This window comes from Dermacentor andersoni, chromosome 1, assembly GCF_023375885.2.
Source record: "Dermacentor andersoni chromosome 1, qqDerAnde1_hic_scaffold, whole genome shotgun sequence".
Taxonomy (NCBI): Eukaryota; Metazoa; Arthropoda; class Arachnida; order Ixodida; family Ixodidae; genus Dermacentor; species Dermacentor andersoni.
Genome location: NC_092814.1, coordinates 319,375,878 through 319,636,369, shown reverse-complemented (window position 1 = coordinate 319,636,369; position 260,492 = coordinate 319,375,878). Strand labels below are relative to the sequence as shown.

The following is a 260,492-nucleotide window of genomic DNA, read 5'->3' as shown; positions in this document are numbered from 1 at the left end:
TGGTAGCCTGTTGAACTGTTGCGTAGTGCGGCGACAATTCATCAGTTTGAAATTGCGGCACTCTTTGATGATCGCGTCCACCGAGTCATAGTTCTTAAAGATAAGCATGTTGAATGCGTCTTCTGCTATGCCCTTCAGGATGTGGCCAATCTTGTCGGTCTCGTTCATGTCTTTGCCAACTGTGCGACAGAGCGCGAGGACATCTTGAATATACGCCACGTAAGATTCTGTCCACGTATGGGTACGGGTCGATAGCTCCTTCTTCGCTGCAGTTGATGGCCAAAGGGCTTTCCAAAGAGGTCTAGAAGTTTCGTCTTGCAGACGTCTCAACTTGTTATGTCGTGTTCGTGGGTCTCGTACCATGGTAGCGCCGTGTCTCAGATGTAGGATATCACATTCGCTACCGTTAGCATTGCGTCCCACCGATTATTTTCGCTTAAACGCTCATACAAGGAAATCCAGTCTTCAACGTCCGTACCATTGATGCCATTGAAGGTCCCTGGGGCTCACGGCTGGGACAACATGATGGAGGTCAGAGTCAGCAGCACCAAGAGGGGGGGGGGGGGGGCGTCATTGTGGCGCTTTGTCTCTCGATCATCGTGTCAGGGCTCATGCCGCGACCGTTTCGGAGCTCCATGTTGGTACCCAGCACCTCCACCAAGATGTTGCGAGGCGCAAACAAGCACAAATATTGTTTATGCAAGGCGAATGCTGCAGGCACCAGCTTACACTAGAACATGGCGTTGGAAGCGCCCCAGCAACAGAACTTCGCCATCGTCTCTTCTCCCCATATATATATATATATGGGCATATATATATATATATATATATATATATATATATGGACATATATATATCCGCATATATATATATATATATGCGGATATCTCTTTTCCGCATATATATATATATATATATATATATATATATATATATATATATATACGCCCCTACATGCAGTCATGATCACCAGGAAGTCGAAAGCTTCTATGAAGACGTGAAATCGGCGTTGGGTAAAGTCAAAACAAGATACAGTATACTGATGGGCGACTTCAATGCCAAGGTAGGCAAGAAGCAGGCTGGAGACAAGGCAGTGGGGGAATATGACATAGGCACTAGGAATAGCAGGGGAGAGTTATTAGTAGAGATTGCGGAGCAGAATAATATGCGGATAATTAATACCTTCTTCCGCAAGCGAGATAGCCGAAAGTGGACGTGGAGGAGCCCGAACGGCGAGACTAGAAATGAAATAGACTTCATATTCTGCGCTAACCCTGGCATCATACAAGATGTGGACGTGCTCAGCAAGGTGCGCTGCAGTGACCATAGGATGGTTAGAACTCGAATTAGCCTAGACCTGAGGAGGGAACGGAAGCAACTGGTACATAAGAAGTCGATCAATGAGTTAGCGGTAAGAGGGAAAATAGAGGAATTCCAGATCAAGCTACAGAACAGGTATTCGGCTTTAACTCAGGAAGAGGACCTTAGTGTTGAAGCAATGAACGGCAATTTTGTGGGCATCATTAAGGAGTGTGCAACAGAAGTCGGTGGTAACTCCGTTAGACAGGATACCAGTAAGCTATCGCATGAGACGAAAGATCTGATCAAGAAACGCCAATATATGAAAGCCCCTAACCCTACAGCTAGAATAGAACTGGCAGAACTTTCGAAGTTAATTAGCAAGCGTAAGACAGCTGACATAAGGAAGTATAATATGGATAGAATTGAACATGCTGAGGCCGAACCAGCAACCTGAGCATGACGTGCGCGTTGCTCTAACAATTTAGCTACGCCCACGGCCGTACTTCTGCCCACGTTCTCGAGTGTAATTATGTAATGTAATATTAACTAGCCCTAATGGGTGCCACATAATCAGATTGTGACTATCTGTCTCGCGTGTGACGACGATATTGGAAGAGAGAATAGTCTAGAGGAATTCGAAATCCCACAGGTAACACCGGAAGAAGTAAAGAAAGCCTTGGGAGCTATGCAAAGGGGGAAGGCAGCTGGGGAGGATCAGGTAACAGCAGATTTATTGAAGGATGGTGGCCAGATTGTTCTAGAGAAACTGGCCACCCTGTATACGCAATGCCTCATGACTTCGAGCGTACCGGAATCTTGCAAAAACGCTAACATAATCCTAATCCATAAGAAAGGGGACGCCAAAGACTTGAAAAATTATAGACCGATCAGTTTACTGTACGTTGCCTACAAAGTATTTGCTAAGGTAATTGCAAATAGAATCAGGAACACCTTAGACTTCCGTCAACCAAAGGACCTGGCAGGATTGCGTAAAGGCTACTCAACAATAGACCATATTCACACTATCAATCATGTGATAGAAAAATGTGCGGAATATAACCAACCTTTATATATAGATTTCATTGATTACGAGAAAGCGTTTGATTCAGTCGAAACCTCAGCAGTCATGGAGGCATTGCGTAATCAGGGTGTAGACGAGCCGTATGTAAAAATGCTGAAAGATATCTATAGCGGCTCCACAGCCACCGTAGTCCTCCATAAAGAAAGCAACAAAATCCCAATAAACAAAGGCGTCAGGCAGGGAGATACGATCTCTCTGATGCTATTCACAGCGTGTTTACAGGAGGTATTCAGAGACCTGGACTGGGAAGAATTGGGGATAAGAGTTAATGGAGAATACCTTAGTAACTTGCGATTCGCTGATGATATTGCCTTGCTTAGTAACTCAGGGGACCAACTGCAATGCATGCTCACTGGCCTGGAGAGGCAAAGCCGAAGGGTGGGTCTAAAAATTAATCTGCAGAAAACTAAAGTAATGTTTAACAGTCTCGGAAGGGAACAGCAGTTTACAATAGGTAGTGAGGCACTGGAAGTGGTAAGCGAATACATCTACTTAGGACAGGTAGTGACTGCGGATCAGGATCATGAGACTGAAATAATCAGAAGAATAAGAATGGGCTGGGGTGCGTTTGGCAGGCATTCTCAGATCATGAACAGCAGGTTGCCGTTATCCCTCAAGAGAAAAGTTTATAACAGCTGTGTCTTACCAGTACTCACGTACGGGGCAGAAACCTGGAGGCTTACGAAAAGGGTTCTACTTAAATTGAGGACGACGCAACGAGCTATGGAAAGAAGAATGATTGGTATAACGTAAAGGGTTAAGAAAAGAGCAGAATGGGTGAGGGAACAAACGCGAGTTATTGATATCTTAGTTGAAATCAAGAAAACAAATGGGCATGGGCAGGACACGTAATGAGGAGGGAAGATAACCGATGGTCATTAAGAGTTAAGGAATGGATTCCAAGGGAAGGAAAGCGTAGCAGAGGGCGGCAGAAAGTTAGGTGGGTGGATGAGATTAAGAAGTTTGCAGGGACAACATGGCCACAATTAGCACATGACCGGGGTATTTGGAGAAGTATGGGAGAGGCCTTTGCCCTGCAGTGGGCATAACCAGGCTGATGATGATGATGATATATTGTGATGTTGTTTCATTAAATGTGAGAAGCAGCAGATAAACCGCAGCCTAGCAGCATCGAACAACCCGAGCTCTCTTGCAAATGACAGCACGGGTCGTCGTCGTCTCCGAGCTGCTATCGGAAACACGAGGCACGTCTGCTTCATTACATTGGCGCCAGGTGTGAAACGGAGCCAACCTGGCGATTCAGGGGGCAGAGAAGACATTCAGCGAAGAGAAGACAGAGAAGAGCAGAGAAGGGTCTAAAGAAGGCTTGAGCCGGCTAACATGCACTGCTTCGCGACTCGACAACGAAGGTCCGGCAATGGTGTGACGGGCTCAACGATATAGTTCACAGGGAAGGAGGCGTGATGATTCGGTACGGATCGTGGTACTGAGCAAGTAGTTTAGAAGAAAGGCTGGGCATGTGAGGCGGTATCCGTAGCCAAACAAGGGAACCAACAGCGAAGGTGGGCGTGGCCTGATGACTGTCGCGTCTTGTCTTCTGACGTCCGTTGTCCTCGCTGGTCAACGAACGAGCCAGCTTGCGGCAATCTTCAGCGTATCGGGTGACTTTTGAAATAGTTGTGCACTTGGAAGCGGCAGGTCGGTAGGGCAGGATAGCATCCAGAGGACACGAAGGCTCACGCCCATGCATACAAGAGAAAAATAGGTGACAAACCGGTGGTCGCTTGTGTCCTGGTGTTATAAGCGAATGTAACGAACGGGAGTACGGTGTCCCAATTGGTGTGGTCGGACGGGACGTACTTCCTCAACATGTCGTCCAGTGTTCGGTTGAAGCGCTCCATGAGATCGTTCGTTTGGGGGTGATAAGCGGTCGACTTACGGTGAATGATCTGGCACTCGCCAAGGAGGGATTGTATCGCTTGTGAAGAAGACACGACTCCTATCGCTGAGTAGTTCTCGAGGAGCACCGTGGCGAAGGACGAAATTGCGAAGAATGAACATCGCAACATCGCGCGCGGTTGCGGCGGGAAGAACCGCGGTCTCGGCGTAGCGCGTCAAGTGATCGACGCCAACAATCATCCAGCGGTTTCCACAACTGCTGCATGGGAGCGGGCCATAGAGGTCGATGTCTACGCGGTCGAACGGTGGAGCAGGGCACGGTAGCGGCTGTAGTGGGCCAGTAGGGCGCAGTGGGGGAGCTTTGCTTTGTTGGCAGGTGGTGCATGATCGAACGTACTGCTGCACAAACCGAAACATTCCACGCCAGTAATAGCGTTGACGCAGCCTTGTAAAGGTATTTAGGACGCCGGCGTGGGCGCTTTGATGGTCGGCATGCAAGTACGCGCACATATTGGAGCGCATGTGACGAGGGATAGCCAGAAGCCATTTCCGACCGTGAGGCATATAGTTGCGGCAGTAGAGGGTGTTGTCTCGCACGGCAAAGCGGGCTGCTTGACGGCGTAGCGTCCGCATAGAAGGAACGACCGATGGAGCGGCAAGGTAGTCGAGCAGCAGGGCAAGTGATGGGTTCTTGCGTTGCTCGGTGGGCATGTCAATATCTATAGCAGTCAGTAGTGACGGGTCTGAGGTCGGAGAAGGAACGGAAAGAGATGCCACATCAGGTGTCATCGGTGAGCGAGAGAGCGCGTTAGCGTTGGAATGCTTTCGACCAGAGTGGTATACGACACGAATGTCATATTCCTGCAGGCTAAGCGCCCAACGGCCGAGGCAGCCCGACGGTTCTTTCAAGGAGGAGAGCCAACAAAGGGCGTGATGGTAAGTGGTGATGCTGAAAGGGCGGCCGTAGAGATAAGGACTAAACTTGAAACCCAAATGATGGCTAAGCATTCCTTCTCTGTAACGGTGTAATTCAGCTCAACTTTTTTAAGGGTGCGGCTAGCATAAGCCACGACGCATTGTTCATTCGTGACTTTCTGTTGGGCCAAGACCGCACTGGCGTCGGTGTGAACCTCTGTCCGCGCAGTTGGATCGTAATGGCGAAGAATCGGCGGTGAAGTCAGCAACTAGCGTAACTTGTCAAAGGCTTCATCGCATGCTGATGACCACACGGAAATGCCTTTGCTTGTGGTCAGCAGCTTCGTCAAGGGTGCGATAATAAAGGCGAAGTTCCGCACGAAGCGTCCAAAATGAGAGCACAGGCCTGTGAAACTTCGCAGGATCTTAATAGATCTGGGCTTCGGAAACTCGGCGACTGCGCGAAGCTTGTCGGGATCAGGAAGGACGCTGTCTTTCCCGACACCGTGGGCCAAGACAATTAATTTTCGGCAGCGAAACGGCACTTCTTGAGGTTGAGCTTTAGGCCAGCTGAAGTGAGACAGGTCAGGATGTCATGCAGACGGGCGAGCTATGTCGGAAAATTCTGTGAGAAAACAACTATGTCATCCAGGTAACATAAACAAGTCTGCCACTTGTGTCCGCGAAGGATAGTATCAATCATGCGCTCTAAGGTAGCAGGAGCATTGCAGAGTCCGAAAGGTATAAGGTTAAACTCGTACAGGCCATCGGGAGAGATGAAAGCTGTATTTGGGTGGTCAGCCTCAGCCATGGGAACCTGCCAATAGCCAGAGCGGAGATCTAAAGACGAGAAGTATTCGGCACCTTGCAGACAGTCAAGAGCATCGTCGATCCGAGGCAGTGGGTAGACGTCTTTTCTTGTAATCCTGTTTATGTGGCGATAATCGACACACAACCGAATGGTGCCATCTTTTTCGCGCACTAGAACGACAGGTGACGACCAAGGGCTTCGAGAAGGCTGAATGACGCCGCGCTGCAGCATGTCGCCCACTTGTTCCGTGATAACTCGTCGCTCTTCTGTGGAAACGCGATACGCGCGCTGTCGCAAGGGTGCATGGAAACCGGTGTCAATATTATGAGAGAAACTTGTCGTGCAACCGAAGGATTGTTCGTTGCAGTCTAACGAAGAAACGAACTTTTTCAGTAGAGTAAGAAGTTGGGTGCGATAAGACGGCGAAAGGTCTGCCGCAATGGCGTTGTCGAAAACTGCTGAAGGCGGTGTTGATGAGACGGAAGTTATGGCGTCCAGATGTAAACGGGTGGCGCCATCGTGAACATCAAGGTCTTCAATACACGTGACAGCTTGCACAAATCCAAAGGTCTCACCGCGCAGTATGGTCACTGGATACTGGTGCGGATTACTGATGGGTATCCTAATGGATTCAGGCCTAACAGTGAGGACGGCGAACGGGAGAAATAAGTCCTTGCGGTGAGCAAGCATGTCAGAAGGCGTAAACGCCACAGTTGGGTCTGGCACGGCAGTTTACGACAAGGTCACAAGCACCGACCTCTCCGGAGGTAGATCAGTATCACGATCAACGAAGACTTTGTGGACACTGAGGTCGGCGCCGACCGATGGTGAGTCACAAAGTGGCGAAAAGGCCACTTGCGCGAGAACAATCGATGATGGCACTATGACGTGACTGGAAGTCCCACCCATGGATGAGATCTTGAGAACAGGAGGGCAACACCAAAAGCTCGAAGATGCACAAAACTTCTTGGATGACTACACGGGCTGTGCATATACAGCTGTAGGATGAAGGCGTTGCACGCTAGCAGTGCAGAGTGCCATGCCAGATGGGGAGGTCGTAACTTTTTTCAGCTTCGGACAAATATTTTCATGGATGACGGAAACGACGGTCCCGGTATCGATAAGCGCTTGGGCGGATGCTCCCTCAACATGGACGTCAATGACAACCTGTGGTGGAAATTGAGGCATTAGAAAGTTCAATGAGCTTGCAGTTCTTGCCTCCGGAACTGCGCAAGTTGGTTTTCCTTGGCAGTAGGGGGTCGACAATACATAGGTTACAGCGACCGTCGACGTGGAGGAGGAGAACGGCGACTGTCTGAACGGCGGTCGCGATCGAAAGGTCTCAGCGGCGAGTCAGCGGCATCTTGGCAGCGTATCTCGGTGGCATGTTGTGGCGCGTAGGGAAACTGGTCGAACGCGTCACGGTGCGAGGACATGTTACGGCGACAAAAGCGCGCAATGTAACCACGAATGCCACAGGCGAAGCAAATAGGCCTGTTGTTTAGCGTGAGCCACGTGTCGGCTCGACGAAGCTAGGGTGACTGCCGTGGAACGGGAGCAGGGGGAACCCGGTGCGTTGGTGGTGGGACGGAATATGAAGGGGGGGGGGGGGGGGGGTGCGTGTGACAGCGGCAGCGTAGTTGAGCGGCAGCGGTGTGACCCGCGATGGGGTCACACCTCCGCCTTAGTCCTTAGTCGGCATAAGAGAGCGGTGCCGCTGGAGATACGAATAGCGGCGGGTAGTCGACATAGGAGAGCGGTGCCGTCACAGAAGCTGGCGGACGAATGGGGGTAAGTGCGCCAGATATTAGGGCAGAGATGGCTTGTTCCACGGCCGGCGTCAGTGTGAGGGCAGGCTCCTGGCTGTGAGGGAGCAGCGACAGCTCGCGGGCCACTTCCTCGCGAATGTAATCATTGAGCTGAAGGACGCGAGCAGAAGGATAGTATGGCCAGCGGCAATTGCAGTGGCCGAGACCGAGTCAGCCTGTGAGATGTTTTGGCGGGTGATGTTATGTTGGAGGCGCAATTCGTTGAAACTCTGGCACAGGTTGAAGAGTACAGCGACGCTGGTTGGACTCTTGGCCAGCAGCATTTGAAATGCGTCGTCCTCCGTACCGTTCAGAATATGGTTGATCTTCTCGCCCTCCGCCATCGTTGGATTAACACGGCTGCAGAGATCCAAGATATCCTCAATATAGCTGGGGAAAGTCTCGCCCGGTTGCTGTGCTCACTGGCGTAGACGCTGTTCGGCGTGTAGCTTGCGGACAGCGGGGCGGCCAAACACTTCGGCAAAATGTGTCTTGAATGCGGACCAACTCGAAATGTCAGATTCGTGATTGTTAAACCATATATATTTGCGACGTCAGCAAGGTAAAATATGACGTAATTCAGTTTAGACTAGTCGTCCCACTTATTGTGAACCCTTACAAGTTCATAGGAGGATAGCCTGTTTTCGACTTAATGTTCTCTGGTCCCGCAAAAGATGGCCGGGTCGCGCTGGCGGAGAACGCTGGAGCAAGTGACAGGGGCAGCCACGGTTACAGTCGGTGCGTAGGTCGCATCAATCATGGTGTTGGTGGGCAACGTACGATTTCGGAGCTCCAGGGTGATTTGAGAGATTCCAGCACTCTCCATCAAATGTATTGATATTTCATTATATATATAGCTATATAAGTATATATATATAGCTTCTCAAGATGATGTAAACTCCTTGAAAGCCGACCTAGTCAAGCTGACCGAATGGGGCCATCTCTGGCAGATGGAAATTAACATAGGAAAAACAAAACACGTTTCTTTTTCTACGCTCACTACCACGCCCCGTAATTCTTATACGATTGACAACACTCTGATCGAACAGGTTGAGAGTTTTGAATATTTGGGAGTATTTTCACATCTGACTTTACCCACCGTGGTTGCTCAGTGGCTATGGTGTTAGGCTGCTGAGCACGAGGTCGCGGGATCGAATCCTGGCCACGGCGGCCGCATTTCGATGGGGGCGAAATGCGAAAACACCCGTGTACTTAGATTTAGGTGCACGTTAAAGAACCCCAGGTGGTCAAAATTTCCGGAGTCCCCCACTACGGCGTGCCTCATAATCAGAAAGTGGTTTTGGCACGTAAAACCCCATATATTATTATTACATCTGACTTAGCTTGGGACAAACACGCAGATTATGTCACGAAAAAAACCCTTTAAAAAGCTAGGCCTCCTTAAGCACCGACTATCACTCGCAAACTCGGAAACGAAAATGCATGCGTACACATCCCTGATAAGGTCTTCTTTAGAGTATGCATCAATCATGTTGCATCCAAATAACGCTAGTCTTACAAAACGCCTGGAATCAGTTTAGAATAAGGCTGCTAGGTTTATTTTATCTTCTTACTCAGCATACACCAGCGTTTCCCTTTTAAAGCGCACACTTTATCTTTTAAACCTTGACATTAGACGCAAGGTTTTACGTTTGTCTTTTTTCCAACTCTTTTTGGTGACTCTGGATTTTCGGCTACACGGATTGTTCCTGCGGATAATATTTCCACACGTACCGATCACATACACAAGGTATCACCTATTTTTGCAAAAACAGCAAAATATCAAACTTCCCCCCTTTTGTCATCAATTAAAGTATGGAACGCGTTACCGCAAAGCGTTGTGGCAATCGGGGAAACTGCTTCTTTCCAGAAAGCCCATCTTGAACCAAGAACAGTGCAGTAATTTGAATGTAAAGACTATGGCTCGATTCATGTAAGATTTCCATGTCAGCAGAGTACATAATTATAGAATTGTGTTATGCCAAGCCGAATGTTGCATTGCCGTGATGTTCTTCTCCCTTTTGCAACTGTACGATGTGCCGGTTTGCTGTGCGTGCCTTTCGCTTTTCTGTTGTATTTGATGTCAATTTGGATTGTGTAAATTCACCGCCCTCCTATGTAATGCCCGTAGGGGCCCTTAGGTAAATAAATAAAATAAAATAAATAAAGGTGAGAAGCAGCAGCTAGACAGCAGCCTAGCAGCAGAGAAGAGCCCGAGCTCTTGTTGTGTCTTGTGTCCGCAACAGTGGCGCGTACCGACTATGGGGGATCGGCCAAGAAGCAGGCGGTTTTCTGTATGGTTAGAAGTAAAGCGAAACTAGATTTGAAGAGTGGAGCGTGGGACGATAGAACTGTAATTTATAAGTGTAATGAAAATATTGTTAAGGATTTTGATAAAATAGGTTAACGTAAAGAAATGAAATAATAGAAATTATGGATAATTTTGGAAATTCAGCAAGGTACTCTTTTTGTCTGTCTAATAAAATTGTAAGCTTTTTCCCAAATAAACCTTTGTAGACATGCGCAACGGGAACTTTTCTCCGTACCTCTTCTTCGTTGGGAATTCGGCAAGAATGTAGTTTTTCTCTATCAATAGCAAGACATGCGAATAACCATTATTGCTGCGTGTTATGCGTGATATTATGTCTCAAAAAAGAAAGAAAGAAACGAGAAATTGTTGTGGCTCAAGATGGGTTAGCCGTAACCTTCCAGATTTGCTCGAGCTCCATTAGGCAAACGCAGTTTCCTAATTTTTTTAAATGGAAACGCTGCGTTCGGTTAATTTTTGGCCTTTCTCTTGTTCACATGTTTCGGATGCTCGGGCCGAATTTTTTTGAGGTACATCAAAAAAAGAAACCTTGTGCTCCGGAACAACCCATGACTATCGTGTCACCTCATGCGTAAGGGCAACCGGCCAGATGCAAATACTTGTTAATATCCCTGCCTTCTCCGTTTTTTTTTTTCCTTCTCTGTCTTCAATGTGCAAAATTTTGTGAGCAAGATTTAGGATATAGATTCGGTCAAAGATAATTGTGTACTGTGAAGATTATGGGAAAGAGTACGGTTACCACTCCGTAGACGACGACATGGTAACGCAGTCTGGCTGCACTCTCTTCCGTCATCGTCAACGCTCTCCCTTTGTAATTACAGCATTTAATTTGTTTTACCCGGATAATAATATACAGGGGCGTCGACTCGGGCTTCACAATGCGTGTATTGCGAGCCCCGACACCTAGGTCGGTATATTGTAGCGATGCCTTTTCCGATTGTATGCTTTTTCAGGCTTCTCGTGCTTGGCCAGTGGTCAGAGCGACGGACTGCCCACACTATCGACGGGATCAGGCGGCCGTGTGTGGTGGATGATAAGAATAGCATAATAAGGCATCGCTACAAAATAACGGCCCTAGAAGTCTGGCGAACTCGCTTACGCCCCAGAGTTGGGTGGTAAGTTTGGGTGGTAAATGTAAGTTTACCGGATATATGCATTCGATAAACGTCACCGCAGCAGGCGGCGCATACATCAACACGCATAACTGCTCCTTGCTTTCAGTCTTTCTGGCTTCCGGCCTTCGTTATTGTGACGTTTTCTTTTCAGTCGATAAAATTAGGCGTGCAATTGATATCCTTCTGAAATTGTCTCATCTCCATGTTTGTTCCAATAGCCTACAACTTATTGGATATCTCGGAAACCAGAACTGTAATTTATGAATAGGTGTACGGTAGCGCACAGTGACACGCACAGCTCTATGTGTGTGTCCCTGCGTGTCCCTATGTGTGTCCCTCACATGTATGTGTATCCCTCAAACATAGCGCTGTTTGTGCCCATGTGTGTTCTTTTGTCCCGTTTTTTTTATCGCGCTACCGTACCCCTATTCAAGATGCGTTACCAACAAGCCCGCATTGCAACCCTTGTAATTTATCAATTAGATAATTATTCTTAGTTAGTTAAATTGATTGTCATCAACCAAAAAATCACTGGCGGATGCTCGACTCTGAACGATATATATGCACTTGGCATTGTTTGCTAAAAAGATTTCAGTTATTTAAAGGCTCGGTGTACGGAAGTTAGAGCGTCCTGTATATTGCCAAGCAACTGTGCAGACGAGGCTTTTTTAACGAGATTAGCATTCTTCACACGTTTTCCAGCACCTATATATGTCTGTTTCTCACCATTTTCCCTGGCCTCTTGAATGAAAACGAAAATCCTTTAAAGTTTATCCCGTGCTGGGCGGAATAGAAGCTGCATCACATATATTTAGACACGTGATACGCGCGGACTTCGCGACGCCACCGCTAGATGACGCAGCTTGTCGAGAAGGGCTAGGGTGCCTCGATGTCACCACCGTACAGGATGGTTACACCCTTTGAGCAGGCCCGCCCCGCTCCACCGCCATATTTTGTCGGAGCTGTTGAAGCGGCCGTACATGTGCGTGCATTAGTCAGTGCGGCGTTGTCATGTTGCCTGGTGTTTCTGATTTACACGGTGCTGCGGACGTGTTCACTAAGTTTACTTTTTGGGCTCGCGATGAGCAAACTGTTTACTTAAGGCTCGCCTGACGGCTTTATAGTTGAAAAGACTCCGTCATGCCCGTCTGCGCACCATGCAAACGAAAAAAGAAAACGACACCCGTGACTCAATTTCCCTGCGACCGAGAACCCAGGAAAAAAATTTGCAAGAAACCTTGTTCTACTAAGCCGTTACGCTTAAATTTGTGTATTCGTGTAAAACGGTCTTCAGGAGTTTCTCCGAAGCGCCAGGCGTTTGCAGCCGCAGTCATTTAATCAAGGCGATGAGAAGCCCGATCGAACCCTATGTTTAATTTTCAACAATCACTTTCACTGAGCATCGAAATGGTAGGAAAATGTTGTTGGCGAGTTTTCCCATATTGGCGGCTCAGCATTTATACTTGCACTGATTGTACCTTTCTGATGTAACGAGGGGGATGGAATATCGAAATAAAACTACCACAGGTGTAATATTTCACTGATAGATTTTCATGTTTCTACGAAGCATATAACTTTATCTTTTATCTTTGCTATGTAGTTCAGGTGCGTGGCCTCCTGTGGCTTCAGCCAGATGCACGTGTTCATGAGCTGCATTAAACGACATTTCTGTTATTTCGAGCCTGTCTTCTGGTTTTACTCGAAGGACTGATGTAAATTTTGGCGATAAACTTTCCCTTTTGTTTGGTGAGATGTGTCGCTTTATGGTGCTTTTTCTTACATTCCTGCACTCATCTATCGGTTGTTGCATAAAAGAACTCAAGAGAAATGTGTTTTTCAGCAAAACATTTAGGCATTATACTTATGCAGGCAGGAACTATACTATACCACAGGCAGGAAATATTCACAAGCCGCACGGATAGACTTATACTTTAGCCTAGATGTCTGCAACGACGGCATTCATTTATCAGTGTTTATGAAAGTCGTACGCCAGAGATCGCGTACCTGGCTTTTGCTTTTGACTTAGAAAAACAACAAATTTTGTGGTTTTCCGAGCCAAAACCACGATCTGATTATTCAGTGCTGTGGGGGATCTGGAAATAATTTTGATTAACTGGGGTTCTTAACGCGCACTTAAATCTACGTACCCAAGCGTTTTGCACTTTGCCCTCATTAAATTTCTCCAACCGCGGCCGCGATCGAAACCGCGACCTCGAGCTTGGTTTTTGACGCTTTGCTAATGGAAGACTGTTTTCGGCCACGCGCTCTCTATCATTATTACCTTTCACACGCACGTTTGTATCTCGATTACTGCGGTCCCTTCAGTTGTTCGCAACGCTGCCGTATTTATTCTCCTCGCTTTGTCCCTTACCTTTTTATGGCGTCATTCAACTATAGTTTTAGCCAAAGTTGCGCCAGCCCTTTTCAAGGACAACATGTAAGTATACACCGTATGCGTCAACGTTGTTTTCGAAAAAAAAAAATTGCTAAGCGTCAGCGAAAGCGCAGCAATAATGACTAGCTGTCTGCTGGCTTCGAAACCTTCTAGTATTTATTTACTGTGGGCGTTCCACCTCCGTCCTTAAGGTGACATGTAAATACTGAAATGCACTTAAGCGTTCAAACTGCGAAATTTACAAATTTTTGCACTGTCAGCGAGCGAAGAACCTAAATTCACGCTTGCCGTCATAGCGCGCGTTTACACGTTTGGACACAATATGGCGGCGCAAGCGGACGCGTCACCACCCTGCGCGTGGAAGCGTGGTGCTTAGGCTCCCTAAGAAGGACGCGCGAGGGCGGAGGAGTGCGGCGTGTTCCACGTTTCGGTGGTGCTAATTCGGTGTGTCGCTACGTTGCTCCAATGTCAATCGCATTAACGTCAACCGTCGTGCTGGTGCGGTTCCTGCCAGACTCTTTCTTCATCCTATCTAATACTCTAGTGATTAGTTACCAGAGCTGCTGAGCAGCAAAAGACGAGGGACCACCAAAGCGGACGTGGAAAGGCGCTCTTGTGTGCCTATGTTGCTTCTATCGTCTCTCGTACGCTGCTGCGCTACAACTCAGGTAATTAGTACTGCACAAACTAGCCCAGCAACGTGTTTTATTTAAATATAATAGTGGCTACAAATTCAATACAACCCCGCTTCTCTGCCCACAGTGACGTGGAAACTTAAGAAAGAGGGCCCTCCTAAAGAGGAGGCTGCGGGTATTTTGAGCCCTTTCTTCTCGTCATTTCTTGTCTTCCCGAAGCCCCTTCGTAGGTGAAGTGGCGTATATGCATAGTTCTAAAAAAAAATAAGAAACGCTTGCCGACAGCAGCAAAATGTACTTTTATTTTGGCTCACACAGACGCCGCCAAAATCGGACCCAGTCAATCTCCCTCAGACTCAGACTCAAAATCAGACTCCAGCAGGCTTACTATAATTAGTAGACTGACGAACTCCTACTCCCTCTGGTCACTCACACTTTTGAAATCACGCATTCAGTCAAATTCGCGGAATCGCCGACTCTCACACATTCAAGAAATCATTCATTCAGGCTCACTTGAGTGAAACTCAGGCTCATATCTAAGCCTGACTTAATATCATCAGCTCATTGCAAGGGTATGTGATCGATTCAGAGTCGGATCCATACGTAATGGCGTCGCAATCAGTGAGTTGTGTTTTCTGGCTGCAAGTACAAAATATTGCTTATCTAAATGGGTAGTGTGGCTGCTCTACACATTTCATAGCACCTGTCAAAGCTGAGCGCTAAGACGAAGCACAAAGGAAGGATGGCACAACACGAGTCCTTCTTTCTTTGTCCTTCGTCTTATCGCTGAGTTTTGTTTCTTTCCGTTGATCCAGTCCAAATAACCCAACTTTAAGGCTTAGTTGTATGAAAAGATGCTTCAGCTAACTTGAGCCAAGCCATAAAAAATCCACGTGCACTCCATGAGAATGCAACTAACCTAGTATTGTTCACTGTCTTCCTGAAGACAGTGATTCTTTGATAGAACGCTTGTGCTTTTGTCTCCGCTTTTTCGCTTTGTTTATCTGCATTTCTGGGAGCTGCCGCTCCCTCCTTGCGGCAATGGATGAAGAAATCTCAGAGGACTTTCCTGATGTGCAGCCGTCAGGTCGGCTAGCGTCCAGGAAACGTGGAAGTGCGTCAAGCGATACAGACAGCGAGGCCACTGAGATATGTTCGGAGAGCTACGACTCATCGGACGATGACTTCCAGGTCGTGATGAGTAGATCAGCGAAAAGAAGACTACTGCAGGCATCTTCGTCGCCAAGTGCTTCTACCGTGAAGAGTGCACCGCTGCGCTGGCCGCACACTGTGCTCTTTATGCCCGTGGACCCAGCGACCAATTTGCGGCTCCTCAACAGGCAGGTCCTCTCTTCCTTACTCAAGAGAATCGCACCAAATGAGATTAAAGACGTGCGAATAAACGCGCGGAAAAATGTCCTGGCAGTTGATGTGCTACATCGCAGTGCCCTACAGCACCTACGTAATATAACTGATATCGACAAGGTAAAGGTGCGATCAATGATCCCTACAGGCGGCGATGGTACTGCGGGCGTCATTTATGACGTCGACGTTGCCATTCCTAATGACGACTTGCCAACGCTGATAAAGCCAACGACAGAAGGCAATTTCATTACAAGGATTTCCAGATTGGGAAACACACGCTGTGTGAAGATTTTGTTTGAAGGAGACAGCCTTCCTTCCCACGTCAAAGTAGGACATGTCCGCCATCCAGTACGACCATTCGTACCGAAGCCCCTCCAGTGTTTCAAGTGTTGCAAGATTGGCCACGTGAAGGGTGTCTGCGTGAACAGCGTAGTGTGCCCGCGGTGCTCCGAGTCCCATTCAGAAGACGCCTGCAGCGCACATGTTCTAAAGTGCCCTAACTGCAGTGGTCCTCACAAGGCCTCATCAAAGGATTGCCCGCGGATGCGGAAGGAATTCACGATTCTAAAACGCATGGTGCGGGACAATTCAACGCATCGAGAGGCTGCTACCGCTGTTCGGCGACGTCGGCATCGACACCGAAAACGTTCAAGAAATTCCGCAACTGCAGATAGGTACACGCCAGCTACAGTCAGAAGGGCTGCCGCATCTCCACACTGCGCCACCAAGACAGATACAAGGAAAGCGAACAAAGAGGAGAGGCTCGGCCGCCCTGAAGAATGGCCTGAGCTACCGAGGGCACGACTCCCTGCTAAGTTACCTCAAAACGCCCCGACTGCAACGCCTTCTGCGACTGTTGAAGCGACGCTGGCTGATGATCTCCAGGTCATCAACATTCTGCGGTCGCTCATGAGTGCGATTCGCGTTATACTTACCAACATGAAGTCTTCGTCTGCGCAAAGCGCACTACAGGTGTTGGACACTTTGAGTCCAGTACTTGCAGCTCTTGGTTAAAATCATGGCTCTCCAGAAGCCGTCGTTTCGTGACGAAGTCCGAAACGCGTCGATATTTCAGTGGAACGCCAGAGGACTGAAGTCACGCATGTCGGACTTTTGACAGTTTGTGTTCACAAATAAGTTCCCGGTCATCGTCATCTGCGAGCCCCTATCAGATAACATCAGACTGTCCGGGTATGAGTGTTTCATGTCCGCCACCCACGGAGAATGCAGCAAGATCATCGTATTCATGCGACGTGATCTTACGTATGTCCATCACCCAGTGTCGCCAGACCAAGAAAACCAATACGTCTGTCTGACAGGGAAGAAAGGCAAGCTCACTTTCACATTAATTGGAGCCTACATATCGCCCTCAAGTCGGTTGGACTGCGAGAGATTACGGCAAATCACCACAGCGACTCCGCAGCCTTTGGTGATTACTGGAGATTTTAATGCCCACCACCATCTCTGGGGAAGTTCTAAGATAAACTCGAGAGGCAGAAGATTAGTGTCATTTGCCTCCAAACAAGAACTGTGCTTGTTAAATGATGGAAGCCCCACCTTTCTACGTGGAACTGCCTACTGTAGCTGCCTGGACCTGACCTTTGTTTCACGCTCCTTCACTAGAAAGGTCAGGTGGTTTCCGGATATTGAAACGCGGGGAAGTGACCACCTACCCACTTATCTTAGGGTTGAAGGGTTGACGGACTCCAGGTTAGCCACCGTCACACAATGTATCGACTGGCCAATGTTCAAGTCAATTGTCGAAGACGGCTGTCGTGATGACTTGTCCACTAGCCTAGAGGACATCATAATAGGTGCCCTAGAGGCTGCAAAACATTCGCTTCTGAGAACGTCTACACGCACCATATACGACATTGAGCTAGAGAAGCTTCGTGCAATTCGTCGTCGGGCAGAGCGAAGATACAGGCGCACGAAGTCTGTACATGACTTGAGGTTGGCCAGAAGAACTCAAAAGAAAATTCAGCGTCGCATGGACAAACTTGCATCACAAAGATGGAAATCATTCTGCGAATCTTTGGATCCACGAAAACCATTGTCTCACATATGGGGAACTGTTCGTGGTCTCCGTGGAACCCCTCAGCAGCGCCACCCTTTTAAGTCTTTGGCCCTTCACCAACAATGCAGCGAGGTTGACGTAGCGGAAGCTTTCTGCAGGAGGATTGCTGGCGAAAGTAGTTGCGCTGGAACATAGACGCTCCGCCACTCACCAATTTCACGCGACTCCCGCATGGATAGTCCTTTCTCCATGGACGAGCTCGAAGCTGCACTGGCCTTGTGCAAGCGTTCATCTTCACCAGGACCCGACGGTATAACCTACCGTGCCCTGTGTAATCTTGGCGATGAGGCTCGAAAAGTGCTCCTGCTCCTGTTCAACAGCTCCTGGCAGACAGGTACGGTTCCCCAAGAATGGAAGACCAGTCGCCTAATTCCACTGCTCAAGCCTGGCAAGTCGCCTGTAGACATTGCATCATACCGACCTATTGCGCTTGCCAGTTGCATCGGAAAACTAATGGAGAGGATGGTTCTAGCACGGCTAGAATGGTACCTCGAACATTACCAGGTATATCCAGATGCAGTGGCCGGTTTCAGGCGTGGCCGTTCTTCCATAGACAACGTTATCGACTTGGTGACGTACGTCGAGCACCAGAAGTCCTGCAAAAGATTATCTGCTGCTCTGTTTCTGGATGTTAAAGGAGCGTACGATAACGTAACGCACGAAGCGATTTTCAACGCGTTAGAGGCAGTAGGACTTGGCGGCAAAGTATATTTGTGGATAAGTAGCTATCTACATAAGAGATCCTTTTTCGTACTTACCGAGGATGGCCCGACCTCCCAGCATTACAGTAACCGTGGGGTGCCTCAGGGCGGAGTACTCAGCCCAACGCTCTTCAGTCTAACACTCATTGGACTCACCGACATCCTGCCAGGCACCGTTAGGCTCTCCATCTATGCCGACGACATTTGCATTTGGACGTCGGCTGTGACGCGACTGCAGCTTCGCGCGCGGCTTCAAAAGTCAGCTACTTTAACATCATCCTACCTTAGAGAACAAGGACTTCGTATATCATACGAGAAGTGCGCAGCGGTGGCATTTACCAGGAAATCAATGTCACCATACGTGATATCCGTCGACAGACACATGATCTCGTACAGCACGAGTCACAGATTTTTGGGGGTGGTCCTTGACAAAAATCTCTCCTGGACCCCTCATGTGAATTATGTGAAAAAACGCCTGACAGGAATTTGCCATATGTTTAAGTTCCTTGCAGGAAAGACCTGGGGAGTGCCAATACACTCTATGCTGCAACTGTACAGGGTCCTATTTATTGGATTCCTGCGGTACAGCCTACCGGTCATGTCCAACACCTGCAGAACTAACCTGAACACAATCCAAAGCATCCAAGCCCAAGCACTCAAGATATGTCTCGGTCTACCGCGGAGTGCGTCAACGACTCAAGTTATTGCAGTCGCTCAAGATTTCACTATTAGAACGCACATTAGCATTGAAACAATGCGTGTGCACATAAGACACTTCGCCCGGACCCCTACCCACCACCTAGCAAGTCTCCCAGTAGATAGGCCCCACACGACATTCAGTGCGACTGTCTTCGCGCACCGTGCCTCTTTCAGGTCAGGTTACACACCTGCGGCAAGGCCTTCTATTCCTCCATGGTGCATGCGCCGTACTCAAGTGAACCTCACAGTCCCAGGACTTCAGAAAAAGTCGGTCTTGCCATCATCAGCGCTCAAGCAACTAACTTTACTTGTCTTGTACGAGAAATACAGCGACTGCACACACGTCTACACTGATGGATCAACTACATCAACCAGTCCCGGCGGCGCTGTAGTTATACCAGCAATGGGAATAACCAAGCGGTTCAGGACTTCCCATGTCACTACGTCTACAGCTGCAGAGCTCGCGGCTCTCCGCGACGCGCTTCAAGTGATAAATACTGAAAGTCCTAGAAAATGGGCAGTCTTCTGCGATTCAAGGCCGGCCTTGCAATGTGTGCATTCATTTCTCCGACATGGAACTCACGATCAGCTCACGTGCGAAATCGCGGAGCTTGTCCATCACTTAAGAGAAAAAGGCCATGATATCTCTTTTCAGTGGATACCAGGTCATTGCGGTATCATTGGTAATGATGACGCCGATAAGGCAGCTCGGACGTCAAACCAAGAAGACCGCTGCGTCCCCATTCCGCTCTCAAGGACCGATGCCGCGAGACAACTTGGCATTCTGGCAAGCACTATCTCCTTAGCAGAGTGGAATACCGTACATACAAGGTGCACAAGACTGCACAGACTAAAACCGTCACTTCAACTCAGACCTCCAGCCGGTGTGCACCGGCGTGAAGCGTCTCTTCTGTGTCGGTTATGGCTTGGAGTGGCCTTCACAAATGCCTACTCAGCACTAATTGGAATGGCTGATAGTCCTGCATGTGATGTTTGCGCATGCGAGGAGAACATTGACCACATATTGTGCCATTGTCCTCAATTTCAAGCACAAAGACAGTATTTGTCCGACACATTGAGGAAACTAGACGATCGTCCTCTGAGTGAACAGACAATATTAGAGCACCGATCATCGGCTCAGAAGGCAGTGAAGGCACTTTTGTGTTTTCTCAGAACTTCTGGTTTGCTCGAGCGACTTTAACTGAAGTGCTATCCGTACACGTACCTACACCTTCTCTCTCCCTTCTTTCTCTTCCCCTTCTCCCTTCCCCCAGTGTAGGGTAGCCAACCAGACTATTGACTGGTTAACATCCCTGCCTTCCTGTATTCTTATCTCTCTCTCTCTCTCTCTGAGCAGCTCTAAGTGTTGCTTATTGTAAGTTTAGATCATTAATTACCACTAACTAATTAACCGATTTTTAAGGTATTGATTTAGAGGCAATATCTTGAATAGAGAAGTTGTAGAGCCTGTTGAGGAATGTAAAAATAATTTTCTTGAGGGAAGCTACCTGCAACGGATTTATTTCCCTTCGCGGCAACGGAAGCTTGAACCCACTGCGGTGGCTTAGCGGCTTTGGTGTGGCGCTGCTAAGCACGAGATCGGGGGATCAAATCCCGACCGCGTTATAGCTGCATTTCGATGGGGGCGAAATGCAAAAACGCCCGTGTTCCGTGTATTGGGTGCACGTTCAAGATCCCGTGGCGGTCGGAATTATTCCCATGACCCCCACTACGGCGTGCCTCATTATCAAATCGTGGTTTTTGCACGTAAAACCATATACTTCAGTTCAATTCAAAGAAAGCGGGCGATATTAGAAAATCTTCCACGTGATGGGGCACTTGCGCACAGCGACATTAGTGCCCTCAAACATGCTACCAACAAATGTGGAGGCGAGGAGACCATCGAACACCTATTGTGTACCTGCCCTCGCTACGATGTCCAACGCCTCTCTCTGCGGGCAACTTTATGCCGACTGGACTCGAGACCGTTCACCGAGTCAAAGATACTCGGACCGTGGCCACGCCCGTCACTGGCTCGAAAAGCGATTCGTGCACTAGTGCAGTACTCGAAGTGCACCGGCTTAAGAGACCGTTTATAGTGTCCTTGTGCATGGTGTCCCTCCCACACGTACTCAGTGCTTACTCTCTCCCTTTCTACCTCTTTCTATTCCCCTTTCGCCCACCCCCAGTGTAGGGTAGCAAACCAGATGCTGTTCTGGTTGACCTCCCTGCCTTTCCTATCCTTGTTTTCTCTCTCTCTCTCTCTACCAACAAATAGTCGATGCTGCATGCAGAACGAAAGCATGAATAGGCCTTAAGCAACGGAGACAGATCGAATACAATAGTCTTGGCTTTCACTTTTGCCCAGATGTCTCTCGAAGCAATGAAGCAAATGAAGCCATGGGATATGCGGTAAATAGCGCAGGCCAATTCTTGAAGCTGTGTCAGCGTTCTTCCTGTTGAGCGATTGCGTAAAAGGCGAGAAGGTTTAGGCGGCTTATGGGGAAGAATCGGAGACGAAGGGTGGGACCACCGCCTCACATTTTACTTGCAGCGTATTTAGGCGTTTGGTCGGATTAAGCATCGATCATTCGTAAGTAAAAAGTTCACAGTCACTTTAGCATACGCTAAAGAGGATGAAGGCGAAAGCCTGCCCGTTCAGGAGGCATTCCTTACATTACCAGACATTTTCAATGTAATGCGTTGTTACTTCCTATTAATTGTTTTCACCCACCGAAGGTCGTGGGTTCGAGTGTTTAACTCTACCTTAATTAACTGTTCCTTATTTATTTCGCCCTAATTAACACCAAAGGTTGCGGGTTCAACTCCAACCAAAGGTCTTGGGTTCGAGTGGCCTAATGAGCTATATCTTACTTAACCATGCCTTAATAAACCTCACCTTAATTAACACAAAAGGTTGTGGGTTAGACTCTCGACGTTCGCGATGGCAATTGGAATCCAACTTGGAGATATGGCCGGTTCACCCATATCTACAAGTGGGTTCGACTCCCACCAAAGATCGTGGGTTCGAGTGGCTTAACTAACCCCACAGGTCGTGCTGACGCTTCTTCTTCGCCTCGGCTTCACACTTTCTTATGAAAAAATCGATGACCTAATGCGCCCTAATTAACACCAAAGTCGTGCACTCCACTCCCACCAAAGGTAGAGGGTCTAAATTAAATTCGCCTTAACACCACAAGTAGTGGATTCGACTCCCTATGAATTCTGGTGCCACGAATTTTGGTACCATAACGCCGGACATCGCATTTTTCGTCTCATGAGCCGTCGAGGGCTTTCACCTTAATAATCTAAAGCTAAATAATTGCGGCGGCAATTATTTAGTTATGAAATGGATCGCTGCCATCAGTGGCTGGCACCCGTACTCCGGCTAACTAGGAAGCAATCGCACGATGTGAACACAGGCCAGCAAAGAGCATGTTGCTTTTCTGGGTATGCTGTCTGAAATAGTTTGTAATGGACTGACAATAAGAGACCGAAAATAAAACAGGGTATTTAGTTTTATTCGATAAGTTTGTGGGTACATTGTCGGTATGTACAGTCTGGAAGGGAATGAGAAGAGAAATAAAGCGTGACCATTCCATGGGACGCGCGTCTTTATTTACAAGGTGTGTCGCGCTTTGGAACGAGTCGACCTGAGCGACAGCTCTTGGGTTGGAAACAAAGACCAAAGAGACAATAAACGCTAACAAGGAAGTTATCAGACAACAGGTATAAGAAGCACTTGTGACAACAAGCCCTTCCACGAATACTTGGTAGCAAACAACTGCCTTAAGCTCACTGGCTGCCAATGGCACTATGCAAATGCTTTCCGTCGATACGTTCTCTTTATCGCAGGGTATTCTCGCTCGGTACTTGCGCAGAAACTTTGGCCTATACGCTTTGTGTAAAACTAAGACTATTCAATCCCCATCAACAAAATATAAACTATCTGGCTCCACCAACGTAACAACGTCTTTCTCACCGTGCGATCGGCTTACGGTCGGAAGAACGACAGAAAATATCTCCTACGTGAAAATATTTATAAACGTGACCAACATTGCTTCATAATCTCTGTATGACACAGCAACGACTGTTTCGCTTCACCCACTGCGTACACGAGGGGAAGTGCAAACAAACAGAATAGGAACATTAGGAACAAACCGGAATCGGATTCGTTAAGCTCTTGTAACTCTCTGTGTGCGTGGGAATACTGAATAAATCGCGCCTTACGTGATGCTTGCGACGCGGCTTAACCGGCGGTATCCACTGTACTCAATCCTCGACGAAGATACCAAGCAGTGCTCCATGTCGGACAAGCTTTGTGCGTAAGATACTCAAAGAAATTGGGACTTCGCGGAGTACGCTCCAAGCAGAGTCATGCGAACATCCTCGCCCCCGCGTACGCCCTACTGTGCTTCAAACAAAGTCTTAATCGTGCTGAAAACAGGAAACGGCTTTCCCATAGGCGTGGCCATTAGGTATTATTTGTGCACTCAGCGATCGAGGACCTGATTTCAGTCGGCATTAGCAGAAAGAAATATGCCCGACTGTTATTCTTAAACGTAAATGTCCGGCCTTTATTGTACTCTTCGTAGTGCTCATGCAAGAATTGATATACCTAATATCCAAACCTTTCGTTTTTCGGCACTGAACATCCCCGCTTTTACGCTGTACCAACAGTGTAAAGAAGTAGAATGTGCTGATATCTGAAGCTCGCGACAAACGAAGGTGTCACCAAGCGAGGAGCGCCATGATCACGGTTCTTTAATAGCGTGCAACCAGGATTGAAAACGCTTCCCCCCTTAAAACTTGAGAGATTTCCACAAAAAAAAAGAGAGAATGTTGGCATCAAAAATTGGTTTCCTAAAGATTAGAAACGCGTCAAATTCCATTGGCTTGCCAGCGCCGAGAAATAACTCTTTTGAATTTATTGCCTCGGTAAGGTTGCTGCAAGGAAGATCACTGCCATCATCAGGCGCAACACACAAGGGCCATCGTACGTACGCGCAGAAATGTGACCATGACACATTCAGGCATTCAAGCTACCTTAAGCTTGTATTTCTGACACCTCCAATGTGAAACATTGCTAATTAAGCGTGGAAGTTTCTTGTATCTGTACTTTTTAGTGATACAAATACCCGAACTCCAGCTTAGAAACTCAAGAAGCAAGTCGCTTACTCGGCAACACGGCTTGAAACACGTGGTTTTCTAGCATTGCTGGGCTCCTGCTGCACTTTGCAGGCTTGTGTCGTTAACTGTATACACCGCGCAAGCCTGAGCAGGGCTGAATGTTCAAGCAACCTACCAATGATACCATAAGCAAGCAATTTTCTGATTGCGGTTCTTGATCTGTGTCATTTTAATTTAGTTTTGGTGCTCAAATTTTGTGGGAGCGCACACTGTTTCCAGAGACATGTTTCGTTGGAAAGGACCACTATGTGTGGTGCTACACGATTTGCGAAGGTCAATGGATCCGCTGGCGAGAAAATTGTAGAGAAATAGTCTCCAGTGCTACCCAAGGACGTCAAATATTCACAATGAAGGGGCATCCCACAGCAATGCTGCGCGCGACCGTCACAAATGAATAATGAATTTTTCTTTTGCGTGCTTCCATACAGCCAACTGAGACAGCACTTCCACACCGTCACAGAGGCGTACCTGAACCCACGATGCGAATACATAAATGACTTCGCAGCAGCCGAGTGCACAAGGCAGAACAATGCGTAACTATAGCCACCTGCGATGCGCGCGGGCTAGCTGCTTATGGGACGAAAAAATGAAGAGAGGCCCATTGACAGTTGCAGTTAGTTGAACCTGACGAATCAAGGGCCCCATGAAAGCGCGTCGTGCCGCCTATGGACAAAAATGGCTGGTGACGCGGGCGAGCGCGTGAAACGCGCGGACATTCAGGCCTCCTCCAACCCCTGTATGAGTGCAAGAAACAAAAGTGGTGGGTGGGGAGAAGGGGACGAGGCGTTTTCTCCTCCTCTCTTTTCGGGCCCGCCTCCGATCGCGGGGCGCCCGCGGTCACCTTCTATGGCGCAGCACACGGACGCGTAGATCTCTTGGAAAGCGCAGAGCACGAATGTCACAGCTGGACAGCGTGGCCTTGCCGCCGCTACCCGTGCTTCGCCCCGTGCAGAAGAGTCCTTCGCGTCCTAGAGGCGACACTCGGGCGGCAGGCGGTTCGCGTCGGTGCTCGCGGCCGCCGCGGGTTGAGCCTTCTCGCCCAGGATGGTGATCTTGGTGCAACTGGGAAGCGGCAGTGCCTTGAGCACCGGCTTGGCCACCTCGAGGAAGCGGCGCGGACAGCCCTCGCGGCCGACGCCGTTCAGGCCGAGGCGCTCGCACATCAGCTGCTCGAGGGAGTGCAGCGGGGCGTCGGCCAGCACGCTGCAGATCACCGCGCCCAGGTAACCGAGCACGATCAGGCCGCAGAACAGGAACAGCTGCGCGGGATCGAATGACCACTTTCACGCGCCAGAATAAAGCAGGCCGGCAGCGAAGCCTGTCGGTGACGAAGAGTGCGCCGACTCGCACCGTAAGTTTAAAGATAAACAGCTCAAGCTCTGTAAACCACAGAATGCATAGTAGGGTTGCGCAAAAAGAGGCAAATGTGCGGAAGAGAAATATGCCACACCAGTGCTGCCTGTAACAACTGAAATTTTAATCGTAACGAAGACTACGAGTACACTTGTGAGCAGTCCCCCACCCCCAATAAAAACAAAACAGAAGGAAACTGCAAAAACTCTCAATTCAGCCAAGAGCAACACGAAGCCAAAAATTATGCCCGTACGAGGATTTCAGAAGGCCAGCATGGCGATTCAAGAAAAATTCCCCTACCATTAGGGTACTCCCTAATGCGAAATGTGAGCGCAGTTGTATACGTGTATTAATTTCATGACGTACTGGCTGGCGCGGACAATCTGTCTCGTGCGGCACGTTGCAAACAGCTAAATGTGGCGCGACTGCCTCGCTAATCGGGAGATCGAAGCGCGAAATCGGAAGCGCGTATCTGCGTACAGCCTAATTCAGGGAGCATTTCGTATGGTAGAGATATTCGTAAGAACATGCTCAATGCCAATGGTGAGAGTTATAATGAAGGTGACCGGCCAAATAATACGCACTAGAAGCCTTATGAGCTTGGCCACTTGTCACTGCTGCCTGTGACAGACTTCACTCACGAATCGCAGTCACTAGTGCTTGAGCTTTCTCACTCACCGCCATCAGCTGGTCTGCCTGCACCCTCTCTCGGACGTAGGCTGTGAAGATGTTCTGTACCAGCGGGTGGAGGAGGAACACCAGCGGCGCCATGCGACTCAGGGGACCAAAGGCCGGCCAGGACAGGAAGTCGCCCACCAGCCCTGCGTCAAGCGCTCCGGCATACAAATGCTTCTGCGCACAGCCGCGCACTCCCAAATGGGCACGCAAGTACGCGTAAACGCAAGTACTCATTTGTGTAGAGACATGGGCAAAAATTAGATGTAGGCTGAAGAAATTTCCCTCGTGGCACGCTTATCTTTATAGGCGATTGTCATTGTCGTCATTTTTTTGTTGTCGCCTAACAATCCTTAACAATAATTTATGTTTGTTCGTTTGCTGTGTAACAAGCGAAAATGGAATGTCCGATGCGTTCTCTCTCCTTCAGTCTCTCCAAAGCAACTTATCTATAACAAAACAGAATGGCAACTTGCACAAACACGCTGATGAAAAGAGAGGACAGACACGGCTGTAGCGCACTCCCAGTATCGTTAGAACGGATATCAAAGAAAAGCTGGTGCGCCAGCATAATGTAACTATTGTAATATTATTCCTTCACGCGCTTCGTCAGTGGTCCGAGCAGCACTCTCCATCGACATTGTCACCATCCTCAGCCTATCATGAGCTGTGCGGATAAGAAATGCACAGAACCGAACGAAAGGACTCGTTACATTATACTGGCCTAGGCTTCTCAACGAGGTGACAATTTTTTTGAGGCCTCAACAGGCAGTTTTACGACAACGTTATTGAAAATTACTTTTTTTTTTCTAAGACGCAATGATAAACATTTATTTCTCTATATTCTGGAATAACTCAACGCTTAAAGTAAATAAAAAAAAATACTTTTCGCAGATCAGAACTGCAAACAACGATTCTCTTGCCCGAAGTTCTGTTTTTCTCTCTTTCTGCCCCCATGATCCAAAACTGCTTTTTCTTTTTCTTTTTCTCTTTCTTCCCCTCTCGGCAATGGTTCTGAATTCTACGCAGTAATTTGGGTTGTTAAGGAAGTTGAAGCAATCTTAGCAGATTAGCGGCTACAACAACACATTCGCACGCTAAGCATAACAACTTCAGGCTATTGGAGAACCCAATGCTTCAATAACCCAAGGCAATAAACTTTCTGGGGCGCTTGGTTTCGCAACTGCTTCAAAACTAAAATCGCAGCAAGCTATCTCGTGACCGACAGCGTCAACATTGAAGATGTCGAAATCGTATACTTTTGCGTGCGCAGATTGTGCGCGATGCACGCACACTCCAGAAATCCCCGTTCACAAAGTTTGCGTTCTGGCTTGCTGCGCTTCTTCATTAGCAGAAAGAGCAGCAATTTGCACAATGTTAATGAGCCATCCCCCCGCCCCCCCTTCCAGTTTCTGCAAAAAACTTTTATGCTGCTAAGCTCTCTTGATTATAGATTTGCTGCATTTCCTCACTCTCTATGAAAGAATAATGTGCGATCTTCTCCTAGTTAAGCGAACCATGCTTTTTTTTTTTTTTTTTCACGTAGCCTGCTAATAGCTCGAAATCCTGGGTGCGTAGTGTATTACACGTCGGTTTCAAATTTCAAGTTCTTTTGTTTATTTTGGCTACGAACTGCTGTGAATTTTCTTTCTTTATCAATGCGAAGGCATTATCGAGCAAAAGTTCGTCGTAGTTGGCGTGACCGAAAGATGGCACCAAAATGGCCGACGGCGCAGCGAGTAAAGAAGGGCTCGGATCGACGTGAAATTTTTCGGGGAGGTTCCTGTAAACGAAGTAAGTTAATGGCTTTGAAAATAAAGTTCGGTACATTTCGGTCTGGGTGGAAATCGAACCCGGGCCTCCGGGGTGTGAGACGAGCACGCTTTGCTGACGCCGCGGCAGCTCCACGGTTCTCGCTCGCTAAACGTGTGGCCTAGTGCGTGCGTCATTGGGCACGCGACGGCGCAGCCAATGGGCAGGAGGTGGCGCCACGTCATGAGCGTATAAAGTGGGCGCGTTCATGACGTTCCGAGGTCTACAAAACGGAATACTTTCGTTCCCACAAGCGTCCTTGCGAAATTTTCTTTTTTTACTTCCATGCTTCTCCAAGCTAAAAATCGCACATTTCTGAACTATGCGAACAGCTCGCTAAATAATATATCGGGCACAGAACATGCAGCAATGGCGAAATTGAGCAAGGTGATGTCATTGTGCCTGAATTTTGTTTCGTCCGTTCTCAACCCTCGACAAGAATATTTGGCGCATGCCGCAATTTGGCTCCTATAGCAAATTCGTGAAAAGAGAAGCACTCAAAGGCTTCGGAACAACCGCTCATTGCATCTTTCCACTTTTCATTCCTCGCGAACCCCATCACCACAGATTTCAACTCATATATGGAAAGTTTAATTTATGCTGAGTGAGAAATATTTTTCGGAGAACACCTGGGCCAAATTGTATAATGTTTTGCGATAAGTGCCCCCCGCGTGAAGTAAAAGCACCCCGTATGTTTTTTCTTTTTTTTCATTCCGCAAGGGAAAGATCACAATACTCATAACACTACTAACAACTGATTTTGAAATGAATTCCTTCTTGAGCATTTCACGATTCCCGCCCGTATGTAGTACATTTGTGTGAATTCCCTTGACACTTTGTGTATGTGTCTATTTCGTGTCTGCTGAATATTTTCTCACACTACATCTTCGTCTTCATGTACGTCTTTCTTTTCATTCCACTGTTTTATTTGTTTATTCAGAAAATATTTGGCATAGTCGCTGTGGTTTATCTTCGACTCGTCCATTCGAAATGTTTACATAGCACTATGCTTAAGGCTGATTTGCCTTCTTATTCTTGGGTATTGTTTGTTAAATGCATGAATGCACCTTTTATTTGGACAAATAGCCAGAGCCTAGCAACGGGCCCTCAAGCATCTGGTGCAAGTTCTCCTCCTTTATGGAATGAGAATCAGTTTGAATTGAGTTTGCAAATTGAACCGCTTTGAAGTTACGCGTAGACGTGCACAGCCCGCGCAGCCCCCGCCAGGTGATCGTTGTTAAACACAAGTGAGTGCTTTTCTTCCTTTCGAAGGCGCTCGCGTCCAATTAGGCGTCTCTGTCTTGTCAGGGAGGCGTCGTTCCGTCTTCAATGAAAACGCACGAAATAGAAATAAAAAACGCACGCCACGCCTCTTTCTCCGGCCTGATTCAGTACGAGGGCGTGCATATTAATCCGGAGATTAATAAACGGAGGACCTGTGCTCTCGGTGACAGGGTAATCCTTACGTTGACATAACCCGGGCATGAGGATCCTTCTCGTGCGCCCTCCACTTGGCTAATGACAAGACTCCTGACGCGCCAAAGGCTCTCCTTGATTTCCGAGCAAGCACACGGGGCAAAAGTGGGGGCGTTAATGTCAAAAAAGCCAGCAAAGAAACAAACGCCTTTTCCGCAGTTACGTGGCGCGCTGCTTTGTGTACGATATTGGGGAAAAAAAACATCGCTGAGTGATGGATACGAGAGAGTTAATATGGATGAAAGCATAAAGTTTGGAGTCGTTGGGGGAGCCGTCTTTCTTTTGACTTCTTTTAGCCGGAAAATATGATTTATGGTTCGAATGACCTTGCCCGAAACTGCAGGCAAGTGAAAAATATTGAGCCGCTCAGGGCAGCTAAATCCACATGGCCCCACTGTAAGCTCGTTCATATTTTAGTTCATGCACAAGAGTGTGCGCAGTCGACAGTATACAAATAAGACGAGTCAGTGTGATAAGGCATGACAGGCCTTATTATTACTTTCTTTTTTTTATTTTGCCTTCTCTCCGAAAGCTAGCACTCTATTGTTCTTTTTTTATCTGCTTGATGGATAAAACTCATTACATGCCAAACATGCGTGGATAAATTGTCATGACTGCCTCATCTGTATTGATAAGCGGGATGGTAGGAAGCTTTATTCAACTCTTATCGTTTATGCAGTACCCGATCCCAACAGAGGAAAACCGACTTCTTTAGGAAACTGTCTAAATAGCATCTCTACTCGGTTCATAAACTAAAGAACAAACAAACATCCCCGTATTCTTTCTCCTTGGATAAAGTCTTGTGAATGGTGGCTGTCTTTTTAAATATTTTAATGCTGTAGGTGCACTTCAGTCCCCGTGATTTGCGTTTTATCGATCATATGTAGCATACTGCGTTCCAACAGTATACATGCCGATCGTGTTGGCTCCTCAAAGTGCCTCGAACAGCCAGTCACCCGGCAATTTTGAGTGTATTCGCACGCTTCTTTAACGCTCGGAAAAACACAGGTAATATCACAGCGCATTTCGATTTTACTCCAAGCCCCTGCAATTTCTTGTTCAGGTAATGCACAGCTCTATAATTAATCGAACTGAACAAGCCGAATCAAGCTATATGCGTCGTGAGATATTTTAACGAAATTGCCCCACCTTAAACAAAACAAAGCAACAACCCACATTTTCTGACAAACCTATAAACGACACAATAATATATAAAGCTCTCTAACCCGTATATGCTTCAGTCCCAATTTACGATGGGGCTTGATATTTTAAATAAGTATGAAGAACTTGTATTTAACGCTTCGCGGTGGCTGGTGTGCAAGCTACGGAACTTCATACGTGATACTTGCGAGCAACTACGATAGACAACTGGCGCGAAATTCTCTTCGTTCTCGTACAGGACGGTGACCGCGAAAACACTTTGCCCGAATCTCATGGAATGGTTTTCACGACTGCCTCTGTTCTGTTAAATCAATTGTTGTGGAAAAATTCAGGTAGAGTACCTTGGATACTTCATTTCTCTATCTTATACAGCGAAAAAATAAATAAAAAAATTACTTTATAAACCGTAACAGATGAAAGTATTAAATGTTAAAACGACCTCTCTTCGCAAGTGGAAAGCTTATTTAAGACATCTCTGGACGACTCAAGACGCCTCTGCAAAACGCTCTAAAAAGTTGTGCCATGTGCGCAAACTTCTTATCGTGCGTTCTGAGACTGTGCTGGGGCAGAACTGTTTCGTTCTACAGCCTCGGACGTTATGGTGCGACTCTCGGAGCTGGAATGCGATCATCTCGGCGGGTGCCACTACACATGCAGGTGTTGCTTAGATTCTGTGGCCACTGTTCACAGGTGCAGTCGCATGAGCGCTTCGTAATCGAAAAAAAAAAGAGAAGAAAACTTGTGTCATGCTGGGGTTAGTTACCATTGTTGTAGGCAAGAGCTTTCCAGCATTTCAAAGTACCACTGAGCTTCTGCGTTGCATGACTCCAGGCGAGGAGAGAGGTTTGGCTCGTACGTAAACGTATTACTCTTTACATAATAAAGGGTTGCTGGAGACGTGTATAGCAGCCACAACGCTGGAGGCGACATGTTCTGACGCAGAGTTTAGCCAGATAGCACTAAAGTTAACACTGCAGTGTCCTACAATGTTCTACTTAACTGCTGCTGCAAATCTTTGGTATAATTTATGATTTTCATTCGACAAGAACACTCGCGTGACGAGAAACAAAAAAATTCAGACGCATCGTAGTGGGACAAAACGTCACGATATACGAAGCCCTTTTGTCTTTGGTGCTAAGCATTAAATAAAAAAATCGTCTGGGTGTGCGGAAAGTGTTCCTAATGCCTTCCTGCGCCGACATGCTGAACCGGTCTCTAACATCTTGACGACCATCTTTAGTCTATCTTTAACCTCTGCTATGTTACCCGATGATTAGCGCTTGGCGCGGGTGATTGCTATTCACAAGAAAGGCGATCGCCTGCATGCCGAAAACTACCGGCCCGTTCCCCTAACTTCCACTTGCTGCGAAATACTAGAACACGCTATCGCATACTTTATTAACAAATTTCTTGAAACTAGCAATTTAATTTTCGAATTCCAGCATGGTTTCCGGAAGGGCTTATCAAATAATACGCATCTTCTAACCATTATTCCGGAATTGGCACTGGCTTTGGATTCTTCAGGACAGGTTGAGCCATTATTGCTTGACTTTAGTAAGGCGTTCGACCATGTACCGCACGGAAAACTCCTAAGAAAACTTAAAACGTTCGGTCTTCCACATTTTATAGTTAACTGGATAGGATCATATCTGCCCAATAGAACCCAATTCGTAGATGTCAATGGCTTCTGCTCTACATTCTTACCTATTACTTCAGGCATACCACAGGGCAGCGTACACGGCCCCATTCTGTTTTTAATATATCTAAATGACATTACTTCGGTTATAGATCCCAGTGTTCACATGAGGTTACTCGCGGATGACTGCGCGATATTTTGCAGGGTGGTGTGCCACGACGATCAATCCAGTTTAAGTAACAGTCTTGCAGGTTTTAACGAATGGTGTTCAGAATGGGGCTACGATGTTAATTCAGAGAAAACTGTGCTACTACGCGTAACCAACAAAAAATACTCTGTCCACTTCACCTACACTATAGACGATAAGAGCAGTCAGCGACTACAAATATTTGAGAGTTACCATAAGCCATACGCTTTCCTGGTCTAGGCATGTCGATGACGTTTGCGCGTGTGCAACCCGTAAGCTTAGTTTCTTGAGACACAAGTTGAAATCGGCGCCTCCTGAGCTCAAACTTCTGGCTTTCAATACTTTCGTTTTACCAGGCCGCCGCCGGAAGCTCATTCTGGCCGACGTCTAGGGGGGAGGTAGACGGGAAAGGGGGAGCTGCGTCTCACCCCGATCACCCATACTCCCTGACGGGTGCCAATAAAGTGCTCTGTCTGTCTCTCTCTCTCTCTCTCTCTCTCGTTTTACCAAAATTAGAATATGGAGACATTGCATGGAATCCCTTTTACAATAAACATAAACATAAATTGGAAATGCTGCAACTGATTCGCCATCCACATTTATGCGCATGAACAACACTCCCACACAGGAGGATTGAAGAAAAATGGCAAGATTTAAATTCCTGTTCAACCTATGTGACGGGTCATTGCGCATTGACACGCGAAAGTATATTCAGCCGTTTGTAGCGCGCGCATCTCGTCACCGTCATTCTCGCCACTTCCCTATTCGTCTCGCACAAACATGTTTTTAAACATTAATTTATTCCACGCTCAATCCAGGAGTGGAATGCCTTGCCTGCCAGGGTCTCGTTATCAAATAGGGTCCCCCCCGCATTTGAGCGTGCTGTGTCCGCCCTTCGGGTCTGTTCTACCTTGTTATTATAATGTTTCTACCTTGTTATTGCAATCTGTTCATGCATTCTTGTTTTATACGGGTGTCATCTTGTTGCTGATATGTTTGGACAGTGAAAAACTAATATTGTCTGTGAAGAATCCCACCTGCTTGGTCTTTTTCAAGACCTCAATATACCGGTAAATACGTAAATAAATAAATAAATAAATAAAAAAATAAATACACATTTTGTTACTAGAGAGTTGTAGCGTGTCGGTATTCCGGCAAGCGCGGGTGGTTTGCCGATTTAGCGGGGATGTAAACGTGAGCGGCCAGATTTGTGGCGCCAGCTGGTGGCGCAAAGCTCAACCACACAAACACAAAGCTAATTACTATATTCCGCTTAGCTGCTGGTGTAAATTTTCGACAGTGGCGTAATCGTGTTCACAATTACGCCGCTGCCAAAAATTTGCACTAGCAGCGAAGCAGGATATAGTGAGTTACTGCAATTTCAGCCCTCTGTTTGTCTGGTTGAACTCTACGCTACCAGGCGGCTGCATCGCTCTAGCCGCTCACGTTTACGCCCCCGCAAATCCGGTAATACGCCCAAACCGCTCCGGTTTGCCCGAATAGCGGATAGGCTAAAAGTCTCTACTAACACACACGGCACTGGTAAGCCGGTAGTCCGTAAACGGTGAGAACTTTACGGACAAGCTAAAGCTCGCAATGTTTCCGGAGCCGCGACGTTCCATTGGTGCCGGTCTGCGCGCTTAAGTCTCCTTCCGCGTGGCACCTTCGGAATACGAGTATCCGCGTAAATAGTCCGCGAGGGCGGCTTTAGCCATCAAAGCCGGTTTCACACGATGGGACGGGCCGCTGAATCACTACTAGGGTGGCCCGCCGTGGTTGTGTGTAGTGGCTTCGGCGTTGCGCTGCTTAGCCCGAGGGCGCGGAATCAAGTCCCGGCCACGGCGACCGCAAAGCGGTGGGGACGGACTTCAAAAGACAACCATGTGCCGTGCATTGTGTGCACGTTAAAGAATCCCAGGTGGTCAAAGTTAATCCGTAGTCCCCCACCACGGCGTGCCTCATAATCATATCGTGGTTGCGACACGCCGAGACCCAGACCTTAATTTTAATCCTTTAATCAGCGCCGAGGGTGGGCGCGACGTGGCTGAGTTGAATTGCGCCACTATAGCAGCTCGTGACCTCGGTGACACTCAGTCTCGCTCAGGCTCTGCCGCGGACCCAGTCGATGATTCCTCCCGTCGTGTGATTAAAATCGTAAGTGTGCACGGGCACGTCTAGGCGCTTACGCGCCCGTCGGGTTGGTGCGTGTCCGTAGGGGCGCGACACCAAACAAAACGAACCCAAATGCCTGATACAGAGTCAGAGTAGATAGAGACGAACCAGAAGATTCGGTTTCCGGGGCTAATGCAGCGTCTCTTCGCGTCTTGTTGAGCTGACGGCGAGCCCATTAAAAGCGTTCGAGTATGTCTGCGCACGTGTGGTATCCACTTAATCGTAGAGTTTCCCTCCACAATTACTAGGCGGAACTTTGGGGATACCATGGGAATGATGAGTATGGGAATCGGATTTGTCTCATCTTCGTGCTTTTATGCTTCAGACGGTGTTTCGTCCCGCAATTTATTGCGCTTCATTTTGCTCAATGTTCGAGCAATCATTTTTTTTTTCTAGACGCACGAAGGCAATAAATCTCCGACCACATAAATAGTCATTGTGAACCTTCGCATTTATAACGCTACATCTGTTTTAATATGGGCAGTTTGCGAAGCTACAAAGTCGTTTGACGCCACACGCGCGAATCCGTTCACTAACTATCGTTCCCACGCTGGCTGACTTTCTTTGACCACACGTGCCATATCTCGCTGCTAATAATAATAAAAAAATAAGAAGAGCTGTCGTACTTGTGGTTCGCTCGGATAGTAGCGCCACGTTTACCCTCTAGCAATTTTTTATGGAAAACCCAGTGCACTGAAGGGTGCACGTGCACCCTATAGTTGTTCGGATTTGCAGTGCGTGGTGAAAAGACTGGAGGAGGGGGGGCGAACTCCGTGCTCACATGCTTTCCCGGTGATGCAGGCGAAGGCGACCCACGCCACGGAGAAGGCCCACACGGAGCGGTGCACGGCTGCGTAGAGCGCGGCCTGCGCGGTGTCCACGCCGTCGCCGCAGTTCCATCGGTATGCGCCGAACACCACCGCCACGGCACAGAGGAATGAGCAGACCCAACCCAATGCGCGCAGGATCTGCGACGGCAAGTGGGTTGCAGGTCTCACTTTTAGTCAGGCGTAAAAAAAAACTCGACGACCTCGGGCGGGCTCCAAAACCCCTACACCCGTCTCGCCAAGCCCGCGCAGTGCCACGAAAAGTTAGAGGGGCCACCGAAGCGCCCTGATCAGCGGGCGGAATGAGCGCTACTTTACTACACTTTCCCTCCGAAATGTGATAATGAATGTAGCCTTTCTGCCCGTCTTCTAACGTAACTACATTCTAGGTAACCCCCTTCTAGGGGGGCGTCCGTCCCATCGAATATTGATATGGCAACGGCGAACTGGCCAAGGCAGGGGCTTTGTTTTTGTCCCAACGCTGGCTCTGGGCACGCAACGACCAGTATGGCCGATCAACGCAAGCGACGACCGCTCAACTTAATACCACATGGCGCGGTCCCCTATATCTGGTACGTTGCCGTGCATTGCCGCCCGTGTGCACGAACGCATCCAGCTTCTAGCTCTGTCAAAGCAAGCGCATAATAATACGCATCGGTGAAACGCTGTGTACAAGTCCGCTTGCTACCGTGACTGCACGACGAGACCCTTAGCTTCGAGTGCGCGGCGCGGGCTTGGCGGTGGGAAGTGCGCAACTCCTTTCAGTGGGAACGGAACAAGAAAGCGCCGCAGTGCACTCACCGATTAAAAAAAGAAAGAAAGAAGCGTGCATACCGTTCCATTTAGTCTAATTGATCGTTTCTTCCTACTAAGGAGACGAGGTCTTGAAAGTTGCCTCAAGGCGCGTTTTCATTTGATTATTATACTGGCGACATGTGTTGGCCTACAACGATGAACATATGTCTGCACTTGTTGTCGCACTTGTGTTGCTACCTCTTTGTGGAAGAAAGAAAGAAAGAAAGACACACTCGCAAATGGCAAAAAAAGTAACCACTGTCCGCTTTAAACTCTGTAGTAAGATCTGTAGAACTTACTAATTCACTAGGGTATGCCGCCTACTTTCATATGACTCATACCATATTTTTCATTGAAACGCCATGTCAAAAATTTCGTAACACCTAGCTGCAAATCGAACAATGTTATTTTCAGTGCAGAATTTTGCCTACAAAGAGGTGAAATGAAATTGGGCACTGCAGTACCAAATTTACTTAGACACCCACGCACACGCAAAGTATGTAAACACGGCTGTTGCGTCTGCAGCACTTGTTCTTATACTTACAAACTGGTCAGCGACACCTTCTGGTTCGCATTTATACTTCGGCGTCAACATGCGGGCAACACTTCATTACAAAAGCAGTGATATAGCAGAAACTACCATAGCATTTAACAGAGCGAAGACACTCCAGTGAATCTCCTTGGCTACTCAGGAGCAAAACACCTAAATAGAGTGAACGTAACAGGCAAAGTGAGACAATTGCATGCGCCTGTGTTACGCATCGAACGCGGCACTTGAGCAAGAAAGTGCTTTCGTTTACCGTAGGGCTGTGGCCCCTTTGTACTTCAGGACTATGAACAAAAAGACATGCAGTGGCGGCGGGCACGTGACTAAAGGTAATGAAAGTGGCATGACATGAGCACATTCGGAGCTGCGTTCTGACGCTAACAGAGCAGATATTTCCATTGGGTCGCATAAATAAGTGGCTGTGATGACAATGGGAGAATGAAGGCATAACGAGGATCATAAAAGGTACGCCACTCTGATACAGGGATTGCAATGGAAATAACCTGATACGCTCTAGACATTGGAGAAAAGGAAGATGTCTTACCGGGTTGAGCGTGACAACGGGCTTTCGTGTGACGATACAAGCGAGGCCGATGCCAATGCAGAAGGGGCCTAAATGAGCCCAGGGCTTTTGGTACATGATGTCTTCCATCATGAGCCGCGAGCTGTGAGTTTGGAAGAAAATGGGAAAAGATGCGACAATCTTCTACACGAAGAAGCGAAGAGTTATCATTAACGGTGCCTCGTCGGAATCGACATCTGGTGGGGAAAAGCTTACTATGACGTGTCCTATGATAATTGATTGATTGATTGATTGATTGATTGATTGATTGATTGATTGATTGATTGATTGATTGATTGATTGATTGATTGATTGATTGATTGATTGATTGATTGATTGATTGAATAGAACAGTACGAAAATTCACTCTCTGCATTCTCTTCACTACAAGCTGTACAGCAGGGACGGTACATTGCTGTCAGAAAAAAAAACGATTTGGATCCGAAGGAGAAATTACAGAGTAAAGGCAAGCTATGGTGCTGGGAGTGGCTTTTGTCGGCAATGAAAACACAGCTGGTGACTTCAGTACTTGAGAAAGCACCAAGCATTCTAACTTCCTCTTTGTTTACGCAAAGGAAGGGGATAACAATCTACAGCAAGGCCGTCTGTTTTCCTATGAAAGCATGAGAATGCCAACACTTCTATTGAAATCACTCACCCACGTATGAAAATATAATCTCCAAGGAAGTCACAATAATAACCGCACTTCCTTCTGGTCCTTCAGCCTAAACTTTAAGAAAGAGCTCATTAGGAACAGTAATTGACACTCCTTGCATTCCTCATAGCGTTAATATCATTTCCTCTACTGATCCTACGACAAGCCATGTTACACACGTGTCGTTCTCGTCTGCAACATGACACTCTATATTCATATCGCAACGGGAGTTGCAAAAAAGCGGAAACAATTAAAAAAACTATGCAGCACGAGTGTTTTCCCTAAGCATTCCACTGCCATATGGTGATGAGAAAGACGTTCATTCTCGAAACACCACTGCTTTAGTTGATTGGGCCTTTTATACGCTACGAGTGTCTGCACTAAACTGAAGTAGCTGAAACGGTTTCTACTGCCCCTTCATTCATATATTTCAGCAACCACATATTATGTTACTTAACGTCGTTTATTTCAATTTTAATGGGCTTCGTTGCCAGTTTAAGTTTGTGAGGTTGTTTAACGGGAAATTAGTTTGCAATGGCTAAGCTTCAGGACCGTTCGATAGTCAGCATCACTGCGTCCTTTGACGCCATCAGATGCGTCCCGAATAATGTGGCACGCTTTGTAATTCGTGCCACAAGACCCTTAGAAGCAAGGGTGCTTGCCTGCGTAACTGCGTCAGCAAGCTTATAAAACATTTGATAGTCATTCATTGCAGAGTTCTTGTCGCTTTTTCTCTGGATCTCCGATTTCTGCTTGACCAGATGATTCATCAGTCTGATAGGCTTTCATATTTCATTTCGGATCCTGATGTTCTAGTGCTCCTGCTGGTCGTGAGCCACACTTCCCTGATCACACTGAGAATATGACCGCAGATTCTTGAACATCATTTTTACTTGAAGGTGCGTCCAGTGCCAAGGGTAGGTACTCTGACCGCAAATACCATTACTTACATCGATCACCTTTGTGGTGAACCATAGCTTTATTTTCTCTTCTTTTCTGTGGATTTTTTTTTTTTTGCCTCAGCAGGTAATGTTACGTATAAACAAAAATACATATCTAGGCATATTTATGGCCCAGAATAAGCGAAACTTCTTCTTGTAAGAGACCATCGACCACACCGTCTCTAGTGTTTCAGCCAACATTCTATTATCGTAGCATGCTTCAAAGTTTTATTCATACACTCGTGGAAAGTGAAAAAGGCTAAAAATATGTAGCGCGGCCCTGCGTTCCCGCTGCGCCAACACAAACTAAGCGTACACAGGCTACACTTCTCCCGATGGGGTACGTACTCGTCAAGGGATAATACTACAGCGGTTAGCTCTCGTTCGCATCGCACCGCGCTTCGATGAGCCTGATGCTTTGATGGACCCTGATGCGCCTAGCTGCAGCTGGACCTGAGCATGGTCCCTGCTCAGCTCCAGCCTCTGCTCGCTCGTAAATCTACGTCTCGAAAGTGGGCGACGTCATCTGTGAGGCTGCTGTACTCACTTGATGTCAGCCTGCGCGAAGAGAACGGTGGGTGGCAACTTGTAGGTGGCTGTCAGCACGCCCATAGAAATGATGCCCACAGCCACCAGGGTGGCGTTCAGAACCACACCCAAGAAGAAGCGCCTGCGTTGAGAGAAAAGAATTAAAGCTACGAGAAAAGAACAATGAAATTATGGGATTCAACGTTCCCGAAGCTGCACAGTTATTTATGACGGACGCCGCAGTGCGGGGCTCCGGTTCGTGTACCATACACGCGCGCGTACCGTACATTGCGTGCAGGCTAGAGACTCCCAGGTCGCCAAAGTTATTCCGGAGCCCTTCACCACAGCGTGTCTCGTAATCATATCGGGATTTTGGCACGTAAAAGAAAACCGACTTTATTTAATTTCTATTCTAGCCCCTCGCCCGACTGTATGATCTCCCTCCCACGTGTCAAAAATTGTATGTCGGGTCAGACACAATTCACATGGACTCGAGGAAAAAGATGTGTTCCCCGCAGTGAGGTCTCTTGGTTTCATGCGAACTCCATTTAAGCTCTGATAATTTACTGCGAGCTCCTCTAAGTGTGAAACTGGCAGAAGATGTGCTTTGAAAATTCCAGCTTTTATTGCCCCGTGACATACAATGGTGGGAGTGCTAGGGCCGACAATTGAGCGCTTTGTTCTCGTTTTTACTCTCTCACAGAGCAGCGTTGGCTCATTCGTCCCATTACTACCGCACTACGATATGATGCAATCACCATCGGCGTACAGTATGCGGCGGGGGCCTCGCGCGACGTCTAAAGACATTATACGCTCTTAGCATATACAAGCACGTGATGTCAAATCAAATCAATTCAAATACGGTTTGTTCAAATAAGAACTATACGCAGCAAATAATGCATAATGCATAATTGAGTGTCTTTCTGAAATCGATTGTACCGGCTTCGTGAAGTGATAAATTAAAAAAATATAGGTACTCTCTTATTTCCCGGTTGTAGTTGTCTTTCTTGAATTTTTCATGCATCTGCTTATTTCTGACGACTCTTAGTGTTGATATGGTAACGCTTGCGGGCTGAAGATAAATAAAAACATTTCACAAGCCAACGGCTGTAAAATGAAGGGACTTGGAAAAGCGAACTTCTCCGCACGTAAACCCTTAATGTGGAGAAGCATGCTTTCAGAATAGTTTTTCAGAGAGACGCACTAAAGCCGCTGCTTTAAGACGCACGCCTATAACGTTTTCAGGCGCAACCCGCCCGTAAAAAAGTGTTCTACGTGCAATTCGTCTGTGTGCTTGCTTTCTGTTTCTTTAGAGTTGAACATGACATCACGCATCATGTGAACACAAATTCTACGCGTGTGCCGTTTTGCATTTGAGATCCCCCGATTACTGGCTGTTCCAGGAATTACAAAAAAGGCCAATCATCCATCGGCGGCTCCGAAGCAACTTACGCTCCTATTACTGCACCAGACGTATCATGACCACATACATGTATATACCGATGGTTCGAGGTCACCTACCAACTCAACTGCCGCATTCGTCGTTCCAGATAAGCAAGTTACAGTTCGATTCAAATTGTCACACATGAGTACATCTACGTCGGCAGAACTTGCAGCTCTCCATGCAGCTGTGACGTACATCACCGAAGAGCCAACAGAGAAATGGGTCCTATTTTGTGATTCTAAGGCAGCTCTTCACAGTATCAAGTCTTCATTACATCACAAAACTTACGAGCAGATGATATCTGACATCAGGCAAGTGCACCACCATGCTCTGGAAAGAGGGCACAACATCATTTTTCAATGGATTCCTACTCACTGTGGCATCGTCGGCAACAACCTAGCTGACAAGGCTGCCGCCCGGTCTGCCCACGAATATACCCAGACGCGTGCAACATCTTTGCCGAGGTCGGACGCTGCCAGGGAACTTCGCCTACTTGCACGCAAAAAGTCACAAGATCTCTAGGTTCAAGTACCTTCAATTGCCGATTACATAAACTGGACCCCACGCAACGGCTACAATTTCCATCGAGCATTTCCCGTGGCGAAACAACCTTGCTGTGCCGCTTGTGGCTGGGAGTGGCGTTCACGAACACATACTCCAATCGTTTGGATGTGGCCGAGAGACCGATGTGTGACTCCTGTTGGTGCGAGGAAACCATCGAGTGCCTATTGATTACCTGACCTCACTACGATCTACAACGCCTCTCTCTGCGGGAAACTTTACACCGACTGGACTCAAGACCGTTCACTGAGTCAAAGATTCTCGGACTGTGACCACACCCGCCACTGGCACGAAAAGCGATTCGTGCACTAGTACAATACTTGAAGTACAACGGCTTAAGAGACCGTTTATAGTGTTCCTGTGTATAGTGTCACTCCCACACGCACTCAGTGCTTACTCTCTCCATTTTTTCCTCTTTCTATTCCCCTCCCCCCCCCCCTCCCCCAGTGTAAGGAAGCAAACCGGGTGCTCTTCTGGTTGACCTCCCTGGCTTTCCTGTCCTTGCTTTCTCTCTTTCTCTCTCTCTCCAGAGCAAAGAGCAGGTGACTATCTGGCATCGACTAAAGATGCCGAAATTTTTGTTTGCGGGCTATCGCCGGTGAAATATATACCGCGTGCGGGCGCTGTACTAAAAAAAAAATGTTAGACAAGAATTTTAATCCTCGTGCAGTGTGTGCAAACGTGTTGAAATTCGCAGCTGTAGTCTGCGCTCCTATGCGCGCGAACATAATGTACCTTTTTGTCCTAAGTTGCCTGCTTATATGACGCGAACGTCCATATTTTTTTGCGAAACTTGTTCGCTGTTAACTTTGGCATGTATAGTGCACAGAAATAAAGATATTATCTCCTAATCACTGAACTGTTGAAAATTCCTTTATTTGGCAGCAAGTTCCTCATTCATTCATTCATTCATTCATTCATTCATTCATTCATTCATTCATTCATTCATTCATTCATTCATTCATTCATTCATTCATTCATTCTGCTGGCCTTTTTAAAGCCCATGCAGATGTGATGCAAAACAAACAAAAGTGAACATACTGTCATAGATACCCATTTGGCACATGATGAGCTTTTGGTGTGCAGGCGTGGTGGGTTCTTGCGCAGCGCTTACAGAAGTGTTTTATATGTGTAGGCGATAACTTCACACGTCGTTCGTGAAGCCGATAAACATCTTTAATATGGAGTTTATTCTACGTTGCAGCTATACTTATGCGTCGGTCCTATTACAAATATATGTTCGTGTAACATGAGACGCTAGAAGGTATAAACGTTACGGCAAAATTTCGTACCCATTCGAATCTATGAAGAAAGCTACTCCATATAAGGTTTGTGCATTTTTACTTGAGGTTTAGAATTCTTTGAATCGATGTAAGCTTTCTTCATTAGGAAAAAAAAAAAGCTCTTTAGCGCGTTCCAACAGATATCGTCAACGTGGGGCGCCCCGCTCAGGCGATTCGTGATTGTGGTGCCTAAATACATGACTTGCTTAGTTTTATCACGAGTAGTCATGTCATTAGTAGTTCTAAAATTTAGGTATCAATAATCTCTTTGTAAAATTAATGCTCATGAACTTTGAGGTATTCCATTTCAGACTTTAGTTATTCGTGACGCACGAAGTGAATGAAATGAGTCACACAGCCCACGTTAATAATCTTCATTAGTAGTGCTAGCCGACAAAGCGCAATCGCCTGCAAGAAGCCATTTCCGGGTGGGTCCTACATATTCAAATCCTACATATCGCATTCCCCGGCGCCTTGGATTTCGTAGCCCTGGCACTCGTAATTGCCTTTGTCACGCGAGATTGACAATATCGGCACGTCTCAGTTACGCGGGAACTCTACTGCTGTCACGTGACCGCAAACGTAAGCAGTACGTTCGTTTTCTCTCGTTACTCACTTATTGTCTATTTCAGCGGGCAACTGCAACGTTTGTCGAGGACCCGTCCATGACGTCAATGCTCAAATGCGGGCAAGGTGTCTATTCTACTTGTGTAGCATCTTACCAAGGCCGAAAACGGGACGTAGAGCGCTGTCTAGTTGCGAGATGGCATGTCGAAACGTGATGTCATCGCTATGGGCACACGCGGCGTGGTAATCGCTGGACTTGCAGGCGCAACCATGTTAGCACCGACTTGTTCGATGCACCACAGACGACGACACTGCGCTCTTTTTCTTGGCCCCGAAATATGGTCCTTAAATAACGTACGATGTGACTACAAATCGCGCATTCCCGGCACGCTACTAGGGTAAGTTCTTGCGCCACGTGGGCCTATCCGCCAGAAAGCTCCCGACCGCGTAAGAAAGAACACCCGGATACCGTCATGTGATAGAGCGTAACGCGACGTTCGAACATTTTCGTTCTCGCGTTTACGTCGACCGCTACTGGCATCGGCCATTGTACTGCACGCAATCTTCGAAGGCGCAGCGCGCAGTTTCTGCAACCGCAGCACACCCACGCGTGCATTGACTGATAAACATTCGCGTTGCAGCTCACGAACGGACGCATGTACACGACACCTAAATTGCGGTGCTTGCAGTCACTCTGCCAGCCCAGTCGCAACGTTCTCCTCAAGTTGCCACTGCGCAAGAGAGCGCCGCGCGGGATGCCAAGCTCGGTGCGAAGAAATAAATAAAAAAAAAGTGCGGGCAAACGAGGACGGAAGAGCTAGACGGAAAGGGGAGGAGCGGAAATAAGAGATGGGTGGCTCCTGGGCGTCGCAGTGGACAGCCTAAACCACGAAGCAGGCAGGTCATCAATCAGGGTCTACTGGCCGGAGGCCTTTATCCCCGGAAAGCGCAGTAGCAGAGCGCGTTGCCCACGCAGTGTCCGAGGAAGTCGTTCGACAACTCAACAGGACCGCGCTTTCGCAACGCCCGCCCATAGCGCACTCACGACGTTTGTACGTGAATTCTGACAGTGATACGTACACTGAAAAAGCGTGAATTCAATTTGCCTGCGGGCAAGCTTCCAAACAGTCTCGTGGTTAAAAGACCACTCAACCTCCTTGCACGTGCTTTTTTTTTGCTTGTTTAACATTTTCATTCCTTCAGATGTAGCTATGTATACGCCCACCGTATTGACAGCGCCGTGCGCACATGTGAAAAATTATTTAGCGTTTCTGCCCACTCTATTTCTCGCAAGAACGGGCAGCACAAAACATTCATTCATTCATATTTCGAGCAAGCTTACTATATATTCTATAAAGTTAAGGTTCGTGTTGGCAAAAATTCCGTGTGGCTCCTTAGTGAGGCGGGATAAGGAGATCCAAGCTTCCTTGCCACCAGAAATGTGGATACCGGTGCAAATAGCGAATTTCATTTTCCTCCTCTCTTTTCATGCCCAACGTGCCCTCCTGTCTTGGAAAATGAGTCTTTGTCTACAATGACAGATTTTATGCATGCAGAATATAAAATCTATGCACGAGATAACGAGAAAAAAAAGTTCTTCAGGTAAAACGCACATCTTGGGACCTACGTGGAGCTAAGCTCTCGTAAAGCGGACAATTAAATGCCATGAACGCTTCCGCTGTTTACAAAGGCCCTGGACGGCTGCCCGTTTCATCCACTGCCATAACTTGCTAACTTTAGCGGGCAAAAAATGACAAGTTCGAGTAGCAGAAGTGCGTGAAAAGTGAGGCCCGCAGATTTCCTTCAATATTTCCTTGTACATAATCAAAACCTTACAAGTCAAGTATGGCGCACGTTATAAGAAAAATCACAGTACCAGACTTGAGGAAGTATACCCCGTTCTTTTACCTGTAAGCGCAAGAAGAGACTTCCCGTAGACCAAAACAATTTAAAATAATTTTTTTTCGGGCGTAGCAGAGTGATAAGGCAGGTGACCGGAAGTGTTATGGGACGGCAGGCTTGGGAAACCGTCTATACAACTTAATGCGATGCATGCAGTTGTCTTTATTTTGATCCTGTACAGCCGAACGTATTATCCGTACACAGGCTTCTTATCAGTTAGGATCACATGGAGTCTCCTGGGCACACAAACATGAAATTATATTCACATTCGTGCTCGCACGGCTCCCGAATACGCGCGCGCACGCACGCACGCACGCACACACGCACACACGCACACACACACACGCACGCACACATGGACGCCAGCATGCACGGGCGCACTATCTCTCTTCTTCCGTCTCCTATAGTAATAGTGAGTTTAAGTGATTGGAAAAGCATGGGAGCGAGGAAGGACGAAGGGCGCATCTATTAAGCGGCCGAATCTATTTAGCGGCCGCAATTTTGTGGACGTTCAGTAGCCTAGATGACAGCTACATAGAGAAAGTCGGAATGATAAGTCGACAACAAAGCTGTTAACAGCTTTGATGACCCTTGGCCGAGCAGGAAAGGCATGCAATCCTGTATCAGCGCGTAGCAGTCACCCTTTCTAACGGCGCTGGGAGAAAGCGCACGTGATCTCTGCGAGCCAATGGAGGTATGAAGGTTCGTACCTCTTCTCTGCAGTTTATTGCAGCGAGATTTACGTTAGCCTTAGCTGGTATAATCTAGCGATCCCTTCCGCTCGATTCTATGCCACTCTTATCATACACTGATCATCGCCGAATCATCCCATTCATAACGCGGGTGGAGCGCCGTCTTCACTACTGAAGAAACGCGAGAAGAAATGACATTGGAATAGAATCGTTACGGCTGTCGCAGTCGTTGTCTCTGACTCCCCCACAAAAAATTATAAATTCTGGGGTTTTACGTGCCAAAAACACAATATGATTATGAGGCGCGCTGAAGTGGGGGCTCCGGATAATGTTGACCACCTAGAGTTCTTTAACATGCACCCCGTGCCCGGTACACAGGTGTGTGTTTTTTTTTCGTCCCTTATAGAAATGTGGCCACCGCGACGGGGGTTTGATGCCGCCCTCTTGCGCCAAGCAGCGCAATGTCAAAGCCAACGGGCTCCACCGGCATGTTCCCTCTTGCTATCCCATATTGAGGCTAGCAAACCACTGCCACACCAGAGCGTTGAAGCGCCCACAGAATCCATTACCATGACTGCCTCCCGGAAGGGCTTCGTATGATGGCTCACCTTTGCAGGACAAATATGACGGCGCTGCCGACAAGGCACAGCTGGATGAGCACTGCGAAGTACCAGGTGATCTCCATACACTGCGCAAATGTTAGACAGAAAGAAAGTTAATAAAGATACAAGGACGATAGAATAATGTGTGTAAACCTGTTTCGCCTACCTGTTTGCTAACTAAATTTTTGAACTATTAACGCGATAGCGCTAAGGGCCCCCGTGCGGCAGAATATCCGCTGTCGGCGTCCAGCGTCAAAATTGTAACCTACGCATACACTACCACGCAGGCCCTCCATGTGGCGCAGGGAAGTTACTGAACTAATTGATTTTCTCAGGGTAAAATACGGGGAAAAAACGTAAAGTACGACTTGCACGCAATCTACAGACGGGATAGCGTCGAACTGTAATTAGAATATACTAGAAAACATAATTATGTTACGCGGAAACTCAAACACAAGCCCCTTTTAAGGTTATAGTGTTCTCCAGCTGCCATTGAAGTCTGTCTTAGCAGAAGCGGCGTGGCCTCCTCAACTCCTTGCACACCATCAAAAAAAAACAAAAAAACCACGAAGCTCGTCTTCACGCATTCTGTTCGCCGCCAGCGCTTCCCAGTAAACATTACCGTTATATAAGCCGCAGTTGCCGGGAAGCGTGAGAAGCACTCAGTGGATCATGGAATACTATCGCGTTGCACTCTTAGAGGCGAAGCTTAAGCTTTCTCCAGATTTCTGTTCTCGCCCCCACAATATAATAAAAACAGCATGGTTGTCTTGTGTATATTTAATGTATTTTGATTCGTTATGTAAAGAGCCTATAGCTTTGCTAAATGTAAAAATAAATGCGTGCTTTGGTAAGCGCCGCGGAAACACCGACAAGCACGATTTGTTCACCTTCCTTTGTTTAGGAAGGTTCTAGTCAGTGCTTGTTAGCACTGGCTAGAATTTTTTCCTCCTTCTTACTGACGTATATCAAATAAGGACCTGCCTGTTCGTTGTCCACGCAGTAAAATTGCATTTCCAGAGAGCAATACTTTAAATATACTGAGCAGCACTTGTTAAGCAGAAAGCACTATTTTTTCACATTTTCGTAAACCTTTACGGTGTATCTAAAAGCAAATTCATTTCTTAGTCCATTAGCTTTTTTTTTATAAGGTAGTCATTAAAGCTTCGTCGAAAATATTTCTTTTTAATGTGTATTTAATGGTATGTAATGATGTGTATGTAATGTGTATTTCTACGGTAAATAGACCTACCGTTTCTTTTCTTTCTTTTTATTATTCTTGTTTTTTAAGGAAGTATGCTCCATGTGCCTGATTATTTCGAAATCTTTCCTGTGAAGATCTGTTGTACTGATTACAGGCAAGTAGGACAATCGGAGTTATATTATGGATAAGCACGATATGGCATGGACCGAGATTATCTTTGAAGCGAACTTCACAGAACTTCGGGTAAACACATTTCAATCCTAGACGATTGTCGCACGGGCGAGGAGTTCAGCGGCTTCCAGGCGTCGGAATACCGGAGGCTTCACTGTCTACCTGGATTGACCAGACATTACCATACGGCGAAAGTAAGAGCCTGTTTATGAGTGGCCGTTGACGGCGGATCAATGGACACGGATATCTGTTCCTTGCTTCCAGCTACACATTAAGGAAAGTTTACACCCTTTGGAGTGTATATTTGCCACACAGCAATAATCGTCATCTGTTTTGCCCGCATTTACTTTCTTGAAAACGCTGCGCTCGTTACTTTCCTGCCGGAAATGCTATGTCATGCTGATAACGCGCATGCCGTTCGTTACTGGAAAGTACAGGGCTCGCAGCGTTAAAGAAAAGAAATGCGGACAAGACAGATGACGTATATCGTTGTGTGGCAAGCCACGGCTCAAAGGGTGTAAACTTTTGTTACAGTGTATCGCTAAATGAATGTTAACATCAAAATACAATAAAGCTACATATAACGCGAACAGCTTATGGCGCGAACAGCGCAGCGAGCCGAACAGCGGCGATGATAGCGAGATGGATGAGTCAACGCACCGGAGGCGCTCAAACGGCGGTACGAGCGAAACTAAGGGATATGCTCAGTGCGTGACTCATCCATCTCGCTATCATCGCCGCTGTTTAGCTCGCTGCGCTGTTTACGCTATAAGCTGTTCGCGTTATATGCAGTTTTATCGTATTTTGATGTTAACATTCATTTAGCGATATACACTGTAAGAAAAGTTTACACCCTTTGAGTCGTGTCTTGCCACACAACGATATACGTCATCTGTCTTGTCCGCATTTCCTTTCTTTAACGCTGCGAGCCAGGTACTTCCCAGTAACGAACGGCATGCGCGTTATCAGCATGACATAGCATTTCCGACAGGAAAGTAGCGGGCGCGGCGTTTTCCAGAAAGGAAACGCAAGCAAGGCAGATCACGATTGTTGTTGTGCGGCAGATATACACCCCGAAGGGTGTACCTCTCTTTGAAAGTGTGTTCTGAAAAAAAAAAAAAAAAAAGTGCCGCTTGGCCAACCGGAAGTTTCTCGGCAACGCAGAGTACGCACTTCCCTCGCGTCAACGCTTCTTCTCCACGCATTTCTTCTCCTCCTCGGCGAGCGCACCCTGGCGCAGTCAGGCGTACTCGTGCTCATCGCCTGCTGCTTACTGCTGTTGACAAGCGCCTAGTGGAAGTCTCGTCGACGCCTTCATAGCGTTGGCAAAAAGTGCGAGAGAGAAAGAAAAAGTATTCCATTTGGTAACTGATGCCGCATTGCTGTGACAACACCTTTTCGCAAAAGAAACACCTTTTTAGCGTGAGGCAAGATTTTGCGATTTTTTAACTGTTACGGTGGCTACAAAATCTTCCATGTTGCGCCTGTCAAAGAAATGCTGGGGTCTTACGTGCCGAAACAACGATTTGGCTATGAGGCCCGCCGTGGTGGGGGACTCCAGATTCATTTTGACCACCTTGGGTTCTTTAGCGCGCATATATATATATATATATATATATATATTGCGTTTAGTTTAGAAAATCCCGCTGGGGCCCGGATTCAATCCGGCGCCCTCGGGCTTAGCAGCGCAACACCAAAGTCACTATGGCACCACGGCGCGTTGTTGCACCTGTTGATGTTAGGTACTTAAATTGCAAGCTTGTCGAAGTAGAAATGGTCAACCTACCATCACGGGAGATGCGCATAAAAAACAAAAGCGGTGAAGCACCAATCCTCAGCACTGACTCTAGGTCCTGCCAACCGGTTTCACGCCGTCAGTCTCGTCACTCGCGAACGTGCTCGACAGACCCTTGTCGCATCCCTGCCATCGTTGCGCCTTTTAGAATTAAATCAAATTCGGGGGTTTTACGCGCCAAAACAACGATATGATTATGAGGCATGACGTGCCTTTGACAACCTGGCGTTCTTTAACGTGCCCCCAATAAACGGTACACGGGCGTTCGTGCATTTCGCCGACAGAGAAATGCGGCCGCGGAGGCCGGGATTCGATCCCGTGCCCCACGGGTTTAACAGCGCAAGTTGCGCATTTCCAAGTGGTTCGAGTGAAAGTTTTTTAAAACGAGGCTTTGCTTTGCGAACCCTCTCGTACTTTCCTGATCGTGACTGCTGGGTGTGTTGCTGCTGTCATTCCGAATAACTCATACTTTTAAAAAAATGAATTACGGGCCCGATGTTGGGATATATTGAGCCTCCACTTCCCCAGCACAGCAGTCCCATTCTCTAACCGCTACGCCACATCGGACGTATACGTCTATCATGTCAACGCCCACTAGTTCTTTGAGAAGATCGCCATGTGCGTGATTTTGCTTAGTGCGGGTGCGCGACAGGTTTCTTGGTGCCAAAGACGCAGCAGTGAAATGGGTACATTTATTAGCATTTAATTACCCATTCACGAAAGAGTCCAAAATGTGCGCTCGATCTGCATATTTCGCTCTCTATATTATTATTATTATTATTATTATTATTATTATTATTATTATTATTATTATTATTATTATTATTATTATTATTATTAGATTGTGCTGAAAGCTCACGTCTGGCTGCCCCGAGGATACCTTAGTGCAGCCTCATTCAACACACTGGAAGAAAAGTTGCGTTTAGTTTTCTTAGCACTTGGTGCATGACGCATCTGGCCCGCATGGCCATTTGCCACGTGCTCGCTCATGTTTTCACAGGAAAAATAATGCGTTTGGCCACTATTTCTGCTGATTCAACTGGTAAGAAATGGGAGTTCATTGCTGCAATTTTCTAGACAATGTCTCACTTGGCACAAACACAGTGAAGACAGAACTACGCTTCCAGATATCTGCTTTCGGCAGAGTGCTATGACCACGGGAGCCCAATACAAGTTCGTTCTTTGGACTTCAAGAGTTCTATTGGCGTCGCTCAGTAGAGTATACAAAGTGCACCGGCCTGCGGCTTGCATATTGCACACATCACCGCCTCTTAGTGGAGCTCTTCAAAGGAAAGCAAATTCAAGACTGAATTTCGATAAGATACGCTCGACGCGTGGTTCTTAAGAAGCATGTTTGCCATTGGCGGATGCAGCGCAGCATCGCAATACTCTTCCCTTAGGCGATGGCAACAGAATAACTTCGATATAACGTGCTACCTACTTTTGCTTTGTATGTCACCAGATGAGACGTCCTGGCTGTCATTGAGAAGCCGAATTGAGAAGCCGAAGCTCAAGGCTCTCAGAGTTGTCTTGGCGGTTACTGACTGGAAGTGCGATGGTGCTTCAACAGTCGTACCTGTAGTGCTTTGCGTGTGCTCTGATGTGCGGAAATCGCATGCTCTTGGGCTTTTTGAACAAGACGCATCGCTATGCACCATTTCACTTTTCGCGTGTCAGTCGATCAGGAGTCCTTCTGATCGCCAACATTGCGACACCCGTGTCTTCGTGCAACATTTTGGGCAATGTTGGCGCTGCACCATACCAACGTGCAAACCAGCTCACGGGATAAAACGCTACGCCGAGAGTGCCTGCCGATTTCCGCACTTTTAGAGCACAGGAAACATATCACGAGCATATTTTACGTTTTCACAACATTACTGGCAGTGACTGAACGCCCATAGAAAAGAAAACGACATGGAATGGAGCACAAACATTGTCATGCAAGGACAAGATCCGCACTGCTGTGACGTCGAGTTGTGCGCCAAAAGACCGTCGTACTGTAGATAGCGGTAGCCGCATATGACAGCTAAACACCTCAAGCGAAAACAAGGTAAGCGTAGTAGACCCATGGGTCAGCAACAGACATGGCCAAACAACTTCATGCTTTGGAGAGAGAGAGAAATCATTTATTGGGACTCCGGGCCCTGGTCCGTGGTCACTAAGTGTTGGTGTGGCAGTGAGTAGTGACGAACGGTAGACGGGGGTGACGGCGCGGCATTAAAGACGTCGTCTCTTCACTGGGGATGGTCCTCTCCTTGCGCGAAGGTGAGCCAAGAAAGCTTCCTACAAAAATTGCTAAAGGGAACCCTGGCGCTATTTCCTTAAGAAGCTGCAAGCATGGTGGATCAGTCAACATGGGAATTATGGACACTACGTTCATTTGCCTAAACTTTCTTCTTTTAAGTTCAAATGGCTTTGTGAATTTGCGATTTGATCACGTTCAACAAAATGTTGCGATCTAACAGGAACAATTCAAAATGATTATGCATGTGTGCAGAAGGTTACTGTCTTCATGCGGTTAGACGAATGTCGTAGGTATGGTAAAACTTTATTGAGGTCCTGTAGAGCGTGAGTCATCACGAAAAAGTCCGCTCCCACGTGATAACCGGAGGGCCAAGCCTCTCGGCCGCATCGTGGGCGTGCTGGACCTCCCAGAGTTGGTCAGCTAGGATATGGCTGCGGCGAATCGCAGATAGATTGTGTGTAAGAGCGACGGATTGGGATACGTATTCGTTTGTAGCCGACTGAGCGTTAGTGCTTGGGGTCTATTGAGCCGCGGATGAAGAACGAAGTAGGTTCTATGGCTGAGATAGTAGTGTTTAGTAGTCCCGTTTTAGATAGAGGGCGTGTCGCTGTTCTCTGGGGAATCATCTTCCGATTGATCGGGCATGGCCCGGTGGACAAGTTCGCGCGCAGTCCCTTGAGCCGACTCGTTCAGGTTGGGAGGAGCACTCTCTATCTGACCCCTGATGTGCGGGAACCCAATAAATGAAGTGGTGCGTGATTTTCTTGCCCCCACGAAGTCTGAGGGCCTGTTTGGAAACGGTGCCTTTTGTCAAATGCTCTAACTGCAGACCTTCAATCGCAATAGACAACATCCCGTGAGCTATCCAGCAGGACTAGTGCAATATCCATTTGTTCAGCAATTTGCGAGCCACTGGTTTGAACCGAGGCAGCATTGGTGATTCCTTGCCGACCATCGACAGTGACGATGGTGAACGCCCGAAGCCCCTTACGACAGGCGGTATCCACAAAGCTGACCTGTCGCTGGTCAGTGTGTATTTGCCTATGGAGGTTGGCCGTCCTTGCCCTCCTTCTACCGCGATTATGATCGGGGGGCATGTTCCTAGGTATGGGTGCGACCGCCATGCTCTCACGAATCAAAGGAGGAACGTCATATAACTCCTCCGCTACTCTATCGGGGTGATCTCCGAGTTCCTGCAAGATGGATCTCCCTGCCTTAGTTGTAGTGAGGCGAGTTAGCTGTGTGCGCTTCTGGGCGTCTGCAATTCCTTCCAGAGTATTGTGAATCCCAAGATGCATTAAGCGCTCTGTACAAGTGTATACGGGTAACCCGAGAACCCGCTTAGTAATCTTCCTACGCTGTATATTCACTTTATCCCGCTCTGCTTGTTTCCATCGATGCATGGCAGCCACGTATGTAAAGTGGTACAGAACAAAAGCATGCATTAGTCGCAAGAGGTTATCCTCCTTGAGTCCATGACGCCGATTTGATACCCTGCGAACTAAACGAACGGCACTTTCAGTTTTATCAATTATCTTGCCTATATATTCTGGCCATTTGTACCATCTGACTCAACGATCATGCCCAAGACCTTGATTGAATCGACTCTGGATATTGGGCAACCGTTTCTAGTATATAGGTTGATGTCTCTGTCTTCTAATGATGTCCAACCCGTGGGCCTCCGACTACGTTTCTTGGGACTATACAGTAGGAGTTGTGCCTTGAAGCGGGAGCATCTGAGACCGGTGGGTTGGAGATAGGTTTCGATAATGTCTATGGCCTCCTGTAAGGCTCCCTCAACCTGACCATCATTGCCTCCTGTGCACCGTATAGTGAAATCATCAGCCTACATGGCGTGTTTGATGCCTTCAATCTCGAGACGCCTTCTGGTAAGGCCATCCATAGCTAGATTAAATAAATAGGAGGAAATGACCGCCCCCTGTGGCGTGTCCCTCTCGCTCGCCTAGTTCCAGCAGTTGTGATCCGAGATCGGCCACCGCATCCGCAAGAAATCATCTGACGTAGTTGTAAAATATCTAACCCAGATTGAGCCGAGATATCGAGGCTAGGATATGCGAATGTAGAACGTTATCGAACGCCTTCTGAAGATGATGTCCCATAACGGTCCGATTGTCACTCGAACATGATTATCGAATATGATTTATCGGAAATTTAGCAAAATAAAGCGTTATACACAACGCCACAAGAACATCAGAAACTACAAGCATGAAGATCAAGCAAATCCATATATTAAGCATCATTCCCACGGTGACTGTACCAACGCAACTCAAGTGTTCCTTGCGTTAATTTTTTGTAAGAAACTTGGTGGTGAGCCAAAGGGACATGGTGTTAAGGCGTTGGTCGCTGTCAGCTACTGATAAATTGTGCGAGGGCTTTTAGGTAGTGGCTGAAGTGGTCCGGAGAAAGTGGTTAATATTTCTCTGTATGTTAAGCCTAACGAGGCTTCATCTGTGGACATCATGGGGACTTTATTTTTTGGTTATTTTTTAAAGCTTAAAAATCACTTCAGTTAAGTGAACCATCAATCCTGTACTTAACAGTACCCGAGGAAATTATAGCAAGTGGGGTGGAGGGGGGGGGGGGTAGGGGGTGGCTACATCCTATAAATAAATATTTTCATTTTTGGAACACATTTGAGCTTTAATAAGCTTGATCCCATAGAACAATACTTTTAGTGCCCTTTATTTGAAGGCTATACATGTCGCTTTCCAATGTAATGTGTCCTTCTAAACAAAGCTAAAATAAAAAAAAAACTTAGGAAAGCGAAAGTAACTAAAGAAACCTAAACTCATTAAAACTAACTAAAGAAAGCTAAAAAAAACTTTATTACGAGAAAAATTATTAGAGTGCGGAAATGACATTTGTAAGAAATGGAAGATAGCAAATAATTTTTAAATACGCGAAACAATCGCGATATACGTCTTAAAGGAAATAATTCATAGGGACAGAAAATACACCACCTCAGAAGAAATTACTGATGCTTTTGCAGATTTTGTCTTTAGTAGTGATTCGCATATACCCACGCAAGATAACCATTTAATGTAACGCCTACTTCACTAATTCGTTTTGTTTCCAACCACACCATTCGAAATAGAAAACATCGTAATAATTTTAATAGCAACCATTGATAATGTGCATTCAAATAACACCAAGATAATTGCACACTTAATCTCAGAGGTTCTCGCAATTATTATTAACCTAATGTTTAAAACAGGTACTTTCCCACAAGAAGTAAAACAATGTAGAATTACTGCAGTATTCAAAAAGGGTGATTGTGCCTTGATAACTAATTATATACCAATATGCATTCTACCCTTTTTCAGCAATGTTAATGAACGGCTGGTAGAAAAGCGCCTAACTATTTACCTAGCAAAATTTAGTATTCTCTCACCATTCCAATTTAGCTTCCACAAGGGCTATTCAACCGAACTTGCTCTCATCGCCCTAACTTAACAATTAAACATGGCAATCGATAAGGGAATGTGTGCTGGATCAGTGTTCGTGGATCAAACTAAAGCACTCAATAAAATTAACCACCGCACTTTGTCGTTTAAACTTGAATCTTTCGGAATAACAGGTCCTGCTTTAACTTTAATACAAAATTACTTAAAAGGTGGAACACAAATAGTAAGCATTAATGGTGTGCTTTCTAAATCTATGATAACAAACATCCGCGTACCACAGAGATCCATACTTGGCCCACTGTTGTTTTTAATATACGTCAACGAACTACCTAATTGTCTGCTTTCTTCTAATTACATTCTTTATGCAGATGACACAACTATCTTTAACTCTGACAATTGTGTAAGCAACCTAGTTTCGAAAGTTAATACTGACTTAAAACAACTTGTTAAATTGGTGCATATTAATCAACTGAATATAAACTCGTCTAAAACTAAATTTGTTTCATTCACGTCCCACCAACGCTCATCCGCATTCATTCCTCCGCTCTGCCTGGGTAATAATCATATCGCCCACAGTGCTCCCTGTAACTATTTGGGTGCAGAACTTGAGTATAACCTTATATTTTATCAACAGATAGCCAACATTAGGCAGAAGGTAACCTACGGAATAAGGACACTTTTAAAAGCTCGGTATGTATTTATCCATAAAACACTACTCTTTTTATGCTGCTAATTTATCCATTCACATATAAGCTATTGCGTTGTATGCTGGGGCAATGCATATGCTACCCACTTACAATCATTGCAAGTCTTACAAAACCAGGCCGTTAGACTAAATAGATTTAGTCCTAACCATTTCAATGCCAAACAGTTACTACGTAACTATATCATTCTTACTGTAGACTAACTTAGTAGCTTTAATGTTGGTACCGTTTTTATATCGACAACTAGACAACGCTCACCGCAAGTCAGATACCTCGATACCACGATCTCTAACAAAACTAATCTTACGCGATTTGCTGTAAACAATTATGTTATTCTTCCTAAGGTACGCAGCAATTATGGTAAGCAGAGTATCCATTTTTGTCCATTTCTTTCTGGAACATACTACCTCCTTCTTTAAGTCATGAAAAGCATTTGAAGTACCATATAAACCGAAATACCATATTTTATCATCTGAACCACTTAATTATGTCTGGTTTCCTGTTCTCCCTCCAAATCCACACTTTGTTAATAATCCCGCTACACAAATAAAAGTTCGGTTGGTTATGTGTTATTATCCATTTACTTTCATAATGGCTTTATAGTTACCTCTACCTCTGTAATTAGTTGAACGTATTAATAACTATTATACTTTTTTACTAGCACGTCTGCAACTGATTTGTATTTTTACTGCTAAACGTAAACCAATACAATGCTTGCTGTTTTTAAAATTTTCTTACATTAATTGCTACAACTATTGTTTATATTTTTACTTATACGCTATACAGGAGCTCCCATTACAGTCTTTGACCTCGGGACCTCCTTCTGCATAATATTTCCTTCTACTATATCTTGTATATTAATAATGAAACCTCATTGATTCATTCATTTCAAATAACTTTACTAATTAATTCCAGTTTTAAATTCATATAATTTCTATAATAAATGTCTATCGCAGTCGGATAACGGGTGTTCCAAGCCAGCCTTATGTTTCACTGCTGCAGCAGCTTCCCTTGGGCCCAGTAAGGCCCAAGATAAGGCTAGCCGCTCTCTTTTGCAATTGGTCTAAGCCATCAGTGAAAGTGACCTCCGCTAAATGTTACATCGCTGCAAAGTATGCGTACATATGTATACTCGCTGCGCAGAACGTACCCGCTCGTGTGGCGCGACGAAAATGTTGTTGACGAAGAGGACGTTGAGCCACCAGTTGTCGTGACAGTTCTGCGCCACACTGTCCATCGTCTCCTTCCACATGGGGCCGGATCCGATGACGGGCAGCAAGATGGCGACCATGGTGGCCAGTAGCATCGACACCACGGCCCTGCACGAGCGAAATTTGTCACTTACGCCGCGATCGCTGGCGGCCGTATTCATTCTGTTGGAGCACGCAGGGCTCGCAAGCTTGACTCCTTCGTTTTGAATTTGAAACCTGTGTCCGTTATTGTGCTTCTAATGCGCGAAGGTTTCTAGCATGCACAGTTTCTACAACTCGTGTAAGCGTGCTGGCGCATCGACCACAAAACTGTACCCTCAAATAACCTTTAGACTACCACCAAAATTCAGCGCAGCAGTGCCAATCGACTGCGCAGGATTAGGCTGGCAGTGGCCTTTACACGTCGTTACTTGCACTTAATGCGACGCACTGGCTCTAGCTGGCTAGAGGAATGCAGCTCAGGCAGACCTCTTTGCCTTCCTTATCAATAAGCTTCTCTCTCTCTCTCTCTCTCTCTCTCTCTCTGATTCATCGCATCGAGAAAGAGGGGTGTATTGAGTGAGAGCTACTACTTGCACACGCCGCGTCTTCGCCGTTGAAGCATTCGCGCTGAAAGTAGACAGTGCGTGCGAGGATTTGTTCTCGACGTGGTACAGCCTGCGCCGCCACATTTGTGCGCCATACGCGTGAAACAGTGGAAACGGTGGAACTCTGACCGCTAAGTGGCGCGAAGGTAAGTGGGATGCGTAATACTCAGGGCTGGGCAAAGATACCTAGCAATTGTATCATGATGCGGTACAAGATACCCAGGCAACAAGTATTTGAGATACAGATACAATTACTAACGGGATTACTGTATTCGACTCGATAGTTCCCATTTGTATCTTAGATACTCCGATACATTCACAAGTTTCTTATTAAGTTTCAATGTTTATTGCTTCAATGTAGTTACATGTTTTGATAGATATGAAGTACAAAAGGAGTTCCCATAGTCAAAGACTGTATTGGGACCTCAGGTCAATGTTAGGTGCTGAGTGGAATTACTCTAGTGCGGCTACATTACTATATAAGGTAGCAGCATATGTGTGAAAGCCACTAGACGCAAGGCAACAGAATTCTTACAGTCTTCAGACTTCGTTACAAATCATACGCAACAGAAACTGCAATAACGACACTGCAGTGGCATCAGAATTTGCGCGAAAGATGCCGCACGCAATGACGTACGCATCACAGTACGGTGGCTACACGAGACGTTCATTTGAGGGATTCTGCAACACCAGTCGGAACTTTGCCATATTGCTATACTCATAGAGCCGTGCCTTCAGCAATAAGCGCAAGCTATTGGCTACTTTCACAAAAATGCCCACAGGAAGGCCCCTGACGACTCCGTGCAACAATAGCCAGAATTTAAAAATATAAATAAACAAATTTTGATGATCATGATTGCTAAAATGCTCAGAAACGCTTGTTCCAAGACGTCATATCGCTAACTTGGTAGGAATTCGGAGGCTATCGAGTCGCAGCATCCGCTGTTCCGGACAAACAAATGAACGGGTGCTGCCAAGTGCTGACGTCAAAGCACGACTTGCTGCATGCATAGAGGCGCATATGGGTGCTACATCGATCACCGAATTTGGTAACGGGACAAAGGTCGGATTTCGAAGCGATTTCGCAGCCGGTGCGATTAAAGAAACGTGGCGCAACCACTCGCGCTGCGCAAGCCTCAATCCGGCAGACAGGCGTAAAGCTTCGATCTGAAGCTGAGTATGCACGTGGCGCCTCAGCGCGCCTCCATTTATGCGATGACACAATAGCCTCGTTCTTGTGATAATGTGAATTTATTTCAAGGGCAGAATCCTTGGAAAGCTTTTGCAATTCGTCGACCCCTTAAATCGCGAACGGACGATTATGCGCAAGAAAGAAAGCAACCTGAAATGCAAATCTTTCAGAGAATGTCATAAAATGATTAAGTCAGCTACCTTCCCTGTTCAGAACTCATCAGAGTACTCTTATTTTAGTTCAGGCAGTCACCTCACTGTAATACAAGAAGCGATGTGTCGTCGTCGGCGTTGTCATCAACTTAATCATCATCTTTATCCTATTTCATGACCGCTGCTAGACGAAGGCCTCTCCCAGCGACCTCCAATCACCAACAATGCGTCGGTTGTAACAAACCGCTACAGACTCTCGGAAATACAAAATAGTGGTATACCTATACGGATACTTTCGACCCGATGCGACAACGCCCGCTAACTTCTGTATCCCCTTTCAGGCACCCCATCAAATGCAGTGTTCCGTTTTACTCAAAAACAGCCAGGAAACGTTACATGCGACCTTGTCTGCGAGCGCTGTGCCGTGCTCGAAATGGCTCTGGACTTCACATAAACTGCCTACAACGTCTTCGTCTTTCTTTCTAAAGCGGTTTAGTGCGCGAGCTGTGCTGTATATAGCTTATTCATTTTTGCCTCCGAGCGTCCCCCGATGTAGATATTGATTGTTGTTTTGCACAAGGCCAGCAAGTTCTTTCCCTCAAAGGGATTTCCAAAATAAGCGCTGGCTGAAAATGACTTTCAAGACGGAATCAATGAACGGAGAGCCGGTAGTTACACAAGTTCTTCGCCTTGGGGTTTACCTTAAAACTTTTGACGCAGCCAGCTTGCGTAACAAAGGCGCGCATTTGAAAGTATACTTTTAAATAAAACAACTATGACAACAACAAGTCAAGTCACAGCTATGAGAAAAACTGAATCAGCAGAACATTCTCTATGACTTTTGTTTTTGTTAGGGCATGCCGCACCAGACAAGGAACGCCGCGACACAAGAACCGCCTATAAGGAAAAAAAAGACTATAAAATATGCAAGTAAACTAAGAGAAATCTTTTTCTAAAACCATTACTACAGTACAGGACACACGTATTCACAAACGAGGAGTCGTTGCGTAGGTATTAAATCACAAGAAAGGGAAGCAAGAAGGAGTATATACATGATATCTTCAAAGACGATACACACCTGAACGCTTTGTGGAGCACGCTAAAGAAAGGCTGCCGTCGTCTGCCGGTCGACTCGTGGTCCACAAGGCCGTGGTAGCCGAACAGGAGCCCGCTGCGTATGCAGAACAGTGAGCTCAGCCGGGAGCGGGGCTCCCCAAATTGAGCTGCTCATACGGAAACTCTATCTTATGTCAAGTATCGGCACCATTTAACCTTGCATTCTTTCTTCGATTCAACCTTGTTCGTTTATTTGCCCTTTACTGCCAGGTATCACAAAAGTTTGCGTACCAACTCTCCAGTAAGCGTGTAGTACTTGTGTACCTACTTGTGTGATCATGGATAGAGGTCACGCAACTGCTTTTGCAGCTCGAAACAAGTGCTAAACGCATCGCTATTCCTCCCCAGTTGCTGTTATTTATTAATTTGTCTTTTTCGAAATTGCCTTTGCATTCTTGTCCACTCCTACCGCCAGAACCTAGGCCTTTCGCAAGTAGTAGTGGATGTTGGGCATGTTCATTTAGGACCAGTCAATCCCATGCCATAGCTGCCCCATGGCTGCAACTGTATGAAAACCTATGATGGCCTATGAATACTAAGGCACTTGGTGCGGCCTGCATCAGTCGCTGAGAACGGCGTGAGCAAACCTATATACGTTTAGTAACAGCGGACGCCACGGTAGCGCCAAAAGCCAGGGTACACTTCTGCGACAAAGAACACAAGTTTTAGATGCGCGGAATATGGATAGCACTAAATGCAGTACGCTTACTTGAAAAAAAAATTTATTCAACACACACATTTGGTTAGCTGTACCTGTAGGACAAATGAAAATTGGCGTTTCGTCGTTGAGTTACGTACTTCCGGACTCGGTTGTCCATAGCACAGCAGCACCTTTCTCCTGAGTTACGGCAGGAATAACGCATTGCTACTCTTGTGTTTTTATCTGAAATTTATTGATAAGTTAAATTATTGCAGTATTGTTATTATTTTCTGTGCTGCACCTATGTCTGCAGGATGTATAATGAAATACAAAGTGAATATAATTATAAGTTTCATAATTTGTAATTCATGAGGACCAGACCACGGAATCAACCTGTGTTTTATATCTGATTGAAGAACCCAACAATACGGGCCAAGACTATAGCGCTCAGTATCACAGGCACACTACCTTGAGTGGCAACTTGATTTTAGGTCGTTCGGTCTCAGTGGTTCGCTCACCCCAGCGGCTGTCCGCGCTCTCGGCGCAGGCAGGAAGCGGAGATGGCTCCTGTTCTACTGTAGCATTTAAGCGTCTCTCCCGCTTGACCAGTAATGGCCACGGCAGCTGCTTGACAGGCAGTTCACCAAGTTATCTGGCTTTTCGTTCAGCAAATGGATCATGTGTGCTGACTTTGCAACACGCGGGCTTAGCCTAGGCTGCAGTGACTATTCTGCCCGAGCATATCGTACCACGGGGTTTCAGCAAATTTTCATGAAATTAGTGTCTCGGAGGAAGGCAATGAGCAGGTGTAAAGTATTTCCGGGAATGCTTAGGGTCCTTCAGGAAGCCCTGCGTCTTGGAAGCTCGCGTTGGTAAGACACGACACGTCGGGTAGGAAGCTTCTTTCTCTGCTCATTGAAATGCCGGCACCGCACAGCGTGGAACGAAGTGTTCGACGTCCCCACAGTAGGCACCAATCACTGAAGAACTTCCCGTTTAACCACGTCTGTGTAGAGGCGGACTCAGTTCGAGCCCGATAGAGCAAGATCGATCTTCTTTGCGACTAATTTCACTCTCCAGGCATGGTTTATGAAAAGTTCTGTAGGCGTCCAAAGATGGGGGGGGGGGGGGAGAGGGGGGGCTACGGATTGCGTCCTTTGTGTGGGACAGCCTTTTCGCAGGTGCGAATGTTCTCCTACATGGCATAGTTTCACGGTGAAATTTGATTCTTCAGCCAACTGCGCCACGGCGACGACAAGCAGCAACTTCGCGCTCGCGAAGCCCCAGCTATGGTTGATTCATGGGGTTTAACGTCCCAAAGTAAGAAACGAGACAGAGGTGTCTATAAGAGACGCCGTGATGGAGGAATCGATTTAATTACGATTAGCTGTAGTTCTTCAACGTGCGCTCGAAGCACGGTAAGCGAGTGTTTCGTGCATTCCGTGCTCATCGGAATTTGGCTGCCGGGATAGGGATCGAACCCGCTACCTCGACCTCATCAGCGGGACGCCATAACCGCGCAAGCATAGCGTCGGGTATACGTCAATCATTCGTATAATTCAATCACTCACGGACGACACATATGTAGGGGCCCCCTGCTTCTGTAACGTTCCAACCAAGTCATTACCGAAATCACGGAAAGGACAAAACAACGGGAACTGTGGTTACTGCGCTCGTTTGCGAACTTCGCGGGGAAGTGAGACAAACGGTTGCTTCCTCTCGTTGCCAGGCGCTGCAGCCTCTGGTCGCTCGTTGATGGAGACGTTACACGTAGTTGCCGGGCAGAGATACACCGCTCGGCGGAGAGACGGGAGAAGCACGCTCTTGTTGCGCGGGGAGACAAACGCGCTCTCATTTCCGGTTTCGGCGGCTCGCTCGTCCCGGCGGCTGTCCGCGCTCTCAGAGCAGCCAGGAAGCGGAGACGGCTCTCGTCGTGAAAGAATGGACGCGCGAACAACGCGGCAAGCGCTTCTCCTCCGCGTACACCCAAAACGGCCGGCCTTGGTCGGCGTTGAATAGTCCCAGTGGCGTCGCCCAGTGGAACCCGACACGGCGCATTCTCGCTACGTGAATCCTGCAGATTCGCAGCATCCGGGAAGGCAGGTTTCGCCGGAGCCCGTTACAACACGTTGTGCAGGAAATGAACCTATGAATGCTTCATTCGCAAAGCGCGGGAAAAGTCGAGTCCGGAGATTAACAGCCAACAGGGAAACAAAACAAACAAACAAGGAAATATAGCTCCAAATAAAAATGAGAGAGAGCAACCTCTTTATTGAAATACAGAGACTGCCGGCGTTTACGTAGGTGCCTACATGCTACTGAGCATAGGGAAGGGCATCGGGGACAGAAAGGCCCTATGAGGAGGGCAAGAACTAAACAAAAAGTAAAAAATAATAATAAACATGAAAAAATGTGATCATGGTATTTACAGGTCAGTCAAAGGCGATGGTTGTTAGCACTTGTCAGGATAGAGCTTGTCAATTAAGCCGATGCAAGCAGCAAGCCGAAATTAAAGCTTTCCATCGCTTTGTAGGAGAAGGCATAGGACCTAGTATTCTTCTTTAATGTAGTAGTTCTTGGGTAGCAGAGCCAATTCTAACGGAATAACCAATTCTGTCGTCTCTCTAACCTGAGCATTCCAACAAAATGTGTTCAACGATTTCTAATGCACCGCAGTTATCACAATACGGGTTGGTGGTCAACCTAAGGCAGTACGGTAGCTGTTGGTGAATGCAGCCTTCAGACGGAGTCGATTATATCTAGTCTCAAGGTGACGGGAAAGCTTATGCGGAAGTTTAGATTTCAGGATGGGGTTTATTGAATGGAGAGAGCGATGTTGAGTAGTGTTCCCACTCCAGGATGGCACTTTATATCGGTGCAGCATGCACCGTAGTGAACCTGAGATGCTGCTTGTCATTCTCCGGCATCTTCGTACCACTGTTCTGTCCCAGCTGCACGATGTACCAACTTCTAGTCACTTCGGAGAGTCTCGTACGCACAAACGTGTCCGCCGACGATTTTTTGGCCTGGTCTATACCGATCGGTCCGCCGCTATGTCACCTTTTGCGAGTTATGTCATCGCCGGAAGAAGCCGTCTATGCCCCTTGCTGGTCGACTCCAACCTCTTGACTTTCCTGCGGACCCCTTTTATCGTGTTAGTGTAGACCTCCTCGGACCTTTTCCCACATCTGGCCCCGGCAATAAGGGAATTATTCTACAAGTCGGTTTGCAATCACCAGAGCGCTGATAACCTCATGTGCAAAAGACGTAGCCGGCTTCATTCTGGAGAACATCATTATTCACCACGGCGCTCCTCGTCAACCTTTTACCGACCGGGGTGGCTACTTCGCCTCTAGAGTTGTGGACGACTTGCTCTGATATTGTTCTACCAAACACAAACTTACTGCTGCATGCCATCCGCAGACGAATGGTCTTACTGAGCGGCTTAATCGAACAATAACGGACATGCTCTCCACGTATGTTTCTGATGACCATCGTCACTGGGATACTGCTCCCTCATTCGTCCCATTCGCGTACAATTCATCACGCCACGGCACTGCCGGTTACTCTCCATTTTATTTGTCCGGCCGTGATCCCGTATTGCCATTTCATACAAAACTGCCTATCCGTCAAGATTCCGTGTCTGAGTATGCCCGCGAAGTAATTGCCCGAGCCGAAGAAGCACGCCAAGTTGCTCACCGTGGCCTTTGTGCTTCTGAGAACCCGAAGAAGAGAATTTATGACAGTCGTCCCAGTGACGCCGACTACGCTCCCGCGAATCCATTCCTTCTATGGTCTCCGACGCGCCACGTCGACCTCTCGGAAAAGCTAACGACTCGCTACTGCGGCCCTTGCCGGGTCCTGCGCCAGGTGACCGATGTAACATACGTGATCTCTCCGGTCCCGCCTACTACTTGCTCCGTCCAGGCCTCCCATGGCGTCGTTCATGTAAGCGGCCGAAAACGCTACCAGGCCCAGGCCTTCTTGCCTAAGAAGCAACCGGACGGCGCTTCCACGCCGGGGGGAATTAAGTTAGACTGCTCTGCACAACATTGAGCAAGAGGAGCACCAGCTTGGGGGTGTAGAAGACGACGCTGAAGCAACCGGCCTATTGTGGACTTGTTCATGTGAACTGTGTACATAGTGTAAATACATTTGCCGTCTTGCTTCTTTCCTCCGCAACACTGTATTCGCCGCACATTTCTTAAATGCGAGCTCTGCGGGCAGGTAGATACACTTTTTCATTTTCACATATGAACCAGCGCCCCGAAATCCACTGGAATACGACGAATATGTTGCCAGCGACAGTGGCCTTATAATGAATGTACATAATGCATCGAGTCACTGGATGTCGCTTATTATTCCTGTTCATAGTGCGCATGCTCTGTAGTGCCGCTTTTGAGTCTCTAAAGATGACAAGTCATCCTGGTGGTTGCTGAAGGACGAGGAGAACGGCTTCTTTTATGCCGTAACGTTAAGCTGATTGGCTTAACCGTGCAATGTTGTTAAGAGCACGACACGGAAGAGAAGTTCTGACCACTATACGATGCGTATAAAGCGCAGGATGAGCTCTGTTAATAGCAAGTCCAATCGGTTTAGATATGAGTCGTGTGCGAGTATTTCTTGGCGGTTTCTATAGGGCAATTTACAGAATCCCAGTTTCTGGCACGGTTTTCTTCGTGCTGATACCGCGAACGCGTAATGCGACTGGCATTAAATAGAGCGTTCATGGGGGAACGTTCAGGGCCATTATTATTGTTTTTTTTAGATATATATACACTTGACAGAAAAGGGAAAGCGAGGTGCGGGCTGGCAATTGCCACCGGAAGGGGCACGAAACCTGCCTACTTTTCAGAAAGGAGGGTACAGAAACATAGGAATGGAAGATAGGAAGGACGGCAGGAAAGAGGAAAGAAAGAGCAAGACGACATGAGCTAAATCAAAACATGCAAGGCTATGTGCTTGTGCACGGTGTTTCAGAAAATGCATTCGAAATCCCTTACATATACGGAAGATGCGATAATTTGGCTATTTGTTTGGTATTTCTTTTACGACGGAGGTATACACAATAAAATGACTCCATGCAGTAATAAATGATCATTTGTGAAAACTAAACTAATTAACACTTTAACCGAAATACTAAGAAGATTGATATTATTTAATGCTAGACCTGAAACCCGTCATTCGGAGAATTCATGACCGAGTCCAGACTTCAAAAAGCTGACGCTGTTAATTTACGTAGCGCAACGAATTCCGGCCAATTTCGCCTGTAACACTGAATCTGGGGTGATATAACGTAAGGCTATTCCAACCTTATCTATTCCATATCAGCCCTCCACGACTGGTCAACTTTTTTTGCAGGCCCACCCTACTTCGCTTATCTGTCACACGACGTCAGGAAAACCACGAAAGCTCCTCATTTGATATGACGTGTATGCACAGCGTATGCATGATTAGACCGGACACAAGAAAAATAATTAATTCTGATTCTACGCCTTTTTCACCATCGGCCCTTCGCAATTGGTCAAATGTTCTCGGGCTGCGCCCATTTCACTCACCGCGTCAAAGTGATGTGTATGCATTAAAGATGTATCAATATGCCGACCAAAATAGATTTTTTTTTTTTTTTTGCGGAATAGCCGGCAACTGTTCTCTTCCGAACGCAATAAAAGTTAGTTACCCTCCGGTCGGTCCCTCTGGCACTGGCTACTTGGTGCTGCCAGGAAGAATGGATTTATCTGCTTATGATTTTAAAAAAAATGTTGCGTTGCACTATAGCGTTTTCGACCCCTTTCGGAACGTATACGACATCGCCCTATCAACTCTTCTTTGCTGAGGATCCGTTTCAGCAGCGTTTCTTAATCTTCTGTTGCGCCCTCCGCCCTTCCCACACAGACTTTCTCTGCTTTTCCTTTACATTTCTCTTATTTCAATAGCCTACGCGGAGTAGTAAGTCTTTAGGTCTTGACCAAGCATGTCTAGCCGACCTCTCCGCGCTTCTCGCATTATTGTTTTCTCTTTTCGGCACGAAAGTTCGCGATGGAAGTTCGCAATATAAATTACTGTGTCCGAATTTGATTGGGTGCACGTATACACGTCCCCGTGAGCGAAATTTGATTATTTTAGGACTTGACTTCAGCTTGCGTCAACTCACTCACTCACTCACTCACTCACTCACTCACTCACTCACTCACTCACTCACTCACTCACTCACTCACTCACTCACTTTCTTTGACGCGGGTTCTTTGAGCTAGGAGCTTAATGAGCCGGATGAATAGCACTAACCACACCCCCTCAAACCTTTCAAAAACCTTCCACATAACCATACGAATGTGCTGATAACTTCGGTATGGTGAGTTGTGAGTTGGTTGAACTTCATTGTAGAAACAAAGCGAAAAAAAAAAAGGAGTAGACGTAACAGAGGTCTACCTTCTGTGTACTCCTCAGACATCGTTTTCGTGCGTTTCTGCACTGTGTGCACACGATAACTACGGCTTGTATGTAGGCACGACATTCGCCATCTCAAACACAACAGTCATGTTCGCAGACGCCCGGAGGTGCATGCGCAACGTATAGCGCCATTAAAAAGAACGCGTGAGCGTACAGCACGCGCAAAATATGCCCTCTCGCAAGTGTACAACCGCCCAGCTTTGGAGCAGATGACTTCTGGTTAGTGGTGCTAGCGTCTGTCTACCCACCTGTGCTGTGTATTGACAAAGTTTCATCCGACACACACAGTTAGAGCGCAAGCAAATTGAGAGCTGCATGCAAGTGTGTTCCCTTTATCAGCCAAGTGCACTGCACACGTATACAGTGCTAAACAAACCAAACGCGTTAATTCTAGCGGTTCTCATAATTTGCATTCTCGCTTGTCTAGAGAAGCATGCGGGCTTCACGTGAGGTTAAGAAACAAGGCAGAAGCGCATGCAGCCTCGTACGTGTGAGCGGAGACTGTACGGATAAGCGAAAGGTTCGTCTACTCGCCATCACATGACGCAGAATGCGCCGCCTGCCGCGCACTCGGATTATCGCATAACGCAAGCGCGCATAGAGCGCATTGCATTTCGGCAAGAGCAAGGCTTTCCCGAAATGGTCGCCTTACGGTGCGCGGTTGCAGCGCCACTACGCGTTAGGCATTTTTTTCCCCGCATGTGCACGGGCATGGACTCACTTGAGAAAGATTAATGTGTCCGTGGCCAGCGTCGAGTTGATGACCATCTGAAAGGAGAAGTCCTTGGCAAAGCCCACGGCGATCATCAGATTTCCTGCGTTGCGGACAGAGAAAGGGATGAGACCGGTGGCTGGCGGGAGGCCGCGGACGATAAATAAGCGGCGCCTGGCAGCGCGAACACACACAGCAACTTCGTATTCCGGACGTGGCATAACGGAAATGGGAGAAGACTCTGATTCCCATGTTTTGTTTTCGCCTCTCGCTTCTGTCACTTTATTGCGGAAGAAAGAACATGTGGCAGCCTATGTCAAAACTGCGTTACGCTGTTTCCTTCTTTCCTTCCCTCCTCTCTCTCCCTGTTATCTTTGTTTTCCCCCTTTCCCATTCCCCCAGTGTAGGGTAGCCAACCGGACGTTATTTTGGTTAACGTCCCTGCATTCTACTTATCTCTTTCCCTCCCTCCTCCGTTACGCTGTAGTGAAAGGATGTGATGAGCTCGTGTAGACGAATTATTTTCTTGAATTCCGTGTTTTATTGCCATAGCAATTGTTTAGATACTCCAAGCGCATTTCTGCCGTCGCCGTCACCGTGATGTCCCGTATACAGTCCAAGGGCGATATCACCGTCGCCGCGCGCCCTACGCTGTATGTGCGAGTGAAAGCGTGCGAGGGGAGCCGACCATCGCGGCTCAATGTCGCCCACGTGAAAGGCAGGAAAGTGAAGAGGAAGCGCGCCATCTTCGCGTACGAGGTACCCAGCGTTGCGAGGCGCCGGAGGGAGGGGAGGGAGCGGGGGCGGCGTTCAAACTCCGGCAGCAAGTGCGCATGTGGCGGCCGCGCGCAGTCGCACGAGCGATCTGCGTTGTGAGCAGAGTCAGCGTTTCCTACAGCATACTAGAGGGAACTCTGGCGCTGCAATCGTTGAGCCACCATGGGAAGGATGGGAAGTGCATGGATTTGTCTGACCGTGCTTGTGGATTCCGACGTTCTTGCGGGTTCGTTTATTACACTTTGTATGACTTCATGGTCATAAATTTCAAAGTAATCTATACCTTTCTAAGTGAAGAAGACGCAGCGAACACGCAACATCGCTACTAATTGCAACGGTTCATCTTGCCGAAGTAGTCAAATCGAAACGCGCCAAGCGTCTCAAGTAACTGGCTTGCTCGCGATAAATTCATAAGGGCGTTATATGCCGCTTGTCTATGCATGCGTCCACGGTGCAATGGTCTCAATATCGGGAGTCTGTGCTTGAGGTCCTGTGTTCGAAACTTGCCGTCGGACAATATTAATAATGTTAATTTAATTATTTATCACGTAGTACATTGTTGAAAATGACGCGTTTACAAAGTCACAAAGCAGCTTGAAGCCAGCAGGACGAAGTCTAGGCAAATTCATGTGCTTCCCATAATTCCGATGCTGGCTCAACTGCTCGCGTATACACTAGCACCAGGGTTTCATCTAATAATTATTGTATGAAACTCTATGGGCAGAACATAAGTTCATCGGCGGCTCAAATTGCGTTGAACCGCTAGACAGCATGATCACCTCGCTCGCCGCTGCTGCCGCGTTTCCTCACGCCAGCATTTCGACAGCGAGTGTGCCCGGTCATCGAGTGTGATGTGTTCATGTTTGCTGTGCGCGCTGACACCATGCGTCTTAAGTTAGTTAGCAAGCGAATGTTTGCAAGTTGATACGGCCAATAAAAATACTATCCTTACTTCGTATGGCTATCCGCTAATTTGCAATCGTATTCGATGCTTTGCCTTTTGGGTGAAACTGCGACTTTTCGTTAGCCATACAAGCACTACAGGCTTTAGCACCCCTTTTCACCCATGTCCTCGTATTGGGCCACTTTATTTAGGCAAAATAGGAAAGTTGGCAATACTCCTCTTGCCACACTCGCAAGAAGTCGTGTCACCAGGTGAACTGACCTGAAATATATGTCGCAACATATTATGTATGCCGCGTTTTGTGCTCGTTGCCCTCATATATTCTAACTCTTCATAAAAGACCTGATGACTGCACGGAGCATTCGCTGCACCTAACCTTCCCTTGCGGCCCGGTCGCACCTACATGAATCATGCGCACAAGCGAGCATTTCGCCTTTGCGATAGTACCCGAGTAGTGTAGTAAACATGCATGCTACGCATGTGCCGCGAACGGCACCGGCCCCAGGCAAAGCCCTATTCGGCGCAGTGTTCCGTGGGGCACCCTTCGCATCAGAATGCAGTCGTGCCGATTTGTTTCAGCGAGGGACTCTCGTTCACTGCATAACCTTCCAATCGACGTCCTAGTTATCGCGCTCTTCGTGCCGCTCTGCTTGGCCTTCGTCGAGCGGCACCGCCTCCGCTGCGCGGCCCTTTCTTTAGCCCATGCACTCACGGCAGCGGCGGGGTCGAGTAGTGTCTCGCTACCATGCAGAATGCCCCCGCGTGTCTGCCGCATATTTTTGCGCCGGCTCCAGCCGTCCTTTATGAAAGAGCGTGTCCTTTTTTCGGCTACTGCGCCACTAACCCCCGGAGTCGGAAGGCCATTTTTCTTCCTCGCCGTCGCATATATTCGAGCGGCAACACCGAGGAAGCGAGAATAGGAAAAGGAGAAAAAAAAAAACGTTATTATCATTCCGCCCGTCTCACGCGTCCCGTGCCGAGGCTGATTGATTCTGGTCGGGGTCAAGGCGTCTCGGGCTGGGCTCGGCTTCTGCTACACCCATCCGCGGCCGGGAAACGTAAATACGAGGCGTCAAGTGCGCGTCGGCGCCGATTTCCGTGTGGATAGTACTTGTTAGGTTTGGCACAAAAGGGGAAAAAAGAATAATAATAAAGGAGTAGATTGTCTTGTGCTCGCTACTATCGTCCGTGTCGTGTGCTTAATCTAGCCCCTGAGCCTTTTCGGGAGCCTTCGAGGCTGCGCGAGAACGTTATGAGAGAAAACAAGAAGACAGAAAGAAAGAAAGAAAAAAAATGGAGAGTAGAAATGACTGTTTCCGCACCAGAGAGGCCAACTCTCCAGCGACGTCTCTGAAGAGACTGAGAGGTTTTCAAGGGGGCTTCCTCACGGGGCGCGCATACGCCTTCCGGGGCTTATAGTATTTACGCGTTAGCGCTACTTCCGTTGGTGCCGTTACCGTTGCCCTGTTCTCTTCTCTCTGCGACATCCCGACCGACGGCTGCTCAAGTGCAGTTCTCATCTGGCGATCGACTTCGCGCTGTCAGCCGGGCCACTTTCGTTCTTGCTTCCCACATCTATTTTTTTTTTCTGGAAGCTCAGCGGGATCGCGTTACAACCCAGAAAATACACCGAGTGGCTCGGAAGTCACCCAGACGAAGCAGCTCATTTTCCTCAACCGCAAAATTGACTGAAATATAAATAAGGATATATAGATGGCAAAACCTGACTCGCCCATTTACATTTCTTTCCTTTAAAATAAAAGCGGGGGGGGGGGGAGGTAATATGGAAAGCAAATAACCTTGTCCTTCAGAAAACCTGAAAGAAAAAATGCAGAGCAAACTGTTATTGTTTTAAGCACATGCACATCTGTGTGTCGTGTCGCACGAGCAATATGTGAATGGGAACATTGAAATTTTAATTTAGACCGTTCCGATGTCCCGCCATCTTTTCCGAACATAAAAGTATTGCTGCAGACGCAGTGTTTGACGAGAGACCTAATCGGTGCAACAAGAACACGCCTCGAGGAGTCGTTACTGGAAAACTAATTTGGCACTTCCTTTTACATCGCTCACGTGCAGCCTGCAGCTGCCGCCGTGATTGGCCGGATACTTCGAATGGCTCTAGCCCTAAAGTCAGCAAGAGCTCGTACTGTCTAGCGCACTTCGGACACTGGCGCGAGTACACGCGTGCACTCACGGAAGAACTGGTAGTTGACGAACAGGAAGATGTGCCCCAGCATGAACCAGAGTAGCGTCAGCGAACGCAGTCCATGTAGGGCACTCAGCGGGCCCAGGCTGGTCTCGGGCCGGAAGACGCTGCGCAGGCTCCGCACCATCGAGAAGGACGTCGTGAAGCGAGACAGGAGAGCTGCGGCGGCAGAGCGCGAGAGAAACGCACAGAAGAATCAGGAGGACTCTGGAGAAGAGTCGCGCTTATCTGGGGAAACAGTGGCTGCGATACAGGCAACCCGGAGGAAAAATTTCGCTGATACGAATCAGTGCATCAATCAATCAATCAATCAAGCGCGCAGATAGTCAAGCAAGCAATCGGGAAATTAATAAATATATCATTCAATTTATCAGATCTCGTGCACGGCGCAACACAAATCGAAGCCCATGTTGGCGTTTTGGGTATGCTGGAGTGAAGTTTCGGTTCTGGATAGTTGAGAAAAATTATGTACAAATAGTTATCTGCTACCCTAGTTACGCTTTAACTGTAAACACTTAAACACGTGATTTATTTATTTATTTATTTATATATTTATTTATTTATTTATTTATTTATTTATTTATTTATTTATTTGTTTGTTTATTGTTACGCATCTACTCTCCGTGGAGTTCCATACTCCATAAAGGCACTCTGCATAAATGTGCCCAAGTTGTAATTTTTCTTTATGTCGAAGTGTGTTTGGACATCACAGTGTTCACAACTGAACATTATATAAATTTTGTGACATATATAATTTTTTTTTTTCATTCTAGAGGTATTCCCGTGTGGGAGGAGTATTTAGTATTGCGGGTATTTTTAGTGCGCTTGCTTGAAGTGCGTGTTGAGTGCTGGTAGTAAAGATGGACTTGAAACTATGAACGGTAGTTTCAAACGCGGCGCCACCTCCCGTTCCACTCTCATTTCCTAGCTCCAAACTGCTGTTCGCCTTTAGTAAAGGTCTCAACAGACAGCGCAATGAAATCTTTGCGAAGTACGTTCACAATGTAAATAAGCGTTTGTAAAGACAATCGCCTGCCACGTGGAGTTTTTCCCGAAATAGCGCGACGGGGGTCATGCGGCGGCGAAGGTTACAGACCGCTTATGGCGTATTATGGGCTGTCACGACAGTCTAGTCACGTCTCTTATAATTTTTCTTGGGGCACTTTGCCTTTCAGCGAAGTAAGTGCCGACGAGAATGTGTTCACTAGGACTTCAAAAGTATAAACGTATTCGGTAGCCATTTAGTGACACTCTGTGATGTTTTTTTGTTTTAGTTTTCTGATTTTATTGTTGTTGTCAACATCGGCCGCCCCGAGTTCTCACCTCGTGTTCGAGGACTGGCTTCCTTCTGTTGCACCTCCAACGACATGCTCTCAGGCTACCATGGATGTATGTGTGTATATGTTTGGGAGCAGTTGCTACAATGAAAATGATTGAGCGCACTAACCAATGCCTTGCTGATTTTTTCCTAGATGCTTTTTGTATCAGTAACACAATACCCTTATATATGCAAGCCGTTCGCGCTTTTGTGCGGCATCTCTAGTACCACATGTACTGCGAAGCGTTCCTGCTTATATCTGCGTTAATGAGTTTCTTCACGTAGGTTTTCTTGAAAAGCTGCGCAAAAATTTCTGTAACGCCAAGAAAACGAACTTTTTTTCGCATTGTGACTTATAGCCTTGACGCACAGCCACTCCAAAGGACTTTAGACTAGGGGACATCTAACGGAAAGGCATTCACGCGAGTTCACACAGGACAAAGGGGTATCTCCTTTTGTGCGAAGGCAATCTGCGAAAGGGGAACTGTACTAACTTCAGATGCGTAGCCTGTTCGGGCGCGGGAAGAAGACGCTGACCTACAACTGAAGTTTAATGAAAGGTTTTTCAGGGAGGTTCAGTTGTAAGTGAGCGTCTGTCCGGTCCACTGCGTTTCTTCCCCCCCCCCCCCCCGTATTTCCGCTCAACGACACTAGATGTACCAACTTCTTTATGGGCCTAAAGCACAGCTCTTGAACGCGAAACTTAACGAAACACAATGATGTCTTATTAATAATTTTAGAGCTCACACAATTGATTTCATAGCTGTCATGCAATTCCGCCAGATACACTATTTTTTTAACGCTGTGTCAGTTTCAATCTACAGAAGCAGCACCATGTGCTTTAGTGAGTTGCTTGCGGCAAACATATAAAGAAGACCCCTCCGTACTGTGTGTGAGTGGCGAAACTCCTATCAAAAAGGGGTTCTTCCGCGTAAAAAAAAAAAAAAAAAAAAAAAACAAGAAAAAAAAAAAAACAAGAAGGGAATTTACTTTACAGGACTGTAGTGCGCCCATGTGTCAGGGGATATTAGACTCACCTTCGCGATAGTAATGGAGCACAAGTTCTGCATCAGCAAGAAAAGATGTCGCCATTGTTTCTACCTGACAATACTCGTCAGATGTACGGCTGCGCCTTAACCAACACTTAACGGTGACTATTCCATCAAGTGATGTCTAATCTAGGTACAAAAAAAACTGTACATAATGTCTCCTTACTTCTGCGAAAGCTGTTCATTTTCATATTAAATGAAAAAAAATGAAAGGAAAAGCAGTTGACGTTGAGATTCCGTGTTCGGCGTACAACTCAGCACTCGAAATATCTAGCATTTCCTCGCAGCTCGACGCTTCTCGTAGTGCCGCTATACATTGCTTGCAATGTTTCGGTAGAGGTTTCTCGCTAATTTTCACTTCCTGTCACTGACTCACTGCGTTTGCACCATTTACCGCTTCGCGCAAATGTCTGCTTCAAAAGTGTGTAATACACGTTTATTTATTTATTTATTTATTTATTTATTCAAATAAACTCTCTGCGACCGTTCCTCTAAGGCTATTAATGGTATCCTAAAAATTCGCTTCTTTCTTTTTTGGACTACTCGTATGCGGTGGAGCCTACCTGCGACACACACCGTTGATTGCCTTACAGTCACGCTTGCCGAACGCGAGAGTCGCACGCACATCAAGAACGCACTGTGTGTGCATTTTTTCTCGCACTGGCCTCCAATTATCGTTAATGTTGCGAACGGCAGTTTCGCAACCAATTCAAGCACGGGCAGACAGACCTGGAGAATTCGGCTTGAAACCTCAGATATGCAGACACCATGACACTTAGGCCATTCCACGCGCGTTCGGAAACTGTACATCTTATTTCGTTGCAGCACAAGCCGAACGACAAGGGCAACAGAAAGGCACGTCTGACACACACAGCGCTATTGTGTGTCAGATGTGCCTCTCTGTTGTCCATGTCGTTCAGCTTGCGCTACAAAAAAAATAAGATGAGCCGTACCAACAAGCCCCTATAGCGATCCTCATCGACTTCCAAACTGCTTTCTCGGGATCCTCTTGTTTCTCTATGTGCAGTATCAGCTGCCCTACGCAGGTGCCACAAGGCACGAGTTGCCTGCAATGTCCGCAATGGGGAGCCCTTCATCTGAGGAATCGCACTCGCACAAAGGTCATCTTTCTCTCTTTGAAGCTCCTGGGAAGAGGCCATTGAATCTGTCTGTGTTCGAGCGCGAACGGTCCTTTCGGCGCTTGCCACAAATACGACCACGTCGAAAAGTCTCGCTCTCCGGTGTTTCAGCCTCGGTGCGTAGACACGGGCCGCCCGTACTATACATAGAACGTAACGCCTTCTTTCGCTGCGCCGCTCACAAAGCGCATGTACACGCGGTCACTAGCGCCTCCTCTTTCTTTTCCCCTCATTTTTCTGTCTCTTGAACTGTTTTATTTTTTTTTTTTTTGCTCTTTTCTCATCCTTTGTGTGTCCCCTTAAGCAATTTCGCGTGTCAGCCGCACACTACATTTGGCTGGACTGTGTGACACCGGCTAAAAATAAGAGCAGGGCCTTTCCGCAGCTTGTTTACGGGACGCAGGTCATAATAATCAACCGCTAGTCCTTGTCATATTTTTCTTTTTACTTCCACACTTCTCTCTCTCTCTCTCCCTCTTTCATATTGTTCCGTTGCATTCGGGTCTTCCATTATATCGTCGGCGATGACGCGGGATCTGCAAGAATAATAACAGATCCAGAAAGTACCCCGGTCCCGCCAGCGATAACCTGCGAACAGCGGCACACCTGCGCAGTCCTAGCTGCGATTGTTTCTTTGGTTTGGTTTGCAGCTACTTCTTTGTTCATCTCTTTTACGTCGCCGCAGCTCCGGATGTTGGAGGTCGAATGGACGTCGGCACGCATTTCTTTTGAAAGGCATAGTGGTGGCAAAGTAGGAAAGGGCGAACAAGTCAAAACAAACAGCGAAAGCCGATAAGTAGTTCTCGGCCGAAGTACGGGGCTATTTCGGACTCACCCTGGTATTTAAGTAGATTGTCGATATACAGCCCCTCTCCCCGTTCTACGCGAATCCTATCGCGCGTCCCGGCTGCCTTTATTTCCCCCTTTTTTTTCCCCGTGTAGAGAGAGCGGCGCACGGCGCAGTTTGCCGGCTTCGAAGCAGCAGGCCGCGTCCACTCCTCGGTGTACACGCGCCTCGGACGTGGGAGCGAGCCAAGCCGTCTGTGGACACGAGCGCGGGCCGTGAAATGCAATCCGGCACGCGAACTCTCGGTTTGCGGCGCGCACCCTCCGTCGAACAATGTACTGCGCCGCTCGTGTTTGCTCTCACTGTTGTGCGGCGGCGCATCAGGTGTGTTCCCGGCGCCGAAAACAGTTGCGCAAAGTTGAGTCTACTTCCCCTCCCCCCCCCCCCCCCCGTCTGTTTTCTTTCTTGCGTTTATCGTGTTTCTGTCCGTAGGAGGGTTTTCATAACCTTCTTTTAAGTTATTTATTGGTTAGCTTGGCGGGGCGAACCCATTGGTCTGTCCCGCTTTAGTTTGGTTAATTTTCTGCAACTCGGTGTCCCACTTTTGAAGAACTTCTCAGCGCCACCGCGCGCCTCTTTAGACGTCCAACCGCATATAGATTTCGCTGACTTTTTTTCTCAATGTCTGTCTGCGCATCTGTGGCACAATTTAAGCGTTGGACGAATCCTTTTGCTTTTGCTGAAGTATACATAGGCTGCGCGCAGCTTCGCCGCACGATTCATCTCAAGAAACTATAACTACCATTCAAGCGTCACTCAGATTAAAACTGATCTTTTTCTCCAATCTTTAGGCACACGCCGTGACATCGCTCTACTAACAGTATTTCACAAGTATGTACACTCCAACAGATCATGTTCCTTTCACCTCGATGTCCCATCCCGCACGGCCAAGAGATTGCACAATCATTTAAGTCTTACACGGATCTATCTATGGTCACACTTTAGCTTTAATTCATCAGCACTTCCACGAGCCACCAAATTATGGAATAACCTACCAGACAGCATCGCATCTCTGTCTAATCCTGATACATTCCATCACCAACTTATTACGCATTTCACTGAAGCCGTCGTTTAGCATGTTTCCTATTCATGTTTCAGTTCATATTTTGAAGTTAAGCATTTCATTTCCCCCTTTTTCTTTCTTTGCTTTTTTTTTTGCATTTGCTATAACACACTTGATGAATTGCGCACTTATTCATGCACCATGCGCTTTTTATGTTATCGTGCGCTTTTAAACTATGTACTATATTTCCTCTCCTTATTTCCGCATTGCTTGGTCCCCTCTTCTTTATTGCTATTATGTGAACAAATTTTGTTTACCATGTATTGTACTTTTTTCTTTTCCATGTATTTGTGTATACACTGTTGGGATTTTTCGCCCCCCCCCCCCTCCCTTACGCAATGCCCTACGGGCCTGTAAGGTACTTCAAATAAATAAACAATATCACTCAACAAATACCTTCCGTAGAAAAACGGAGAAGCCATGGCTTTGATTGATTGATCACTTTCTTTACCACATTAATGTAATTATCATAACACTGACGTGACATTAATCATAAAGTCGTCGGTGTGGTGTCACTCAGACAGCGACGAAGCCGTTTGTTCTTTACATCGACTCGGACTAGGAGCAGAGTGCAGGATACTCACATTCGGCTTCTGCCTCCTTCTTCTCGGGCTTTCGCATGGCCCTCTTGACCAAGTCCACTGCAGTCGAGGCTATCGCTATGGCCGTCAAGATGCACACCAAGGTCCTGAGAAAGTCGTACAGGTCGCGTCATCACCACCTTGACTGAGCACGCCGCCGCACAACATCGCTCCAAAAGCTCGCCAATTAACGCTGCCCAAAACCAGAGTCTGCACTGCCTGACAACCGAGAACTGCCTCATCTCAACACTATACCTGATACAATGCTGCTCTCAACTGAACGTTCCTTCTTTCTGCATCCTTTATGTCACATTTAACGACCACTAGCTGTATATTCTACGAATCCAACGTGCTGCACCAAGAAACTTCACATTTGTTACAACGACAAAAATCTAAGCCAATATATAGTTTTAGTGTAGGGGCTTCAAACGGTTTTGAGCCCTGGAAAGGAGTAACGCTACGGCCACTGCGCCCATGCGCGAGGCAATGGCACGTTTTGGTGCTTGCGTCGGGCCCGCCAATTCCGGGATATAGCTGGTCATGCACCCCCATATATGCCCCAAAGGTTTCGCGTAAACTAGTATCCTCGCGGCCCGACGGCTCCCGCTTTATACCATATTTCCATCTGAGACGTAGCACGGCAGCTGCTCTTATTTGACTCCATGACGGCGTTTCAGATAAGTCTCGTGAAAGCATGGTCAGTCTTTTGCTCATTACGAAGACGCTCGACGTTAAGCGAAGTTAAGTCGCTCTGCTCAGCGTAGACATATTTGATCGGTCATGAGTTGAACATAGCTTCGACTTGTATAAGCGTGAAGTAAAGTTATTTGAAGGCAAATTAATTCCTTCCCAGAACATTCTTTAGCGTACTCTTCACGAATTGAATCAACCGCTCTTAAAAGTTTACAGTGTCTCAGAAGAAATCAACGTGACACCTAAACCACATTCGGTGCAAAAGGGCCATGTTAGGGTTCGCCTGTGTCAATTCAAATGACTTTATGATCCTTGTCATTAAGTAAGTCAGTTAATGACTTAATCAAGCTCTTTAGATGCTTTTAAGGTGACCCCGAGCCACCCTTCGGGCTTGGCGCAAAACAGCATAGTCCGCAAATAGCATACGCTGCTGTGCACATCCCAGTCAAGTTTTGCCCACGTGCACACCGCGTGGAGCTCGCAAGCGGAGCACGAAGTCACCTTTCGCTCAAACGCTGTCCTTTCAACAGAAGCCTGCTCCTCACTCTTTCGTGGACACTTTATTTCGTAATATAGAAGATTCCCATTTGCGGCTGCTGATATCAATGAAGAAGGGGGTTCGAATCAGTGCGCTTCTTACAGTTATTGTGTATATTTATTGATGCACTATAATAAACAGGCCAAAGTAAGCGAAAATCAGCCTCCGAATTTCGATAACAATCACGTACTTGCGAAAGAAGCCGACTATCGTCTGCTCACGCTCGGCCGCGGCCGCCCGCGTAGGAATTAAACTTTGATCACCCTGCTTATCGGTGTCGTGGCCGTCGGGTCTCCCTAGTGAGCACTCAACTCGTCTCAAACCACGCGGAACTTAACTACACGCACGCTTGCCAGCGCGCGCTCACTCCTTCGATCGCTTCGTACTGAGCTACTGATATGTCGCTTCAAAATGCGCAAGTTGGATGTGGCTACTATCCGTCGCCGGTGCAGGGCAAAGCCGGTCCGCACCACGTAGCGCGGCCAGACTGGAGCACGTGAGCCCGAGCACGCACTAAAATCCCTGCCGTGCTCAAAGCAAACTCAGCGCACATATACGCACTACACTTGCATGTAGCTGCTGCACCTGATACATTGATGATATATTGATGATTGATACCACGGCCTCCGAGGGGCGCCGCGACGAGTCCGCTGGATGGGGGCGCTGCGGCTCGCCGAGGACAACCGTGTTTGGCTTACGATTGGCGCGTCGTAGGCGCCACAATCGGAAGCAGTGGCGTCTACGTGAACATCCAAAATCAAAGTTGAACTGTGCGTCCCGGTGGCGTTCAGTAGGTGGAGCATTGGGGGCACACCCCGCTTCGCCGTGGCCTTGGCAGTTCTAATTATTGGAGCAGAAGTGGAAGCACCGCGAACGGTATACGTTTGACTGCCAATAACTCCGCTTCTGCTGAACGCATTGAAGTACTTTTTACAGCAAAGCATTTCTGAAATAGCCTATTTTAACTGCAAACGCATTTCCCCACTTCGATAAAAAGTTGTTCAGGGCCCCTTTAAATGTTTTCCAAGCGGAGTAGATTTCAGCAAGCTATGCCCGAATAACCGCACCAGCCAGCAAGATGGAAATTGGTTAAGCTAGGCGGTATTTTATGGCCATTACGCACACAAAATATACGGCCTTCGAAGAAGATTCTTAATGAAGCGCTCGAAAGCAATATACGGCCGCCACCCGTCATGTTTCCCTGCCTCCCGAGAGAACTCCACGTCACAAAGATTTCGCATATCATGAGGGGTGGCGGGGGGGGAGGATGCATTTTGAATAAAGTGGGTCAAAACGTTAACTTTCCTGCTTTATAAAAGAGCCCTACAAAAATTTACTAATAACCTCTCGATTTCACTCCATTTCATGCGCTGTACAAGTTGCCTGTGTTGTGCTCGGCGAAATAAACGAGCCCTGTGGTTTATATTTGGAGAAAATAAGGACAGGGTATAGGTAATGTGTAGGCAATGTTTAAAGCTTGTTTTAAGCTCGCGACCTCTGCGACCCTTGCGGTAGAGTACTTGTTCAAGAACTTCAGAACTTTAGAAGGGTTCTTTTTTTCTTTCTTTCTTTTTTAGAAATGGCACAGAAGTTAGCTCGCTGCTGTGGAAGAACTACGAATGCTGCGAGATCAAGCTATGTGAAATGTAGGGAAGGTTGTACTAATGTGTCTGCAAATATAAAAATGCGTGAATGAGGTGTGGCTGGTGCTTCGAATTTCTTAAATAAGTGCGTGAAAGCGTTATATGTGCGAAATGTTTTAAACTGCGAAGTCATGTGCGGGCAGTTTTTTTATTGCTTGTAGTTTAATTACAGGGTACTAAATTTCTGAATTCAGTGGCTGAAAAGAAACTGCTCAACTGGAAATTGGGCTGTAATTCTGCAAGTTCGCTCAATGTTTTTCGAAGTTGTCCCAATCGCACTGTAACTTGTGCACATTGAGAGAGAGAGAGAGAAAATAATGCTGAGAAAGGCAGGGAGGTTAACCAGAGGTAGTTCCGGATGTCACTAAAAATAATTATAGGTAATTCTTAGAGGGCTTAACTAGCAGTGATTGGATTTCCTCTCGCGGAGAGTTGGTTTCGGGTTTTGATAACTCCCAGTTCAGGTATCTAGAGGCTAACCTCTACAGTTAACCGTAGACATTAACCACAAAATTTGATAAATTTGATTTGATTTTTTTTTCAACCATTGCGTAAAGCAGCGTCTTGCAGTCGATGTTCGGGCCAAGAGGCTGTCTTTTGCATGTATTCACGAGGCATACTGCATGGCGTGCACACCAGTGTACGCGGGGTGATAATAATTGCGCAGCGCCCACTTTTTCTATCGTCAGAAAGTGGTCATTAATGTCCGGCTGACAGAGAGTGAAAAGAGAATGGAGTTGCGCAAACTGTCCTTGACACTTCCGAGCGTGTTACCAAGGGCGTCAAATTCTAAACAAGAACAGACTCCTGTGACAGGTTTTACAGTCCTTAAAAAGAAAGAAATAGAGCCAGAGCGAGAAAGAGAAAAAAAAAATAAAGACTCGGAAGTGCAAGCATGACAGCGAAGTAAAAGACGAGGAAAGGCGCAGCCCAGTAACAAAAATGCAAGAGGAGTAATTGAGTTCGCTTATCGCCTTGATAGAATAGGGAAGAGCCAGTTTGAAGGATGACGTTTCAAGCTCACTGACTAGTAATCTGGGCTGGCGAAATCCTCCACTTCGAATCTCCGGTCATAAGAAGACGCGCGTACGCCTCCCCGGGCGCACCCCTTACGTAACAGCTACATCATAAGTGAAATTACGTTGGTGTTCGACGAAGCGCTCGTTGTCGCGGCACTTTGGCCGACAAGTTTGCTTTCACAGGTACACTTACAAGCCCGACATTCCTAAGTGCGCATGCACTGGCTTTCTTCCCCTTTGATTTGATGTCAAAATGAGATGAAGAATGCATAGAAAGGCAAGCTCAGCTAATCTTGGTGTCTCGATGGTGATTACGAAAAAAACAAGTTGAGCTCAGCTAAGACAATATCTTAAGGGCAAATACTGGTCATGTTTCAGATGCGTATACACACGACGTGTACATCAGTGCCGGAAATAGTAGTCGTATCGCCCTCTTATTTTACCTAAACCGCATTCCGCTGCAAATGTTTAACAACGGGCTTCAAAGGAAGTCAGAAGAATTCCTCGCCAATTCCTGGCCTGTCGCCAGCATTAGAGTGTGTGTGTGAGACAAGTAAACTTTTTTTGGAGGTCCAAATTAGTAGTTGAGACCCTGTCAGAGCAGCTATAGCATGGAGGCCATGTGGCCGCGACGCGGTTAGCCCACTCCGCTAGCATGACTTCGCATTCTGCGTCATCCGTCTTGATCGCACACTCCCAGGCATCGAGCGTGGGGGCTTGCCGAAGAATTGTCTTTGGCGGCGGCTTCGATGGGAACACACAAAGCATGTGATATTAGTCTGCTGTTAGTGCTTCGCAGTGCCTGCAGTTACGTTCGAACTTTTTCATGGAAATTTCAAACATGCTTAGCGGCACTCCACTCAATCGCCGCTGCTGGTACAGCCTAACAGCGAAGCCTGTACATGGCTCGGGGTGTTTTGATTGTGTATGAATGAGTAAGGTGGAAAAAAAAGCCATTCATGCAAGGCTTCTTTTGCTTGTTAATACTTATTTTCCTTCCGGTCAAAGATGACATTTTTGTGAGATACAAAATGTCCACAACAGTGGGCCGCATGCATGCGAAGGTTGGTGCTTGGCAAATCCGGAAGGTATTCTTTTTTCTTTCATTGGGGCGATGAACCCACTTCCCCCATGTCACTGCAAGTAAGTTAAAAGAAAGGATGGAACGCTAAGCTTATCACGCTGCGTTGTTGAAGCGAAAAGCAACTCAGCAATGTCGTGAATGGAAACCTACCACCACACTTCCCACAACCGTACGCTGGTTTGCAGAGGCGTTAGAACGTATCCCATGGTTTCTTGTTACACATGACTTCTTTGTATGATAATGGAAAGTTTCCTTCTAATACACGGATGTTACAACTACATTTTGTTTGAGACATCTACATCGTTCCGTTGGGAAAAGCTTCACTGAATGGAACCGAGAAAGACGGACTAGGGGGCTCGCAAAATAACCCGTGTTCAATGCCATGCAGAGTACTATCAGGCTGGACTTAGTGATGAGACTCGATGAACTCGTTTTTCTCGTAAAGCACATATGGATGTGACGAGGACCAAAAAACGGAGACTGCCGGCGACGGCGGCAGACGTACGGGGTGGTCCACTTCCATCACGACCGAGCAAGGAGCGAAGACCAGCGGATGCACTTAGACTTTCACAGAACTAAACCGGAGTTAGAAAGAACAGCCCAGTGTCAAACGGCACTTCGTCGTCGTCCTTGAATAAACTTTCGAGAAAAAGTGGCAGGAGTTTATTAACTTTAGCTGACAATCTGCAACACAGGATTAAGCATGAAGCTATTATGGACCGCGTCAACGAGGTTTCAGCTAAGCTCTGACACAAACCAGCCTCATCTTGTAGGCCTGCAATATGGCAGGACATTCCTTATCTCAATTATGTTTCAGTCTCTTTTTTTGTTGTTGTCGTTGAAATGAAAATAAAGGAAAGAGATTTAGTCACCCTGGAGTGGTGACGGATGCTGCTGTTCTTAAGTATAGGAGACGCAGAGTGCAATTTGGCGTCCGACTCAGCATACGAACTGCACCATGAACACCACCATCCAACGAGTTTCCGTCAGCTACCAACAGTCAGTGCAGCCGACTTTCAGATGCGTCGTATATCGTTTTGGACGCCATGTCGTACCGTGTGTACCATGAGCTTTACACACATCCTTCGTCGTCAGTCATCACGCAGTACAACCGATAAAAAGAAAGTCGAAGAAGATTCTAGGCCTGTGCCTGGAACCAGCAAGCAAAGTCGAGACCCCTTGAACTCACAACAAAGGCCGGCACTCAAATAAGAGTTCGTTTTGCTCAATTCTATTCCTTTCTTATCAGCCACCTTTCATGAACCGCCGATCGTGATGATAACGTAGAGGCGAGTACCGCTCCGACCACTCACGACGTGGGAAAAGGAATAGCATTCAAGTAAAATCTTTAGTGTTATGCTCGAATGCACTGCAAATTAGGTTCGTCAAAGTTAGCGTGTGTTGCAAGCTCGCAGTGCTTCGCGGAAAGCGCCGAACGCCAGAGCAATTGGCACTAGATAATCGATCGTGTTATACGTGCCATAAACACAAAAGGATTGTGACATGGGGCGCTATGACGTTAAACTATTCCAAAGTTTTCTATTCCAATTCTGCAATCAGCCCACCGCGATTGGTCGAAAACGTTTTTGGACCACCCCCACTTCACCCGTCTGTCACGCGACGTCACGAAAACCGCGATAGCTCCCCAGTTTATACGACGTGTACACACTGATTATGCATGATTTGACCGAGCAAAGCAAAAATAGTTATTTCTGATGCGACACCTTCTTGCTATTAGCTTTCGGCTATTGGGCAAAAGTTTTCGGGCTGCACCCACTTCACCAGCCTCTCACGCAACGGAACAAAACCGCAAAAACTTACCGCGTCAAAGTGACGCGTACGCGTTAAAGATGCATTAATATGCCGAACAAAACTGAATTTTCTTCTGAATAGCCACAGGCTGCCCCGTTCCGAAAGGAATAAAATATGGCTGCCGCCGATCGCTCCGGCCCTGGCTAGTCACCTCTGCCGGAGAGCACGTGCAACAATTCCTTTTGCGTGGCCGCGTAACGTTTTCGAGAACTTTCGGCACGTTTACGACCTCGTTCTGCCAACTCTTCTTTGCTGAGGATCCGATTTAGCGTCATTCTTAAGCTTCCGTTGCATGCCGCTGCTGTTGTCGACGAGCCACCGCAAGCTAGGTAAGAGAAAGCGACCAAACGCAGACTCCGGCACCACCCTCTTCATCCGGTGACCTTGTTGTTAGGCAGCCACAAGCCCCTGGGCCCGGGCGGCTTCTTCAGTTCTCTTGATGACCTTGGCCTGGAGGTCAGGGTCGGCGCTGAGCAACACGGCCTCCCACTGCTCAGTATTACTTATTTCGTGATTTGTGTGATTTTCCGCTGGGCACGACCACATGATATGGAACAGATCCGCTTTTTTCTTACAATGGTTACATGTATTAGGGTATTGGACCGTGTAGTAGTAGTGATAGGCTACGACGTTAGAAGAAATTTCTACGATAGGTGGTAGCTTTGGGGTCTTACGAGGTGGTCTTACGAGGTGGACTTACTTGGGGGGCCTTACGGACATAATTATGTGTGCGGGTAAGCGTTGGAACGTGCTGTTGCAGCAGATTGGCCAGGGGCCACAACTGGTAGCCGAGGATTGCGTGTGCTTATATAATTGTAGCGCGCTCTAATTTGTCATCTCAAAGTGTATTGAACAATTTCAGTGCATAATTGTATTGGACATGTGCTACTGTGGAACGCAGTAACATTAATGCTGTGCTGCGAACTTGTGTTACCATCTAGTTTTTTTTTTTTTTTTATGCACGCAATAGCCTAACTTTTCATACTCATAATGACACGGGTATTGGCAAATAGAAGTGGAGTGTCTGTCCCTGACAGTCGTCCAGATTGTAAGTGGCGTCTTTTAAGCACTTCAATCGTTTTCTTTTTTCTGCTTTGAGCTTTCTCTCGCTCATAGCACTGCGAATGATTATTTTTCCCAACGGTTTTGAGGCTATAGTTCGCCATGCGAGATGAAACGACGAAAAACATGCCTAAACGTTTCTAATTATCAATCCTTGTTGCTGTTGGACAATTCACTGTCGTCTTCCGAGCTGTTAGCCTCATCCTTCCATTAAATTGTAGCGGACGGTGGCGAGGGCACTGTTGCACTTTTAAGGGCAACAGAATTAAAGAAGCGGTTGTAGCATGCTTATAGTGCTGCAAGTGCTACTGTGCTGTGTGGTAACGATATGCGGTGACAGTATTTCACTGTGATTGCATGTATATGCTCCTTTCTTCCTTTATCTCTACTTTGCTATCACTTTACCTCACCCTTCCTTCTTTCTCCAGCGTAGGTTAGCAAACCGGATCTACCCATCTTGTCAACCACCCTGCCATTTGCCTTTCTTCTCTTTCTCTCTCTCTCTCTCTGCGCATACATTTAATCCCACACCAAGTCGAACTGACATAGTGACTGTGACAACGGTTTTGCTCATCCTGTGGCCTAGGGTGTGAGCGAACACATGCGTAATAGCGTAATACGGACGGAAATCCTGTCTATATATATCCTGTCTGTATACATATATATATATATCTATATAACAAATCACCGTCCAAGCACTCCGCACAAACGGTTAACCTGCGAAGGTGAAGCTGAAACATGTGGCCCCAGTGTTCATCCCTGGAAGGATCATTATCCCGACGGTGATAATGATCGACGGCTTGGTAGGCAGCCGGATCCTCGGTACGCAGTTGCTGCTTGCGCTCGACTGCACGAGTCTGTTCTTGTGCCCGGGCTGTGGCATCCGCACAACGTAGAAGAGCTCGTTCCCAGCTCTGCCCGCGGCGTTGCTGATCGAAAGCTGCCTGCTCCTCAGGAGTACGTACAACGCGTGGCCTAGCCATTTCTGAGCCCAATAGAAACTGCTGCGCGCGCGCTCGGCGGCAACGGAGAACAACAGCATCATTACTGGCGCAGCAAATCGCGTGCCTCTCTCTTTCTTTCGCGCATGCGCATGGGGTTGTGCCGGAGGTGTTTTTGGTGTACAGTGGATAAAAGTACGGCCGGATGGACAAATCGGCAAGCCATATACAGCTTTGCTGTAAAAACAGAAGTGAATCAGATCACGTACCACCATTGATACGAAAATCATGTGGACTGATCCAACACGAGCGATGCTGCACGCACACACACACACACACACACACACACACACACACACACACACACACACACACACGCACACGCACACGCACACGCACACACACACACACACACACACGCACGCACTTATACATACAACCAGACTAACGCGTATCACTGCGGACCCTTCGTTTTTCGTACAAACCCGTCGTGGCGGAGTAGTGAGTTGGACGCTGCGCTGTTAAACCCGAGGATGCGGGATTGAATCCCGACCACGGCAGCGGTATTTTGATGGGTTGAAATGCGAAAACGCTTGCGTTCCGTGCATTGAGTGCAAGTTAAAGAAATCCCGGTGAAATCCCCACTACGTTGTGCCTCATTATCATATCCTCGTTTTGGCACGTAAAACACCAGAATATTTTTTTTTACAAAAGCGCGCAGAATAACGCTCATAAAGACACCGCTACGTTTTTGTTTTGCATGCACAAAGCCAGTAACAAGAAGGCCATGGGAAAGAAGGCTATAGGAAAACAAGATGACAAAGAAAAGCGACAGCAGACAACAACCATCGTCGTAATATTATTGGCTGGAGGTGCTCATTGTAAACGACTGAATAACATCAGTCCTGGGCGAAATGACCTCACTCCCGTCTTTCAGTCGCTTCGTGCAATGTTTTTTCTATCTTTTCCTCCTGTCAGTTAAAAAACCCTTCAGAGGCATTTGTGAATTCTGCGCAATAATTTTATCCCAGCTAACGGCGGTCCTACGGTGATTCGCAACTGCTGCGCAGCAGTGAAGTCAACATGACAGCGTGAAAAAGCCGGTCAAGGTGGCCCAGCTGGTATCGCGAAGCGAACAATGTGAAGCGTGCACGACGCTAAGCGCGGTCACTAAAACGAGTCGTATCTGCAAGATTCAGCATTTCCGCCACTCGAATTATGCTGGCTTTCGCCCTCTTACGGCGGCACACAGTTCGATCACTGAATTCTATGTCTTTGGACGAAGCTATGAAATCTGTTTTTAATTAAACGTGCATATTGCACGCATTATAATCAAGCACTGAACGAACTTCACATCAAAGCCGTGCTTGAAGCATTCGACTGACAGCTGAATATTTCTTTCATTTAGGTCTAACTTTTATATTTACGTTCAGCCACAGCGCACGTATCCGCAACTCCTCAGGCTTCAATCTTGTCTCAGTGATAGTTGCCGCTTTACATGTATAAGTATCTGAAAGAATAATGGAAAAAATACTTATCTAGAACGCTGTCCGGCAAGGAGACACAATCTCTCCAATGATATTCACTGCATGCTTAGAAGAAATATTCAAACTGTTAGACTGGAAGGATTAAGAGCAACGATTCAGGGCGAATATCTCAACAACCTTGAGCTTACCGATGACGTTGTCCTGTTCAGCAGCAGTGGAGGTGAAATGCAACAAATTATTGAGGACCTTAACTGAAGAAGTCCATAAGTGGTGTAGAGGATTAATATGCAGAAGACAAAGGTAATGATGAATAGCCTGTCAAGCGAACAAGAATTCATGACCGGCAGTTAACTTCTGAAGTATGTGCAGGTGTAAGATTATCTAGGTCAGTTACTCATAGGTAACCCTCACCATGAGACGGAAATTTACACCAGAATTAAAATGGGTCGCAGTGCATACGGCCGGCATTACCATATAGTGACCGGGAGCTCACCGCTGTCGTTGAAAAGAAAAGTGTACAATCATTGCATTTTGACAGTGCTAACATTTTGGGTAAACTTGGAGGTTAAAAAAGAAGCTTGAGAACAAGCTGAGAACCGCTCAAATAAGCTAAACCTGAAGACAGAGGTGTGAATCAGAGAGCAAACGGGTGTAGGGGTAGTTTACATAAGAGGAAGAATCGGAGCTGAGTAGGCCGCGTAATTCGTAGGGCACCTAATCGGTGGTTAATTACAAATACAGGGTGGGTGCTAGGCAGAAGGAAGCGCTCTCGAGGACGGCAGATAATTAGGTGGGGTGATGAAATAAGAAAATTTGCAGGCATAACTTGCAATCAGCTGGCGCAGATCATGGGGCAATTAGAGATCGCTGGGAGAGGTCTTCGTCCTGAAGTGAACATAAAAATAGGCTTATGACGTTTTACAACATCCCAAAATTCATCCCGAGTTTTAACGGACTGTTGCTCTTGAGCCGCAGTTCGCTTCGTACATGCATGCGAGGCCGCATTCGCATACAGGACGGTGTCTGTCACGCCTCTTGGGTACCACCACCGCCACCTTGTTCTAGCGCTATATATTCAGTGACGGCTCCGAACAAAGTGCGTCAGTGTCGCAACATCGACGACTTGTATCGATTTGATCCGGAACCAGCAAGAATGCTGAACCATTATCTGCATCGTGTACGGTTCTGTGTGGGATCCTGACATGCACTTGAACGCGTTTTCTTACGAGGCTGGTAAACTTAGGGAAGCTTTGGGCTGATCATTGTGGTAATTGTATCTTTGTGTAATTGTATCTATTGTCGACAACAAACTCTTTCGCAAGGCATTAGCTAACGTTGTATAATTAGGAATTATTAACATGTTATTTCATTTACTTGCCGTACTTGCAAACGACTAAGGACGTCACTGGTTAACATTGTATTAACAGGAATTATCAAGATGCTATCTTGCTTACATTATCTGACGTACTTGCAAACATTAGGCAAGATATTACATAGTATTGTATAACTTGGAATTACTAATATGCTACATTGTTTATTTCTCGTATTTCGTTGTTATGCTTCCCGTTTTCCCACTCCCCTCTGTAATGCGTTCGGGCCTTGAGGGTACCATAAATAAATAAAAAATAAAAATAAGTAATGTTGATTGATTAGCGTTGACTTCTATGAGGCGCCACTTGGGATACGTTAGCGTGGTTAGGGGTTCCAAGCCCTGACGTCACCAACCTATGATTTATTACTTGTCGCCAAAATTTATGTGTACGCGCCTTTGTGCATTAATCCTCTTTCGGAATGTGGTCACCTGAGCCTGCAAAACAAACTCTTGACCTGGGCCGAGGCATCATGTTTTATCAGCTGACAAGAAGCCAAGAAGAAGCGATGAACGTTGATATGATTTCGAGGTGTAGTAGACAGTGAAATTTGCAGGTGGTGGATGTTACGTAGGGAAGTTTTCTGTCAGAATTTGGGAGCGTTGGTAGCCAAGGCTTCTTTCTGCATTTGTTTTTCAGAGCTGCTTTCATAGCTCTCCGTGCCCTCGACAGGGATCCTATGCGAAGGGAGCGCGCGTTTCATCGTAGGATAGCGTTAGACAGCATCGTCGACGAGTCGCTTAGGCGGCACCAGCTGCCTATGGAGCTGATATTGAGCCTATGCGCGGCATCAGCACCGAACTTGCAGCCGTGTGCAGTGCGATCATGTCCGATACCAGTGAACATACGGGTGCTGGTAACCCGGCCTTGAGGCCATATGTACTATATATTATGCAGCTTTTTTATTCTTTCCATAATTCATTTTTAAATACAGCCATTTATTCACTTTGTAATACGGTGGTGGTAGTGGGGGTGGTGATGTCGCTACGGGATGGCGTAGCCTCACAGGTCAGGCCAGCAATCGCTCAGTCTGAGCGCCTCCTTCTGAGCCAAATATGTCAGCATGTGTCCATTAGTCTTGTCTTTCGCAGAAATGTTAAAAGAATGCGTAACACTTCCGCTATCATTCTTTTGACGGTGGTGCGGTGAACGAGCGAGCGCGGTTGCGCTTGTCGTCGCTGTAGCAGACGCCCGGAAAAGGAAGCTGTCTAACAAGGGTGGCTAGTGATATTCTGCAAGAATATAGCGTCGACTACAGATGCATGATGTGCGATCATGCTATCAGGTGACCGCTCTTCTTTCATTTTTTGTCATTTAATCCGAGCTTTGCTTTCTCCTCGCTGTCATACGACACCGAGTTAAATGCGCTACCACTTCTGTTGCATCCTTATCTTAGCGTAAGACCTTTTCGGCTAAAAAATTGCGTACGAGCAACGCAGCTCAGTGAATTCCGCCGAAGGTGCGTACGTGCCACAGTAACACTTATAATGTGTCATTATTCTCCCCCTCTGTTATAATCTGCAGTGAAAATCGAAAAATGAAGCAGTTGACATGAGCGAGGACCACCTCCTTTCAGCAGAAAAACAACTTTACAACAAAATGGAACAGTGCTTCTGCAGCAGAACGTCCTTGTCTTTTTTTTTTTTTTTGCGATACTCGTGCGGTGATGGCTTGGAAAGAAGGTCGCCGACGTTAGTACAGCTGCTGCATATACAACGTAACCAAAATGACATGCCACGACTGAGCTTTCTGCACGCCAATACGAGTTGGCTCATTGATTCGCTGAAGTCTTAAGCGGTGTGTGGTGTTCGAGCTATGGGTTATTCATGGTTGGGCGCCGAGCGCCTGGACCATGGAAGCATACGCAGCAAAGGTTAAGAAATACGCGTACACCTCCCGATCAGACAAGCTTGGTATTGATATTACCATAAATACATCTTGCAGTGGGGTGTACAGTAATATCAAAATACGATACTGGCAAAACAGTGTTTGTGTACACCTCACCCAGTTTTAAAGAGAAGAAAATAGAGCAGTCAATTTATTCGTAAAACGGGAAGGAATATATATTTCTATTCACTGTTGTCCCACATCCGCCGCCAAGGAGTGATGGCGCTACCTAACACTCCCAGGGTTAGTTCTAGTAGTAACACATAAATACCCTATAAAGTGGATGGGAAGACGGCGCCGCGGTACATCAGTTGCTTAGAGCATCGCACGCGTAATGCGAAGACACGGGATCGTTCCCTGTGTATCTGCGGCAAGTTGTTTTTTCATCCACTTTCAATTCCATTAATTTATAATTTCTCTATTTCAATTAGTAAGTACAAGTAATTTCCCCTGTGCTATCCTTGGTGTCTTTGTTTGTTCGCTTCTTATGATATGATTAACAAAAATTGGGCCCCTCGGTTAACGCCCTTTCTTCTCGTTATTCACTGTTGTTGTATGACGCATAGAGACAGAAAAACGTTCCAGGCTGCTTTGAATTTATTCTAACGCCATCGAACAACCCTAAGTTTCAGTCACCCTAGGTGCCCAAAATCTCATTGAAGTTAAAATTATTCTTAAGAGTACAAAAAATCAGTACTCTCAGTGGCGATATTGATGTGCATTTGCCTTGGAGGAGGAGGTCATAGATTCGATCTCCGGACACCGCGGCTGCGTTTAGAGGGCAATTGAATGCGAACAACACTCGAGCGCCATGCAAATTGAAGGCGCCAAATACCCTCTGAGATCTAGTATATATCTCTGGGGATTTCAAACGCATGGATAGATATGAAGCTCTGAAGCATACGCATTTGGTCTGGTCGGTGCAGATAATAAGTTACGGTTTTTAGATCCGGAGCTTGCTATCTCAGATAACCACATTTATATGTCGGCAGTACGCAACCCAGTCTCACAAGATCTGTCTTCCGTACACCTCTGCTGATTGAAAGATAATAAAACGGGGCATCCCAAGAGCATGTATGTGAGCAATGCTTAGCAGGTTTTTTTATCACCAAGTGGGAACAAGCTTCATATACCAACCAGAAAGCCTAAATCTTGCAGACTACTCCTTCAAGCTCTTCACAATCGCCGCCGAGTCCCTCATCTCTGGTTTGAAAAACAAGAATCTAGAGGCCGCTGATGCTTAAAGCTGCTGGCAGTAAATTGTTTAGGTACTTTCGTACGTGCACAAAGTAATGTACAATCTAATTAAAGTTGTTCGCAGGGCTGGTGTTCGGCTGGTGTTCATAGGCGGGCGTAGCCATGCAAAAAAGGAAATCAAGAGACAACGAAAAAAATAAGTTGCGAAAGAAAGCCTAGGGAGCAGTTTGTTGAGTAACTCAAGTGCCGATTTAATGTTGACCGAAAACGCCCTGCGGGAGTTTCTATGTCGGCCAAATGGGGCGTTGTGTGAATGAGCGCCTCCGTGAACACTCAAATAAGATCTGCAAGCACGCAAGGGATAGCCACCTTGCACTGCATTGCGCTGAATTTTGCTGTGAACCACTTCTTTAACATTGCACCATTGTGTCAGATTGCCATGACGAGTGACGAAAATAAAACATTACAAGAGCCACGTCCCGCGCACATGCCATCAACACGAACACTAGAGTCTCCATTACGGGAGAAAAATGTGGGCATCCTGACTTCGGTCTCAGCTCTGCACATTTGCAGCTGCCGCCCGTTTCATGGATGATCCCCCGTAGGGAGTTGAGCCATACCACAAGGCACCAAACCAAAGCTTAAACCTCGGATTGCGACTGCGGCTTAGACTGAGATCGAGACAGCTACTAATCCGTGGACTGCCACGCCGGCAGGCGTCACCTGGAGGTTCGCGAGCACCTACCGTTTACTTCGGCTCCGATCTGAGCTTGCCCTTCAAGACGACATCGCGAGGTGCGCAAGGTTTGCTCGTTCACGGAGAAAGCAGACGCGCATCCTGTCAGCCCAGCCCTCGGCGCAGCAAATGGTATGCCTGCCCATCCATCAGAGTGCAACAACTTCGAGGCTCGCATGGCCAAGACAACGAATTTCCGCGGGGACACCCTATCTGTAGATCTAGCCCTTGAAGTGACCACAACATTGAATGCGGACGTATCTCGCAACTGTAACGACGACGCATTCGATGATCACAAGGCCAGGATGGCGAGTCTTATTCCGAAGTGGAATCCTGCAGGCCTAGCTCTCGAAGCCACTATTTCTTTGCCTACCCATCAGCTGCGCTTTCGTCACGATGGCGGCTCCACGATTCACGATTACGGCATGTATGTGGACGGTATCTTCCAGTGTCAGTCCGTGAGGCCTTGCCCTTAGAGTAATCAGCGCCATGCCGGCAGAATCCCCGAAAGCACAAACCTCGAGCCAAGCAGACAGTGACCAGAGAAGTTTGCAGAACGCCCATGACATCGGTCTTAACTACAAAATAATAACATAAAGAAATCGAAAACTGGGATAGCGAGCAGCTACAGAGTTCAAGGAACATCTTCCGCATGAGATTTCGAGTGTTCATCTCGAAGATTGGTCAGGCGCGTGCGTCATCATCGCCACAGGTATAGAAGCTTAAGTTTTGCACTGACGGCTTAGAATCAAGGAAAGGCAACCTTTCGAAACTGGATAACAAAATATAGAAAATGATGTATATTGATCACATAGAAAGCGAACTAGAAGAATCCGAGAGCTTCGAGTACAAGATCTACAATGCTAAAGCAAAACTTGATTGCGAATTAGCGAGTTAGAAAAGAATTCGCTTCTGAACACGTATACGAAAGTTCAGCGTTCCCGTGAAAAGCCACTGCATGCACATGCAAGAGCCACGCGAGGCCGACTAACAGATTGAAAGACAAAACAGGCAGTATGAACGGCACTTTTACGTAAGCTAAAACTAACGCGTGAATAGAAGTGACTTCAGTGTCGCAAGAGTACACTTCACATCAAGAGTACTTCACAAGAGTACACGCCTGAGTTCAGCTCGAAGGCAATGCAGTCCCTGGAGACCGATAAGGAATAGTCCGTGGTAAGAACCATTCTACAACGTGAGACACCGGATTGTGACTATGCGGAATACACGCACAGTGACCAGATGTCTGGGAAGCATAGTGTGCTTGAACTCGCTGCGAGTAAACTTTCCAGCATTTGTCGTGCACGCTACAGGCGGAAACTAAAAACCGAGAAATATAAGTCCACGCAAAGGAAAACACACAAGGTTTGTAAGCGACAAAGTTAGGCAACAGGCATTCCAGAAGTGGGAATCAAACTACGAGCACCTCTCACCACCGAACAGAAGACGCACGATAATTATATTTTTGCAGCGCCCGGTCGAAGCAGCGCCGCAGCCCTGGCGTTAAGCTCATACAGTGTAAGCCAAAAGTGCCATGGACCAACGCAAATCAGGAACCCCAACTCAAACACGAAGACATCGCAGAACAGAAGTAAGGAAGCAATTAACCCGAGCTTTAAAGGAGCTACCAAGCCAAGGATAAAACATGGAGCTTGTCGAAACATTTAGTTCCGTGACACTAGAACAAGAGTGTACGAGGCGCAGACAGATAGCAGTGCTCAAGGGCAACGTGTCCATGCCGCAAGGAGGACCGTCATTCGAAACTTCCAAGCGTTCTCACCGACATACGTACAGTTTCGACATAGCATCTTGGACTGGAAAGGAACTTCGCCGGCTGTCGTTGGAATGGTGCATGCGGCACTGATTGACAGACGCCGCGCGGTGGGCACTGCTGGGCGCGGAATGCATCACGAGTCGACATGCCTGTGGCTGGTGAAGGAGAGCACACCGGCGCTCACCTGCTGTTTTCACGAGAGCATTGCCGAAGAGAAGCTTTCCCCCATGGCCTTTTGCGGCGTCAGTTGACTCTGTAGCTCAGTATTGTGAGCGTATCGTGAGCCGGCGAGCACGCATCTTAGCCCTCACAGTGAAAGAGACAGATGAACGCCAACACTTGCGAGCAGACGCTCCGCAACGTTGCCGGCAGCAACTGCAAGGCTAATCCCACCAGTAGCCTACAACAACTCAACTCAACTCAACTCAACTCCGCAAAGAAGCGTTCGATGAATGACCGCAACGTGGTTGACGACGATCTTCGGCATAAAATCTGCTCGCCCCTGCATGAGTTCAGCGCTGTCGCCTCGGCGCGGGCGGGAATATGAAGACGGGGATCGTAATGATGATTCCTCGTTTAGTGGCACAAAACCACTGTGGTGGATATGCCAGGAACCGATTAGTAATATGATTAAAAAGAAGAAAAAGAAAGTAATCGAAAAAGTGAAAGGAAGTGAAAATAAATAAAATAAAATAGTCTGTAATACGGTAGTCAGCCTTGCACAAACAGTTAGAGTAAAACGAACTTAATGCTAAGAATGTCTAAAGTAATGTAAGCGGTCGAGGTAAAGAATAAGTTAAATTTGGAATTGGTAATACTCCCAATTTGTCTTCTTGCTATTTGAATTTTATAATTTATTGAAGGCGAAATAAAGCAAACGTGGAAAATAGCAAATATTAATAGGGTAATCTTTCTATGTCACGGAAGTAATTATAAATGGTTCGGTAAATGTTCCTGTCATAGGCGGAACGTTTCCATTTTTACGGAGGAGGCTGGGCCCGACCAGCTTTCCGAACCCCATATATATATATATATATATATATATATATATATATATATATATATATATATATATATATACCAGTGGAGTGATCTTCCTTCGTGTAAATGTCGTATACTTCGTGAGCACTAATACTGCTTCGCCTTTCCGCCGAAACTGCAGCTTCTCTCTGTCTTCTTGTTTTCGCTTTCTGTGAGTCCGAGTACAAGCGCTCATGCGCACGACTGCTGCTGATTGCGATCTCGAATCAATCCAGCTTGGCCTCATTTCGGTTACTGAGTGAATTATACAAGGTGCTCTAACTATCACGCACCAAGACTTAAAGAAAGAGCAGTTGCGATACTCGAAGAAAACCTAATGCATATTGTTTCCAATACAGTGGAGTAGCCACCAGTAATTGTGTCGTTCCTGAAATTTAATTCGACAATTGCAGTTAGGTATCTAATTCGAGAAGTACCATCCTAATTATCAAAGTGTCAATGAGGCACTTGTAGGCACCCCCCGGCACACCCAAATTACACCTCACTGCTGTGTTTTCAGCGACGTACTAATTGTGTGCAACTTTTTTCCGAGTGGCGAACAAAGCTCGCGAAATATGAAAAATACCAAAGATACGCTCCTACCCGTATCATAAAAAGCGCCCTCAAATAAGGTGATTGAAAGCAACTGCGCTGCATGTCTCAAACCCGAAGAGACAGCGTATCACCTTGATAATGGTACGGAAGGAGCACCAACCGAAGATTTCGCGGCTTTGCAACTATTCCTTCCTCTCTATGTCACACTTGCTATCCGTCACTATCCGTCACTATCCGTCGCTTTCCGTCACTATCCGTCACTTATTATCCCATTGATAACAACAGCCCCTTGATAAGGCGGCCGAAGCGCCGCTCAAACCACGCACGAAACGCGAAAACCATGTAATAGGCATAGCATGTTTCAAGATCCCGGCTTTGCTCGCACCGCATCGACAGAGTGTGCACGCATATATATTTCGTGCCAGAAACTTGCTTCGGACCAAAGCCAAATTAAAGTGATGGTTTTATTTTTCATGAGAGTGTAGACGTGCTGCAAAAACAGGGTCGTGGGAAATAATAAAACCGAAATAAACTGACTGGGAAGCGACCCAGGTGTAGAGAAAAGGCAAAGCCGATGCGTTCAGTATAGTAAATATAGCACTTCTATATGAGCCGAATTGGCCAATCGGGACGCCTGCACACAAACAAACAAACTAAAATACATCAGATTTCAGTGTGCCCTTATTATCTATAAATTCGTAAGCGCTGTTGAACACCAGCTCCTGCCTAGAGGACACGTTCGAATAGTCTCCTTCTGCAGCCACGCAGTACTGAGTCCGCTTTATCACATCTCCCGTGGCTTTCTTGATGACCGACGCTCAAATTCTACGGCAGACATCTGTTATCCTTGTCTTGAGCTAATCTGACGTCCATCTCGATCATGTAAGCACGATCTTTCTCATAACCCCAAAGAAACAAATCGAGTGGGAAGAGGTCACATGACCTAGCCGGCCAATTTACAGGCCCATGCCTTCCAATCTGTAGCGCATGAAAAGTCGCATCCAGCCAGTTTCGTGCTCGGCTACTTTTGTGTGCTGGTGCTCCATCTTGCTGATACCACAGAAGTGGAAGACGTGACAGCGGGACTTCACTGAGAAACTCATCCACCACTCCTTCAAGGATTTCGTCCACGTATGGCTTTCTAGTCAGTGAGTGCTCGAAGAAGATGGGTCTGATTATAGCACCAGCGTAAATTCCGCACCCCACATTGAACGACCACTGGTATTGGTGCCGATTGCGCTTTACCAAGTGTGCATTGTAGTCACTTCAATAGTGTGCATTATCCAAATTTGTCTGGACGTTTCTGTGAAAATTGGCTTCATCTGTGTACATGGTGTTACTTAAAATGTCCGGTGACCCATCGACCTTTGTGAGGACCCAGTTCGAGAAATCTAGATGATTCTACAGTTCTTATCTTCCAAGCATTGGTACTGGTTGAGGTGGTACGGGTGAAAGGCCGTCGTTTAGAATCCTCCAAACTGGTGACTTGGAAATTGGTACCTGGACGGCCACATCCCGCACGCTAGCATGAGGGTTTGAGGCTATTGCTAAAACATCCGTGCGCAGGTTAGGACTCAAAGATGGAGCCCTACGCCGCTGTTTCTTGAGGCTGCCCGTTTGTCTCAGGTTTTCACCATTTCTGATGATAGTCGACGCGTTTGGTCTACCACCACACTTCCATGACTGATATATACTTGCGGCCTTCCTCTTGTTGTCATTTGCAGCTCCCAAGGCACGGATTATTTTTATATTCTGCTCATTAGAAAAAGACATGGCGACTGGGAGGAAACAAAACGCACCTTTAAACATTTGCACTGACGTTGTCAATTTGTTTTTGCGGTGATAGGTCTTGCGGTAAAAAAAAAGAACCTTGATTCAGTTTACCTACGCTAAGACAACAGCTGCCACAGTTTGTTTCCAACTAACAGCAAACGCGACGTGTTACTTAGGCCGAGGCGCGGCAGATAAGGCACTAACTCGATCACGATATTTTACAGCGAAGCTGTATATGGCTAGCCGATTCGTCTGTCTGTCCGTCTATCTCCTGTACGCCGAAAACTCCTTCTGCGCAACCCTATGCGAATGCAAGAAAAAAGTGAAAGAGAGGCGCGCGATTGCCTGCGCCAGTAGTGATATCCTTGCTCTCCATCACAGCCGAGCGCGCGCACAGCAGTTTCTGTCCGGCTCCAAAATGGGCAGGCCACGCTTCATACGTACTCCTGATGAGCAGGCAGCTTTCGATCAGCAACGCCACGAGCAGAACGGGAAACGAGCTCGTCTACGCCGTCCCGATGCTGCAGCCCGGGCACAAGAACAGGCTCGTGCAGCCGAGCGCAAGCAGCAACTGCGTACCGAGGGTCCGGCCGCCTGCCAACCCGTCGTTTAATGAACCGTCGGGATTAACGCAGTGATAGACACCGGGGCCGCACGTTTCAGCTTCGCTGATTAACCATGTGTACGGAGTGCTTGGTCGGTGATTTATTTCTTTATTTCCTTCATTTCTTTCTGGCTAACTCAGAAGGACCCTGTTCTAGGGTGCTGCTTTATGACGCGGATGGGAGCGCAGTCATTTAGTATTCACCATATTTCGCAAGGTTTATTTATCAGTCGGAAAAAAATTGTGCGCAATTAGTACGTCGCTGAAAATACCGCAGTTAGATGTCCCTTGGCTGTGTCTATAAATGCCTCATTGACACTTTGATAATTATGATAGTATGTCTCGAGTTAGATGATTACTTACAATTACCTAACAAAATATCTGTAACGAGAAAATTACTGGTAGCTACTCCACTGTACTGGAAACAATATGCACTAGGTTTTCTTCGAGTAACGCATTGCGTTTCTTTAAATCTTGGTGCATGATAGGTATTTGGGACATCCTGCATAGATTAATGACCTCTGCATGAGAGTGACGATGTTTGCATCACTAATAAATGTTGAAAATTATTAGAAGTGTCTTTTTTAATGAATCGTCAGCTTTGCTTACTGGAAAGAGAAGCGATACTGAGACACATATTGTCACGTGGTAGTGACGTATAAAGAGCACAGTAGCAATACTGTGGAAGACGAAACTAACTTTTATTGGGCCAACCTGTGCCCACAAGAACAGCTACCCTTAAAGAACGGCGACAGCGGCGAACACAGTCGGCGATCGTCAAAATCTCATCAGCGGGTCAAGCGCGTTGGCTTTCATACATTAGTGGCCGAATGTTCCAGAGTAATCTCTGGGACTCGCGTGTCTTCCACAAAGTTCTACACCATTCGCGTCGCGCATACGTGCAATCAGATTACACAAGGTACGGTAACAGACAGCGGATGGAACCATCGATAACATTCCAGAAACTTCCTATACATGCAGACGCGTTCTGCGCTGTGCGATAACATTTGTTAAGCGGTTAAACGTGGTCACCCGATAAAGGTACACAAGTGCACTTGTCAATATCATTCACGTGCATTTCACACGCCATTGATAAAAGACTCTGCCGAAGGGGTCACTGAAGTCTACAGGTCTTTTTCAGGGTCAAAAAAGCACGCAAAGCATTTTGAAGCGAGGTGAAAGTACAGCAACATATTCATTCTCTAGGCATAAGCTATCCATACCTTTAGTAATAATTGTTCATTGGCTACCTCCTTCGCATTAAGAATCTAATAAACTTTGACCTGTGTATATATTTAAATATATTGTGTATGTTCATGCTGTTTACAGTGGACATTTAAAACAATGTTGAAGTGAGAAAATACGGACGAGGCAGCCGCCACTGGTACTTCTAATGTGCTTGTTCTCGTTTCTTTGAAAATTTCAGAAACAAAGCAAAGTATAAATTAAGATCCGTGCACGTTTGCGCCAATAATGATACAACAAGCTATTAGCCACAATAAAATTTTAATCGAGAAGGTCGAGGCAAGTAAAAAGAAACCTCAAATGATGTGGGTGAGAAAAGTCTGGCAGTGACACGTAAGGTGGGGGGTGGGGGGAGGGCTAGACTTCGGCCCCCCCGGAAGACGCCCCCCCCCACCCCCCCCCGGAAAACTCCGGAGGGGGCTCGGGCCCCAGAACCCCCCTCCTCCCCTCCGTAGTCGCCGCCTATGGTTCCTGTCGCTGTATTCTAATACCGATGATCCAAGAGAGTAGTACAGTACTGCATAAAGGGCAGCCCTGGGTTACGAAGCACAATTTCCAAACATCATTTTTGTTGAGTTGAAAAGCGCTGGTACGAAATAAAAAGGTTATCCATAGATTACGGTTAATTGTAGAGGTAGCATAAAGGGGATACCGCCAGAGCCCATCTGTGCAAGTAAAGATTAAGCGGTGTGATACGCCAAAACAGCCTTGTAAATGGCACTTCGAATCGTCTGGCGGGACAGTACTGTCGGTTGCAAGAATAATTTGGATGCATGACGCCCGTAGATTTCGCTAATGAGAGGCTTTTTCTGTCTTCGATCAAAGAAAATTACCATAGATCTTGCCGCAGAGACATGAGCAGTAGCACACAGCACATACAAGGAGTTTCAGAGAACACTTTCCGAAAGTTGTAAAATTAGCCTGTCGCAGATTGCACAATTTTAGTCCGTGAACTGGTCTACTCGAAGAGGCGGACATTACTTGCACAACAAATTCAAATGCATAATCGACAAATTAACAAAAATTCGCTAATTCAGAGGAAGCTTTAGCTCGGGCCCAACTCCGACGCGGCCTATTCAAATACATGCAAAACGTAAAAACGTTTTTCTTAGATAACCCCTGAACCGATTCTAATGAAATTTGTTGCATTTGAGAGAAAAAGTTTAATTCTAGTGACTGTTGCAAGCGGAATTTCGAGATTTAGGGCTTGAAATTTCTTAAAAAGATTTTCAAAAATTCTAAAGTTTGAAAATATAGAAGCACGAAGTTTACAACTTAATAGCACTGCATCAAGAGCATATATCGTGGTTCTGTAAACGGCATCTATTAGATCATTCAAAGTGAACAAATTCTATTTTTTAAATATAAATCTTACGTAAATTTGCTACGTTGGGCACAAGGGCTCTGCAAAAGTTGTATTTCCATATTACAGTTTTTTTTTTTCCGATTCATGTGTAACATATCAATTTTGTCCGCTTTAGGTGTACTATCAGATGCAATACACAGAATTGTGATATAATTTTTTATTGCTGAGTTACAGAGTTCTAAACTTGATAGCTTCGTTATTGAAAATTTTTAATAAAGATTGACGAGCTAAATAAAAAATTCGAAACAAACGGTCACTAGATTTTAAGTTTTTCTGTTAAATGTAACAAATTTCGCCAAATTTGGTGCAGTAGGTGCCGAGAAAAACGAATTCTCCTTTTACATGTATTTAGATTGGAGCACCCGAGCTAAAGCTTCCTCTTAAGTTCTTATTTAATGACGTTATTCAACATATTGCAATTTACAAATTCTAGCGGGTGAGACTGCAAGGCATATCCACTTGAATAGAATTGTGTGGATGACACATTTTACGAAATATGCGCCGCCAAGCTTGCCGTAAATATGCACTGCCGTTCCACTTAGTTTCTTTAAAAAACGTCGCTTTATGCATTGAAGCACAAAAGTACTCGGAACGTCAATGCATTCCTCCGCAAAGTTTGGGAATTAATATCTCGAAACTGGTCTCATCCTGTGAATTCGTTTCAAGTGGATCCGCCTTGCGAACTCCCTGGCTGGGATTCGTAAATTGAAATATGTGCCTTAAGGAAATTAGTTAAAAACTTAATTAGTGATTTTTATTAAGTAGTCATTTACGCATTTCAATTCTTTTTCGCGAGTAATGTCCGCCTCTTCGAGTAGACCAGCTCATGGACTATAACTATGCTATCTTCCACAGGCATTTAAAAAAAATTGAAAGTGTTCGTTGAAACACGCGGTATATCACCCAACAATTTAAAGAAGTTCACGCTAGAAAATCAGCTATTTCATAAAGATGAATACATTGAAAATAGAAGGTAATGGCGGGCGCTTCCCGTACACGTGCCATAATCATGGACACTATAGGATTTCATTAAAGGTGGAAGATGTCATGTCAGATGGTGGAAGAAGCCATGGCGTCCATCTAGGCTCTTTACCTTCATTAAAAAAATGGTAACAGTTGTTTCACCGACCGATTCATCGCCAATTCCCTAGAGTGGGTTGCGCCATTTCATTGGGGAACAAGAACAAGAACGATCAGAGCGCACGAGTGAGGTCAGACGTATTCCACATTCAGAAAAGTGGAGATGTGTGCGTAAGCTACCAATCAATTTCACTCATTCGTCTAAATCACTCCTATTGCCGTGATTTCGACCCATTTATTCTACGCATGCTTCGCTTCTGTATTTTCGTTTTTTTCTCTTGTTGAGTGGAAACACCACCTAGGCTGCTTGAAACAATGAACATTTGGCTGTTTGCCAGAGCCGTTCTCTGTCCGTTTCTTAAATCCTGTCCATCACGCTGCTTTTCCTTTTTTTAATTTTTTTTGCTCATGACACGACGTCGTAGCTGAAGGCCAGTGCAACTTGAGCCGTGATACTGTGAGCGCGTAAAGGTCGACAGCCTGTTCTCTCTCCACACACACACACGCACACACGCACGCGCACGCACGCACGCACGCACGCACGCACGCACGCACGCACGCACGCACGCACACACACACACACACACACACACACACACACACACACACACACACACACACACACACACACACACACACACACACACACACACACAAAAAACACAAACACGCGTACATACATACATACATACATACATACATACATACATACATACATACATACATACATACATACATACATACATACATACAAACATTAACATACCATACCCTTCTGTGCGTTACCATACGATACCTTGCTACACTATACCTTAGCATACCATACTTCAACTTACCATACCATACCATACCTTACTACACCACACCGTATACCATCTCACGTGTGGGGCGATTCGAGACACACTGATAATTTTGTCACGAAGTCTTCTCCTAGTCACGTTTGTCGGAGGAGCCGTGGTGGATGAGACTTACACGATGGCTGTCTGGTCCGCGTTCAGCTTCGCATTGTCCTCCTTGACTTCGCAGTTGGAAACCTTGACTTCAAACTCTGCGGACTTGACGACTAGAATAGAAAAAAGAACAGCAAGGAGCATGCCGACGCACCTGTTGAAAGGCGACATTGCGTGGAGGAAATCGCCTAAGAGCTTACGAAGCACGCTGTGCAGGGCCAGTTTCGAGTTACCAATTAGAGAACACTCGAAAGTGAATTGCAGTGCTTTTTCTTGGAACTTTGAACACTTAGCTGCAAAACTGTGTGCCCCGTTCGCTCATATTCAGGGCCAAATTATCTAATTTTCAGCTTTGACTAACAGAAAAAAAAAAGAAAAAGGCAGCGAATGTCATCTTATTCCTTTTTTTTTCTTTGTTGGCTGCAAGAAGACGGCTACCTTGAATTTTTCCTAAAGTCACGCCTGCTAAGCCTCCCGAATTTTTCATAAACGCTACAAATTTATGCTGGTTCTACAATTTTTAAGAATGCTTCATCAAACTTTACGGAAAGTAGATTCTGTAGGCGAGAAAAACTTCAAAGGCGTTAAAGGTGGCGGGGCTGCCGCAAGATTGCAAGAAAGATGCATACAATAAAGAAATCTTATGGTACCTTGGTCGCCCCTCTGAGGCAGCTGAAAACGCCATATACTAGAGGCCATGGTACTTGCTTCAAGCAAGCTTATTGCGACAAGTTCCCAAAAGCAGGCGAAATTGGTAGCATCAAAGTCGCTGAAATAGTCACATATGATCTATAAACAGTGGGTTACTTTTTAGTTGCTGCCATTCTTCCTGGTTATTTGATAAATCATCGTTAATAATGTGCGTGTAGTACATTCCACGAAATGTGCGTGAACAGTGCAAGCTTTATAGAAATGCCTGCCATCAACCCCCTCCCATATCGTCCGCAGAGTTATTGCGACTTTTGAAGTTCGCAGGTTGGCGAGTATGCTAGAGTGCACAAAGCGATGTAATCTCAGACGCCTTGTTTGAGTCCCACGGAACTGATTACTGGACTTCGTTCGATTAAGAAAAATTGTGGCGATACGATCGAACGCCTCGTAAAGTGAGTTGCTAGTATCAAAAATGTAGGGTACTTCAGGAGTAAACGCGTCCCCAATTGATAGTAAGATGTCAACAGCTGACCAGTGCGTATTATCAGCGATGGCTTTTTTTACTTTTATTTTTTATTGGTGCCAGTATGCCCTACGGCGCAAAACTAAATAAAAAGATGTAGGTCTGTTTCCTGGATGAAAAGTGCACGCCAGCCATGTCTTGCACTTTCTACGTTAGCATCGAGTTGAATGACACGAAGCTCGACACCATCGCCAAAACGGGGAAGCTGCTGTGTCTAAATGGCTAAAAAAAAGAAAAAACAGGAAACGGAAAAGAAAAGGCGCACTCAAGACGAGATCTCGCCATGTTGCGTCCCATTCTTTCTACAGTGACCAAACTGTTGTGCCCGCACCTGATTCATGTTACTGTTATCTTTCCTATGGATGTACGCAACAGCACTAGCTGTCTAGTCCGGGCAAGAGATTGCGCAGACACCAACGGTCCCTTCCAATGGCTCGCTTCACACACGCTGATCATAGAAAGGCCACTGATGTCACCGGGCTGCCAGATAAAGGTGCCGCGACTCATCTGCATTACCGGCTCGCTGAAGACGCTAATTTGCGTACTCCGCACTGCCTATTGGACGTGCAGAACGTCAAACTGCGCAGCAAGGCAACAATGCGCGGGGCGAGCGACGGTTGTTATTACACAATGCTATGTATATGTACGCCAGCCCGGTAGCGCACCCCGTTGGGAGCCTCGCCTTGAAGTGCCACCTGCAACGCAGGAACTATACGTCACGAGTCTCTTCTTTTGCATAGGCTCAATCGGTTCGCAGAGACAAGAGAAAGGCTAGAAGGTATTGCGCGTAGTGCTGCGCCGGATCTTTAACAAAGAGGGCGCACTCCCCGACTGATGAAGCGCGATATGCCTGCCGGCCGAGCCTACCAGCGGGAATCACGGCCGCGGGAGGCCGGCAGTCGCTATTGTGAGGAAGCTGCAGAGCAGCAGCAGCAATGTATAGATAACTGCAGCCCGGCGAAGAGGCTCACGTCATTGTGTTCTCTTAATACTGGAGCCTCAAAAACATGTGTGTTGCATAACAGCCAGGTGTAGTACAAGGTGACAGCGCCCTTGAGGCGACAGTGACGCGGTCATAAGCACTCACGGCTGGCCGCGATTGTTTCGACGTCCTCCCGTCGGCAGGTGGAAGGCACGCACACTCCGTAGCGGTACACGAGGAAGTAGAAGAAGTGCATCTTCTCTGCTATCTCGCCCGTCACCTGCGAGTTAGCGTGAGTCGTTAGTACACACCACAACAGGATCTTCAGAAATGAAAATAGCTCGAATGTCATGGCAGGCATAAACGAAAAACAAAAAACAGCATCAGAAATGATTACTTCGTATTGCAGCAGTGAATTATTAAATCTTAAGGCGAAATGTTTTCTTTTTTCCCCTTCGGGGTAAAATGAATTAAAGAGAGGACGGAGTACATGTGCAATGGAAGAATCCCATTACTGCCGTTGTGCGCCTCGCTGTTTGCATTGTTATTTTCCAGCTCGGGGTGAATTCTGTCCTTCCGCGTGAGCGAACTTTCATGTCTGAATAGTTCAAGCCGCGGCTCGAATAGTTAGTTGTCAGTAACCATTAACAAAGTGTCTGCTTAACCAAAACGGCATTCGAAATGAGGCGCGTCCATTTAAAGAGCACATTCACAAACATTACTCCGGAGAATAAACAGCTCAAAGAAACAGCGCCCAAGAGCACTAGAGTGAAGAGTGAATACGCTTCTTTTTTTTTTCACGGCGCAACTGAGCATGCGCCCTGCCCTAGCTGATTAGTCGCAAAACATTTTCGAAGAGGCGCGGGCGGACGCGTGGCCTGAGCTCTGGGGAAAGTTGCCCGAAAAAATTAAATAAATAAAAGCGCACGAACGCGCACTGCTGCATGCACTCGTGCCGCGTACTGCGTTGCAGCTCCACTGGTGGTTCTACGTCGGTGCGGTGCCGAAAACGTGTGTAGCGTAAGAGTGCGACTTCACTTTAAAACAGAAAGCGTCGAGGGCTTCGTGGTCCGGACTGCACCGTGAGCCACCTAGTTGCCGCCTTTATTGATGGCTAGCGTGCTTATCGCAAAACCCCTGCGTTACACTCTTGGGCGGCACTTCAAAAACGTCATGTTGCTGAAGAAGTCTTCTTGCAGCGTCGGCCCTCACTTGCTAGTGGTGGCAGCGCGAGCCTGACTTCCCGTACTCGTTCAAGGTGCGGCAATGTACTGAGTAGATATGAGACCGACAAGACACTGACGCCAACTATTGGCTGGCTTTTCAGGACACTGTGTCGCTCAGACTGTTTTATCATGCACCAGACCGATAACAACACAAACACTGAGCGCGAGTTCTCGTAGTGCGGCGGGCTTTGTTGTCGACGGCACCGACAAAATCAGCGTGCCCACCATCGCTCGACCGAACCCCACGCGATCAGCTGTCGAATAGAAAACATGATAGCCCGCAGTGCCTTCGCTTGTATTTTTATTTATTCGCGATCGGTTCACAAATTGCGATGATTGTGAAGCGGTCAGAGTATACATACTGGCGAAAATCAGTCACCCCACATCTAAGTCCTCTGGCATTCCAGTGGATAATCGATGCTTCTCTGACCTCTTTGCGGAAAGATTGCTGATTGCCAGCCATGGTTCTATTCGAGGGCTGCTAGTACTGAGCTCAGCGCGTCCAGCACCTGCAGGCCACTTCGAGCGGTTGGAGTTGCGATCCTTGTCAGTAGCTCTTTTATGACATTCATTTGGCACCGCAGCAGTGTTGTGTCGTCGTCGCCGCGATGTTCTAAATAAAGTCCAAATCTGAGAAGAATGAGCCGCTGATGCGCCTATGCTGCGGGTACGAGGGCCACCATACGAGGGTGAGCCGATAAGGATGGTGGTTTGATGTATGCCCGCTTTCCGCGCACCTATTGTTGAAGGTCACGTGATCGAGTAAGAGCTGGTGGAGGAGAGAGCGCATCCGCTCCAATAGCCCGGCCGTGTGTGCGCACTGCTAGAGAGCGTTAGCGTGTAGAGTATCCCTGTAAACGCAAGCGGACGGGGCGTTTTACCGGATGAGTGAAGGCACAAACGTGAATGGTCTTCACGGTGCAGCTACCTGGTGGTGTAGAACTGAACCAGACAAACACTGAGCTAATATTGCATAGCCAAGTCTATTCGACGTCGCTGCTGGTGTAAATTTTCGGCATTGGCGTAATCGCGTTGCTGTCAAAAATTTACACCAGCAGCGAAGTAAAATATACTTGCTTACTACACTGTTAGCTCTGTGTTTGTCTGGTTAGGCTTTACACCACCACTTCTGGCCGTGCACCGTGCAGGCCGTTCACGTTTACGCCTCCGCTCGTCCGGTAAAACACCCAGTCCGCTTGCGTTTACCTGAATACCGAACATGCTAAAAACGTCTGCTGTCTCGGCGACTGAGCGCGTACGCGACCCGCGCGCCGTGAGGTGGAGGTCATCAGAGGCAGGTGACAGGACTAAAATTGAACCGGAATGGCTGGTGGCTTTATTCGTGCTGCCTTCCTGCATGCCGATAACGTTAGAGGTCCCGTAATTTCTTTGGCGCCTTCGTTCACATTTGGCAGCAGTTACTACAGCTCAACAGAGAGAACCTGCCTGCTGATGAACACCATGTTGTCAGAGACGCGGCACAGTTTAAATGATGAAGAGAGCAGTAGCACGAAGTGTTCACGTTAGGAGAAGCGTGTGCGCTCCCGCAGCCGGCGCTACTTATCACGCGAGCCTCGTGACGGCGAATTATTGTGGTCATTGAGTGAGATCTGCTCATATTTGTCTCTGAACCCATCACGCCACGCTTATTTAGTTAGTAAGTGTATGTTTTCCGCATTTAACTATACGACCTATAAGATTATCAACCTTACTTTATGTAATTATATTATGCTTTGCTATTGCTATAAATGATTTTCCTTTTGGGCGATACTGCGGATTTTTTTTGTAAATTTCCTTCTCATGATCAGGATACCATGTGACTTACTGGCCTTGTTAAAGGTACTCTTGCAAAGATCCTAGGGGCTGACTGTAAATCTCAAGTTCTCGTTCTCTTACCAAGCTATTGAGCATTACCTTAGTTTCCTGCCTTACCTTAGTACCTTCCGATTACCTTAGAAATCTTCAGATCTGCACTTACACTTTAATGTCTAAGGTCCAGAATCACTTGTTACATGTCATACTCTGGCTTACATGGAAATGAGCTTGCCAACATGGAGGCAAAGATGGCCCACAATAATGCGACACCAGTGTCCATCCCATTTTCACGACCAGACACTAATGCCCTTGTGTGTAGACTTCTACGCGATAATACCGCAGCATACTGGGCTTCGCCACGTCATCATCATCGCCGTCTTCACGAACTCGATCCAGAGATGAAAATACGGATACCACCCACCATGAAAAGGTGCAATGCAAGCTTGCTTCACATATTACGATTTGGTCAGGCCTTCACCCTGCGCTACCTGCATCTGATCGGCCGGGTAGACATACGTTAAAGTGGGGCGAAGAAAAAAAGAGGGTGCCCCTCCCGTGCCACTAAGTATAACGGGATAGTTTATAAAAAAAAAGGAGAGAAGAAAAAAAAGTAAGACTAATTTTAAAAAATTCAAAAGGGGAAAGGCGTAAAGCTACTATCCGGCTGGCCAGAACGAAGGGAACGGACAATGTTAGGAACGGCCTGCAGCGGTGCCGATATGCAAAGTTTTCTCAGCCAGCTGCAGCTGCGAACGTGGCGAGCTTCCCCGAAGCGACCATGGAAGCCTTCACCACCTGCCGCGGTGACTTGTTTCGTAGGGACGACGATGTGCCGCGTCAACACCACCTCGGCGCCGCTATGACTAAACGCGGTCGGCGCACCAAGCATTGTTCGTGGATTCGCCGTGTCCGCTGTTTGAAGCAGGGGAGCCCCTGGAAGATATTTTGCGCGACCGTCTTACGGGGCTTAGAAGTCATGGACAGACGCGGTGGCCATTGTCTGCGGGGTCAACACTGGGATGAAGAGACGCATGCCCGGGCCAAGCCCCGTGTCTCCAAGAACCCACTCACCTCGGCGTGGTCAGTAAAACCTGTGTGGAAGTGTGGGTAACCCTCCCCCTAAAAGGCGGGTCGACTACGATGCCGTTGGACGCTACGAATTGGCGGTGAACTGCCGTTTCTCCCTCACCTAGGGATCTAGGGAGGACAGATTATTTATAAGCAGCTGTTGTGCGGCTGCTGAGTGTGCTTTCTCTCGCAGTCATGCTAGACTGATGATCTGCAACGTCCTCATGTAGATACTGTAAATAAACCAATATTCCTCGTTCTCGATGAGAAGCAGTCCTTCCCTTCAACAACGTCCTCAGCGTGGATAAGTTGGACGACGGCATGGGCCAGCTACCATCTACTTTCATGCCCGACCCCAAACATTACAGCAAGGAATTCAGCTGCGTTTATTTGATTATTCATTGATTGTACTCTTGTTACTTGTACGTTGTATCTTCTTGTTTCTGGCTTGTCTTGTCTTGTGGCTTCCTGCTTCGTGCTTGTCTTCGGTATTCCTGAGACGACATGACACATCATGTGCAACTGCCCGCGATTTGGTGTACAGAGAAAACCACTGAAAGGCATCTCGTTGAAAGTTGCCATTACAGCATTGACTGAAAAGGTTGTATTGGGACCTTCGCCTGATCCTCGTCATCAGCCTGATATTTTGAAGGCTCCCAACAAATTTTTGCATGAGAGCGGACTCTACAAGAGACTTCGAAGAGTCTTCGGCCATGCAAGTTTTTAACGACCATCTTCATCATCCCCCGCCCCCATATTCAACGTCTTCTCTATTCTATCTTTCTACACCCTTTCCCCTTCCCCCAACGCCGAGTAGCAGGTTAGAACATTGATTCAAGCCGACCTCTCAGCTTTTCTCTCACGATATATATATATATATATATATATCTATCTCCATCATTGCTGAACCCGACTGTCGTCTGCGAATCCCGAACCGCGAAATCTGCAAACTTGAGAAGCTATAGGATAATTATTTTCATCAATTCTCCAACGCAGCTGGGCACTGCAGTAGGCCGATTGGGTGGTTTTTCGAGTGACGAAATTTCATGATATTAACTGTGTTATCATTCCGGACAGGTTTATTCTCTACAGAAACAACGCCGTCGTGCGATGACTGACGATAAAATTTAGAAGATCACTTCGGGAACCTTGACCAAGGTTGCATGAAGTGGCGTGTGTGATACCGTTTGATCCTTAATTAACGACATCGACCCTTAATTTAACGACAAGCGCATGCAGGTGACCAGAGAAGCATCGCGTTCCTCAAAGTAGAAAGACAAATGTACGCGCAGTCAGACAGAGACCCACAATCTGCACAAACTGTTTCTGCTACATCAAGCTGCGAAAGGCCTTCACGGAGACCCAAGGCGCAGAATGTGTCTTTGTTCTGGAGGCGAGCCAAGACCGCACACCGTCCTCCATATGCAGGACAGTGGCTTTCAAGGGTTAGGTGAGTTACAAAACGCCTTCCACCGTTGGCCCTGCAGCGTAACCGCGTGAATTTCAGTTTCCTTCCGCGTACATCAGGCATCTCTAAGAAGACCACGAATTTACCTGGTGCACCTGTATCTCTTTTCGGCCTGCCGTTCCAGCAATTCCAAGCCGTTCCAGTCTAACTTAAAAATGCACATGTTTTGTTGCGAATGTATAGACGTACATTGGCACTTCCAGAACTTTTGTAATCATGCCCTGGAAGCTGCAAGTCAGAGCTTGCCTGCATGCCTTTTCTACCTTTGTCTGAAACAATTGATCTGGCCCACTGTAAGTAACCAAAACTTGCTAAGTCCAATCATAATCAAAGTATTGGTTGTGTGATTACTGCTGTGAGCCTCTATATTGGAAAACCACTGATAGCCTTGCTCGGGACACCGTGACACCATTTTCAAATCCAAGCAGCTACTGAGTCGACGCACGGAGTTACGTTGGACTGCCGTTGTTCATGATAATGAATTAGTGGTCCCAAATACTTTCCACCAGCGTCTGGTCCCTGCAATCAATTCGAGTTTCCCAAAGAGAATAATGAGCATCGGCGCATGTCTGCAGTTATATTCCAAGGGCCAGAGGTCGCCATGAAATGTCTCGCAGTCGTTCATCGTTGAATCGACTTCAATAGTAGTAGGCTGCGATAAGCGTGACTTAACGTGTTTAATTCAATTAAACCCTGGAGATAATTTGCTCTGTCCTGCCCTTGGTGTCATTGTTTATAGGCTCGTTATGATGTGACTAAAAATCAGGGGGAACCTAAGCAATTCTTATGAGTTGTGAATGCGAAAGCATTAACCAAGAGTTGAATGCCACTGAGCGGTACTTCCAGTTTTGCGCTGTAAGTAATGTTTTCGAGTTTTGCTGTACGGTATGTTACCAAGTTTTGAGATTAAATTAGTGTGGGCTATATTATTTTTTTACAGTTTATAGGTTAGCATGTTGGCCGCAGACGGGAATCATTTGGACGATATTGCTGAGAAATCAATGACGCCGCATGCCACCGATGTGCTGCGCGACGACAAACCGAGGAAGCAGCAGCGGCCACCAAGGCCGGCAGGCGGGCGCAGCAGCTAAGCCCGGTGGAGACAGACAGACAGACAGACAGACAGACAGACAGACAGACAGACAGACAGACAGACAGACAGACAGACAGACAGACAGACAGACAGACAGGCAGACAGACAGACAGACAGACAGACAGGCAGGCAGACAGACAGACAGACAGACAGACAGACAGACAGACAGACAGACAGACAGACAGACAGACAGACAGACAGACAGACAGACAGACAGACAGACAGACAGATAGATAGATAGATAGATAGATAGATAGATAGATAGATAGATAGATAGATAGATAGATAGATAGATAGATAGATAGATAGATAGATAGATAGATAGATAGATAGATAGATAGATAGATAGATAGATAGATAGATAGATAGATAGATAGATAGATAGATAGATAGATAGATAGATAGATAGATAGATAGATAGATAGATAGATAGATAGATAGATAGATAGACCGCACGCCGGCTTCCGAGAGCGAGATGGCGGCATCCGCACGCGCACGTCATATGACTGCCTCGCCGACAATGAGCTGTCTCGCCACGCGGCGCCACGTCACCGTATCTACTCCGTCAAAGCGCACTGCCGACGTGGCGTCGCGGCGATGCAGTCTCCTCTCATGAAAAACCTGGCGTGCTAATGCCCTGCAGGTGTTCCGATACGCCCGCTCTGCTCCGTCGAGCCGCGCTCGTGACGTGATGTCGCAGCCAATTGAAATTGATGTGCCAGTTCTCTGCTACTACAGATGCCAGCTTTTTCGCTCAATGGGCCATTTGATGCTTTCGCCTAAATGAAAATCGGGACTCTCGGATTCATTTCTTCTCGTCAATATATATATATATATATATATATATATATATATATATATATATATATATATATATATATATATAGTGGGAATGGACTTGGCGCTGTACTTGCCCAACGAAAGCCGGGCTTCTCTGGGTGCGTTGTTGCGTATGCTATAGTCATGGCCTCACTACACCGCAGTGCAAGTACTCGGTTACTGAAAAGGAATGTTTGGCAATTGTTTGCGCACTGTAGAAATTTGACCCTTACTTGTACGGCCATTTGTTTGATGTCGTCACCGATCCCCATTCGCTCTGTTGGCTGGCTTCAGTGAAGGATCCGTCGGGTTGACTTTGACGCTGGGCGCTACGTTTACAAGAATTCGATGTTCGCGTCATTTACCAGTCAGGATACAAGCACGCCGCCACCAACGCACTTTCCCGCTCGCCAGTGACTTCAGAAATTGCAGCTGTTTCCATATCCGCAACTTCCGTGACCAACATCAATATCACTGGCATGCCTTCAGAACAGTGCAAGGATCCTTCGATAACCTCGTTGATCAACGTTCTCTCTACGCCTTAGTCGACAGCATCCCCACGGCTCTCTCGCGCCCTTCGTCGCCAATTACCTCATTACGCGCTCCGGGTCGCCATGTTGTACAGCCCCAACTATCAGCCAGATAGTCGCAATTGATTTATTGTCATAGGAGGAGGAGTAGATTTTAATGGAGAGAAAGGAGGAGAGGTCGGCCTGGAGAGCGTGTCTCTAGCCTGCTACTCCTCACTGGGGAATGGGGAAGTGGGAAATACAGGGAAAGGTAGGTGGCGGATGATTAGGATATGGTACAATGAGATACTATATACACGTTGTCCAATATGCGGATGCGCACTGGAGACGCAATACACTAAGAGTAATCTTGTCCATACAAAAAGTGATCGTGCCACAAAAAGTTTTTGCGCAAACACATTTCGCACTGACTACACGTCTCACAGCTTCTAGAGGCGATCGTCTAAACCAGTCTCACTTAAAAAGTTCAAAAGTGCTTTTATGGCACGTTGGGCACAGTCAACACTCCTCCACGCGCCCAAAAGCTTTTCTTCTGAAAAGGGGCGGGAGTCCAAGCTGTCAACTGTAGATTTGAGTTTTCTTCGTTCGGCCGCATATTGAGGGCACACGCAAAGTACGTGAGCTATTGTCTCGAGAGTGTGACAGACGCTACATTCAGGGTCCCGCGTTTGTCCAATCTTGTGAAGGTATCGGCTGGTGTATGCCACACCCAGCCGTAATCGATGAATGAGCGTTTCCTGGCTTCTCCGCAACCGAAGTGGATGCCGGAATAGTAATCCAGCGTCAAGTCTATGGAGGCGCTCTTGTCGATGTTCGGGGTTGTCCCAATGTTGCGCCGTAGAAGTTTTAAGGGAGGTATGGAGCAAGGCGTATTATAAAATGAATTTTTATAATAGTTCCGTCAGTGTGCGCCTGTTTTGCTTCTGCGTCAGCCTGTTCGTTTCTAGCTATCCCACAATGGCCAGGAATCCACTGCAGCACGATGGTATGTCCGGAATGAGACGCCTCAGCAAGCAGATACATGATGTCATAAACCAGGGGACTATATACGGTTCTGTCACTCATATAATTGCTGATGAGTTGCAGTGCTGGTTTTGAGTCGCAGAACACTGTCCACTTCTCGAGACTTTGTTGCAGTATGCAGCGAACTGCTTCTCGAACTCCGGTCAACTCAGCTGCTGTAAACGACGTCCTGTGTCCTATCTTGAACCGTTGTGCGATCCCCATTCCTGGCACAGTGTAGGCCGCCGCGGAAGAGGTCTGTGTCACAGAACCATCTGTAAAAATATGTTCGTAATATCCATACATGTAAGCAATGTATGATAGCGCGAAATGCTTGAGGCCAGCATGCGGCATCTTCGACTTCTTCGTTATTCCAGGGATTGAGAGCCTCACCGTTGGCTTTGCCATCGTCCAGAGTGGAACTTCGGGTATGTCATATGGTTCGAAGTCCGACGGCAATAAGTCTTGCTGCGACAACACGGCTTCTGAGTAGGCGGACACAGGCCGTACGCTTGTGACGTTCGTGAGTGGATGGTTCCTGTGTCTAGTCAGTACCCTTAGATGCACTAGCAATGGCTCATGTTGCAGATAAACTCCAGCTGGGCACGCACGTGCCTCTGCAATAGTGCCCCAAGTAGACGCACATCGTGGTAGTCCTAGGCAAATTCTCAGTGCGCGAGCCTGAGCACTTTCAAGTGTGCTGTTGGGGTCTCGGTGCTGGCGCCCGTTATTGCGAATGGGTCGCAAGCCCCAAGGGTAGCGTTGGCCTGGCGGCCTGGGGCACTGGAAGCATCCGAAGGTCCCGGCAAAGCATGAGAAGACTGGTAACAGAACAACTTGTTTATTCTAACATAGCAAAAGAGCGGCCGGTCAGGTCGACCGAAGTGGAGAGACGGGAGAGCACGTAACTCAACAGTACAAATCGGAGCCTCTCTCCTGGCGTCCGGGGGCAGCTGCTCTTATACTCTCGGCGTCGCGGGCCAGAAGGAAGGTCACGGGATGAGCCCACGCGACGGCGGAGCATGAGCCCACGCGACGGCGCGCACGGTCGAGCCGAGAGACATGTTGAGCCGAGTGTAGTGACGCATCGCCAACCCGCCGACGGACAGACCTCCTGGCACCTCGCTTGGGGAGCTCCGCTCCCCGGCTGACGCGCATTGACAAGCGTGGGCACACACACACACACACGCACACACGAAGACACGTGGCACTGAAACACGCCTGGACACGCTTGGCGGGGAGGCGTTGCGGCGGCGTCGAACGGGCCAAAATGTCCGCCGCTTTGAACGAAGCCCCGGCGTCCGTTGCATCCGCGCCGGCATTACCGCGCGTTGTAGGCGAAACGTAACAGACCGCCCCGCCGGGGGAAGGAGATCCCGATGGTCAGGGGACTGCATCCGCTGTCCGGAGGGATGTCGCTCGATGATGCTCATAACCGAAGTCGGGCGTCCTTTGGCGTTTCTTGAGCGCAGCGCACAGAGAAGGCCTCGTTCTCACGTTCAGGTGCACACAGGACACTGCAAAGTGACTTCGGGAGAGTTGACATTTTTGTTCTCGTTTCCGGCAAGCGTTAGAACTACGCCGAAAGTCAACCGCTCAGTCAGCAAGCACGGCACAACCCTCACTAAGCCCTGCCAGGCTCTTTCCCCTTTTATACTGCTGCCTAGTTCCTTACAGTAGTTTAGCAGCACTCAGAACGCGTCCACAAATCGGAAAATTGCACTAGAAAGCACATCAGCACTTTGAAACACTACACAAAAGCAATAGGTTAAAAATCCTGCCTCAGGAAGAAAAACATCAGTAACAAGCAATTTTGAGGCTGATTCCCACGTTAGGGGCTTCGACTTAAGCCATCGGCGTTACCGTTGAGACTCCCCTTTTTGTAACGCACCTCAAAGGAATATTGTTGCAAAGCGAGGCTCCAGCGCAGGAGGCGGCCATTTTTGGGAGAGATGGTCTGCAGCCATTGGAGAGGGCAGTGATCCGTCTCAATGATAAACCTCGAGCCAGCTAGGTAACATGATAATTTCTGAACGGCCCACACGATACACGCACACTCTTTCTCGGTGGCGCTGTACGCCTGCTCACGACCCGTCAGCTTACGACTAGCATACAGGACGGGGTGTTCTACTTCTCCATTTTCCCGTTGGCACAGTACAACGCCCATGCCTCGCTCACTAGCATCACACTGAACAACGAACCCTTTTGTGTAGTCGGGCGATCGTAGCACAGGCTGGCTTGTTAGGGCGCTCTTTAGGGCGCTAAAAGCTCTTTCCTTTGTCTCATCCCAGACGACTGTTTGCGGCTCTGTCTTTCTTAGAGCATCCGTTAGGGGAGCCGCGATATCAGAGTACCTGGGGATGTACCTCTGATAGTAGCCGGCGACACCTAAGAACGACCGAATATCGGTCTTCGTGCGCGGTTGCGGGAAGTCTCGCACAGCGGCCACCTTTATTTCAGAGGGGCGGCGACGACCCCGACCAATCACGTGTCCGAGGTAGACAACCTCGGCCTGTGCTAACTGGCACTTGGGCGCCTTGACTGTCAAGCCCGCATCGCGCAGGCGGGTTAGCACTGCCCGCAAGTGCGCCATATGCTCAGGCCAGGATGCGGAGAATATCGCTACGTCGTCTAGATACGGTAAAGCGAATTCTTGCTGTCCCCGCAACACTTTATCCATGAGGCTTGAAAAGCAGTATGGCGCGTTCTTCAAACCAAAACTCAAAACTTTAGGACGGAATGTCCCCATTGGTGAAATGAACGCCGCATACCTACTAGCCTCTTCTGTAAGTGGAACCTGCCAATAACCCCTGACAAGATCTAGGGTGGAAATAAACTGAGCGCTACTCACTCTCTCAAGGCGCTCCTCGATGTTAGGGATCGGATAAATTTGATCCTTAGTGATGGAATTAAGCCTGCGGTAGTCGACGCAAGGACGAGGTTCCTTGCCCGGTACCTCAACTAAAATCAAAGGGGAGGTATAATCACTCTCACCCGCCTCAATAACACCGAGCTGTAGCATTTTCTTTACCTCAGCCTCCATAATATCGCTCTGGCGGGGTGACACCCGGTACGCCTTGGATCGTACTGGCTCTGGGGAGGTAAGCTCTATGTCATGAGTAAGGACAGAAGTCCTACCAGGCCTCTCAGAGAACAGACCTTGAAACTCTTGTAAGAGCTGGTGTAGTTCGGTTTTCTGCTCAGGCGACAGCGATGCTTTACTTATTAAGTCACTAATGACTTGATCGGTGTCTTTCCTGTTCGTCACTGAGCCTAGTCCCGGAAGCTCGACCGGAAGCTCTTCTAACTTTCCCGCATCGGGAATTTCCTCTCCAGTATCTGGTGCCTTTAACGCTACAGGCTCAATTTTATTCCGTTCGGGCGTGCTCTGAATACCAGCTTGCTGCGCCTCTGACCCTTTCTCATCGTTCAACAACGTCGGCCCCGCAACTACCGCCTTTGCAGCGAGCTCCCGAACCTTCGATCTGGTTAAGGCCTGAACGCTAGCCTCACCAAACAAAAGCCCCTTCTCGCGCAGGAGGTGATCGGACCTGTTCGAAAATAGGTACGGGTACTGGGGGGGCAGCATAGATGACACTGCGGCCTCCGTCTCAAGTGCTCCGAAAGGTCCTTCAATAAGCACTTTTGCTACCGGCAGACACACGCTATGAGCTTCCACTGCTTGCTTGATCCATGCGCACTCGCCCGTGAACATATCGGGTTCTACGTAAGAGGGGTGAACTACATCCATTGTAGCTGCGGAATCGCGAAGCACTCGGCACTCTTTCCCGTTCACGAGGAGGTCTCGCATGTAAGGCTCGAGAAGCTTCATGTTCTCGTCAGTGCTGCATAAAGACAAAAACACGACTTTTGTTTTTGTTTCTGGACACTGCGCCGAAAAGTGACCCGGCTTCTGGCACGTATAACAAACGCGCGCTTGCCTCGTCTCGAACCGCTTTCTGCGTTCGGCTTCGGTTGCCGCCGTCTCCTTACGTTCGGTCGGACTGCTTTCACTCGCATCCGAACTACGTGTGTCCCCCTTTGCTCTCATGGGCGTGAACTTTGGCCTCTCAAACTTGGAGCCAAATTCACCCTTTTGACCGTCCTTAGCTCCACGAGCCCGACGCGTCACAAACTCCTCGGCTAGCTCAGCGGCTCGAGCCACCGTACTAACGTCTGGCCTATCCAAGACCCAGTACCGCACGTTCTCAGGTAACCGACTATAAAACTGTTCTAGCCCGAAACACTGCAGAACTTTCTCGTGGTCACCAAACGCTTTCTCTTCTTTGAGCCACTCCTGCATGTTTGACATAAGCCTGTAGGCAAACTCTGTATATGACTCACTTCTGCCTTTCTCGTTTTCCCGAAACTTCCGACGGAACGCCTCCGCTGACAGCCTGTACTTTTTTAGCAGACTCGATTTCACTTTGTCGAAATCCTCTGCCTCCTCTCTCTCCAAGCGAGCGACTACGTCGGCCGCCTCGCCGGGTAGCAAAGTGAGCAAGCGCTGTGGCCACGTTTCCCGAGAGAACCCCTGCTTCTCGCACGTTCGCTCAAAGTTAACCAGGAACAAACCAATGTCCTCTCCAAGCTTAAACGGCCGCATCAGGTCAGTCATTTTGAACAATACTCGTTCTCCTGCACCGTGTGCCTGACTTCCATTACGAGCGCGTTCCATCTCTAACTCGAGACGCTTCATTTCCAAAGCGTGTTGACGGTCGCGCTCTTCTTTTTCTTTCTCTTTTTGTTCTTTAAGTTCACGCTCCTGTTTCTCTTTTTGCTCTTTAAGTTCGCGCTCCTGTCTTTTTGCCGTCTCCCTCTCCTCAATGGTCTCAAGGCATTCCGACAGCTCGTCATCCTCAGCTTCTAACTCAAGAATAGCCCTTAGCAGTTCTGGTTTTCTGAGTTTGTCTGAGCCATCCAGACCCAACTCTCTTGCAAGCTCCAGCAATTTCGGTTTGCGCAACGACTTCAAATCCATGGCTGCTCTGAATGCTGCTTTCTCTACTGCCTACTATTGTCTTGCCGCAAACTAACCCGGCAGCAACGACAACCACAATTACCAGCTCTGTTTCTGACACTAACAAAAGCCTGGCAAAACTCAGAAAAAGAAAGTCCCGCACTCACCAAACCTCGCAGCCAAGAATTCAGCGCAGTCGTTCCGCTGCAGGCAACCAGTCATCACACAGGGCTCGTTGCACTGCTCCCGGATGGTCGTTGTGCTGCTCAGCATACAGTCAACCGCATCTCTTCGCTGCTGGCCTCCGTTGTCGCGATCTCACCGCTGGCAACCAGTTGTTGGGGACTCGGTGCTGGCGCCCGTTATTGCGAATGGGTCGCAAGCCCCAAGGGTAGCGTTGGCCTGGCGGCCTGGGGCACTGGAAGCATCCGAAGGTCCCGGCAAAGCATGAGAAGACTGGTAACAGAACAATTTGTTTATTCTAACATAGCAAAAGAGCGGCCGGTCAGGTCGACCGAAGTGGAGAGACGGGAGAGCACGTAACTCAACAGTACAAATCGGAGCCTCTCTCCTGGCGTCCGGGGGCAGCTGCTCTTATACTCTCGGCGTCGCGGGCCAGAAGGAAGGTCACGGGATGAGCCCACGCGACGGCGGAGCATGAGCCCACGCGACGGCGCGCACGGTCGAGCCGAGAGACATGTTGAGCCGAGTGTAGTGACGCATCGCCAACCCGCCGACGGACAGACCTCCTGGCACCTCGCTTGGGGAGCTCCGCTCCCCGGCTGACACGCATTGACAAGCGTGGGCACACACACACACACGCACACACGAAGACACGTGGCACTGAAACACGCCTGGACACGCTTGGCGGGGAGGCGTTGCGGCGGCGTCGAACGGGCCAAAATGTCCGCCGCTTTGAACGAAGCCCCGGCGTCCGTTGCATCCGCGCCGGCATTACCGCGCGTTGTAGGCGAAACGTAACAGTGCGTACAGCAGTTGTACTAACCCGAGAAAGTACAGGCGCACTGTAGCGGAAGTAGCCAATTCGTCATTTGCGCTCCGACCTGAGCACGCACATCCACGCAGACCCACGAAACGCGCACGCTGGCGTTTTGAAAACTTGTGACAGACTTCGCCAGCGACTTTAATGGCGTGGATGGCACACATACGTCCGCAAGTAGATTCGTTCCTGCATTGAGTGTCAACGCCGGAAAATAGCTTGTCACAGGCTCTCCCATTACAACCTTTGCCGTGCCCAGCTCGCCCGTTTGATAGTATTGGCAAAGACCTCTACGGGCTTCTTCCTTCTACTCCAGCGGGCAATCGGTGTATTATTGTAGCCGTTGACCACCTCACTCGATACGCCGAAACCGCCGCTCTTCCAGCAACTTCAGATCGCGATGTTGCCTTGTTCATCTTGCGCTCTTCGCCACGCGAGCTGCTTAGCGACCGCGGTCGTGCGTTTCTTTCGCAAGTCATCCAAGAGCTTCTCAGTCGGTGCAATACTATTTATCGCACCCCTACAAGCCATCATCCGCAGACCGATGGATTGACGGAGAGCTTTAACACTCGGTGATACGCTATCCATATACATAGCCTCCGACCATTCTGATTTCGTGCTTGTTTTGGTGACATATGCCTATAACACAGCCATAAAAGCCACCACTGGATTTCCCCTTTCTTTGTAATATACGGACGTGAGCCCTCTTTCCTACTAGATACCGCCCGGATGCATACGAATACCACCCAACCTCAGAACTTGCTCAATGTGCCGAAGAGTGCCGCCAACTATAGGACGCTCATTTACATCCGTAACACAAGGTTTTTAAAAAGAACGGTTTGACCTGGCTAAACCTGCCTCTTCCTTCTCTGTTGGCTCATTCGTGTGACTTTCAATTCCATGGCAGAATCCTGTTCTCTCCCGCATGTTCGCAGCGAAATATCACGGGTCCTACCACATCATTCAATGCAATACCGCCACTGAACTACATCGTCGAGCCTGTGACACCTCCCACCAACAGACGCTGCCGCAGTCGTGAAACTGTCCACGTGAGCCGCCTAAAGCCCTACTAGGGCCCCCTTTTGCTCGCATTGCCTTGAGTCGCCAGTATGGCTCCTCTTTGCCGCCGGGGCCACTGCAGGGGTGAAGAGAGTCAGGAACCATTGAGAGAAGAGAGTGAAGTCTGGCAGCTCGGAGAGCGCGAAATAGCGACCGAAACTCTTGGGCAAAGGCTGTTGTTGCGAGGCTCTGCTCCTCAACAGCAACGTTCCTCAGCGATTCCTACGACGAGGAGTGGCGTGAAAAACGTACATTCTCTCCAGTGCATTCTAGTAGACGTCGAAAGCCTCTGTCCGTGCTCAGGTATCGCCGTGGAGTGTCATTGAAGCGCATGCAGTGACCACTACATTATAGGGGCCGCGCTGCCGCGCACTTTTCATAGTCAAGATGAAGCGTCGAGAGGAGGATGGTTCTACAATACACGGTCCAGGCTTTAAGGCGGCACTGCATGCTAGCTCCGAGTACTTCTTGCTTAGACGAGGACACTTTTATTTAGAGAGTGCAGTACTTTTTTTTTCCTCGTCCCTTATGGCACGTTTCAGAGCGTTCTGGCAGATGTGAAAGTCCGTGTAAAACAGCTTTAAAGCAGCCTTACGGGAATGAGCCCTTCTAGTAGTAATGTGTTGTACTTCTTCTGTCTGAAATTCCACACTTATCCTTGTAGAGTTATGTATTCATTTTTTAGTGCCATCGTGACTGCGAAATAACAAAACTGCTCAGCAACCAAGAGCTTTATTACCATCGACTTCAATCTGTCTGAAGGCGATCGCAAATGTCTTTCCTTCTTAATTTATCAATGAAATTCCAGTGGGAAACAGCGTTTCAGGGAAATTCGATGTTTTAACTGCGGCGCAAATTCAGCATGGAGGAAGGAAAACTTTAGGAGGGAGAATCGCGCAATGCGATTGAAGCCAAACCTGTCGGCCCAACACGTGATCGCACGTCGAAGTGCACGGTTCGTTTAAGTGTTCCGGTGCTGCCAGGCAGAGCCCCCGACAGGGTAGCCTAACAAACGCACGCCGAATAAAAACTACTGGCATAGCTACTGGGAACCAAACGCCACAGCAAGTCTCGATTCTTGCTCCGTGGGCTCAGAGCAAAAGGTCACGTGTTGGGCCAGCACTGAGGAAATGTATGGGCTTCACGGAGCGTTCACTTGCCAAGGCTGGCTTCGTGACGTAATGCTCCCTCCTAAATTTTTTTTTCCTTCATCCATGTGATTCAGTTACACAGCGTCGAGCGGACGCCTACCGAGAGATGGCGCTAGTAGTCTGGCGCCGCTCATGTCTGGCATTTCTAGCTATTATGAATGCTAAAAATAAAAGCAACTTCAGCTGTATTAGTGAAAAGACCCTTCTACAATACGAAATTAAAAAAAGCCACTCTTTCAGTGAACAGACGGTCGGTAAGCCACAAAATACATTACAGCCGACTGCCGTTAATTCGACCTTTGCGGGACCGCAATTATTGATCGAGGTATCTGCAAGGTTCAATTAACAAAGTGTGGCACAATGAACAGATTCAAATCGTTTTTATTGTTTGATGTATCCCGTCGTTTAATTCTGGGGTTTTACGTGCCGAAACCCCGATCTGATAATGAGGCACGCCATAGTGGGTGACTCCGGATTAATTTTCACCACCAGGAGACCTTTAACGTGCCCCCAATGCACGGGAGGCGGGCGTTTTGCACTTCGCCCCGATAGAAATGCGGCCAGGATTGGATCCCATGACCTCGTGCTTAGCAGCGCAACACCATAGCCATTAGGTTACCGCGGTGGGTTTAAGCATTATGTCGTCATCGACAGACTACTTCAATACGGTATTACAGCAACTATACATATTGTCGTCGGCCAGTGGCTAACACACCTCAACTTTGTCATCGGCACTGACAAAATGACCAAAAGAGACACCGCCCAGGGCGCAGCGCAAGTCGTCATCCTCACTGCAGGGTAGGTTGCAGCCTTCCCTTTCATTGCCTAGTGAAGTAATAGCGGCGTTAGGTGAACTTCTTGTGCGTTTGCGCGTTTAGTGACCCCTGCATGCATGAGAGAGCGCCGGTGCGTGTCCAATGAACCGAAGCGGCACGCTTTCGCGTTCAAACTAAACAAATTTTCCTTCGAGGGCAATGCATGTTTTTTTTTTTTTAATCGTGGTGTTTTACGTGCCAAAACCACTTTCTGATAATGAGGCACGCCGTTGTGGAGGACTCCGGAAATTGCAACCGCCTGTGGTTCTTTAACGTGCACCTAAATCTAAGAAAACGGGTGTTTTTGCATTTCGCCTCCATCGAAATGCGGCCGCCGTGGCCGGGATTCGATCCGGCGACCTCGTGCTCAGCAGCCCAACACCACAGCCACTGAGAAACCACGCCGGCTAATGCATTGTTTTTGATCAGGATTTTCCAGCGGATTCGAATTAAGCGAACGGTCAAATTAACCAAGGCCGAATTAACGGAAGTCCTATAAAGTTAAGGATTTGTGGCGACGCCCCCTTAAGATCCCCGTCCCAGGTCGCAGTGACGTCGTATATATTTACGCAAATTGTTCATCAGCAAATACATACCACATTGCAATATATGTAGCATCCCGAGATTGAACTTAGGACGTTTGGATAACTTTCACTGCTTCTCAACGGTCACAACACGAGTATATAGATTGATACGGGGGCCGTTTCACTGGACGCGCCAGCTCTGGCGTTTCGGCGGGGAATTTAAATGATGGATGTTTGACCTTCCTTTTCTCTTCACAGAAATGAACCACTCGCTGACAAATTAACGAAAATATTTTTAAAGAGAATGCTTTGTCAGACTAAACATTAATTTAGTGAGCCACTGATTTACTCACTGCGGAGCTTTGCATGTGAAGCTTTCATTTTGAGCCATATATACTTAGCGCTATCGCTATTCCCCTTACCGACTTTTCCATATAGGCCTCCAGCCATCATATAGAAATACTATCATCTCTCTCGCTCTTATGAATTACGAGCACACGGAAGGGAGGAAGGACTGACGGAACGTCACCAACAGCTCCTAGTAATGTCGCATGTATACAGGCCATCGGTTGTGAAACGCAAGCGCGGTGAAACTGCGACACACCATGATTTGAGATGGCGCATCGCCTACGCCAAAACGAGGTCTGTGACGTCAACAACGACAACGCATTCGCCCTCATCAAGGTCACCCATTTACAGCGCAGCACTTTTTTTTTTTTTTTGGGGTGGCATTCAACGCGCCCAGCGTTCACGAGCCTGGTTGGTGCACTTGCTGCCGCGCCGGCGCAGCTGCATGAGCGCGGCTCATTTGCGGCGAAGAAAGTATCGCTTGCCGCCATTTCATTTGGTCTTCATTCTCCCACTTCCATGCATGTTAAATAGGCGCTCCGGGCAGAACGGTTGGTTTCCTTTGTTCCTTTGTGTTTTCCTTCGAGCGCGTTTCTTGATGTCGTGCATGCGACGCTGCTACATTCGCCCTCTTTCTCAATGTAGTTGCTTATTATTTATTTTTTTCGCCCTGTCTTATTCTTTCGCCTGCCCCATTTCCTTGCTCGCGTAGTTTTATTTTGGCACGAGGTGTTTGGAGCCCTCGTGATTTTCGCGCCGGCAAACCATTCCTTTCGCTCGACAGTCATCCTCCGTCACTTCTTAGGCCGTATGGGCCTTTTCTGCTGAGCGGAACAGTGCCGCGGCAAAGCTTAACCTCTCGGCATTGCCATGCGCAAATCTCGGACTATAGGAACAGCGGTTCACTGTCTCATCCTTAGTTCTTCTTCATAATTTAGTCTTGTTTCTCTTTTCTTTTTCATCTTCCTTTCTTGTGCGTGTGTTCATGCGTGCTTGGTTGAATGAGGAACGATGGTGAGCGATGAGCTTGACGTTTTTCGCTGGTCCGTTGCGGGCGCTGCTTCCCCGCCAGAGCGCTCCGTAGTTTGAAATAAAACCGACCGGCCGACGAAGAACACATGCAAACGAGATGCGCATTTTCTTCCACAACCCTTCGCCGTCGCCGACTCGGCCGCGTTTCTTCGTTTGTTGCTTTATACGGCAACAGCCTTCATTTTCCTCCTTTTCTTTCTCGTTTTTCTTCAACTCACATTGCTCCTGTCGCGCTCGACGTATTTCGCTGGTGCCCCTTGGTGCCCCCCCCCCCCCCCGTCCCCCCACCTCCTCCCTCCCTGCGCCTACCCCGTCAACGTACACACCGTTCATGACAACGGTCCCCTAATGTCCGGGCGCCTTACCCGCATATTTCCCCGTTTGCATTTCTCGCATCATTCGTCAGAAACGCTTGCCTGCTCCGTTTTCATTTTATTTTTATATCGCTCTTTCAGCTTGTGAAGTGAGCAACATAAGCACACACGCACTTCCATGTATATAGCTTGTCTAGATTTGTCCAGTTTTTCTTCCTCTTTTATGGCTTTGTTATCGATTCCTGCGCATTATGTTCGGGAGCTTCGTTCGACCTACGTATTTCGCACGTTTGCTTTGATCCCCCGTTCAAGAATAAAATAGCTGCGACAACGCATGTTCTTGTACCGCGCGTGTATGTACACATTTCGCGCCACGAATGCTGCGCCTAGTCACTTCAGAGCAAGTCAAGAAATTACATTTAAAAACAAAAATCTGTTATCTTCGTACGCAACGGCGAGGAAACGCGTCTTAATTTGTTTCGTTCCCATGAAACTTAGTTCGCCTCTTTCCTGGTTGAGTTTTCTTTTCTTTTTTTCTGAGAACGAGTGGGTGGGGGGGCAGGAGCTCTCGCAGCTGCTTTTGTTTCTGTTTTTGCAGTCATTTGTAGATATCCCCCCCTCACCGCACATTGCGCGTCATTTGCGATTCTTATTTGCTGTCAAGCAAATGACGCAAGCAAGACATGCGTGAAGTAAACGGGTGGAGATAGAAAACGAAAAAGATAGAAAACAAGGGACAACGACGCATACTGCGCGAGCATGCGAAAGGAGAAATAATAGATTGCGTCGAAAAAGTAACGGCACTCCGTCAAGCAAGTGGGCGCGCTTATGCACCCGGGGCTTCGCTTGTCAAGCCGATCCCGAGTTTTCTTTCCGCTCCAAAAACGCTTATATCATACACCCACACGCACGGACGCGCGCGCGCGCGCACGCACACACACACACACGCACACACACACAAAAAAAAAGGGGGGACCGCGATAGGCATGGGACTGGACAAATGCGTTTTGTTTGAAAAAAACGTTATGAAACATTTTCTTCTTTTATATTCTTCCGTCCCCACTCTTTTTCACGAAGAACGACCTCGAGACGAGGCGAAGAAGGAAGCAAGATGGCAGAGGTCGTTTCAGTGTCGCGGTGCGGTGGTCGCGGCTGTCCCCCTTACCGCGCGAACGTTTTGGTAGCTTTTGTCGCAGTTGTCTTCGTTGTTTCGCGACAGCAAGCGAGCCGCCGGCATTTCCCGAGCGGGCCTCCCGGCGTGGTCAAACGATGCCGCTACTGCTTTCGCACTTAGCGCCTTCTTGCGACGTGTTCTCGAATCACGTGCTGTGCCGACCGGAGATCGACCGCGCTGAGCGGTGATCTCGGCCTCACCTGCTCCTTCTGGGGAATGTTAGTTCTTTTCTCGCGCAGCTCATGATCCCCAATATTTCACACGACGTATCTTACGTAGAGTGTGAAATGGGCAGGGTGACTTACATTACGCTTTCTGCGTCTGCACGCGCAAATTTGCGGCCGCGAAAGCAGTCCTGAAATCTGCTTTTAAGTTTACTCGGAAATTCCTTTGAGTGGCAAAGTATTCTTCGACTTGTAAGCAGTACTGCAGTGCTTTGCGAGCAGAAGCTGCTTTTAGTCATCCCACGGGTCACTAACCTGAGCCATGATGCTCCATAGTTTCCTGATGGCGCGCGAGCCTGTGCGCGCCTACTGTGTTTGAGTGGATAATTTCATGCGTAAACTGTGTCATGTGGCGTAGCATACAAGGCATGTGGCCGGGCAAGCATCTCCTGCGCACATTAAACATATCTACCTCACTATCCCTCTCTCTCCTTCTGTCTCCCCTTCTCGACAACACGTGCGCGCTAGTGCGCGAGTGAGAAAGAGCTGCGCCCTAACTAAGCTGTGGCGGTAGGTGGCGCCACAGACTTCGGTTCCACATTGTCTGTTTACTTCCTCCACGGTGAGCGAAAATCTCTTCCTCGGTACGCTGTTACGTTACCGAACTGCGATGATTCGCCAGGCGTCCGATGCTGTCACTCGCAGTGGCGGAGACAGCCAAAGGAACTGCTGGCTGGTTGCTCGGATAAAAGCAAATAGTCGTGACAGCCTTTTGTTCGCCGGCGGCTGTTCCGGCGGCGCGAATAATGGCGTTGTTTGCAGCACGAAAGGACACCGAAGGCGAAGCGCTGTGTTGTTTTGGTTAGAAGGGGAACAGGTGGAACAGGCGTCTCTCGGCCGATGCGAGCAGCGCTTCGTCTGCCTCAGCCAGCACGCCCCGTTCTTTGCGCTGTTACTCGTCTTTTTTTCTTTTCTTTATTCTTTTTCCGAGAAAGTAAGGATGAATTCGGCAACGTTTCTCTCTCGACAGCATCGGCGACGGCGCGCAAAGCAAGACAGGTGTCGCGGAGCATGAGAAGACGAACAAGAAGGGGTGGCGCAACATTTGCCGGCATACGTAAACGTTGTTACGTAAGCGTAATAAAACACCATACTTGCGCAATGAGCACCTGCCTTTGCCGTGCCCCAGCGTAAGGTAGACGTCTTTCTTGTTAACATGACTGCCAACTTCCTTTCTTTCCTCTTCCTCCTCCTGCCGAAAGAGTATACGTCAATACTGGCATATATGTTTATTGTCCTGCCTTTTACGTGCGCAGAATGAGGTGGCTGGCGCGCGCGCGCTCGTGTGTGTGTTCGGGCGGGTGGGGGGAGGAGCGTTAGGGGTTAGAGAGGGTGTGTGCGCGTGTGTGCTGTCTGTGTGTGTTATCTGTGTGTATGTGCGCGTGTGTGCATGCGCGTTTCTGATAGCCATTTGGTTGCTTTAGAATGTGAAACCACATTAGTTTTAAACTGTAGTAGAGGTGTATAGGCTTGCTGCGCGTACGTACTGAATACGTGCCGAAGATGCACATGTGTACATGTGCCGAACTGTGTGGGGGGGAGAAAGGCCTTTGTCCTTGCGTTTTTGTCTTCAGTTCCTTCTCTGATCTGTGCGTGGTTCTACAGAAAGAATGGGGAGTTTCAGAAATGGCCCGTCCAAGCGGCTTAGCGAACGCCAAAACACGAACTTCATTGTAGGCCCTGTGTGTTTTTTTGCATTCACGGCAGACTATGTGCCCTAACTCTGGATCACCTATACCTAGAACTCACTAATAAAAGAAGATGACCATAAGTACGCCATACAAAGGTGCATAGATTAATAAGTTCTTCACACGAAAAACGTGGACGCTTTCTCGTTTGCGTAGTTTCGCTGTGATGGAGCGCCTGTTGCACGCACTCATCCGCTTTCTCCAACTGGAGTTCACACGCGAAAGTGCAAGTCTTTCCACGTCTGATTACGGTAAAAAAGTTTTTCGTCCACCATGGCGCGAGCACTGCACAAAACCCCGCGACGTGCCCGCACTTCCTCTTGGAACGAACGACCTATGTCAAGGAAAAGACGGGGAATGCGGGAGATGGAAATTCAAGACGATGAGCAAAAGGTGAACAAGGTGAATGCAGGAGCCAACGTTTCGACAAGTGGACTTGTCTTCTTCAAGGCGACGTATGCTTGGCGACGTCTTCTTCAAGGCGACATATGCTTGGCGACGTATTCTTCAAGGCGACGTACGCTTGGCGACGTCTTCAAGGCGACGTACGACCCGCCGTGGTTGCTCAGTGGCTGTGGTGTTGGGCTGCTGTGCACGAGGTCGCGGGATCGAATCCCGGCCACGGCGGCCGCATTTCGATGGGGGCGAAATGCGAAAGCACCCGTGTATTTAGATTTAGGTGCACGTTAAAGAACCCCAGGTGGTCAAAATTTCCGGAGTCCTCCACTACGGCGTGCCTCATAATCAGAAAGTGGTTTTGGCACGTAAAACCCCATAATTTAATTTCAAGGCGACGTATGCTTGGTGACGTCTTCTTCAAGGCGACGTATGCTTGGCGACGTCTTCTTCCAGGCGACGTATATTTGGCGACGTCTTCTTCAAGGCGACGTAGGAGGTGAGACGGCGACGGGGCGGGGCGAGGAGACACGCCGTCTTTAGCTTTTGCGCGCTTTCGCTATGGGCCTGCCGCACTGCCCAAGCTGCGCTGCGGAAACGCTCCCGGACAGAACTTTTCATTCCACGCCTTTTACAGCCAAGCTGGATATGGCTAGGGTTCCATGCAGTTTTCGTACCAGTGCGTCAACAATGAAAATAAAAAAAGAGGGGGTGAACGTGGGCCGATATCCGAGGTAGTGCAATACCGGGCCGACCTGCGGCGGAGGTGAAGCAGGCTTGAAGCACTCCGCCCATAATAATAATAATAATAATAATAATAATAATAATAATAATAATAAATGAAATAAATCAAGATGCATTGTTTCAAGTCGATGGGTGCACTGGAATCGTTTGTGAACAGCAAAAGCACAAAATGTTTGTACAACCATACACTCTTGACTCGCAAGAGGACAATGGCACCGACTGTGGGGATGTCTGTGGCGTACAAACGAAAGGCGGGATTGTGTTATACCAACTGTGTATATATATCTCCAGGCACACCGAAGTGTGATATCGAGAAATTCACGACCACGCACTTTGCATTGGTTAGCCGTGATGGCATTACCCCTGTGGCCATCGTTGGAGGCTTTAATGTGGACATTTCAAAGCCAGACAAGAAATGATTCACTGAGTTTGTGCTAGAAGAGTTTGGTTCAAAGTGCCAAGTCACTAAACTACTCAACAACGCTCGTCTATAGATTTAACTTTGACGCAGATTCTGTCTAAGGTTGTAACCGAACCAATCAGTGCATATCACTGTAATCACAAAGCTATCGTTCCTACCATTACCAAATGATGAAAACAAATGCACGTACCCTCGTCTAACCCTGAGTGATGTGCTACAGCCTGGCTGGTCATACACCTTCATAGATTTGAGTAGCTCCTCAATTTTTTTTCACTTTCGGGCAGTGGAATACCGAGCCGTTGCTGGTTAGTGCGTGGAGTACTGGTGTATACGTCCATCTGAGCTGCAATGCGGTGGGACTTACGGATGCTTTTGTGCTCCAGAAACTTCGTGGCGTACGCTGCGCCTCACGAAAGACGGAAAATGTTGTCCCAAATGCGTACGCGAAGCGCGAGAAGTCGTATAGGCGCAGTCTCGCAGCTTTCACAACTTACCCTCGTATTCAGAAATACATCTCAACTTGGAGTTCATTCTCCACTTGGTATAAGTGACACCTGTCGTGAACGCGCCGAAGGAAGCGCAATGAGCGCCTTCAGCACGTTAACGCCGGGCGTATTTAGGTCAAGTCGAACGTGGGCTTCAAGTTTGGAGGCATTTACGAATACAAGGCTGAAGCACCACGACGTCAAGCTGCATTGAACTGCTCCGATGGCTGCTAATTTGCTTTACGCGCAGCGACTAATAACAGTAGCTTCTGAGAAATTGTGCAACGTAGTAATCAGGCTACTAAAAAGGATATCCGCGGCCATGGCACAGACATTACAGCGGTGATTAAAAGCTGCCATCCGGCAACTTGACGAGCCCGCAGCCCCCATTAAATAGCTTCACAGCAGCACAAACGCATGAATACCGATAATTACGTCGCAAGAAAAGTCGAAAAAATAACTAAGGTTGCGGGTTCAATTCCACGCTGCGGCAGCCGTATTTAGATTTGGGTGGAGCAATAACGCTGGAGGATATTTTCCTTTCGGTGCACTTTAAAAAATCCCAGGTGGTCAAAATTAGGCCAGAGTCCCGGTATCCCTCATAGCCCAGTGCGCAGCTTAAAGAAGCAATAAATCTGTTTCTTTTTGTAATTATTATTTTTATTAAATTCACGAAAATATCTGTTAGTGTCGACACCACACCACTAACTATATCTAAATCACTAATACGCGTTGACACGCGTCGAATGGACGTAGCACGTGCTGCTGTTACACAATCGGCCGCAAGCAAGCTTCTGCAGCAAACTCAGAATTTCCGGCAGGACCGATTCGTAAACTGCGCGATTGTGTTCTGCAGCTCGTGAGTTTATACGCGAAGGAATATCGCCAAGTGAGAGGACAGCACAGACGCTGCTGTTCTGCCCTCCTTGCCGTTCATCTACCAACACCAACCTATAACGTGTACGGCGTTAGGTCAAGCTTCTACGCGCATTCCGCTCACTGCATGCTGTAACTGCCTGCCGGTGCCATATCAGCTGATTTTCTTTCTCTTGTCTTGCCATCTCGGCAACCTGCTTTGCACACCGCGTGTGTCGCTTCCATTAGCTTTCGCTCGATCACCTCGGCCGTTTCGCCAATCGATAGAGACTCACCTTCAAAACGTGTAAATTCCTGCGCGTGGAAGTTCCGAATGAAATAATAATAATAATAATAATAATAATAATAATAATAATAATAATAATAATAACTGCACCAACGACAGTTCCAGACATGTGACAGCGTTATTTCTTCCCGGTTTCCGCCAATAGCGGGAAGCCCCTTCGACAAGTCGCGACACGCGCTGCTCCTAGCCGATGACCCGGATACATTTTCCAGTCGATTAGTTACGCTCGAGAAGGTTCGGAAATTAAACGTGAAAGTTCAGACAAAGCAAGCGAGGCGGGTTCTACACGCCCGTGACAATGCAACCCAAATGCGCCTACATATAGCCGAGGCAAGTCTTACCCAGCTAACTTTAATGGGCGCTCGCCACGAGGTTGCGTCACGGTGCGCGCAAACCTCCAGCGTAACAGGCCTTTATACCCGACGGTACGGATCGCTTGTTTCCTGCCGGCGAAGCGGGAAAATAAAACCGGAGCGTAAACACGCGCGTGTGTAGTAGAGCGGCGTCGTGGGATTGTGTAACTGCGCTTCACATACGCTTTCACAGGATTATTGGACACGCACTCGTCCAGCTTAGGACAACGGGCAGTTTTAGTCTGTCCGTATGCACTTGACATTTTGGCGAATACTGGCACACCAGATACGTGAACAGCAGTATATAGCAACGCTGGTATATAACGACATTTCGTGTAGCGGTTTATTCAAGCAAAAAGCGCTATAGAAACTTTTTTTTTTAATGTTGTGCTGCGCATGCTGTCCTCGTCGATGGAAAAGCGCCACCGTAAATTATGATGTTGCTTTAATAATTATGACGCATTCACAGCAAGAACTAAGTACCATATATCGCCCGTCATTGTAACAAAGCTTTTTGCGCACCTTAGCTGAACTTGGCTTCGATGGCACCCCGAGCGCTGCTGCTCGCCGGCTGCGTCATAACTAGTTTAGTATTAAGTAAGCGGTTTTCTAGTTTATACTAGTTAGTATTACTAGTTAGTTTACTAGTTGGCATTACGTAATACTAGTTTAGTATTACGTAAGTATTATGTCGTTGAAGGGCAGCACGAATCTCTCCAATGCCTACATCTTTCAGTTGAACGACACACCGGCAATATTACGCACATCGTGCTCACAGGAACTGCATCCTGGTAAAGGGAGAGGGGAATGTAATCTATCCGAACGTTTCCCTTCTCGCTTTCTGGTAGGTTCAAAGCACGGGTTTCTATAAGTGCATTGAGCAGCTGTCTGTCCTGTATACGTGCGTTTCGCGGTGGGTTATTGGTGTACTGACATATGAACGTACCGAGAGTCGACACTGACCGCAACAGCTACCACTGTAAAATATAACCCTTACCTTATTCCGCTCATTGCAAATCCCACGCCCCGTCTCCGCTGTATTTGACCTGCGTAGAGTTTGAGTGTTGCAGTACAAGTACGTCGACTTAGCAAACGTACCAGCGTTCCAGCGCGTCTTGCTAAGTGTAGGAGAGGGGGAAACATCCCGGCGCAAACTGTAAGGAGTATTGTGGCGGAAGCCCCGCCGTGGTGGCCTACAATGGCTACAGTGTTGCGCTGCTAAGCACGAGATCAGGGGATCAAATCCTAGAGGCAAAAAGAAAGAAAAAAAAAACGCATGGGTACCGTGCATTCTGTGCCCGTTTAAAAACCCCAGGCGCTGAAAACTAACCCGCAGTCCTTCACTACGCCATGCCTCATAATCAGATGGTGGTTTTGGCACGTAAAACGCAAGAATATTCTAATTCGATTTGTGGTGTAAGACCTAATGACAGGACGCATCGGCGAAGAGCTGAGCAAACGTAAGTGGCCATGACATGCGCTATTATCAGATGCATTGTCTCTTTCATTTTGTTGTCTATTTTGGGGAGAAAGTAAGAGACACATGGCAGTTCGCATGAAAAATTGAGTGCAACTGTTACGCACAACAGACCCAAATGCAAGGGTTGCGGTTCCACATGTTTGCTTCCAGTTGGCGTGTTCAGTGTCTGGGTGTACGATGCAGATGCATCATCGCGCTCCGCCAGGAATTTACCGCTGAGTCTTCTAGCCGCCTCCCGTGAATATATACTTGGATGGTCGTTAAAATAAAAGGGCTCAAGGCCGCACTTGTTACCTCAAAGATTATGTGAAGCTGTGTATTTCAAACCGAACCGCCAATTTAAAAGCTCTGTGTCCCATTGTGGTGTTCTTGACAGAGCTCCTCGCAAATGGCGGTATGCCGCGTGCCTGTACAGATCCTGCCACGCCCAGCCGCGCTAGCGAGACCACACCGATGCTTCGCGTGTGCTTTGCGACCAACTATGGCTACACCATGGCGCAGACCGACATGCATGCTGACACTATATCCCCGCCCCGAAGTCACCGCCCGCTCCCCAAGCCTGCTGCCAAAGCAGCTCCCCGCCTAAACATTCTGGAAAGCTGTGGCGGCCAGCAGCGCCCTTGGAAGCGCGATGTGCCAAGACCACGATGGGAAGCCGTAACAATGCCCGCTGCGCACTGCAGACGCCGGTCCTTTGTTAACCTGCCCGAGGCACGCCCTTTCGTTGTTTTTATTCTTCAAAGCAGATACGCGTCATGGAAGCGAAGAAAGAGGTAAACGACATCGATTTTGAGCGCCGCCGGGCGTGAAGGCAGCGGGCGCCTGGGACATGCGTGACACTGACGAAGATAAACTGTCTGCTCGGAGCGATGCACCTTGAAAATTTCGGTAAACATCGCTTAACGTATTTTTTTTTTCTGTTGCTGCTGCTGTGGAGTAGCTATATACTGTATTCTATATACCCCACCGTCAATGAAATATATAGTATTTTGGGGTCTTTCACGAAATAAGTAGCATCCATAATTTGCGCAAGAACGTAAAGTTTACGAACATATGAAACCAGCCACACCTTCGACGCATGGAGCGTATCAGCCACATGTCTCCACTTACCTGGAAGTGTGTGAGCTGCTTCGCGGGCTTCTTTCAGCTCGGAAAAACGCAATGTACAACGTATTGAGCAACAGAAAGCTATATGGGGAGTTTTTCATGTTGCTGTACAATATTCTCATTGATAATTTTCATCTAATTATAATATTTGAGAAGTTGATTCAGTAAATAAGACTAATTGTGTAATTACGCTTATTGCAAAATATAATCTAAGTATCTCCAAGCCACGGCAAACAACATTACCTTAGTTCTGTCCAGCTAGGTGGCATTTGTATATTCTTAAATCTTGGTGCACGATAGTTCGCTCACCATACAAGGTCCATCTAAATAGATCGCGAAGCTTGGAACGAAAAGCGTGCCAGAACCTATCGCCAGAGATATCAGTTAGTGGTGCGCGATTGAAGCGCGACTAGGTGAGGAGGGGGGAAGGGTACAAACACTGAAACTATAAAATCTATAGATATATGTGGAAAAAAAATCTGCGAAAATTTTCAATCAAGATTCTGCCGTAAGGACGAGTAAATATTCCATTTCAAATATTTCCGCTGTACAAAAACAACAAATGTTAATTTTCTTTCCATTTCACAATTTATTAGTTCATTCTTGGTGACCCCTACCAACCAGTGGTTATGGTGCAAGACTTGGCAAGACTACAAACGAGCTATTATGTCGCGCAGAATACAGTTGCTCACTTGAACGCAGTGGTTTCATCCGATTTATTTTATTTCATTACATGTTTGTTCAAAGTGTGACATGCGCTTCACTCGAAATTTCGCGCGACCTAGAGCACTGCATTCATTGGAGAAAGATGTTAGTGCAGGTTTTCTTGTTATCCTGAAAGCTCACGCCACGGCATCTGACGCGCTGTCTCTCGTCGTGAGGATAAATGTGGAACGCTCCGGGAAGAAACGTTGCGCTATGTTCGTTCACTCTCCGTCACACAGGCTCTGACTGTCAGAGCCTGTGTCTTGTCTGATAACTGTTGCATATGAATACATACGTGGCGTCGCACAGAATTGCGAATGATTCTGTGAAACTGTTTCACATATGTTGCTATACATAACGACTTTGTGCTGGTCATAGTACTTTTCATCCATTGAAGCATGTTTTGCTTGGTTAATTATATTGGTTGTGTTATTCTAGGTGAATAAAAATTAAGTCACTTTTGAAACCTCTGTGGCACTGTCATTTCATTCTATTCGCTGACGTTCCTAAGGAGCTTACAATAGCAATATCTGTCAATAACAGCCTAATTATCTTGGTATTAAGAGATACGCTACTCCCGTAGTTTAATGACAAGCTGGCGCTTCAGCTGAGGCTCGCCTCAGCCTCAAAAGAAAAATAACTACTGGCGTAGCGGTCGAAATACCGGACGCTAAAGAAATTCAAGCATTCGCGCCAAGCACCATAACACCTTGACGTCACTGCCATTTCCGGTTGTGACGTCGCTTTTTATTTTTTTATTTCTTTTAACTTTTGCTTGCTGTTAGTTGCATAAACCCCTTTAGTTCGATCTGCCGCTCCAAGTTTGGAGCACCAATGCGACCATAAAAAACATGCCACTGCATCGCATTATATTCAGCTCGCCACGAGAAAACTGTTCCACAAGTCCTGATTCGTTGCCTGTAGGATCTTGCCTGTAGAAAAAAAAAAACTTTTTTTTGTGTGAAACGTGTCTGTTTGCAGACCGTGGCTGCTATAGTAGGGATGGTTGTTGCTGTCCCAACTATGTGTCATTCTAAGCCGAAACCTTTCGCTTATTTGGTGCGAGAGAGCACAGTTTAGCGATAGAGGAGTGACGTGTACAACGCAAGACACTATCGGCTCCAATGTCAGTGCTTGCTCATCTAACCAACTTCTCGCTTTTGTTGCTTAAGGCCACGTCATTGTGGGAACGAGCACAGATTGCTTCAGTTAGCCATGTTAGAAGGCCTCCCATCTACACAAATAATTTGACAGTTGCAGTGTTGCAGTCCGAGCCCACACGTCCCCGATTGCGTCAACTGCCGTAAGCATAAATGGTAAGAGAATGTTTTAGCATTTATAGAGAAAATCGCCGATCTATGGGCGACCTCGTGTCCTGCTGTGTATTCGGTGGTCTGGTGCAAAGAAACAGCAAAACGCAACCGCTTGAGTAACCACAGTGGGCTTGCTATAAAACTCGTCCTTGAGAGCTTCGCGCGGCGACGACATGCAGACTCCGTGGTTTTCGTATCCGCTTGCTTGTGCAATTTTGACTTTGCAAAGATTTCCGGCCTTGTTGGTACAACATATTACCTAGTGGTTAGCGCTGTAGCTTGGGACTATATACTTTAGTGTGGCAAGCACTGCGTGGGGCAAACAGGACTACAGACTAAGAGAGCACTGTAGGAATATTAACGAAAGACGTGATGGCTCGTCAGCCGCGCACTGCAGTACATGCGGTTGCTGATCTGTTTCATGATTTACATTGGTGTGTACAGGCATAAAGACGAAATGATTAGATTCATAATCGAATCCGCAACTACAGATAAGTTTGGCCATGAGTGTATTAGCGCTCCTTCAATATGCATATATCGAGGAAAAAACTCATTTCTTGTTAGCCCTTATTTGGCACGTGCTTGATATTTGTTATGGCTATATAAACCCGTAACCAGGCTCCTAATGAACCCACGTTCGCCGTAGCGTTTGTGTACCTCTCGACGCCTGTACGTTTTGTCCCAAGTTTCACTACTAAGCACAAGAAAAGAAGTTACGACGTTACGGCCTTGGTAATGGGTTGGGAAAATAATCGCCCCAGTTTACGACCCTTCTGTATTACTAGGGAAGCCGTGGTGTGGCGCTCTGGGTTATAGACTGTAAGGCGCAGGAAGTCCTGCAGCTCTCCGCCCCCCCCCCCCCCCCCCCCACACAGTTTTCGACGCCTTGGCAGGGAATCGAAGTTACAACCGCGCGCCCAGCAGCACAGTTTCCCAGCCCGTGAGCCGCTGCGAGGAGTCGAAACAAAAGCACAAGCGCGCACTTTATTTGTGCAATACCAACCGTCCGTTCTTCCGCATTTCACCACGGCATGCTTCATTCGGCATCGAGGGGAGCGCACACATGCGCGGCATCGCACGCAGCAAACACGTGGCCGGCGGCGAGAAAACACGCTGCCGGTCGCGCTCTGTTGAATATTAAGCACACCGGGGGTATCGCAGTCGGCGAGCCAGACCGGCTGCTCGGGGAAGTCGGCTACGCCTCCAGACGTTCTCCCGGTTGTGTGAAGATATCTTTCCTGACTCGGCGTAGGTTTTCGTGCATAAATGTTTCCCCATAGCTAACGGACTGCGTTGTTCGACTTCACGGCTCTTAGGATTCACCGCGTGACCCGATCTCCCGGTATGCGCCCATGTTGCCACTTTCTCGTCCGGCTTTGCCGCAACTGTGAGCACAATGACGTAAAAGATGGTCGAGGTGGACGATGAACGAAGACGCTTACTTAAGAGTGCCGGTCTCCGAATGGGCGTTTTCGCGACTTGCGAAGTCACGCGATGCAAACGCTTTAAGTCCAAGCAACTGCTGTACATTGAGCATTGTGAAAAATTTCCGTTATACCAATAAAGCTATATAATCCGTGGTAAGAGAAAAATGAAGCCGGTCGGCAGCCCGTCAGTTTGCCCAGTAACGTCACGGACGTTGAAGTCCCCGATGATAATCCACGGACCAGGGTTCGCTGTCAATATACTTTATAGTCGTTTGCTGTTAAACAGGTCTGAGGGGCTCGACGGAAAAGCAAACATTTTTTTTTTCATGTTTAGCCTTAGGTAAGCGTATCGGTTGTCATCATAAGGTGGCACTGGCTGTACGATGTAGTTAAGCTTGTAACGAATAAACTCGAAGACCTTCCTGCTTTTGTTATTGGTTGAAGAGTTCATTTATTGGGAGCCAAATTAATCATAGTTGGATCATTTCGCTTCACAGATTACGATGATTGAAAATTTGTTAGAATGTAAGCATATAAGCCATAAGAAAAGTTCAGTCAGGTGTTTGGACCGTAGCGGTTTCCTGATTATCCAGGAAGTGAGTGATGCGTTTAAGGCCACTTTACAAATTACTTCGATGGTATGACTATAGTCCTTTTACTGCTTATACACCTGTATAGTAGAACGTAAGCGTATTCTTGTTTTAACTCATTTTTGTTCTTGTACGTACACTTTACATAGTGTCAGCGGTAGAAGCATGGTATCGTACTGATAAAGATTAATGAGCGTGAAAGGAAGACGACGAGCGTGGTAGAAAGAAGTAAACCCGACAAACGCTGACATTCCAACTGATTTGTTCTGTTTACTTGTTTCTACCTCAGTCCTCCCCTTCATTGCGCCCTCATCAATCTTTATTAGTGGAATATGAACCAAAAAGCCCAGTAAAGCGTAATCTTAAGGTATGGTGTCGAAGCTCAGCCGATCGGGTATGCCGATGTGTAGTATCGTAGAATATACCCAAATAATTTACGAGTAAAATGCGAACACTTTTTCTTAAGGCCACGAACGTTACTCGAATGCCGTCACTATACAGATCATTTATATGCCTAGGCGCACATAATTTGCAAGAAGAACTCAAGCAAGCCATTGATTAATTAAAGTGATTGCATTAGTTAGCTTCATATTACAAACTTAACGGCACATGTTTGTATTGGAAAGTCGAAGGGGATCGTAATAAAACTCTAGTTCCGTACTTCTGCATTTCTAAACGGCCATGTAGAGCAAATTATAACTGGCGTCAAATTATTTGTTCGACTGACCTGACTCTACACACGCCGCACTGAGAAGCGCGGCTCACAGTGCGACACCCTGCGACGTTGCAGGGCGGCGCAAAATATATAGCTTGGCTATGCGGCTCGATCTCGTCCCTGCTGCTGAAGTGACTGCGCGTCCCATCGGGGGTTGCGCACAGCGCCATTCGGAATACGAATGTGGGAAGAGGAATTAAGTGCGACCGGCAGCTTTATTTTACGCCGCGCTTTTACGTCGCACAGGGGTTGGAAAGAGGGCAGCGTGCGTGATCAGGTACGTCTAACGAATGAATTTACTCCTGTTATTTCACTTTACGTGGACATTTCGAAATGTAGAAACACGGAACTGGAACTTTATGACGATTGCCTCGAATTCGATAATATAAACCTGTGTCGCGTAAGTTGGTAACTAGGAAGTTAATTAACGCTGTTAGTTTATAATTAGTGCCTGTGCTTGCAAACGACGCCCACCTGGGCAAATATTTATTATGTAGCAACGTATTTCGAGCAACTTTTGCAGGCTTTTTTTTATAGAAAAATGTGTACGAAAAAAATGTGTTCGCAAAAAGAAAGAACACACACACATTGGCCGAGAAAGCGGCTCAGGAACTTCTCAGACAAAGAAGGCGAGCGCAGGGGCGTCCTTAGTGCGACCTCGTCGCTAGAACGCCGTCAAACAATGCGACATGTGAGTCATATAGTGATGTTTTCGGTCTTTTTTGAGAGACACTATGTTTTAATCAAAGAGACGTGGCGGCGGCGAATGAGTCTGGAGACTAATTGTTCTCAATAAGGGGCTGTGGATGGTACCGAGGCAGAACAAAGTGACATCCAAGGCAGAAAGGGTACCTTTCTAGAGCAGTAAAACGGAGAAGAGACGGTGGCATAATGGCGGTGTTGCAAGGAAAGAAAGAGAGAAAAGCATGCATAGAGAGGCAGAGAGGTTAACCAGAGGTAGTTCCGGTTGGCTACCCTGCACGCGGGGAAGGAGTAGGGGGATAAAAAGAAAAAAAGAGTGGAAGAGTGGAAGAGGGAGACAGAGATAGAGAGAAAGAAAGATGAGCACAAACAAATCGCGTACATTATAGTGCGGTAGGGGGCGGTGTTCCTAAAGTCTATTGTCAAGGTCCGTAGACCACACAAACCTTAGTAACGCGAATGAGGCCTGTTTCTGTGGGCGCTGTCACAGTCTGCGAAGGAGTTACATACTGTTACCAGTGTCAACGTCCCAACAATACATTCCACGTCAACGTCCCAACTTGCCACAACTTTTCACACAGTCCGGTGTCTCTTAAATAACGCGGCAGTGACTTCATAGCGGCTCGCACAGATGTTCGTGTAGGCCAGTTTCCAAAAATGATTTCGGTGAGTGGGCGCTTGGCCACTTGGTGCAGCGTGGCTGAGAAGGCTGCTCTCTGCGGGTTGAAACGAGGACTCTCGTAAAGAAGGATCGTTTCGCTGCACCCCCGGAAGTCACAAAGTGGGATATTGGCCATTCCGATCAGAAAGGACTACGCATTTGAGAATGCTACTCCAAGCCATAGACGGACTAGAAGAGTGCAGTCACGTCGTGGAAGATCGGACGGAATACGGAGCTGTAAATTAGGGTCCAGGGTAGAAAGGCGTGTACTTGTCAAGTCGGATATATTTCATTGAACCAATGTTAGGTTAAACACAAGCGCGAAAAGTATTTTTCCCGGCGTCGGCTTTCGAAAGAGGAATGGCAACGCAGGCGACGCCGTCATAGGCAGATGGACAACTCCGTCCGCTTGATCATTGCCACGTATACCTCTGTGACTAGACAACGCTTGATATATCGTGTCCTTCGTCAACTAGTCGATGGCAGACTTGTCTGAACTCTGCGACGAAGGGCTTATGTGATCCATGACGGAGTGTTGGGAGCGAGCTCTGGAGAGCTGCCTTGGAATCACAGAAGGTTGACCATGGATGGGGTGCTTCCTCCTGAATGAAATGAAGAGCCGAATGGAGGACTACAGTTCAGCCGCTGTCGCTGATGATACATGTGAGGTTTTTTAGGTGTATTTTGGTGGATCTAGCAGGAAACACCACCGCGGGCAGCTGAACATGTAGGTGCGACTGAGCAATCGATGTAAACATGTACGCGGCCAGTGTGCGCCTCATGAAAAAGTCCTAATGTGGCTTGTTTCAGGGCAAACGACGGTATGTTAGCTGTCTGCGTGATTCCTTGGATGGTGCGGCGTATTTAAGGTTTCAGGTGAGCATGGTCGTACTGCGGGCATCTAGTTCGATGGCAACGAGGTGCGATTTGCAGCATTTATACGACTGAAAGTTGTGTGTGGCCTTCCTACAGGTAAAGAAGCAAGAGGATGAGAACGTAGTCCGACAACGTGCCGGATATGCGTCCTGAGAACATCGGTGGCTGTGTACGCTGATATGAGGTGACCTTGCGATATGGGAATCCTTACCTCTGTACACGCACGCTTCCAAAGACCGAGACAAGTCCCTATAGAGTCCTTGGAGCGCACGCAGGTTTGTTTTGCAGGTGTTGCCTAGCACAGGGAGGCTCTATCTCATGAAGCCGATGAGCAAGACATTATAAAGCTGCAGCATTGACTTCCCGTAGAGAACTGTCAGGAGGTGCACGTGCTAGTGTCGTTAACCTCCTCTTTAGATATGAAATTTGCGGGTTTCATAATAGCTCGCGGTCGATAATTACCACTAAAAAGCGGTGTTGCCGTGCGTTGGCAATTGCTTGAACATTGACACTTACAGAGTAAGGCCTAATTGCCTTCCGAGGGAATGCAAGAAGGCACCATTTCCCTGAAGTCAGCTCTAAATTCTGTTTTTGTAAGTACAACGATGTTAACTTAGCTATGTTTTGTAGCCTTGCTCGTACGTGCAGTCGTGTTACCGCAGACGCCAAGATGCAGATGTCATCAGCATAGGTTGATACTTGCACTGTGTTGGGCAAGCATCAGACAAGGCCAGCGAGCACTAGGTCGAGTAGTGTCGGGCTCAACACTCCGCCTTGCGGTACTCCACGGAATGTTTGGTGGCAAGTCGTGGCGCCATCCTCAGACATCACGAAGAAATGTCTGTCGGTCAATTAACTGCATAGCCACTGGAATAGCCACTGATACCAGCTTCAGTCAGAGAGAGAGAGAGAGAAAATGATAAATGAAAGGTAGGGAGGTTAACCAGGACTGAGCCCGGTTGGCTACCCTACACTGGGGAAAGGGAAAGGGGATGAAAGATTAAAAAAAAGAGAAAGTCAACTGGAGATATCAGTCAGTCAGTCGGAGCTTCAGTCAGAAACTCTATAATGGCATAATGTGCTACATTGTAGTAGGCACCTTTTGTGACAAGGAACAATGTCGCGGTGAGTCGTTTCAGATGTTTTGGACGTTGAACAAACGTGACCAAATAGATTACATTATCTATGGACGAGCGCCCACACCTGAAGCCAGCCTTAGCATCTGGGTACACGTCGCACCCTTCAAGCGGGTCGAAACCATTCTTTCCATTATTTTTCCGATGCAACTGGCCAGAGCGATGTGGCGGTACGATGACAAAGCTAACGGTGATTTACCAGGTTTGCGAAGTGGAACCAAGCGGTTGCATTTCCATTCACGTGGAACCAAACTGTTTCTCCATGACTCGTTGTAATGGTTTATCAGCATGAGTCCTGCTTTCTGCCGAAGAGTGCCGAGCGCCGCATAGGTAACGCCGCCCGGCCCAGATAACGAAGAACGCCTGCAAGTCGACAGTGCCGCTTCAAGCTCCTCCACCGAAATCATTACATTTGTTAGGGACTCCCGATACACAAGATTGGCACATGGTGTAAGTGCTCATTGGGGCTGCAAGCCGGCAAGTCTTAAGAAAATTTCTCGATAATTTCAGTCTCTCGTCGACCTTGGTGCAAAGCGAGAGATTTGAAAGGAACAGGCTGTTGCAGTGATACGCGAAGTCCACGCACGGTTATTCATATCTGAAATAAGTGCTCACGTGGATTCAACAACGCACAGAATCGTTTCCATCTTTGAGATTGTAGTGCATCAATGCTGCGCTGAATCTTATTTTGGATCCACCTTGCCTCTCTGAGCGCATGGACGGATTTAATTCGCCTCCATCTTCTTTCTGCCCGCGGAAAATCGCTCGTAATAGCTGTAGTTCAGCTTCAAATTCTTTATATTTCAGGAAAGGCTGAAAACCGCGCGTAGGCTCTTGCATGGCTTTGCATGGCTTGCGTAGCCTCTTGAATTTCCTGTTCCAGAATATAATGTTTCCTGACGTTGTTTTATTGCTTAAAATTTTCGCTGATACCTTGCGTATCTTGTGACTGTTTCTACTATTACTATGACTAAAATGCATAAATGTACTCACTTTTACACGTTTATTATGATTATTAACAAGTGCAAGCATTCCAACTTTCTACCTGCACCTCATTATACGCATTGCCCTGTAAAATATATAAAACTCCAGTTATATATATATATATATATATATATATATATATATATATATATATATATATATATATATATATATATATATATATATTCCAACGATGTCTTGTCATATTGAAAAGGGTAAGAATGTTGCATTTCTTCTTCCCGTTGACATTTCCCGATCTAAGTTATTTGCTTCCTCATATATTTCTTAACGAAGATGGCCAGCTCAGAGAATGGTGATCAGCAACGATGGTGAAACGGTAGCCGTGAACATATGGGCGGAATTGTCGTAGAGCCCAAAATAAACCACAAAAGCATTCATTCCTTTTCCGTAAATGAAATGCAGACTCCAGTAATCAGATAAAGCCCAAGTTGCGAAGTCTATGGTTCACCTGAATGAGACAGTAGCTTCAAATGTGAAATAGCAGTATGCGGCCACCAACCTGGGGCCAACTTCCCTATATTTCCTATTGCCTGGCCACCTTCGCCAATAATATGCTTAACATTAGGATTGGCTTGCTCTTGATTGGCTTGCTCTTAGGAACAATTTTAGCGTAAGAGCTCTTCGTACATGAATATGGGCCCTATTCAGACGCTCTAGTGACCCTAGGACATGCGTCAACTTGAGCCATCTTCCCGCCTCTATCGCTCACAAACCCCCATATTATTGCGATAGCAAGTATATAGGCACACCAGGATAATTTTCGCCGTAGCCGTAGCCGTGATGTTTCGTATAAAGTCCAAGTGCGACAACAATGAGCGGCTCGCGCGCCGTACGCTGTGGGTGCGAGGGAGAGCGGAGAAGGATGGTGGCTTTGTGCGCGCCACCTTGCTGTGCACGCTACGTTAGAGGTCACGTGAGGGAACGCGCGTGTCCCGCCTTAGCCTGCCCACGGTGGTCCGCGCGGCTGAGTGCTTCTGTATTTAGCGCACATGCGGTACGAGCGCCCTATGTTGGTGGTCATCTGCGGCGGGTTCCAAGGCCTAAAGGCAGCCGAGATTGCTGCTGGTTTCATGCGCGCTATCCTCCAGCTCGGCTTGTGTTAAAGCAACCCCCGGAAGGCGACCGCTAGTTTCGGTTTCAATGAATATACGTGCTCGTAGCAGTTGCCGGGCATCCTAAGATCTGGTGGAACGAAGTAAATTAGATGGGGATGTGCGCATTTCTTGTCATTCAGAAGTTTTTGGAAAGAAAGAAATTTCAGTGAACGGCAAACAACTATTCTTTCTGTCTAACTAATTTTTTTTATTTCCCTTGTGAATTTTAAATCGGGCGAAGTGTGGGAAGCAACTGACCTCTTGCGTCCGTCGAGCTTGCCTCCGCTGAGCCTTGCCACTCGCTCAGCGATATCACAAGTCGGATCGCGCGCTTTCGCACTGCATGGAGGTCAGTCTTTTTTGTTTTGTTTTTTGTCAGTGCGAAATGTGTGAATAAAAACAAGAACGTTCAGTTCTTACTTGTGTTGAGTTTTGGTTGGCTAAGAAATCGGCCAGCTTTACTTGCTCCACTTCCCAACACACGAACAAAATTAACGAGAGATGGTGCCAGGAAGTTATTTTCTTTATGCTAGCCCCCACTATATCTTTAGACTAGTTGAACTGTAGCTCTAAACTTAACCACAAGTTAGGAATTTCAAAGCGACTACTTTCACGAAATGATGACATGTAACATTTCAACAGCGAATATTGGTAGTTATCGACGGCTTGCTATAGAAATATCTCTCATTATAATTGATTGACGCTGGTGTGTACGAGCGATGTCCCAGAGTTTTAAAACAGGAATAGAAGCTTGCAAGGTAAACGCAGCAGAAACAAACCGTGTTCGTAAACACGGCACACTTCAGCGGGTTCTGCTCCGCGACTTCGCCGATGTCGCCGCGCTGCCAGCGGTCCTGCACGGGAGCACGAAGCCATCCCGCTTTCAGGCGAAGTGGGAAAGGAGGGATTCCGCGGCAACCCTCCTCCTCCCGTCTGCGCGGTCTCTCCCTCTACCTTCTGACATCATCAGTGACGTCATGAAGGCATTGTTTTGTTTGAGAATTATTTTCAGTTGGATACCCGGCAGCCACCAGTGGTGGAAGCGGCACTGCCGCCGCGTATCGGCCTGCGACCGAGCGTGCCAAGGAAAGTATAGGGAGTTCCCGCATCCTGGTTAACGTTTGCGTAATCTAGGATTCGGAAACATGGTGAAGCAAGCGGCCGCGCAAAGCGCTTGCTCGCCACTGCAGGCGCTCCTTATCATGCCAGCGTGCGCTCACGGTCATTGACGAAGATATATATATATATATATATATATATATATATATATATATATATATATATATATATATATATATATATATATATGTGTTCAAATTTATCTGGGCGTGCTGGACACCGTTATTGTTTAGTTTGTAAGTGCATGTTGACTGCATGCAAGCTACTATATGCTCTATAAAGCTACGAGTGTGACTTCGTGCAATTGTCTAGTGCTTTGATAACGCTGTCAAGGCTTCGCCTAAACTGCGGCTTCTTATTATTAATTCTGTAGGTGACATATGTAACTACATGACGATACTTGGCTTCACCTGCAGAATGCAGAATATAGCATCCAGGCTAGCAAAAAAAAAAAAAAAAAATAGATCACGCAGTCGACAGGATTCGAACCTGTGCGGGGAGACCCCAATGGATTTCTAGTCCATCGCCTTAACCGCTCGGCCACGACTGCCGCGATGAGTGCGTGCACTGAGTTGTCACTATTCACAACAAAATCAGTTGCGATTTCTTCCTCCTCTTTCACTTGCGTGCGTCGAGGTTGCACAGCGAGCGACCTTTCAATTCTGAGCGAGGTCACAGGAGGAGAAGAAGAAGAAGAAGGAGGAGGAGGAGGAGGAGGAGGAGGAGGAGGAGGGGAAGAAGTAGAAGGGGGAAGAGGGGGAGGGGGAAAGTAGGAGGAGGAGGGTAGAAGAAGAAGCAGTAGCAGAAGAAGAAGTCTTCATTATATGGCGAGTATTGTCCGAGTTGTTTTCTTTTGAAAACAAGAGCAGGTCTTACCAGCGAGTTTTACAATAGGGGCGCTAAAGAAATGGCGTCGAAGCCACTATCCATGCGCGACATGTGAACTGCGTTTGGGTTTTGCGTCGGGCATCCTATTTCACTGCTTTAGCGAGAGTACCAAAAACTGCCCTAAAAGCTTTGCGTCCACAAACATGGCGGTGGCCACCGAAGCGACGGCTCTAACCTAGCACCAAACTGGGTTCGATTCAGGGTAACGCGTGAAGTTTGCAAGCTAGGAGAAGTGACTGCGGTTATCGCTTTCTCTCAACTAGCGTGTGTTATGAAGATTGATTCATTAGACGCCGCTGATTCCGAATTAAGATTGCCGATATCATGGCTCGTAGGCCTAACATAGCTTAACATGGCTGGTGAAGGCACTTGAAGTTGGTTACTCAAAACTAAGCGCAGCGAATTGCTTGCTACTAATAAAATAACCTCTAAATATTAACTGAACGCGGAAACACTAATGTCAAAATTACTGTTCTTATCATAAAATGGTATATTTTCTTTAATTATTTATAGGGCCTTTTCTTTGACGTCGTAGTGTCGCTGCAAGCGCAAGACGCTATCCGCAAACGTAAAGCCCTATTATAAAGCTCATCACTACTGTGTGCCCCAACCCTAACACCCGCAAAGCTCCTTCGGGCCCTAAAATTTTGGGGCCCCTATTCTAAAACTCTCTATTGAGTGAAATCCGTTCGTGTTTGCCTCTGCGCCCGTGTCATCACGCTTGTTTAGTTGCTAAGCGAACATAAGCATATGGATGCTGCTATTTATACGGCTGATAAAACTACAAACCGTACATCGTGTAATTGTTTTATAGTTTGCTATCGCTATAAAAAAGCGTCAGTTTAGCCCCTTCGGACGAAACTGTCGCTTTTCTTTTTTTTCCTACCTTCAAGGCAGGTCTACTGCGCTTTTTGTGAACCTTTAAGGCATTTCGTCACTGCTCTCTGGAACGCCTTTGGGCCTTCCGAACATTTGCAATAAGTAAATAAACAAATAACTTCGCTTATAGATCCTTCGTGATCTGAATTCCCGCCGCGCCAGTTGCACCGGGGTAAAAACGAGAATCTCCGAGCTAATACTACGTTTTGTTCTTGTTTTTTTTTTTAATATAGGATGGAAATAAAAGAAAGGAGGACGTCCTGAATAAGTCTCCAGCTATAATCCCCACATATAGCGAACGGTAAGGCGTTGAAATAAATATACAAGCGCCATAAAGTGTAGTCAGTCTAGAATTAGCAGGTGAACTGCATACGTTGTGCACTGTTCATACTGTGCCACTGCGTTCATTACTGATTTGAGATGTGCAAAGGTGGCTACCCTGTCGATTATGTACAGACACTTCTCTTCTCCCGACGCTCTGAGTTTTATGGGAAACCCGCCGTGGTATCACAGTGGCCATGGAGTAGCGTTGCTCAGAACGAGGCCGCATGCTCGATCCCGGCCGCGGTGATATCACATTCCGTTGGGAACGCAATCAAAAACGCACGCGTATCATGCTTTGGGTGCACGTTAAGAACAGAACACCAGTTGGTCAACGTTAATCTGAACCCCTCCACTACAACATGCCTCATAATCAACTGTACAGTTTCGGGACATTGAAGAACATAAAATAAAAAAAGAAGTTGTATACAAACTGGCCGTAAGCTGCCTGACTGAAAGTTTTGCTATGCACACTTTCTTTAGTTGAAATGCATACTTCCTCTAGAAATTCGCAAAAAACTGCAAATACATGCACGCCGTGCCACGCGCACTTCTTTTCTGGCTCATGGCACTTCCCTAAATGTGTCTGTACTCGACCAACCTCCACCCCTCCACCCAGCCCGCATGTAATTGAACCCAATGACTAAACTCTCACACACGCTAATAAGACAAAGCAAGTAAATAATTACTAAGAAACAAGAGCTGACAAAATTGAGCTTGGATCACGGTAATGAACGACCGACATGTTAAGTGCAAATATGGATGAGCACTTGGAGAGGAGTACGTAAAGCAGCAGGTACGCTTGTTTTCGCACCTGTTGTCTTTTTGCATTGCAGACCACATGAGGCGAAGGAAAGTAGGCGTGCTTTGGGGCAGTCACGCCACCTAAGGCGTCGCCAATGCCACTTAATTACGACGAAGGCGCCAAATAAAACGAAGGACGAAAGAAGACGACACGCGACACCCACGTACGCGCACCAACAACTGAGCGTTTTATTTCTTGACACAGGAATAAATAGCTGCTGGCAAGAGTCAAGAAAAAAACAATGCCGTCAATTGCATCACGCAACGAAAACACGATACAGATCAGCTTCTTAAGCGCTGCTCCCGAGATGCGCCAGTTTCTTTGTCGATAAAGAAACTGAGGGTTCACTGATACAACATCCCCACGCTTCTAGATCTCAAGCGCTTCCAATATCTCCCTTGTTAGTTGATCATCTTCTCTGTTCAAAACACAGCTTCTATCAAAATCTGGAGTGAACTTGTGAGCCTTACAATGAACACTAATGTGACCTGAGAGCTCACAAGTGTAAGTAATGTAAGGCCCACAAGTGCACTCCAGATTTTGATAGAACCCGTGTTTTGAACAGAGCAGATGATCAACTAAAAAGGGAGATATTGGAAGCGCTTTAGATCTAGAAGCGTGGGGATGCTTGTATCAGTGAACCCTCAGTGAACCCTCAGTATCTAAGGAGCGGCGCTTAAGAAGCTGTTCTGTATCGTGTTTTCGTTGCGTGATGCAGATGACGGCACTGTTTTTTTCTTGATGTTTTGACTCTTGCCAGCAGCTGTTTATTCCTGTGTCAAGAAATAAAACGCTCAGTTGTTAGTGCGCCTACGTGGTTGTCGCGTGTCATCTTCCTTCGTCTGTCGTCGCAATCATGCATTACTAATTCGCCCACCAGCACGTGCTCAATGCCACTTAGTCATGCCGTGGTTTCACTTGTCACGAGCTATAGTAAAAGTCCGTCTCCTGTCCTTAGTTCCACTCACCGTTTGCGCCGTAATATTTTACAGACTATCACGAAGGGCACAACACAAAAGTACACAGGAAAGAGGAACAGGGTAAATAATGACAGATGCACTTATGTTTCTCCGGTGACCACTTTTCACCGGCTAACAAATGGTAAACGTTATCGCTCGATGCAGGACGCGCCTGCATCTATCGGAAGTTTCTCGAATGTTATATTGATGGTTCTATCCGTTGTCTCTTGTGACCGAAGTTTGTGTAACCTGATTGTGTGCTCGACGCGAATTGTGTAGTGCTTTCTGAAAGGAAAGCGGGCACCAGGTATTACGCTGGATGTTCGACGAGTCATGAATAAAAGCCGACGCGCTTGGCCCGCAAATCAGATTTTCGACGACCGCCGACTGTGCTCGGTGCCATCGCTGTGCTTCGTGTAGCACTTGCTTTTGTGGGCACAGGTTCGTCCAAAATATGACCAACCCTTCCCCTACCGAAAAAGGGGGTAAACGAAGCTTGTCCTGCGTGCACCTGAGCTTCGTCACGGTTAAGTAACTCACAGGTAACGGTGCCGGATTGCTTCGGTCTCTCGCTCACTCAGCTCAGGATCTTCTCGTTGCTGTCGGATTGCCTGTGCTCGAGCGGCTCTAACGGCTGGATCGGCGCGCCGATGGCGAGCCCTTTCACGGGCGAGTTCTCGCCGCAACTCGTCGAAGGCTGCCAGTTCCTCGGGGGAACGCACAACGCGTGGCCATCCCACCCGTTTTCCGAAATGAACTTAAGGGAAACGAAGCCGGCACAGCGCGTGCGAAACCCTTTTCTGTCATTTCCCTCCCGGCGGAAGCGAAGCGGCTCTGATTGTTTGCGCGCGAGGCGTGAGCGCGCGCCTATGCAACTGAAATCTTTGCTAATGAGTCATGCTTCGGCGCCGGCTCAGCTGCCAAATCATGAAACCGCCCTTTCCCGTAACTGTGCTGCTCTGGGAGCAACTGCAGTTTTTTGCATGGCCACAACGCCACCGGAACTTGCCAGCCAGTGCAAGCTTAATTAGTTTCGTCATTCACATTCTTGATATTGTGTTCTTGACTGTCACTACAAGGCGACAACAATTTAAATAGAGTACAGCCTCAATCTCGATTGTTCAGCACCGGCACAATTTTGTCGTATTGAAGCCATGAGTTTCGTTTTCGTAGAGCTACGAGGGCAGCGAAAGACAGGTTGACATTATGCTCTGCAAGTATTGGCGCATAGGAGTAAACAGAGTAGGGCTCGTTCGGTGGCAAATTAAAGCGAATTGCTTCACTACCATCACTTTCATGGTTTATCTCTCCAGAACAACTTTTGCCTACACGCCGTGCTTGCCCAGTGGCTATGGTGTTAGGCTGCTGAGCACGAGGTCGCGGGATCGAATCCCGGCCACGGCGGCCGCATTTTGATGGGGGCGAAAACACCCGTGTACTTAGATTTAGGTGCACGTTAAAGAACACCAGGTGGTCGAAATTTCCGGAGTCCTCCACTATACGGCGTGCCTCATAATCAGAGAGTGGTTTTGGCACGTAAAACCCCATAATTTAATTTTTTAAACTTTTGCCTCTTTTCACTCGCATATCTCATCTGTAAATCTCAAACACTCTCTGTCTCTAATGACGCGATCACCTACCGCGTTGACCGCGGATCAGTCCACCCTATATATTTGCGAAGTCAGCAGTCAGCATCCTAGTAGAATACACACGTACTGGAAATGTTGCGGAGCCCTCTACGCACCCCTTATTATCACGTGCGCCAACGTCCTCCGCTGTACCACCTGAAGACCTGCACCATACCCCGTGGCTGCTCCTGGTGCACCGTGCTTGTCACATCTAGGCAACGATGGCTGCCTTCGCAATAACCTTAACCACTGGAGAGGACTACCTCCGCAAACGAAGAGAACTTCATCTAGACTCCCCAATGAATTAACTTTTCGTCGCGTGATTAGCATGGTGATCTGGCTGGACACAGCTCTTCCTATATCATGTGCCACTAATAAGACGCGTTGTTCCGCCACTTGGTGCGTGATCTGCGGTACAGTGGAAAAAACGGAGTCCAAAATAAGAAAAACGCGATTAGAACGACGGCTCGGCTTCTTTTACGATTTTTCACTTCATTGAGACAAGCTCCCACAATAACAATTCCTAAAAATGCCATAAAGAGTTGATGTCGCGAAATCGGGGACCCAAACACCGTGCAGTTCGCAGGCAAGAGCTAGCGGTACGAGATTTGCTGCCGCTTTGGCTTTTGCATGGTCGACTGCCGTGATTGGCCACTGCTAGACACATGCACCCCCATGAACAGTTAGTACGTGCAAGCAACTTTCTGTATCCAAAGACGAATTATAGTTGATGATAGCTGTAGTTTCCACTAGGTTCCAGGCGTCTAAAGCGAGGCACAGTCTATATAGGCTTGCTATATAGACTGACACACCGGATGAGCTCAAATTTGCGCACTGAACTAGAAAGCTTGGCTACTTGGTTACAGTATCGTGGTACATGGTTCGCCGGTGCTAATTCAGACATTACGAAGCAAGCTCTATAAGCACCAGACAAAAGTCGGAGCTTCTGAGCCCCATATTGACAAAAACTTTCTTAAGCAAAAACTGTTCGTAACAGCGTATACCAGCAAATCGCAATGATGGGCGATTATTAGTCAAGGCGACCGGCCAGTTGGCGCATAGTACTTACGAGCAAAAATTTCGTAAAATTGGCCCCTGTATCTTAAATTTTGTGATGTCCCTTCTGAATTTGACGCCGGAATATCGCGTGTTCACCACCTTCTGGGCCGATACCAAACCCCCCAGCTAGTTGAACACCATCTTAAAATCGTAATTGCTTTCCTTCATTAAAGTGGCTGTTTCCTGCAATTCGCAGTGGTCGAAAAAGAAAGGAAAGTACGGGGTGAGTACGTAATCGGCGTGGTGCTAATTTCGACTTGATATACGGTTAAAAAGAAAAAACAGACCGACTGGTCCGAAAGAAATAACTTTTCTCTCTAGGTCGGCGTTAATTCAAGACCTTTGTTTCTTACAATTATCCGTTTGCCAGTACCGCAAGGCATGCACCCGTATAACCATGGTGCTGGACTTCTTTTTGTTTTTTGTGAACTGGCTCGCATTTTGTAGATACCTTGGTTCTGGTGATGTTGTCGAACAGCTGGACCTGATCGTGGAGTGTGTAGTAGCGCGGCCGCTTCGGAATGGGCGGCCGAAGCTCGACCGTGCAGTAGCGGCCCGTGAACCGGGGCTCCTCCTGCGGCGAGTCTCGAGCCTCGATGGCCACGCACTGGTCGTACGAACCGAAGGCCGTCAGCGTGCCCGTCAGGATACCGCCAGCCGGCTTGCCCGCGGCATCCAGGACTGAAAGAGCGATCGCAAGGAGCCCCATTTCATAACATGGTTTCACACAATAGAGGAAAAGGGAAATGAAGAGGTTAGCGGTTGTACATACGACACACAATCTTATTCTCAGTGTTAAGGGGCGCAGCGCGAAGCAGGGCAGAGGGAAATGGCAAAGACGAGGACGAGCACCCTACGTGGTTGCTTAATGGCTATGGTGTTGGGCTGCAAAGCACGAGGCCGCGGGATCGAATCGCGTTCGCGGCGGCCGCATTTCGATTAGGGCGAAAGCGCCCGCGTAGGTAGAATCAAAGGGACACTAAAAGCAATTACTAAGCAGACGTGCACTGTTTAAATACCATTCCAGAAACCTCGCAACGCTTGTCTCGTGCCAATAAAAAACTTAGTTTGCGAGAGAATTGCTTCTCAAGGGTCCGAATACCTTTTTTCGAAATTCAAATCTCCCACCACCCAACCGGGGGAGTGGTGACGCAACATTGCATGCGTCGTCCCCACCCTTTGCTACCGTCGGTGAGTAAAACGTCGCCCGACAGACGGCGGTACCGAGCCAAGACAGAGCGGTGGATTCGCCGCTGCAGCTGCGTTTTGGTCAAGTCGCGTAGGCCGTTCAGGCGTCCAGCGACATCACATGGAAGTTGAATCTCTGCTACGTGCAGTTTGTGCGAGTTTCGCGAGCCAGTACAACCAGCGTAGCCCTACGTGATAACGAAACAACTGAAACGTGAAAGTGTCGGCGGCGCGGAGTAGAGCGAAGACGAAACCCTTCGACAGCCTGCCGTCATTATCAAGGGTCATTTCAATGAGTTCTTTTTCTAGAAATGAGAGAGAACTGGACAAGTAGCATTTCATTTCGTCTTATAATACTTCTTTTTTTTTTTTTTGCTACGAGTGGTTCAGTGCTCGCCGCCAAATTTAACTGAGGAGGGCTTTCGTCCTCGGGCAAGTACTTGAATGTCCCGCGGGAGTCTCTAATCATGTCTTGCGTTCACCTCAATTTCTCGATTATTAAAGCTCTGTTCGCGATAATATTGACGCCTCAGAGATTCTCGAGCACTAATCAATCACTTTAGCTTGACTTAATAGTTGCCTTCGTTGTGCCTTTAAGTGCACGTTAAAGAACTCCAGGTGGTCCAAATTATTCCGGAGTCCCTCACATACGGCATGCCTCATAACAAGATCGTAGTATTTCACGCAAAACCGCATGTCTTTTTTTTTTTCTTTTTGACGAGGACGAGCGCTTACTTCCAACTGAAGTTTCATTGTCTGATAGAGCAGTTTATATAGAAAAAGAGAAGTATGAATATCCGAAATGCGGTATGAAACATAGATACCATCATCGTCCACTGTTCGCACTGAAGTTGTCTAGAATTGCCAACTGCACCCCAACAGAGGGTCGGAAGATAAATTTGTACTGGCATTGGACATCAAAAAGGCCTTCGACAGCATCTCCCACCACGCTATTCTGGAGGGACTGGAAGCGGTGAACTGCGGATCGCGAATTTATAACTACGTGCGCTCGTTCCTCAGCCACCGCACGGCCACAATCGGATTAGGCTTCACGAGGTCCCACACCTTCAACTGTCCCGACAGAGGTACCCCTCAGGGAGCTATACTCTCTCCACTGCTATTCAATGTAGGGATGAGAAAGCTAGCCCTGGAGCTAGATAAACACCCGAATCTCGGTTGTGCGATATATGCCGATGATATCACGTTCTGGGCTCACCAGGGGTCCTACGGGGACAAGCAAGAAACCCTTCAAAAGGCCATAGACGCAGTCGTGGAATACGCGAGGGCGGCGGACATGGCATGCGCACCCGAAAAATCGGAATTCATTCGGGTGCGTGCGAAGTACGCAAGAAAGAAGGACTGGGTGCCGCTCAGTCTGACTCTTGACGGGGTGCCAATTCGTGAAGTGGAGACACTCAGAATATTGGGGATGTGGATACAGCAGAATGCTGGAACATCTCACACCCTACAAAAACTAAAGGCGGTCACAGGAAACGTGGCCAGAATGATAAGGAGAGTGGCAAGAAGCAGAGACGGCCTAACTGAGGGAGAGACCATCAGCCTGGTTCACGCATTCGTAATTAGCCGACTCACATACGCCCTTCCGTATCAGGCCTTGACAAACCAAGAGATTAAACAGGCAAACGCAATAATAAGAAAAGCCTTCAAAGCCGCCCTTGGTCTTCCCGAATGCACTAGCACAGAGAGATTCGAGGGACTGGGCCTGCACAATACTTTTGACGAGTACGCAGTCGCGACGTTATATGCCCAGAAAGAAAGACTTTGTTCTTCAACTCAGGGCAGGGAAGTATTGGCGAGGTTAGGCTTTCCCCTGAGACCCCAGTATTGCGGAGAGGAAACGGCAGAGATAGACCGCAATGTTCGATCGCACATCGCGGTGGCCCCAATTCCCCAAAACATGCACCCCAAGTACCATCCCGGACGACGCAGAGCAAGGGCAAAGACCCTTCACAAACGTTTCGGCATGGGACCGGGGGTGTATTATACGGATGCCAGTCGAGCCAGCTCAGACACTTTCAGCATAGTCTCTACATGCAACAACAACATAACAACGGCATCCTTCAAAACCTCCTCGGCATGCGTGGCAGAGGCTGCAGCCATCGCCTTGGCCATTCAGGACGCCGAGCGCAAAACCAATTCGGCTGTCATATTATCCGACTCACAAGCGGCTTGCCGCCTGTTTTTACAAGGAACGGCACCCAAATCAATAATCAAAATTTTAGGCACTCAACTAGAGGGGCACCACACTATCGTCTGGTGTCCGGCACACGAGCGACTGGCAGGAAACGCTAGGGCAGACCGTATTGCTCGAGGTTTGAACGTCCGAGCAACGGCATGGCCTAGCGACGTCCTTCCACCGAATTCTCGTGACATCCTCCTACAGCAAAGGCAGGAGCGGAGACGTTTTGGACATCCTCACTCCGATTTAAACAGCGAACAGGAGAGGGACTGGCGTCGTATTCAGACGAATACATACCCCAACCTGCACCACCTACACAGAATACACCCCACGAGGTTCACTGACGAGTGCCCGTGGTGCACAGACACACCCACACTAAAACACATCACATGGGAGTGCCCCAGGAGGCCTCCGCACATAGACAGTCCCATATTACGCCAACATCCACTAATGAGGAATAGGCAGTGGGAGGCATGGCTCGCGGACGAGGGTCGGGAGAGCCAGTTGGCTCTTCTGGACCAAGCCCAGCGAGCCGCTCGTGCCAGTGGGGCCCTGGAATAGGGGCTCCAACCATCGTGCCTTATTTTATTTGCATTGAATAAAGTTTTACTCTCTCTCTCTCTCTCTGCCAACTCCCTCCGCGATAAGGACAGGGATGACTTACTTATGCATGGGCATCCTTCACGTGCATTGGCATTTATAGACAACTTCGGCGCGAACGGTGGGCGATGATGGTATCTCTGTTTTATGCCGCATTTCCCACATCCTTTCTAATGTTTTTCATTATAAATTTCTGTGTCAGACAACAAAGTTTCAGACAATAAATCAGACAATGTAGTAAGCGCTCTTCCTCGTCTTTCCTGTGCCCCTTTGTCCTGTTTCTTGCTGCTCCACTTAACATAATGGGAAAATCAACCAGCCAACCCACTACCCTTCTAACCTATACTTAGGAGGACTTGTTTATAAGAGCGTCTTAGTTAATTCTAAATTTTGTGTGTTAAGTGGCAGCGTTCTTTTATTCGCACTATTGTTTTCCGAGTTTCTCTCTAATGTCCAGGAGTGCGAAGCTGGGTAGTTGGTTTGAGCAACATTTCAAAGCAACAGTGCTCCAGGTTTTGCAGCGCTGCTTGGTACTGTAGGTAGTGTGTTTTTTTGTGGAATGTTTCTTGGTGATGTTGTGCTGTTAAGAATTTTATGTAGAAGAGTGCATATATATTTCTAGTATTCATGTGTGTTTATATGTACATTGTGTTATATGTATATGCTGTGCATGTACATGTAGAAAGTGTCAGAGTTATATATAACAGAGGAAAGGAGCATATGCCTCAAACAGCAACTATTCATGAAACGAGAACTAGCTAGCCGGCGCCGCGTCAGGCACCATCTTCTCCTTTTTATCGCGTCAACAAAAAGAAAGAGAGATAAAAGGCAGGCAGGTTTGCCAGAAGTAACTGTGATTGACTACCCTGCGCGATGGAGTGTATGTGTTAAATGAGAGGTAAGGGCTTATTTTCAAATCAATACGGAAGGTCACTACAGAAAATAGGCCTGCCAAAGCTACGTAGGTATTCAAGGGCATCGCCCGACAGGCAGCGGTAAGCAGCAGAGTGAGTACACATATAACAATTTAACCACAGGGTGCATTGTACAATCTGATATCATCTGACAAAAAGAAAAAGATAGTGAAGCACCGCGGAAATATACGCGAGAAAACTCGCAACATGGTCATAGTCTCTCCCACAACTTCGTAACCAGTGAAAAGTGGAGCTGCGATTTCAGTGCATACATATGCAGGGTTCCCCACCTATCACGCACCAAAATGTAAAAAATATTCAAATGCCACGTAGCTGGACTGAACCAAGGTGATGTTGTTTGCCGTTGCTCGGAGATACCCAAAATATATTTTTTTTCCATTCTACTTAATTAGATAATTAGTATATATAATTAATCATCTTTTCCAATATTATAATTAGATTAAAAGTGTCAATGAGGTAATTGTGGCTCAACATGAAAAACTCCCGACACAGCCTTCTGTTGATCAATACGTGCTACATAAAAGCGCTTTTTTTTTTTTTTCGGGCGATCATTTTTCGAACGAAATTGTTTTTGCTCGATCGGCTCGGAAGTAGAGCGAGGGCAGTGCGTTACGCTGGCGGCACGAACACTGCATCCCCGATCACTGGCGTTCCCGCTGCGCGGATGTCTGCAAATCCTCAGCATACAACAGTCCTACTGGAGGCGGTCAATGAACGCTGAGCTAAAACTCTCTTATTAAATGTGCGTCTACTTCCCCCCGTCATTTCAACGTTGACTTTGTTTCGAAGCCCGAGTTATAACCTCGGTGCAAACAAACCGGTGGAGCCTAGGCGTAACTTTGCCAACTCTCAAGGTATTTCAAACAGTTTTCTTTGTTAATTTTGCCACGACTGAGCCTTAATTCCGGGGAGGAGGGGGGGGGGATAGGAAAGCGAAACTTATACGCTTTCCCGGATAACGTATATCCGCAACGTAAACAGCGTACAACAACGTACAACAACATTACGCATAACCAACCTTATACGCATTGTTACGTATTATGTAGTATACTGCGCAGCTTTAAGCGCTTACATCGTGGCGTGTACGTCTGGCGTATTATCTGGCGTGCTCTCAAGCATTGCGATGAAAAAAAAACGTAATTCAGAAAAAGTGCATTAACTGCAGTCCTCAACAGTTGCAAAAATGGGAGCCATTATAGAGTCATCTTTAAAGGGCAACACGTGATGACTTGCTTACGTCAGACGCACTCTCTAGAGCCAAGGCATTAAAAAAAGAAAATTTGTGAAGTATAGCCGCAGCGGGATTCCATTAAAAAAATCCGCGTATTACAAAAGCGAGAAAAAGCCCACATCTGAAAAAAAAAAAAATGTATCGGAGCTCTCGCATGCCGATATATACCATAGCAAGCTCTCGACACAGTGCACAAACACGAGCCGCAATTTAGGCCGCAGAGGTGTGACATAACGCAATGTGACCCTTGCTAGCTGTGTGCTTGGTTCATATTTATGCAGAGAGGAGCACACTTGTATAACGCGCTTTAATTGGAGAATAAAAAAAAGGAGGAGAGAGAATATATACCGCGCGGCGTACGGACACACCGATAGTGCATTCTCAGCGAGAAATAACAGAGGGGGAAAAAAATGAGTCGAAGCAGAATTCCCTTACACCCCGGTTGTAATTCAAAACTCCTGTGGTCGGGAGGAAGATTATAAAAGTCGGACGCAGCGCGCGCCTGCTTATCGATAAACGTTAAGGAGCAAAATGAAGCTGCGCGACCGGATCCCCGCTTGTGCAACGTACCGCATTACGAAAACGTGACAGGGAGCATTAAATGAAGCTAGGGTGTGAAGCGAATATGCAGCGTTGAGGATAACTCAGATGGAGCATGTGTCTATATATTTACGCCTTGCTTTCGATCTTTCTTACGTTTGCTAAGTGCGAAGGTCAAATTTTTTTTCTCATTTTAGGTGAGGAAAATCACCACTCGTGCGGGCAGGTAATACATTAAAAAGACTACCTCGAACGCAGGCAACTTTTCGCGCTTAGCTACAATAACACCTGAAAGGTCTCCATTCAGCCTCGCATGTACCGAACTAATAGCGAAAAAAGCCACAGCGTAATGACATCTCGGTGTTTGTTACGTCGAATCGCAATTACAGAGAGTCAGATACGTTGCACGCGCCATATCACAAAGTAAGCAATGAAGGGTTCCGTGCGGTTTGGGAACGCTGAGTTATGTTTTTTCACGTTTTTAAATTTACTGTATTTTTCGCACTATAGTCTGCACCCCGTGTACACTCCACAGCAAGTTTTCTTCTTGTCTTTAATAGATTGCCCGCATCCAGTATACAGTCGATTTCACTATTTTTGCCCGGTAAAGAGCTGCAGGTGCAATCTCCCTCGTTCTCTCTGTTTTTTCGTATTTTTTTTTATTTGTAATATGCAAAACGAGAAGGTATACAACCATGTCGTGTTGCTTACAAACACGGTTAGCATGAACACGACGTTTTCGTTGACATTTCAAAAGTAGCGCTTGATTTAAAGGCATTACATCACTGACACAGACAGAAGAGGACGTACTGCGCCCTTTCACGAGATACAGGTTGGGCGTTTTCCAGCGACGCTCTCTATGGCTACCCTCCGGAAAAATCGTGGCTGCGAACAGAAAACGCCTTGCGGCAAAGCCAACTTTCTCGCGAATACCATATGAAGCGCTCAATCTAATGTAGGTATCTTGGGAAAAAAAAAATCATACTCGAATTGGCCGCTAAGTCTGCTCTATCATTATGTCAAGTTTCATTTACTGGTCATTATTAGTTCACAGTGAAGTTGTAAACGTTACAGAATTCCCGTCTGCTGTCAATACGTGGGCTTCTACGGGAGGGAAACGGAGAGCCCCATCTTTTTCCACTAGAATAAAGCTCTAGACCTTCCAAGTTTCATTCAGCTAATTAAGTATGAAGTATGTTCACTCGCAAATCACAAACAAACGTGTTTTGCATCGTGCGCTCCTTTGGACTGCGCCCCGGTGAACGCATATCGCCGCTCGCGTTGAGGCTCGGTTTAACGGCCACCTGCGTTTAAACGGCACTCCGTCGCAGCTGCGTCGACAACACCAGTCTCTTAGAGCGTCTTTAGAGCGTCTTAAGGCTGCCGTCCTTTGTGCTCGAACAGTTCGGTCTACAGTGTTACAGTGACCCCAAAGTGCCCACGACGACGCGCCAACAGTCGTGTATAGATTTGACGCCAGCCAAGAACCTAACCGGCGTCGTCACAGAGCCATTGGCGGTGTGTCACAGCGACCACAAGGCCACCATCACTTGCGTGACAAGATAAAGATAATATAATGAGAAAAAGAGACAAGACAACAAGTGACTGTATATTTCTTTATATTTTGCATAAATGACATATACATAACTATATGTATAGTTACATACCGACATAAATTATACCACCATAGCAGCTTCGCTTGGTCAACAACCTTCACAGCGTGAATTGGCTCCTCAATTTTTTTTGCCTTCGCGCCCTCCAGGGCTATTTTGCGCTATATACTGTATATAGTAGTTCCCCGTATCGAGAGCATCACCTGCCTAGCCTGACACTGTTTTATATTTAGTTTTGCAAGTTGATTATGTCTAACACTACCACCGGCAGAAGTAATAATTACTTTTCAGATAACGGAAACGTACTGAGGACATGTATGCAGGATCCGCTATGTTAAGGGCCACGCCATCGACAAAAAAGAAATGAAAGAAGAGTGCAGGAGTACTAAGCCCTGTCCTGCAGTAGGACATCCCAGATAACCCCTCAACGACGCCGGGATGCTGGCCTCGGAACGAATCAGTCGATATCAGGCTGGAAGATAAGGAACACATAGGCTACGCACGCCGGGACTATTGTGTTACTTTAACGAGGTTCTTGCCGGCGCCCCGTTATATCGAAATTGTGGGGGTGACTCTTCTGGGGCCGGGGCGAACGACCTTGTTAGTGGCGATGAGTGCGTATGTGTGTTTATGTGGGCGTCTGAGTGAAAGAGAAAGGAACAAAAAATATATAAGCGGGTCATTCGTTTCGTTTCGGTCGGACAGTTTCAGCTCAGCGTCACTAACGGTCCGCTCCGCTCACGTTTCACGCACTCAGCCACTGCAGAGGACGGCCTGGACCCGCCGCGATGGTCCAGTTACTAAGGCGTAGCATCCGCAATTTTGGTGAGCGCGTCTCCCCGCGAGCGACGCGCAGCCAGATTTAGTTCAAAACGACGAAGCCCAGTGGTCGCACCGTCACGCTGCACACAGTAGGCTCGGCGGCGAAGCGACGGCAGCGTTCTGCCTTCCGCTGCCCGTGTATGGGCGCTGCGCGCGCACGAATCGCCGTTTACGCCGAGTGGCTGAGTGCGAAATGGAAGAATACGCCAGTCTGAGCAGAGCGGGCTCTAAAAGCTGAGCTGAAACTCATCTATGTGTAGCTGTGCTCGGACGCTCATTCTCGAACCATGCAGCAGAGCCCGCATGCAGAATGAAACTTTGCACCTGCCATTTGCTATACCACCGGCATATCCACGATCGCTTTCGAAAGCCAGACTTTCTTGGCACTGCAGGTGTAACAAGACGCGCGATCATTCGTCAGGCACTTAGCTAGTCAGCATGGTAGAAAGAAACGTCGAGGAAACGGTAATGCAAAAAAAAAGAAAAAATACAGTGCAAGGAGGATCGACGGACAACAACTTCCGTCTCGAACGTGGTCGGAACAGAGACGAGCGATCTAGCCCGTGACTCTTAACGCACTAGAAGAGCGACAACGAGGCTCTCGACTGCAGTTGGGTTCATTCAAACGGAGCCCTTATCGGTCAAGAGACCGGCGGCGAATCGACGCAGCATACGCTAGGAGACCCGAGCGTCCACACGCGTTCGGTTCGCGGAACAATGACTGAGGCGCGGTTATCGACGGGGCCTAACTTTGTCCCCCCCCCCCGACCCCGTCCAGTATCCAGACCACCCCGGGGCGTACAAGCTCGTCTGTTATTCTCAGCCTTCTCATTGAATGGGCGCTTCCTTTCCTCCGTCTCCTCTGTCTTTGTCTTTCTCCTCGCTTACGCCGTGCCCGCCTCTCCCTAGGGGAGGTTCTCCTGCTGCACCGTGCATATCAGCTTCGTGATAGGAATTTATGCTCTCGACGAACATCTTTGCCGTGTTCCGCGCCGTTTCCTGCCCGTCTTCCTTTGTTTCCATGCCAACGTGGGCTTTGGTGGCGAAAGGCTGCGACGCGCGCCGTGTCGTAGCGGGCGAGTGTGGACGGAGAGTTTCGTCGCAGTCAAGAGAAGCATGGCGTCGCAGGAAAGATGCGAGAGAGCTCGAATCGCATTTGCGCCGTGTTCCGTTCATATCCGGTCCTGTCTCAGGCGCAACGTTGAAGGAGGAACTCTGCCAGAGTGCGTCGTCGTATGCACCCGAGGAGTATACACGTGTCGCTTTATACGCCGCGCTTCGTCGAGCTTTTGCCATTCGCCTGTGGAATTAGGTTGTATATATATATTTTTTTTCTGCATCGCGTGTGCTTTTGTTAGCGCGCGTGTCTAACCGAGTGGTCTCGGCGAGCGAGCCAGAGAACGTTTCTTGCCGCTGTGTTTCACCGCAACAAAAGCTCACACAGCGCGAAGAAACGGGCGGTGTGCGCAGGGGAAAACATTGAGAGGTAAGACCGGGCTGGACAAATAGGGGAAAAAAGAGGGAAGTGCGGCGAGCTTGTAAAAGTTCAAGCGATCGATGATTCGTCTAAACTGCGACGCTTTATTATTAATATTTGAAGTTGAGGGATGTAACTAAATGCGAGAGACCGGTTTCACTGACAAAAACGCACTGACAACATGCACGCTCGCAAAAAAAAGAAAAAAAAAAGCACGCAGTCGACAGGATTTGAACCTGTGCGGGGAGACCCTAATGTATTTCTAGTACATCGCCTTAACCGCGCGGCCACGACTGCTTTTTTTTTCTTTATTGCCGGCTTTGACACACACAAACAATACACAAAAAGGCCGGTGCCTTTCTGCAGTAGATATATATATATATATATATATATATATATATATAATATAGTTTCTGCAGTGTATATGACTGCAGTGCATCTGGCTCATGAAACTATAAACCATACTTCGTGCAATTATGTTACAATTTTCTATCGCTATCAATGCTTCGCCTTTTAGGCGAAGCTGCGACTTCCTTTATTAAGCTATTAACCTCACTGTCAAATTTTTTCTCTGCCATAGTGAAATATATAGCTATAATTTTAATTTATTGTCTCAAGACAAAAAAAAAATACAGCTTTTTTTGCGGTGTGTGACATATGTAGAAGTCAACAGCAATATATGTATATATACAATTTTTGTCAACTCGTGTATCTTTTATAACTGCCTGACTTCTACAGTCATTTTTCCAGTCCGAACACATTCGTTAAGCTATAAGCGCGCCCCCTGGGAGCGGCCGCGCAGTTATGTCCCGCAAAATATGTCTCCTCGGCGCCGCACCCGGGTGCAGTTCCGTTTAATCCTCAAGTCGCCACTCATTCCGAGACGTAAGTTCTCCCTACCCGTCGAGCTCCGTCTTCGCTGTTGCCAAACAAGGTGCAAAAAAAAAAGAAGAAAACAAGGGAGAAGAGGAAAGAAAAGAATCGACAGTCGACAATGCAGTCTTCAAGTGGACCCAGGAGCGAGTCTCTCAGGCGAAAACAAAGCTTTCCGAGCTTGCCGTCTGGGCAATTCGGCGCGGCGCCCAATAAAAACCGACAGCGAGAGAACGCCCGTGTGCTGCTTCGAGAAAGTAATACGGATTATTAACAAAGAAAAGGAAGAACGAAAAATCTCTGAATTAGAGCTGCCACTTCTTCCGCCTGTTCCCGCTAGAACAGTGCAGCACCGCGGACGCTATATCCCTGAAGACGACCCGGTAGAAGTAGGCGGCCTATCACAGTGACGTCCGTTGATGAGTGGATCCGAGCGGGGTAAGAGACGAGGCTTCCGGGGCTTGCGTAGCAAGCTACACTTTAACTTGACACCGCTTCCCATTCCAGAACTAAAATCTCAGTGAGCGCGTGTGTGAGTGCTTGCGTGCTATGAATTTTCCTTCTCTCGTCTTCCCTTCCACAGCGCAGGGTTAGCGAGTCGGGCTCAGCCTGGTTGACCTCCCTGCATTACCCAAATAACTTGTTTCTCTTGCTCTCTATCATTACAGAACTGGGCCTCGATCTATCCTAAAGGGGTTTTTTGCTTTTTTTTTCTACCTCTTAAGGAGTATTCGTACGGGGCTATTCACACGCACTCAACAGAAACTGACGTGAACGTCGAATAAGTGGAGGGGCAGGTAGGCGCGCGATGGTATCTTCCCATCTGCCATGGTCACACAAGCGGGAGCCAGCCAGTCACGTGAGGGAAGAATGTTAACTTTTGAAGGCTGTATGCGCCCAGCTTGTATAGGGCGACAGAACAATTTTGCGTCGCACTGGCACATAAGCGTACTGGTAGCCGTAGCCGCAGGCATGGATAAAGGTCGCGCACGCGACGACTCAAGTTCTCCGAAATGTTCGAGAAAAGCACACAGGCTTCACGTTTCGGGCACTTCGGCGGATCCCCCTGGCTGCGTCGGCTCGTTATACGTGCATTAACGCGGACTGTGTGATGTCATGAGCGGATCGGACAGCTTCATCATCCGTCAGATGTGTGGTTACCGGCAATACCACAAGGACCAGGCTGCTGCTTGAAATCAATATGGCATTCTTTGAAAGCAGGGCGGTAGATTTATGTTATGTTTAACACCCATGTGTCGCTCTTTACTTGCGTGGCAGGTTGCTGTCTGCAGGCTTTTGAGAATTGCCTTGGAAAGCGTAAAACACTGCCCCTTTTTACGGTGATTTGGTGATTCGTGTTCGACGCAAGCACGAGAGGCACGACGCATGGCAACTTCTAGTTCTGTCGATGTGGTCACGTGCGATGTTGAGAATTTGGTTGTGACTAAATGAGCGTAAATGACGACGTGGGTCGGGGGAAACACCTATAAGGAATGCGCTTTGCCGTGTTGAGACATAACAAGAGATTGACAGTCTTCGGGTACAGCTTTATCAAGAGCAATGGTGGCAAAGTTCGATAGAGGGGCTAATAATGTGAGACGGGGACGCTGGAGATCGCGATCTACGCCAGGGAGGCACGCTACGCTCCGGCCTTTCGCAGTGCTCTTTGACATAACTGGTCAAGACGAAGCTACGTTTCCCACACGACTGCACGGAATCCCTGCAGAGCGTACCATGTGCCTTCGCGTGGTGTTTGTCTTTCGCGAAACCGACGACGCGCTTGGGAGGACTGCTCCGTGCACAATTCGTCATCCACGTGCGCGGCAGCTTCGCACAATTGCGCCTCACCCCGAGCCCTTACTTCTTCATAAAATGACTCGTCGCTCGTTGTTTGTCACTGTGGCAGTTATTTCATTTTTCAGGATCAACACAGCAATACTTTAGATATGAAACTCCGGAAGTGTCGCGTTTGATGCGATGTTATCTACAAAGTTATGTTACACTTGAGGAAAGCAAACGGCTCCCTCAAGATCCATCCCGCGGCGCGAGTTTAGTGCATCCCGAAATGAAAGAGGCCATGACATACAAGCCACGTAAAAAAGTGAAAGAAAAAAAGTTAAACCTCTAGTTGAAGTCTATGAAAGACAAAGTTTCTTGCTGAGGGAGTTGGGGGTGGTATAGGGGCGGAGTCACTGCGCACGACACTCCATCGCGTAGCGCCCCACGTGAGAGAGAGGAGTGTCTGACTCTTACATTTTTCGACTGCGCTATTTTCGGGATCGGCTGACAATCTGACGTATGCTGGCGTGTTGATTAACTGTAAATAATTTCAGAGGTTTCACATGCTAAATCTACGATCTGATTATGAGACATGCCGACGGGGGGAAAGGGGGAATTGTCCGTGGTGTAATATTTACAGTATGGTCCTGTTCTCGAATCCAGCCGTCGGACAATTTTATTGATTTAGGCGAACCATTTACAGCGATAGCAAGGTTCCGCGTCATGCGTGGACTCCTTGGACGGTGTTAAAAGTATGCGCAGGTGCGACATCTTGGTGCGACACTGCATTTAAGGCGAGCCGTACTGCGCGCATAGACGTAACCTGCGCCCTGTCGGCTACAAAACTTCCAACAACGCTGGCGTGATGAAGTGCGCCGCCAGTGGTGTTGCACGTATCGCACATCGACGGTGCACCAAGTTGGACCGACGAGGAACCGTCGGCAGTCGGAAACCGCGCCAAGCATCTCCACGCGCCGGCTTACATGCAAGACATTCCTAAGGGTGTTCTATGCTGCGTCTTCAGGCGTGCCTGTGTGGCGTAATGGTTAGAGAAGGGGGCTTCTGTGATGGCGATACCGTGATCGAATGCCACCGGCGGAAATTTTTATTCGCGTTTATGTATTTATGCCTGAAACATCACGGTGACCCGTTGTCTCGGGAGCACATATCTGCCCACAGTTCGAGCTGCATTATCTGCGCGATAGGCCCTCGAAAGCGGGTAGACACATACGAGACAAGGTAAAAGGGCCGGTAACGCGCTAAGGCTTCGCCTTTAAAAAAACCGCGGACATGTAGGCAGTGTAATCCCGGGCAGCAACTCTGGGCTTCGTTAAAATCCGGAGCGCATGGATGCCCGTATAAAGTAGCGCCGGCTCGAACCTATCCGGCAGAAAAATGTGCCATTTTATACGCATATGGATGCACTAATGAAACCAAAAGTTTACAGGGTGCGGCATCCGAGAGACACCTTAATATTTGCGTCTTCTGGGTAAGTAGCCTGAAGTACAGCACCGCAGTTCGCAGCGGTTTCCTTTCGTAGCAAGTGCTTGTCATTTGCCAATCTTCACTGATACTTAGTCCTTTGACATGACTGGGTGGCTCCTGTTCTTATACGAAGAGCTTTAGCGTACGAACAACTTTCTGCGCATTCTCGTCATTGGCCCTATTTTTGTTGTTCGTCATTGGCTCGAGCGAGAAGCAGCATCGCAATATGGCCAGGAGCGGCTAGTGAGCTGAATGTATGATATTACAAGAATATGATTGTAAGAATGAACCTCGCAAAAGCCAGCCCGCCGTAACAAAAAAAGAACAAGCGTGGACTGACAATCCGGCTGGGGGTTGCGTTCCCAAGTCGCACGTAAACTCACAAGGACCCTATAGCGCAGGGTTCTCAAACCAGCAACCCGCGGAACACGTGCGACTCGCGAAGCCGGTGCACACGGCTCGCGAGAGCCTCTATACAGATCAGCCGCTTTACCCGTAGCATGTTTCAGTATATATGGTATACATGTGCGTGTAATGTGATACGGGTAGCCTTAGTTTCATAAATGTGTCATCGGATAGCCGGCCACCCGCCATGGCTGATTAGCGGCTGTGGCGTCGTGCTGCTAAGCACGAGGTCGCGGGATCAAATCCCGGCCGCGACGGCAGCATTTCGATGGGGACAAAATGCAAAAACGCCCATGTTCTGTGCACTGGGTGCACGTTAAAGACGGCCAGGTGGTCAAAACTTTCGAAGTCCCCCACTGCGGCGTGTCTCGTAATCAGATCGTGGTTTTGGAACGTAAACCCTCATAATTTCAACAGATGATCAACAGTTTTTCAACAAGCAAGCAAAGAGCTGCGTGAGCCTCAGATAATTAGCTGCCCCCACTACATGCGCAGGCCACAGCGATGCCCGCGAAGACGTGTGCAAGATATATGCAACCCGATACTTAACGTGACTTCTCAGGACTCATCCTATTCTTTATACACACGCCCGTTGTTGCAAAGCTGCGCATTGTGTAACCGGTCCTAAGTAGCTCTTCCACGAAGTAGCTCTTGCATTGCATTCATATTGCCCCATAGCTCCTAACAGCGTGACAAGCTTTCGCGTCACTTAGGAGCGTTTCACTGCGATACACTTAAGAGTGTTCGGAGAATGGCGCTTCACGGGTGAAGCCATCTTTCCCCTTGAGCTGTGCTAGCCTGGGCCATGGAAGAATATCCGCGCTGGCACTTATCGTAAAACAGCAGAGCACTTCAGAGCTCTCCCTGAAGCAGTAGAGACAACCAATCAGTAGAGATGTCCCGCTGATGCAGGGAAGAGCAGTGCCCTTCTGATTTTTTGCCTAAAGCTGTAGTAATGCCATCAGTAAACATGGAGGGCTAAATTTGATAATGCGGGATTCCCTGAAACACACCGGTTTTCTCGATGAAATATCTGTGTAAATTGGTTTTGTTTCGCCTTTTCGAAGATGTCAAAATAGGTCGAGCACCGTGTTGGCGAATCCTGTCTCTTGTTTATTATGGGAGGTTGGTGGGGGCACAATGTCGCTCAACGAACAGACGGAAAAACGTGAATACATGCGAGTGAGCCTTTGAGACGCGAAAGAAAGAAAATAAAGAGGTTTGAGATGTCGAAATTGTACTTTACACAATCGTCGTTCACAAGCTCACTCAGGCTATCTTCTGCTTCTGCCATTGTAGATATTCGACGTTTACACGCTGCTTCTTCGTTTGCGCAGTTTACAAAATGTCAAATCATTTCGCGATAATTCTTGCAAGCGTTTAGAAGAACGCTCAAGCTTTTCTAGTATTTCTTTTTTTTTTTTGAGCAGCGAAACACGAGAATAAATATTCTTATAGCTGTTTGATTAGCCTAGCCTAGAACTGAGGGATGTAGCGAGAGTAATACCAGTACAAGCAGTTTGTACTCCCCTTGGCATGTATATTCAAATGTAGGGTTTAAAATTGAGCTCTTTTACAGCGAAGCTGTTTATGCGGACCCTTTGCCATCGTTGTCGGACTTCGCTGTAAAGGGGCCACGTGGCCTAGCGGGAGAGGAAAAGAAGAGTTCCACACGGGGAAAGGAGTTGGAGTGACCCCTTTCCCCCCCTGTGAGTATGCTATCTTGCACGGTTGTCACACGGTACATTTTCGGCGATCGAGCCAGATCGGAATCGAATTTATCGACGATTGATTCCACCCTGCCGCGAGAGAAGCAAGTGTGATGCTGGCTGTTTGCGGCCAACGAACAGCGCCCAGCGAATGAAACGCGACACTAGGAGTGCGTGACAGCCGGCGCTTCTTTCTGGGGCGAGAAGTGCCGGCAGCCGCGTCAATCGTCAAACCAATCCGACCAATCGTTAAAACGATTGCAGAGCCTGCATCTCCAGTGGTGGGCCTTGCGCCCAATATACGGAGCTTTGGACTAGTGGTTCCGCACATTCCATCCCAGCTACGACTATGTGAAGACCACGAGTAGTGTGGACTCCCGAAGAAGAAGCTGCCTACCGCGAGAGCCAGCGAGAGTTGGCTCGTGAATGGACTCGTCTTCGCAGGGCCGACTCTGAGCTGCGCGCAAGAGATGCCTAATGCCAGATGCCAGAGATGCCACAAAAAAAAAAAGAAAAGCACTCGTAAAGCGTGTTCACCACGCGAAGCACGCAAAAGTGAAAATGAGGTGAAAGAATTTTGAAACAAAAGATTTACGATATAGACTACTTAGGAAGTTTGACTTGCATGGAGCAACAGTAGGTGTAACTAACATAGCTTCGCTGTTCGGCCGTCTTCACAGACTGGAAGGGGCGGTGATTTTTTTGGTACCTAACTTGAACAAGCACGTGAGCAGCCGCACTTACGGCAGCGGACTGATGCATTCGAAGAAAGGATAGAGTGTCAATATATTTACTTCACTACTGAGCACAAATTTCACTTGCGAGAAATATAGTCGACAAAAGAAAAAAGGAACCGAAACCTGCGAAAAGTAGGCGCACATAGTGTTTCAGCGTTTGTTTTTATTTTTTGTTTATTATCTTCGCATTTATTTTACAGCCTTTATATTCTCATAGTGCGCAAAGTAGGAATACTATCAATCCGATGAAAAGCGGACAGTCTACAGCAAGCTCATGAAGCGTAACCTGATATCACACAAAGCATTTTGTTGCTTCTCATTTCAGTATCTGGATCTAAAGTATAGAGAAAAAACTCTGCAGGGTTACGTATGTTCCCTTCAAGTATTACTTAAGAGGAAGCTTTATTTAGCTAGGGCCCACCTCCGACGCGGCCTATTCAAATGCATGTAAAACGCACAAACGCTTTTTCGAGAGAATCCTTGGACCGATTTTAGTGAAATGTGTTGCATTTGAGAGACAAAGTTAAATTCTAGTGTCTGTTGGAAGCTGAATTTCGATTTAGGACATGAATTGTTTTAAAAGAACTTCCAAAATTTGAAAGCTCGAAAAATATAGAAGCACGACGTTTACAAATTAATAGCTCTGCATCAAGAACAGATATCGCGCTTCTGTAAACGACATCCATTAGATCATTGAAAGCGGACAAATTCGATATGACGATTGATATGTTACGTGAATTTGTTACGTTGTGTACAAGGGTTCTGCAAAAGCCGTATTTTCGTATTAGTAAATTTTTTGAGATTCATGTGTAACACATCAATTTTGCCCGCTTTAGATGTACTATTAGATTCAATTCACAGAATTGTGATATCGTTTGTTATTGCTGTGCTAGAGAGTTGTAAACTTGATAGTTTCGATTTTTGAAGATTTTCGATTTTTGCCAATTTTTAATAAAAAATTGACGACCTAAATAGAAAATTTGAAGCAAATAGTCAGCAGATTTTATGTTTTTCCTTTAAATGCAACAAAGCTTATCAAATTTGGGGCAGTAGTTGCCGAGAAAAGCGAATTCTCTTTTTATATGTATTTAGATAGAACCAACTAAACAAAGAAACAAATATGGTTTGCTTGTTTTTTTTCATAATTTTACTTGTTTGACAGACTTGCTCCTTTTTGACAGACAACAAGAACTGTTTGCATGTTTGGCTTCCACGTGGTACCAAGACGAAGATTCAGCTCGGTTTTAGTCCCAATATAGATTGTCATGCATATCTACAACTAGATAACCAAACTTTCGAAACTCAATATTATTTATCATGCACTAAAACTAAAAGTGCGGTGTATTAAGAACACAAAACGCTGTGTGGTAGAGAGAGTGCCAGGTACAGCTGTTCAACTTCATTCTGGTAGATTCTACCTGGTTCCACTTTTACTACTTAGGGAAGTGTATCCTGCAGAAGTGATCGTAGTTGCAGGATTGCCAAAAGTTCAACAAAGAAGACGAACAGCATGGTTCTTAAGTAAATTACAGAAATGTTGCATCCAATTGCTTACAGATAAGGAGATACTTCGATAAGAAAATAAGGAGTGCTGAATTTTCTTAAATGCGTGATATTTTGGAGATGTCAGTGCCTCTAATCAGCGCTGGCTACTCATTCTCGCCTAGAATGTATGCCTACTAAGAAAGATTGAACAAGCTGGCACTGAATGAAATAAAGGCAACACGAAAGAAAAACAAAGAAAGCCAAATTTGAGTTAGATGATATAGACGCACTTTTAGAAATTCACTGACGATTACGATACTTCCTATGTGAAATTTGAGCGCAGCTCTATGCGTGTTTTCATTTCGCGATATATTGGCTGGCGTGGACAATCTGTATAGTGCGGCACGTTCCAAACGTATTGAAGTGTGGCGCGTCTGTCTTGCTAATCGGGAGATCACGAGAGGCAGCGCGTGGGTGACTCATGAGTGTGATTCACAGCAGCCGCCGCTCACAGACCTCCGCTCATGCAGCGCTTTGTTTCCATACAGACGACGCACGCTACTCTGGCGCCATATTGTACGCATCGTCGCCGCCCAGCCCGTCTTGCGCGGCACTACGCTTTTCTTCCCACGCTTTCGTCCCATTAACGACACGAACGGCCCTTCGCTGCGGTGAAGTCGTGCCACCAGTGTCAACGGTGACAACACCCAAGGGAGTGTTACCATCGCACTTTGCAGAAGCTGTGATACCCGTCAGACACGCTGGTACCGCGGATTGACCTCAGCAACAGACGCCGCGGATGAGCGAAGCCCTCCCCACCTCACAGAACCCTGGCCCCCCTTCAGAAGCGCAGATGAGATCGCCCACGCGGCTGCGGATGCAATGGCCGCCGGTAACTCAGCGCATGAGCAGGCCGTCTCCCCTCCGCTCCTCTTCCGCTTTCCGCCTCATGATTACGCTGCACCCTCCTCCTGCGCTTTCCTCCTCCTCTCTTTGCTATGGCCTTTCTTTCATCTACCGCTGCGCTCAGCGTTCGCTTTCATTCTTGGCGGCGCTCATTCGCTCAGTTACGCCGACGCTCGCTGCAGGAACGGCTATTAAGAACTGCGCTCTAATAGGGACAACTCCTTCCCCAACTCGCGCAGGAGTCTCGAAGCGGATAACAATAACGATGGCTATTAAAAATTTACAACACCGCCTCATGGGCGCTGCCATCCTTGAACATGTGACTGCGCCGCCATTGAGCGCATTCTGGCTTCCCCTTCCAAGATATTGGACCACGTGCTGAGTAACTGTAGAAAAGCGCTGTTTTCGCTTTCTGGGTGAATTAGTATTCGTCAGTGCCAACGTTTCAATCGAAAGTGCAAACGGAATCTTGGTGCTGGTGATAATTTACACATAGGTTTATAGCGGTGAGCAAATGCACCAATTCGGCGCGTCAGATGAAGCGACATCTAATACCGGGTACTTTTTTTCCTTCTACTTTCTGGTAACAGCAGCTGGCTGTTAACATCTCAGTACTGTGCGACTCGTCGTGACGGTGGTTATGTGCTGTCCATAATGTTGTTTTCAAGATGTCTCTCCGTTGTTTTCACAGCTTCTCGCAACCATCTGTTCTTCTGAGCTTGCGAGAGACTGCTAGTACCCGGAGATGTGTAAGCAGCGAGAACAGTGAGATCTATATATATGCAGGAAGGTCTACTCAATTAACTACGTGATTGTTATACTAGCTTATAGGTCACCAATTTGGCCGTTCGTGTAAAGAAGGTAAAATCAATTATGTCATTTAAATGCGCCATTTGCGTGTTTTGCGCTTCAACGAAACTGCAGTCAGTTAAGGATATTTCGTTGTGCTTCGTTATGACTGCAATAGACAACATGCTGTTCCTCATGCGCAAGAGTAGCATGCAAGAGCCACGCTGGGGAGATAGTCGGAGGACAGTTCCCACGCGATGCTGAGCGCTGCTAATTTTCCCGTAACGAGCTCCCCTCGTCAGAGCAGTGCCACAAAGGGAAGAAAGCGTTGCCACTCCCGGGGAGGCCGAGACGACGCGAAGTGCTCATGAACGCGTCCCGGAAGAAAGCCGCCCCCAAGTGGTGCCTGCCCTGTACTGAGAAGCAGCGGAGAATTAGTTAGGAATAACAGGTCTCTTCTTCCATTCCCACGGTCTCCGCCTTTGCGCCCACTGGAACTTGGTGGGGCCGCCAATACGATATTCCGTCTGCAACAGCGTTGTTTGTGCTTCTTAATTAGTTGTCGTCCTTGTGGGTTGTGACCTGTGTGTGATTGGCTACCGCCAGGAGGGAGGGTTGGAACAGACGTGTTATAATGATGGTGCGGAGAGAAAACTAGCTGCTCTGGGCCATGGAAACGAGGCTCATCCAGACGCTCATTGCTAAACAGTAGACCTTTTTCTGTTTTTCATATTCAACGATGTAAATAAGTTTTCCTCAAGTGCCAGTAAACCTGTGGGTTCTCGATTTTCCAGCTTCCGAGCTTCTGATTTCTTCAACCCGAAGCCTCCGCCCCGCTGCCATATGGAGCCGGATTCGAGAGATAACCTAGCCTCGCAACAGTTTTAAGCGCTCATAACAATATCTGCAGTGGTACAACACCTTTTTAATTCTTGTGCTTACCCCAACATATGAAAATATACTTTTGTTGCAGCGCGAAAGGACGAAGACGTCGACGAGATACACAGAAGGTCGTCTATACGTCTACGTCTTTTCGTGCTGCAACAAAAGTATGCTACCTTACCAACTCGTCCAAGTATTGATCCTATAAGAAAATATGTTTGCATGGCGGATGAATGTTCTCTGCTTATCATCATGACTGTGTGCGCGGTCCACTGTGATTACACGAACGCACCAGCCCTCACCGGTCATTTTCTCCGGTTTATAATATGTGCATTACCGGACTCGAAATATTTGTTAAGAAACAGGACAGTGCGGCAAAGTGTACGAAAGGACACTCATTCGTTCTTAGCTCGCTCACCCACGCAACTGTTCATATCGCATTCATATCGCAGCTGAACATCTCTTTTTCTAATATGAGAGAGCTATGGCGCTATAACGTAAAGCTATTCCAAACTTTTCCAATTCTGCAATCAGCCCACCGCGATTGGTCAAAAACTTTTTTGGACCAACCCTACTTCACCTGTCTGTCACGTGACATCATGAAAACCGCGATAGCTCCCCTTCAAGTATGACGTGTACACACTGATTATGCATGATTCAACCGAAGAAAACAAAAATAGTTATTTCTGATTCGATGCCTTTTCGCCATTAATGTTTTTACCGTTTGCTATATGAAACATGCATTGTATGCGTAATCATATGCCCACCTGTTATGGTCTCGATATGAGACTGGCCGTATCGTAAATAAATAAATAAAATAAAACAAAAATACATTAGCCCTCGGCTATTGGTCAAACGTTTTCGGGCTGCACCCACTTCACCTGCCTGTCATGCGACGTCACAAAACCGCAAAAAATCGCCGCGTCAAAGTGACGTGCCGCGTTAAAGATGCAATAATATGCCGAACAAAACTGAATTTTCTCCTGATTATTTGTAAGGGTAAATTCCAGCCGATCTGGATCTGATTCTGAACAGATATTTAGAACAGCTAGTTTCCTAGTGCGAGGCTACCTGATGAATAGAAGACAGCTCAAGTTATACCCGTCTATAAAAAAGGTGACCGTTTGTTATTAGAAGATTGTCGTCAAATATCCTTAACATCTTCTTGTTGTAAATTATTGGAACACGTAGCAAAACGCATCACTCAATTTCTTGAGGAAAACTCTATACTCTCAAGCTTTCAACACGGATTTAGAAGAAATTTCCCTACTGCAACACAATTGGTCACGGTAGTACATTCATTTGCAGCATGCAAGATAATTGTGGACAAATTGACGCGATATTCTTACATTTTAGTAAAACATTTTACAGAGTTATTCATGATAAATTGCTTAATAAACTCGTAAATATTAACCTTCCCGACATTTCGGGCTCTTGGGTTTCCGATTACTTACATAACCGAACGCAGTTTGTTTCAATTGTTGGTTTTGATTCCTGCAGTCTCCCTGTAACATCAGGTGTGCCTCAAGGAAGTGTTCTGGAACCCTTGCTGTTTCTTTTATATATAAATGACATTGTCTCCGTAATTACTCCTGGAACTCAAATTAGGTTATTTGCAGATGATGTTGTCTTATTTCGTGAAATCAGAGGTGTACATGATCAGGTTGAGTTGAATTCTAATCTCATTAATGTATCTAAGTGGTGCACAGATTTTGGCATGACTGTTAGCACTGATAAAACTGTTTATTTTCGTGAAACGCTCAAGAAAACTCCTCTAAAATATATTTATAACCTGACATCTCTTCCTTTGAAAGAGGTTACCAGTTACAAGTACCTAGGAGTGACAATCACTAATAATCTCTCTTGGAATCTGCACATTGATAACATTTGCTCTTCAGCTTCCCCCAAACTTTGTTACTTAAGACATAAACTTCGTATTTCTCCTCCTAATGTCAAACTTCTTAGCTATTTCACATTCATTCGATCTAAGCTTGAATATTGCTCTATTGTTTGGGATCCTTATACTAAGCTTAACATTCAAGTAAACTGATTCTCCTTCTGAGCTGATGAAAGCTAACAACATTGAGCTACTTGAATCGAGAAGAAAAAAATGTCGTTTGAATTTTTTAAACTTCCTTCTTAACGGTAAAATGGCTATTGATCAGACACAGTTTCTTTCCCCTTTGGCCACAAGACCTACGCGACATTACCAAACTCACTTTCTAACCCCTTACTTTGCAAAAACAGACATTTATAAGTTTTCCTTTTTTCCGCATTCTGTGTCCGACTGGAATAGCCTAACAGAACCTTATGACGCACTATGACGAGATGATTATGTCTTTTTGTGTTCTTTCCTCTGGTACTATCATGTTTCATTTCTTGTTGTTGTTCTCCTTTTGTGTAAAACAGATATTCTGTAAATTGTATTGCCCGTCCTGCTTGGACCAGATTGGTCTGCAGTATGTATTAAATAAATAAATAAATAAATAAATAAATAAATAAATAAATAAATAAATAAATAAATAAATAAATAAATATTATTAGCCAGAACGGCCGGCTGATATATCACTTGTCAACGGAACGTCTTCTGAATATATACGGCCCCTGAAGTCCTGATCAGAATGATCAGGTTGATTGAAGCCCCTGATCAGATTGACTGATGGATTTTAACACGTGCCAAAGCAACACTGGATATATAAGAGTGACGCCGTAGTGCAGCTGGCCAGGTTTATTTTGATCGCCGTCTTTTTTTCTTTTTTTGGCGTACACTTAAGTCTAAGCCAGACAGGAGTTTTTTTTTTTTTTTTTTTCATTTCGCTACCATCCAAATGCTGCCACTGCGGCCATGAATCGAACCAGAGACCTCGTGTTCAGCAGTTAGAACGTCACACGCACTGAACCAGTGCAGCGCGTCTGAAGAGTTGTGTGAAGCTGTAACTGTATGCACTAAGCTTGCAGTCAATATCTCCAGTGCTTGCTCCGTCGATCGACACTGCTGAACCTTGTGTCTTGGCGAGGAGTATATCGTACCTCTGAGACAGTGTTAGGCGTGAACGGAATCCAGTACGACGATGGTAGAACAAAAAGAATTGAGAAGGGCAAAAAAGAGAGCAACTATAGCAGAAACAAAAAAGAACGCAGTTAACGTTGAACGAGTCCTTGCACGAGCCCGCAAAACACGTGCAGCATATCTGGGTTGCGAAACCTCATAGCTCTTGTGCTGAGCAGCTCGTAAAATTGGGCAACCCTTTTTCTCCTTTCCTCTTTTTTTTTTTTTTTTTTGAGCGCCGAACGCCTCATCTCTGTTGGGAGCCATTCACCCCATACCAAGCGGCTGAGTCGAGGGAACAAAAAAGAGAAAAAAAAGAAAGAAGGTTAAAAAGAGATAAAGAGAGACGACGTGCGGCCGGATTCACGTATTCAACGCATCCTGGCACAACGAGGAAACCCGAAGTGCGCAAAACAAGTCGTAAAGTGTCCGTCGCGAGGAGTTTGGGCGCGGCGCTGTTTTGAAAGGTCCACGGTTAGGGGCGCTTGCCAGAAGTGCCGTTGGTGCAGTGTTTATGTGGTGCAAACAACTGCAAGCCGCATATATCAGGTGTGGCGAAAGAAGGTTGCACGAAGCCGCGTTAAGTGGAACTTGTTTCCCGACGAGTTGGTTGAGATCTGGTGAATACATTGTTGCACTAACAGGAAATGACGACTTGGGAAGAAAAGCAGTAGGAAACGATAGGTCAAGCGCTGAACTTCAACTGTCTTATTCTTACTTTTCTTCCTCTGTCTTTATTTCCAGTTAACGCAACAATTTATTCATGAGCTATGTTAAAGCGAGCTGACTAGCTTCGCTCCCAACGCAACTGGATGAACGTGAAGAAACGCGTCTTCACATATTGACGCATGAAAAGTAGCGATAATGCGAAGAGAAAGATGTCCACGGTTCTATGTTTAGGCAAGAATATAGGGAAATGAATCATTCAATAAAATTTGGCAATTTAATTCGGTCAGGAAACCCTACTGTTTCTGCTTTATCCTTGGCGATCACGGCAGAATGTATATACGGCGGCAAATTAAAGATGCGCTTTTCGTTACCTCGCCGAACTAAGGCAGCCTTAATTAGTGCAAATAAAGCAGGGTCAGGGCCAGATCGCAACTTTATTCTACTTCTGTAGGTTCCAGGCAAAGCTGAGATCAGGCGTGCATTTTGTAAAAGAGAACGGAGATCACGCCCCTCCCTTATGCATACAAACGAATACTCTACGCGCCCAAGGACGCTCCATCGACTGTAGTTGGCACCGCCTCGCAAAAGGCGATGCACATCCTCACGAAACATGGCCAAATGAAACTCGCTACCAGTTATCGGTCGGTTATGATCTACCAAAATTGACCGCTTGAAAGCAGTGATTCGTAACAGAGGATTGATATAAAAGAACGAATTTCCTGCCCACATGGGGCAGAAACAAGTTCGGCAGCAGGAGCATTACGTTTCATTATGCATTATGCAACATTTGCACAATGCATAATGCATTTGCTTTATGCATTAGTGTTGCAGCAGTTTGAAAACTTCTTTGTCCCCGACTTCGCTGCATTGCCACCGTATGAACGCTGTACTTGGGTGACACGTCATACGATATTGACAGTAGGCCTGTTCCACTGCACGAAATAAAGTTAAAAAAGAAGTTAGGTTGTTGTATTCCGTACTATAATGTACAGTGCACATTCCACATTTTAACTTGTCATATAAAAGTATGCGACTACAGATTAAAAAAAAAAAAGAAACACACACACGCACACACATAGGTGTACCGGACAATAAATCGTCGGCTATAGATGGCGCTTCTGTACGTCTTTCTAAATAAAGACGTAGTATCCATCAGTATCGTTTTTGAAATGCGCGCTCTTTATTGAGGGAAGCAGCTCGTGACAATCCTGTCATGGATTTAGAGACAGAAAGGCAAATGATAGACAAAGACGCTAACCAGAAATTATCTCCGGTTGGCTACTCTGTACCGGGGGAGCGGAAAAGGATGTATTAGATGAGAGAGAAAGAATACGAAAAGAAAAGAAAAGGCAAAAAAAAGCCTGCTGCATCATCTAAAAAATCCCCTGCCTTTGTGACAAATCGTGACTGCCCACTATGTGACGTATAATGTATCAGTGGGAAGTTGACACTCTGTAATACTATGTAAAACCTTCGCAGACTGCCTGACAGCGCCTACAGAAACACTTCTGTATTGTATGTGTGTCATGAATTGCGTTCCTACAACATGTTAATACCTAGCCAAAGCCTACCTAGTGCCTCTTTAGGTATCACTTTTTTAATGTTTCTTCTTTTTCGTCTCAGCTCCAATGGGGTCCCTCAGCTGCAAGCCAAGAATAATCCTATCTTGTCTTGCAGACAACGGTGTACCTTATTTCTAGCGGTCCTCTGCCTCTCTGCTCATGAAAACGATGAACTGTAGAGCCTGCTACGAGTGCGCGACTCTAAATAATCATAGCTTCATGCAATCACCGCTCATTGATGTACATCAGGTAAGAAAAAAAATCTGCGGTTTTACGTGCCAAAACCACGATCCGATTACGAGGCACGACGTAGTGGGGGACTCCGGTTTCATTTTGACAACCTGAGGTACTTTAATGGGCACCTAAATCTAAGTACACGAGCGTTTCTTTTGCTTTTCGCCCCCATCGACATGCGGCCACCACGACCGGGATCGAACCGGCGACCTCCAGCTCGGTAGCGCAACGCCATAGCCACTAAGCTATACCGCGGCTCGTGTACATCACAGAAACCGAAGTAAATACATGCATTAAACGACTTATGGTGCAGGGCAGGCTCTCAGATGTAAATAAAAAGCAATTTCTCGGTTCTGACTTCCTATAAGTCAGTTCTGATAAGTGTATGGAGGAACTGAGGCAAAAAAAAAAAATACCACGGCCACTCCATTTCTCAATGTTCAGCAGCCAACCGGGGGAAAACAAATAAATTTAAAAAAAACTGGATAGCACACAAGCAGTCGCCTCAACGCCTACATCGCAGAAAAATAACTAGCAGCGGCCCACTGTGCTATGTACACAAACACGGGAAGCACTTTACTGTTTTCAAACTTTGGTGAAATGTCCTCCGGGTACCTGCAACGATTCACCGAGCCCCCCGAATGCCAAAGGCATGAAAGCTCTGTCAATGCAATCTCGCTTTCCTTTCCGCGCCAAGTGTCTTAGATACAGTTCCTTCGGCCGAGTCTGAGGCACGTAACAGCCAGGGAAAAGCGTGCACTGTGCGACAGCTAGTCGGCTTCTTTTTTACGCAGTGGCAGTAGCGTTCTTGTTGGGATTCACTGAGCGCGTCTCCCAGCCGGAAGAAGTACGCAGAGCCGCCAGCACCGGAGCGCTTCGTTGGTTGATCCTTAGTGGACTGGCGCAAGCCATCATGGGGGATCGACCTTGAATCGGGCGGTATTAGAAATGAAGTAGAAAAAGAATTGTAAATTTAGCGAGAAGATATAAAATGAATGTTAATGGTACATTCATAGATAATCGAGACTTGACGCTCCGATCTAGGATATTATGAGAAGCCAACAAGGTCGCCAATGAAAACATAAGGGAAATCACTTGTACTTACTTGTTGAATTAAAAGTACGATAAATTAATGGCAATGAAAGCGGATGAATAAACGACTTGCAGCAGGTGGGGCACGATCCCACGTCTTCGCATTACGCGTGCGATGCTCTTAACCCCCTTTTCTTCTCGTTGTGACCTATAATATTGTGAGCTTAAATAAATATAATCAATAATATTTACTAATAATAATATTGCTTATGAACAATTAGAATAAGAATTAATAGTAAAATTAGCTTGACAGGCTTTTGGCTTCACTTATAACGTTAAATATGGCATCACATGCGGTCCCGTCGCAGAAACGTATGCAGTGAACAAAAAGATATGATGATGGGCTTTCCTGTGAAATAATCATTGCCTCCGTTACCAAGCCATTAGTCGCTGCAGCTTTTTTTAGATAATGTCCAACTAGATGTGCGCTGCTGCATACAAAGGACAGAGATGAATAAAATTCGGTTTATTGACGGTGTCATGAAGCGCCATTTCTCGCTTTGCTCACTTCGTTGTGCTCACTGTTGCGTACGTTTCTGACTTTGTATGCGAGTGGATGTGTGTTTTTTTTTTTTTTTTCATTTGTATCTCCTCTTTTGATCTTCTTTGATTTTTTAAACGTGCCGTAGCATGCCAAGCCTCTCTCTCGGCTAAACTATACAGTTATAGTTGAAGTTTATCACCCCAGCGCACGCGTAGTTGATGTTTATATAAGCCATACTGGTTGATGTAAATAGTTTCCTTGTGATGCACTCTTGTAATACGCAAGTTGTGCGCGCAATAAGTGGGGGCGAATGACGTAATAATAATAATAAGTGGTGCGAATAGCATAAAATTACAGTAAGCGTTCAAGGGCGATGGCATGCCCTAAGCTAGAGGCACAGCACCGACTTCCTGAGCAGTTTAGCTAAGAAAACCCAAAAATGAAAAATATCGTTGTTGTTCTGTTCGCTACTGTGTTGCCAACATCCCTGTAGGAAGGGCAGCACAGGGGGCATATGGACTAGTGTAAGCTGGGGAATAGGACCTTCCAGAAATCATTTCCTTTGAATCCTAAAACAAATACCCGATGGTTCTCGGTTCATTGCAAAAAATGAACAGAGGAGTGAAGAATTCGGCCACCGAAGCAGCCAGCGTGCAGAAATAAGTGAACGCAACGAAATGAGACGAGCGCGTGCATCGAGCGAGGAATGCTGAGCTACATAGAAATGAGTGAGAAAGCGAAGCGAGGTTAATTTCAGTAAATATCAAAGAACGCCTGTTTATCACCCATTCACTGATGTGTCGGGTATGTGAATGAATTCTGGGGTTTTACGTTCCAAAACCACGATTTGGTTATGAGGTCTGTCGTAGTGGGGGAGGGGCAGAGAGAGATTAATTTTGACCGCCAGGGGATCTTTAACGTGCCCCCAATACACGGGACAAGGGCGCTTTCGCGTTTCGCCCCCATAGATATACGGCCGCCGCGGCCGGGATTCGATCCCGCGACCTCGTGTTTAGCAGCGCAACACCGTAGTCACTAAGCCAGCGTGGCAGGCGGTGGGAATGGGCCGACTTTGTTTTATTAGCATAGCGCGATTCAGGCTACCTGGCCCGACGCCGGACGTACGAAGTGAAACCCGGGCAGCGATCATACTTGGCATTAAAATATTTCTGCATGAGGTTACGCCAACGTTCCCACTGTACGAGCTATAGCCGGTCAAATGCGAGGCGGTGTAGGTAACACGCGCACACCATACCTCTGGTTGTTGGGGTAACGGAAACCGCGTGAATACAAAGGTACTCTTCTTTTTTTTTTACTGCACCAATCTTTGGAAACTCAGCTGTCGTAGATAGCACAATTCTAACGTTTGAATTCGATGAGGCGGACATTACATCCACGAGCGAATAATTGCGTAACTGTCTAATTAATAAAATAGCAGAAATAATGTTTTTACTCATTAATTCACAGCACATACTGCGATTTTCGAATTGTAGCTATTGAGTTAGCAAGGCGGTTCTTGGAATAAATACTGAGGATGGCACCGGTTTCGAGATATGCGCCGTCAAATTTGCGGTAAAAATGCGCTGCGTTCAACTTACTCGATAAAAAAAAAAACACTGTTTGGTGCATTGAAGTCCTAAGTAACCGGAATGCCAATGTGTGCCGACGTGAGCAATGTGTGCGCCAATCTGAACGCCAATGTCTGCAAGATTGCAACATGTGCCACTCAGTACATAACTTAAAAGGTAATTAGTGCAATCATGTTAAATATTCAGTTAGGCATTTCGATTTCTCGGATTAGTAATGCCCGCCTCATCGAGTGATATAGTTAAAGAGTTAGAATTGTGCCATCTGCCACAGGCAGTTCTTAAAATTTTGGTGCCGCTGAAAAAAAAAAAAAAACGCCTTATGGCAACAACGCTATCGCAAGCGGACAACGGCGAGAAAATCAGATATTCACGTCCTTCCTATTCCCCACAATTTCTGCGGCAGAGACTGCGCGCCTGGGGCACTTCTCGAGTCCGTTTCCTCGAACAGGGCAGCACTATGCTATTTCCCGTTCCTCCAATATGCGTCGACCGAGTTTGCGTACACCTGAGAGTCCTTCAACGCATCTGGGTCTCAGGGCTTCCTCGCCGCGCGACCTTCGTCGAAGCCGTCCACAGCAGCGGACGGATCGCCTCGCACCAGGCAGCTCGGAGACTTGCTCCTCTTCGCCCGAGCGCGACGGCGTACTGTGCAAACGTCTATTTCTGTAGACTGCGATCGTCGAGGGGCCCCGTGGACTTCTCGGTATTTCCCGCGTCCTCCCGCATCAATCCCGCTGAACCCTTAAGTGGCTCGCGCGCTTTTCCTCTCAGTAGGACGGTCGGCCACTCGAGCACATAGGTGGAGGCGCGTGGCACTCCCCGGGAGCGTCGTGACTAGACGCGCTCCTCAGTGGATTGTATTTGCTCAAAGAGCGCCCGAGGGCCGGCCATCGCGACAGCCAACCTTGAAGAAAGATCGCGAAATCTTCTCCTGTCCCGTTCTCCGAATTAGACGGCGGTCTTGTTGAATCTATAGCCCGCCGTGCGCTCCGCTCCTCTCGCAGATGGCATAGAGCGGGCGCTCCTTTCGTGTCGCCTTCCTTTAATTCTTTCTGCCTGCCAACACACCCGAGCCCCATGTTTTCACTTCACTCAGAGCAGACAAGGAACGTCTATTTAATTTCTCCCTGGAACTCAATGAACCCATCTGGAGAGTCGCAGTCTCGACGTATAGCAGCGAAAGCTAAGCTGAAAGACCCGGAAGTGCGTTGAAGCTGAAGCGTCCTGCTCATAATCTCGTCGACGAGGTTCTAATATCGAATACGGCTGCGTTTTTCTTGATGCACACTGAATGCGAATGTCCATACCGCCTGCCATAATTGTTGTGCCAATCATGGACTGAAGCAAGTGAGTTGTATACATTCATTCCAGAATAGGAGTTTCTCGGTCACAAAGTTCACTGCCTGTGCATTATTCCACATATTGGGCCCTATAACGTAAAACTATTCCAATATGTTTTTATTCAACTCTCCTGACGTCAGATATACGTGCCCACCGGCGCATGCATCTGGCAGTGACCCGTAGCGTTGCTTGAAAAGCCCAATCAAACGCGCTTCTCGTTTAAAGGATGTCACTTTTCTTGCTTTCAAAGCGAATAGCATTACCAAAATTCAGCAGTTTTTGTTATCTATTTCGCTGACAAGAGGCGAAAGTAGATAACACAGTGAAAGTAGATAACCTGATGACGGGGGTGGTGCCGACGTCTGCGATTGGTCAGCTTCTCTTTAGAGAGCTTGCGGTGGTTAGTCGAAAATTGTGACGGTGTGCAAAGGGAGGTTAAAAACGCCACAAAAAACGGATCATAAGCAAACTAGAGTTGGCACAGCGGATGTCATATGCGTGCCTGGTGGTCTCGATAACGTCATACTGCCAAGCATATATATATATATATATATATATATATATATATATATATATATATATATATATTACGCTAATAAATCCATGCTTCTCGATAGCTCCGAGTAGCCAGTGCCAGAGTAATCGGAGGGCACTTATCTATTCCTTTTCTTCGATTCATCTGTCTTCTATTCTTCTATTATATTCTATTCCTTTTTAATGGGGCCGTCTACGGCTATTCAGAAAAAAAAATCACTTTTGTTCGCCATATTAATACGTCCTTAATGCGTACACGCTACTTTGACGCGGTGAGTATTCACGGGTTTGTGACGTCACGTGACAGACAGTCGAAATGGGCACAGCCCGAAATCGTTTAACCAATAACAATTGGTCAAACAATGCCTTTTTCGCGATAAAGGCGCCGAATAAGAAATTACCACTTTTCTTTCGTTCGGTCTAATCATGCATCAGTGTGCACATATCATATCAGATGGGGCGTTTTCACAGTTTTCGTGACGTCGCGTGACAGACACGCGTAGCGGGGCTAGCCCGAAAATTTGTTGACCAAATGTCGAGGGCTGATTGCAGAATTGGGAGAGAAAAGTTTGGAATAGCTTCACGTTATAGGCGCCCCTTCCCTGAAAGCAGCTTATTGCTTCCCAAGCTATTTATTAGAGGTACGAACCATGCCTGTATATAGATGGCTTCGCTCTAGATGCAATGTGCCGAATTTAGGAGGCAGGACCAGACAATATTTGGGCAGCATGGTAATGGTGACGAAGGAGCAGACCCTGAAGAGTCATGCGGGCCACAAAGAATGGTTCGGCAGGCCGCTACATGAACACGCGTAGAACACGCGCGCTTGAAACACCCGCAGTATACAACGCTGACAGTATTAGCGATACTTATGCTTTATTTCAGCGATACGACCTCGAAAGACTATATAGTATTCGCCATCGACAGGAGAGTAAGTGTTTCATTAGTCACCCTGTGTAAACTTGGTGGCTGTTTGTGAGCTCAGCACTTCGTCACGAAGCCACGATGAATGAAAGCACGGTATACCAACCATTCATGCATAAAACTAAACGAACCTCGCTTCGGGCATTACCGCGAGCCAAAATAGTCCTCTTTTTTGTCTTCGAAAATGTTCAATAAAGTGCACTAACGAGGTTATCGGGGTTGTTTTTTTTTTCAGTGCATCTAATAACAAACTTTTCGTCTGCATGCAGGGTCCTCCTACGGCGGATACTCATCAGGCTGTGACTTGGGGTTTGGACACAGGCTATCGACAACAATATGCACAGGGTGGTCAAAGTTAAGCCGTATGTTCCACAGCACTATACCCGTTGGTTAACGGACAATAACTTTGCAGAGGTAACGATGCCCTGCCTACATAATGCAGTGCTTCGTGCTTTTATTTGATTGTTTTATCATCATGTGCCTTCCGGACAACCCCACGATTTAAAGAAACGACTCAAACCGCACTGCTGCTTTGTCAGCTAATCACGAGACCCATTGATAGATAGCACAACAGTATACGTTACTGCTTGCGGAAGGCACTGCGTAGATGATTGCCTTCCGCAAGCCGCAAGCCGTAGATGATACACAAAAGCTCCATCAATAGCCAGTTACACTGGCACGGCCACTGCTAGGCAATACGAAGACGCCTGCTGCGAATGTGCGTCACTCTGTAATCGCCCCATCACAGCGCCACGTAATCATTATTTTTTTGTGTGTGAAAGAAATTGGGGATGATGGGTCTCTGAGGACGCAAGTGAAAGCAGCATCCAAAACTATGAAAACAGGTGGCAGGTGGCTCGCGAAACATCGTTTCGCGAGCTCTCCGCCAGTTCATCTGCTTGGGCCAACACTTATAGACAGCAGCAAATGAATAATTTCGGAGATTTTAATATGGACAGCCGCCTAACCGAGTGTAGCCTTCAATAGAAGTCGAACTCGACTACATTAGACTTGACAACCCCTGCTCGCGCACTTCCTGCTAGTTTATGTCTGGCTTGCCTGCTGGCTCGATTCCTAGGTTTACGGAGACCCTCCCCTGGCTACCACATTAGACGAACTTCCACCGTGGCGACTATCGCTACTAACGAAGCAACAAAGGTCTATCATGGCGACGTAATAAACCTCTAAAAGCTCCGGAGAATACCGTTGCTCGTGGACACTGCGCGGTGTACACAGACCCGGCTGCTCACTCAACAGGAAGCCGATTCGCTTTCGTCCGTGCGACGCACCGTGAAACTCAAGATACTCTATGCTACACATCAGAACATGCGGACACCTAGCTACTTGAGCTGCAGCCCGTGCATGGCGCAGCCAAAGCCGCCAGTACTCCGGAGAGAATTAGAGTGGTTGACACCTTCACTCACTCTATCATTAAGGCCAAACCCCATGAGAGCGATTTTGTGCGTGACGGCGACGAGCAACGGCTTCGAGCGACGAAACGAGCTGTCGCTTGAACAGATCGCTCGGTCTTGTCGCTCGATCGCTCGGTTCTGGATAGGGTACGAGCGACTGGCCAATAGTGCGAAGCCGGAACCGGATGTACATCACTCAAGTACTGCCGGTTGTCGCACGGAACGAGCAAACGATTGAATTTTTATGCGTGCAAGGATAAGAACCTACTGCAAGACCTTCCGAAATATTTTATGCTGCTTTTTACGGTAAAACACATCAAATGAAATTAACACAGCACGCGTGACGCCAGTTTCGACGCGTATTTGCTGACCTCCTACCGGCAACACCGGGGAGACGTCGCTCAAAGTCGTCGTTCACATGGGGTACGACTTGTAGGCGACGAGCGATCGCGACAGTCATCTCCATCGCATCGCCTGTCGCTGCCGCGCGCGAGATCGCTTGCATGAGATTTATACTTTACTGTACCGGACGTAAAGAACGTTTGTAAGATATCACGAGTTTGCGAAAACATGCAAAATTTTTACAGATCATATCCCCATCACCCGTCTATGTGCACCCGGCGCAAAGACATGGTCAGAACAGCTACACCACTCTAGCGAACAGGAATCTGCGCTATATAATTCGGCATAACAAATTCCCACCCAAATAGCCCAAAAAATCACCGTCCCTTCCAGTTCGTGAAGATGGTCGAACAGCGAAGCTGTGTTGCACTACCGTTGATCTTCGGCTTATCGGGCGCGCCGCTCGAGGTCGGCCTCCTGGCGCTGCCGTTTAAACTCGGCATCTCTGGCGCGCAGCTCGGGGTCGGCCCCACGACGATGAGCCCGTTGACGAGCCAACTCTCGCTGACGCTCATGGTGGGCAGCTTCTTCCTCAAGAGTTGTACGGTACGCACTACTCATGGTCTTCTCGTGGTTGTAGCTGGCATGGAAATGGAATGTGCGGAACCACTAATCCAAAGCTCCGTGTACTGGGCGCTAGGCCCACCACTGGAGATGCGGGCGCTGCAATCGTTTTGACGATTGGTTGGATTGGTTTGACTATTGGCGTCTTTGGTGTTTCTTAATGAGGTTACACACACGTTCGGCTGCGACGAAGAGAAGGACGTCAGTGGCGGTATGCCCGCAGTCCGCCGCTGTCGCTTGCGTTCAATGTCGCGTGTTCACTCGGTGGCGTGGTTAGCGGCATCCGACCGGCATTAAATTGCTTCAAAATTAAATCTGTCCATCACGTAAGATAATGAATGGCTCATACCCCCTTAAGCAATGGCCCGTACCCCCGTAAAAGCCGCTTCCCCATTACGACGACCGAAGATAACTGACATTCTACGCTGGAATGACGAGTGGCAACGGAGCCAGCTGTGGAAGAAGACGACGACACTCGAGCCATTGCTGCTGATGATAGTTTTAGCGAAGCCCGACAAAAACGGCACAGGATGCGCATAAACAGCTTCGCTGTACAATAACTTATCCGTGGGCACGCACGCGCCTTGATCCCCGTACGTGTGTATACTCTCTTCTCCGTAATCTTTCGTGGCTAAAGAAAGCCTCTTTTCGTAGAATACGGGCTGGAGCGGTCTTTACACATTCCATCATCTGGCGCTGGAATACGACGACGCAGTGAGCTCCTCAAAGGTTCTGCTGCAGCTCCTACAGCAAACATTCACCAGCTGTTACTGCATTGCCCAGGGACGAGCGCTACTCCAAGATGCTATAAGAGACGCCCAGCTCTGAACGGATCAGGCAGACATGCAGTAACAGCGGTTGGCTCATAGACGACAACTTCGCCAATCCACTACTGCAGTTTCTGGATTCGGGAGACCTCTACGCTGTCATTTAAATAAACAATGCAGCAGGACAAGCTTCACGAAGAAAAATAAAATTTATGTACGCTATAGTGGTAAGAACAGGTGATAATCTGTCGGGATAGTGCATATATTAGCACTCTGCATGCTCTTCACTCCTTCTCGTGCATCTACTCCACAACGCACGCCTTGCATGAACCTAAGATAGTCAACGTTTCAAAAAAGAAAAAAAAAGGAAAATGTACAAAAAACATTATTATGGACACTGACAGCACACGCCTTCGCGACGACACCAACATGCAAAGTACGGTATTTTTACGAGCCGGAACAGTTCAAGTTGATGCGCACCTGGACGAAAAAAAAAAAAATAAAGAAAGCTATGACAACACTGTCTGTGTGGCCTGACGACGGTTTTCTTCCCCGCTCCTTTGCATGTCTACGACGCTCCCAGGCATACGTGACCACAACCGCACATAAATTCAGCGGTTCACTGCGATGTTCACTGCGTTAAGTTAGGAGCAGAAATGGCACGATACTGGCGCATTTTTCATCCGTAAACGTCCATCTGCAAAATGGCACACGCACACGCGAGGCTACTGGAGGCAAGCTTTCTGGACGATGTGTTTCTACACCCCTATAGCTGTCGAATAACTCTCACGTTTATCTGTTTACATATTTATTGTCCATTCTGTGTACGTATTTGGCAGTGAAGAGTTCTTAGCTTCCATTCTCGGTGATTTCGCCTCAGACAACGTGAAGGTTACAAAGAAAGCGCGCAATATATAGCCCAGGAACCGCACTAAGAATGTGGATCCCGCACCGTATGCTTATAATTTTCTGTCAATATGCCTTTGCTGCACGTAGCAGTGTTGGACAGAAGTTTGTGTTAACAAAGAAGAAAAGTAATGCGCTCAATGCTACACGCCGTATGCTCAAAAACGTGCCTAAGCTACGGAGTTACGACAGCTTGGAAGAACTAGCGATAAGGATAACGTGACCTGCAATGGCCGCAGAGACCGTAACGAAACATTACTTGAACGTGGGCTGGCGTATGGAGTATCATTGTTGGTCTTTCAGTTGAACAAAGAGAGAGAGAGAGAGAGAGAAATACAGAGAGAGACAAGCTTTAATTGTTTGCTAGAGATGTTAGCCTCACTGTTCGCCTAACATGCTACTCCAGGTGCTTGGTGATGATTATGATATATGCAGTGAGACAAAGCGAAAATATGGACATTTGAATGGCGAACCGCAGTGTCAGCACTGCTGTTAATCCGCAATGTCACCGCATGGTATCTATAGGGTCCGCGAGCAAGGGAACGGGTAGTGTACAGGCTGTACGCCATTCCAAAACTTTTTCGATCTCTAACTTCTCACTTTACAGCTTTGGCGCATGGCCAAAGTCCAAGTGCGTGGTCCCTAAAGGGGTCACCTATTCCGTCTTATCTAAATAAATATATGCAGAAATTGATTAAACTAAATGCAGGAAAGTATAAGCATAACCTAGTCCAGTGATATAACTGATACAGGAGGTGATTGATGAGATAAATAATTATCCTTTACAGCTCGTAATAATCATAAAAAGTGGTTGGAAACTTAACGACATATAATAACGAAATCTGACAGGCTGATATAGTAAAAGCAAAACAAAACAGGGTGGCGCATTTTTCGATATCAGGGTAGAGCGCAGAATTGGACCGCAGCAAAGTGGCACAGTATTCGAGGGACGCCAACGTGCCTAGAAGGATAATAGGACACCACCAGGAAAACGGTTACTTACCACAGCACTTTGCGCGATTTGGCTTTAAAGGATGTTCAATAATTACGAGACGAAATCGAAATCTTGCGCAACATTTGCACGCTTGTTTTCAGACTGTATTACATGCGGTGTACTTCTCAACCTAAGCGTCCGTAGACGACAGCACTTTCCTAACCTAAATCGCGACACATTCACGAAGTATTTACTTCCTTTGTTCACATTGTTCACATTTAACCGCATCGAAGGAAAGAAAAAAAGGTACGTCTTGAGCCGCTGGTGACGCGGCCGAAAATACTAGTTTGTTCCGAACTTATTTCGATTCAAAAACTTCCGCGAACGGTGCACTTTGAAAGCCTCTTATCCAGAGTAAAAAACATTTGGTGACGTAGCGCGACAACGTTTGGACCTGCGCTATGGAACGAGAGCCGAAAATACTTGAAAGTCTCCGTTTTACTAGTCACTGGCGAATAGGGGCAAAGCAACGACGGGCTATGATTACGTTATTGTTCACAAATGGACAGCTTCTAAGGTACTGAGGCTAAATAACGGGTTAGAGTGACATCGAATGAAATATATATCTGTATATAAAGAAAGGCATATTCTGAAGTGCTCACTACAGAAGCCACTCAACGGCGCCTTCGACGACTAACCGGATCAGCGCGAGTTCTACGTTGTGCCCTTCTTGGCCTTGAACAACTCTGTCGCGCTGCCGCTCCTGCAGGCACTGGCGACAGTTGCCGGTTTGCTCTCGAGTAAAAAGCTGGCCTAAGTCAACGCGAACTCGACACACAGCCGAGAGCGAAATCTCGCGAAGTTGAATGCAAGCTTAAATTCGCACATTCCGTTCCGTTTCACGGGGTCAGAGCCATTTCCGTGTTTGGCGGAGCGATTTAGATTGAAAGGCAAAAATAAGCTTAGAAGACTGCAAAGAAAGTGCGTCATGTCGATAGCGGCATGATGCGCAGTTTCGCCCTGCTCGAATCAAGGCTGCACGGCAGACATTTAAGGCACGGAAGAAGTGGCGCCTGCGTCTCCCCCCAACCTGTCATTTCTTTCTTTCTTTCTTTTTTCGCTCTCTCTCTCTCTTTTCTATTTTATTTCTCTTTACGTTTTCAAGGCGCCAGTTACACGGCGTCTATGCGCCAACCGCGTGAGACGTGCATGACTGCCTTTATGGGACGCTCGGCAGTGCTTCGTTTGACTTGGTTTGATTTCAGGGAGGCAAAAAAAGGGGGCTCGCGAAAGAAACGAGCGAACGAACAAAAAGAAAAAAAAAACGCTAAATTACAGGGAATTCGCAGCGAGTCAAGGACGACTTGCCGCTTCTCTCGCGTTTCACGCGGGTCCGAATTTGAATAACTCGAGACAGCGGAACGCGTGTCTTCGCGTCAGACGTTGTGCATTTTGGTGCTTAGTCGGTGGGGGATCGAATTCGCCGCCGTGTCGCATTTCTCTGTTGGTCGCTCTTGAGCGTGGGCGCATCGCAAATCCAGAAAGCTCTCGCCGCACGGGCCGTACGAACGTAGGTTATACTGCACGTAGGAACGCGTATGTTATAAATGGAATTTCGGAGTGGACGTGTCATCATTTTCACAGATGATGAGTGTCACGTTACAGGGATGACATTCGATCGATTCCGGCCCATCTTTGTGGTTTAACAGCAAACAAATAATAATGAACTGGTATTTGGACGCGTAACGGATTCATTAGGAAGGCACAAAGGTCGAAGAGGATACACGAAACGAGCGCGTATGTTATTTGTTTGCTTGTTTGCTTTTCTAGTGCCGCTGCAATTGGTGGCCCGTATTCGCAGGAAACTTATTACGCTAGAACTGTTCGAAAGAGTCGATGCCAGCCACTGGCGATCTTGGAAAGGTTATTAGTGAAGGCCAATGACACACAGGCTTGTACGAACAAAAAATCCTAGTGAATCTGTACCCATACTATATTTATTAGGCATTTTCGCTGAAGGGGTGTTTCCATATGTTTCACTTTCTTCTTGTTTTTTTTTAATCTATAAGGCTTCATAATATTCCCGACAATTCTGCGTAGAAAACCTGCTAACATTCGCTATACATTCCGCAACAATACTCCATCCAGCCCGCTTGTCCTTGCTAACAAAGTAGGTCATCATCTTCTCTTTTTTATTTAATACCTGCTTCTTGCCAGTCTTTTCAGTGAGGCGCAAAGAATGACGCCCCGATCATTATCTTATGCGAAGTGACCGTGCATTTCTTTGATTCTTGCTACAGCGTGACCCTAATTTATTACATGAGCGCTTACTGGCAACGGAAACATACGGGAAACGTGAACTTTATTTTCGTGATTGAGTAAAAACGCAGTTCACTGCCTTTCTTCGTGAACGTATGGTGTCTGGGCCATGTTGACTGTTTTACATCGACGGTGTCCGCATTTGTTTTAATAATATATCCGTTATCCGATCAGGGAGAAATTATGAGCGTTCCTACCAATGGTTTAGGCGTATTTTTTAAGCCCCTTTTCTTTTTTTACTGCAACAAAGTCTGTGAATAAATTAAGAACAAAAACACGGCATCGTTTTGAAAGTGCTTTAAGGTTGCACAAACGACATTTTATCAAACATGGCGGGCAGAGAACGCACATCGTTGCGCTTATGATCAGCAAAATAACAACGTAAAGGGCGCTTCAGAGGGCTGCGAATCCTTTCTAATGAGTCACACGAAACGCTGACGCTGAGAATATTCTCAAAAATGTTACGAAGCACCAGGAGGCGCACTTAACTTTTCTAAGAACGCGCATACACTCTCGCCTGCAGTCAAAACGCCTTCTGAGCCTAATGAAGGTTTATAAGTGGCCGCTGTCTCGCAGTCAATACACTAACAATTAGAGTACATCGCTGCAGAACTAGTCACCTAATAATTTCTCAAGACGTTCTAGCGAAGCTGCAAGCTGTTAATTTTTTTTTCAGCTTTCGCTTTCTTCTCAGACTTTATACCATGGGGCAGCATTAACGAAAAACCTCTCGCGCTAGAATCGTTCGTCTGACACAAACGCTAGCCAATGCTGATGCTGGACACAGTATATTAGCAAAGCCAGCCAGCAAATGGCAAAGAACAGTTACGAACGAACAGCTGAGTGAATACGGCCCCTGGTCTGTAAGCGTGATTTAAAAAAAATAGGAAAAAGAAGACTACTTTACCAGCCTGCAAGAAAGCATGAACTCCATGAATAGGCCGCATCCGCGAGTTCATCCTTGTATAATGTGACTGCCCCCCCCCCCCCCCCCCAAAAAAAAAAAAGGCCCGTTGTGCCTCTCCGGACGGCCGAGCATTACCAGCCCGGCGAATATAGCGTCTCATCAGAGCATAGCCAGCCGCCGCCATATTGCAGCAGCAATGAAGGCGAGAAGCAGTGCGCGTATAGAGTACTCCCACCGGCTGTGGTGAGAGTTGTTGATCAAGGAGAAGTGCAATTTACCGCCCTGTTACATTGGACGACCGCGTCATTGGATCGACTGTCCTATACTGAAACACGTCCCGCGCTGTCGTTCGGGCTCGTACATGTATGCATGAGGATAAGGTGCAGCTACCGTTCCACTGCGTAGCCTTCGGCAAAAATGACGCAGCCGAGCCCGTTGCTTCGCCCATCAACGATGCGCTTGAAGATGCGTTCGCGCGCCATCATTTCTTGTTGACGCCGTTGCGAGCAAAAGGTTTCATCTTCATCTTCATTACTTCTGCGTATTCGTCTTATTCTTCTTTTTTTTATTTCAAATGAAATGTTCCTTTTCTGTTTAAAGATGGAAACAACAAGAAAAGCGACGGGACACGAACTGAACAGGAAAACCCCGACGGGGCTCTCGCGTTCCGAATAATAATCGAGATGTAAAGGCGATAGAGGCACAACGTCGTAATGCCCCTGTCCCGCAGAAGGAACAGTATAGGGAGGGCTGCCGACGTGCTCGAATGAAAGCGGGTGAGTCCTCACACAAAACCCACAAAAAAGAAAAAAAGAAAAAGAAGAAATAGAAACGGGCCGCACGGGGTTCGGTAGATGCGTTGCCCGAGAGATGACGGGAGCCGACCGAATTTTCGCTGAAAACTTTCTCGGCGCGATTCTGGCGCGTGACATCCGCGCAATACGAATCCGCTCTGGCGTGCTTGGGAGGACTGGCTAGAGTTCGTTGGTCCTGCGTCGCATGAGGCCGAAAAAAAATATATAAAAGAAATGTACCCATGCTTTTTTTTTTCTTTTGTCAGCAAACACACTGCCACACGGTCGCATGCAGTTGCTTCCGCCGTCCGCGGCGCGTTTGTTCACGCACCTCGTCGCTCCGTGCACGTCACGTGACCAGCCAAAAGCAGTCCCGAGAAGAAGCGTGCATGCGCATCGACGATCAAACAAGGAAGCACGTGACAAAAGCTCAGGCAGCCTCCGCAGACACTCCGGCGTACACACGTAACTCGCGCGTCTCTATTCTCCTCCGCGGCGCTGTTTCGTAAGCATGCGCCGTTGTCACCCACGCGTCGCCTGCGGATGTCAAGTCTGGTTTCGAAGGACACTCTTATTACTCACATCCACCTGAGTGCGACTGTGTTTCCTTACTTATCTCTCTCTCGCTCCCTGTCTCAGTCGTCTTTTCAAGCTGTTGCATCCTTCTAGAGCTTATGACTGCCGTTTCTGTGCCAGAGAACTGGAACGGCGGAACAAGCACTAACCGCCCGCATGCCTTTCATTGTGTGTTGTGAGGATAATTTTCTAGCCAATGAATGCTACTCCAGATTGAACTCTTAAGCTGGCCACACAAGTGCCGTTGTCGTGTGTGTGTGTGCGTGCGTGCGTGTGTGTGTGTGTGCGTGTGTGCGTGCGTGTGCGTGCGAGCGAGCGAGCGTGCGTGTGTGTGTGTGTGTGTGTGTGCGTGTGTGTGTGTGTGTGTGTGTGTGTGTGTGTGTGTGTGTGTGTGTGTGTGTGTGTGTGTGTGTGTGTGTGTGTGTGTGTGTGTGTGTGTGTGTGTGTGTGTGTGTGTGTGTGTGTGTGTTCAGAAGGCACCGTACTCATTCACATGCGGAGCTAACGCGACGTTCTCTCAGGTTATCTCATCTTATTGTCTCCCCCACTCATCCGCACACACCTTAAGCAGAGTTAGCTCTTTGAACTTCACTAGACTAATGTTCCCTTAAAGGGGCATTAGGGACATTAAAGGGACCCTGTAACAATTTTGAGGATTTTGTACAAAAGTACTGAGTCGTTAGAGTAGGTCTTCCTGATCATTAATTGACGCATCTAAGTGCTCCGCATAAAGCGTGTAACTTATTATAAGGTTTTAAAAATGTACATCGCTGCCGACTGCAGCACACTGCTCGGCGGAATTTTCAGCTGCCCCTACCCATATGACGTAGATTACCCAATTGACGTCAGTAGGGCGAGCTATCCGATTGGCTGCCTTGGGCGCGTCATCGATAATTTTTCCACCTTTATAGTGAACAAATGATGTTCGTAATAGTTGGACTGTTAGTTAATTTGTTTCTATAAAAAGAAAGTAACAGAAAGAGAATGCACAAGAAGAATTTCACACTACACTTAAGCACTTCCGGCACACTGCAAGCGTCGTCTGCTTGCGTTACAACGCGTGCTCCATTTTGACGAGAGCTCCGCGGTCAGAGTCGGTCTCAGTCTTTTCGGGAGCACTATGATTCGACATTGTTGCGTTGTGGACTGCAAACTTAGCGACTGGCAATATGTCAAGCTGCGACATCGTGTCCCTCTGCAAGGCAGCAGACGACAGGACTGGCTGCAGCGCTTCGGACTGCCGCTATCCGATCGGCGCCAGGATTTGCACGTTTGCGGCCGTCACTTTACACCGGAAGATTACTAACGCGATAGCGTTTCGCGAGTCCGGTATCATGGTAAACGCACGCGCAAGGAGACAGGGCCTGCAGACCATGTGAATGGTCTGCACGGTGCACCCACCTGGTGGCACAGAGCTCAACATCACACAGTAGCAGTAACGAAATGTATTCTCCTTCGCTGCTGGTGTAAATTCTTCGCCGGCGTGTAATGGTTAACACGTTGTTTTTGTAAATGTTTAAAATGTTTTACACTTCGTTAAAGGAATATTAGCACTTTGTTTGGCTGGTTAAGCTCTGCGCCAACAGATGGCTGGACCGTGCAGACCGATTAAGCCGCTCACCGTATACGTCTACGCTGAAGTTCCTTCATCAGCTTGAGTTTATGCCTCCAGCCATCCGTCAAAACGCCCAGCTCGCCTGTGGTTACCGGAATACCAGACACGTTCAGCGCTGCGACAGAATGCTCCCAACGCACGCTGCTTCGATAGCTCTCGTTTGGGGTCGACTGCCGAGTAGCTGGCGGAGAGTTTGGAGAGGCTTCGCGCGCTCGCTCCTACAGAACCGGAAGTCGACGACACGACGTGCCATCATGATGCCGAGCCAGTGAAGGCGGAGCTTAGTCCCGATCACTCGGCGAACAAGTAGAGGAGAAAATGCATGACTATGGTGGAGAGTAACTTGTAATCGTCCGTAGCTCTCTTAATATGAGACGTTTCACACAAATTGTGGTGCGAATGATTAACTTTAGCTGTACCCTGCGCGTCCACAAAATTTGTCTGAACCGTTTCAGGGGCCCTTTAAGTAGGCCAGAAAGCAGCAATCCATCGCATTTGGAAAGAATGAACCTGCCAGAAATATCATGCAATTGTGGGATCGACTCAAGAATTGCTGGTCGGTGTATGCATGTGCTAAAGGGTTAAAATCGCATAGCGCTAAGCAGACCGAGCATGCGTGTTCCAAAACTATTTCTTCAGTTATCAGAACTATCATTACTGGGTGCCATGTACACCTCACAGCAGCTTATGTGTGCACCAGTCCACTTGGTTATCTGCCTATGTTTTCATTCGCTATTACAGTGAAGCTGTTTATGGCTAGGCTTCCCTGGATTTTTCGTGTCCGTCAACAAATCTGCGTGTGCAAAAACTCAGCTCTCAAATTTTATGCAAAATCGCTTCATTCTATACAAATGTTTCTACGTTTCATCACTTGTATATGGATTTTCAGTAGATAAGTTATCAGTAGGTACCATTTTCGAGACCTGTATACTCTCAGGTAGATAATCTTTGGTTTTGTTTTTTTGCTTGCTTACGTAGGTAGGAGCCATTGCTTACGGGGATATGAGCCATTCATTGTCTTACGTGACGGACAAATTTCTCGTTGGGCAGGCATAGAAATGCTTACGGATTTCATAACAGAGGTGATACGAGAATGCGTGTGCGTGCTTATAGTCGCGATGACCACCGATCAGAACGATACATGTGTTCGCACCTTAACTCAAAATTGTGTGTCACGTCTGTGTCGTGTGCTAACAGGATTGTTGGTCATCCAGGCCTTGACGAAGTTGTATGGCTCTTGATTTTTCTATTTCATTCTTTCTTTAATTGCTGCTATGTGCAAGTAAACGTAGTAGTACTACTTCGGTTTCACATCGAAACCGCCCAGAGGCAGTTTTCACAAGAGTGAGAAACCAAAGTTAGCTACTCTTCCCATTCGCGCCGTTGCTACCCAGGTTTCATGCGTTGTCGTCGTTTATTTTATGCTTCGTATCTTGGTTCGTTCGCACATGGCTTCGTCCGGCTTTTCAGTCGTTCATTGGCGCAATCCGGAGCTCTCTTAATCGCCGCCCGTAGCGCCCGTGGATTCGCGCGCCTGCATGTGTACTAGCAAATATCCTATATGTACGGGAGTGTCGTGCTCGTAGTTGCAACACCAACGTCCTGGATTTGTGATAGCTGATGCCAGAGCTTTGACTATGGGAAGCAAAGCTCACAGTTTATTACGCCTGTCACTTTGAACAACAACAATCATTCTTACACTGTCCCGCCCGCAAACACCTTAAGCTTCAATTCCTTAAGAGCATAGTATAACTATATATATATATATATATATATATATATATATATATATATATATATATACTGTAGCAGCACGGTCTTATGTTAATATTTTGTTAGTATTAGCAATGTGATTTGGTAGGTAGTATTTCTCTGTCTTTCAGTCACAGCATATCTTAGACAGCATCTTAGACATTCAAAGAGCATTCGACACTGTAAGTCACATACACGTCCTTGCTGGTATGTTAGAGCTTGGCCTACACGGTCGAACGCTGCGATGGGCATCAAATTTCTTGAAAGATAGAAAAATATTTATGGAAACAATTGAAGGAGAAAGTAATTATCACAGCATAACGCAGGGCGTTCCGCAGGGCAGTGTTCTCAGTCCGTTTTTTATTCAACTGTGTCATGGCAGCCTTGCGACAAAAACTCCCGTCTGGTCTACAGTATCTCCGCATGCAGATGACAACTGCATATGGGCCTCTGGATCTAATATACAAGACATTCAAACAACGCTGCAAGAGGGTCTTGATAGTATCGACACCTTTTTAAGAGAAAGAGGCATGAGTCTTTCATACGCAAAGACAGCCGTACTTCCTTTCACTAGACGACAGCTGATGAATTTCCAACTTAGGCTTAACGGGCAAACTTTGATGTTTGTGAAAGAGCATAAATTTCTTGGAGTTATTCTTGACCGCCAGCTAACGTGGGCTTCACACATCCGCGCAATTGAAAAGCAGACCAATGCAGTAATAAACGTACTTCGGCGACTCGCAAGCACAACGTGGGGGGGATCAGTCTCTTCGCTACTACAAGTTCGTAATGCACTCATAAAACAAAAAATTGCTTACTCGGCACCAATTCTCCATGGCTTATCGCAAACTTCGGAGGAACATCTTCGACGTTTACTAGCAAGGGTGCTACGAGTGTGTCTTGGGGTTCCGCAGGCTACCTCGAGTTCTTTAGTAATTGCTGAAGCTCGTCACCCCCCATTTCCAGTCATACGAACGGTTGAAACATGCCGACATATTTATCGCATGTTAACCCAACACGAGAAGCATCCATTAAACCTCGCGCTCACAGAAAGAAACAAAAGCAAAATTCACGATGTTCGAGAACATACAGCATTGTTACCAAGATTTGAATTATGCAAAGTGGATGTTAGTTACCCTCACTGGATATTAACATGCCCTAAAATAGAATTATCGGTTGACGGGATTATATCTAAGGGAGGCATGTTCATAGTAGCCTTACAGCAACTGGCACTCTTCCAAATTTACTCATTATATCCCCAGTATATCCACGTTTCTACCGATGGTTCCTCGACTTCCTCGACTTCAGCATTCGTCATTCCACATTTAGCGCTAGAGCAAACATTTAAATTATCCCGGGAGACATCTTCCACCATGGCAGAACTATTTGCAATCCTGTGTGCTTTGCGTTTCATAACATTAGAAAAACATTCGCAAAAGTGGGTTATCTTTAGCGATTCGCAAGCCGCTCTCACATTACTACAGAGCAATAAGAAAATTTTTATGAACGCTTCGCTATTGTATGAGACACTCAAAGAACTTACAAAAGCAAGCGCAATGAACCACGTAATTGCATTTCAGTGGATACCTGGGCACTGCAATATTCTTGGTAATACTGCAGCAGACGCAGCTGCGAATCGAGTGCACAAAAACGCAGAGACAACCAATCTTCCCCTATTGCGTAGTGAAGTCCGTCTGATACTGAGACAGATTTCTTGTCCCCTCAGCAAAACTACCTGGTTTCACCAGCAAACTAAAAACTCGGAGTTATACTCTATAGACCCATGTATAAACTTATCAGTGCCGGAAACTCTAAGAGACAACAGAAAATTTGAAACATTGGTACACCGGCTGCGTCTTGGTACTGCATTTACGAAACACTTCTTTTACAGGATAAAACGTGTCTCTAGTCCGCAGTGTTCTTGTGGCCATCCAGACGATGTGCATCACCTTCTTCTCGAGTACACGAAATACGATACACAAAGAACGGGACTGCAAGCTAATTTGTTTATATTAGACAGAAGACCATTCCCTCTAAAAATGATACTTGGCCCATGGCCAACTGCGGGCCTTCAAAAAAGAGCACTTCTTGCTCTGAAAAAGTTTTTAGAGCACATCGATATTTTGGGAAAATATCAAGTATCAGATGATCCGAATACGCTAAATGAGTTACATAAACGTTGTTCGTGGTTCATAATTGGTTTATGTGGTGATCGCAACTTTTTCGCAGTATGTATAATTCTGTTCTGTACTTGCAGTGTATTACATGTGTTGTGTGTTTTGGCTGTTCAAAACATCTGACTTTATATATGCGTACGTGGACTGAACTAATGCACAGAACTTTGCGACTCATGTACTGTTGGACTGTATATTTTTTATTGATCCGGTGTTCTACTGAGTGTTATATTTTGTGTCGCTATTCTCCCTTTTTACGCAAATTTGTTTCATTTGCCAAGTGACAAGGAGTAGCCGGTGCCACCATAAAGGCGCCAACCTCTCCTAACATTCACTTCAATAGAAAAAAAAAACCCGGAGATAAATTAATGATTCTTTGACTGTATACGGTGTCTGCCTATTATTTATTTATCTTTTGCGCCGGCGTATAAGATGCCAATTTGTGAACTCGCGCGTGTGATGTGTATATGAGATGGCACTTGCGCTGTGCAGTCATTTGCCGTGCTTGTTGCCGGGTCTCGAGCACGTCTAAAAAAAACAGGTTTTGTCGCTTTTCGTTCGGAGGTCCTTTTCCCTGCACTACACGGGAAACAATTCAAATTTGCGCTAGCATTGACTATACTTCAAATTTGCGCTAGCATTGACTATACGCGTGGGACTCCACCACGTATATAGGGTGAGAACGCCAGAGCCCTGGACGATCAACACCAGGAAGAAAGCCGAGAACGCGCGTAGGCCCGAGTCGTGTACGTTCCCATTTCCAAATGAAGTCTGCCTCGGGAGCCACGTTTCCTCTCGCGCCGCCATCTGCAGCCGCTACTCTGCTGTGAATGGCGGATTCGTGCGCGGTACCGCACGCTGCGCTCCCAGGCGAGATCATGTTCACCGCGTTAACATTCGGCGACAGTGGGCCGAATGTCAACGCCTCAGTCGTGTACATTGAGAGGCGCCTTGTTTGAGCGAAGAGGATTCCGCAGTGAAGAGGGGAGAAGACAGTTCTTCAACTAGTACATATGATATTCGTTTCTCCGCTTCCCGTTGTGTTAAGGCAGCGGCCGTTTTGGAGCGAAGCTTTCTTTACCTACGTTCCTGGGTTTGAGATCGCTGTAGCGGTTGACCAGCTCGTATTTGTACGAACCGCTCTAGTATACTAACTGCTTCGTGAATTTGGCTCCGTGTGGGTGTGGTAGCGACTGAGACATAGATAGAGAGACAGGCAAACTCTCAGTATATTGTGATCAGTATGACCAATTTAACAATCTCATCTCGTTCCATACACTATATTTTGAGCACATGTCCGCACAAATAAATAAATATTTCCCTGCACTGAAAACTTTATTTCGAGGCTATATTAATGGTCAACGTATCGTTCTAAGTGACAGTGAGTAATTTCCAGGGCCCTGAGTTTAAGTGAAGAAAGTGAATGAAGTGAGTGAGTGAAGTGGTGAGTGAGTGAGTAAAGTAGGTCAGTGAAGGGAATGAAGGGAGTGAGTGAGGTGAGTGAATGAGTGAGTGAGGTGATTGAAGTGAGTGAAGCCAGCGAGTGGGTGAGGGAAGTGAGTGAGTGAAGTAAGCGAATGATGTAAGTGAAGTGAGTGATATGAGTGAGCAAAGTGAAGTGAGTGAAATGAGTGAATGAAGTCAGTGAATGAAGTGAGTGAGTGGGTGAGGTAAGTGAGTGAATGAGTGAGTGAGTAAGTGAGCGATTGAGTGAAGTGGTGAGTGAGTGAAGTAGGTCAGTGAAGGGAATGAAGTGAGTGAGTGAAGCCAGGGAGTGGGTGAGGTAAGTGAGCGAGTGAAGTAAGGAAATGAAGTAAGTGAAGTGAGTGAGTAAAGTGAAGTGAGTGAAATGAGTGAATAAAGTCAGTGAGTGAAGTGAGTGAGTAGGTGAGGAAAGTGAGTGAGTGAGTGAGTGAGTGAGTGAGTGAGTGAGTGAGTGAGTGAGTGAGTGAGTGAGTGAGTGAGTGAGTGAGTGAGTGAGTGAGTGAGTGAGTGAGTGAGTGAGTGAGTGAGTGAGTGAGTGAGTGAGTGAGTGAGTGAGTGAGTGAGTGAGTGAGTGAGACAGCGAACATGGAGGGGAGGCGGCACGAGATGTGTTTGGTTTAGATGCTTAAGCCACAGCGTGCGGGATGCGCTGTTCGCTAAGAGAAACCAGCAGGCATATATCAAACTTGCATTTGCGGCCTGAAGTAATTAAGAGCGGCCTCAGTCTCATGCACACCGCTCGGCAGCCATCCAGCGTAAACAATGGCGTCAGAGGTGCAGCGGCTCGCGCTGGCGAAAGCTAAATGAAGGGTTCGCGTCCCCTGATGCGTCAGAGCGCGGAACGAATCAGGATGGGGGGCAAATTAAGGAAAATGAGAGAACACAGCGGGACCAGTAGCAACCGGAAAGGCGGGAGTTTCTCGCAAGGTTCACTGACCCGCACTGCTTTCTTGGGAAGCTGAGGTGCAGCTGGAAGACTGGAACAGAGACGACGATCCCGATGGGGGCGACCGGCACCGAAGACGACGTCTGTCCCTTGAGTGTTGCGCGCGCGCGGGAGACGCCGGCGCGAGGCTCACACGCCTCCGGCACACTTGCGCGGTGAAGTAACAGACCGGAAGTGGCAGCGTTCTGGCAGCGGCCACTTCTTCGCAGACGTTCTTTCTTTTTTTTTATTCGGTCAGTCTGCTCCGCATCAGCGTTTGCTCTCGCCATGCGCTTCCACCACGACGACCTGTGAACACTATACACTGAATTGAATTCTGGGGTTTTACGTGCCAAAAACCACGATTTCATTATGAGGCACGCTGTAGTCGGGAAACTCCGGATTAATTTTGACCACCAGGGGATCTTTAACGTGCCCCCAGTGCACGGGGCAGGGGTGTTTTCTGCCATTCGTGCCCATCTAAATGCGGCCGCCGCGGCCGGGATTTGATCCCGCGGCCTCGTGCTTAGCAACGCAACAATATAGCCGCTAAGCCACCGCGGTGGGCGAGTACTATACACAGTCGGGTCTGACAGGTGTGGAATGGCGTCGTCCGCGCGCATAATTGATTGAGATCACGATGTGTGTGTTCCCTTCGACAAGGAAGGTAAATTGAAATGGGGTCAGATTGGAGATGTTTGAAGCACTCCGCATCCAGGTACTCCATTTCACTTGTATGGAAAATATAAACTTGCTTCAGATATTTAATAAACGAAAAAGAAAGAAAACAACTATAAAGATGGCACTTTAGCATCGCTAGTATCGCCCCAAGTGTCAATATTTAATTCACCAAAGCTCTGAGTTTGTAGCTTAGTTTTTTCACATTGCAGGGGATATAGACTCGAGAAACACGTTGGCTGCGTCCTTGTCCACCACTCCACACGTGCAGGACGTGGATTTTACACAATAACATTTAAAGAGAAAGTGCTTTGTGTTGGCCACACTACTGTGAACGAGAGTTTTTGATTGATTGATTGATTGATTGATTGATTGATTGATTGATTGATTGATTGATTGATTGATTGATTGATTGATTGATTGATTGATTGATCGATCGATCGAAAGAGCGAACGAAGGAATCATCGACTGAACAAACGAATAAAGAAAGGAACGAACGAATGCACGAGGGATTGTGTTATGTGTGGCGACATGCGGGGCGTGGAAAGTGGTTTGGACGGGCCTTTCTCGAAAAGTCCGGGGCACATGACGAGATAAAATGTCGGCCCCAGCGCATCGCCATTCGTATCTCGCACATTCGCCGGTCACCGTTGTTCCAGCGCAACCCGTAAGAGATGGACATGCGATCTCCGCTCTCTGTAAGGCCCGCGTCGATATAGATGGACCTAATGCTCGTTCCCTGTCGGCATGAGTCCACAGGAAAGGGTGCGCATAGGGGAAAGGGCGCTGCTTAAAGGCGGTGTTCTTCGGAATATGGAACGTCTGTCTTCACTTAGCTTCGTGTCGGTGCGAGTCGTACTGCAACAGAACGCCAACCAGCAAAAAAACTACGAAGAACGTGCCAGACGAAACAGCGTGCTGCATGGTTGTCCGATTTGCGCAATGCAAAGATCCCCCGTGGGGTTTCTGATTAAAGTTAAGGACCTGGTGGTAACGGCGGTATAACTTGAGAGGCCCTGTTTTCTAGGCCGCCGGTAACTCGACTCCGCGTTGCCTTGAAAGGTTTCCAGCCCAGAGCGCTCAAAGACATTGGGCAATTCGGCCAATCGTGTCGCTAACGCGACTGTCTCCACCAGTTCAGCGTCAGCCTGCGTAGAGAAACCATGCCACGCCGAACCATGCACGTGCTTAGGGAAATTGGAAGCTCACACTGAGTTATTTGGAATAGGACGACAATAAATTTCACTCCCCCTTACTGGCTGATTGCTCTTCATCAAGTGTTAGGAGAGTATTTTGCAACCATTCTTTCCCGGATCTTGGGCCCTGTAACGTAAAACTATTCCAATATATTTATATTCCAATTTCCGGACGTCAAATTTGCGTAACCACCGACGCAAGCACCGGGCGGTCACCCGCAGGGTTGTCTGAACAGACCAATCAAACGCTCTCCTCGTTCATAGGAGGTCACTTTTGTTTGCTTGAAAAACGAATAACATTGTCTACACTTAACCGCTTGTCGTATCTAATTGGCTGACAAGAGGCGAGGAGAACGCTCAAGTGGAGAGGGATTCACTCAGGCAGAGCCAGTGCACTGAAAATCGATAACCGGATGAACAGGGTGGTGCCGGCGTCTGCGATTGGTCGGCTTTCCCTTACTTAACTTGTGGTGGTTGGTCGAAAATCTCGGCGGCATGCAACGGAAGCTTAAGAATGACGCTAAAACTGACCCTCAGCAAAGAAGAGTGGGCAGAATGAGGTAGTAAACGTGCCGAGAGTGTTTGAAGACGTCACACGGCCACGCAAGAAGTTTTATCACACGCAAATACACCCATTCTCTCTGGCAGGTGCGAGTAGCCAACGTCTCAGCGATCGGCGGCAGCCATCTTTTATTCATTTCGGAACGGGGCAGCCTGCGGCTATTCCGAAAAAAAATCAGTTTTGTTCGGCATATTAATGCATCTTTATCGCGTACACGTCACTTTGACGCGGTGAGTTTGTGCGGTTTTGTGACGTCGCATTACAGGCAGGTGAAGTGGGTGCAGCCTGAAAGCTTTTGACCAATAGCCGAGGGCTAATGGTGAAAAGGGGTCAAATCAGAAATAACCGTTTTTCTTTTTTCTGTCAAATCATGCATAATCAGTGTGTACACATCATATCAGATTGGGAGGTATTGCGGTTTTCGTGACGTCGCGTGACAGACAGGTGAAGTGGGGGATGGTCGAAAAAGTTTTTGACCAATCGTGGAGGGCTGATAGAAGAATTGGAATAGGAAAGTTTGGAATAGTTTTACGTTATAGCGCCCCTTGTCTTCTAGAATTGCACTCATTGGAAAGTGTGTGTTAATTACCGACATCATCACCATCACATTTACGCGGGACGCTTGCAATACGCGAGTCGGGCCATCAGATCGCCATGCTTCCGCACGGCAACGTTTCTTGTCGTCGTTCCTTTCTGGCTATATTTTATTGCGCTGGTTAACAGCGGGAGCTGTCAAAAGTACCTTACACGGCTTTCGTAGCACCTGCTGCAGGTTTCACCGCATGTTCTTTTTTGTTTGCTTCGAAGAAATATTGCTTTCTTAAAGAAAAGTTTTAAATAATATTTAAGGAAATATTCTATCCACAACAGGTTGCATTGCCCAAACTAGCGCTTCATTCAATTCTGGGCAGGACACAACGCACCGTGATTTTCGCAGCCGACCTCTCACAGCGACCCTAAAGCCGTCCTCATCGAGAGACGACCGGCAGCTGCCTTTTCCCACAGAGACCACGTGGAATACGCGCTTGCGTTTTTGGGTCACACATCGCGACCAACAGGAAGAAAAAGTAAAACACACATGAATGTTCCGATACCGGCTGGAATGGCGCTACGGGCGCACTGTCCCCTTAGAGTTTGCACAAAGCATCGCCACCTTCCTCAATTGCCACCATTCATATACAGGAAGCAGCAGCAGCAGCAACAGCAGCAAAAAAAAAAAAAAAAAAGGCGACGAAAAGAATAAGCGGATGTGTGCGCACGGAGCCGCGGCCCTTGATCCAAGCACACTCGAACGGCATGCGCGCGACCTGTTACACAAGCCGCAGACGCACGAAGACAAACTCCGAAACGTGGTTGTCAACGCCACCTCGGAAGAGGTCAAGCGGAAGTGTACGAGCGCCCGGAATTCAAGGATATAGTATGCGCGTCCAGTAGTCAAACAAGGCCACGAGCACGGGGATAACACCCGCCGCGGCTCTCCCTCTCCCTCATGTCTCTCTCTCTCTCCCCCTTTCCCTCTCTTTCGTCTGAAGGGCCTACCGGTGGCGGCTACCGCGAAAATGATCAGGCGCGAAGGGGCGGATGTCTGGAGTGCTCGTTGTGGTAGATCGACGGACATTCTTGAAGCTTCTGTGCAGTGCTCTGCGAGACTGAGGTATAAGGGCGAAACGAACGCTGTGCGAGTCCCGGCGTGCTGGTAAATGTGTGACAGCACTGAACGAAGATGTGAGACCAACTGACAGTGAAAACAAGGAAAATTGTTGGGTAAATTGCTTGTTTTAGTTGAAAAGCAGACCGGTGATACAAGTATAATTTACTCCATGCTTTCCTTGCTTTAATTCTCTGTTGGCTTCATAAGATTGCGATTTACGAAAATCGCGCCCCTCGGTTTCCCGTTCACTTAACGAAGAGTGTATAATGAATGTAAGATTACACGCACAGGAATGCGTCATAGCGTTCAAAAGCATCGACGCATGCGAAAGCTGCAGCTGTACTGTAAAATGTGCGTGTGGGGACCTATTATGCATGCGTGAAACACTGCTTTTTCATTGTCGTCGTCTCGACAAGAGGAAGAGGTGGGTGCGGGGTTGTAGAGAGGTGGAGGGGGGGGGGGAGCTGTGAAGCTCGTAACAGCCGAACATTACCGTAGCAGGGCACCTGTGAGAGTGGTACGAAGTTGTTAACCAGAAGCTGTGTGTTAGCGCCTGTGACGCGTATCTACGTTTTTTTTTTCTCTCTCTTTGTTTGTGTCGTTGCGCTACATTAATGTCGTTTAACCGTACATGTACGCAGAGCGTTTTTACAACTATTTTACTTCTCGTCCCGAGCGCTCGAAATCAGTGCCGCTTTAAAGCTATAGGCGCCGTTTTGCTGCTTTAACTATAGGCTTGAACAAGAAGCAAGCTCAAGCAACGCATTAAAAAAAAAAAAAAAAAAACTAACAGAACTATGCACGCCTCTCGCAAGGACCCGTACTTATAAGAACTTCTCTTACTCAAGAGCGTTTCGTCATCGGCGGCCCCTTGAGTATCCGCCACTGATAAACGACCATGGACTTAGTAACTAGAGCCTCGCAGGACAGGGGGCACGTATATATTTTGTGAGTATACGGGCCGCGAATTTTCGGTGTTGCCACTCAGCGCGTCCGCTTCCGCTGGCTCCTTGGCACCACCGGTCGCGGAAAACTCCTTCGGCCCACGCAATCGTCTTGTGCTCGACCAAATATAAATTCTTGAAAACAACTCGCGGAGATCATTCCTTCGATTTTTTTTTTATGGTATTCACCGAAGTCGAATGAAGGGTGAAGCGAATGCACTGCGTGATCCAGGTAGCTGTTCCAACGTTACAGTATGCGCGCATACACTTAAGTGTATAGTTTCCGAATCTTCCCCAAACTTCGGTACTTCCCTGCCGGTCTACAGAGACGCGCGACCGCAGCCGGCTTTCTGTACGCTATGCACGTAACTGCGTAGCTGGGCCCATTTGGTTTGTTCCGACAACGTCCAACACGCTATTTTGTGTTTGTATGTGTGTGTGTGTGTCGTTCGAGACGTTACCCTTCAATTGATTTGCGTGTTATTTTTCGTGACTCGGGCGCGCCACGCGCAGTACGCACGGTTGTGGCGACGTTGCGCAAGTCAACTTCCGCCGGCATCGCTTCCGCGCTTTCCTTTTTCCTCGCAACGCGCTGGCGGGCGAGGCGGCGGCGGCGCTCAAGTTTTACCGCGTTCGTGACAGCGTTCGCGCGCTGCGCCAGATGCGCGCGTCGACCTGCCGCCGCCGAGCCGTTCGGCCGAGTGTCGGTCGCCTCACAAAAGGGAGCGCACCGAACACCGCGTGTGCTCCGAAAGGCGGAAGTGGAGGTCCACGCGCCCACTGTTCCCGTTCTGTCCTTCCCAGAACCGTAAGCGCTCTCTCAATCGGTTCGAGAAGAGGACGCCGATCCCGGTTAGCTTGAACCGCTTCACCTCCTGCGTTTTTTTTTTTTTTTCAATGCGTTTAGCATTTTGGGGGAACTAACCGCAATTTCTTTTGACTGTCTATAACCCGTTTTCGTGGGCCGATCGCGAAGATAGCGCACTCTAGCACAGCGGTAAATTACGCACCACAACACGGCAGTATACTACGGGGTGACACGGTGGTAAGGGGAGTGTTTTCGCACTCTTTCCTTGAAAGAGCTAGCGTTCGGAGACGCTGTCGTTTGAGACGCTGCGTTTCTGGTCGCAGACGTTTGAGCGGGGTCCCAAAATGGTCCTTGAAGGAGTGCCACTCCAAGTACCGTTGACTCCCGCGTACGGGTAAGGCACCATGGCAAGGGAAGCGCCACCCGTGACACATAGGGCAACGTAGTGCAACCAATAACCACCTCCCAAGGCATGGTGAACGCATTCTTGGGTAGCAACCGGAGTTCATTTTTCATAAATTTTCCTTTCCCGCTTTTTTTTTAAATTTTTATATATACTATTCTTTTCAGTCAGGCGGTAACAACTCGTCCCACCTCGGAGTGGCAGCTGGAAATGGCAACCCCACAACTGCGCACGCGCAGTTTGGGAGGCGACACGCCTGCTCCCTTACGAACGGGCGCGAAGTACGCAGAAAATAGTTCATAATTTACGACGCGAGAGATGGCGCCTAATGTGCGGGCTTGTAGCATGTCCAGTGGCGGATACAATCATATACTTATCCAATGGTGGATAAGCATTTACTCGAGAAATACACGAAAAATGCCACTGTAGCGTAGATACAAGCACCAGTTGCGGTCACGTTGCATCAGTTGCACCAGTTGCATCACGCAAGTCGAACGCGCATGTACGCACTGACCGGCATAACGAAAAAAGAAAAAAAGAAAGATACGCAAAGGCCAGCGTTTTACCTCTTATACGCGCTATGAGCAATGCTACTACTACGAGGAATTTTACAATAAATGAGTAATCTCCGTGTCGTCTATCCTATTTTTATATTCCAACATGATGCCGTAGCCATTAGACCGAGGTGTACTATAATGTGCTAAATCTCTATGTAAATTAGTAATCGTGCAAAAGTCTATTTCGGAACTACAGAGAACATTGGAGGACGCTTAAGCTCGTCCTTTAAGAGTGGAACATGATAGCATTCAAAGACCCTGACTACTTTTCATGCTTCCCGGCAACTACAGCTTATGTAACCGTATAACGTTTACCGGGAAACGCCGACGGCGAACGCTATGCACGAAGGCAAGCTTTATGGCAGAAACGCGGCCTCTTGCGTGGGCCGATCTCCTGTTATTGTTTCGCACTTTTAATATTTCAGTCTGAAAACAGCTATCATAAAAGATATGCGTTGTCTGCGTTTTTTCCCGTTACATTTGTTTGTGGGCTGCCGTTGATAAAATTCCGAGGAATAACTTTGTAAAGAATGAAAGACAATGTGTGAGCAACTTGCGTGGTAGAAGAGTGGTTGGGTATGCGTGGTTCGAAATTTGGTACGAAATACCTTTTGCCGAAGCGACGACTAACGCCAGGTGCGGGACGCCGACGCCTGATTTTTTGCGATACTGGGCCCTTAACGCTGTCGCGTTAAAAGGTAATGCCAAAGTAACACAAAAGGGGTTCCAAGCCATCGATATGACTACCGGTGCCTATTGGAATAATCGCCGTGCTGAATGGATGAACTGCTGCCGGAATTCCGGCTTTTCTGTATAGCTCTGGAACAATGCCGGAACCGTCTGCTAACAGCATTGACGGTTCTTGACGACCACAGGTCACTCAGAATGACTACTCACGCGGCCATTTGAGAAAGGATAAATGCCCGATATATCCATACAATGCCTCCTACGGTGTCTTCGCTCATGTACTCCGAGCAATTAAGAAAGGCCCGCGAAGCTTGCCAGGATGTTCTGAACATTGGCAGTGAGAGGCGGTCATTGCGGTAGTCAGCGGCAAGTCAAAAATGCGCAGGAGAGGCCCCTCCGTACAGAAGAAAGATGCGCGTGCCCTTCGACACTGTGCGCTCATCACAGCGTCATCGATGCGTGGCAGCTATGGGGAACCAGCGCTGGCGAGGAAGCACAGCGCTAATTTGAGTGCGCAACTAATATGTGCTGACACCGTCATCTATAGGGAGGCCATCAAGATGGCAGGATATTCTTAACGATAACAGACGTGTGCCTGCATCAACGTTTGCTTTAGCCCGATGCATCCATCTCAGCTCAGTCCATGACCACCGCACGTTTTGAGGAGATTGCACTCCTACGTTCTAGCATGCCAGTGCGCAGTCATGTCAGAAGCAGAACACATGTGCCTCAGGTGAATTCGCTGATGCGAAATTGTAGCATGTGCCACTATAAAGTGTTTACACCGCTCGCTAGGCTGTGTATCGTGGCGCTGGTGTAGGAACGCAATGTTTCAGCGCTGGTTGCCCCGTAGAGTGTCTTACAATATACTAGATGAGACTCTGGCAATACAAGCGTTGAGCCACCATGGGAATGATGGGAAGTACATGGATTTATCGGATCTTCGTGCTGGTGTATTCATACGTTCTTGTGGATTCGTTTATTACGCTTTGTATGCCTTCATGGTCGTAAATTTTAGAGCAAAAAATTAAAAATTAAATTATGGGGTTTTACGTGCCAAAACCACTGTCTGATTATTAGGCACGCCGTAGTGGAGGACTCCGGAAATTTTGACCACCTGGGGTTCTTTAACGTGCAGCTAAATCTAAGTACACGGGTGTTTGAGCATTTCGCCACCATCGAAATGCGGGGACTCGGTCCCGCGACTTCGTGCTCAGCAGCCTAACACCATAGCCACTGAGCAACCACGGCGGGTAAATTTTAGAGCAAGCTACACACTTCGAAGTGCAGAAGACGCTGCGAACACGCACAATCGCTGCTAAACACAACGATTTAGCTTGTCGAGGTGGCCAATTCGAAACTTTCCAAGCATCTCAGCGCACTGGCTTGCCCGCAATAAATTCATAAGGGCGTTTTATATCGCTTTTCGATGCATGCGTCCGGGACATAATGGTTTCGATATCGGGATTCTGTGCTGGAGGCCTTGTGTTCGAATCCTGCCGCCGGAAGATTTTAAAAACGTTTCTTTAATGATTCACTACGCAGTAAATTGCTGAAAATGACGAGTTTACAAAGCCACGAAGCCGTTTGAAGCCAGTAGGACGAAGCGTAGGCAAATCCATGCGCTTCCCATGCTGGCTCAACCGCTCCCATTGCAGCTCCCGTAGACACTAGCGCCAGAGTTCCCTCTGGTAATTATTGTATGAAACTAGGGGTTGCCAATAGACGCCATTCGAAACGACAATGACCCACGCCTCATCCTTCGTCTGTTACTCATCGACCTTTGGTGAACGGAAGCTCCGGAATAATCGCGCCTCTCATCTAAATCACAAACATGTCCGATCATATGCAGACCATGCACACTTGGAAACGTTTCACATCTCGGACACTCCTTCCTTGTGACAAGATCGTAGGTGTCACGGCGAATATCTTTCACGCCCTTCCGATTTGGCTGACGCACATCGCTATGGGCTGTGTTCTGCAGTGTTGCTGTCAACTGCGGAATGCTTAAGCGTGAGGTGCGTATATTCAACGAAGTTTGCGGTATCTGCCGTCGGCTGCAGCATCGTCCTTCGAACAATTTTCTCCCCCCCCCCCCTACTCCCTGTTTCTTTTTTTTTTTTCCTGTTCATTCCATTCTTTCTTTCTGGTTTGCGACCATTGCTCTTCGCTAGACGTTCTATGCAGTATAACCGGTATAACTACACATCATGCCTCAAGAGGTCAAATTTTGTGTTTTGCTTTCTTCGGATCGCTATTTCCCCTGGATGTGAGAACAAACACAACGCAGTAAAATTAAAGCGTGTCGCGAGGCATCGTCCGCTACGCACCACCAAAGCCTTCCGTGAAAGCTCAAAACTGCAGCTATATTCCGGAAGGCCTTATTTTCCTCAGCTATTCTACTCATTTGTTATCATCCATGCCTACGAGTGGCCCACATCGGCGTATAGGGGGCCTCGCAGCTTCGTGAGCGAGCCAACGACGAAGGGGCAAAAAACAAAGAACGTAAAATGGAAAGTGCGGTTACCAAATATAAGACGCGGCCCTGCTTGGACAAAAGGCTTTTGAGCTGCATAGCATGGCTCTAGCTGAAGCCGCGGATTCCCCACACACTACATCCACTGATCCTTCGCAGGCCGAAGACAATTTTGTCGCTTATACTCGACGCACCACGCGCTAAATATGCATATAGCTTCACACGACGTCGTCCATTTTACGTCACGCACTATGAATCCCCAAGTCGGAGGCATAAAACAGATCATCGTTACTACCACCAATTCGGGCCACTAGGTCAATGTCACGCTCAAAGCCGCAAATACTGTCGGATGAAGATGGGCGCCGGCCATGGCAGCTGATGGTGTTAACGCTGTCAGGCTAAAATTCAAAAGTCGAGGCGGTGCCTGCTATCCGTCCTCGTCGTCAACATGCGACTTGAATATGTTATCGGTACTTTTCTTTCCTTTGAAAACGTATATACAGATTGACAAAGAAGGAGAAAAGAGAAGGCGTTTGGAAAGGCAGAACAAAATTAGAGGCCGCAAAGATTGTAGTAAGAGAATGGCAAAGAATAGGAGCTCGACAATAGGATCCTCTCTCCAGAAAAAAGATCAGCGCAGTTAGCACTAACGAAAAAAAAAATAGCTCTCAAAAATAAAAGAAAAAGAAAGTCCGAGGTCCACCACTCGCAAAAAGAAAAAAAAACGTTATAAACGTGAAGCCAAGTCAATTTTGTGTAGCAAAGTGAGAGAGAGAAAGAGAAAGAGAAAGCTTTTTATTCCCGCATAGTGTAATACGATATGATTGACACTATCATCTGGCTCTTCAGCCTATGTGACTAGTTTCGAAATCCACACCGTAAAAGTCGGCATAAGCAGCAACCCAAAGTAAAAAGTAAGCAGGGCGCGATGAGCCTGGTCGCGGTCAGACGCACAACCACCGGGGTAACGGCATTGATTGAGGGCCGTACACGGCCAGCCGAGAAGACGATAGTCTCTCAGTAGCGCAGTGCGCTGCGCATGGAAAGCGGGACGCTTCCTGGTCGCCTGCCCAGACGTCTCACACGAATCACAAGAAGCATACCATGGGCCGTCCACACTTGCCGTCATGCACCAGGACACAGCCGCCCATTTGTTTGAGTACGGTAGTGCGCTACCGTGACGAAGCAAGCCTCAGCGGCGAACATGGCGCACCCATTCGTAACGCGCTATAGTAAGGGTATTGGAGGAGGTATCGACTGGTAAGCAGACGAGTGTCGTAAAGCACGTAGCGCCAAGCCTCGACAAAATCTGAAATACCCGAAGTGTTCTTGCACATGCCGAGCTGTCCTTCTTTCTCCGTCGGAATGAATTTTAAACATTCATAGTGTATATGTGACATTTTAAGCTGTGATTATTCCTCTATTCGACATTATATGCCTTAATCATCCGTTTATATCGCTTTATGGTTTATTCGTGTCTTGCCCTTGTGATGTCTTGTTACTTGACATATTCCTGAGTTTCTCGTGCGAAAATAACTATAGCCGACACCTTCTCTCAATGCCAACATCTCCTTATTTACTAGGGGTGGCTGAATATACAAAGTTTCTAATACGAGTCGAGTATTGTACACTAACTATTGATTGGCATTCGGGATCCAAAATGAAATATTCGGTATTTTCGAATATTTGAAAATAACCAAATACTTCGCCACAACCGACTGCTAAAATGATCAAACAAAACGGACAATGAAAGTCTAGTGTTCAATTTAGCGTGAGCAGCCGGCATCACAAATTGTTAGCATTGCTTGTATTCTGTGAGTTAATGTTTTTGGCAGTCTAGTCGTCCTTTCAACTAGCATTTTTATATTTTAAGCTACGACCAGAGATGTCTTTCTTACAACTGGTCCTCCTACGTGTGTTTACGGCCCACAAGTCCTTCACAAGTTCTTCTTTTTGTTCCTTTTACTAGAAATTCATGTTTTTTTTTTTTTTTTTGCGGCAGCCATTTATTTAAATTATTTGTAAGTCTCTATTCCATGCAACATCCATTCATGCTAGGAAAGCTTGTTTGCAACCGGGCTCTAAAGATGATGAGGAGCAATTCGTAAAGTTCTTTTTTTAATGACAATTCGTAATCGTGTGTTTAAGAATGCTTCTTTGTACTTAATAGTAAGTCGGCTTTTTTTGCTAATCGGTATAGACATGGTACCTAATTATGCAGAAAAAATATGTTCCTGCTGTAGATACTTACACGCGTCTGCGTTTGCCTATTCGATATTATATTCGATGTTCGATACTTACTACTCATATTCGATTCGTATTTGAAAATTTTTGTATTATCCCAGCTCCACTATTGATGCGAAATAGTCAAATGGCCCATCGAGCGAAAGAGCCAGCGTCTGTCGTTCAGTAGCTACGAAACGGCGGGTAAATTCCCATTGGCTGCGACGCCTCGTCACGAGCGCGCCTCGACGGAGCAGAATGGCCGGCAAGGGAACACTGCTGCTGCATTAGCCGTGCCAGGTCTTGTGGGAGGGGAGAGGGCACTGCCGCGACGCCACGTCACCCACACTCTCGCTCTCGGAAGCCTGTGTTTTCCTCGTGTTCCTTGGCCGCGCATGCTCTTGCCTCCATTCTAACCGCGCCTCGGTAAGGCCAAATCAAAACGCGTTCGCTTGCCCGCGAGGCGTTCATTACTCGAAGGATCGCTCATCGGCTCATCGCTCATCATGAGAAGTGTTCAGGTGTCCGCGGATTTTCGACGCATGTCTATAAACAAAATGCGTGCGAATTTAGGTTATTCGAACCTATGAAACTTAACATTTCCACGCAACACACAAAAAGAGACAAGAGGAAAACGACTTTCGAAGAAAGTGGAGGAATAATTGGAATATTCCAGCGGCGATATTGTGCCCAGAGAGTCAGCTTTCACGTCGTTTGAAAATCGAGTCTCTTGACAAATTACAAGTTGCTATAGGAGAAGGCTGTTTTAAAAACCGGCCTCTCGCACAGAAGTATGTGTTACATATGTGATATGAACCTGTTTGTCAGCCCACGCACTCGTAAGGGTCATGGTTGAACCGACCGGAGATCAGATGGTTTAATAAGCTGAACATGTATTCGATGGATTGATCCCGGCGTAGGTGTATTGAATTTCCGTCTTCTATCTGCTTGGACGGATGGACGTCTGCGTAACTATTTACATCGTGGAACAAGTTTTGAAAGTCGTGGTGCGCGGCCAACTAGCGGAGCGGGAAATGTGATGAATTCCGAAATATGATTCATGTACAAATAAAGGTCTCGGCGGTTAACACGACGTACTGAAGATGACTCCTTAGCAAAAAGTTAGCTTTTCGTGGAAGAGTAGATTAATGTGAAATTGTCAAATGTAACGTTTCGCAACTGCACAGGAGATTATAAGGCAAGCCGTAGTGTGTGGTTTCATAATTTCAACCACCTGGAGTTCTTCAACGTGCATCCAAAGCAAGTTACACGAGCCTATTTTCCATTCCGCCCCCGAAGCAATCGAACCAACGACCTCGCGGTCAGCAGCGCAATGTCGTATATAGCCACTGGCCTACCACGCCGGGTCTTCATCCTAGAGTTTCGTCCTTCTACGCAATAATATATTCCAGGAAGAGGTACCTGAATGGTATGCTTTGATTGGCTGCGAAGAGGAAGCTTTAGCTCTGGAGCTCCTATGTAAACACATGCGAACGTAGAAGTCGTTTTTCTCGGCAACCACTGCACCGATTTTGATGAGGCTCCATTTTATCATTTTAGTTAACACAAAAAGTTTAATTCTAGTAGCCTTAGGCAATAAATTTTTTATTCTATTTCGTAACTTTTTAGACGGATTCGTGGAAAGTGCCGACATTTCAGAAAACTCAAGTATCAAGTTCAGAACTTTGTAACTCTGCAATAAGAAACGATATCACAAGTCTGTAAACTTCACCAGTTAATACATCTAAAGCGGGAAAAACTGATGCATTATAACACTGCTCCCAAGAATACCACTTACTTGTAAGTGGAACTTTTTCAAAACCCTTGTAAACGTTGTAATAATTTCCCGTAAGGTATATATAAATAAGTTTATATATTTTGTTTTGATACAATTAGCGTCCGTTGGGAACTTTACCCGCTTTGTCGTGCGTTTGTAATATCGAACCTCTCTCCACGCCAGAACTTAGACGATATACTTGGAGGTATGTGCTCGTTCTTGGTCCCTCCCCCAGAATTCGTATGTGCCAAACTCTTTTAAAGAATGCTTTAAAAATTATCCGGTGCTGGGCGGCATTTAATCCTCGTCACACGGTTTCCTCAAGAACAGCAGCCCGACGTTTTAGCGCGCTGCACCACGAATGCGCGCGGGCAGCGAAGGAGCAATTGCCCGCGTTCGCCACGCACCAGCGTGCGGCACATCTCGGACATTTTTAGGCTCCTTGAGTGGTTCAACAGCAGTGAACTTGATGGTACGCTTCGTCCTTTCATATGGCGCTCGCACGCACACCATTTCAGTGCACCCTAATGCACCGATACATGGTTGAATGAGACGTGGTACGTTGTGTCCACTTGCGCACGTCAAACCATTACTTCGGCAGATGAGCGGAGCGTGTGCGTCAGCATCGTGGAATGCCATGTCTCTGAGCGTGTTTTCCGTCAGAGCGCCACCGACTCGTTCGCTGTGCACATTTCCGCTCATTAGTTTGGCTTTCGTGCAACTTCTTTGTCCGCGTTTTCTTTTGTTCGGCGTTGTTCTGCATTGCCTATCCTGAGTGGATCGCAACATGCCGCGTGCCTCGCATCTTCTTCCTTCCCAATGGCCGTCTCACCCGCGTATGCTCTGCACCCGGCTCTGCGCCGGGGACGGTTTGGTAGAAGCGTAGCCTATGCCCAACTGTCTCTGTTGTCTACGTATGTTGGCTGATCCGAATGAAACTTTAGTGGCGAGCTAGCACTTGCCCCGTGTTTGCTTTCTTTTGTGCCGTCTTAACGTGTGCGCTTGTTAAACCTGTGCAACGAAGAGGAGTGGCGAAGCCACCTTCAAACTTTCGTGCCATCTTTCCGTGACGTCTAGGATTCTTTACTGTGCAGCTGATCGGTGCAAGTTAACTGAGTCAATTGCTTGTCAACAAAGATTACAGAGTGTTAACATATACACAGAGTCAGAAGAAAGGGGAAAGGCAGGAAGGTTCACCAGGGAGGTTAACCATATACTGGGGAAGGGGGAGGTAAAGAGATAGAAAAGTAGAGCGAGATAGAGAAAAGGAGCATTGATACACAATCACAGCCGGTCACTATCACCCCACTTTGTCACAGAACAGTAGCACTTGTAACGAACACCATTTCGGGCTATACAACCGCTGGTGCAGGTTCGTTTAAGTACTGCAAGAGTGCCCTTGCCACCCTCAGCTGCAATGACTTATGAGGTCGACATTCTCAAATGACTTTCTCTGCAGTGCGTCAAGAGTACTCTAAGAACCCGCCGCGGTGGCTTAGAGGCTACGGTGTTGGGCTGCCAAGCACGAGGTCGCGGGATCAAATCCCGGCCGCGGCGGCCGCATTTCGATGGGGGCGAAATGCAAAAACGCCCGTGTGCCGTGCATTGGGGGCACGTTAAAGATCCCCTGGTGGTCAAAACCAATCCGGAGTCCCCCACCAGCGCGTGCCTCATAATCAAATCGTAGTTTTGGCATGTAAAACTCCAGAATTCAATTCAAGAGTACTCTAAGACTCAATCTGGAAACATTTGAGAATTTGTCGTGCACAATAAATAGCCGTCAAAATACGGGAAGACGCCTGTGAACTTCCCAATGTCATACTGCGTCGTCGGCGACGCGACTTGGGCGGGAAATTGAAAACTGGAAAGTATGACCGTCGAGTTTGCTGCTGCAATAGTCAACATATTACGGCTAAAGAAATTCGTATAGTAATTTATTAAAAAGTCACCTCATTGTTCTGAACTTATTTGGTATCTCTTTTTAGCGTCGCTTTAAAGAAACAGGCAATACCACGGCTACAGATAGCACTGCGCGATAATAATGGCCAATTAAGGTGGCTGGCGCCATCTCGATGGCCGGCTTCGCATGAGCGTGCATCTTGGACAGAACGCCAATAAATTATAAGATCGGTCTTCAAAACAACCAGATGCAATTTTATGATCTGACAGTACATATGGAATAACATTCACCTCGCTCAGAGTCAAGATTTATTCCTTCCGCTTGTCGTTAAGGGGCGCCAATCGCGAAGCTTACGGAGACAACGGAGCCAAGTGAGCGCGCAGACGCAGAGATTTAAAAAAATGAAAAACTTAAAGAAGGACATAGAGAAGCTGAAATAAAAAAAAAAAAGACAAATGACGCTTTTATACCAGGTGCTTTTCCTTTCTTTTTTTTAATTTTACAATTTAAGAAAAATTGCCTGTGGCAGATAGCAAATGTCATGCTTGTGGACTGGTTGCATCATCCTGTTTACCATTTTGTCAAATTCTTTGAGAAATCCTCGCGAAGTGCCTGTGCCGCATTCCCAGTGCCAGCTGTTTTACGGGTGACTGCAGGACCTTGTCAGGCTCTTGCCATTTAACTTGGCGCCCTCTTTTCGTCGAAAAGGCATAAACTTTCGCTTTCACTTTCACTTAATACTCGAGCTGAATTACTCGTAAAGGCAAACATTATTTGCGCAAGATATCGAAATGCATAATCAAGTAATTCCCAAATTGTCATCGAATAACTTTTTTTTTTTGTTAGTGCACATGCTGCTATATACGAATTGTAGCCGGAGAGCTCGCAAGGCGTATCAACTGGGAACGAGTTTTAAGGATGGATACCAGGTTCCATATCGTCCTCATGATTACTATCATTGTCATTATCATCATCGTCCTGTTTTTATGGCCACTCCAAGACAAACACCTCAACCAGTGAACTCTAATTACCCCTATCTTGTGCTAGCACATTCCAAGTTATGCCGAGCAATTTCTTAATTTCGTCGTGTTTCATTCTAAGTAATTATCATCGTACATCCAGTGTGTCACCTATGAGGATAACCTTAGGTCTTGCAATGTTTTCAGTTAGGCGAAAAGTAGCACATTTGCGTGTTTTTCAGAAACTTTACCATCGTAATAAATATCTCAGACGTAGCCTTTGCTCAGAGCCATCCTACATATCAATGCGTACAGATCATCGACATTAAGTCCATGTTCGTTTTTTGCAGAACAAAAAGTTCGGCAGTGTTACACTCCTGTAGCACGTGAAGGCGATAGCCTGCTGCACACGTGGTAATGCATTATGTTATCCGATCGGAGGGGTTAGACTTCCTGCAAGACATAACGAGCCGCAGTGCGAAGTAAAAATATGCAAACTGTAGGTCGACCTCCTCAACGACACGTGCGAACAGCTAATGCACTACTTAAAGGTTCTTTCGTTCTCTTTCTTTCCGTCTTTCTTTCTTTCGTTCTTTCTTTGTACTTCATTCGTTGCTCTTTCGTTCGTTCTTCCTTTTCTTCGTTCTTTCTTTCTTTCTTTCGTTCCTTCTTCCTTTCGTTTCTTCATTCATACTCAGCCATTGCATCTTCGTTTGCTTACGGGGGTATGATCCATTCCAGATGATGATATTTTTGTCTCAGTAGACTAGACGCCGCTTTTTTCGGGTATGAGCGATTGCAACGAGCCACTTAACGCTTTCGTCTTAATAAGGTATTTCATTCCTTGATTCCACTGACCAGTAAGGAATAAAACAGCGTGCCCACTTCCACTGTCACAGTTTCAGAACCCTCCTTGCTTAAAGTGCACTTGAAAATTTTATTGCATGATCTACATTTTGTAAGCATTTACTTATGATTGTACTGCATTTTTTTTTTGTAGATGTCTTCACTTTTCACAGAGTTGTAGTTTTTGCTATTGCTCCAGCATGCATTAAGACATGTTAACTTATATTACGCTTGCTCCCTTCCACAACGCCATATATGGCCTTGAAGGTATGGAAATAAATAAAGAAATGAACCACCTAATTCTTTGGCGTCCTCGACTGTGCTTCCCTTCCCTTCGCACGTATTCTGTAACTCTAATAGAGCACCAGTTATCTGCCCTGCGCATTACACGCCCTGCCCAGCTCCATTTTGCCCCCTGTTAATGCGAACTAGAATATCGGCTATCCCCGTTCGCTCTCTGATCCACACCGCTCTGTCCCTCTCTCTTAACGTTACGCCTAACATTTTTCGTTCCATCGCTCGTTGAGCGGTCCTCAACTTGTTATCAAGCTTCTTGGTTAACTTTCAAGTTTCTGCCCCGTATGTTAGCACAAGTAGGAGGCAATGATTGCAAACTTCTTCTTCTTCTTTTTTTTTTTTTTTAGTGGCACGAGCATCGAGTGACACTCTTCTTTCTTGCACAGCTCTTCTGGTTCACCTTCCGAGACGGGTGGGGACGAAATTCGAAATAAATCAGAAAAAAATAAAAAACATAGTACAGTACAGAATTCATGGGTTTCATTATAGATATGATATCAGAGCACAAGTTTCGCTGCAAGTTGAGTTACAAGATAAGTGTCTGAGATAATTAGAATTAATTAGAAATCACTGATTACCGCACACTAAAGCACAGTATCGTAGAGTTTAGAGACCTGCTACGCGAGCACGACTTTGGCGAAATTCCTGGAAACCCGGAAATAGGAAGTGGAAGTGATGACGCCACTAATGACGTCACACACAAGAAGGCGGCATCATATTTAACCGGCTAATTAATGGAAAACAATTGTCTGGCATAGACTGAACGTCTGCCTAGCAGAGCGGACGTAACTCCCTCCTCTCTCGCTTTTCCTCTCTCGGCGCTTACCTGCTCGCTCGCTTGCTCGCATCAGCTGCGCGTGCGCGCTGGCTATATTCTCTGGCGTCAGCACCAGAGAGGGCGGCGCGTAAAGTGCGCCTCCTGCGCCGCTCGCTAGGGGGCTACACCCCGGGCACGCTGCGCTTCCTACTCGCCCTCCGACGTTCGCTCGCTTAGCCTAAAGAACAGCAACGCCGAGGTGCGGGTTCCACTAAGATACACTTAAGTCAAAGATTAGGGTCGCCTACCTTTCTTTTTTTCTTTTTTCAAGAATAGCGGTAAGCTGCCGGTCATGATAACATAATGCCTGCCGTATGCGCTCCAACCCATTTTTGTTCTTCTGTAAGTTTCCTTCTCATCATTAGGGTCTCCTGCGAGTAATTCGATTAGATAATAGTAGTCTTAATAGGGACATATTGTAGAGGATGACTTCTAATCATGAATACTCTATCTCTTGTCAGGCTATGGAACGCTACCTTTTCTTCCTTCATATTAATACTCAGCCCTACTCCTACAATTTGTCGGCTAAGGTGCTTGATCATTCGTTGCTATTCATTCCTAGCGTTGCTGAACAGGACAACGTCATCTGCAAAAGTAGGTTACTCAGATATCCTCCGTTGATCTACGCTCCTAATCCTTCCCTGTAATCGGCTTCCATATATTAATTCCCAAAATATGCGACGAAATACGTCGGTGGTCTAGTAATATTCCTCCTTCAGTGCATCAAACATCGGTTTGTTAAAAAAGGAAGTGGCACAACAGTGCACATTTACCGCAAGTTTGACTGCCTATGTCTCGAAAGCGGTGCCATTGTCACCATTTGTTCCAAATGGGCGTGACTTGCAAACACACCGGCTTCACAGCGCGTAAATTGCAGTGTGTGGAATAAAGTCGGGCATTAATATGTTAATTCGTGAATTGTGCATTTCAATTTATTGTGCATGCAATGTCAGTCTTCAGGCAATCCAGAATTATGCTATCTGCCGAAAGTTTTTTGTTTTTTATTGTATAAAACATTTTGAAAAAACTGGCACGTGTTCGCTCTTTGATCGGCACTGTGGCCGCCTCAGGGACGAATGGAAATCACTACCCCACAAACGAGCTTATATTGTCGCGATAAAATATTGATCTCATTTTCGATCCGCTTCGCCCAACTTCTCAGAGACTGGCATTTCGTGAGCTTCCTTTTATTGCCGCTACGTTGTTTCCGCACGTTCTCTGCACCACTCTTCGCTCTGGAACGGTCTAATATTATCGTATGTGGCCAGACGCGCAACTGAGCTTGTGAGGCACGTTCGCGCTTCGTTTCCATAACAATTCTCGCCGGTACAAGAGTTTTAAGCACTCACCTCCCTCGTGCAATGCGCCAGAATGTCCCCTTAGGGCAAATTAACGATTGATATGTATTTTCTTTCCTCCATTTCTTTTTTTTTTTTTTAACAACCACGAAACAGCGGAGAAGCATAAGACCGTCAGACGCTCGCGCATGATGGCTTTTGTGTGTGTATCAGTATTTCTGTGTGCGCGTGCGCGCACGCGTGTGAGTAGGCATGCGTGTGCATGCACATGCATGTGCGTGTACATCAGTGTGAGCGTGCGTGCGCGATGACGACCTGCTCCGCGTTTGAGATTCCCGTCATGCGCCAACGCAGGAGAACTCCGACTGTGGTCGTCGCTTTAAACGAACCTCCCGTCTTTGAAAAGCCGGCCACGACGCGTCGGTGGTCGTGCTCTTCAATCCCCACTGCACCCCATTCCTTATCAAATAAGTTACCGCGCTCGAAAGAAAATAAAAATAAGGACTGGCGGCAGGAAACGACAGTAGCGAGCGAAATGAAGAAAAAGAGAAAGAGAGAGAAAGGGAGAGATAAAGAAACGCACCCTCTTCTTTCGTTCGCTGTCCTCGACAGCCGGAGCAGCGCTTGGGGCACTTCCGCATGCGCGGAACGAGCACGGACGGACCGCTTTCTCTTCCATTGAGTCCAAGCAACCGCTGGCACAGAAGGTAAGAGGCAAGGTAGAAAAAAAAAAAAAGAACGGTGACGAGACACATTCTGCCGCGAGAGAAACAGCAAGAAAATAAAAATAAAAGAATACAGAGAGAGAGAGAATGGGAGACCTAGAACGAGAGAAAGAAGCGGCTCACATAACTCTGTGACCCTTGGTAATTCTTCACGCTCTTCGCCATCGACAGTTGCGAGAGACTCGGCGAATTATATTTTCTTCTTCGTGTGCACGTCTGCATCTCCGGTGTCATAACACATATCCAGCAGGCTTCATATACTATACAGCGTTAAGGCGCTGCGCCTTCCATTTCCGCTTCGCGGTGGTTGTCACTATGAGTGTGCAAGGAATGCGAAAACAAGGAACCCAAGGAAGAGCAAGTACGATCCGAAATCTCTCTGTCTGAGCTCTTCAGACGGAAAGAAAAAGAGAGAAAAAAAAGAAGGGATGAGTCCTCCCCCTGCACCCTCCCCCGCTCCCCAGCGGGTGAGTGAACATACATGTAATATTCACGAGAAGTTTGTGGATACCCGCTGACTTAATGTCGCCGGCAGTAGGTAATGACACTGGGCTCCTCAACAATATCATTTTTACGTCCTTTTTTATTTTCAAAAGAAGGCCATAACTGCCAGCGTCTTCATCATAAGAGAAAAAGCGTACCGCTCCGCGAGGTGCCGGGCATCGGCGATGCTTCATTAATGTGATCACTACAGCGACAGCAGCTGCTACATGTTGTGACGTGAAGAAGGGGGTGTTGGAGCTTACAATCCCACAAACACATCTTTGACGGTAAACAGATCTTTTTTGCAGAAATCAAGCAGATTTTTTGGCCTTGTAGCCTCACTGGATTTTGCCGTGTATATCACATGAATGTGTAAAAGGCTTTCCGCTTCTATATGTATTTGCTACGGTCCTCCAAATCAAGTTGACAGGTGTAAAGCTTTAGTATACATTTCAGGCCTGTGTATAAAGCAAACTATCTCACCAACAATATGGGGTCGTCATGCCTGAAAGTTCCCTGAGAGAAAGATAGAGAGAATGAACTTTATACAAAAGATCCCGAGAGCGTAGGCAGCTCCTCCACTCTGCAGTGAGTGGTCCCCTCAGTCCAGGAGTCCAGCGGCCTTAGCTGCCCTTCTTGCTCGATTGACCAGGTTGAGGTGGTCCGTCGAGTCGGAGCTGGACAGCGCTACCTCCCATTGCAGTGTGGTGTGGTGTGTTGTTGGTGTGAGCGCTGCTGTACTTGCGCAAGCCCATACCATGTGGTAAAGCGTTGCGCATTTATCGCAGTGTGGGCATTTATAAGGGTACAGCGCATGGTGTATGGCGGGCTAGAAACTCAAGCGCGGATACGTGTTTCTTTGGAATTTTCGCATTCTACGGCTTCCTCTCGCGTGAGATCACTATGAGGCGGTGGCAGTGTTCTTCTGGAAAGGCGATAGTGTTGTAGGATGTGCATATAGATTTGCATGCGCTCGGGCGTACGCGTGTGCCTATGATTGTCGCATAAGGACCCGTGCCCCGGAGTCCACACCATTTGTAGGTATGGTGAAAGCTGGTGCACTCCACTCAGAATGCGACGTGCGGCCCTGGAAATATTGGTCCTGGAAAAATTTCCGCATGCCTCCTGAGAGTCCGTCAGAACTGTGACGCACTCCGAGTGGGGTCTCGTCATGATGGCTAACACTGTCGCTAGTTCCTTTGCCTGCGCAGCACCCACTCCGGAAACCAACGGCGCGTTTATTTCGTTCCCATGATTGTCGACTGCGCTGGTGGCAAATGCAGTGCTTCTTGCGGTGCTGGCCACTTCTACGTAGAAGACATTGGGGTGGTGCTCACACTTCCTCGTGAGCACCTGCGCTCGGGCTTGTCGCCGTCCGATGTGGAAGGTCGGGTGCATGTTTCTGGGAATTGGTGAGACGTGCATATTTTCCTGCATTCGTGTTGGGATTTTTGTCAGTGCGCTGGTCTTCCGTGCGGAATATCCAAGACGTTTCAAGACGCAGTGTCTCGCGATCGTGTGCTGTAACCTTTGCTTCTGGCTTACCAGGTGACCCTCTATGATTTCCCGTGCGTTGCTGTACACCCCTGTCTCCTCGAGGCAAAAAGTGGCCGTTCCGGGTGGGAGTCCGAGCGCTTGCTTATACGCCTTACGTATCAGCCTGTCGAAAGCCTGCACTTCCGCATCGCCCAAATTTAGACATGGTGCCGAGTACGTAATGCGGCTTCGGATCAGGTCCCGCTCCTTGAGTCCCCTGTTCCTGCTGGTAACTCGTTGCGTCATGCGCAGGATCTGCGTGATTCTGTGTTGTTGCTCTTTATGACGTATCCTCCACAGCCGCCTTTTTGTAAGGCTGTCCACCTTGGGCATTTCTCTAGGACTTATCCGCAGGTCGATGGTTGGTGCCAGGGTTGTCGACCGTCCTCGCCAGTGCTTGTCGATTGTGAGGAACTCCAACTTATCCGGCGCGCATTGCAGTCTGCTTGTCTCCGCGTATCATGCTACGACGTCTACTGCCTCATGTAATACCTCTTGTTGTTCTCACTGGACCCTCCGGCCATCCATATCGTGATGTCGTCTGCATACAGCGCTTCTCTGATCCGCAGTATTTTATCGAGTTGGGCTGGGAGTTTCGTCATGGCCACTTTGAAAAGTGTCGGCGAGTGCACTGCTCCTTGTGGCGTTGCTGTATTCGGTCTGCCTACTCGTTGACACGCGCCCTAATACAAGAAGAATGTGAATATGCTTTATCCGTGTTAAATAAATCTTCTGATTCGCTTATACTGGGCGTCTTAACAGATATGAAGTACTTTAACATTAAGAAACTGAAGCGTTGACGTTACGGAACAATTAGTTTCTCTCAGTAACGTACGAGACACGATTCATATATATAACCACGCTCCAACCGTTTATGCCCCTGGTAATTGGTTTTGGACCGAGATTATGTAGCGATCGTAGAAGCAGAAATAGTAAAATTAAAAGCACTACTACTACTATTAATGATAGCTGGGCATGATAGACAAAGTTATGGACAGAGAGGACCTAGACAGATACAGTCAAACGAACAATGGAAGCTTACATGGAGAACATAGGTGCCAAGAGGGCAGTACAAACGGCTGTTTAATTGCATACGGCTTTCTTTTGGTCAAATTAACTGCCACCCCACGAAGGCACTGGAGCCAATCACTTACAAGATCAGGGTACAAAGCGCACAGATTGACTGCACACTGTCAATGCAGAAACTATTTGATAGAAGTGCAAGGTCCCATGTGGACACGTGACACGATCACATCAGCCACGCATCACTGCCCTTCGTTTATAGGAAACAGCGAACAACTGGATACGGAGACAAGAGAAAGTGTGTGCGTGTGTGTGTGTGTGTGTGTGTGTGTGTGTGTGTGTGTGTGTGTGTGTGTGTGTGTGTGTGTGTGTGTGCGCGTGTGTGTGTGCGTGTGTGCGTGTGTGTGTGTGTGCGTGTGTGTGCGTGTCTGCGTGTGTGCGTGTGTGTGCGCGTGCGTGTGTGTGCGCGTGCGTGCGCGTGCGTGCGTGCGTGCGTGCGTGTGTGTGTGTGTGTGTGCGTGTGTGTGCGCGTGCGTGTGTGCGTGTGTGTGCGCGTGCGCGTGCGCGTGTGCGTGTGTGTGTGTGTGTGTGTGTGTGTGTGTGTGTGTGTGTGTGTGTGTGTGTGTGTGTGTGTGTGTGTGTGTGTGTGTGTGTGTGTGTGTGTGTGTGTGTGTGTGTGTGTGCCGAAAACCAGACTGGAGGCTGTGAAGAGCTGCTTTGTAATTACAAATAAGACCCATTTCTGTGCTGGTTCATCGATGAAAGAGTTGAAATTGTCACGGAGGGCGGCAAGTTCTGCCGCGGTAGGTGTCGTTAGGGTTGGCACCTTGAATTTAGCTGCGGACTGCTTCGCTAGAACCACGAAAGGAGCTGCTGAGCTGGTAGACGACGTCGAACTGTCCGCATGAATATGTATGTGGTTTCGGTACGCCTCGCGCAGTAATTGCAGCATCATTTGCTTCAGAGAGAGGGCACGAAAGCTGCCAGGGAACTTCGTCTGCCTGCCCCTAGAAAGACACACATTTCCGAGCTATCGGAGTGTCTCTAATTGCCGACTGCGCGAGCTGGACCCCTCGCTACGGATACAGATGCCGCCCAGCCTTTCCCGCATGCGAATCAGCGTTGCTGTACCGCTGATCACTGGGAGTGGCGTTTACGAACGCTTGCTCCTACCGCAGTGGAGTGGCCGATAGGCCGACTTGCGACTCCTGTGAGTGCGAGAAACCACTGAGCACCGGTTCTGTATCTGTCCTCGCTACGACGTCCAACGCCTCTCTCTCCGGATAACTTTAAACCGGCTGTACTCGAAACCATTTTCCGAGTCCAAGATACTCGGATCGTGGCCACATCCGTCGCTGGCGCAAAATGCTACCTGTGCACTGATGCAGTTCTTGAAGCGCACCGGCCTGAGTGACCGTCTACCGTCATGTGCATTCTGCCTCGTGCAAGCAGTTTTCACTCTCTCCTTCTTTTTCCTATTTCTATTCCCCCTTTCCCTTACGCCCAGTGTATGTAAAAAACCGAATGTGCGTCTGGTAGACATCCCTGCCTCTCCTCTTCTTGCTCTCTCCCTCTCTTCGCGTGTTTGTGTTGGCAAAATGAAATGCCGTTTCACTGTCACGGTCGTAGAAGTTTATATTTGCACTTTGTTATCGAAGCAGCACTTCATCTACAGACGTTTACATCTACAACTATACAAATGAGGGAAACAAGCAGTTGAAGTTAACTACCTTATTAAGGGAATAAACAGTGACTTCAAACCAGACAGTAGTCATCAAACCGAAAAGGTATACGTGCTGAGCATAAGATGTCCAGGTATACTTGCTTTTCTGGCTCCTCCTCGCCGAAGAGCATGAAATCGTATCAAAGCCGGATGTGATTTCTGAGTTTGAGCTCACCAACATGTAATAACGGGAGTATAGTTGCCTTTAATAATCCGCCTGTATGCTCTAATGGATGTGAGTGGTGCAGACAGTTCTCATTATTGCGCACTAGAAGTTGAGTCAAGTGTACTCGTGTTGGGGCCGCAGTGTACTCTGGGCGGGACGGGGGGGGGGGGGGAGGGGGGCTTAGGAAATGTCTATAGGCATTAATCACTGATAGCTTGCACTGAGCCGCTTCTTTCTCATCACTGCTAATGGACGCAGTCACGGATGCGGAGACAAAAGGAGCTCCGCGGAACCTGCTTCGCGAATTGACGTTGTCTTGAGCGCATACGTCGAACAATCGGACAGAAGTAAAGTTAGCGAAATGGCGGCGATGTTAATGCGAAAGAGGCTCGAGATCCAGACGAAGTATAAAACAGAATACACGTGGTCTGCAATACCAGGAAGTCGTAGACGCGAGGACTTAAGACTGGATGGCACGGACAGTCATAAGGACAGCTAAGTGAAGGCACCTTGGATTAATATAAAAACGTATAAACGCGGAAAGAAATTGGCAGTCAGCACAATTGAAGAGCGCTAAATATATCTATTTCTGGGGACCGTGTCTGGAGAGCAAAGTGAAGAAAGGCAGTGATAAAACCTGGAGTGCACGCATCACGTAGTTGAAAGCGCTTCCTTTGGAAAATTAAAAAGATCGAAAGATCCTGGTAACTCAAATGAAGATGCGGAGATGAGTCAGTGGAACTGCGAGAAAAAGGGGAAATTTGGGACAACCGCTTACGTAAGACTGTTGACAGGTACCGGACGTCGCAGCCGCGATTCGAAGTTCAACAGAGCGATAGTTTCGCCATGTATAATAAGAAGAAGCAAGCGATATATCGACAGGAAGGCCACGCTAACTAAAGCTGAAGGAAATAATTATGCAGATCCAACGAACACGATGTAATCTATATTTACACACGTGAAGCGAAGCGCCATCGAAGCGTTTAATCAAATGCTATATGTAACGAACGAGGATGTGTACAATTGCGTTTACTTTCATACTGTGCAACGTGTAATGTCTTGCATTGTTTATGTTTACCCACCGCAAAGGTCGCAACTTTAATCTCATGCAATATGTAAGTTTATGCGCTCCACTGCTCACAATCCTATGCCGAACGCAAATAACAAATCGTACGGATGCAGAGTGCGAGGTGTCCTTTCAGCGATCTCACAAGGAAGAAGGGGATATGTGATGCTTGTCGAATAAAGAATGGCGACGGCAGGTGTATGCATAGAGATGTACGGCACGTGTCTAACTATATTTAAGAATTTTGTACCTGTTGTGTCCCAGTGGTACTTATGCAATCTGGAGCACTGGTAAGGAATGGGTGCACACCCAGTGGCGCATACCCTGTGGCTATAAAGCAATGAAAATCAAGAAAATTAAAAAAAATCTGTTGAACATACAGTACAATTCAGTTTAGAGGTTAGTGAGCTTTAGATATAGCTAAGAAGCGACCTTGTATGTTCAGGTTTTATGTAGGAAATTATGTTATTTTTATATTTCATTACAAAGAACAAGGGGGGGGGGGGGGGGGACTTACTGGAGCTATACTTGAGTAATACAAGCGCGTTCGCTGGTACTCGTATTCGGGCGCACACAGAGCCATCGTACACATATTTAGACATCCACAGGTATATTCCTCGAGATTGCGGCGGACCCAGCAGCAGCCAGCCGCTGCAGCAACCGCACCAAACCTGGGGGGGGGGGGGGGCACGCAAGGAAATCTTCGCTTTAAATGTACGTATGTGTCACCCTAATAGAGAACGGAGACACTGCAGATAGTGATATCAAAGCCGAAAAGGATGGCGAGAGAAGCGGTAAATACTGGGCCAAATTCCGAAAACCGAAGCGTTTAGGAACACCTTACTCATCATAAGTGGGCACAGATAATTGAAGAGGACATTACGTTTAGTATCGGCCCGTGCCATATCATCAGAAGAAAAGGTACACGTTCCAACACCGTATTATATCATAGAAAGCCGCGGAAAGAGGAAGTGAAATACGAAAAGAAAGATGAAGGGGGGAAGGTTAACCTGAACAGAAAATTCGGTGTGCTACCCTACACTGGGTGACGGGGGAGCGAGAGGTAGAAAAATAAGAAAGCAGAGGGACAGAGAGGAAGCATACACACGATCACAGCCACGTCAAAAAAAGCAATATTAAGATATCAATACGAAGCCTCGCGGCACTGTGGCGCAACCGATGCACAGGTAGGTGTCTCTCTCAGGAAAAGATGTCGCGCCACGCCGGTTCCACGTCGTTTACCGAGAGATCGATGGCTGGTGACGAAAGCAAACGTAGCCGTCGGACAGCAAGAGACTCCCAACATCACGGCCGCGCACACTGTGAGCGCATGCACAGGGAGCGGCATGCGTGCACAGGCATGCCACGCAACGACGATCCCGGTGATCCCACAGCGGTGGCGTCACGTGACGCGGCCCAGAACGTCGTGAGACGAGCGGCAGAGCAGCGGCTGCCTCGCTCAAGCGCTATATTATAGGCAAGGTCGAGTCGCCCCAGCGCCCTTGATCGCTCCGCTGGCCTGAGACAAAAAAAGAAATGCAAACAGCGCCGCGCTCTCTTGACGTTGGCCACTGAGAGATGCTCCTATATACGTGAGCGAACGGAGCCACTGAATCCATTCGGCCGTACCGTAAAAGTGTCCCCCCACGCTTTCTTTTTTTCCTTCCTGGTTCGGTCGCTATAGGTTTCCTGCACGCAAACTTTCCACGAGGCTAGGTTGAGACACTGTATTTGCTGGGGCCTGATGCTGCTCTCAGGAAAAGAAGTGAAAACGACGTCTCCCAGCGCACCGCAGCCAGAGAAAGCTAGCTAGGGGATGGAGAAACGAAAGCTGTAGTTCATGCAGATTGGTCACACCGTTCTATACGCAGTAAAAACGCACACCAAGTATACATACACTCTATGTCAAAAGTACACGGTCTACGTTGTCGGAGACCATCAGGTTGACTACAGGCTAGTTAAGGAAGTTCCGTTTGCGCGCCATAAGTTCCAGCGCCGGTGAAGAAAAGAATTCTCTTATTCATATAGAAAAAGTTTGCTCGGAGACACGAGGACACGCCGAGAAAAAATGAGGGCGAGCGCTTGTCCTCCTGTCTCTGCGCAAACTTTTTCAGTATGCATTTCAACCGACCAGCCCAACTTTCTGCTCTCTTATTCACCATCCAGAGATGTGGAATGTCAGGAGCGCCACGGGAACTGCCCCATGCAACCGATGGACATACATAGTGAAGGTGCGCGGTGGCCTGTGAACTTTTGACAAATTCGGTACGATTTTTGAGCTTATTTCTATAGGCTGGACCACCATCTTGGTCTCATCTCTGTACCTGGAGCCACGTCCACGATCGGGTGAAAGCCTCACAGCTAAAATGGCAGATGTGAGTCTATGGCACTGAAAGGCAGTAAAAAAAAAAAAATGTCACAGTTTCGCCCGAAAGGCGAAGCATCGATTGCGAGAGCACATTAGTAGACAGCGATTCGAAGTAACGATAGTAGCGTTATCAGTCGTATAAACGCGTAGTAAACGTTCGCTTACCAACTAACTTAACAAGCATGGCGTCACACGCGCACAGGCGAACGTAAACACATCTCACTCGATGAGCAGGGACAGGTTCTGTCAAAACGATGGCGTGAGAAAGAGCTGCAGCAACAGTGGGCGAATTCACTTTCGTGCTGTCTCACGCTTAAGCGAGAAATAAGCGGCGAGAACAGAGCGCACACGAAGCCATGAGCCCCCAGCGCAACTAGACTCTGTACTCTTCGCAGATCGCTTTCACGATAGGGCCTGCGCGGCCGCGTGCGACAGCGCCATGCACAACAGCTGCCGTTGTATAACGCCCCAAACTCCTCTTTCCCCTCCTCCGTTGCATTGTGCGCGACGGAAGATGGCGCGCCTCGTCCCCGCTTTCCTCCCATGCGCGCGCCAGATTGAGCCGCCATCGTCAGCTCACCCTCGCATGCTTTCACTCGCACATATAGCATACAGCGCGCGGGGACGATCATATCGTCCTTGGAGTTTATACGGAACATCACGACGGCGGCGGCGGCGGCGACAGCAGAAGTGCACCTAGAGTTGCGCATACAATAGCTATCGCAATAAAGAACACGTGAGCCCGTATGCTACACGTACATTAATGCTCATGCCCAACGATCACTCCAACTTGCCTCCGGAATACATATACACAACTTCAACACCAGTGCTATAGTTGCGAGTTTCCAGATTATATTGCGCACATCACCATATGGTGAGTCAGCGTGAACGAATGAAAGAACAATGAAAACTAACAGCGTAAGCCATCCAAAGCAGGCACTACCATATGACCATTTCCTGCAACTCGACGGACAACTGTTTGCTGTGCCGAGCAAGCGTCTACCAATTAAGCCTAAGCTTTAGTTCGGGTGCTCCTATCTAAATGCATGTAAAAGGAGAATTCGTTTTTCTCGACGACCACAGCACCATACTTGACGACGTTTGTTGCATTTAAAAGAAAAACTTAACATCTAGTGACTGCTCGTTTCGAGTTTTTGATTTAGGTCCTCAATCTCTTACTAAATATAGGCAAAAATCGCAAATTTTCAGAAAACAGTACTGTCACATTTACAACTCCGCAACTCAGCAACCAAAAAGGACATCGCAATTATGTGAATTGCATTTCATAATACATCTAAAGCGGAGAAAATTGATATGTTACACATGAACCTCAAAAAATTTTGTCATGTGTAAATACAGCTTTTGCAGAATCCTTGTATCCAACGTAACAAACTTACGTAATATATATATTGACATATCGAATTTATCCGCTTTGAATTATCTTATTAATGCCGTTTACAGAACCACGACATCTCTTCTTCATGCAGAGCTATTAATTTGTAAACTTCGTGCTTCTATTTTTTTCGAACTTTCGAATTTTTGAATATTCCTTGAATAAATTTCAGGCCCCAAATTGAGATTACGCTTGCAACAGTCACTAGAATTTTACTTTTTCTCTCAAATACAGCAATGTTCATTAAAATCGGTCCGGCGGTTATTTTGAATAGCGTTTTTGCGTTGTCCATGTGTTTGAATAGGCGGCATTGGAGTTGGGCGCCGAGCTAGTACTTCCTCTTAAGATTCTTGCCTATTATGTATTGGGAGGCTTCCGATAGAGAAGTTAGAAAAAATAATAATGTGACGAATGATGCACTACCAAACCAAGGGCCGTATTCTGAAACACTTCATTTCATTTTTCATTATGTTTCCTTTTTCGTCATTGGTTCGCGTGAAACCGCATCCTCATTATTGCCGGCATTGGTCACACGGATAACAAACTGTGCCAACTATACTATAATTCCTGGTTGGTTCTAGGGCGACAGCGATTTTGCTTGCTAATATAGAACCACGAAGGCGCTGGCATTACCGACCCCGTTTGAACGACTTACACTGTCAGCCGTTTCCGTTATATTTCGTGAGTCCAGCCTTCAAAAACGACAGCCCAACCGTAGCCAAAGTGGTACGTTAATCAACTTGAACCATTATTAATATACGATTAAATCCACCCTACCATTAGCGTCAAACAGAGATGAACTGCAGTCTCAATTTCTCAAACTGTGCCGCCAGCTGTTTTGTAGTTCGTTCGTTCGTTCGTTCGTTCGTTCGTTCGTTCGTCCGTCCGTCCGTCCGTCGGTCCGTCAATCAGTGATCGCACTTCAACTTGTTCCCGCTTCCATGAACGCCCCTTTGCGTCCCGGAGGTGTCTCAGCAACAGGAAACATTAACTCCGCTATTGCAGCTCTGCTACCACCTGTTGACGGGGAGAATTGTAACTGCTGGGTTTCGAAGAGTGCATATACGCACACGCACAGAAAGAAAAAAAAGTAGAAGAGCAAGGTTGCACCAAACCACACAACACGTGTCTGCGCTTAAGGAACGAGGAGATCGGAGGATAAAAATGAAAGAGAGGAAATTTCAAAAAAGCGACCCGTGCAAGCTGTCTTGCAATCATTGTACGCAAAGAGCATTCAAGCTTTAAGTCGAAATTATAGACATTCAAGAATAGTTCCGCATTTACAGAACCCCCTACGCGGCTCGCCCACCATACTATCCCACGTACACAGACGACGAAAAGGCAGTCGCATAAGAACGACGCAGACGCAGTTGTGTTCACCACTGCTCGCATCGCTTGCGACCATGATTGCAGAGATGCAACCTCCAGTTCCCACCGACTAAGCGCAGCTCCAGCATCCGTGGCCTCGAGTGGCGAAAAGAAAGTGAAAGTGTCCTCTGTTAAAGAAGAGGCTAACGACTTCACGCTCCGTAACTGTGTACGCGTGCCATATCGGGTCACGTGTCAACAGTACAAGGCGACCTTCCCATGAGGCTGTAACGCGCTGTATAACGTCGTGCTACACTCTCTCCCGGAGCGCGTGCTCCGCTATCCTTGAAGCATGTATAAAAAATTCCAGTGCACAAGAGCGCCCTTGAGCGCTCCACTGGCCCGAAACAGAAACACGACAGCCTGTGTACACCGGGTTGCCACCTAAGCGAAGAAGGATGCCCTCGAACGACAAGCTCGGGCGTCTCGTGCATACGCAGAGCGCTTCATTTCCCTTTTTCTATTTGTACTTTGCTGCCCTTGTGAGCCGTGTCTCTGGGCGTGCCTCACCGAATACGGATGTCTCTTGTTATTGATGAGGAAGCGCACGACTACGTTTCAAGGACCAAAAATTCCCTTCCATTGCAGTTTGTGAGACGCGGCGAATCTATACGGCACCGCTTGTAGAGTTAGTTGTCCCGGACTGCGCTCATCATGGAGCCACTATACCCATCAAAAGTGCGGTAGCACGCAAGCCGCCTACCACGGACTCCTTGTGACCTATGGTTCACGCCATAGATCCATTGGACATAGCGAACTCTTTACTTCACTCGTTTACACATGCTGTACTCGTTTTATGTCGCAGGGCAAACTTTTTAATTAATAAAAAGTGTAACTGTACGGTGTAAGGCGCGCTGGTCGTCACAATGCAGCTCACAGGCGTGATAAAGTTGGTAAACTTATGGTAACGTATAGTCCACAAAAAATCAGCGCCCAATCACCGCCCAAACGTGCGCGCCCCCGATGTTTATCACTGGGATAATCCCGACAGTTCATTCAACGACGGCTCGGTAGGCTGCCGGATGCTCGGAACGCAGTTGCCGCTTGCGCTCGACTGCACGAGCCTGTTCTTGTGCTCCTGCTGCAGCATCGGCATGGCGTAGACGAGCTCGTTCCCGCTTCTGCTCGCGGCGTTGCTTATCGAAAGATGGCTGCTCCTCAGGACTACGTATAACGCGTGGCCTACCCATTTCGGAGCCGGAGAAAAATTGCTGCGCGCGCACTCGGCTGCGACGGAGAGCAACTACGTCACTACTGGCGCAGCCAATCGCGCGCCTTTTTTTTTTTTCCCCGAGCATGCGTGTGGGGTTGCGCCGGAGGAGTTTTTTCGGCGTACAGGCGACAGACGGACGGACGAATCGGCTAGCCACGTACAGCTTGGCTGTAAAAACTGTTTTTAGCTGAAAGGGCTTGTACTTTTTTGTAGCCGCTTCCAATTGTTCACAGCACTCGTAAAAACTTAACGCTTTAACCTCGCCCCGCTTAACTTGACCAAATTGAAAGAAAAGGTGAAACGAACATACCTCTAAGGCGAGTCATGCGTGGGTGCGCGCAAATGATGGGGAATCGTATCCTAATTGTGTACTAGGGACACCACTTTCACAACGCCACCTTTCGATCATCATTAGGCTTCCCACTCAATTTCACGGCTCTGCAATGTGCTTGCAGGTATGGCGTGTCGGCCGCTATAGAGAAGAAAAAGCGATTTTGTTGTAGCGTGAGCGGGCTAAATATCGGCGCTTGATAGTCATTTCCGCCTTTATCTGTCCTTTCTATTCCTTCTTTCTCTCTTGCCGAGTGCGCTCAAGTTCCACGCTTACCAAAGCTTTCTCGTGGTCCTGTATATATACGCCTCCGTTCTTGTACGTTTCCAAAAGGAGCCTTTTGCGGCCTGCAAAAGTGTTCGCGATTCCATGAGCTGATCTCTTTCTCGCGTGACCCTTGCTCAGTACAGCAATATATCTGCAGCTCTGCCGCCTTCAGTGCTGTTGGATACGAAAAATAATGGGCGGATTTTTTTTTCTTTTTTTTATTATTATTGGGGCAACAAGGCTGAGGAAAATACTTTCTCCCAAAGATCCCGAAAACAAAGTGCTCTTTGCATTTCCAAATGTTTTCTTGGTGAGAATATCGCTTACGATTTAGTTTCTTTCCATTTTGCTTGTTTAATTCATTTCTTGTCATTTCTTGCCTGTTTCTTCCTTTTTCCATTTTCGCATTGAAGCTCGCGATCGACTGGGAGACCAAAGTAGCAATGTGGGCTTGTTGGCATGGCCTCTTGATCTGAGTTTTTTTTTTTGTGTGTGTGTGCGAATAAGACTAGACACAAAAAGACACAGAGGACACACACGTTGCTGTGTGTGTCCTGCGTACCTTATTGCGTCCAGTCATACTCGCGCTCACAAACGAACGAACCAATGAACGAGCCAGCGAACGATAAAACTAACGAACGAAATAACGAACGTGCGTTTTCCGTGCTGAGTCTTACCGTTGATCAAGCACGAAAATAGCCGAAAAAGGACAGTATGTTGGGTACGCACGAAGCAAACCATAGCCGAAAATATCCGAGAGTGAAAAGGAAAGCTATTTGCCTTTAAAAAAAAAAAAACGTCAACAGCAATGTATATTGGACGAAAAGATAGCGTTTTCGAAAACAAGCTGGTACGCTGACGCGTTCGTCGTTCTGAAGTCCATCGTCCCACCTTTATGAAAGGCACTGCTGTTCTCTGCTATTTAGAGCACTACGAGGTGCTTTATTTCAGCAATGACTTTTGCTCGTTCCGACAGCATCAGAGCTATAGTGGATTTTTACAATGGTCGGAACTGTATATACCGCATGCCCCGGTCGCGCCGAGCTGCAGCGTATTGCAAATGATCAGAAGTGTTTCTCGTGGAGCTGGAACACTGGAGGACTGATCGAGGGAAATGACTGCCCCACAGACTCACGCGTTCCCATCGAGACGGCGGCATCCGATTCAGAGTGGCAATGCTCGAGTAAGTGTCTCGCGGCAGCGAGCGAGGGAGTTCGCAAGCAGCCAGGGCACGTTGGCGGCCCGATCTGCGCGGGGCATTTCGCCGGAGGCCCGGCCAACATGGCGGGCACGTTGTCCGCGGCTCGTAAATAGAAGATTAGAACCCCACCCGAGCCGCCCGCTTTCATGCCCCTTACGCTTAGCGTGCACACATTTCGCTCGCTTCTGCCGACCCGTGAGTGCGCATACTGAGGACAGTCGAGCGATGAAAAGAGCTTCACGCGCAACACCGCTGCCCAAGAGTCATCCCGCCATCCCATTTCTTTCGTGAGTGTGCGCGGTACATGCTTAGCCCAAGCTCGCGTGTTGAGCAAACCTATATAGGCCGGGAATGTAAAGGCAGTCAACATTTCGAGAGTCAGTTGTGTTCCCTAACCGATGCTGATCGGCGAGCGGCGTAAAAACAAACAAACACACAAACAAACAAACTAACTAAATAACTGACGAACGAACGAACGAACGAATGAACAGACACAGAACGCACATTATCCTGAGACACTCGGAGCGTTAGCGTGACGCAATGGCGCATCTCAAATATTCAGGGAGAAGCATAGTGGGCGTGCACGCCAGTGACGACGGTCACTACGAGCCTCCAAAGTTCCAAGTGCAAGCTCCGTGTACGCGTAGCGCTTCGTGCTGCATAAAGCAGAAGCCGTTCTAGGGCTTATGCGTGCAATCACAAGGAGATAAGACATTCCACGAGGATGCATTATCATTTAGGCGCCCGTCGGCAGCAGTCGTTTTCATTCATGCAAAACTCGAGAGGCCAACTAAGCCTATAGTTCCTGTGCGGTTGAGGAAGCGTGGAACTTGATTCTGTGCGTCGCTGAAACATAGCGTCCTCATAACGCTCCCTTATCGATTGGGGAACGGTGTTGGTGCAAATGCCTAAATGTATATGCCATGGCTAAATGTACATAGTATTTGACTGTGAGCATAAGTGGCTGCAATGATGCGTTGAAAACTACATCGCTAGCGTCATTGTGGCATCTGGAGGTTATTAGAACGCCGTATTTGTGTCAAATGCTGTGTTGCAAAGTTAGGGCCACGTATGTATTATGATATTTATAGTGTTCTCGGGTGCTGCACTATAAGAGTTACTACTGCCCGTACACGACAGAAGGAATGGTTGTTGTTTGAGCGAGTGCGTTAAATGGACACTAAAGTGAAGCACCTAAGTGAGTTTAGTTTGATAAAGTAGTGTTAAAAAGTAGTTGGGTCATTTTCGCGGCGATACGTTGATTATAAAACAGAGCATGAAGTTCAAAGTTCTTTCTTTTGAATTTCACGTCAAAGCTTACCCGCCAGTACGTCAGTGCGACGTCACGGATGTCAGGCGGTTTTCGTTTCTTTTTTTCTTCGTATTTAGGCTGTTACGGATCCGTATATGGTCTTCAAACAGTTTTGTCCCTCTTAGAATGCAATGTAATCTATATTTGCTGATAAATAATTGTTTAGGTATCAAGCAGATGCCGTCAAAAATCCGTGACGTCAAGGTGAGCTGGCGTAAGAACTTCGAGGCGCTGTCACCACCCGTCTTTGGTTTCTTGCTTATACTATAAGCCTCCACTGATGGTATAAACGAGTGGAGTTTTCGATATCGCAAAAGGGTACATTAATACAGGTGAAATAATTTATCTCGCCTGTGTCCCTGTAACTTAAACTACCACGCGGAGAACTGGAGGCTGTTCGTATTAGCATCTAGTGTTTACGCTGTGACTGCGCGCTTGGACGAAAACAAATGATAAACGTTCTTTTCTACACGCATGAGCTGCCATCATCATCTGATTGTCTGTTCGTTTTTTTTTCTCTGTGTGTCGTGTCCGTCGTTACCGCTACTGTCATCTCAGACGCGCCACAATGACTTCCGGTTGCAAAGGAGAGCAACTGGAACCAGTTGCAGGCAACGATTATTCAAGCGACTGGGCATTTTCAGGTGCCAGCGCCAGCCCGAAACATTGCAAAGGGCGAAAGCACTCAGTCATTGCAGCATCCAAAACTTCCTAATACGGATGTTAAACTTGGAGGACGGTTGGGCTAAAATTATATGTTATATATATTGTACCTTACTGCATCTGCACATTGCTGCTGTCTCACGTCGACGATTCTCTGGATAGGCTGTGGCGCGCCGAATTATTTCTCCACTATCGATCTCATGAGCGGCTATTGGCAAATTGAAGTGGATGAGCGGAACCGCGAGAAAACTGCTTTTCTAACTCCGGACGGCCTTTACGAGTTTAGAGTACTTCCTTTCGGCCTCTGTTCCGCTCCAACCATATTCCAGTGAATGATGGATACCGTTCTCGCTGACCTCAAATCAAAAAGCTGCCTCGTCTACATCGATGATGTCGTTGTCTTTTCGGAAACTTTTGACGAGCACCTTAATCGCCTTCGGAATGTATTCGAAGCCATTCGACCGGCTGACCTCACACTTGAGCTTGGGAAATGTCATTTCGGCTACGAAGAAATGAAGTTCCTCGATCCCGTCATGAGCGCCGCTGGAGTTCGGCCCTGTCCCGAGAACACTGCTGCCGTAGCCGCTTTTCCAGCTCATATATACCGATAAGAAAGTGTCCGACGATTCTTGGGCGTATTATCGACGCTTCAATGCAAAATTTTCGAGGATTGCACAGCCGCTATTTCGCCTTACGCGCGACTACACACCATCCCTCTGGACTAATAAACAACAGGCCACCTTCGCGGAGATACAACGTCGATTGTCTTCTCCTCTCGTACTCACGTCATTTCGACGAGGACGCTGACACAGAAGTACGCGCTGACGCCAGCAATATCGGCCTCGGAGCCATCCTGGTTCTAAGCCAGGACGACGCGACTGAACGAGTTATAACCTACGCATGCCGCACTCTGCCACGCGCCGAGTCCAATTATTCCACCTCAGAGAAGGAGTGCCTCGCGGTCATTTGGGCTACTACAAAGTTTACGCCGCATCTCTACGGGCGGCCATTTAAAGTCGTGACAGACCGTCATGCTTTGTGTTGGTCGGCCAATCTCCGAGACCCTTCTGGACGATTGGCACGTTGGAGTCTGCAACGCCCAGAATTTAACATCACTATCATATACACGTCAGGCAGAAAACATGAAGGTGCTGACACGCTATCACGAGCACCTGTTGAGTATAAGAATCCAGAGGAGGAAGACGTCAGATTTCTTCCTGGGAGCTCTCAGAGGGCCGAATCTGCTCGCTAAACAGCGATCGGACGCTGATGTAAGGCTCATCATCGATCCCTTAGAAGGCGACATCGCGTACATTCCTCGCCCTATTTCGCGAAGGTTGTCTTCATTTTGCCCATGAGAGGGAATTTTATACAAAAGAAACACAAGTGCCGGCGACAAATTCCATCTTCTAGTAGTGCCTCAAGCCGACATCTTATTCATCTTCGCGACGACATCTTATTAGCCTGCCAGGACGAGCCGACATCTGGACACTTGGGCTACTCAATGACTCTGGACAGGGTACGACAACTGCTCTACTGGCCTAGACTGGATGCTTGCGTCAAACGCTAAGTGAAATGATGCCGTGAATGCCAGCGCCGCAAGTCACCACCCTTCAAGCCTGCAGGCCTTCTACAACTTATCGACCCACCGCGTAAGCCGTTCAATCAAGTTGAAATGGACCTTCTTAGACAATTTCCCTTGTCTTTCTGCCGAAACAAGTGGATCATTGTCTCAACTGATTACTTGACACGTTACGCTGAGACGAAAGCACTACCACGTGGCGCAGCATCTGAGGTTGCCCAGTTCTTTATGCATTACATTGTGCTTCGGCATGGCGCACCGTCATTCATCATCACTGACCGAGGGACGGCGTTTACGGCGAAGCTTCTGGACGAAATCCTCATGCTGAGTTACACGAGTCATCGTAAGGCCACTGCATACCACTCTCCGACTAACGGCTTGACAGAAAGACTAAACAAAACGCAGGCAGACATGATATCTATGTACATGGATGTACAACACAAAACTTGGGACGAAATACTGCCGCACGCAACGTTTGCGTACAACACTGCCCCGCAGGAGACTATACCATTCACGCCGTTTCGCCCCGTCTATGGTCGAGATGTTCAAACTATGCTAGACACCACGATTCCGCATGAAGGCATTGATCAGCTCGACCAGTTAGCTCCTGACGTCGTGTAGTACATTCAGCGCGCCGAGGAAGTACGTCAACTGGCCCGTATGCACATAAGACAGCAGCAATGTGCAGATGCAATGACGTGCAATCTCCACCATCGACAAGCTACCTCTGAACCTGATGACCGTGTTTGGGTTTGGACCCCCATTAGACGGCGAGGCCTCAGCGACTAACTCCTGAGCAAGCACTTCGGACTACACAAAGTACTAAGGCGTGTAAGCGAAGTGAACTACGAAGTAACTCCGGACGGAGACATGCCTCGCCCAAGTGCCGATTCCCACGCGCAGAGATTGTAGATGTCGACCACCTAAAGCCGTATTTTACGCGGTGATGTTAAAATCGTGTGCTGGTGAAACAAACAATTTTTATTTTCTGTAGTCACGTCCCCCGAAGAACTAAGAACCCAGATTTTTTTTTTATTGACCACAGAACGCATTATTTTTTTCGTGTGCCTGTCCGTATAGCATGTTTCTATATATTTTTTTTTTGTCTTACCTAATTTATCTACCTTCTGTGTTCGTTTCGTGTTTGAGCATCGAATCGATGCTTCATTGAGAGGGGGACTAATGCCATCTGGTGTTTCAGCCTGCAGCAAACGGTCAGCATAGCGTGCCCAGCAAGAACGGCGAAGAAGAAGACGACGAAGATAAAGCTCCCGCGCGAGCAGGAGAACCGTTCCTTCCTGGTTGGCTTTTCATGTCTGCCTATTGTTCTGTTGCTTGCTCTTGCCTTGGCGCGTGACAATATATATGAATGTGTTCGCTGAACTTGAGTAATAATCACGAAAAAAAAAAAAAAGATTCACTTGCCTAACAACTTTGAAAATTATCTCGAAACTAGTGCAGTCCCGAGAGATCGTTCCAAGTGGATAAACCTTGCGAGCTTGGCGGCTGTAATTCGTAGCTTGCTATATGTTCCGTAAAGTAATTAACTAAACAGTTATCTAGCGTGATTACGTTAGTTATTCAATCAAGCATTTTGATTTCTCATAGAAATAATGGCCTCCTCATCGAGTAATTTAGATGAAGGGGTAAAATTGTGCCATCCGCCACAGGCAATGTTTAAAAGTGGTGCAACTAACACACACACACACACACACACACACACACACACACACACATATATATATATATATATATATATATATATATATATATATATTGCAAGAGATAGAAGAAGAACATTATGGCATATGTTTTTACTGATGCCATAACGTTCGTCTTCCTTCGTTTTTGAATGTTATACCTTCGAGTCTGGGGCGAGACCATTAGTCTTATATGCGTTTACATATATATATATATATATATATATATATATATATATATATATATATATATATACAAATGCCTTAATTACATTCTTTCCATATACTGTGATGCACATACGGATGACACGATTGCTTGTTAATGCTTGTAAAATAAGTCAGCGCCAAGAATATGAAAAAAAAATGCTACAGAAACTCTGAGAATTGTGTACTTACGCGTGTGCATTCTATGGCTCAGCTGCTACTTGGCTTTGTTTACTCATTTAGCTCGCTTATGCATGTCTACCGATCACTACCAATCATCTACCATTAGTCTTTTATAACGATTACATGTATTAACTCGGCCAATTATGCATTTATTTTGGAGACCTAGGCGTCACGGGACGGACGGATTTTCGCTGGATCGCTCCTCAAAGAATTCTTACGCATTAAGCAAAAATATACACGCGATGCATCGTGTGGAAAAATGATCGTTCTTATTTTAGTGTAAGCCGAGTAACCACTGCGACGGTTCAGTTAGCATGGCGTCCACCTGTTTACCACGAGATCCCGGATTCGATTCCTGCCTCTACAGCTTCATTCCGATGGAGTAAGGAATGCGAAAAAAATGCTTGCTTTGGGTGCGCGTCAAGGACCATATGTGATCAAAATTAAGCCGTATCCCTGCATTACTATGGCCATGGCCACCACGTGTGGCCAATTAGGATGTATAAGGTCACACAGTTCACTGTAAGCGAAATATTGTGGCACACCTGAACATGTGCTTGCCGTCAGTTTGATGGAAGCGGAGCCTCAGCGAGAAGACACGTGGTTCGAGGGCTATAATCAGGCAGGGTTGTGCAGTGGAATGTGCAGACTTCCAACTAAGGCCAAAATAGCGCCGTAAGTCATTAAAAACAGTGGTGAGACGCTTCGACAAACATTTTCGCCGAAGCTATACTCTTCAATGATCATCGCCGTTTCTGCGACGCACATTCGATGTGGGGCATGATTGAAGCGACGCTCGTGGAATTATCGCGGTGTGAGTCACTACGGGACGCGAGTTGCACTGACTCTCCGAGCGGATCCTTGCACCGGTAATAAAACTGACCTAGAAAGCGGCCCATGCAATTTACATAAAAGAGGTGGCTTCAGCGCCAAACACATTGAAAAACAATACCGCAAGCAGTCAAGAAGAGACGTTCTGAAGTATGGCAAATTTGTTTATGCCCAACAACAGCACCGTAAGGCATTACTATAGGAATCGTAATTAGGCAAGAAAAAATGATCGCACGCCGGCTCGGTATTGCACTTGGACCACTCATGTTACGAGAGGCGTCCTTTAGAGTTTTACAGCAGCGGGCGCCGGTTCCGCACCATTGTGTTCTGGGGGGCGTTACGCGTCTGCGCCGTGCTTTGCTTTCCTGCGTGTAGGTGACGTAGTAATTTAATAGTAATTAACATAAATGTGCTAATTAGCATATTTATTATTAAATTGAGAGCACTTGCTTATAGGGAAAGCTTGTAGGGCGTATAGGACGAGTATTTCTAAAGAAAAATATGCATACCCATGTTTTTAGAAATACAGAAAAGTCGCACTTAATTCGAGATTTTCATCATCGCAATTGAGCACTACTTGTTCACGTAAATAATGTTCTTACTCATTGAGCAGATATGTGCGTGGTTGACCTGTATATGTATTTTTGTGTATTGGACCAGCTACTAGCCACATATGCTATTGGCCGAAGTATCCTTGTACGCATTCCTTGAATTGTTTAAATAAAGCTCACTTTTTGATTGATTGATTGATTGATTGATTGATTGATTGATTGATTGATTGATTGATTGATTGATTGATTGATTGATTGATTGATTGATTGATTGATTGATTGTAGGTCAAAGTCAGGCAGTATCGAGACTAAGCGGGCCCCGCTGCGCGTGTCAGACGGCAACAGAAGGGCGGAAGTTTGAATGATAGCACGCCACGGCAAATCCTGACCCGACACACAGCGACACATGCTCGCCAGCCAAAGCGTGCCGTATCAGTAGCTGCCGCGACTGGCCGAGGCGTTCAGTTTCAAAGTTCCTCGCGCTTGTCGTCAAGGGGCGTCTCGATTTGATATGACAGTGACAGTGATGTGACAGCCTTTTCCGCGCTCCCACGGCGCTCGGTTTCGATATTGCCTGCATTTGCCTTTGATGTTCGATGATGAATATCTCGAATTACGCGCTATATTCAAACTATTTAAAAAAAAAACAAGGGTGCATTAAAGTGTGACTGCCTTGAAATTCGCCGTTTAAACAACTGCCCCTAAGCCACTAATAAAAAAGTTGATTGATAAATATGTCTCAATTAGTCTTCTGAAGAAGAAGTTATTAGCGGCAAAGTATGTCCACCTTGCCTAGGAACTCCTCCGCAAAAACGCCACGATAGCCTTTTTATAAAAAAATCTGTATTGTCTCAAAAAAAAAAAAAAAGACCCTGTGGAGATACGTAGTTGAATAGCATTGCAGATGATTGCACAGCATTGTACATGATTCTGTAGGGTATTATAATAGTTGCATAGCGTCCCCCGGCCACGCCAATGCAAGCCGTACAGGAGCTAGAAAGCAGGCAGTGTTATTTAGTTTAGTTTCCTTATAAGTGCACAAACACTATAGCCCTTTTGTAAATGCATAGAAGCCACTGGCTCCGCCACTTTTAAGTGGGTATGTTATTTAACATAACGCAAGCATAAAACTACAGAAGCGTTCCAACAAACACGAACAATACCGATCCCACTATCATAAGTTCGCGCTGCAACAGGAGGTACGCAATCGCCTCGAGCACACTCTTTCACATCACAAAGAACAAACTGGAAAGAGGCTCTTGCAGGCCACTGCTTTCTCGCCGCAAATAGTCACCAAGAAAATGCAAACAGGAAACATGTCGTTTCTGGCGTGTTCCAACAGGCGCTGGTTGTTTACTTCCGAGGCTTCAGATACCTCCGTCGCTTTAATTTTATTTATTTATTTATTTGACGCGCGTGCTTCTGCGTGCGTGTACCGCTAAGCTCTAGTTCTTTTTCTCGTTGAGATAATTTTTTCTTCTTTCTGCATGGAAACATTTTTTTTTTCACAACACTGCAGTCTTATGTGGCGGGATTCAAAGGCGAAAGGCCTTTCACACAGGAACTCCAGCAGCTGCTTTTTTGAGCCGACCATATATCGACACGCGCTGGCTCCATCGTACGGCAGTGTATATGGATCAGCTGTGAATCCAGCGCCAACTCGCGTGGCTGGGGAGCGCGCGATCTTTGCTGAATTTATTCGTCGGGCCGCGCTGTGGCCCGAGCCACGAGTGAAAGCACCAAGGGAACAAGAACACTGCAGATACCTCCCCCCCTCCCCCCGCCAAGAAAAAAAAAAAGACGGTAGCAAAGTAGGACGCGAAAGATTCGAACCACATTTGAGCGCCCGCCTTTTTGCAATTGTCGACAGGAATTGGCCCTGGGAAGAACGCGATACAGTGGAGAGGAAAGGGAGAACGCAGAGACCCACGCAACGTAGAGGACGTCTGTATTGTTTTCCGATGAACGCTCGTGCGTCGAGGAAGACGCCATTTCAGGCGAAACATTACGGTAAAAAAAAAAAAAAGCACCTGACGGGGATGTTCCGGGCCTTTCTCGAAGTTTGGCTAATATTAGGGCGGGGACGAAGAAGTGGGAGGAAGAAGAAGAGTTGCTGCGCTTGCGTTCACTGGCGACGCGCAAAGCAACCACCGAGTCCGCGAAACTGTCCGGTGTCTGGGCATATCGCACATGTGCCGTATCGTATCGCCGGATCTGGGCTTTGATGGCATGCAACCAGCTATATATCTTTGTTTTCGTCACTTTGCGCGGACGTCGTTTATTCGGAAAGAAACTCGGTGAACAAACTGCTCAGGAAAGAATGATAACTCGTTAGACTCCAGCGTAACGCGCAGTGTCACATGGTGGTCCACATTTAGAGTAAACACCTCGTTAGTATTCGAGACAGCATGAGTTCATTATTTCTTCTATTCTGCGGGGTAAAAGTACCTTATACGTCGGATGACGGGGATTACATATTAATCAAAGATAGGTATGCAGAATTTTGTGCCAAATTCACGCTGCAATGAGCGCTCGAAGGCTAATGAGCTATAGGTGTTGCTGCTAAACTAAGACTATCCTGAACTTTTGTGCTGAACCATCTATATTGTCGCGCTGCTCGACTTTCGGTTCCATCAGTGTGGTTATTGTTACCTATTTGTCCTCGTTCTATGTTCTCCTGTGTGTGTGTGTGTGTGTGTGTGTGTGTGTGTGTGTGTGCGTGTGCGTGTGCGTGCGTGTGCGTGTGCGTGCGTGTGCGTGCGTGTGCGTGTGCGTGTGCGTGTGCGTGCGTGTGCGTGTGCGTGCGTGTGCGTGCGTGTGCGCGTGTGTGCGTGTGCGTGCGTGTGCGCGTGTGTGCGTGTGCGCGCGTGTGTGTGTGTGTGTGTGTGTGTGTGTGTGTGTGTGTGTGTGTGTGTGTGTGTGTGTGTGTGTGTGTGTGTGTGTGTGTGTGTGTGTGTGTGTGTGTGTGTGTGTGTGTGTGTGTGTGTGTGTGTGTGTGTGTGTGTGTGTGTGTGTGTGTGTGTGTGTGTGTGTGTGTGTGTGTGTGTGTGTGTGTGTGTGTGTGTGTGTGTGTGTGTGTGTGTGTGTGTGTGTGTGTGTGTGTGTGTGTGTGTGTGTGTGTGTGTGTGTGTGTGTGTGTGTGTGTGTGTGTGTGTGTGTGTGTGTGTGTGTGTGTGTGTGTGTGTGTGTGTGTGTGTGTGTGTGTGTGTGTGTGTGTGTGTGTGTGTGTGTGTGTGTGTGTGTGTGTGTGTGTGTGTGTGTGTGTGTGTGTGTGTGTGTGTGTGTGTGTGTGTGTGTGTGTGTGTGTGTGTGTGTGTGTGTGTGTGTGTGTGTGTGTGTGTGTGTGTGTGTGTGTGTGTGTGTGTGTGTGTGTGTGTGTGTGTGTGTGTGTGTGTGTGTGTGTGTGTGTGTGTGTGTGTGTGTGTGTGTGTGTGTGTGTGTGTGTGTGTGTGTGTGTGTGTGTGTGTGTGTGTGTGTGTGTGTGTGTGTGTGTGTGTGTGTGTGTGTGTGTGTGTGTGTGTGTGTGTGTGTGTGTGTGTGTGTGTGTGTGTGTGTGTGTGTGTGTGTGTGTGTGTGTGTGTGTGTGTGTGTGTGTGTGTGTGTGTGTGTGTGTGTGTGTGTGTGTGTGTGTGTGTGTGTGTGTGTGTGTGTGCTGAAACAGTTCTTGCTCTTACTAAACCTGCCAGCCAGCGACCCCCTTGAAGTCATCAGGGAGCGCAGTCCCCGCGAGGTTTGAAAGGAGTCAGACCCTCCTGAGAGCCTTGTCGTGTCTTCAGCCGGCGCCGAAACAAAGCCGAAACAAATACTTTTCATTTTCGACAGCCCGAGTTCTCATCCCGATACAGCCATTATTGCTCTCGGTGCGGCCTTCGTAAGCAGGTTCGAGTTGAGGTGGTGGGCGCGAGAAAAAGAAGGGCAAAGAAAAAAAGAAGAAAAAGGCTCTAGACGGCGTTACGTAATGGCGGTAACACCTGCAGGCCGTATGAAAACCATTTCGTCTCTACAGAGGCGAACCCACTCCCGCTTGTAGCTTTTTCATTCTGTTATTGAATGTTTCGTCATTTTTTTTTCTACCGAGGCGCCTGCGCGCTGCTGGGGATCGGCGCAGAGTGTTGCGAGGCATTTGTCACGCCGAAGCGGTGCCAAGGCTAGATCCAGATCACCTCCCCCCGCCACCCCCTCGCCACATCTCGTTACACCCCTCTGCAGCTGAATCAGTTTCGCCGCTGCTGCTTCGACAACCTTTATAAATTGTCTGGAGCTCGTCGCTTACATATTTCCTTGCGAGTTCCTCTCACTTTGAGCTTTTGCGAGAACCCATCCCCCGACACTCCTCCTCCTCCTCATCCTCATAAACTCTCCTCCCTCCAGGGTTCACTTTCGTTTCATCTTTCTTTTCAGTCGTCGTAACGCACGTTCTTATCGGGATTCGCCTGTGCTTGTTTGGCGAGTTTTCTTTTTTTTTCGGCGGCGTGTGGCGGATGCTTATGTGCGTATTTGCGTGCGCGAATACGTGTATGTGTGTATTTGCGTGAGCGTAGCCAGTGCTGTTCTTTTTTTTTTTTTTTCGTATGAAGTCCACACGCTGGCGCAGTTTTTTGTAACGGGGCCGCGAACAGCCGGCGCTTCGCGTTAGCAGATCGAAGTGTCACTTTTCTTTCTCCCTCCCTCCCTCTCTCTCTCTCTCTTTCTCTCTTTCTCCGGCGAGCAGAGGTGGCACGGCCTTCGGCCCAGCAGCGGTCGCGAGGAACGCGTCATCGATTACGGGATTTTGTAACTTCTCAACCGCCCCACTCCCCTCCTCCTCGACTAGCGATTCCCCAGCCGCTTCGGCTGCACCTTCTCGCTTTTTGGGAATTACGTTTGCCCGCCTTTTACGTGCGACTGCGGTATTCGTTTTCTTCAATTACCGCAGGCTAGCCGGGTGGTTGACTGCGGCAGTCTTGAGCCCTTATCGAGCACGTACGTTGTTTGCACCGGCCCGCGCGTTCAGCGTCGTCTTGTTTTGAGCTGCTATCGGCATGTAGAAAGGCAGGCCACACTTTGTTACTCTCCGCACTCCGACATCGACCTATGATCAAGCCGCTGTGCTACTACTATGATGCTTGATACGCTCGACGGAAGCTCACCCATCGGACTTGTGTAAAAGATCGAGTTGCATTCTGATAAGTTTGGCTATAAATACCAGCAGCGTTCTGCAGAATGACCGGTGACATAATCAAGCTACCCGCCGTGGTTGCTCAGTGGCTATGGTGTTAGGCTGCTGAGCACGAGGTCGCGAGATCGAATCCCGGCCACGGCGGCCGCATTTCGATGGGGGCAAAATGCGAAAACACCCGTGTACTTAGATTTAGGTGCACGTTAAAGAACCCCAGGTGGTCGAAATTTCCGGAGTCCCCCACTACGGCGTGCCTCATAATCAGAAAGTGGTTTTGGCACGTAAAAACCCTATAATTTAATTTTAATAATCAAGCTCACTTTAACCAGACTCGGGTCCATAAGAGGATCTTCTCACATTCTCAAGTAGTGAATACAGAGCTTAGTTGGAATATATTGGCGTATCTCGCACTGCGGCTATCGGCTCACTGTTTGCATCTACTGAAAATACGGAAAGCTTTCTGCTCATCTAATTGAGTAATTTGGTGCAGGGGTCTGTCTGTATGAAATATTAATCCTGGTGAGGCGCCTTGATTGTGTTTGTGTGGATATACCTTTTTCATGTATTCTCTTTTCTCCTTTTCCCATTTCTAGACTTCCACCAGTGAAGATTAGCCAACCGGATAATTACTCTGGTTAACCTATCTGCATTTCATCTCCGTCTGTCCGGCCGCATTTCAGTGGGAGTGAAATGCAAATACACCCATGTACTTAGACTTGAGTGCACGTTAAAGTACCCCAGGTGCTCAAAATTAACCCGGAGCGCCACCACTACGGCGTGCCTCATAATCAGATCGTGGTTTGGCAGGTAATTTTTAAGAAGGGTGATGCTCGTATAGACGCATGCGTTCATCTTGACGAGAAGATAATAAATGGTTAAAAAAAATGCGTGGTTTAATGTCCCGAAACTGCACAGTGGTTTTAGGCCGTAAGGGTAGAGTGAAGAATAATTTTGAGCACCTCCAGATTTCCTCTTCCCCCCCCCCCCCCCCTTTTTTTTTACGTGAACCTAAATTTAAGTACACAAGCGGGGTTTTTCTTTTTCATTTTTTTTTGCGTTTCCTCCCCATCGATACGCAGCCTTCGTGGTCGTGAATCGCTCAGCAGCATGACGCCATAGCCATTGAGCCTCCAGCATGGGAGGTATACATAAATCGCTCCTTTCCGGGCACCGCCGAGTATCGAATCCACGCCGCTGCGCCCAGGTGTATCTCACAGTCGGACGAGCTAACCACTGGGCTATAGCCGAGTTTTTTTAACGCTGTTTTACATGGAAGTAAATACAAATGTATGAAAAAATAAAACGCTGCAAGCTAAGACGTCGCATTGACAGAAAAAGAAAGCACTGATAAATACAGTTATATTTAAAACGTCTGGCTAACACGTTGAAGCAGTTCTGATTGGACCTGCGCTGCAAGGTTCAATCACACGTGTAAAGTCGAGCATAGTAAAACGAGTTGGAAGGCTAAAGTGTTTGCTCTCGGTGACAGTGTTAGGCCATAGTTTTTTGCGGAGATCCCGCGATGTTTTTCACGTGTTTTACATAAGGTATATCAGGCGACTCAAGAGGATGAGCGTCTCTCACACGTTGAGGGTTTTTCTTCTCTCTTGATTGCTCTGCGTGTACTCTAAAGAAGAATTCACGCCATTCCGCATGTTCTGTTTTTTGTTGTTGTTGTTGTCGTTGTTGTTGTCGTTGTTGTTGTTGTTGTTGTTTGAACGCAACAAATACAATGATCACTTCCTGCGCTCCTTTCAGTAAGCACGTGTCGGCCCGCGTATTTTCGATGCCGGAAGCGCATTCCGCGATCCGAATGGCTGCTCGTTTCTTTTTTTCTTTTTTCCTGGTCGCCTTACAAGGGCGTCTGAAGCGAAAACCAAAATTCAACTGCCGGCAGATGGATGCAGTCGCGCAGGCGCTAACCATGTGACCTTGCTGTGCAGATCACACCGAAATCGCTTCCGCATCCGTATGTGCTGCAGGTGTGGTCTTGCAGGCCTTTATCCCGAATCTCGCGCTGTTGCAAAAGTGGAGCGACAAGCTCACATCTTCGTGAATATAGCATTTCGTTTTCTCCTAAATTAGCGCCCCCGGTTTCACTTTTTTTTCTTTTCTTTCTTCTTTTTTTCTTTTTTTTTGCGTCTGCGATTGCCCTGATGAAAGTTGCGCGAGGTTTCACAGGCGCGCGCGCAAAGACAGGGACGTCGTTCGAAGGGCCACCATCGACATTGTGGTGACGAAAATGTTAATTGCTGTCTACGCGCAAAGGGCCCGCGCGGACTCCCAACGGTTAAGCGCACGTGGGCAAACACGCATGTACCATTTCCTGCTGAAGGTAAAAAAAAAAAAAAAAACCGTAAGAGCCTTCAGTTCACCGGCTTTACTACCCACTCCGACGGTTTCATTCCAAAGAAGAGGCGCGGCGGGCGCGTGCACAGAGGGTGAAATAAAAAAAAAAAGTATACGTGTGATACGAGTGCCAAGAAATAAGAACAGCGGCAACGAAAATTGCACGACAGGGAGACAGAGAGGGAAGGTGAAGCCGCGGCCAAAGTCAAAAGCACAACAAATTAGATTAATCGCTGGCCAAGTCATCGGAAGCCACTGAAGCGCGAAACGCCATTCACCTAATTGGTGCCCTAGCGAAAGCCAAACTGATCCCGCCATTACGCAGCCTAGAACCCTCCCCCGCCTCACTTCGAGCTACCGGCGGGTACTTTTTTTTTTTTTCCTTCAATGGTCCGAAATTTTTTAAAAATTGCATTTGGCGGATTGCACAATTCCGACCGCTCATCTAAATTACTCGCTGAAGTGGCCATTAGTTCTACGAGGAATCAGAATGCTTCATTATATAACTAACATAATTGCGCTAATTATCATTACATTAATTACTTTACGGCACATATTTAAATCTACCAATTATAACCGGTGACTTCGCAAGGCGTATCTATCCACTTGGAACGAATTATCCGGTTTCGATACTATAATTTTCAAAGTATCCGACGAAAGGCATGGGCGTTCCAGTTACTCCTTTTAAGAAAACGCTCTTTTATGCATTGAGGCGTAATAGTAACTGGAAGACCAATGCCTCTCGTCGGACACATCGAAAATATTGAAAATTAATGTCTAGAAACTGGTGCAGTCCGGAGAATTCGTTCCAAGTGGATATGTCTTGCGAATTCACCGTGTATGATTGGTAGGATGAAATATGTGCCATATAAAAATAAACAAGAAGTTTGTCATTTTAATTATGCTAACTATTTAGGGTAGCATTTTGATTTCTCGTACAACTAATGGTCGGCTTACCGAGTAACTTAGATCGAGAGTTATAATTGTGCTATTTGCCAAAGGAAATTTTTATAATTTTTGCAGCTTCTAAAAAAAAAGCATAAGAACAACCGGTATATGCCGGGCACTGTCCTCGTGTAGGCGAAAAAGGAATAATAAAGAAAAAGAACTGGGTTTGGCAAACTTTGCACATAGATGAACGAAGTCCCCTTCAAGTGATAAAAAAGAGGGCAGATGAGTATGCAGGAAAACTCCCGCACTGATAAACAAAAAAAGAAGAAAAGGAGAGAAGGAAGAAGAATGATAAATAAATAAATGCACGTGCCAGGAAACGATAGGCCGCCGCTGACTCGTTTCTCCCAGCGGCGGTGACCGAGTTATATAAGCTCGCTTGGAGCTATAAATAAGCGAACTCCAAGTTAGGCACATGCCGAGAGAGAGAGAGAGAGTGCATGAGAGACCGGCAGAGGAGGAGCAACCGAAGCAGCTACAGAAAGCTTGCGCGTAAAGAGCTACAAAAGCAAACGCCTCTCTCGCCGGAAACCTTCGCAAAAAAGGCAACATTTTGTGGGAGGCCGCGGCGGCGCAGTCAGGCGGAGTAGGCGCGCGTTTTTATGCAACCGCGCGCACTCGAACGCGGGGTGCCTAATCTGGACCGGCTGCTTTTAATAGATCGACCTCTATCGTTCTGCTCGCGGTTCAATAGCGGCCGCCCAAGCTGAGCACTCTCCGCTGATCATCTTTTCTTCTTCTTCTTCTTTATTTTGTTTCCCTCGTGCCACCTTTTGATTACGTCCCTTGTGGAGCTCTGGTTTCTGTGAGCTTTGACTGTGGGGGTGTGGGGGGGGGGGCGATACGGAAAGGCAGCATGGCGAACGGGGTGTATATCATAGGGGAAGCGCGAAACGAAGCAAGCGTAGCCTATACGTACTACCGTCTTGTTTCGAAGTGAGGAGGTTTCTTTCTCCTCAGTACCACTTCCTTTCCTTCCACCAACTGGGCTGAGGAGGACGTGCTTTTTCTTTCCTGCTCTTCGTTTTTTTCTTCTTTTTTTCTGGTATAGCAGAGCGAGTTGTTGTCAGTGCCGGCGTTCCGCCACCGCTTACACGTACGCGCACTGCTGCTGCTCCCGTTTATGTAACCGTTGCTGGCCGGGCAGGTGAAAGACGACGAGGGTCGTCGTTCTCGGATGGGGCGCGATAGGCGGTCCTTTTTTTCCCTTCGGTTTTCCTCGGAATTACGTAACTGTCTGGTTTGCGCGCAATCTGCGACGCCCAGTGCCTTCTTTCCTTTCTCTTTTTGCGTTCTTCTCGTAACTGTCTCGTGTAAGTCGATGCGGCCTCGCCGTGCAGGTTCATTGCTCGAAGCTGCGGACGAAGAGTCAGTTCCTGCTTCTCGACGACGTCTTCGCCCGCCGAGCTGGGCAGATTTGAGACGCGGGAATTCCTCGGCTTTTTCGTTTGCTCGCACACTTGTGTCACGCTTTGAAATTTTAATCGCCTTCTTCGGTTCAGCGTACATGTGCTCGGGACCACGGCAACACTCGGCGAACGTTTTATTGACTGTTTAACGTTGTAACATTCGAGCTCGGTGACATATACGCACCAGCGTACATCTAGCGGTGGAGAGAAACTTCGATCGTCGAAGGTGTCACGTAGTGTGGCAGCAAGTTTCTCATAAACACCGGGATGGTGACCTGGACCTGAAGAGCGGTTCACAAAGAGTAAGGTTTACGCTATAGGCTGAAGTGTTCGCGGACTCGCCATAAATGGTCATCGAGGCATGTATGAAGCATGCACGCGATGAGTTTGAGTGGAATTTATCGCGAAAATTTGGCTCGGACGGTGCAGCTGTCACTTATGTATAGTTTGCGTGCAGTCGTGCGCAGAAAATATTAAACATTAACTTTTTCTTTTCTTTTTTCACCCCTATTACTTCAAATATTCCGCTCTTTTGGAACCTTTCTCTTTTATTGATGGTCATGTATTTTTTGAAGTTCTTTTGTTGTTTGTATTGTTGCACGTTTGGGTAAAATTTTTCGTATTATTTTTTTTTTCCCTGTCCGTTACTGTCGATTTCGTTCAGTACATTTAGTTGTACTGCATTTGTTCCTTGCGATTGTATAATTTTATGCGTTAGATTTATTGTAACTCCCAAATGCACAAGTATATCTTGTTTTGTATGCTGCATTGCTTACTTTCTTCCATGTTTCCTAGTATATGATTTTAAGGTAGTGCTCCCCGTTGCTCTAGAAAAAGCATGTCTATAAATTACAGGAGGTCCCGATACATTCATCGACTATGGAACGTCCTTCTGTATAATACTGTTCTTTATAACCTGTAATCTATTATGATTAAATCAATTTCAATTTGAATTCAATTTCCCCAAGCAAAAGGCGTCTTGAAACTCGAAATGGGGACTTGTAGCTCGCAGCTGTTTCCTTGTGGCTGTCACATATGTTACGATGGCAGGGGAAGAAGTGTTCACAGAAGTTACTAGTCGACTCCATCTTTTAACTGTTTCTTTCGCTCTGTGACGCGCCGTCAGGCTGCTGGCCAGAAAAAAACCGCATGTGTAGGAATGCTGCACGTAATAACACAGAACAAATATGTTTGCACGTCGCCATTAGCCACTTTTATTCTCCCCTTTTCCGCTCCATCTTCCGTTTCCATCTTCTTCTTCTTCAAGTCGCTCCAGCGTACCAATATTTCCCTAGAGTGCACAGCTGGACCATTCGCGTCGAAATCAGTTGCAGTTTTCAGAGCTCTAAGGCCAGCAAACCAGACACTCCGGGCGTATAGGAAGGAAGAAATGGGACCGTGCGTAATGCGAGCACCCTGCACGGCTACCGGTCGGTGGGTCGACTAGCGCTTGTTTAATCCACTTGTTTTAGGTGTTCAACGGCTCATAGAACATCTGAGTCCGTATTCATACACACGCGCGCACACACACACACACGAAAGAAAAAAAAAAAAGGTCCTATGCTAGAATTGTTCGCAACAGAAAATTCCTCGCAATCCTGACACTGGACATAATATTACCGAAGGCTGCCCAACAATGACAAAGAGCTCTTACGAACGAGAAGCTCTGTGAACGCGGCCCATGAAATAAATCACATACGAGCTTCTTGTGCTCAACCATTCCTACTTCACCATTTGCAGGATACACTATATCGCTTTCTGGCTCGCCCACGAGGCGGTGGCGCGCGGTGACAGCCCGATGCAGAAGACAGTCAGATAGCAAAGGGCGGTGAGACAGAGCAGATTACCGAAGATACGTCTCATTTGCCTCCTCCGGGGGGGAAAAAGAAGATGAAAGAAGGTGCAGTGGTTAGACCGTGGCTGGCATTTGCGTCTTTACCCGTATAGGGAAAGCGCAATACGAGCGCGCGGCACGGTCGCGCCGTAAGCCTCGAACACTTGGGCATTTCGCAGTAACACCGTTGAGGTCAAACGAAACAATCAATTTTAGAAAGCAACGGCCAATAGTTTCCGCCGTAGGACAAAACCGACAGATCCGGCTCAATGTCTCCCGACGCAGTTGTACCGGCATTGCGCGCGCAGCCGTCTCGAGCATAAAAATGTGCGTCCGCTACCTGCCTCGTGAGTCCATACACCCCTCTCTCTCTCTCTCTCTCTCTCTTCCCTTAATCCTATTCGTTCGGCGTGCAGCAGCATGCAGGCAAATTGGCGCTATTGCAGCGAAATTTGCGCACAGTTTTTTTTTTTTATGTTCTTGTCCTCTCATCTGTCTTCTCGGAAACCATCAAATAGGGTTTCATGTTCCTGCCACGGTCCATTATAATATTGCGTCGTTTCTGATTAAAAAAAAAAAAAACGAGTTGGAGTATGCTAACATTTGTTATCCTAGTTCATTACCCACACGCTGTGAGCTAAATGTTGCCTAATAGTCGGTGATGGTCCGACATGCATTTTTAAGAACTCGAAGTAGACTACTAAAGTTCTCGCACGCAAATTCTATCCTGCATTAGTGTTTACTTTACGGAGCACTTTATTAGGTGTCGCAGCACACGTCCATGGTTGGGGTGTGATGAGACTTAATGTATTTAAATAGTCAGCACGAAGCATGCTACAAGGTCGCGAAGCATTTCTCTTAGCAGTTTACACGAGTTTCGACGCTTGCATCCCGCCGTGAGTTTTGGCTATCCGGATTGCAGGGGCCGAAATACCTTGCTGCATGCGGGCGCGAAGCAACAAATATAAAGCGGAAGACGCTAACATGAGTTTAAGTACGCTGAGATACGTTACTCTGGCTCATTACCAACACACTGTTGGCTAACAATCCATGTTTATATAGTGCGACAGTGAGAGAGCGAAAGTATTCGTGAGCGGAAAATGACAGCAGCGCGTCTCTGCTTGCGTTCAAAAACTTTTTCTGGCTTGTGCTTGCGGGGGTTACATTTGGCATGCAGTGTCGTACACAGATAACAACACTGGGGCATCGGCCCTTTGTGGGGAAACGCGTTTGATGTTTACGAATTCCACTTTCAATATCCGCGGTGCTCTGAGCTGACCTGCTTCTAGACAAAAAAAAAAAAAAAAAAAAAAAAAGATCGCTCTTCAAATGTTACTTCCGCGTGAAAATGAAGACTTAAGAACTTTTTTTTTCTGTAGATCTGGTAGCTCATGAAGTACGTGTCTTCTAGGGGCCTCGCGATAACGAGCTCCTTGAACCTTATGACCTTTTATTTTTTTTTCTTGTGTTTAGCCTCTACAGACACACGCAGCTGCCATTCGAGCTCCTTGGATGGTCATTTCCATTATTAGTGAGATCTAATAGGCTTAGAAGCATAATTGAAAAGCAGATTAGGAGAACGATTCATTACTCGCGCTAGTTCCCTTAATTAGCGTTAATAATTAGGTTTGCGAGGGACGTATAGGTCTAGCTGGAAATAAGATTGATTTTGCTCGTGTCAGCGCCTTGCGTGACAAGTTAACAGGAAAAAAAGACGCTTTCCCCGCGAGTGGAGAAATCAGCCTAAACCTGTAACGTTGGTTAGTAACGATCGAAGAAAGAATATTAGATAATTACATGCCTATAGGAGCTCCCCGTGCGCGCCCCGTGCGGAAAATTACTATCCTTGTTGTTTGGGCCACGTCTACGAAGTGGGCTTCTCGCGGGCGGCGGGTATGATTTTAATCCGATAAGTGAAATGCTCGGAAGTTAACGTCATGGATGCCCGTGCGACCTTTGTCCAACGACAGCGCGATATGCCTGGAGAGTTTCGCGACCACGCGTCACCGTGGCCTCAATTCGAGCCTTGCTTCCGCTTGCCTGAAAGTTTTTCTTTCATCTCTAATTACACTAATTACAAGAGTACACTCTTTCAGGCGTGAGTTTCCTACGACATCTTTTCTGCTTTCTTATTCATAACGTTTCAGTTGTGTACGTGATGCCTCTCATTGGATTGCCCCTGACTTTCATTATTCGCGGCCAGTGGTCATGCCATGCTGTATACGCTAGTCCTGGACGGATACCTTCGCTGATCTGAAACCTTGAAGCCTACAATTGAGAAGACCGGCGTGCATTAAAGAGAAGTCTCGCCAACGGTGGTCACTTAATGGATCACCTTAAAAAAGTGCGAAATAAACTTGACGAACATGCTACAAGAATAAGTTTCAATACAAATAAAGAAATGAATTGATAGGATGTGCTTCTAACATTTACCAGCGCCTTATTCGTCGTGGCTGCTAAACAGGCAATAATCTCTCTTTATTTCGGCGGATCGTGCATTCCTGGGAGCCGTCACATTGCTCTTTCATCGATTATTACCTCTGGCCTTTCCTGGGGCATAACTTTGTCTTAGACACTCCGGGCCTATTGGGTGAAAGATTACAGCTTCTTCGTATTAATCTGTCCACCGACAGATCTTTCCTGGTGCATGCCACGGAAGACATTTTTCACGAAGGCTGGCACCACACTTGTGAAGATATGGGATCCTATTCTCCCCCCCCCCCCCCAGAGCTTG

The 260,492-nt window shown here is 47.2% G+C and overlaps 1 protein-coding gene and 2 non-coding genes across 3 annotated transcripts; all 3 read right to left on the bottom strand.

Moving 5' to 3' along the window:
- Positions 1-22,593: 22,593 nt before the first annotated feature.
- LOC126516703 (nose resistant to fluoxetine protein 6-like) lies at positions 22,594-154,132 on the bottom strand. Its single transcript, XM_072289039.1, has 14 exons — positions 153,875-154,132; positions 106,249-106,363; positions 104,010-104,100; positions 78,155-78,258; positions 72,143-72,313; positions 68,274-68,367; positions 60,425-60,517; positions 57,355-57,523; positions 46,667-46,746; positions 39,629-39,751; positions 37,469-37,589; positions 35,526-35,723; positions 26,315-26,608; positions 22,594-25,542 (listed from the first exon to the last, which is right to left on the bottom strand). The coding sequence occupies exons 1-14, from the start codon at positions 154,130-154,132 to the stop codon at positions 25,252-25,254; spliced, it is 2,202 nt and encodes a 733-aa protein (XP_072145140.1). The 3' UTR covers positions 22,594-25,251.
- Positions 147,353-147,434, bottom strand: TRNAS-AGA (transfer RNA serine (anticodon AGA)). Its single transcript has one exon. It is a non-coding gene; the product is annotated as a tRNA-Ser (tRNA).
- Positions 154,133-164,244: 10,112 nt separating the features above from the next.
- Positions 164,245-164,326, bottom strand: TRNAS-AGA (transfer RNA serine (anticodon AGA)). Its single transcript has one exon. It is a non-coding gene; the product is annotated as a tRNA-Ser (tRNA).
- Between the last annotated feature and the right edge of the window lie 96,166 nt (positions 164,327-260,492).

Coding starts and splice junctions, on each gene's coding strand:
- LOC126516703 (XM_072289039.1), bottom strand. CDS start 154,132: ATGGGGCTCCTTGCGATCGCTCTTTCAGTCCTGGATGCCGCGGGCAAG. Junction 37,590..39,628: donor TTCGCGCAGGCTGACATCAA/GTGAGTACAGCA, acceptor CCAAACTCACAG/CTCGCGGCTCATGATGGAAG. Junction 25,543..26,314: donor AGGCAGACCAGCTGATGGCG/GTGAGTGAGAAA, acceptor GATCCCGCGCAG/CTGTTCCTGTTCTGCGGCCT.